This window comes from Manis pentadactyla, chromosome 2 (assembly GCF_030020395.1).
Source record: "Manis pentadactyla isolate mManPen7 chromosome 2, mManPen7.hap1, whole genome shotgun sequence".
Classification (NCBI taxonomy): domain Eukaryota; kingdom Metazoa; phylum Chordata; class Mammalia; order Pholidota; family Manidae; genus Manis; species Manis pentadactyla.
In genome coordinates this window covers 46453379-46741736 of record NC_080020.1, presented here as the reverse complement: position 1 = coordinate 46741736, position 288358 = coordinate 46453379, and the positions used below count along the sequence as shown (strand labels likewise).

Sequence of the window (288358 nt, the reverse complement as noted above, 5' to 3'; positions counted from 1 at the left end):
CTGCCTCTTCCCAGTAACCAAGGATATTGCAGAATTTATTATTTACATCCCCTCCACTGCTATGTAAGATGAAGAAATAACAATAGCAAACATAATTGCCAGGGTTGTGCACAGAAGTTAAGATAATAATGAGCAACAGGCTGAAAAGAAGAGAAGATAGTGGTGGCAGCTATAGGATTCCGATGGTGAACTACGGCTGCAAAAATAAAAATAAGGATATAAAACCTTACTGAGCATATGATGCAGCTAGCTCTCAGGAGGTTAGTATACCTTAGATTAAACACTTCAAGATCTGGATTCAGGAAATCTGAGTTCAAAACCTCCTCTTCAGCCCTCTAGCTATGAGATCAGGGCATCAAATTCTGTGCCTCCATTTCTGCATCTGTAAAATAGCAAAGATAACAGTATCTGCTTTTTATATTTATGTGAAGTAGTATGTTTAAAGTGCTTAGCATCACTCCTGGCATAATTACTCATTATTAGTTTATTATTATTATCATCATTATTGACAGTATTTAATATCTGAGAAGAGATCCACACACGTAAGGGAACTCTGGGAGATTTTCTTCATTGCATTTTTCTGCTATTTCCCAATTTTCTAAAATAAATATGCATTGCTATTAAGATCAGGAGAAAAGAAGACCCACACATTTTAAGATGATATAAATGTCACTAGTCTATTGTTTTCCTAATTCCCTGGATCATATTGTTGGAGGCGCGCACGGGTGTGCTTGTTAAAAACATAGATTCTCAGGCCCCAACCGAGAAATACTGAATCAGAATTTCTTAGGGTAAACCTGTTCATCTATATGTTTAATCAGCCCTGCAGATGATTCTTATCTTCACGCACTTGTTGGGACGTGATGACTGAACGACAGAAGGTTGACGAGGAAAGCCAGCACAGGTTGCAGCAATCATGAGGGACTGGCCTACAATTCCCATACTTCCCCGCAAACTGGAGACCAGCAATTAGGGATCCTACCGGGAGTTGTAGTTTCTGTCGGCCAGACGCGTGCCTATAATAAAGGCGACGACGACTGCCGAAAACCTCCTAGCCCACAATGCAAAGGTCTGTGTTGACGTCACCTGAAGAGCGCCCGGGATGGAGCGGGCGATTTCTGCCGGTCCTACCACCTCTGCGGCCTCAGAGCCCCCCTCCGTCGCCGCCACCTCCTTCCCCTCCCCCTCCGCCGCCGCCTTCTCCGGCTTTTCCACCACCTCTGCACGACCCAGGCCCTCCGTCCTTGACAGCAAGCCGTGTTTGGTCTCCTTCCCGGGCCTGGGGCTCAGCCATGGCGGACGGCGGCGGCGGCGGCACGGGCGCGGTGGGCGGCGGCGGAGCAGGCCAGGCCTCCGCGGGGTCTGCGACGGGCGCGACGGGGGCCGGCGGGAGCGGCGGCCCCATCAACCCGGCTTCACTGCCTCCCGGTGACCCGCAGCTCATCGCTCTCATCGTGGAGCAGCTCAAGAGCAGGGGCCTCTTCGACAGCTTCCGCCGGGACTGCCTAGCCGACGTGGACACCAAGGTAGCTGAAGTCACCTGGGATGTAGGGGTTGGGGCTGGGCCTGAGACTGCCGCGGTCACAGCTTTGCTTTCCCAAAGCAAAGAGGGAAACAAAAGACACCTTTGAAAATCTCAGCAGTGAGGTATTAGACCGCTTGGGGCAGCACGGGGAGCTTTCTGAGAGATGCACCTGTGGACTCAACTCCCAGCCTCCTCACTATTAGCCGTGTGACTAGTCCAGTCGCTTCTTTGAATTTGGAGATTTGGTACGAATTTTTTAGAACCTAGATCCTATCTTTCCCAAGGTGGGACTTATTTAAACCTCTCAATAACAAACCTTAGTAGGTTAAGAACAGTGGAGAAAGCCAAGGAAGTTAAGCGAGAATGATTTGAATGCACAGTCATCAGAATATTGTAGCTATTTGTTCCTTTTTAGTGATCTGCAGACTTGAATATGCAATTGAATTAACGTACATTGTTGTAGAACCAGCACCCTTATCTTGTACTCTATCATTGATTAAAGGGGATTTGGTGCCTGGTTTAGATCCTAATGCCATAGGTCAACCCCCTAGTAAAATGCCCTTTCACTTTACCTAATTGCCAGGGTCGTTTGGATTCAATGAAGTCATGTGTGTTAAGTGTCAGAGTACAGAAGTTGCTGGTATGTTCATTTTCTCCCTTTTCAAAAGCTCTAACAAGACTATGGGTTCTTTTAGAACAGGGGTATCTGTTACTGACTGGACTCCTCTAGGGAAGTGATTTCTGCTTTCTGAAGAAATCTTCCTACCTCACAGCAAGACTGTAAACTTAAAATTAGACCTTAAAGGTAGGGGAAGACATAGTCAATTATTCTTTGAACATTTTTTGGCCAATAGCATGGCAGGCTATGTGGATATAGGAACAAGTGTTGTACTACAGGATAGAAAACTGGCAAGTAGGCCAGATAGCATATATAGGAAGTGGCTTATACTGACTGCTTATTCTTCTCCAGGATTAAAAACCCAAGTAGAAGTGCTGTTGTAGAAATGAGATACTTAATTTTCCTTACTTCAGGGTCTTCAGATATGTACTGACAGAGCTTCCACCTTTCCTAGGACTCTAGGGTTCCTCAGTTTCCCATCACAAGTTCTCCACTCATGTCCATTAGACTTTGTGTGGCTTATCAATGTAGTATGTGTGTGGGTTTTTTTTTTTATTAGAGTATTGAGAAGCTGTTGAGGGAAAGCTTGAGCCTTTCCCAATTAACACCTTAGACGTTCCTTCTGGTGGTTACCAGTTGTTTTAATTCTTGAAGAGACTATTTTCAGACACATCCTCCATCTTTTGTTGCTTTAGCCCCACGTTCTCAGTATGATCCCTACATTAGCAACATATTATCATCTGAGAACTTGTTAGAAATGTATATTCTTAGGCCCTATCCCAGCGTGCTGAAATATTTAGGGGAAAGTGTACTGGTGATGTTTGCAATTTACAGCACATCCAAAATATGAATAAAAAGAACAAACTGATAGGTGAACCAAGAGGGAGGATAGATAATAAAATGTTAATGGCAGGCACTCAAGGAATTTCACTTCAGAAATTGAAAGGATTGCTCTGTATTGTCAGGATTTGTTCAGATTTGGTGGTAACCTTTGCTGCCCTTTGTCCTTTCTGAATAAACAGGAACTATAATCTCAAACCCAGAGAGTTATTTGAATAGTATCAGGATGCATGGTTACAAGTGACAAATCTAATTCTAGCTCCTTTAAGCAAAGGGAAGAATCTGCTGACTTGGGAAATCCAAGGAAGGATTGAATACACGAATGGCCAGAAGGGTAGGGATGCATTTGGAACCAGGGATGCTCCACTAGGGCTGACTTTCATCTCTGGTCTTTATAACTGTTGTACCCCCACTGTGGAGCAGGGTCGATTTGTCTTGATAAGTACATCTTAGGTCATCTTTCTCTAGAAAGGGACTCAGCTCTAATTTTAAAAGTCCTAGGAAATATGTGCATTGTCTTAGCATGGGTCATGTGCCCACACCAGTGGCCAGGAGAACATGGCCCCCTCTGCCCTACCTTGTGAAGGGGAAAAGATGGTTACCAGGGAAAAGGAGTTGCTAAGCAGATAGTTCACAGGTGTCTGTCAGTTTTACCCCTCACCCATCTCCCTGCCTTCCTCTTCCCAGGTTTGGTGGAGTGTCTGTATGCTTGTGAGTCAGTTCTCTTGGCCTTTTGGAAAAATCCACTCAGAGTTGAGGCCTACTGATTACCTCTTCAATTTCATTTATCTGTTAGCAAACTTTTCCCACAATAACACTGCATAATAAGCCAAATCTCAGTGGTTTATGACAAGCATTTGTGTTCATGCTGATAAGGCTGTAGGTCAGCTAAAGTTCAGCTGATCTAAGGAGGCTTCAGCTGGATAGCTCAGCTGTAGGCTGCAGGTGGCTTGGGTTGGGTTGGGTTTAGGTCAGTTGCACATGAGCTAATTCTGAGTCCCAGGATGTGCCCTCATAGATAGCACAGGAGCCAAGCCAGACAGCACAACCACATTTAAGACCTCTGGTCACTAGCACTCCATTGACCAGACTACATCATACTGCTGAACTTAACATAGCTGGGTAAAGAGGTGTTCTCTGCCCGCAGTGGGATGCAGAGAGGGGTGCAGTGCTAAACAGCGGTGTACACAATTATGCCTGGTTTGGAGAAGAGCAGCTGATGGTGCCAGAAGTCTCGGTGGCTCTGAACGTATGTTCCTATGTTCACCAAGTTCCTCTGATTTTGTTCTCCTGGTCTAGTTGGGCCTAGAATATTTGAGGCCAGTACATGCTTCTCAAGCTCTGTTTAGACTTAAGTTTTGCTCCCCCTGAGCATTTCCGTGTTCACAGGCTTTGACTTCAGTCTACATTCTTGCATCATGCTGAGGTTTGGGTGGCCCTACATTTTATGTGGAGGGCTTTCCTGAGCCCTTGTTTGTTGCTGAGGACACCCTGCGAGGTAAGCTGGCCAGTTTTACAGATGGAAATAAATGAGACTCAGAGGTTGGGTGACTTGTTGAAAGTCAGACAGCCAGTAAGTGATGGTGCCAGGCTAGACCCCAGTTCCTTTGATTTGGAAACAGCCTAGGTCTGCTCTTGACTTTGCTACATTTTATTCACATAGGCAAGTTGTTTACTTTTTTTAAGCCTAAATTTCTAATATGTAAAATGCGGGCAGGAGTTGATGGAACCTCCCTTGTACAGTTACTTGGAAAGTAAATGAGATGATAAAACCATCTGGCATTGTACCCACTCACCATAAAGTAGACACTTGTGTTGGTCATTAATTTGTGCTGTATTAGGCTACGTGATGGTGACCTTCATAGTCACAGTGGAAGTGTAAGGACTTGAAAACCTGTTTTTATAAAAAGCAGTGTTTTGAATGACTGATTTCCAAAACTTGTGCATGTAACTTCTGACCTTGCCCCCTTCTTTTTAATATTGTAGCCAGCTTACCAAAACCTGAGGCAGAAAGTGGATAATTTTGTGTCAACACATCTGGACAAGCAGGAATGGAATCCTACGATGAACAAAAACCAGTTGCGAAATGGTCTGAGGCAGAGTGTGGTTCAGTAAGTAAGCAGAGTTGCGAGTGAAAAGCCAGTAATCCCAAGTGCGCCGCGCAGGGAGGCTGCCGCGGGTCATTGTCGGGGTAGACGTCACGCATGAGTTGCAGCAGTCCTCTCATTTTTAAAATGAAAGTCAAGTAAGCAGAGCACCCAACTGAGGGTCTTGCTAGCTTATCCAAGCTACACGGGGCCTCCTGTGCACATTCTACTGGGTGATCAAAAGATATTCCAAATTGGGAGACCTATTCCCTGTTCTTTGAAGTTTTCATTGTAGTCTAAACATACATAGGAGTTTTGTACCAAGATATCAGTGTTTGGATCTTGGGCAAGAGGAGTTGGATCTGTGTTCTCACAAGTGAATGTGAGTGATCAAATGCTTCGAGTCCACTAGGCCCTTCTAAAGTATAATGGTAGGTTTCAGGAAGGCAGAGAGTCTCGTAAATATGTCCTTCACAGTAACAGACTGAACCTTGGGTAATGAGGTGCTGATAGCTCAGCCAGGTGACTTCTTAGTATAACTGGCTCTAAAAGTGGAGGTGGGTCATGGAATCTTGTCGTGAGCTTTTCCTGATTTATTCAGAATCCTTTTTTTTTTAATACCAGCACTTGTATTCAGGCCTTGATCCACGGACCTCTCCTGGAATATCTAAAAGCTTATGAAGCCTATTTCTTTAAAAATAGAAATATCTGGGAATTATGCTGAGTTTAAAAAGCCAATTATCAAAAAGGTATATGGTATGGAATTCCATTTATATGATGTTTGTGAACAAGCAGTTATAGAGATGGAGACCATAGTTGTGATTGTTGGGAGGAATAGGAGGAGGGGGTGAGTATAACTTGGAAGTGGTAGCGCAGGGGATCTTGTGATGGTTCAGGTAAGTATCTTAATTGTAGTCGTGGTTAGGTGAAGCTACTCGTGACAAAATTACACAAAGCCACCCATGTAGACACACAAGTAAGTGCAGCTACAAGTGTGAGATCTGAATACGGTCAGGATTGTACTGATGTCATATACTGGTTTTGAAATTCCCCTGCAGGTATGCATGAAACTCACCTTAGGGGTGGCTGAGTGAAGGGTGCATGGACCCCCTGTATATTTCTTTGCAAGTTCCTATGTATAAAAATGACTTCAAAATTTTTTAAAATACAGAAAGATGTTAGCTAACAAGCTAGCACTTTCAATATCGCTGTGGCTGCTATAATCTGAATCTTTTTAAACAAAGAAAGCTAAACTACAAAAGGTCTCTGAGAGTTACGGAAAAAATAACACTAAAAGGTGCCCGGTGCCTGTCATTCTGGAGTCATTACCGAGTGCCCTTGGGCTCCTGCAGGAAGCAGACTGATAGCACAGGGATCTTTTGGAGAGAAAGGGACAGTAGTTGCCACTCTGGAGCAGCTATTAATGTCTGGCCCTCATTCCTATATATGTTACTAGTCAGAACAACTTGTGTTTGCCCTACTTTTTAAAGATTTGATCAATATGTTAAGAAAATGAATCAAAACCACCAAATATTTTTAACTATTTGGAAAAGTGCCATTTTAGAGGTAAGCATGTGGCTTTTCTTTTTATATGCTTTTAATATGAAATGAAACATAGAAAGGTATACAGAACAAGTACAGTATTACAAAGAATTAGAATGTGCCTGTAGTGACCATCTGGGATGAGCAATGGAACGTTACCAGCTCCCTTTAAACAGCTGCTCTGCTTCTCCCCTTGCCCTTCCCCAAGGCGGCTACCATACTCCTCACTTGTGTGGTAATCATTGCCATTCAGCAGTTGTTGGGGTTAAAGATGAGTCTCAGAGGAACTAAGTTAACAGTGATCTGTTTGTCTCCACAAGGTCAGGAATGTTGGAAGCTGGAGTGGACAGAATTATTTCTCAGGTGGTGGATCCCAAACTAAACCACATCTTCAGGCCCCAGATAGAACGAGCAATTCATGAGTTCCTGGCTGCCCAGAAAAAAGAAGCTGTGCCAGCACCCCCTCCAGAGCCTGAAAGCCAGGACCCTCCTGCTCCATCCCAGGGTGCTTCCTAAGGTCCGGTATCCCGTCTTTTGTCCAGGAGCATTCATCTCTGGCTTATAGATATATAAAAAGGATAGAAAAGGGGTAAGCCATTATTGGGGGATCATATTTCTTATCTATTCAAAAGGTATTTACTGCAGGTGGACTTGACTGTTGGAGTCATTTTTCACAGAACTAATTTGTAGCATTTTCCTGTGTCAGTAGATTTTTATATACCACAGGAGCTAAACATTTAAGTTATAAATAAATGCTTCATTAGACCAACTAGGATGATTGGTGTGCACGAGAGAAATTCAAACACGTCTAGTCTGTATGCAGTTGCTTCTGAGTCTTGTTCCTGGACATGAGTTAAACTCACGCTTATAATTTGAATATCAAATCAAACAATGCATTCTAAAGTGGCATCCTAAATGGGCGTAAAGCAGACACTGAGTCCCTACGGTATCTCCTATGTAAAGGAGTTTGAGTTTACCATGATCGGTTACTGTGGGATTCTTCTGTTAGGCACACTCTCTTTTTTATTACATTTGGGATTTAATTAATTTTAAAAATCAGCTGTTGATACACAAAACAGTGCTTTTTGCAGGCTTTGGGAGACATCAAGAAATATGAGACATTAGGAAAGGTGATCAGTAAATAAGCTATGGACTCTTAGCCACTGTTAGTAATCGCCAGGGTATGCCTTACCCCTCATTCTGCTTTGGTATTTTGTTTGTAAGATTCGTGAAGATGGCTTATTTTTGATAAGCATCAGTAAGTGAACAAAGCAAGAGCAGCAGGCTCGAGTGGGGCACGGAGTTAAGAAAGCAATTGTTTTTTTGTTCGTATGTTGGGAGAAGACCTCCATTCCATTATGGAGTGTAGAACATTCAAGTCTTTCTAGTTTAATTGTAAATTCCTTTAGGAACATAAAATCAAATGTAGTCTCATATCAAAAGTCATTTTGATAATGATTCTTTTTTCTTTTTAGAATATGCCTGACACCTTTTGGAAGCTCTGCTGAATTAATGGTGAAGAAAGGGACTTGGTTACATAAAAGTACAGCTTCAGAATGAAGACAGGCCAAGATTGTCACTGATTTCAAGATTCAGCCTTGACTGTTGGGGTGTCCAACTGGAACAGAGAACACGTTTGGTAGTAGAAAAGTTGGTTGTGTGTGCCGTGCACATTGTGCTGCCACCTGAGCGGGCTGGCCGGGGAATGACACCCAGTAAACACTACAGAGATTCGAAGAAACACTACATCAATCAGGGGTTGTCTTGAAACAAACCTTTGTACTTGAACTTGGAGACTGCATGTAGATTTTAAGGTTTGTGCTTGGGGATAAACAAAACAACAGTGAAGGAACGTAATCAATCCCAAAGATGCAATTCACAGCCTTACAGGGAAGGTTGCTGGAGTACGTGTTTGACAGTGCTCGCTTGATACTGTTTCTCGGAGTTGCAAACTAGAATGCACAAGCCTGTTAGCATCAAATAGCTTTCAAGTTGTTATAACCCTCTTGTACATGAATCTTGTAATTTCAGTCTCATTTCCCCTGGAAGACGTGACAAAATGTGGGACCTAGAATACATGAGGTGTAAGAAGAAGCTAGTGCAGGCTCTCTGTCTGGGCTTCTTCCTGCTGAGCAAGGGCTAGGGTTTATTTTTGGGTGTGTTTATTTTCTCATGTTTTTTAGAAAAGTGAATGATCAATAAATGGCTTAAGTTTTGTAATAAAATCATTTGATACTCTTACTCTGAAGCTTTAACTGAATCCTAGACCCCAGGAATGTGAAGGCTAACCTTTCTCCTCTGCCTGCATGTTATGCCTGTGCCCAACACATGAGCTAATTGTGGTAGGGGATTGTTAAACATAACGAGCTACCAGCTCCCTGAAGCTGGTAGGTATAGATGGAAGTGGGCCAGCAGTTCCTCTCCTCCCCTGGGCCATCTTGACTTCAGTCTCTAGTTGAGGGCAGTATGTTATATCATTGTTCCTCAAACTTGAATGTGCGAAAGTATCACCTGGGAGTCTTGGAAAAATGCATATTCTAAGGACCCAAGTATGTGTCTAACAAGCACCAGGTGAGGCTGATGCAGCCAACCCTCAGCCAACATCAGATGGCGAGCCTTGAATGATACTGAACGTTAGTTACTTCAAAATAAGACTATTTGGTTCTTAGTGGAGTCTACTACTGGATATTGTTAATCTAATAAACTTTAACCGGTTAATTGGTTCCCTGTTAAATGAACCACTTCCACCTTAACCATCGATACCCTTAGATTAGGACTGCCATGCCATTCAGTGAGGCATTTGGGCAGCATGCACCCTCATTTTAAAGCAAGCTGGCCCCGTGTTTAGGGCACGTGGTGGTTAATCTGAGCTGTGTTTTGCTTCCCACCTCCAGAAGGGCATAATTCCATTTCCAACCGAGACAGGTCCTTTTCACTTGGGGATTCCACACCAAAGTCCTCAGTGCCTGTGAAGGGGCCCTCCAAGTCCTGTCCACCTGGCTTAACAGGTAAATGTGGAGTAAACCAGTCCCATGTTTTGCAAAGAGGCTTCTCAAACTGGTGTTCTCTCAAGATGTCTTGTCAGTGGGTTTCAGCCCCGGGCAAGTTTGCTATGGATTCAATGTGACCAAAGAAAATGACAGCAAAACGTTCTTGGGATGAAAGGGTTATACCCAACTTTATTTCCAGGTGGCAGGTCAGTCACTAAAATCCTGTTCACTCAGAGCGAGTTTGCATGCAGCAAGCCAGTCTCTGCCTCTGGGACCCTCTGTCCACACAGCTGTCCTCCAGGCCTCTCTGCACAGTTGTCCCGCACAGCCGTCCTCTGGGCCTCTGTCCTTGGTGCTGCCACCACTCCAGCCTCTGCTCTCCTGTGGCCTTGCAGCCCTGCCACCGTGTCGCACCCAGAGCACTGGACAGAGCTCATATAGAGTCAACAGCCATGTAGTGCCCACTGGTGTGCAGTGAGCTAGTCAACCACAGCTAGGTGAGAATCCTGGCCACAGGAACTCTCATTTTATCCACACAAGACAATGAGCCTTCAGTGGGCAGCTCCCTTCCCCAGAGTTGCCAGAGCAAAGCCCAGAGAAAGCTGCCTCCTTTCTGCCCCTGAGTGCCCAGCTGACCACATACTGGATCGTTTGGGGCAGGCAATTTTTGGTCCATCTCAGTTCTCTTACTTTGCTTTTCCCATTACTAGAGAAGGATGTACCAATTGATGAGAACACCCTAATTTTCACAGAATGTTAATCAGCATGCTTTTCTATCATTGTGTTAATATCCACTAAGACACCTCAAATGAAGTCAGAGGTAACAAAACATCACTGCTGTTAGGACGGAATATGGCTCTTAGCTGAGCCACACTGAAAGGGGAGAAGTGCCCGTCTCCCCTTGGTTAAACATGGTTGCATTGAAAGGCTGGAGAGAAGGGTCAACACAGCGTTAGCAGGCCAGGTGGGTGAGAGCCTCTCTCCCCTCTGGAGGGGGTCATCTGCTAAGCCATTTGCATTTTCAAGAGTCCTTATGCTGCAGGGTATTGGGCTAGTCATGCAGAGCCTAGAAAAATTCCTCCCTGAGGAAACAAGCCATCGGAAATAACATTGCCCCTAAGCACCCTCGCTGTGTTCATTCCCACACAAGAACCTAGTTGTCACAGACCTAAGGCTTTTTTCCCTATAGTTGGAAAAATGAATGCCATTTGCAAAAGCCCAGTTAAGTGCAGAACTATCCTCAGTAGCTATTAATAAAATCAATTGCATTAATTAGTCACAACCTGCGTTACAACTAATACAATTGTTAGTGGAGACCCTTGCTCCTGGCATTTTTTCTAGTTACTGGGCTAAATGCTTGATTGTTATTATCCACCTTCTCCACGCAGTCATGACTCTCTTTCTTGGCTTATAGAGAAGTTTGTGGCTCCTCTTAATAGATTTTCAGGCATTTTAAAATACCATTTCTGCCATTTAAGCTTAGCTTCTATTTATTCTGCAAGGGGTTTAGGGGTCCCATGCAGTCTTCATCACAAGCAGCATCAGCTGAATAAATACTAAGGGATCCAATACAGCAGTGCTTCTGAAAGTGTAATTCTCCGCCAGGAGCCTCAGCGTCAGCATCACCCTGGAACTGTTAGACATGCTGCGCCCATCCAGACCTGATTCAGAGACTGGGCGGTTTGGGGGAGGCGGTGCCCACAAACCCTCCAGGTGATTCTGATGGACACTAAACATCATGACGCTTCAGGAAACCTTTTTGGAAAGATGCTGATGTGGACTGGTAGCGACAGTTTAATTATGATAGTGGATGAACGTGTCTCTTCTAACAGCGTTTTAGGGGCAAGACCATTTTTTCGCAGTTCTTCCATTAGTCCCTTGCAAGGACTTCGCTTTTGGACGTATTGACTTAGATCTGTGTCTGCATGTAACTTAGATCTCCTAAGCTTTCAAAAGCTGTAAGTGTCTTCTGAAGATGAGTTTCCTAAGCAGTTCAGAACATTGCCAAGAATTCTGCAGAGGGCTTTCATTGGCTATTAAAGGTAGAGGAGAAATGCCTGTTGGGACCCAGCAAAGGTCAGGGCCTGGCCTGTGCCTGAGGCTGGCACTGAAGTTTGGGTTTGAAAACTGTGTTGGATCAGCACTGGTAGGGGGCCAGGCCCTGCCTCTCTTGGCCACCCTAAGGTTGCCGAGACAGGGTGGGAAGCAGACAGGAAAGCTGGCATAGCCACACATTCACTGGCACTGTGCCCTGCACGCTGCCCATCACCTTACCTGTGGAGGAGACTGGAGGTCAACTTTTATGGTCTTGTTACCAGGGATGGGCTTGGCTGCAAGGCCACGTGGTAATAATTACCTGTCCTCCCAAATCAGTCACACGGCCTGAGATTAGCCAGTCGTGCTGACTCGTCCCCAGACTACCACTTGGCCATCCTTCCTGAAACTCTGCTCTCACCAAGCATCTTCCTCACAAACCTTTGAAGGAAGAAGTAGATGAACTAGGCACCTACCAGCCGGCAGACACTTTTATGCATCGTTTCATTTAATTCTCATGACCTTGTTAGCCAGCATATATTCTCCATTTTCTGGATGAGGAAACTGAGACTCAGGTGAAGCAATTTACTCACGTACAACTATTAAGTGGGGCATCAAGGTTTGAACCCAAGCCTCTGAATTCAAAGCCCACGATTTCCTCCCCTTTGCTGCTCTGCCTCCCTATTGCTTAACAGAGCAGGTTCGTACTTGTCAGTCTCTGGGGTCTAAACCCTTCATTCCAAATGGAGGCCAAATCAAATCACCTTGACCTCCTACTACATCTCAGCACACACCCCTTAGCCCTAGTCAACCTCTACTCCCCTCACTCAAATGTATATCACAGGGCAAAGTTTGCAAACTGACAGGCCGATAATGGGTTTAACAGGGAGAAGTTTCCCACCAGTGTCCCTCCAGTCTCCCAGACACCCTCCCCAGGAGCAACTGCTATTACCAGATCCATACCTACCCCTCCAGAGATGGTCTGCATATTTAAGCATTAAAATTCTTAGATCTGTCTTTAGCTGGGAGGTGCACCACCTCCAACTGTCCCCAGAAGAGCTTCCTAAAAAGAAGAAGATAGCAGGCTTGGGAGCTTTGAGTGCCAGCAGGTCTTAGGGGTGAGAGTGAAGCAACAGGGAGAATGACAGCCACCTTCCAGAGTTCTGGAGTCAGTGATGTGCAGCGAGCACAGTAAGAGGAGTTTGCCTGTTTTGAGTGCTTACCAGGTGCTGTACTCTGCAGCCACTACAGTGAACGGCTTCCCTATAGGGTCTCCTGTTCTGCACTATGAGCACAGCGCCATTGTCCCCACTGACAAACAGGTGCTCACCTGAGATCATGCGTGACAAATGTCAGAGCTGAGAGCCCAACCTGCTCAGTTCACCTCAAAAGCCTTGTTATTTTTCCCCAATTTTTTGAGCTAAAATACACATAACATAAAATTGACCATCTTAACCATTTTTAGGCATACAGTTCACTGGCATTTCATACATTCACAATGCTGTGCAACCATCGCCACCATCCAGCTCCAGGACTTTTACGTGTTTCCCAAACTGAAACTCCATACTCACTAAATACTACCTCCACATTGCCTCTCCCCACGGCCCCTGGCAACCTCCATTCTACTTTCTGCTGATAAATGTGACGACTCTAGGAACCTCACAGGAGTGGAATCAGACAGTATTTGTCCTTCTGTGGCTGGTTTATTTCACTTAGCTCCATGTCCTCAAGGCTCGTCCATGTTGTAGCACGTGTCTGAATGGCCTTCCTTTTCAAAGCTGAATAGTATTCCATGGCACGTGTACACATTTTGCAAAGCTTCGCTTTTAACTACAACACTGAACAAAGGCCTGACTCTTAGTAAATGTTTAATAACTTTTTTAAACTTTCACCTTTTTCCTCTGAAGTAATTTCAAAGTTACAGAAAAGTTGCTTGAAGAGTACAAATAACTCTTTCTCCTGAACAACTTGAGAGCAGTTGTTGAGCCAAAGCCTTATCACCCCCCAAGTACTTCAACAGGTAATCCTACAGAGACCAGCATAAAAGCATCAGGAAATTCACATGAAATTACCATCTAGTCCTCAGAACCCAGTGAAGTTCTGCCAGGTGTCCCGACTATAGCAAAAGGATTCAGTGCAGTCCCATGTGGCATTCAGTTGTCTCAACTCCTTTGTCTTCCTCACTCTGGAATAGTTCCTTTTAAAGACCACAGACCAGACTTTTTGTACAATATCCCTTAAATTGGAGTTACCTAATGAACCAAGATGGGGTTCAGATTCTGCATCTTTGGCAGGAATATCACGGAAGTGAAGCTGCATTCTTTCTAAAGCACCCTATTAGGTGCATGACTTGGATTTGTCCCTTCATGGATGATGTTGACTTTGGTCACTTGATTAAAGAGGCACCTGCCAGATTACTCTTTTGCCCCTTTGTAATAAATTAGTATTTTGTGGGGGATACTTTAAGACTTTAAATATTCTGCTCTTCATCAAATGTTCACACCCAGTGATATTTCTTAGTTGAACTAAGTTATCATGATGACAATGGCCAAGGGGTGATATTCTAATTCCATCACTGCTTCTACATTTATAAGTTGGCATCCTACTATAACAAAAAGCTTTCTCTTACCCCATTTATTTATTCACTTATTTATTTCCCTCTGTATGGACCCATGGAGTCCTGATTTATTCAATGGGTTCCATAATCGAGCGTTATCACTATAACATCTTTTGATGTTCAGCTTGTCCCAGATTCGGCCTGGCTTCTGTGTCTGCTTGCCATTTCTCCATCTCCCTTTGAACAGTTCCTTACTTTCTGGCACAAGGAGATGCTTCAGCTTGTTGTGTACTGCCCCCACCCCCACCCCCACCCCCACCACACCCCCTGCCTTGGACGCTGCCATTTTTCCAGGGAGCCTTGATTCCTTTGGCGTTTAGAGATCAAATCTGGGTGCTAAATGTGCCGCTGCTCCGAGGCCCTCTTGCGATGCATCCTAGTTTCTTCCCTTTAACTGTAATTCCTTTCCTACCACTCTCCCATTATCCTTAATACATTTACATCGGATCCATCAACTTCTACACAGAACCAGTCTTCCATCACCGCCTCCACCCCCATCCCACACAGATGTCCCTTCACGCATCCTGGCTCTGACACCCCATGCTGGTCTAGGCCCCCTGCTCCCACCTCCATGGATGCTTACCTAGCAGCTCAGTAACTATCTGGAAGCCTCTGACCAGATCCCTACTTTGAGGTCACACTGTATGAACTGACAACAACTTCCTGAGAAGGAGCTGGCTGGGGTGTGGTAACAGGGAAGAGCTTAAGAGGCTGAAGCTGTGAATCAACACCATGTGGCAGCGCCTGCCGGATGGAGCGTGGCTACAGGAGGAAGCAGTAGGGTTACTCCTGACTGTGTGAGACAACAGAGACGGCACAGGCTTGGGAGGCAAGCTAGTCCCTCACTTTCTCTCTGTTTGTGCTTCCTTATCATCTCTACCCCATGCCCTGTCTGCCTTTTGTGTCTCATGCCTGTGGCTCAGCATCAGGCATCTGGTTGCAGGCCGCCTATCTTTCTAATGCCTGTTGACAAGCTAGACCTCCTCAAACATTGCCACCAGATTTGGTGAAAGTTCTGGCAGCCAGCTTCACAAGGTGTGGAAACCAACAGAAACTTATTTTGTTCCATAGATTATTAATAAGCTAGGAGTTTCCTGGTTTCCATTCCAAGCACAAGTCTATGAACACATGGGCACAGGTGAGTGAAAACACAGCAAACATTAAGGGGTGAAATCACCATGAAAGGACTGCTGTGCACGTCATTCCACATCTCCCTGTGGTCTGCAGCTGTGAAATGCATCCCTTCTGACCTGGAGACCCAGGACCACTTCTGTCCTGCCTTGGCCTAGTCCCCACCTCCCCACGAGTCCCCGAGGAAGATAAAGTAGTCCTTTACCATCCAAGGATCCTTGGGCCCAAATCCTGACACAGTGCTCCAGGAAGACAAGTTGGACCACCCAGGGGCTATGTTTGCCCGAGTCAGTGCCAGGATGATAAGGCCTTGAAGCAAAGCCAGCCTTAAGAAGGCCAGCTCTGCCTGTTTCCCTGGGCCTCAACCCCAATACTGGGACTTACCAGTGAGATGCAAGGCCTCTCCCACCTGAGGCAGAAGAAGAGAAGGAGAAATAAGGACAGCAAGAAAGGCACATGGATCCCAGACCCATAGTGAAGCCAGACTGAGTCTGGGAGCCTGTCAGGACATGTCAGGCCAGAGAAAGCCCCGCACTGGGCAGCCACAGGAGAGGGGGGCCAGTGTGGGAAACCGAGAGGGCCCTTCCTGGACCGGCACAAGCAGGCCTTGTTCTCTTCACTTGCCTCCTAAGCAGAGAAGAAAGAGAAAGAGGATGTCCAGGGTCCTGAGGTTGTACTGTGACCTCTCCAATCTCATGAGATGGTCAGAGAAGGCGATGAGCAAGGACAGTGGACCTGTGAGTGGAGACCAGTGCCACCCTGCTGGCCCTGTGGCCCAAGGAGGGTCCTGAAAGTTGACCGGTTCCACCAGGGCTCCATCCCCAAGGCAAGAGGGGTCCCGTTGGCAGGATCAGCCCCAGAGTGGAGTGCAGGGAGGCAGGAGTGGGCCTTCTGCAGGTCTGCAGAGGGCTCTTGTAAGAGATGGAAACGGGAGGTGCTGGGATCCCGGCAGCTGCCCTGAGGACCATGAGTGCCCTGCGGTGGCACTGACCATGCACGCTGGCTCATCCGTCCGTAAGCAGTGCCAGCCATGTCCTCAGGGACAGGGCTGCCCTACCCAAGCCCTGCCTCTGTCATCCAGCAGCTTTTCTCGTTCTGTAGGCACTGAGGTGTGACCTGTCCACGGCCAGCTCCGTGGGGACAGAGGAAGGATGGGAGGAGGAAATGGTGGAGGGGAGCAGCCCTGGAAACACGGTCACTTAGCTCACCTCTTCCATCATTTATCAAACGAGACGGTGCCTGAGAGCACTGGCCTGCACAGGGCACAGAGTGGGTGCCCGCTCGGTCTCGATGTGGCTACTGCAGCGGCAGGAAGGGTGTAGCTGCTGTTTACGCCTCCTCTGGCCACTGAAACAGCCAGAATGCAGAGTGGCCATTATCATTTTACAGATGGAGAAACAGGGGCTCAGAGCTGTGAAGCAGCCTGGCCAGGATGGAGTAGGGACTTAAATAACAGTGGCTGTTACTATTATTACCGGTCAGTTACACTCTCTGCCAGCCCCGAATCCTGGCCTGACCTTGCCCTCTGTCTCACTTTTTGTTCCCAGTTTTCCACCCAGGTGCGGCCTGAAAGCCATCTTTGTGGGGCAGCCACCCAGCTCAACCACAACGTTGGTCTCATTGGTGCCACCATTATAAACAGACGGAAGCGATGGAAGTAAACACCCTCTCCCTGGTGGCCCCGGAGGCTGCCACCCTCACAGGAGGTCAGCTGGAGGGTGGCAGCCTGGTTTAATGCAAATAAGAGCCAAGCCCAGGGATAGGGCAGGCCTGGAAAGACCCTTGGCCAGGAAGAGCAGCAAGCAGGGTGCTGAAACCAGAGGGCATCCACGCCGCCTCCCAGGCTTCTGTTTCGCCCACCACCAGCTGGGCCGTGCCATCACGCTGCCCTGGGCTCTTTGCTCTTCTTTCAACTGAGCTATCACCTCCCCACAGCGAGCACCCGGTGCTCCCGCTTGCCTGGGTCCCAGGTGTGACCACAGCAGCAGGACTGGCGGTAGAGCTCGCCCCAGGCACCTTAAGCGCACCGTCTCATGAACACCTTCGGCAGCCCAATGGGATCGGTGCCATCACAGACGAAGGGACTGAGTCTCAAATCACAGAGCTGGCGAGGGACAACTAGAATCAGAATCCAAGTCAGCCTCCAAACCTCAGCCTTCACCCCTGCTGCACGCTAAAACTCACTGCTTTCCGCCCTGGAGTCAACCCTCAGCTTCTCAGGCTCTGCCCTCACCCTTCCTTCACCAGCACAAACACACTCCAACACCCCAAGGAAACAGAGCACATCTGTTGAACGTCTCTGCAAATGGGTATAGAAACAAGGGTTAGAGTGGGAAATGTTTCCCTGGAGGAGGAGGAGTGGACTGAGCATGCATCAGTACCCCACGCTGCTCGGCAAGCGCTAACCCATTCCACCTTCAAACCACCCAGTAGGGATGGAGGCCAGATTCTCATTTTACAACTGAAGAAACAAAGACTAGAGGTTAAGTAACATGCCCAAGGATCATACCACTCTTAAGAGGCAGGGCTGAGTGTATTCCTGGGGCTGCGATGCTGATGCTCCACTCAGCCCATGTGCATGGTGGTGACCATGGGGAGAGGGCAGGGTAATGCCATCCCCTCTGTGTGGCCAGCGCCCCGAGCAGACCTGGCAGAGCACTGGAGATCAGTGGACGGACACACAGGTAAACAAATCGATTGTTTCTTACACCCCCTGAAGTTCTAGGAGCACCGTGTAGGTGTTAAAAGCACGGACCTTGGGGCCACACTGCTTGGATTCAGGATCTAGACTGCTCCCCACCAGCTGTGTGTTCTTAAGTTGAGTTACTTCATTCTTCTGCCTCTCAGCTTTCCCATCTGTAATATGGGGATGCGAATAGCGCCTACCTCGTAGGGGACACGAGGAGGCAATGAGTCAGTATTTGCAACATTCTCAGAACATTTACTGGCACAAAATGAGTTCCAAATAAGTATTCGTTAAATATATAATACTTATATAAATATATAAAGTATACATGTTATAAATATATTTTATATGTATATGTATTTTATACATATATTTATATAATTTATTATGTATGCTATATCATATCTAATATATAATATATTATTTATTACATTATTATATTGTTAGTTATGTAATTTATATATATTTATATAATTTATATATAATGTATATTTGTGTATTATATATTACTGTATATAAATACATATTATATAATATATATTATATACTACATATACTTATACCTCTGTAGCTGTCTCAGTTTGTTTGTGTACCTTTAAAATTACGTGTTTGCTAAACTAGAATCTGACCAAACTGATATAAAATGTGGGTGGATGCATTTACACAAACTCTTAACCTACAGTTGTTTTACACAAGAGATTGACATCAGGCCTTGGTCAGTAACATCTCTGGTGGGGTGAGGTGTCCCCAGTTAGTCTCGGCACTTGAGGCACTTTGCTTTCTTTCTGTTTAAGGAGAAATAACCTGAAGGGGTAATTTTAAATGCCAAGCTGTGAACGTTTTGTGTTGCTAGGGAAAAGCACAGAGCGGAGCTTGTCAGAAGCTCTAGGGTGAAGATAAAAATGGAAGTGACTAGAAAAGCACCATTCCCAGGGGGGAGCTGGGAGCTTGGAGCCCAGTCAGGGCATGGAGAACTGTCCCCACCAGAGAGCAGGGGACAGGCCTGCAGGTCTTGCCAAGGAAGTTGGCAGAGACCAAAGGTAGCGCCCACTCGTTCATTCCACACACATGGCATCTGAGCCTCTGGAAGCCAGGCCCTGGCATCACTAACAAGGTGTCAGCTCTGCTTTGGGGGAACTCACTTTTGAACATGGTATATAGATGCAGAAATAATGCTTACCAAGAAAAACCTATGAGTCTAGGTGGTGAACGATTCAGGCTCAATACCTGGAAGCTGGTGAATGCTGCTCAGGGTTTCACTTGTGGGAATAATGTAGGAATACAAACCAAGGAGCCAACTTCCGAGCCCAAGTGTGGGACACCACTTCAGGAAGAGGAGATAAGGAGAAGCAAGGGCCTCCCCGCAGCGGTTCTTCCAAGTCTGGGGGCCCCCGCCCAACTGGTGTTCAACAGTCACCCTGTGGTGCAGACAGACAAATGCAAAAGCAGGCTGCAGACTCCAGTTCTCTCTGCATCTGGTATTTCTGGTATTTCAGAAACAGAACTAAGGCCCTGGGGTGTTTAAGAAATTTCAAAAGCAAGATATTAAACTTTATAGTATAGAATTTAAGTGGGATGGAGGATCCAAGTGATAAATTAGAATAAAAGAGATATGAGCAGATTCACGCCCTAAGCTATCGTTCCACATGAAACAAATGCATCTGCACAGCTGTTAAGCAACTTAGGAATTAAAGTTTCTCAGCTGTTCAGACCAGCTTCCCTTTTAATATATGCACAGTACATATGAGCACCAGCACACCTAAATACAGAATGTAGGGCAAGACTTCAGTGGTTCTCTCATAAAATAAAACGTTTCAAATGCTCTTTAAAATTGAGAAGCCATGGCAGTTTAAGGCCTAATTGAGGTAAATTACCATGTTTGGATTTGTAAAAACCATATCAACAATCTGTTGAAATGGATGCTTTAAAAGACATAGTGGTCTGAAACAATATACCACTACACACCTGTTAGAACAGCCACAGTCCAAAACATGGACACCACCAAATGCTGTCATTGGGAGCAACAGAACTCTCACCCACTGCTGGTGGGAATGCAAAATGGGACAGCCCCTCTGGAGGGCAGCTTGGTGGTTTCTTACAAAACTAAATATACTCTTAGCATACAATTCAGCAACAGCATTCCTTGGTATTTACCCAAAGGAGCTGAAAACGTATGGCCTCACCAAAACCTACACCCAGATGTTTACTGCAGCTTTATTCACAATTGCTAAAGCTTGGAAGCAACCAAGATGTCCTTCAGTAGATGAATGGATGAATAAACTGTGGTACATCCAGATAATGGAATATTATTCAGCACTCAAAAAAATGAGCTATCAAGCCATGAAAATACATGGAGGAAACTTAAATGCAGATTACTAAGTGCAAGAAGCCAAAAGGCTACATACTGCATTATTCCAACTATATGACAGTCTGGAAAAGGCAAAACAATGGAGATAATAAAAAGATCAGTGGTTGCCAGGAACTGCAGGTGAGGGGATAAATAAGCAGAGCACACAGGACTTCGAGGGCAGTGAAAATATACTGTATGATATTATAATGATGGATCCCTGTCAATACACATTTGTCCAAAATCATAGGATGTGCAAACACCAAGAGCGAATCCTAATGTTAACTGTGGACTGTGGATGATTATCATGTGTCAGTGTAGGTTCATCCTGGGTGACAAACATACCCCTCTGCTGACTGATGTTGACAATGGAGGAGGCTGTGAATATGTGCAGGGTGGGGAGTGTATGAAAAATCTCTGTACCTTCCTCTCAATTTTGTTGTGAATCTAAAACTGCTCTAAAAAATAAAGGTTTTACAAAGCAGTAGAAATGTGAAATATTTTAGTTCTTTAAAGAATCAAGAGTTTGAGCTCTGTGTCAGAAGGGGATATTTTTCACCATTTGTTCTCTTTATTTTTTGCAATTGCTATTTTTCAGACATTTTGAAGATATCGTTTCATGGCATTCCTCCTGCAATTAGAAAAACTGAGGGGCAGAGAAGTTCTCATAAAATGTCCAAGGTCAAATAGCAAGTAAGTAGTAGATCTAGAATTCCAACCCAGTTTTGTTATCACTCTGCCTTTCTCTCTGCAAGAGGGTAGGAGGCCTGCAGCAAGCCTGGGGAGAGTCTGAAAGCTCATTTCAAATACCTGCTAGGAAAGCAATAGCTTATCTAGACATCTCCTCTCAAATCAGAATTCAGGAATAGAAAAATTGCACTCAACCCTACCTCATCCACAGGTAGCCATCAGAGAATATTTTCTGCCCAGTTGCAATGGATTTTTGCACAGAGCACATGCCCTCAGCCAAAAACTGGCATCACAGGCCTGGGAGTCTATAGGCAGCTCAAGGACAGAACAACCCAGAATCCAATGTCTCCTGCAGCCTGCGTGCTGGGGAAGCATGATGTGACTATAACAAATGGAACCATCAATCTTTCTGGAAACAAACCTCAGCCCTTGGGTGACACCACCTCCATTGGCAGGGACTGCATGACCTTGGCCAGACTCTCACTGAACTCCTCGAGACAGTCACAGCAAGTGATCTCCATAATCAAAAGGGCAGACACTTAAGTGCCCGTAAAGTTTCCCTTGGAGCCAAACTTTAGCAATTGCAGCATTTTATTAGATGGCTGGTCCTCTCCTCTAAAAATAACCTTTGTATTTAGCAGTCAGATCTTGTTTTTTCTGAATTGTGTTTGCCTTTCATTAAACCACCCAATCCAGAAGTGCCCTTCCTTTCATCACAGAGTGGAAAAATTCTTGGTGGCATTACCCCAGACCTGCGGTCCACTCATGAGTCCCAAGAGCCCCATCTCCTGAGCCCTGAGGGTGCCATCTCCTCTGCCCAGGTGATTCTGGAACTTTCAGGGGAGAGAATGTCATTCCAGGAGGTCTAGGCACATGGCTCAGTGCTGGCCACTCATTCAAAGATGTGAGGAAGGAGGAGAGACACTCTTGGGACAGTTTTGTCACTCTTTAACTTTAAAATCAACAACAATCTGCTCAGAGCAAGAGAAGGAAAAGTTTTCCACTATTTTTGGGAAATCATGAGCATATTATATCAAGATTCCAGTGCTTGTCAATCAGCATGGATCAACAGCTGAGAGAGCCTGCAGCACTGAAGTCAGGAGCACCCCAGCCCTCCTGCACTGTGCTGGGGAGGAGGGGACAGGTGAGGCCAGGTAAGCCCTCCTTCTGTGCCTTCTCCCTGGGTGGCACCACCCCCTCTTCTCCCTAAAGGGGAAAAGAGCAATTCAGGCCTGGAAACATTCTTTCCCACCTGACTCCCTTTTTAGCTGATAACAGATTTTAAAGGAATGGTTCCAATCTCCCACACGGAAGAATTCCAAATTATTTATGTAGCTACTCCACCCTCAAGGAAGGGAGCATAAGTGTGGGTTGCACAGGGTGCCTTCTTCCAAAGAGGACATACGGAAATGGGGAAAAGGTAACTTGGCAAAGGAGGAACCTGATAAATGCTGCCTCAGTCAGGTGGTCAAGGCCAACATGACAATGACAAGCCACGCTGATAGCATGACCTTGGTAAGTCTTCCAGTGCATAACCATGAGATGTCTGTCCATTTATTAGGACCCTGCTCAATCCTAGATGCACACAGAGCAGCACAAGTCCCCTCGTGGAGAAGGGTAAATGCAGCTGAACATTGGAAACTTGGTTTCCCAGGCAATGTGGCTGGAAGGTGTCCGCTCCAGCTGTGGCTGCCTCCCTGTGGACCTGGGATCTGAGGGCAGTGGTGGCCTGGCCTTGGCCTCACTGATGCTGGGGTTCTTGTTTGCAGAGTCGAAGACTGAACTTAGCAAACAGTCAAGGTGGGAGAGCCAGGGAGACTTTTATTGAGAGATACAGTGAGAGGACAGACAGAGCTCCTGGCTCACGCCAGGAGGGGACAGGAGAACCCAGGGCGGTGTGTTGTCTAGGGGTTTTATAGGCAGTTGAGGATTTGGGGGAACCAGATAAAAGGCTTAGGGGTGTGGACTTGTTAAGTGGTCCCTGAATATTAAAAATTAACTTAACACAAGAAATTTACTGCTCTGATTTCTCCCTGGGATACCGGCTTCTTGGTCTAGGAGCATATCAAACAAGGCTGCCTGCCCAGTCCCCAAGGTGGGCTGAGGTATTGTCTGTTTGCTAAAGAGTAAGTTAAGAATCTTACTTCTTAAACTTCCTGGGTGTTAAAATGCAATCTTATCTTTAAGGTGGAATCCTTCCTGCCTTTTACTATGCTCTCTACAGCTGGGTCTGCATGATAAATAAGTTGCCCAGCTTGCAAAATCACCTCATCAGGTCTGAAGGAGGAAAGACAGCACATAGGCCTGGGCCTTTTAGCATGCTAAGGTGAATCTTACACGTGATTACAAATGATTAGCATAATGAAAACATCTGAGGAATATTAACTGATCTCACTGAAGAATGACTCTAGTGCTTAATGTTTAACACAGAGTTTTGGTGGGGGGTTTCCTTGCGTGTAGTTACATTGCTCTGACTGCAAAGACCCAGCCTTGCTATTTCCGGAGGCCCCCTCCCTACTCTGTCTAAGCCCACGGTCCCTGTCTCAGCACCAGCACTCCTCCTCCTGTTTCTCTCTCAGTCCCTCCTGGGGACCGGAGGCTCTATCTTTAGGGGGACCAATATGGTTGTGTTTTAACTGTCAGCCTCCTTTGCTCTCTCCCTGTTGCCTTCCTCCCTCCCTCCTGTCCTCCCCACAGGACAGATGTGGCCCAAACCCAGGTGTTTAGGAATATCTGCTGATATACCAGCTACCTTCCTTCCACCTGGACCCCCCTCCGACTGTCAGGTTTCATGCAAGGACCTTGGTTCTCTGGCCAGACTGTTTACACCAAAGTCAGCAAGGTCCTGTAGCTATTAAGATGACTTGCTAAAATTCCTGAAGGTTTGCACTTGTTGAAGGAAGACGGAGATGCTACCTTTTTAAACACTGGCTGCAGTTGGAGCTGGCTTGCCTGGGAGGAATGCAGAGTCACTCAGCTCTTCACAGGAAGTGCGCATCCCTCTTGCAACTACCTGGGCATGCAGAGATGCGTAGAAAAAAGCTGACTTGTTCTGATTAAGAAAGGAACAGCAGTTTGGAACTCAGCCAGCAGCTGCATGCTGACCCCTGGAGGAAGCAGGGTTTGCAGGAGTCCACCCGGGAACTTCAGGGCAGAGTAATTTATTTGAAGGATGACACACTTTGTTAACTGCAGACCTTCAGGAAACATCTGCTCAACTTGACAGCTGTGTACTGGTGGTCAGTGAACACCAACATTAAGTGGACATGGACAGAAAGAAAAAGACAGTCCCGGGGGAAAGACAGGACTGGGACTGAGTGCTCAGTGAGACAGGAAATCAGAGGCAGGAAATGACCAGCGAAGTGTAAGCCCCCAGGGGTGAGGGTTGGGGGATCTGGGAACATTTGGGAAAAAGCTCCAGGCTCCGTAATTAGAGGGAGCAGGGGTTAGGGAAGGAGGAGTTTGGGAATATGCAAACTGAAGACATCTGGGGTACACACGTATGAACACACACACACACACACACACACACACACACACACACACACCCCTCTGCAGGACCAGGAATAGAGCAGTGGTCTTCAACCTTAGTCACAAATTTGAATTGTCTGGAGGCTTTAAAAACACACTGAGCCTACCCCTCCCCCAAACCAATGACCTCAGAATCGCTGGGGGCAGAATGGCTGGGGGCATCAGGCTTTCAAAGCTCCCAGGTGATTTGGGTGCAGATAGGATTGTGCAGCACTACCCGAAAGCAGGGAACGCTGACACCCTCAGCTGCACGGAAAACTGATGCCATTTTAAGACCTCCTGCATCAGCCGACTCACCTGACCCCTGACCCCTTCCCATCCTGTGTGCTCCTTCACCTTCCTCCTCCTTCCCTCCTCTCCCCTTGCCTACTGGAGCCCCCCCCCCACTCACAGGACACACAAAATGCAGCAATTTGAATCAGATAAAGTGTGAATGAATTTTTAATATAAATATGTTTCGTGCAGTCATGCAACACACTCATACTAAAAAAGTATCTGTGATTTAACTGAAATTCAAATGTACTTGGGTGTCCTGTTTAGTTGCTAAATCTGATAACCCTTAATAGGGACAACTTGAAAACAATAAAGGAAAGGCTTCTTGCCCCGCATGAAACCAGAGCTATGGAGAAGCCACAAGCACTGGACCCAGGGTTCCAGGCCAGAGCCCCTGTGAGAATTTGCAAAACTGCTTTTCCCGGAACATTATGGGCCCTCAGCACCACACGTTACCACCACCAGAGGGCGCACTGGGAGCAGGTGGGAGGAACTAGCGTGGGGGAGCCCACAAGGCGGACAAGACGCCCACACCGTGGATGCCCAGATGCCAAGCAAGGAAGCAATCCCCAAACGAGCATCGGTGCTCAAGCCGTGGGTTAGAGGGGAATGGCTTCCTCTTCAACTAAATCCTGACAACAGCCAGGACGAAATCAGAGAGTAGGATACACCCAGGGTTTGTTTTACAGTGGTTCATTGTTTTCTTTTTTTTTAATTGCCATAAACTAAATAGTCAAACCACTGAGAGTTAACTAAAAGTCCCCCTAACGCCTCCATCCCACCTGCCTCCCTGTAGTAACAAGGGTTACGTATTTGCTGTGGACCTTCCCAGAACTGTTTCTATGCATGTGAATGTATCCGTGGAAATGATTTGAGTTTGGGGGCAAAATTCTTTACACAAATATCATCCCAGTTTGTATGTGTATATATACATATACATATTTCTGGAAATACATTAATGTATTAAATAAACATTAATGTATTAAATGTGAGGATCATTTTAAGATATATATGTATATATAACACTAACTTCATTTTATGTTCGCAATGATACCATGAGGTAGGGGTTATTGTTATCTTCCATTTGACCGATGGAAAAACCACAACACACAGAGATCAAATGACTTGCCTAAGATTACACAGCAAGCAAGGTGGCCAAGTCGGGGTATGAACCTAGCCATCTGTCTTCAGAGCACACATGCTCAGTCATGATTTGGAATACTTCGTTTTAACCAGGGCATCACAGTCCATGCTACGGATGGGCCATAGTGTCTTTGACCACTCCCTTTTTATACAGATCTAGCTGCATCCAGAGTACAAATGATGCTGCAAGAGGGACCTTGTGCAGAGGTGGCTGGAGCTCTGCCAGGGTAGTGAGCCAAGGTGGAATATGCACAGGTCACATTTACACAAACCCTGCCACATTGTGTGTGAACATGCTCACCCCCACTTCGCTGCCACCAAAGGTGTGCTGGGAAGAAGGGATGGCCTGTGGAGCAATACAGAGATATGGTTGTGGGAATGGCAAGAAGTCTGCCGGGGCTGCAGGGCAGGGTTTGCATGCCAATTGCAAATATTATTTATCTATTTTATTCTCTGCAAATTTAATGAGTAATACAATGACATTTTATTGTGGGTTTAGCATGCATTTTCCTCATTACCAGGGAACACAAACATCTTTTTGTATGTTTATGAGCTATTTGTACTTTTATGCTGTGAACTTTGTGCTCATTTATTTATTTCACTTTTCCCAGTGGACTGTTGGACTGTTTTTCTTTGTGATTTGTAGGTGCTCTACTATTATGGGATATTAGTCCCTTGTCAGTTACATATGCTGCAAATATTATCTTGTTGTCCTGTTGCTCAAACAAACACAAGTTTTAATAATAATAATAATCAGGATTGTGGAAGGGGCCAAGAGGCTTTCTCAATTTCAGACTGTGAAAGCATAAACAGGGGCAACCTCTTTGAAGGACAGTTTGGTAATAGATACCAAATGCACTCTGAAATGCACATACCCATTGATGCTGCTATTCCACTTCCATCCTAAGGGAACCGTCATGGATACAGACAAAACTTAGCTACAAAGATGCTCATTTCAACCTTGTTAATAATGTAAAAACTTAAGAACACTTAAATATCCAGCAATAGGGCATTGGGTAAAAAAATTATATCTTATTCACTTACAGGAATATAATGTTGCCATATAAAAAGATACACTAGAAGCATATTTTGTGACTGTACTCTGATATGAGAAAATAGTGGTCATGAATGATTTTGTCCAATATTATGCAATTTCTGTAAAAATGTCAAAATTCAGACTGGTAAGAAAGACCCCAAAATGTTGAGAGTGCTTTTTCTCTGAGGAGAGCTCTTATGCAGTAGGTTATACTGTATTCTTTTTGCTAATGTGACTTTTCCTAAATTCCTGTAAGTAACATAAATTATTTTCATAGTTAAGAAAGGTTTTTTGCTCTAAGTGTGGTGGCTGGCTCCAAGATGGCCCTACGTCCTGGCATCCACGCTCCAGTGTGTTCTCCTCTCACACTGAGTGGGAGCTGAGCAGCGTGACCACAGCGGAGGGCAGAAGGGACGGCTGTGGCATCCACGGCTAAGTCACAGGCATTGCGACTTCCACCTTTGCTCTTAGATCGCCTGCTCCGGGGGAAGCCAGCTGCCATGCTGTGAGGCCACTCAAGCAGCCCTGTGGAGAGGCCGATGTGAACAGGAGACAAGGCCTTTGCCACAGCCGGCACCACCTGGCCAGCCACCTGAGTGAGCTGCCTTGGAAAGGGGTCCTCCAGCTCCAGTCCAGCCCCCAGATGGCCGCTGGCCAGAGGATATCTTCACTGCAACCTAGTGAGACCACTGGAGCCAGACCACCCAGCCAAGCCTCCCTGAATTCTGACGCACACAAACGGGGAAGGATAATCAATGCTTGCTTGTATTTTAAGCCATTAAGTCTTGGAGTGATCTGTTTCACAGCAGTAGACAACTAATATAAAGCTTGGTACCAGAAGTGGGGTGCCACTGGGCCCTAAGTCTAAAACTGGGGGAGTGGTTTTGGATTGGGGCTGGTGGCAGGAGCCAGGAGGAGTTGGCAGAAAATGAGAAAGTTTAAAGGACATTAAATTGACAGAAGGAGGATGCTGGTGAGGATTTTAAGGAAAGTGTATTGGAAACTGGAAGCAAGGGGACTTCTGTTACGGACAGGTAGAAATTTAATAACACTGCAACATGGACAATAGAGAATGTGCTTAATGAATTGAGAGACCTGGCTAAGGGAGTTTCTAGGCAAGTCCAGGCACTGGATCCTCCACTAAAGACGGCTTGTACCTTACACATACAAAAAGAATCAGGCAGGGTAGCCCTGCCCTTGACCTCTGGGCAGGTCTCACCCAGCAACATGAGCTGTGTCCCCTGCCTCCAGGATGGGTTGCAAAGGTAGAAGGTTGTGATTCTTGTTGAGATCCAGATTAGGTCTCAGACTGCATAGAATGAGACCAGATCATGTTCATGTCCTCCCCACTCCGAGTCTAGAGTAGATTAGGACCCCACACATTTCTGAGAAAGGGGAGGAAGTGAAGGGTACCCAGGGAAGCACTGAGTCAATACTTGACCATGCCCAGTGGCCCGTGTGGGCCATGAGAAGCCTGTAAACTTAGTGGCAAACCAATATGGACCCGAGCTAAGGTGTACTTTGGGGGACCTGGACCCTTGGGGGAAGGCCCCATATAGGTTCTTCACACTGGAGACCCCTTGACGGTGTTATTCTCCTAATGACAGAAGCCACAGCTCACATGCTGTCTGGATGATGGGGTGCATGATGAACTGAACTTTGAAATGATTAATCTTTATCTCCTTGTAGTGCATGTTTTTCTGCTTGTGCAGCATCTCTGAGCACCCTTCTTAGCTTTGGAGAATTTCTTCCTTTTGGGTCCCTGACTGCCCAGAGGAGCCAGAAACTGCTTCCCAGAACTAAGGTGCAGGCACGTGACCAGGCTCACCAGAGTTAGAGGTACTAGCAGCCAGACTCTGATGAAGAGCCATGGCTCAAAGATACAGCAGGTCCCCATGGAGGCACACAGGTGGCAGAGCCCCGGAGCAGAGGATTCAGGACAGTCCCAGGTCTGTTTGTGTGGTGGCTCTGCATGGTACTAGCCACCATGTCACTCCCTGGACCTTGCCCTGGGTGGCATATTTGGGCTGTGTCCCCACTGCAGAGCCTCTCAGCCTGGTTCCCAGGCTGCTCAGAGATACTGGGAGCTCCCTAATATGCTGTAATAAATTCTATTTCTGCTGAAACTTGATCCAGGTGGATTCTGTGGTTTGCAACCAAGCCTGTCTGCGACATCTGGCTGGCACAGAATCTATGAAAAGGAGGCATTCAGTGCACTGTATGACAGCAGCATGCATGCATCTCACCCTATCAGACACAGCCGGTTCTAAAATTATACCAGACACCCCCTAGGGTAGACACACCCCCAACTGGGGAAATTCATCTCTGAAAGGTGCTGTTTTTATCATTTGGAATAGTCTGGCCTGTCTTCTACTCAGATCCATCCCCTGCCATGTGGCTAGAGAGATCTTTCTCAAAAATGACAAAGCTGTGCCACTGCCTTCTCCACGTGGCCGCCCTCTCTGGGTTCTGAACCCTTCCTTCCCACCTCCCTGGGCCCACAGCTTCCCAAAGAGGTAGTAGCGGGAAACCACTGAGCCAGTCCTGGGGATGCCCCATCCCGATTGGTCTTCCTGAACCCCGTCCCCACCTTTGTACATGGCCTGTTTAGTAATGCCCACATTTCATCTACCCGTGTGACTTCTGTGTCCTGCGAGGCCCTGGCTAAGACAATGTCCTTTAGTCTATGTTCAGGTTTCAGGGGGGACCCACCTCCTCCAGGACAAAGCCAGGCTTCCCAGCTTCATGCACAAGATCCCTTAGAGATCTGGTCCTCGCCAACCTCTCCTGCCTCCCATTCCCTCATGGACAGTGCCAGCCTTTCCTGAGCCTCCTGGCCTTTGCCCACGCCAGACCCCTCCAGGCGCACCATCACTAGGACTGCGCCACCTCAGAGTCATCTGCTCTCAGAAGCTGTGCTCAGCCCCCGGGTGTCCATGGCCCACTCCTGGAACCCGTGAGTGTCACCTTACATGGCAGACTCTGCACAAGCGGTGAGGTTACAGACCTTGAGACAGGGGGTTACACTTTATCCAGGTGAGTCCTAAGCTCATCACAAGCACCCTTAAAGAGGGAAGCAGAGGGACATTTGACTACAAGGAAGAAAGCCACTGATGATGGAAGTACAGGTCAAAATGATGCACTTTGAAGCTGGAGGCAGGGGCCATGAGCTCAGGAATGCGGCCAGCATCTAGAGGCTGAGAAAGGCCAGGAGCAGGCTCTCCCCTCAGTGGTCCAGAGGAGCCTGGCCTGCCATCACACTGACTTCAGCCACTGAGACAGATTTCAGACTTATGGCCTCCAGAACCAAAAGGGAACATGCTTATGCTGCTTTAAGCCACTAAGTTTGTGGATCTTTGCACAGCAGCCATGGGACACTCATCAGGAGCCTTTCCTGACCCCAGGCTGGGTGAGTGGCCCCCACCTGACCTCCACTGCCACCAGGGGCTGACTAGGGCACCCTCACACTCCACCGGAACTACCTGCCTACCTGTGGGTGTCCAGCCGACGCTGTGGCAGATTTGGGCCTTTCCATTGCTGCCCCCCAAGCACCTGCAGAGGACCCGGCACGTGGCGTGGTGTGAATGAAAGGCTGAAGGACAAGTCGTATGGCCAGCACTGCCACTATCAATTGAATTACCAGAAGTGGGGAACGCTCATGGTCTTCAGGAGTCTAACAACCCCCCCGCTGGCCATTACACACCAACGCTGGCTCTCAGGATAGCAGTGGTCAGTTTTCTACAACAGTTCCAGTGGGATCAAATCAGGGCTGAGATCCAGGGACCCCAGCAACCAAACTCCTCAGAGTGTGGAATTCACAGCCCACATTCTGGGGAGCCCAGGGAGCATAAGATCTGGGAATAGTGCCCCATAAAGCATGGAAAAAGGAGCGCTGGACCTGGGGGATAAGCTCACCGCTCCTTTCTTTCCTGTCCCCCAGCCTCTCTGAGATTTGGGGACCAGAGAGGCAGCTTAGTTGCAAGCCAGCTCCTAGCGCACTAGGAAAGGGTCTGCAGCTTTCTGAAAAGTGCAGTGTTAGGAAAGCCAGGAGAGAGAGGGTCCACCAAGCCAGAAGCCAGATGGGGCCATGGAAAGGAGGGGCAGCCTGTTCCAAATGCTGCTGGTGGGTCCCGGGAGGTGGGAGCTGAGAGGCGGCAGGAGCAGAGAGGGCGCTTCACCAACAGCATCAGAATGACCTGTCAGGGCAAGCCTTTCCCTTCATCTTCCCCTGCCTTCTCGGCAAGTCTGGGGACCTGAAGTCATAGGAGAGGGCTGGTGTCCCAGCTTTGTCACCCAGGCACGTTCCTCAAGTTAAGACTCCATTTCCTTCAGTGTAAATAAGGACTAGAGAATCCGACCTTGGATGGTTAGACAAAAGATTGACAGAGCTCCCACGGCATATTGATAAGTGGGAAATATGAAAGCTAGACCTATAGCTGTGTATCCAACAGTTGGGAGAGGTACTTCTGGGCAAGGGAGAGGACCTGATAAGGAAAAACATTTGTACTTTCATATTTTGTAGTTAGGAACAACAAAAAACGCTCTAAGGGACGTTATTGCAACAACTGGTGAAATTTGAATAAGGTATAGAGATGACATAATAGTCATGTAATCATAATAGTATTGCATCCATGTCAATTTCCTGTTCCGGGTAACCCAACTGGGTCATGGGAGAGAATGGTCCTCGTCATAGGAAATACTCACTGATTTATGAGTGTAGGGGCGTAATGTCTGAAACTTATTCTCAAACGACTCAGGTTTTTAGATAGTAGTATCTGTTGAGAGAGCAAATGATAAGGCCAGTGTGACAAAATATTAACAATTGGTGAAACAGATAGAAGATATATAGAAAGGCTACATTATTCTTGCAACTTTTCAGTAAGTTCAGAATTGTTTCAAAATAAAAGTTTCTTTAACAACATTAACAATGTTTGTTATGTTCCTCGGTATCATTTGAATTTTATGAAATGAGATACGTTTATGTGTTACCAGAGCGTTACGTGTTTTAACAATTAAATATACTCAGTAAGTGAAACCTCTTGTGAATTGTAAATCTTAAACTGTTAAAGATCAATTACTGTATTTACCATTCTATTTCTTAGTAGAATAATAACCTTATTAGTAGCAGCACTGATAGTGTTAATACTCCCGAGTAGTTCTCGAATTGCAGGAAGCTCGCTGCCTTCGTGTGTTCCCCGGGACTCACCGCTGGGTCATTTTGCAGCCTCCCCACCTGGCGCCTGGTCCCAGGGAGCTCTCCTCGCCCCCACCGGTAGGCTTTCGGCAGTGCCCAGCTCTGTCCACGAGGGGGCGCGCGCAACTCCTTCTTTTCGGCGACTGCGGCCAGAGCCCGAGATGCAGGCGCTGAACCACAGGGCCCGGGCCCGCTGTGGGTAGAAGGAAACCTGCAAACCCTAGGGCAGCGTCTGGGGTCTCTGGAATTCCACACGATTACCCTGCTCCCTCTTTTTTTTCCCGCATAGTTAGCCGGCTGTTGACTCAAAGGTGACTCTGAAAATGTATAAAATCCAATTATTAATTTGGGAGACTGGATCTGGGGAAATAGAATTAAATCAACCAATGCAGACCACCTATTCCATGACATTGAGGAGGGCTACAGAGGCGTGGCAACGTAGCAGCCGAGGGGCCAGATTTAGCCGCAAGATGCCCTCTGTTCACCTTTCATGGTGTCTGAAAAACTGATCTGGGGGTCACTATTTCAAATTGGGAGATTTCACATAAAATCCAGATTTCTGTCTTTGCTCATAAAGTGTAATGAAAGGAGCTGACATCCTCTTACGGCATCTCCTCTCTGGAGCTGTGGAGGGACTGCCACCTTGAGACTGGGCATACATGCTAGCTCACCACAATCCCCACCAGACCCTATTGCCTTACTTTGGCACCACCCCAGTGCCTGTTACCTGTTAGGTCTGCTTTGTCACCTGCCTAGCCCTGTGGGCATCAGCCTTTGCCACCCAGACCTATAGGAAAGCCTAGATTAGACACCCTGAGAACAGGCCAGTTTCCAACAATTGCACTGTCTGGTCAACTTCCATTTAAGAAAAATCCTTAAGGTTGCAAGGTTTTCCAGATACCTAAAAAGTTACATAATATGTTGCCATGCCTCTGTGCCATCATTACAACCACTGTGGAAACACAGAAGCAGACATTTGTGCTCAGGTCTGAGTGACCTTAAATAATCCATCTTTCCATGCCTTAGTTTCCTTGCCTTGTAAAATGGGGATATTAACAGCCCCGTAGAATGCTTTGGGCATGAGGAAGACAATCCATGTCAAAGCACTCAGCACACAATAAGAGAGAAATGAGTGTTAGCAATCATTATTTTTATTCATTACACAGGGCAGCTGGACCCATGGGAAAATGAGGCCAGTGGTTCTCACACCCGAGTGCACATCAAAGTCACATGAAGGTCATGCTGCCACAGTTGAAGATCACTCCCAGAGTTTCTGATTCAGTAGGTCTGGGCTGGCACTTAAGACTGCATTTTTTAGCAAGTTCAGAGGGGATTGTTCAAAGTGCTCACCACACTGAAAACTGCTGCTATGCACTTAAAGGCAAACTAACCAGTTTTTTAAAAGGTGCCCACACATTTGCTTATTTCTCTTTGAAAGAGTCATGGCAAGTATAAAAAGAATTAACCTATGTAAGGTACCTAAAAGAGTACCTAGCAAATGATGCTCAATAAGTTAGAATTATTAATAATTAAATAGAGAATAACCAGGAAAATAAAAAACTAGAGAGAAGGAAACTTTGGACCTTTGGGCCAGCTTTGCAGGGGTGCCCTGATTCATTCCCCTCCACAGGCCTATGAAGAAGGAGTATGGAAGGAAAGAGTTCTGGAAATAAAGGGTCCTATGCCAGGCTGCCCAGCCAGAGGCAAAGGAGATGCCTGAACCCAGGTCTGCCTGCTTCCATGGGGCCTTCCCACCCCCCAGGTCTTTCCATGCTATAGCTAATCCAAGTCCACCACTTACCCAGAAGTGGCCCTAGCCTAGGTATTCCACAAAAGGCCTGCACCCACTGTGCTCCAAGATCAGAATCCACAGAACGTGATACAGAGGAGGAAGGGCAGGCATGTGGGCCCAGTGAGAAGGAGGGAGAGGGGGTGCGCAGGAGCGCAGCCAGGCAGGGGAGCCAGGCGACTGTATCTGGCCCAGGTCTGGGGCCCGCTTCCTGAGAGAGGCCTGTCTGCCCATGACCTAACCCACCCTTCATCTCCCAGGTGAGTGAAGGGCACAGGTTGAATGGGCAAATAGCCCCAAATCATCCCCAAATCCAAATGGACCCAAGATTCTGGGCAGGGTTGATCCTAAACTCCCAAAAAGCTCAAACCCACTCCTAAGGACTAAATGCACTGTCTTAGGTGCCAGCCCAGACCTACTGAATCAGAAACTCTGAGAGTGGCCGAAGGACTGCAGGGTAAGCTAGCCCTAGTTTGCACAACCCCTTAAGGCAAGTCATGGCCAAGGATGGCTGCTTGCAGGAGGCAAGGATGGAACATGGGTGTGGTGCATGATGCATGGAGCCCCTTGCAGTGTGTGATGGAGCAGGGATGGGAAGAGAAAGGAAGCTGTTACTTGGGGAGCTGATAGTCCTCACAGGGCCACACTCTAAGTGGATCTTCCAGATATGTCAGAACTCTGAACTTGAAGCTGTCCTTCCAGATATTTAGGAAGACACATTTGTCAAGAGAAACCCTTAGGGCGTTTTGTACTTAATGGTCTGTTACCTTGATTGGAACTCTTTTAACTGTTGAAACATATGACATAGGATCTTTCTTCTTACTCCTGAGGGGCCCTGGTATGGAAGGACCCAGACCTGACCTGGGGACAGACCTGACCACCTACAATACTACTGGCATGTGCAGTAGATGCTCGAAAGATACTAGTTGAAATAATGTACTTGTGGGGGTGGGGTAGGGGTAATGAGGGGTTAGGAGCTGATGGCTACGAAGTGCGGGATTTCTCAGCAGTGAGGCTGCATTCCAGCTCAGGTGCCTGTAGCACTGGAATAGGAAGGTTGTCCCCATGCTCAGCCATCAGAAGAAGTCAGATGATGGGCTTTCCCAAGACTCCAGAATGTCTCAGCATCACAGTGGAAAGTTAGCAACTTCATACCCCCACCACTGAACAAACATGGTTTGCACTGATTAAACTTAGAAGTTTAATTTGTGATGGGGCTACTTAACTAACTCTAAGAGTCCCAGATGTCTTGGGAAAGGGCCCAGGAATCACTTCAAGAAGCCAGTTACCTGGGCACCTGGGTGGGATGGCTTGGACACAGGTGCATGAACTGACTTTTACATGGGACCCTCTCACCAAGGAAGCCCTCTGGATGGTGCAGCCAAGGCTGCTCTCTGTTCTGATCTGGCTGCATCCTCTTTCTCTTCTAGCATCCTGACTCAACTGAACCTAACCTTCTGCCCTCTGCCAGGTTGCTTTGTGAGCCAAGTTCTAGTTGCTAACTGCATCACCCAATGCTTATTCTACATCTCAGCAAACTCAACTATCAATTTCTAAAGAGATTCCCATTTTCCTCCAATATGCTCTGCAAAATGCCTGCTCCAGATCTGACTGCCTGGAACATTTCTCTTTATTCTGTTTCTGTGAGGCCTTGCTGCTCTAACTCTCCCTGTGATATTCTGGAAATTACTCCAAGTCTTCATTAGACAAAGTCTTTAAAAAGGAAATAGTTACATGGAGAATCCTTTGATCTTCCCTCTGTCCTCCTTTCTGGAATGCATAAGAGATAGCTGGTGCTTCAACAGCCTCTTTGGTCCATGAGACAAACTAGACAATAAAGTAAGGGCTAAGGATAGTGAAGCTGAGACAGTGAAGGAACCTAGAGCCCTAGCAACCACCACACCATCCCTGGACTACCTACTTGTAGAACTGTTTTAAATGAGAGAAAAATAAGCATTATTGTGTGTGAACTACTGCTCTTCAACACACAGTGCTTTCCAAACAACTGAACTTAATCTTAACTGAAAGACCATCTCTTCTTGGGCTGATTTCTACCTGGGATGCCTCTTCCCCTCTCTCTCTATGTAGAACTGACACCCAGCACTTTATGGGCCAGAATGTTTTGTTTCCTGGATTCATGTTCAACTTCAGGTGGTTTAAAAGAGATTGTTTAAACAATTGTTTAAAATAGAGAAGGGTGTGCTGCCTGGGTACTTCTTGGGTAAAAATGTCTTTCAGATGACCTCCCGTGGTTCTCTTTTGGATACAATATTCAGGCTGGGCTGACCTCCATCCAGTATCTAAGGCACACTCACACTAGATGATCAGTGTTAAACACTGCAGTGCAGGTCGCTGCTTCAGGCCCCACCAGTGCACCCTCACTCTGTCACTAGTTGCTCCCTGTGACCCTCAGACTCATATAATTCAGCAACTAAAAGGTTAACTGCCAGTGAGGTGAAGGTCTAAGACCTTGGGCTCACTCACCTGCCTATTGTGTGTTCTGCCTGGTGATTTACCACTATGTGCAAGTATGTCGGGGAGGAGCCACACACCGTCCTGGTGTGGGAAGGAAGGCACCCTGGCCTGGGTGCTGACTGGGGCCTGCTGGCATCTAGAGCTGTGTCGCTTTCTTCCTGGCCACTGGTGCCCTGCTGACTCTGATGCCCCTGTCTGTGAACAGGGCTTGTTCTTTGGGCTCAGAAATGCCCCAGGGAGCACCCCCTCACCGGCCTGCCCCCTCACATTCCCCCGGGCACCCACCGGATGCAGGCCCAGGAGCCCCTCAGCTCATCCTGCATTTGGCCCACTGGCCTGGCAGGCCATCCCCACAGGACCTGGCTGTCAGCACGCACACCATGTGGGCATGGAGGGTGGGTTAACAGAGCACCGGCAGCCGGCATGACTGCTGCTCCAGAGCATACAGCCCGGCAGGTGGGTCTGCACCCCAGCTCACCTTAGGGCACGTGCCCCCAGGCTCCACCCCCTCCTTGAGTCAGGGTTCCTCTGTAGACTCTTCATCCCACCTCCGCCGTGTGAGCCAATAAACCCCTCAAATCCCTATTCCTCTCCTAAGCAGACAATCCCCCATTTCTTTGTCTCAGTCACTTCTGCTGGGCTCGTGGTTCCCACAGGGGGAACTTTGGGGATGTTCTGGAAATCAGTAGAACATTTTCAGCTGTTCCAATGATGGACTGGGGATCAATGGCATTTTGTAGATAGGGGTTGAATTTTTTTTCAACACTTGCCATAAACGTATTGAACTATGGCATGCATATAGAGGAGTACACGTATCTTAAGTGCACACTCAGTGAATTTCCACAAAGTGAGCATATTCATGTAACCAGCATCCAGACCCAAACCAGATTTTCAGAACCCCCAGTGCCCTCATGGGCCCCCTTGCAGCCACTACCATCCCCCAAGAATAACCACCACCCTGACTTCTAACACCAGGAATTCCTCATTTTTTTTGAACCTCCTAGAAATGGCATCATGCCATGTGTCCTCTTTTGTGTCTGGCTTCCTTCACTCACTATTATGTCTGTGAAATTCCCTCCATGTTGCTGTGTATAGTTCTTGATGGGCACATGGGTTGTTTCCAGTTTGGAGCTATTAAGAACAGCACAGCCTTGAACATATCCACACACATGTCTTGATCACAGATGTACACATTTCTGCTGAGCATACACCTAGGAATGACTAGCTGGGTCATGGAAGCATTGTACATGCAGCCTAGTAGCTACTGCCAAAGAGTTTTCCAAAGCTGTTATAGGAGCTGGCATTCGCACCGGCCCAGTATGAGAGTTCCATTGCTCTACTTCCTCAGCAACACTTAGTGTTGTCTGTTTCCTGTGAGCCATTCCGGAGGGTGTGTGGTGACATCACATTGTGGTCACTTGGCCATTTGGATACCCTCTTTTGTCAAGTGTCTGCTCCAAGTCTCTGCCCAGTTTTCTGTTGAACTGTTTGCCTTTTCTTTCATTGATTTGTAGCCCTTTCTGCATTCCAGATGTGACTTTTTTGATGAATATATGGGTTACAAACATCTTCTCTCATTCTGTGACTTTCTTTTCACTCTCTTAAAAGTGTCATTTGATGAAACAGAATCTTAAGATAGTAAAATTCACCAACTTTTCCTTTAAGGGTAATAATTTTGGGTCCTAAGTAATCTTTGCCTACCCCTTTGTTTTCTTCTAGAAGTTTTTTAGTTTTGCTTCCGTATTTTGATTTGTAAACCCACACACCTCTTGAATGATCCATCAGACTTCCATGTAGGTGAAAAACCTGTTTATAATGATTTGACCTAGAGCCCAGATCAACTTTACAATTAAACACAAAGTATTTTTTTTGCACAGTTTAATATACACTGAGTTTCCCAGAATGTAACTCCTGTGTATGTTTAAAGAAGATTGTGTTTTGTTTTATTTGGAACTTTACCAAAAGTTGAACAAACGTTTGAGAAAAAATGTGTCACTGACAGTGAAGCTTGAGGCACGTGGATAACCCATATAACCCACCTGGTGTCTGTCTGTATTTTTATAGATGATTCTATGTTTTAATACTTACTTGACTCTTACTTTAAACTATTAACTACGTAGGAAGTTTCAACAATATTCAGTTGATTATTGCCTTACTTCTCTTAAATCCAAATGCATTCATTGTAGTCTGGAGCACATATCTGATCACTTCAAATATCTCCTCGTGTGGCTATGCCCATGTCTCTTCACTGGCACATACTCTTTTATTGTAAATTACTTAATTTTTATTTCTCTTTTCTATTACAACTAGGGCATTATATTAATTTAGGAGATGGAATTAAGTATGTAGATACATTTCATTTCATTTCAGAACAGTAAAGGGGATTTTACAATGAACTATTCCCTATAACAAGGAGTCATTGGGTCTGATAGGGTAAGACCAGGGTAATGGGTTCTGCCAGGAGTGTCACATTTCAGATCGAATGGAAACATTAAGGTGTTTTCCTAACCATAGGAACAGTTCTCTCCTAAAATGGAATCCTCTTGGGCCAACCCATGTTACGGTAATAATAATGTTTTCCTTCTCATTACATTTGTGAAATAGAAAGTCCCACACCAACCCCAGGAGAAAGGACATGTGAGCCACCCTCCTGCCGAAGGCTGCCTCACCTCCTGCAGCCATCAACCTGCCTGAGATCACACACAGGCCTGGTCTGGCTCTTCACGGGTTTAGTCCACAGGTAGGAAGGACTGAATGCAAAGTCCAGCTCTGCTCCACACCTGCTGTGGCTTTAGGCAGTGTGTTAACCTCTGCGAGTCCACAGCACACGTCCGTAAATGAGTAAAGGAAAACTTACTCAGCCTATTTGTGGAGACTGAAAGGTAATAATTGCTAATGGCTGCTGAGTGCTTACCGTGGACCAGCTCCTACACTACATGCCTCATGAGGATAATCTCTACGCTCAGGTCTCTGCCATGAAGGTGGGGGCCACATCACCCCCATTTTATGGGTGAGGAAAGTGGAGGCACAAAGAGTAAGGAAATGACTGTGAGTCACATGTTTGGTAAATGGCACAGCTGAGCTGACCCAGGTGATCTGACTGGTTCCCATCACATCATGACTTGTAGGAAAACAATGCCCAGCACAAGGAAGAGATTTTTTAAAAGGCAGTTCTTGGCTACTATTATGTGCCCATTGGTTGTACAGTTCTGAATACCTCCATTTATTGCTCTCTTTCTTTTCTCTTCCAGCTCCCACATGAGCTAGACACATGCCTTTGGTTTAACTCCATTGAATAGAGATCATAGGCACCTTTAAACAAGTGGATTTCTAAGATCCCAACTGCTCAAATTTGGCAGCGTTTGTCAATAGAAAACTTGTAAAAGTGGTGTTAATTTTAATTGACCTGTAAGTGATATAGGGAAGTCTGTGTTTGCACTAGAATTCATGATGATACTTACTTTAAAAAAATCCAATCCTATAAGCAACAGAAAGCACACTATGCCAAATACGTTTCCAAGCCCCAGGCTACTTATGCCTGGAAATACATGACACCAGGAAGCACAACTACCCCCTGAGTGCTGGTCATAACAGGATTTGACCTGCATGTGTCTAGATCCTTAAGAATGTTCTCTGATGCAGACCAAGGTCGGGTATGGTAAATAAAGTGGCTTCCAGTACAAAATAGACTCCACTTCCCAGCAGGTGTGGCTGCTGAAATTTTCCATTTTTGAAAACGGCTATGGGCTTGGAGAATTTTAGGGAGCTTTGTCACATAAGGTCATGTCATAGCAGCCATCCAGCCACCTGAACTGCTGTGATCTGCAGCAAACAGCAGGACCCTGGGCTTTAGAGTCAACTTCAGGGTGAGTTTGCTGTCACTATGATCAAGACACCCTGGATCTCTGGGCTCCTGCCTCCTTGCCCATCGAAGGAGGAGGCTGGACCAGGAATCTCCGAAGCCTCCCCAGGTCTAGGCTTCTAGGAGCTGAGGTGTCAACACCTGCCCATGATTTTGGATCGTTTGGTGCTGGGTCACACTGTGAACATGCCAGGACTCACTTCCTTTCTAGCTGTGTGACTTAGGCCCATCCTGGCACCTCTCTTGTCCTCAGTTTCCTTCTTGGTTGTAGAAATAACATTTAAAAAGTCTACACATTTAAAATAGATGTTCAACAAATGGCAGTTTCTTGCTATCACACATTTGCCCACCTTCTCTTTTCACCACATTCCCCCCACTTGGCACCAGACCCTCCTAGGGAGTCAATCCACCACCACTTACGTCCCACCCCGACCTGTCCTGCCCTTCCCCAGGAAGACCAAGAGCCTAGACTCACGACTCTTTGGCCCCGAAGTAGCATCCACTCCCAGACCAACTGTCGCAATGGGAGCCACCTCATGAACTGATACACTTCCCTGAGCATTTACAGTAAGAATTCTAATGGGAGAATTTCAGTGACTAGAACAGAGAGGAAGCAGTAATTTAAATATGGCACATTTGATTAAAAAAACTATTCCTTCATGATATGAGAAAAAGGGCATTTGGATGGTTTCTCTTTTCAGTATATATCATGCATGTAAGTAGCTGGTCCCTCCAACATGACTTATTTGGTTCCATGATCTCTTTCCTCTTGGCAAAGTAACCCACTCTAGTAAATCCATCTCAGGAATCCTCCCAGTGGGAGAAGTCTTAGAGCTGGGATTCTTGTTTGCTTTCTACAGCAAGCCACCCCAAATTCTTGGAAGAAGGTGGAGCATAAATGAAAAGTTGGTAAACAAAATTCTTTCTTTGGCTTCCTGTGGACAGGCCGTGGTCTCTTCAGGCTGCTTCATGGCTTCCAATCGGTAATTACTGGTTTCTTTTTAAAGTGTCCCTCTGAACTGAGAGTCTTTAGTTGTTTTAAATTCACTTGGGATCCTTCTAGACCCAGGAATTAAAGGTGACTCTTCATTCCTGTAAGTCAGAGACTGCCTATCCAAGGACACATTCCAGGACTGTCAGCACATTGGGTGGTAAGATGGGCCAATTAAGGCTACATCCCAGTGACCTCCAAGCGGGAGTCCAAGGTGGCCTTGGGAAGCAGGAAGCTTCCCTCTGAGTCAGATCCCCAGCAGAGGAGATCTTTCCCCCTGAAGCTCTGATCCCTAGGGTCCTGGAGTAATGGAACTTAAGGCAGAGACCAGTGGGCCAGAATAATCATAGGTGGTCTTATCAGCCACAAAAGCTTCCTGACATCACAGGATTTGGGTAATGCCCCAAACCACTCCTGACTTCTGAAAGAGAAAGGCTCTTCCCAAAGATTCTACAGACTCTACTATATTCCAGTGGACTCCCAAGCTCTTGTCCACCAGCCTCACCCCTTCCAACACAACATCTTGAGGGATAAGGGTAGGTGCAAGTCTGATCAAGCGGACCCTGCACCTCTGCCCTTTAATAATCACAGCAACAAATGGCATTGATTGAGCATTTCACATGCATTGCTGCATTTCAGCCTCACGATCACCCTGTGAAGTTGGTACCCTATTATCTTCATTTTACAGATGAGGGGATTGAGGATGAGGGGGTCAAATAAGTTTGTCAGGGTCACTAAGTGACAGAGATTCAAACCCACATCTGACTGGTCCCATAAGCCTGCTTTACCTGGGCCTGAGAGCTTGATACTTCACTATTCCAGTCAGGTTCCTGCTGCCCATACTAAACCCCAAGATCAAAAATGCATCCTCCAGAGGACGTGGGGTACAGGGAGCAAAGTGGGTACAAGGGCAGGCTCTGGGGCCAAATGGCTGGAGTTTGAATCCAGCTCCATTGCTTGCTCACAGTGTGACCGTGGTCCAGTTACTTAACGTTTCTGTGCCTTTATTTTCCTGTCTATGCACAGGAAGAAAACCCCTTATCAGGCTGCCAGAGAGATGGGCTGACTGATCCGTGTTAAGCACACAGACAGTGTTTGGCACATTGGAAGAGCTCCATAAACACCAGGAGCTTTTGTCAGCTCTCCCACCTCTACTGAACTGCCTACTCGGCACGCCCACCTCAACATCTAACAGACAATATAAATTGGCACAGCCAAAACTGAACGCCTGATCTTCCCTCCCAAACCTGCTCTGCCCCCACTCCTGCCCACCCCAACATGTGGCAACTTTGTCCTCCTAGGAGCTGAAGTAAAAAATCTTGGAGTCATCCTGGATATCTAACTTCCTGCACACCCCACATCTAACTCACCTGCAAATCTTTCAGCTTGACCTTTAAAATGCACCCAGAATTCAGCCCTGTCTCACCACCTCCACTGATACCTGGTCCAGGCCAAGACCATCTTTCCTGGGTACCTCCACCAGCAGCTTCCTCACTGGGCTCTCCTTCTGCTCTTGCCCAAGACAGCCTTCTCCTATGTAGGCAAAGCAACTCAGAATGCATCACGTAACTGTACTTCAGACTCGGTGGCTCCCATCTCCCCCAGAGAAAAAGCTGATGCCTCATTACGGGCCGCCGAGCTGGCCCCATCCTGCACCCCTCCTCCTCTTCCTCTCCAGGCCCGCTGGTCTCCTGCTTTCCCTCTTAGCGCCTGTGGCCCTGTGGTTCTCTTCCCTGAAAACTCTTCCTCCAGATACGTGCATGCCTCAGGACCTTACCCACTGTGTCCTCTGCTCACACACACCTCCTCAAAGCAGGTTTCCCTGACTGCCCTAAATAAAACAAGTCCGCAAGCTGTCTTTTGTCTGCACATGTCATAAACTAGTAAGTCACCAAAATGTCCCCATCCCACCCCTGCTCTCATTGTTCCCACTCAGTATCAACCGTGGGATGGGCTGTCCTCAGACCAGGTGCAGGAGAAGGAGAAACGAGTGGCAGAACGCTTGAGAAAAGCATCTGATGGAAATGTGATTCCTTTGGTTATATAAAGATATTATGTAAATAAATATATTTTATAATTTTTGCTGGATAGTACCATATTGTTCTGGATCAAGTAGTACTGAGGAAGGTGTTCTGAAACAGACTTGAGATATAGCCAACTTCACTTCCAAAGTAACACCCAAAATAAGGCTGGAAGTACAAACTAGGGCCTTCTGAGTAAAGAGGCCAGATTGAACACAGCATCTGATGCAATTACTCACGAAGATTCACCAGAACTACCATGATGGGATTTTTTAAAAGACATAAACATACAAGGGAAAATGAGAACGGTGATAATAAAAAAATTTGGGAAGCCAGAAAGCTTATGGATCAGAAGTAACGGACTGAGCATCTCTTGACGGAGCTGAGTCCCAAGTTCACAGCAGGAAAATCCATGAACCAACTGCATTTATACAAGACAATGCAAGAAAACTCAGAAACCTGTATCACAGCACTTCTGGAACTGAGAGCAAAGTTGTGGGGAGGGAGAGAATAAAATAATGGAGGTTGGCTGAAACCTGTTTAGTAGTAGTGAGATGCCTCATCCCCTCCCCCATTCCATGCTGCTCGGTCCTGCTCCTCCACCACTCTGGCAGAATACTGAGCATTTGCTTTCCAGGGAGGGTAGAACACAGGCACTCTGGACTGTGTGACATCAAATCCAGTTGATGAGGTAAGACACCCAAGGTATCCTACTAGAAACGGGGGCCCCAGCACCCATGGACATGCCCCTCTCCCATCTCTCTTCTGCTACTGAGCTTCCCTGATGCTGGCGGCCCAGTCTTTGCCCTCTAGACAGGAGATCGGAAGGATTTTCTCTGCTATGTCTAAAAGCTCAGGTGGAAAGACGTGAAGGTACTGACACAGGGGATCCCCTAATAACTGGCACAGCATAGCACTCCACAGTAAAGCTCATAGTCAAGAAGCCTTACCCACTCAGACAACCATGGATGAAGAGAAACCTGAAGAAGCCTCTACATGGCAAGTCAGTATGAAACAAATAAAAGCAACTGAAAAGAAATAGAAATTATGCAAAGGGAAAAAAACTTCCAAAAACTATCACTGATTACCTTTGCAAAACAAGAAAAGACATTGCATTAATGAAACAAGAACGGAACGCTATAAAACAAAAACACCTAGGGAACAAGAAATATTTCTTGAAAATTAAAAATGTGAATATAGCAGTAAAAACCTTTGTAAAAGACTGGAAGAAAAAATTGAGGCGAAGTTTCAGAAAGTAAGTCAGAAAGACAGATGGAAAACAGGGAATAAAAGAGAATAATTAGAAGACCAGTTCAAGAAGTCTCACAGGCAAGTAATAAGAGTACCACAAAGAAACACTAGTGTAGCTGAGAGGAGGAGATATTCATCAACAAAATAATACAAGAATATTTCCCAAACTTGAAGCACAAAAATCTCCAGATTGAAAAGGAACTTTCAATATACAGAGTAATGGAAAAAATATACTCACACTAAATTACATTGTTATGTAATTTCCAGAGCACTGGGAACAAGAAAAAAAAAAATCCTACCAAGCTTCTGAAGGGTATGAAAAAAACAGGTCACATGCACAGGTCAGGAATTAGAATGAATTTGGAATTCTCAGCAGCACAGGGACACGTGTGACTCAGACATGCAAATTCTCAAAAAAAGTTTTTTAATTTCCACATGCTTTTCCCCAGGAAGTCACTGGAAGGTATCTGTACTAAAAGAAAGAGTAAACTAAGAAAAAATAAAACACATGCCAGATGTATTTGTTTCTTAGGGCTGCCATAACAATGTACCACAAACTCTGTGGTTTAAAACAACAGAAATGTATTGTTTCATAGTCTTAGAGGCTAGAAATCCAAAATCATGGTGTCAGCAGAAATCCATACTTTCTCTGAAACCTCAAGGGAGGAATCCCTTCCTTGCCTTTTCCAGCTTTTGGGGGGCCCAGGCATTCCTTGGCTGTGGCAGCAGAAGTCCAATGTCTGCCTCCATCCTCACATGACTGTCTTCCCTCCGCACACGTCTGTCTCTGTATCTCTTCTCTTGTTATAAAGACATTAGTCATATTGGGTTAGGAGTCCATCCTAGTCCAGTATGACTTCATTTTAACTTAATCACATCTACAATGATCCTATTTCTAAATGTCACACTCTAAGGTTCTGGGAATGACATGAATTTGGGGGAACAATATTTAACACAGTATAACATGCAGAAGCAGGAGGTGAGAAGAACTCTCTGGATAACAGTGAAGGACTAGCCAAGGCTGGGCAGGTAAAATGGTCACAGAGTTTGTCATGAAGGTGAAATTGAGATTTAGGGATTGAATTAATGATAAATACATAGAAAACTGAGAAAACAAACAACAGCAACAATAAAACGGCAATTGTCAAATCCAGGAGAAACAAAAGACAGTTCATAGCCACAGCTCTGCAAGGCATATATAAATATATATAACAAACAATGGATGCTCATCAAGCCGAAGTTACCGTATAAATACATGAAAAGGGTTTGGGGGTGGGAAGTGGTATAGTAGAGGGAGGAAAGAGTGATAAGTCTTTATCATCCACAGTTAGTGGATAAATTAATGGATCAGGCCATTATTGAAAAAGCCAGAGTTCATAATTCAAGTATATACAGAGATATGGAGTAAATATTCAAAGAGCTGAAAACATTGTGTCTACAGAAGGGGAAGTGGGAGAGGTGGAGAACTGAGCCATGTTATTTATCTTAATAAACCTTGTAAAACAAGTTGAACGATGCATACCTATAACCTCAACTAGAAAAAAAAATCAAAGAGAGAGAAAGGCACAAATTGGGCCAGTCATCAATACCCTTATGCACTGCACACTACGCCACAAGTATCTAAACATATTTTATGATGAAACCCTAAGCTAGGTTAACCTAGTGGTTCTCAACTAAGGATGACCCAGGTTTTGTCCCTCTACACCCCCATACCAGGGGCCATTTGCCAAAGTCTGGAGGCATTTTTGATTGTCACAACTCTTGGAAGAAGGGTGCTATTAGTGTAGAGACCAGGGGTGCTGCTAACATCCCACAATGCACCACAGCAAAGAATTTGTTCAGCAACTAACAAGAAAGAATTATCTGGCCCAAAATGTCACTAGGGCTGAGGTTGAGAAACCCTTGCTTCACAAATGATGGAAAGAAAAAGCCCAGGGAGGAAATCTGGGAAAACTCAGTTTCTCTGCACTCACACAACACTTCTGCTCCCAGATGTGTGGATTCTTCCCAGACTGATCAGTTCTCCAGTGCTCTGCTGTCATCAACTGTGTGCCCACAATTCAGTACAATTCTGATTACTACGTGTCTGTAGTTCGTATCAGATCCCACGGGTTAAAGGCTTAGTCCCATGAGACTGCCTCCTCTCCAGATCCCCATAAACAGTCACAGGCCTCCTGTACGTCTAGTCAACTGGCTATAAAGCAAAGGTTCTCATGACCCTCCTCAGTTTCAAGAATTTGCTAGAATGGCTCACAGAACTCAGCAGGGCACTTACATTGATCAGTTTATAAAACAGTATACACTAGCCACATGGAAGAGATGCCCAGGGCAGTGGGGTGAGGGGTGGGCAGTGCGGAGCTTCCATGCCCTTCCAGGCACACCACCCTCTCAGCACCTCCACACGTCCACCAGCCTAGCAGCTCTCTGCACCCCATCCTTTTGGGTTTTAAGAGAGGCTCCATTATATAGGTGTGCCTGATGAAATCACTGGCCATCCGTGACAGACTCTACTCCCTCTCCCCTCCCAGGAGGCCGGGGAGTGGGGCTGAAAGTTCCAACTCTCTCATCATGTGATTGGTTCCCCAGTCAACGAGCCCCCAGCCTTAGGAGCTTTCTAAAAGTCACTTAGTTAACAAAACAGGTGCGGCTGAAAGGGGCTTGTTATGAATAGCAAAAGATGTTCTTTTCATTTTTATCACTTTTTCCACTTTGGAAATTGCAACGATTTGGGGAGCTCTGGACCAGGAACAGAGATAAAGCCCAAATACATATTTCTTATTATAAACCATGACATCACAGGAAGTTGCGGAGATCCCCTACGTAATAAATGGCAAAAGGCCAAATTAAGAGAGTTCCACGGCAGACCCCACAGGACTTAGGAGACGAGATACAGGTGGTGAGGGCAGAGGCAAGGCTGCATTTTCTCTCTGGGTAATTCGGTGGATGCTGATACCATAAACCAAAACCAGGAAAAGGGTGTATGGGGAGAAGAAAATAGTTTAGCTGAGCAAATTTAGTTTGAGTTACATAGAGGCCATGGGGAAATCAGGATGAAGATGCTAGGTAGTTAGGTGGATAGGGTTCTCAAGTTGACGCCAGAAGTCTGAGTGGTGGAAATAGATGTGGCAGTCCCTGCATTAAAAGTGGGGTTTTGTAGACAAACAAAAGCTGAGGGAATTTGCTTCCCACAAACCACCTCTACAGGACATCTTACAGGGACTGCTCTAGACAGGAGCACTCCTAGAAAGAGCACAGAACAAAACACCCAACATATGAAGAATCGAGGAGGAGGAACAAGAAGGGAGAGAAGAAAAGAATCTCCAGACAATGTATATAACAGCTCAATAAGCGAGCTAAGTTAGGCAGTAAGATACTAAAGAGGCTAACCTTGAACCTTTGGTAACCACGAATTTAAAGCCTGCAATGGCAATAAGTACATAACTTTCAATAGTCATCCTAAATGTAAATGGACTGAATGCACCAATCAAAAGACACAGAGTAATAGAATGGATAAAAAGCAAGACCCATCTATATGCTGCTTACAAGAAACTCACCTCAAACCCAAAGACATGTACAGACTAAAAGTCAAGGGATGGAAAAACATATTTCAGGCAAACAACAGCGAGAAGAAAGCAGGGGTTGCAGTACTAATATCAGACAAAATAGACTTCAAAACAAAGAAAGTAACAAGAGATAAAGAAGGACACTACATAATGATAAAGGGCTCAGTCCAACAAGAGGATATAACCATTCTAAATATATATGCATCCAATACAGGAGCACCAGCATATGTGAAACAAATACTAACAGAACTAAAGGGGGAAACAGACTGCAATGCATTCATTCTAGGAGACTTCAACACACCACTCACCCCAAAGGATAGATCCACCGGGCAGAAAATAAGTAAGGACACGGAAGCACTGAACAACACAGTAGAGCAGATGGACCTAATAGACATCTATAGAACTCTACATCCAAAAGCAACAGGATATACATTCTTCTCAAGTGCACATGGAACATTCTCCAGAACAGACCACATACTAGCCCACAAAAAGAGCCTTAGCAAAATCCAAAATACTGAAACTCTTCCTACCAACTTTTCAGACCACAAAGGTATAAAACTAGAAATAAATTCTACAAAGAAAACAAAAAGGCTCACAAACACATGGAGGCTTAACAACATGCTCTTAAATAATCAATGGATCAATGAACAAATTAAAATAGAGATCAAGGAATATATAGAAACAAATGACAACAATAACACAAAGCCCCAACTTCTGTGGGACGCAGCGAAAGCAGTCTTAAGAGGAAAGTATATAGCGATCCAGGCACACTTGAAGAAGAAAAAACAATCCCAAATGAATAGTCTAACATCACAATTATCTAAATTGGAAAAAGAAGAACAAACGAGGCCTAAAGTCAGCAGAAGGAGGGACATAATAAAGATCAGAGAAGAAATAAACAAAATTGAGAAGAATAAAACAATAGCAAAAATCAATGAAACCAAGAGCTGGTTCTTTGAGAAAATAAACAAAATAGATAAGCCTCTACCCAAACTTATTAAGAGAAAAAGAGAATCAACACAAATCAACAGAATCACAAATGAGAATGGAAAAATCACGACAGAGTCCACAGAAATACAAAGAATTATTAAAGATGACTATGAAAATCTATATGCCAACAAGCTGGAAAACCTAGAAGAAATGGACAACTTCCTAGAAAAATACAACCTTCCAAGACTGACCAAGGAAGAAACACAAAAGTTAAACAAACCAATTACGAGCAAAGAAATTGAAGCAGTAATCAAAAAACTACCCAAGAACAAAACACCCGGGCCAGACGGATTTGCCTCGGAATTTTATCAGACACACAGAGAAGACATAATATCCATTCTCCTTAAAGTTTTCCAAAAAATAGAAGAGGAGGGAATACTCCCAAACTCATTCTATGAAGCCAACATCACCCTAATACAAAAACCAGGCAAAGACCCCGCCAAAAAAGAAAATTACAGACCAATATCCCTGATGAATGTAGATGCAAAAATACTTAATAAAATATTAGCAAACTGAATACAAAAGTATATCAAAAGGATCATACACCATGACCAAGTGGGATTCATCCCAGGGATGCAAGGATGGTACAACATTCGAAAATCCATCAACATCATCCACCACATCAACAACAAAAAAAAGACAAAAACCACATGATCATCTCCATAGATGCTGAAAAAGCATTTGACAAAATTCAGCATCCATTCATGATAAAAACTCTCAGCAAAATGGGAATAGAGGGCAAGTACCTCAACATAATAAAGGCCATATATCATAAACCCACAGCCAACATTATACTGAACAGTGAGAAGCTGAAAGCTTTTCCTCTGAGATCGGGAACTAGACAGGGATGCCCACTCTCTCCATTGCTATTTAACATGGTACTGGAGGTCCTAGCCACGGCAATCAGACAAAACAAAGAAATACAAGGAATCCAGATTGGTAAAGAAGAAGTTAAACTGTCACTGTTTGCAGATGACATGATATTGTACATAAAAAACCCTAAAGACTCCACCCCAAAACTACTAGAACTGATATCGGAATACAGCAAAGTTGCAGGATACAAAATTAACACACAGAAATCTGTGGCTTTCCTATACACTAACAATGAACCAATAGAAAGAGAAATCAGGAAAACAATTCCATTCACAATTTCATCAAAAAGAATAAAATACCTAGGAATAAATCTAACCAAAGAAGTGAATGACCTATACTCTGAAAACTACAAGTCACCCTTAAGAGAAATTAAAGGGGACACTAACAAATGGAAACTCATCCCATGCTCATGGCTAGGAAGAATTAATATCGTCAAAATGGCCATCCTGCTGAAAGCAATATACAGATTTGATGCAATCCCTATCAAATTACCAGCAACATTCTTCAATGAACTGGAACAAATAATTCAAAAATTCATATGGAAACACCAAAGACCCCGAACAGCCAAAGCAATCCTGAGAAAGAAGAATAAAGTAGGGGGGATCTCACTCCCCAATTTCAAGCTCTACTATAAAGCCATAGTAATCAAGACAATTTGGTACTGGCACAAGAACAGAGCCACAGACCAGTGGAACAGACTAGAGACTCCAGATATTAACACAAACATATATGGTCAATTAATATTTGATAAAGGAGCCATGGACATACAATGGCGAAATGACAGTCTCTTCAACAGATGGTGCTGGCAAAACTGGACAGCTACATGTAGGAGAATGAAACTGGACCATTGTCTAACCCCATATACAAAAGTAAATTCAAAATGGATCAAAGACCTGAATGTAAGCCATGAAACCATTAAACTTGTGGAAAAAAACATAGGCAAAAACCTCTTAGACATAAACATGAGCGACCTCTTCTTGAACATATCTTCCTGGACAAGGAAAACAACAGCAAAAATGAACAACTGGGACTATATTAAGCTGAAAAGCTTCTGTACAGCAAAAGACACCATCAATAGAACAAAAAGGAACCCTACAGTATGGGAGAATATATTTGAAAATGACAGATCTGATAAAGGCTTGACGTCCAGAATATATAAAGAGCTCACACGCCTCAACAAATAAAAAACAAATAACCCAATTAAAAAATGGGCAGAGGAACTGTACACAGTTCTACAAAAAAGAAATACAGATGGCCAACAGACACATGAAAAGATGCTCCACATCGCTAATTATCAGAGAAATGCAAATTAAAACTACAATGAGGTATCACCTCACACCAGTAAGGATGGCTGCCATCCAAAAGACAAACAACAACAAATGTTGGCAAGGCTGTGGAGAAAGGGGAACCCTCCTACACTGCTGGTGGGAATGTAAACTAGTTCAACCATTGTGGAAAGCAGTATGGAGGTTCATCAAAATGCTCAAAACAGACTTACCATTTGACCCAGGAATTCCACTTCTAGGAATATACCCTAAGGACACAGCAATCAAGTTTGAGAAAGACCAATGCACCCCTGTTTATCGCAGCACTATTTACAATAGCCAAGAATTGGAAGCAACCTAAATGTCCATCGATAGATGAATGGATAAAGAAGATGTGGTACATATACACAATGGAATACTACTCAGCCATAAGAAGAGGGCAAATCCTACCATTTGCAGCAACATGGATGGAGCTGGAGGGTATTATGCTCAGTGAAATAAGCCAAGTGGAGAAAGAGAAATACCAAATGATTTCACTCATCTGTGGAGTATAAGAACAAAGGAAAAACTGAAAGAACAAAACAGCAGCGGAATCACAGAACACAAGAATGGACTAACAGGTACCAAATGGAAAGGGACTGGGGAGGATGGGTGGGTAGGGAGGGATAAGGGGGGGGAGAAGAAGGAGGGTATTAAGATCAGCATGCATGGGAGGGTGGGAGAAAGGGGAGGGCTGTACAACACAGAGAAGACAAGTAGTGATTCTACAACATTTAGCTATGCTGATTGACAGTGACTGTAAAGCGGGGACCTGGTATAGGGGAGAGCCTAGTAAACATAATATTCTTCATGTAAGTGTAGATTAAAGATAACAAAAAAAAAAACAAAGAAAAGGGGGATTACTCCATGATAGGATAAAACTAACTGTAAATCAACAATTAATGAATGCTTTAAATATCCTTAACTTTGATCACTTAAAGGGTGTCAAATGATCAGCTATGGAGGTACACTTTTCTGATAATATTCTTTTCTCTTAAAAAAAGAAAAAGCAGTTCCTGTGTGGTGACCTCCAATGAGTTCTACACAATGGTATAAAGGGCAGATCAAAGTGTGGGCAAAGGGTCTGTTTGTATTTATACAGAGGATCAAAGCCTAATTTGGCTACCCAGAAAATGAACTAAGATACGATATGAAGAAGAACTTCCAACATCAGCACTCTCTGGAAGAGTCATACCAGAAGATGATCATCAAAAAACCTCAACAAATATCCAGTCAGTGCTGCAGTTGTAGCTGCATTCATCCCACCGGTTCCTGGACTTGCCATTGGAATGAAGAAGGAGATATCTAAGCTGGCCTGTGCATACAGTAAAACAACAAATTTGACTGGATCTATACTGTCAGAACTCAACCAAGAATTAGGAGAAGTGCAAGTTGCAGCTCTCCAAAATCTTGTGACTATAGACTATCTACTGTGAAAAGAACATATGGGATGTGAACAATTCCCAGGACTGGGCTGTTTTAATTTGTCTGATTTCTCTCAGACTGTTCAAGTACAGTTGGAAAATATCCATCATATCATAGACAAAGTTTCACAAATGCCTAGGATGTCTAACTGGTTTTCTTGGCCTCACTGGAGATGGCTGGTAATTATAGATCTGCTTTGGTTATGTAACTGTATTCCTGTTATGTTAATGTGTGTGTGCAATTTAATTAGTAGTTTAAAACTTATACATGCTTAAATTACTCTACAAGAAGATATGTCAAAGAAATAATCAATCTCCCCATGTTTTCTTCCGTCTGCTACCTCTATAGCTTTTCTTCTTTCTTCCTTCCTAATTACAACCCTTAAATAGAATTCGTGCCTCATATCGAATTTACCAAGTATCATAATTCCTCCAAGTGCTAAAGATACCTCAAGACAAATGCTGGGCATAGAAGCCACAGGGCATAAATCTGCATAGAAGTAAAAAGCTAACCTTTTCAAACAATAAGGCTTCCCTCTCACTTACCAACTTTACATCTCCCTGTATGGCCCCGGAAGATGACTGGTTAGCCAGAGACGGGTAAGATTCCTCAAGGGAGGAACAACCTAAGACAGGCACAGTCGCAGGGGGGCCATCAGGTGAGAAATTGGGGATCAACAGAGGTGAGGCTTAGAACCTCTCCCCCTCTGTTTTGAGAGAAATCTGCATCCGTGGATGTTTTGTTGCCCTTGTCTAGCTTGGATTAACACATATTCTACAGGCACACACCTGATCGACTACATTTGCTCTCTTACAACACTAAACTAAGTTTTCTACCTTTATCTTACATCTACCTACCACTTCAGCATTTTATTTTAAATAATAATAATAATAATAAAGGGAGAAATGTGGGATCCACATATAAATCAAGTATAAAAATCAAACGAATATTCATATTTGACCTGATTGTTTATGGTTCATAATGCGTGGTCAAAACCGAAAGTTTCTGTGATGACTGCCCTTGCACTGTTCACCATGTAAGAACTTATTCACTATGTAAGAATTTGTTCACCATGTAAGAACTTGTGCATTATACTTTAGAAGATTGGAGACTGTTGAGAATTAGGCTTGGGGTTGATTAATGATTGTGCATTGAGTCCCCTATACAGAATTTTTATTGTTGTTAACAACCATTTGATCAATAAATATAAGATATGCCCTCTCAAAAAAAAAAAGTGGGGTTTTGTGAGAGCTTTTTTATAAAGCCACTGTTTACCTAAGACCTAGCATAGTGGTTGACACATAATAGAAAATGTGTACTAAAGATGGATTGGCTGAAAGAAGGAAACAATGTGGACCAGTTTTCTGTGGCCACTGTAACAAACTACCACAAACTGCATGGCTTAAATCAACAGTTCTGGAGGCCAGACATCTGAAATCAGTATCACTGGGTTGAAATCAAGGTGTTAACAGGCCCACACTCTCCAGAGACTCTAGGAGAGAACCATTTCTTGCCTCTTCAGCTTCTGGTGGCTGCCAGTACTCCTTGCTTTGTGACCACATCCCTCCAATCTCTGTCTCTGTCTTCACGCCGACTCCTCCCGTGTGTCTAATCTCCTCTGCCTCTCTCTTATAAGGACACTTGTGGTGACATTTGAGGATTGCCCAGATAATCCTGGAAAGTTTCCTCATCTCAAAAGCCTTAATCACATCTGCAAAATAAGGTACCTTTACTAAATAAGGTAACATTGACAGGTTCCAGGAATATCCTGGAAGAACCTGATATCCTTAGGGGCCACCATGCAGCACTCTACACCATAGAAACAGGGATCTAGACTGCAGGCCCCTGGGAAAATATACCTTAAAATCCTGAAACTGAAGACCTGATGGGAAGTCTAACTAACCTAGATGTGGTGATGGTTTTAAAATATCCACAGATTCTTCGGTACCCCTGTCTTTAAGAAGCAAATTCCAATTTCCCTCCCCTTGAGTATGGGCTGGACTTAGTAATTGACTTCTAACAAGCAGAATAAAGTGTAGGTGACAACATGTGACTTTGGAGACTAGGTCATAAAAGGCCCTGTGACTCCCAGCTTACTTAAGCTCTCTTCTGACACCTGCTCTTGGGGCAGCCAACTGTCACGTTGCGAGGATGGTGGGGAGAGGTCTGCGTAGGGAAGACCTGAGGCTTCCTGCCAACAGCCATGTGAGTGAGCTGACTTGGAAACAGATCCTGCCATGCCAGGAAAGCTTTTCAGTTGTCTGTAACCTGGGCTGACGTCTGCCTGCAGCCTCATAAGACACCCTGAATTAGACACCAGGTGCTCCAGAAGTCCTGACTTACAGAAACCGAGAGATGATGTGTGCTTCTTGTTTTAAGCCACTAAGTTTTGGTATAATTTGTTATGGAGCAATAGATAATTAATACAAATGAGCAGTGAGAAAAAAGATGAAACAGCAATATCAAAGCAAAGCCAAAATAATATACAAGGAGGCAAGATGTTGGTCGGTAGGGCAGGGTCAAGGTAAGGAATTCAAATGATGGTGACATGGATTCTGAAGGCCTCTGAGTCTGGGTTTCTATTATCAAGCGGACTATGTTACACATTTCCAAAAATACTTGGCCTGAGGATGAAAGCAGAGAACTGAGTTGCAGAGAAAAGATGCCCATAAGACCCTAGCACTGTGTCTAAAACATAGTAAGGGGAAAAAGAAGCAACAAAGCAAAACCCACATTCTGGGCAACTCCAGCTCTAGAGCTCTAATTAATACGTGCTGTGTCTACGGCTATCCTAGATGCAATTATGTTTTATTATCCATATTTTTGATGAAGAAGCTGAGGCTTCCAGAACTGATGTGGCTTCTCTACAGTTCCACGGAGCCAGGATGTGAACCCAGATCACGATGATTTCAAAATGCATGCTAATCCCACTGCCCCGTGCACATCTCTTTGGAGAGTACGTATTTACATTCCTTGGCATTGTTTGAATTCCCTTCCCTCTGCATTCTTACTAAGATCTCTGACAGTGTTAAAAAAATCTTTTACTTATTGTTCATTCCTGAAATTAAGTGTCTACATATTTTACTAGGGAGATTCAGAAAGTTCTCAGGGGGTGGAATGCGGGAACCATGAATTGAAGACTTCTTCAAGACTTCCTCATTCTCCTTCTCCTGGCTGGATGTGCAGCTATTCTGCCTGGCAGCCTTCCCTCTCTCTCCACATCCCCCCAGCCTTCCAGAGCACCGTCTGGCCAGAACACAGCATTCTCTCAGCCCCATTCCTCTGGAAAATGTTGAGTCTGCCTTGACACTGACACCCATTAGGGAGCTGTGCAGCTGTTCCCACACAGCCAACCCAAGGCCTTCCGGAAATTGTTTGCATTCACGCGCCTTCTGTACAGCCTGGCAAGGCCCAGCACCTCAGGCCTGTGACTGGGGTGCAAACTTGGAAGTGCTCTTCTTTCCTCCTCCCTGACTGCCTGAAGGTCTAGTAAACTGAGAGTTAGTATCTAAGAAAAAGCAAGTACTTCCTCTGTGCCATCTAGAACAAGTTGAAGTGAGGGGTTATATTTTTTTTCCTTTGTGGCTGTAGATAATTATCATCATATCGTTTAGATCTCATTTGGTTTAAGTGGCATAAATCCAATTCCAGCTTGGCAAAAAGGAGAGTTTAATAACAGGATACTGGAGTGTCTCCAAGAAAGCTGAAGGAAGGGGAGGGTTGCTGCCAGATGGTGTCACCATGTACAGTTGTGCGAGCTGCACACTGCACAACCCCAGGGGCCACAGTCACATGGTGGCAACATGAACTGCACTTCCTGGAGTTGTGCAGGACACAACTTGTCAAGCTCTTCTCAGTGTCCCTCCTCCATGCATCAGTAATAACTGGAAGCAGGGTATCAAATGCCACCAGGACAATCTCACCATCTCTGAATTGGGATTCTCTCTGAATATGGACTAAATCTCTCCCACTATGGGCTGCTTTCATCCACGCACTGGATGATGAATGATCTGTGAGTGGTTCCTTTTTTCCAACACCCAGGAGGACTAGCTCATGCCATTAGCAGTCTTCAAAACTTCTAGGAAAGGGCTCTGATTGGCAAATTTGGCTTGGTGCCCATCCTTACCAATCACAGAGTGAGATGGCTCAGAGGTGGGCACTATCTCTGCCCTAGCTGGAGTCGCATTCCCACCTGGACCGAGCATGTCTGCCCAGGGGGTAGGAGATGTAAGAGGATGGCCCTTGGGGAACTGAAGGCTTTTAACCCCTGCTGATTTGCCTTGTTGCCCTCGTTTTAACCTCCAGAACCTTTTAGGAGCACCAATTACCTAACAGTATGTGCCACGATGTGAATGCAGAGCTGCTTGGGAAGCAGTATGATCCCTGCGCAGTCACACAGCAGGCAGCCCCCAATAGCTCTCTGTCTTGAAGGCAGAAAATACCAGTTCTCTCCCCAAATTAACTGCCCGTGGATACTTGGTTACTGCCGACTTCAAGGGATCAGAGAGAAGAGACAACAATCTCGTAACTGTTCAGCTGATCTCTGTTCCACCTCCCCAGTGCCCCCTCCAACACCAGGGGGAAGGCTGTGCCCTTTGCCCTTCAACAATACTATCTCTCTCCTTGTCACTTTTGAGGCCTCAACTTCTCACCTCCACCCCCATCTGTTACCACAGCTCAGCAGTTTGCACATTAAAGCCAGAAGAGGATCCTCTGGGTGTCATGAAATCAAGGGGGTTACCCTGATGGGACTGGGGGCCATGTGGAACGAAGGAAAACAAATACAGCTGCCATGTGCCATAAATATTCTTCGACCATTTCATCTGCATATAACAAGGGGGTGCATGACTATTAATGACCAAAATAAATAGTAATCAATTATGATTGTGGCAATGATGCTTTTGAAATTAGCCTGGGAAAGGATGACCAAGGCAATTTTTTATTCCAACTCAGGAAAATGGGACGCCAGCTGGGGCTAATAAGAGCTTTCATTAACAGGCTGAGTTTCATCCAGCGCTGTGAAGAAAGCCCTCTCTGTCCTGTGGCCCAGCCCGGCCCTGACATGCCTTCTGCTTTTTAACAAGAACTGAAAGGTGGCGAGACAGACAGTTCTTGCCTTGGCTTTGGGCAGAGCCAGTCTTTGAAAAGGCAGTGATTATTTTCAATGCCCGGTGCTGGGGAGTTCCGTTTCCTCTGCCCCCACCCCACAGGCATCAGTTCCAGCAGCGGGGCTGGGTACCTGGAGCTGTCTAGGGCGGTTGGCGGGGCGGATGACCCTGAGCAAAAGGGTCTGGGCAGGGGAGGATAGGCCTGGGCAGTTTGCAGAGACTGGCTGTATAAGGAAACAAGGAGGGAAAAAACCTGGTTTCTGTACAAGGGGTTTTGTGTCCTTCCCCATACTTCAGTCTCCCAAGAGCTGCTGGGGCGATGGTCACTAATATTTACCTGCCAGCCTTTCTACCCCAGAGAGCATATTTACCCAGGCACAGGGCGGCCCTCACAGCCCTGCCCCTGCCACGCCTGCACACCCAGCACCCTTGGGAATTTCATGGAAGTCACTTGCTGCCGGCTCCTGCCTCTGTTGCCCTTTCTGCCTCTCCAACTTTCACTATTTCTTGCTTTTTCTTTCTTGCTATGAAAAACCTAAACAAGGCTTCTTGCTCAGCCACCCAGGAGCATAGCTGAAGAGTTTAAGGGTTCCTGGGAATAAAATTCTTCCCTTCTCCCTCTTGATAGCTGATACAGACTCACTACCCACACTTCTGGTAGAGGCTCATACCTAAATATGGATCAAAGCCTCGGCTTCATTCAGTGACTCCAGGCCAGGACTGACTGCCCTCCAGGGAACTTCTGGCAATGTCTGGAGACACTTCAGGCTGTCATAATGGGGATGGGGGATGCTACTGGCATCAAGTGGGTAGAGGCCAGGGATGCTGCTAAACACCCTACTATGTGCAAGGAATCATTTTCTCACTCAAAATGTCAATAATGAGAGAAGCCTTGAGAGCCCTGGCCTTCATTAATGTGTAAGCAAGCATCTAATCACCCTTCCAATACTGGCCCCCGATAGAGTGTGTGTCAAGGCAGGTGGAAGTCTGCAAGCACCTTCTGTGACAGAGATCTCTGGCAGAAAACAGTCAGACAGAGACAAGCCACAGGCCTGAGCAGTAAGTCATAAGTGACTCTGCCACCTGGCACTAGTGCTGGCCAATCAAATTAACTGCTACAGGTAAGGCAATGGAGCAGGTTGCAGAATCTCCCTTCTCAGAACTTCTGCCATGGTCTGAAGGCAGAACATTCTTCATGTGTTAGCAGAGAAAGGACTTGAGAGAGAAAGCTGGGTCCCTCTACAGTCCAGTTCAGGTTGTCTGATAAATCTCTGGAGTCTGATGGACCCCGGTGGTGCTCCCAAGAGGTTCAGGTATGGCCGAGAGTTGGAAACAATCCCCCAAACATGGCCCTAGTCTCAACATTCATTTGTCAGTTGCCTACAGGGCCTTATGCCAGGTGCTTTGCAGACCCTATCAGATTCCATCCATAGCACAGGGCTGCAAGATTTTCATTCTCACTTTACAGATGAGAAAACCGAGGCCACAGAGTACATCAAATCTGGGGTTGGAATCCAGCTTGATCTAAGATCATTTGAAGCCTCCCTGGATTCTGTATCTAAGGAGGACTAGTTACCTGGCAGGGACCAAACAACACTGGCTGGACGGACTGCAGTGAGAGGTGGGCAAGGGGGAGCTCTAACAGAACCTAGATACTTTACCCTGAAGATCTTGGCTGAGAGCAGAAATCCGAGGTCTGTAATAAACGAGGGTTGTGGAGAGAGTGAATATGAGCTATATCACCAAATTCCCATACCACACCTGTAAATTGTGCCACTTGAATCTTTGTCTAGATCCAACAGAGTCATCTTGTGGAACTCATCAACTCAAAATCAAGTAATTTTACTGTCCAAAAACCAGTTTATTTAGACTTCACAGAAATTCTAGAGATTTGGGTAGTGGGAACAGAGGACTATTATTTACTGAGTGCTAACCTCGTGCCAGGCACACAGATGGTTTCATTGCCCTCTTCCCATGGGATACCCTTAGCTCCAGTTTTAGGAACCAGGGGCAGAGCCAGTGGCACAGAACCTGGCACCTATTTATGCATAATGCCCTGGTGTTTAACAAGATCCATCATTATTAAGGGGTACTGGCTATAATGAGGGCATAGCTCCATTAGGGTTACTGTCAGAGAAGATCCTCAAGGAATCCCACAACATTCCCCTCCAAGGCCGAGTGCTTCTAGAGACAAAATCCAGAAGCACACACCCAGTGAGCCCAGTTAATAAGGCAGATGTTGGCTTCTAAAAAGCCCACACACACCAAGACAACTCTGGTCTCCATTTGGTGTTTAGTGTCCTCAAAAAAAGGGCCTGCTCTTTTTTTCTTTCTTTCTTTTTTCTTTTTTTTTTCTGCCCTGACCCATTCCAGGGTCAGGAAATTCTTCCATATAGACACCCTCAGGCTGCTGCTTAAGCCAACTTCCTCCTCCCCAGTCCAGAGTGGAGATGAAGAGCAGCTGGTGGCCACTGTCTCTAAAAACCTTTCATAGACCTGAAGACCCATTACATAATCAGCCTTGTCCAAGTGAAATGACCCCAGTTCTTTTCATTTCTCAGAGATTTATTCATTCTCTAAATTTCCTTTGCAAGTTACTTGACACTTTGGAAGTTCTCTCTGTTCCATTCAAGGTGTCCACAATCAGTCATGATGTTGAGCCCATCATCAATGTTATAAAAGGGTGATTTCCCAGAAAAACAGAGACATCAAAAGCTGGCAGGGTGAACAGCTCAGAGACACCTGGGTTCAAATCCTTGCTGCCCCTCGAATTAGCTGTATGATTTCAGGCAGATCAGCAGGGCTTACAAGATCTCCATTTCTTTATCTCCAAAGCAGAAGGAATGACTTTCCCATAAGATAATGTAACTTAAGTGCTTGGCCCCAGCCTGTGCCCTCCCCTCCCCACCATCCAGTGTTACCGTTTCCTTATTTATAATTCTTCTGAATCCAACAAAGACAGCCAACCAAAGACAGGAAGCTCTCACTGGCCCTGCAGAAGTGAGCCCACCCACTGTCCTGGGTGTGTCTGAAGCAGACTGCTCCCAGCTCCCAGGGCAGGCAGAGAAGGGGCTTTTCCTTGGTTGGGAATGGGCTGGGTGACTTCTTAAAATCCCTTTCAACTCCAAGACTCATTCAGAACTCAAGTCAACCCAGGCTCTCACCCCTTACCCATTTTCCACAAGGAAATCCAACCAGATTTCCCAAGAGGGAAATGCAGGAGAGACGGTACCCTGTATTCCTCATGACACACTTCCTCCATTTCTCATCAGACATGATTATCCCCCTAGACGAGCCATCCCCCAGACATGCCATCTATATACACATATATATATATATATATATAAGTGCTCATTCGCTTGTGCTGCTCCCAGTAGTCTTCTTCTTCTAAACTCTCCCACAGATGCCCTGTTGTCTCCTTTTTGTTGACTCAGGCAATGCAGCTTGGCCCTCAAACATGTGTACCCCATCCAGGTCCACTATAGCTTAGGGATCCAGCCTCCTTAGGCAGCTTAGAGACCGTCTACTCTTCCTGGAGCATGGTCTCTGGGGATTTCACAGTCAAAGGGACTTAAAAGAGAATTCTTTCCCTCTGCACACAGAATCTTTTCTGGGAAGAATTCCTGTAATAAAATTTTCTCCATCTTCTTGCATATAGTTTAATGGTTTCTGTCTCCAGTTCCAAGGAGCTTGTATTACTTCCTTGTAAAATAAACTTTGCCAATAAATATATGTAATTGTATGTTTTTAAAATTCCCTTGCATTTTTTAATTTACTGATTTTACGGTGGTTTTTGTCTGGACACTTAACAGCCCCTAATAGAGCTAGGCTGCAGCATCACAACTTGCCCATAGGTGGCACCAGTTCACATACTTTCATGTATCAGCATGAAATGTATCTTGAGATTGAGGTTTCAGGTTATGTGAAATGAATTAGCTGCATACTTCTCTGAATTTCCACTTTGGGAAATTCAGAACTTACCAACTATCGTTCCAGTAAAAGGGAGTAGCTGAACTGGACTCCTCTTTCCAAGGCTCTGGTTGACGAGCACTTTCACAGTTGACTTGCCATGTGGATTTCTCAGAGCCCTTCCCCACAGCACAATTTAGTCTCTTTCAGTTATTCCTTCCAGGTGGTAGTCAGCAAGTGTTCCCAGCATCTCTTAGGTCACATGTCAGGGAAACCTCCAAGGGCAGCAGGACCTCAGGATGCAGTGATTTTGCTATTAAGACATGAGCACAATCCTCTGTTGAAAGGAGTTGGCCTCCTGCCTTCAGAATGCAATGTGATTCCTTCTCAGCCAGGAGACAACTGCCTAAGCTGGACATTGCCCACCAGCGTTGTCCAAGTAGGCAAACTCCTGGCTCTTTATAAATCTTCCTTCACAGTTATAACTTTTAACAGCAAGTGCAAAGCAGCTTTGGGGCAAGTCAAAGGAAATGTACTGGACAGTAGTGAAAAACAGTTTAGGCCAACACAGTGCTTCCATCCATGTCTGGGACTTAAATGAAGGTGGATTTCACCAGGAACAATTTGCTCCCTAACCTCTGCAGCCACGTTGCAGGGGAAAGTTAGCTGATGGCTTAGAGGGGAAAGTTAGCTGATGGCCCATTTAGTACACTTTTGTTAGTGGCCTGCGTCTAAAAGATGCAGTGCAAGCCTTCGTTTGTTCTGCTGGAAAATGACAGGCGCTGGCATAGCTTAAGAGGTCATAAGACACCTCTCCTTTCCTGTGTATCTCTTTTCTGCACCCTCCTCCCTTTTCCTGCTGGCACTGGCATGTGATCTTATTCCTGCCAAATTTGCCAATCAAAGCAGAAAAGTTAACTTGTCAGAGAGGAAAGAACATTGGAGTCCCTTTGAAAAAAAGGTGCTATTTCCTGGTTCCAGAGCATCCTATGACCAGGAAAGCTTTGGTACTCTGTTCCTGTGAACACACCACAAGACAACAAAGAGAGAGTCCTGAAGGAAAACAGATCTACACATGAGCAGAGATTAAAGGTATATGTTCATTTATTCAGTTATTTACTCACTAACTCACCTAACCCCATCTGGCCCATCCTTGGTTTCAGGCCTGGTGATGTGGGCTAAGGACTCAGAGGTGGGGAGCACTTGGTCACTGTGTTTCAGTCAGCGATTTCTGCGTCAAACCACCCCCAACACTCAGCAGCTTACAGCAGCCGTTTTGATTATGCTCCTGTATTCCATGGGTGAGGAATTCAACCTGGGCACTGCAGGGTTAGGGCTTTGATGTCTGGGACCTTGGCTAGAAAGACGGGAAACACAGAGGTAACTTGCAACTGGGGAATGGAATCGTCTGAAGGTCTGGACTGGGATGACATGAAGCCCGGGCCTGCAGACCCAGAGCCCCTGCACACAGCTGCTCCACACAGTGTGGCAGCTTCAGGGCAGCTGCTCCCTTCATGTGGGGGCGTGGCGCTCCGAGCACAGGTGTCCCAGGAAACAAGGTAGCTCCACTGCCTTTCAGGATGCAACTTCTATAAGTCACACAGAATGACTTCACCCTCTTCTACGGGCAGAGCCATGACAAGCCCATGTATGCACGGGGGGGAGGGCACACAGACACCATGTCTTCACAGGAGGCGTGCCCACTTACTGTAAAGAAGAGCACATACCACCTTTGGAAATTAAGATTTGTCCTTCCCTGACCGTCGTGGCACAGTCAGAAGTCCCCTGGATGTCACACCCCGTGTGTGATGGTCATCGTCATTCAGCCGTTCTCTCCCTCGTGTAGCCCAGAAGGCTGCCGCAGCCTCATCAGTCCTTGGGGCCATGGCAGAATGCCCCCGTTCCCACGATTCCACGGCTTTGGAAAGCTCGAGCCTCCCGTGGTTTCTGCGATTCCCATTTCTTGCTTACTGAGGCAGAGCTAGGCTATGTAAAACTCATATTACAAATGTCTGTTCTCCACAGTACTTTCCAAACTGTCCCCCGGCCCCCAGCCGCCACCCCTACACACACACACACCCCTGGGACTTCTTCCTTTCCTCCTGGCCAGCGGCCGAGCCTCTGTGGCTCCTTCCTCCCATCCCCCAAGCCCCCACACCCAGGGATCCTCGCCGTCCTGCCCTGTTTGCAGGGCCCCTTAACACTACCTCGTCTCAGATGTGCTCACAGAAGCTTTTCAGCATGTGTGGAACAAAGGCCTTCCTAACACTGCCGCCTGCCCACCTAAGGGGGCACAGAAATACACCAAGTCCTGCGTATTGATCACTCATTCAACAAATACTGGTCAGGCCCCTGCTGTGTGCAGGCACTGGGTGGTACGAGGACACAGGACTATATTCTATGACCCTCTGACAGCTATGTGACTATGTGACAGCTGCTTTCGTCTTGCTGGTAGAAGAATGCCTGAAAATAGTATCATTAATATTGTGTTTGTCGTTGTGATTACACCTTTGCTTTGCCAGAGCCCTCTCACCACTGCAAGAGATTGTACCACATACTACGAGCTCTACTCCCCAACTTTAGTCTCTGTAAACGATCTTTATGAGCTTTGCCATAAGCGTGTACCACCTGTGCTTTATGAACTATGTAAGTCTTTAAAATGACTCACTTTCTTTCCTGACAATTTTTTTTAAATTTTATATCACTTTCACAAATGGAAAACTATAGTCCCTTGCCATAAATAGAAGGCAACCCTAAAATTAAATTCAATTTTAAACCTATGCTATGAAATTTGAGCTAAAGATGGAAACTTGAGCCTGTGCCCACTCTCTCTGTTAAAAAGGGAGCACAGGAATATTGGACAAGTGTTAAAGGCAGTCTAGCACCACACTTTTCGTTGTGATCCAGGGGCAAAAAGGGAGGAGGGTTCTCCCTGAGGAATGTGGTACAATTTCATGATCTCTGTGTACCACCTTCGGTCATCTCAGCCACCACCAGTGATTTCTGGCAAAGTCAATGAGGACAGCCACATTCCGCAGCACTGGCAAACAGCCCTCAAATCAGTGGCTGAAAACACAAAGGTTCTTTCTTCTGCATATCCACTGTGGGTTGGCAGGGTCCCCACTCATCCCTGTTCCCCACGCACTGAGAACACTGCCCCAAAGCACTGGGCCCCAGCTGCTCCGGGAGTGTCTTTCTCTACACCACCCACGACACGCCAATCAACCAACCACTCACCATTCCACGGCCATGACCATGCTCCCCTTCCCTGCCTTCCCCTGCCTCCGCCCAGGGCTCCCACTGACTGGAACACCTTCTCCTGCCTCCCATCCCCCTCAAGATTTTTACCTGTTCCCAAGGCTTTGTCAGCCCTGAAAACTGAAAGTAACGTGTGCGTGTGTGCAAGTGCATAGATGTGCATCCTCTAGCATAACACTGGAGAGTTTCAGATTTAGAAGGGATGGACTTCCCCACTTACAGCAGGGTTTCTCAGCCCCAACACTGGTGACATTTGGGCAGACTAGATATCTCTTGTCAGGGACTGTCCTGCACACTGCAGTACATTTAGCAACTTCTCTTGCCTCTGCCTCAATACCAGCAGCAACTTCTCCCTCCAATGGTGACAACAAAAAATGCCTCAAGATATCGCACATCCCTCGGGAGGGAGGGCAAAATTTCCCCTGGTTGAGAACCACTGTTTTACAGGGCAACCAAGAGAAATTAAGTACTGTGCTCAAGGTAACACGGTGAGTTAATGGCCAAAGGGGCTAGAAGAACCCAAACTCTTGGCCCCTGGATCTAGTGTCTTGGTGCTGGTATACAGGGGGTCAGGCTGGGAGCACAAATGAGGGAAATGCACCAAGCTCATATTCTTTTCATACATTTGATGTACCGATTGAACAGTTCTACAAAGAAATATGCTCTCTCTAATTAAAAAACAAACAACCCAGACTTTCTGGCCTTCTCTTATATTTTTTGACTTTTGATTTAGATAAGAGGAGAGAAATATCTCATTTTCCTTTAGTTCTACTATAAGTAAAGCGTAGTGTTAATCCAATGACAAGATGGCAACCAACAATGTTGAGAGAGTTACTAGGAACTTCCGGGGACTGGGTAAAACTGGAGAATGTATGCAACACCTAAACCACACCATGTACCATGTATATATGTTATAGCCACATCTCACAACCTGCCCTGAATGTCGGTCATCAGAGGACAGACTGCTGAACAGAAAACCCCAGGGTGGGCCTCTGCAACCTGTGTTTTTGGAAAGCTCCTATATGATTCTGACACAACAGGTCCCTTGACAGGTTTGGAAATCACTGTATTAACTCTTCCTCTCTCCAGACTGTGAGCTTCTTGGCATGCTGAGGGGCCACAACTGACCCACTCATGTCTCCTAACACCAGCACAGAACTAGCACAGATGAGATGTTCTTTAAACATCTACTCAAACTGAATCACCAGAAAGGCTGAAGTAGTAATTACTTCCAGGCTTTTCTCTTGGATCTTTTTTTTTTTTTTAATCTGTGGTATTTAGTTGCAACATTCTTAAATCAACTCCAAGGTTCCTTGGAAGAAAGATGGCCATGGAGGGCAGGGAAGGGCATGGTGGCTAAGTCACATATTGCCACTTGAAATAAATAGATGATCTGTGATAAGGCTTCAGTTCCAGGAATGCTGGAGGGACTCAGCCTTCACCAAGCCCTCTCCTAGATAAGGCTTCCTCTGGCCCCCTAGAGGGCAAGTAAGCTGAGGCTTCATCCTGTGTGGGCCTCCCTGGGAAGTGGTGCTCCTTGAGCACCCCTTATTGAATCAAGCAAATTTTAAATCCACCCACACCTCTTCCCAGCTATGTTAGGACAAAGGCCCAGAGATGGAGGTACAAGAATGTTGCAGCGTTGTCTGAAGGAGTGAGGTTGCAGATGAGATATGTAGGGCACCAAGGAAACTTACTACAGTCCGTCGGTATGACGTGGGACTGGTCAGCAGCTCACCCCTACTCGTCTCTGTCATGACAATGCACTCATGCCCTGCACAGGCCTCTCCACCCTGGCATTTACCAACACATGTATCTCTTTACCTGGGCACTGTTTATTTTTGGTCCCAAATGCTAGGTTATAGTTTTCCCAGATAGAAGCACCATGTGTTTTAAGAATAGATAATGTGGGTACTGGTATTAAAAAGATGCCCACAATACAGCGCTAAGGGACAGGGATGGTATTAAAAAGATGCCCACAATACAGCACTAAGGGACAGGGAAGTTCCAGAACAGTATGAGTGGCACAGGGTTCCAACCTAGCAAGCAGAGAGCACACGGAAAAGCACACAAAGGTGTGAAAATGGTCATGAAGGGGTCAGGTGTGGTGCTAGGGCAAGGGTCAGGGAACCAACAGGATTTTAAAGCACCCAGGGAACAGCCCTGCCTCAGCCTCAGTGGCCAAAGGAAGCCCCAAGGTTACTGAAGGCCAGAGAGACCTGGACTGTGGAAGAAGGGCCCACTCCCTGTGGCCTCAGGGAGTCTGACCACTTGAGAACCACAGGGAGGGAGGACAGAAGCAGGAGAGGAGGAGGAGGGAGTAAATTCCTTGGCCTCTCTTTCCTGCCCTTCCATCCTGCAGTGTCTCCTGCTGGCCAGCCCTCTCGAAGCCGGAGCCCCTGGGAGCTGGCATCCCAGACACAGAGCAGAGGTGGAGAAAGACCGGAAAGGTCCTAGGGCCAGAGAAGTGGAGGCAAATGGAAACAAGCCACCAGAAGAGTGGTTTGATCCCATTTATGTAAATTTACATATATAATACTGATCCATTTTTATTTATTTAATGTAGCAAATTATATATATGTTTATATATTTTTTTCATACACACGAAAACATCCGAGGATACACAGTAAAATATACCCATTCCACTTTCTCTGGGGAGTGGAATTTGGTGGTGAAGGAGATGTTAGAGAGAAAAGAGAATTTGACTTTATGCACTTTGATGCTCTGGACTCTTTCACAATGGACAAGAGATATCTTTGGAATAGAAAGTGTTATCATCAGCTCTGCAGTGCCGGTCACCAAAAAGGCCGAGAAAACCATCCCTGCCTCTGTAACCCAGGCCGGTCTGAGACAGGGCCGGGGAGACCGCAGGGGCAAAGGCATGGAGGCTGGGAATCAGACGGAGCATGGTGCAGGCCAGCAGGACACTGTGGCTGTGCTGTGGGCACAAGGCGGGGCAGGGGCTGAGGCCAGGCAGGCAGGGCAGTAAACACCTGGAGGGCCTTAAACACCCAGAGGAGGGGCTCTTTCCTGCCGGGAGGGTCCTGTGCTTCCAGGGGCTTACTTCCAATGCTGTCATTAGGCTGCAGATCTTTGGGCAATTTACATGACTTCTCTGAGCCTCAGCTTCCTCGTCAGGATGAGCAGACTGATGACCTTGCCTTGCAGAGCTGCAACAAGAATTAAGTGAGATGTTTGCACAGTACCTGCTACCTAATAAGTACCCCGATATCATCACTGGTATTATTATAGTTGTTGTTGTTTACACAGGCCAAGTTCACTATGGATGCTAGCCTGGAACCCCAGAGTGAGTGAGGTAAAGGCCCCAGGGTCCTCCCATTGGAGGCAGTCGATGTTGTGCATTCTGTGGTCACACAGTGTCCCCCTCACCCCAGCCAGCTGTCTGACAGCCTGTAAACAGATGGGTGGGCGGGATGGCCAGTGAGATAGTACAGATGGCATTGAGTGAATCCAGCCGTACTTTTGGGAAAACAAGTCAGAGGTGATGGGGGCCCCCATGGACATCTTTGTCTGTGACAGACAGCACACCCAGGGAAGCCTCCAAGGGAAATTATGAGATGTACCAGACCATGGCTCGACTCGCCAAGAACGATCTCCACCCTTGAACGCCGTGGCCCGTTGCCATGGAGACGCTGCAGCCTGTTGGAGGTCACCCTGGCAGGCCTTACAGCAGAGACTACTTTGGCCCTCAAAGGTCTGGTACCTCAAAGAGCACTGTCTTCTCCACTTCCTCCCAAGTCCTTGCCCAGCTTCTGGCTCCTTCCTGCTTCCTTTCACCCGTGTGCTCCTCCCTCGCAAGGTCCTTGGGGCAAACACCCAGCCAGGGATACGTGGCTGTTTGACACGTAGCTGCCCACATGGCATGGTGGGAGGAGTGGAGGATGGGGCCAACCACGGCTGAGCCTCTCGGGGGCTCCTGGGGTGGGCAGCCAGACCCCGGAGTTGGGAGAGGGTCCATCTTTACAGCCACTTGTCCTGGCAAGCTCCCTGCCTCTGCTCCATCTGAAATTTTCCTTGAACGAGGCCAGCTCTGCCAAGAGTCCGTGCCCTCGCATTTCTCTCTCTCCTTTACCCAGCCGACTTTTCCCTGCCTGCCAAAGGCTAATGCTGCTGTCACATGCTCTGAAAGCCTTCCTACTCCTCAACGGTATTAGTATTTTTTCCTCTGTGCCCCACAGCACTTGGCACATGCAGTACCTGCTCTACCTAGCTCTCATAATCCTCTGCCATGTCTGAAACTACACGACTCCATGATACACACACATGCGCACACAACTTTCTCCACCCTCTAGTCTAAGGCTGATTCCAAAGCTTTAACTAATTGGGTGGGCACTCATGATTTTCACCATAAATCGGCTAGGCCATTCAAAGGAAACCTCTCCCTGAACAAGTACATGCCAATAATGATACTTACATTACCACCACTCGTTACTACTACTAACAACGAGATCAAACATTTCTGTCAATGGAGGAGCCTTGTGCTTATTATACTGCATACATCATCTCTAACCCTGAGGACAGTCCCACTGGGCAGCTTCTATTACTGTCCTTATAGGTAAGAAATCTGTTATAGGTAAGAAATCTGCAGTCCAGAGAGGAAAGGTGACTTTCTCAATCACTCGGCTAGTTAAGTGGCCGGCCCAGCTCTCAAATCCAGGTGTGGCTCAAAGGGATGACATCGCCTCTAAGCACCTTGCTCTCAAGCTTACCGTCTGGGTAACAGGCAACTTTCCATCTCCTGCCCACACCTTTGGTGCTGAGCTTGCACGAGTCCGTGCTCCCAAGCTTGAGCGATGGAGCATGGCTTCTCTGGGGATGCTGTTTCCTGTGGACAGAGCTTCCTCAGTCCTCTTGCTTCTGCTGCCCACTTCCTCTGCTCTCAGCGCTTATCACAACCTGCTGCCACTGGAAAGTTTTTGGTCTCCCACCCAGGCCTTCAGTGCAAATATGTCCAGCAATGGCCCAGCGTCTTCTTAGAGTCCTCCTCAGCAGCCACACAGACCCACACTGACCTCTGTTTCCCTTTCTACTGCACCCAGTAGGTATGAGTGCTGATGGCCAATGAGCCAATTGGGCCTGAGATCTGGAGCAGCAACTCTGAAGTCCAGCCGCCTGGGTCAAAGGCCAGCTCTGCCACTTGCTACCCTTGCAACTGTGGGCTAGTAGGTTCTGTGTCTTGTGTCTCTCCTCTGAGTCTTATGTCTCTCCTCTATTGGTTAGGGATAGTTCAATGGCCTGCTTTATAGGGTTGTTGTGATGAAAAAAGGAGATGGTCAGTATAAGAGCTCAGCCTAGGCCCTCTCACAGAGTAAATCCTTATTCACTGCTAACTTACAGTATTTTAAAAGTACCTGTATACCAGGCAGTTTTCACCATAGGCTGGAGGGGGGAGGCCGCCCAGACCCACAAACAGATCGTTTTGATGTGACATGTCAGTGCTGAGGGAGCACAGTGGGACGGCATCCACCTACTGTAGCTTCTCCATAGGAGAAGCCATCAACTGACAGGAAAGGATGGGACACACCACTTCCCATTTGTTATGCTCTGACATTGCTGCTCACATAGATTTACTGTACATCTTCCAGTCTGAAGTCTTGAAACCTTTTCACCTAAAAAGTGTGCCCCATGTCTTTCCCCTTTGCTTTCTCACTGCATGCCACCCTGGGTCTCACACTGCATCACTGACAGCTCTGCTCACCTAAAGATCTAGTTTTTCCCTAAATACTTAGAAGAGAAAAAATGAATACGCAAGCACACTTTTAAGGAACATCTTTAGTGCCAGGCATCTCACCTGCATTATCAGTTTTAATCCACTCAGTAGTTCTTTGAGGTAACCGTGCTGACAGTTAAAATCCCCATTCTACAGATGAGAAAACAAAGGGTCAGAAAGGAAACTATAGACACGGCTGGGGTCTGTTCCCAGATTCATATTAGCCATAAACTCCCCCAAATGCCAAAACTACATTCACACCATTGTGAGATTTAAAAAGACAGAGAAGCTCATGTTTTAGCACAGATGGAAAGCAGGTTGGGCTCACAGTGGCTGCAGTTATTTTTATCTGACTCAGTCCCCTGCCACCTCTCTGACCGTCTCAATGTCCAGAATCAATTAATGCGTGACCAGAGCCCCTTTCCATGAGCTGAGTGGTCATTACATTTGGCTTTTCTAAGTTCCATGCAAAAAGCTGAAATCCATTTGCCTCCCTTTATTTCTCCCCACTCAAGTCCTTGCTGGCCTGGAACATTTCTTGGCAGCATTTGCACCTTGGCCTTCCCAAGCCCCTTCTCACCCGCCACCTGCCAAACTAGAGTCCTGTCTCCAAAGGCACAGGACTGACCAGTCAACCCCACCAGACCCAGGTCAATATAACTCACAGCCCAAGACTTAATTTAGAACCCCTCTCCCTGCCACCATGTACCTTGGTGCTTATGTTTGTGGCTATCTTTCTGGCATGGGGATTTCTGCCAAGGTTATTTTAATGCTGACTGACACCTCTGTCTATTCCGGGAGAATATCTCTGAAGAGAAGCAGCTCGTGCCCAGGTCTTCAGACCTCTGGAATGTAATATTGGACCATCTGCAGTATATTGGTTTTCTGGGTGGGAATCTCTATTGTCTGCTCTACAGAAACCTGGAGGCAGTTTCTTCCTCTCGCATGCCAGAGGGACTGAAATGCTTCCAGCCTCCGCTGACCCACATTTCTAATCAATTTATGAAAGCAAACCATAAAAAAGGAATGAAGTACTGACACATGCTACAACATGGATGAACCTCACAACACTATGCAGAGCAGGAGAACCCAGACACATACGGTCACATACTATACGATTCCATTTGTATGAAATATCCAGAAGAGGCAAATCTGGAGAGACAGAAAGCACATGGTGGTTACCAGGGGCTGGAAAGAAGGGAGATGACGAGACTTTTAAAAGGTATGGGGTTTCCTTTGGGAATGATGAAAATGTTTTGAAATTAGATAGAGGTCATGGTTGCACAACATTTTGAATGTACTAAATGCCACTGAACTGTACACATTAAAATGATTGATTTTATGTTACATGAATTTCACCTCAATTTAGAAAAAGTACCTGAATCATTGCAGAAAGGGTTGGAAGTGGCTGACACGGTTGCATACATGCATCAAGATACAAAATAATACAGTAATAAATTGGTACAACAGGAAAATGGGGGTAGGAAAGGAATGAATCCTGGGTGTGGTTAACATGCAAACTGCAAGCCTATAGCTATCATTTGATTGTAAGAAGTGGCTACAAATTCAACTTGAGTTTCCCAGCAGCTGAAGCAAAACAGAAGACATGAGTTCTTGCAAGACTTGCAGGGCCCAAAGAATAGAATGTGTCAGAGGTGTTCAGAAAACGCCCTATTGAAACTTGGAAGAATTTTCTCCCAGGAGGGTATAAAGGGGATCACTTTTTAAAAGGGCTCCCACTGACAACCTGATGACAGGGTCTCTCCTGCAGTGCTCTTCTGCCTAGCTATCCACGCACCAAGGCTCAAACACTGACCCTTCCCTATAAGAAGCAGGCTTGGCAAACCTCCTAGCCCATCCCTCCCAGGCCTACAAAGAAAATAATACCATTCAGAAAACTGTGGGGCCCATGGACCCCCACAATAAACAAGAGATGTTACCTAGTCAGTTCACCTACTATTGGCCGTGCTTCTGCTGCTGTGCTTGGCCCTGCTTGGGCGCCAGGAACACAGTGGTCAGCAATCCAAATCTCATGAAGCATGTCTTCCAGAATAGGAAAGAGACTTAATTTTTTTTTAAAGCACATTAATATAGAATTTCTAGTAGTCTTTAGTATGAAGAAAAGGCAAAGGAAATGATGTGAGTGGATAACAGTGGACGGACTGGTCACAGCAGTGTTTAGAGCAAGGCTTCTCTTCAGGTAATGACATCTGCAATAAGATCTGAAGGAAGAGGCTGGCCAGCAGAGAGAAGGGAAGGCTTCCAGACAAAGAAAAGAACATGAGCAAAGGCCCTGAGGTGGGAGGGAGGAGCCCAGCAGAGGCCAGAAAGTGACAGAGAGTGGGTTGGGTGTCACTGAGGCAGAGTGGCAGAGAGTGTGGAGGGGGCATGTGCAGGTCTAGCCACACTGCTGCCCCCCTGGGGTGTGGAGGACCATGGAAGGATGGCTGCCAGGATGGGGAAGAAAGCTGGTTTCGAGTAATGAGGGACATTAGGATACTGCTTCATGCACCAATTGCCAGATGCAGGAAGGAAGATTCCAGAATGAATTAGGCCCTTGTTCTATTTGGAATCTGGGCTGGAAAGTTCTTACTCTCCCCTGGGGAGCCTTTCCTGGCTATATCTTTATGTATTGCTGGCATGTGTACCCCAAAGTGCTACTAACTCTTCTTCTATGTTTAACTCCAATATCTGCAGGATTTTCCTGACATCCAGGGAGGTCTGGAGAATGCTGTCAGTGACATCCAGGGAGGTCTGGAAAATGCTGTTGGCTTCCATAGCAACCATTTATAGAACCTTTGTTGAAGGTTAGACCCTCAGACATCACAAGTGCCATGTGAGATAGGCATTTTAGTTACATTTTAAAGGTGAGAGACCTGAGACTGGGAGAGGTTGCAGTGTTTGCATATGTGAGTGGTAGGGAGTGGAAAATCTGGATTTGAGCCCAAGTCTTCCTGACCCCTCAAACAGCTGCCTTTTCAACCACAATTCACTGACTGACTGTCAGGTGTCCCCTGAGGTCACCCATGGTATGCTTTCAAGGGCTCTCAATCGTGGTGTCATCTGGTACCATGCCTCCAACCAGCTGGTAGACTTTAATAAAGGTACTAAGTCATGCTTTCCTTTTAAAATAAAGGAGATGTCTGATTCAGGGTTTCCAAAATACATTCCTCAACATTTTAGTCCTTCAAGGTTCTCCATAAGAACAAGATCCCATGGTCAAATCCACTGGGGAAATCTTGCATAATCAGTCTCCCTCTCAGTGACCCACAATGTGGTTAAGACTTTGAGAAGTCTCATACAGTCTGGCATTCCCTGTATCTATTGACCATGGAATCCTTCTGGTGGGTAGTTCCTAAGATTATCCTAAGAAACTGGTGTTCCAAAGCACACACTTTAAGAAGCACTACACTTGAATGCCCAAGCCCTGGCTGCACATATCATTCTGGGCTTTGGAAAAAATGTAAACAGTTAAGATAAATGGAACCTTCCCTTAAAGAAATTCTACTCTGGCAGGTGACATAAGCATGTCTACAGTGAACTGCGGTGTCATATACATGCTAAGTGCCTAGCCTGGTGCCAAGGACAGCCTTTTGCTGGAGGACAGAGGGCTGGAAGAGAGGTGGGAGTGGAGAGCTGGGATGGCCCAGCAGAAGGAGTGGTGCTCCCATGGGGGTGGGGAGGCAGGGGGGTGGTCAGGAGGACCTGGCAGAAGAGGTCACCAAGTGCAGCCTGGAAAGATAAACCAAAAAGGGGAGTGGAAGAGGAGGTGATGAGAACATCAGAGCCAAGGGCATGGACCGGCCAAGGCACAGAATGTTCAGGAAATGGTGAGTAATTTGATGAAGCTGAACGGGAAGCCAGCAGCAGGGTGTAGGGGGAGGCAGAATGAGGATCCAGGGGCTCTCTGAAGGAACATCCTTCCCTGAAAGGCTGTGAGTTCATGAGCCCAGGACCCTCACAGTCTTTTTTCTTCTTGTCCTTGACACAGCCAAAATTCCTGATCTAGAGTTTCCGACCCCACTCCGCTGTACTCCAACTATTCACTCGGCCAAGCCCTTACCCAGAAAGAATGAAGACACCATGGTCAGAGAGCAAAATCTGATCCTGAGTTCTCCAAGGTTACCTGGAGCTCCACTCATCAGTTAGGGATACACAAGGCTGCAAGTAACAGAAAATTCAACTTAAGTGACTTAGATTATACTTTCCCTGTGGGATGGGAAGGGCTAAGAGTGAGGTGGGAATGCTGGTATCTGGGGGTTACCCCCTAACCCACAAGCCCTGATTTCAAATATCTGCCTCAGACCAGCTCTCTGGTCAGCCCACCTCCCACCACAGCCCTCTCCCCTGCCAGGAGGGAGTTTGCTTTTCTCACTGACGCTCACTGATACTGCTGCAATGCAGCAGCTCAGTGATGTCCGGACTGCTGCTGTCTCTGCAGTTCTCTTCACTTGTCCATCCTGTTTACAAGATGTCAGCTGTAGCTCCACCTATGATGTCAGAGCTCAAGGTAGACATAAGGGAGAAGGGAGAAAGTGCACACCTTACACACAGCTCCCAAAGCTCTCCCAGGAGCATGTCTCAGTGTCCAGAACACGTTACACGACTGCTCCTAGATGCAAGGATGTCTGAAAAAGTGAGTATATTACTGAGAAACTGAGTTCATTGCTGCTAAACAAAATCAAGGTACTGTCAGCAAGAAAGGGCAACAGGGATACTGAGTCAGTCAGAAACAGTGTCAGTCATCCCTGGGCAACATAATTCCCTCTTGTGTGGAATTCTTGGTTGGACCCAATGACAGAGCTCAGCCCCCCAAAAATGACTGCTTCTTGGACATTTCTGCAAACCACTCCATTCCCTTAAGGTTAATACAAAAAGAATTTTACTGTTTAGATGACTTAAACAGAATCTGTGGGAATTTAAGGATTTCTTTAAAAGGCCTCAGGAAAAAGGCACAACTAATTATGTGCCTTAAACATAACACACAGCAAACTCTGACCAGGGTGCTTGGAGTACTGGACAGCCTGTGCTCCGAGGGATGTAATGCTCCGACTTTCTCAGCAGAAGCATGACATCGACAGCATCTTTTGAATCTGTCGTATTTCCCTTGGGGTGGGATGGAGGTGGCACTTCTTGCTTCAGTTGAGAAAGGTTAGAGATATTTAAAAGAAACCTTCAAAACAGATGCACAGAGAATGAAGGACAGAAAGGCTGGGGAGGTCTGCTGGGTATAAAATTAGAGTTGTGTCTTTGTTTGATTTTTGCCCTTCTGTTTCCTAAAATATTTTCATAATGAACGCTCAGCATCCTATTCTGCCCTTCATCTGGAGTCTTTGAGGTAGGATAATAATAGCTACCATCTACTGAGTACTTATTATATGCCAGATAAAATACTAAGTGCTTTATATGCCCCGTCTTATTGGGCCCATGACTGCCCTGAAGAATGAGAACTACCATCATTCCATTCTGCAGATGAGGAAACTGGGGCTCAGGGAGGACAATGTATATACCCAGGACTATCATGTATCAGGTGCTAAGCTCCTAACCATCATACCACTCAGCTCCCACAGGCTATTGTTCAAACCTAAGAAGACTAAAGCTGCTCAGAGCAGTGCTAAAGGCCTGGGTAGTGGCCCACACCTTGGGGCAGACAGCCCTTAGCCTAGCTGAGGCCCCCTGGGCTCCCTGCCAGCTCTGACGCAGAATACCTGGTGCCATGGTCTGTTTAACTGTCTTCTTCCCTTGGGAGGTGGGCATGGGGCAAGGGAACTATAATGGATGGAGCTGCAGCTCAAGCCAGGCCTGGAGTAACATTTGATCCTCACAACAGCTCCACAGGAACTTTAGGTGATTGTGAGGGTCAACCCCACAGTCTGACAGATTTGAATCCTGCTCACTGCGTGACCTCGGGCAAGCTTCCTAACCTCTCTGAACCTCATTTCTTCTGTAAAATGGTGCCTATTGTGGGAATCTTATGAATACTAAACTAAATAATCCACAAGAATAGCTTATCAGTATGCCTCCTGTAACTTAAGCTCTTGATCAGTAGCTCCTACTAACTGACTCCACTCCAGAGGGGAGGTCTTCTTACCCCTGTGTTAAGGGTGAAGGCACCAAGGTGGCTTGGCCAGGTCACAGAGCTAGAAGGTAGCGGCGCCTGGGTTAGAACCCCGGCCCGAGTTGGCTGCGTTCATGAGCCATAATGCACCCTGGAAAAGACCAGGGGTATCTCTACCAGAGCTGTGGCCACAGAAGAGGAAAGCAGGGTGTGCTGCCAGGGGAGGATGTTCTCTCTCTTTTGAAGGCCAAAACCTCGAAGAATGGAGTCTGGGTGTGGCCAGACCCTGGGACAACGTGACTCTTACCAGATTCTCTTTTTGCCCTTAGCAGCAAGGATATGGAGGCTTAGAGGGGAAAGCCGTAAAGTCACACCCTCAGGAGATGGCACCCGCACCCCCATACCATCTCCTGGAGGTGTCAGCCCATCATAAAGCATTCCTGCTTGGCCCCAGGCAGCTGCTTCTAATTTTGTCCCAGGTTCAGAAACAACAGCACACATGGGCCTGCTACTGACTATTCCTGTTCAAGTCTATGGAATTTCAGCTTCCAAGGCCTCCATTGGAAAATATTCAGAGACATTTTCCCAGGCCAGTGCAAACACACTTCCAAGAGACTTCTCCCAATTGCTCTTTCCTTCTTCAAATAGGCCAACAAGGTTTTCTTTTTCCATTTGGGCACCAGAAAAGTACAGCATGTATTGCACGTAAATGCAAACAGCAGGTACAAGGTGACTAGAATGGTTTGGTTGTGACAGTTTCATTAAAGCATTGAAAGAGATGACAAGGCACTGCCTTCTGAGAAAGAGATAAGGGTACTGCCAGTATCTGCTGGGCAAGAGGCTTGTCACCAGACATGTTGGCATAGATCTTTGGTGCAGCTCGGCATGCTGACACTCTAGCAGAGAGACCACGTGGATTCAGTTCAGTCAGGCTTTGTGGTGAGTTTTATAAACCCCCATCTGTGTGCACAAAAAGGAGAAATCTCTGCCACCAGGCCTGCCTGCCCAGGATGCACACCATCAGCATGAAGTGCCCTCTTCCTGGAAATCGGATGCCAGAAGTGTCATTGGGGGCTCAGGAGGGCAGCGTGGTCCCACCCAGGACGTGGAGAAGCAGCAATGGGCTTAGCAGAAAGAGCAATGGGTTTGGACAAGAAGATCTGTGCCCAAATCCTGGTTTTCTTACTGACTTCCTTTGTGACCTCAGTCAAGTCCCCAGCCCTCACCTAAAAAAAGAATGTGGTTCATAAAACCCTTTCTGCCATCTCTCAGGGTTGGTCAAATGGGGAGATGGGTGTGCTAGCTCTTATCTGTAAAGCGCCCAGCACACAGGAGGTGGCCACTTACTGTTTTTGAATGAAAGAGTTAATGAATGACTCGGTACACATATAACAGAAACAGGTTCTGAAAGGGGCACCTAGCACGTTTGTGGTAAAAGGCTGGGCCTGTTTAAAGCACTGGAAGACATCCTCTATAATGATAGCTCCTCTACAATTTCCTGAACAGGGGGGGAGGAGGCCAGGATGCATCACCTTAAAGCCAATTTTGGGCCCAATGCACCTGCTTTCTAAATCCCTCCAGCAAGTCCCCACTATACTGTGAATGAGCACCCCAATCCTGGCCATGGATTTTTAAATATGGCTACAAATTGACACTTCCCCAGACCTACTGCATCAACACCTCAGATGACACCCCACAATCTGGCTTTAACAAGCCCTCCAGGGGATTCTGATGCATGGCCAAAATATCACTTCTCCAGGTCCCAGGGATGGCCCCTGAGGGCCAGAGTAAGAAACACCCATGCAGACTTTATAGGTTGTAGGCACCTTCACTGCGACTTCATTAGCTGCAGGCTCCAGCTGGGAGCCTCTCCACTCAAGTCAGACCTACTGAGAAGTTGTGGCTCAAGCTGGTAGATCATTGGGAACTTCCACCAACTCTAGATAAGGGAAGTGACAAGACTGAGGTCTTGTTACAGAAAGAGAATTCTGCCACGATGGATTACAGGGATGGAGGCAGAGTGATGGTGTGCAAGGCTGGTACCCCGCGTACCACACTGCAATGCTTTCAGCTACCGCTGCAAGTAATGGGTTAGATGGAGTGAAGGGCAGCTGAAGCAAATGAGACCTTTACTATGTCACTCGGCAAGGAGCCCAGAGGAAAGCAGGGCTGGTCCCCGAGACCTCGGGTCTTGCCATATGATGGCTGGTTGACCCTCATGGTCACAAGATGGCTGCTGCCTCAAACACCATGTGCTCACTTGACAGCATCCTAAGCATGAAGGAAACTAATGGGACAATGAGGCTGTGACCCTATCTTTTTATTAGGGAGGAAAAATGTTCCCAGAAGTCTCCTAGCAGTTTCCTTTACATCTCCTTTCTCAGACGCAGGGAGCAGGCTCACCCCCAGGCCAAAGGAGAATGGATTGCTGCACCTTGCATTGATTCATCGTGAGCAAAACTGGGGCTCTTAATGGAAGGGAAGGTGGGGAGAGAAGGAGGGCAGAGAATCTGCTAACAACTAGGAGGACATTTCTTCAGAAAGGAATGAGCTCAGAGCCTGAAATGCCAAGTTACAGATGCCAGTGGGAGATGCCCTTGTAGATCATGGAAGATCCTGTGTAGAGAGACAGGGTGCATCAGAGGGGAAGGGGTCAGCCTGGAGTAAACCCACGTTAGAAAATAAACGCTGTGGAGAAGTGGAGGCAGAGGCAGCAAAGCAGAAAAAGTAGGTTTGCACCTGAGAAGATTTCCATATTTGATAGGAGCCAAAAAATGGACAGAGAAAGACAGCATGGTGCTGTGGACACCAGTGCTGTGTATGGGTGGTGTCCCTACCTGAACTCTCTCAGGGATCTGAAATAGACGCAGCCCAGCCTTTCAGGACCTCTCAGATGCCCAGGTGGACATGTGCCAAATCAGGGGCAACCCACATTGGGGCCCTCGGGTTCTGTTCTAATACTTTGCTTCTAAAAGCCAAAAGAAAACTCAGCATGCAGGGAGTCAGTGGCAGGGGTCGGGGTTTGTAGGGAAAACCAGGGTTCAGGACTCACCAAGCACTTCCTTTCCAGAGTATGATTCTGCGGCTATGAAATCTATTCCCCATAGAGAGGCAGGCTGAACCCACCCCACATCCTGGGTGCACACACCAAAGCCAGGGTAATCTGCCAAGCAAGGGGTAAGCACTCTGGGCCCAGGAAGAGAGCTCTGGCAGGAAGCGGGCTAGGAGGAAGTCAGGCTCCCAGGTGGCCCTCCCCCCACCACACTCCACCCCAGACTCCATCCAAGAGGAAATGGATTCCAGAAATGCTGGGAGAGGAGAGCAAAGGGCTTCAAGACGCCCTGAGGAGAGGAGAGGAGAGAAAAAGAGAGTCCACAAGGGGGAAAGTTGCCTTCCACAGTGATGCAAGTGTGTGGTCCCAGGAAAAGCCCCTGTCCCTGACCATGACCCAGCTGGGAGCACCTGCCCCGGGAGCTGGAGTCAGCAGGACTGGGACACATACGGCTTGGTGGTGAGAGCTAAGGAAAGACTGTCCCAAAAGGCAGGCCCCTCTCCCTCCACCACGCACTGCCTAGAGCTGGAGCTACAGAGGCGTGCTCTAGGTGAAGAGAAGAGAGGAGCTTGAGCAAGCTGAAAGCAGAAAGTTCTGTACAACTCTCTGTGAACTAGAGTTCAACTTCACGGCAAGCCTTTCTCCCCAAGCCCCTGTGCCTGGAGGATTTACTGTTCTAGGGGTCTGTCAGCACCATCACCTGCTGCAGTCCCAAGGTCCTGGAATGGCTTCGGATCAACAGCTGCCTGCAGGCGCCCCCGCCCCCCACCCACGCCCTCTCCCGGCACCCGTCCCATGGAAGGGCAGCTCACCCAGCACTCCCAGTGGTGCCTCTCTCTTCCTGCCTCTGGGGAGGCTCAGCCATGCACATGCCATCCTACCACAGCCCTGCTGCCCCCAGTAGACTATTGGTACCGCCTGCCTGTCATCGTCGGTTACAGAAAAGGCCTCCAGCCCTGACCCCAGGATGCACCGCCTCCCCAGTAAGAAATCACAAGTCTTTCTTAAAGTATCACCTATGAAATGGGCCTACCTCCCCAGGAGTCTCGCCATCCACCATCACTAAGAAATCAGGAAGCCGTGTCTGGTTCCTAGTGTCATTTCATTAATGGACGATGCCTCTACCTGTATTCATGCTTTAAGCTGAACAAACATTTCCCTCTTAATAAATTTCAAACTTTAGAAAAGTAACATGTGTCTACCCTACTCAGTGATGCAGTGGGAACACATAAAAAGAAAAAACTCATTACCTCTCCCCATCCCTTTTTCATCTGCCCTTCCTGTGCCTCAGCCTGGTGGGGGTGCAGCCTTCCTCCTCTTTCGCTCACATAAATATACACAAATGTGTGCACAGGTAGCCTTTAGGCTTGGGGCTGATAGTTTTTGCAAAACTGGGATCCTGTAACACACACTTATCTGTAGCTTGCCCTTCTCTCTTAACAGGGCATCATAGCTTGCACCATTGACAGATAAACCCAACTGCATTTTGGTACATAGTTGAATATTTCCAGAGTTCTGATGTGCCATGATTCATTTGTTCACCCTTCTCCCACTGGTGACTATTCAGGTGGAATCCAGCTTTTGTCAGTGTGAATAAAGTCACGGTTAAACTGTCCCCATCCACATGAGCAAACTCCAAGCTCAGGGCTCAAACGGGGACCGCTTTTCCCCACTCCCCTTGCTTGCTTTCTCCCCCTCTCCCTATGTGGCGTTGCCCATTTCCCCTCCATTTCTTGTCAGTAATTTCTGTCACTGTACTTAATAACCAACCTGATGTTCTTTTTATTTTTGTTTATTATCTGTAAGGATTGTGCACCAAATTCCAATGTGTGTGCAGATTTCTGCCACACCACCAAGCAATTCTTTGACATCAGCTGAGTGTCTTACAGTTCAACTCAATTCTCACACCCTCTACCCAGAGATAGCATCGGATCCCACAGGCCGAGGGCTCAGTCCCACAAGACTGCCTTCCACTTCAGATGCCAATCACAAGTCCAGCTTGTCACTGGTGCTTCTGACTGACTGGCTATAAATCTGAGGTTCCCATGACCCTTTCCTTGGGTTTGACTGATTTTCTGGAGTAGTTCACAGAACTCTAGAAACCTGCTTACTCACTAGGTTACTGGCTTATTACAAAGGCTATGGAAGGATACGAATTAACAGCTAGATGAAGAGATACAGAGAGAGAGGTCCTAAACAAAGGAGCTTCTGTCCTCATGGAACTTGGACCCAGCAAAGTCCAGTCCCGGCAAGCACTTCTGGGGGCCCATGGAAGTGCTTGGTTTCACCAGATTGCTGAAGTTCTCCAAACTCTCCATCCTTTAGGGTTTTTATGGAGGCTTCATTATCTGGGCATGATAGATTAAATCATGGGCCATCGGTGACTGATTTAACCACCAGCCCCTCTCCCTGGAAGTCGGGGATGTGGGACTGAAAAGTTCCAACCTTCTAATCACATGGTAGGTTCTCCTGACAACCAGCCCCATCCTGAGATGGGGTCCAAAAGTCAACTCATTACCTAATTAGAGACACTTTGTTGCTTGTTCTCATCACTTTGGAAATTCCAAGGATTTTAGGAGCCAGAAACTGAGTTGAAGACCTAACATGTATTTATTATAAAACATAATAGCACAATGTGTATCTCGGGAGAGTAAGAAGCTACTCAGGGCAAGACGGAAACATTACGCTCATCTCTGTTACCTTTGTGCCTAGAACCCAGTGGCTATCAATATTTGACTGTAACAGGAATGAGTATATGAAACAACCCCGTGGGAAAGAATTCTAGTGCCTCTAAGTCATTGCAGGTGTGTTGGTTAAGAAAATGGGTTTTAGAATCAAGTAAAACCAGGGTTTACATCGTTGGCCTAATGATTTAGGAGCTAGGTGTGCTTGCACAAGCTACTTGATGCACTGGAGACTTACTTCATTCTTTATGAAATGGGGAAGGTAACAGCCACCTTGCAGAGTTCCTGTAGTGCAGAGCCACACAGTAACCATTCAGTCAATGGCACCTTCTAGAAGTGGTAATAGCAGTAGTAATGATAATAATAAATTCAATTGAATTAAAAATCAATCCAAGCTCATAGATATTCTCAGAATGACAAAGAAATGTCATTGTTATTTTATACAAGTGACTATGGTGTGGAAGAGAAGGTAAGGAGGAAGCGAACTGAGACCAGGGCGACAGAGGAGACAAGCGATGGGAAGGCCTGGGCACCCTGGGGCAGCACCCCCACACTGGCCTGAGCTTCACCATCGGAGAACAGTTAGTACACAGACTCCTTAGCCCTCTTGGATATTCTGACTCACTGGGTCTGGGGTGAGGCTGAGGGAATCTGCCTTTTAATAATCACTTCAGAGGCTTCTGCTGTACAAGCAGGTCTGGGGGACATGCATGGAAATGGATGAAACCAGCTAAGTTCCGGTGTCTTATGTTTCCCTCAAGAACTTTCATAATTTTAGGTTCTGCGTTTCGATAGAAGGTCCACTTTTACTTCACTTTTATTTATGAGACAAATTGCGGATCAAACGTGATATTTTTACGTATGCATATCCAATTGTTCTAGCACCATTTGTTGAAAAGACCATTCTTTCTCCCCTTATTTTCCACTGTACTTTTGTTGAAAATCAGTTGCTTATATATGTGTGCATCCACTTATGGATTCTATCCTGTTCCGTTCATCTATCTGCATGTGTTGATGCTAAAACCACACTGTCTTTAGTACTGTAGCTTTATATTTAATCTTAAAGTCAGATAATGTAAATCTTTCAACTTTGTTCTTCTTCTTCAAACATGTTCTGGCTCTATAGGTCATTTGAATTTCCATATGACTTTGAGAATCAGTTTGTCAATTTGTGCCAGAAGGCCTGCAGGATTTTTATTTGAATGGTATTCAATCAACAGACCAGTTGGAGGGGAATAGATATCTTAATACAGAATCTCTCTCCATAATTTAGCAATTCAGCAATATTTTGAGTAAAAGGTTTTTTTTTGTGGGAAAATTTTAAACTACAAATTATATTCTTTAATACATAAAGCTATTCAGGTTATCTCTTTTTTTTGTATCATTAATATACAATCACATGAGCAACATTGTGGTTACTAGATTCCCCCCATTATCAAGTCCCCACCACATACCCCATTACAGTCACTGTCCATCAGTGTAGTAAGATGATATAGAGTCACTACTTGTCTTCTCTGTGTTATACTGCCTTCCCCCTGCCACTCCCTCCACTTTATGTGTGCTAATCATAATGCCCCTTATTCCCCTTTTCCCACCCTTCCCACCCATCCTCCCCAGTCCCTTTCCCTTTGGTAACTGTTAGTCCATTCTTGGGTTCTGTGAGTCTGCTGCTGTTTTGTCCCTTCAGTTTTTGCTTAGTTCTTATACTCCACATATGAGTGAAATCATTTGGTGCTTGTCTTTCTCCACCTGGCTTATTTCACTGACCATAATACCCTCTAGTTCCATCCATGTTGTTGCAAATGTAGGATTTGTTTTCTTCTTATGGCTGAATAATATTCCATTGTGTATATGTACCACATCTTCTTTATCCATTCATCTACTGATGGACACTTAGGTTGCTTCCATTTCTTGGCTATTGTAAATAGTGCTGCGATAAACATAGGGGTGCATAAGTCTTTTTCAAACTGGGCTCCTGCATTCTTAGGGTAAATTCCTAGGAGTGGAATTCCTGGGTCAAAAGGTATTTCTATTTTGAGTTTTTTGAGGAACCTCCATAATGCTTTCCACAATGGTTGAACTGGTTTACATTCCCACCAGCAGTGTAGGAGGGTTCCCCTTTCTCCACATCCTCACCAACATTTGTTGTTCCTAGCCTTTTCTGTTGGCCATCCTAACTGGTGTGAGGTGATATCTCACTGTGGTTTTCATTTGCATTTCCCTGATGATTAGTGATGTGGAGCATCTTTTCATGTGCCTGTTGGCCATCTGAATTTCTTCTTTGGAGAAATGTCTGTTCATATCCTCTGTCTATTTTTTAATAGGGTTATTTTCTTTTTGGGTGTTGAGGTATATAAGTTCTTTATGTATTTTGGATGTTAACCCCTTGTCAGATATGTCATTTACAAATATATTCTCCCATACTGTAGGATGCCTTTTTGTTCTGCTGATGGTGTCCTTTGCTGTACAGAAGCTTTTTAGCATGATGTAGTCGCATTTGTTCATTTTTTATTTTGTTTCCCTTGCTCAAGGAGATGCGTTGAGGAAAACATTGCTCATGTTTATATTCAAGAGATTTTTGCCTATTTTTTCTTCTAAGAGTTTTATCATTTCATGACTTACATTCAGGTCTTTGATCCATTTTGAGTTTACTTTTGTGTATGAGGTTAGACAATAATCCAGTTTCATTCTCTTGCATGTAGCTGTCCAGTTTTGCCAACATCAGTTGTTGAAGAGGCTGTCATTTCCCCATTGTATATCCATGGCCCCTTTATCATATATTAATTGACCATATATGCTTGGGTTTATATCTGGGCTCTCTATTCTGTTCCATTGGTCTGTGGCTCTGTTTTTGTGCCAGTACCAAACTGTCTTGATTACTGTGGCTTTGTAGTAAAGCTTGAATTTGGGTAGCATAATCCTCCCTGCTTTATTCTTCTGTCTCGGGATTGCTTTGGCTATTCGGGGTCTATTCAAGTTATCTCTTTCATCTCAAGTGAACACCTTTGTGTCCTTCATGGTTTTTTCCATTTCATCTAAGTTGCTTAATTTGTTGGCATGAAGTTCTTCATAATATCTCCATATTATCCATTTCAAATGTGTAGAATCAGTAGTGTTATCACTTCTCTCATTCCTAATATTTGTAATTTAAGTCTTTCTTCTTTCCTTCCTGATCAGTCTGTCTAGAGGTTTATAAATGTTGTGGCTTGTCTCAAATAACTATCTTTGGTTTCATTTGTTTTATCAATTTTTATTTTTTGCTATCTATGCCATTGGTTTCTACTCTGATCTTTATGTTTTCCCATCTTCTGTTTACTTTGGGGTGTTTTTTGTGCAGGGGGGGAGCTTTTTTTTTTTGGCTAGTTTCTTAAGGTGGAAACAAAGATCATCGATTTGCAACCTTGATTATTTTCTAAGATAGGCATTTTAGTGCTATAAATGTCCCTCTAAATACTGCTTTAGATGCTTCCCACACATTTTTATATGTTGTTCTTTAATTTACACTCATATCAGGAGGAAGGAGTGGTCAGCTGTGTCAAATGTTGCTCATGGGTTGACAAATGAGGACTGAACATTAATTGGTAGAGTTAGCAACACAGAGGTTACCTGTAAACTTGGTGACCTATTTTGGTGGTGTGTTGAGAGATTAAAACCTGACTGAAGGGGCACAAGAGAGAATGGGAGGAGAGAAAGTGGAGAGTATAAATCTCATTTGAGTTTTGTTTTATAGAGCAGAGAAATGGGAAGAAGATAAATGGGGAATGAAAGGCCAATAGTAACTTGCTTTAAGATAGAAGAAAAATAGCATGTTTGCATGCTGATGAAAATTATTTTGACTGTCCCTATTTAAACTTATTTAGCTAATTGCCTCTATAACTCCAGAATATATGCTTAGTCCATTTTCCTTACTATACTAACTCCAGATGATATCTCTTGACTCTAATATAAAAGATAAGTATATGGCCCAATTCTACTACCTTCTTTCTATCCCTCTCTTGTCTTCCAATTTGTGACTTTCAGGCATGTGCATGAGTGTGTGTGTGTGTGTGTGTGTGTGTGTGTGGGTGGGTGGGTGGGTGTGAGTGTGGGTGTTTTATCCACTGACTACCTTTGCAACTTTAAATAACCTATCTAAACCTAAATTTCTTGTTCCATCACTTTTCATATGTATCTCAAACACTCATTTTGTAAATTGAGGTTACTAATATGCTATCCTTTCCCCAATCTTTTCTTTCCCTCTTGCCATTTCAACTTCAATTAAACAATAACTATTTGTAGATTGAATTAAATTGATTAAAAATATAGTATTCACATGTCTCAATCAATATTATTCATGTTGGGCCAAGTAACGTCTAATATTGAATTGTCTTCTCTAGAAGTCATTTATTTATTTAACAATTACTTCTTGAGTGCCTGCTACCTGCCAGGCCTTGTTCTAGTCACTAGAGGTAGCATGATGAAGAAAACAGAAGAAATCCTTACCCTTTGAAGCTGACATTCCAGTAGGGAGGCAGGCAATAAACAAGTGAACAAATAACATAACTCCAGTTGGGAATAAGTGCTTCAAAGGAAAGTACAGTGGGATAGGAATTTAGACAGTAACATGTGAAGGGTATTTTAGATTGAGTCATCATTGCTTCTGAACAGAGTATCCACCTGTGTGGACTGAAGGAAAATGTCATCTAACAGCTATTGATCTGACCACCTTACATCACAATACTTGGAACAGCAGAGGGAAAAGCCACAATCATATTCAAATGGATTTTCTTTTCTTACACTCACATTTTTTTTTCTGGCTGTACATCTGAACCATGATATGGCATTTTAGGTGCTCTTATGTCCCTCCAGCTCAGAATTATGACACCCCTTTATTTGCAAGGGCAAGCTGCCAATGGCAAAACACCAAACAATTTAAATGTCAAGAAGTTTGGTAGTCTCTCACTGAATCTCATGAATAAATAAATAAATGTTAATGCTAATAATGGTAATGGTAATAATAATAATAATAATAATAATAATAATAATAATAATGAATAAATACTTAAATGGTAATGCTAATAAGATCTAATTTTTATTTTAAAACTTTTGCCATAAGCAAAAGGTATTCCCATTCCCAAAAGGGGGAATTCTTCTCCCTTTTAACACGCTCAAGAAAGAGGAAATGTCTCCATTTCCAAGAAAAGTTCAGGATAATCTGTCCTTCTAATGGACTCTTCTTTATTACTGTGACAAGTTTAATTTAGTTCAGGTTGTTTGTGATCACATCTGGGTAGAGCAGCACACTTGGTGAGAGCAGGGAGGGCCTGAGGAACCAAGACCCCCGCAGCCCTTGGTGATGGAGTCAGCGCGCAGCAGTGAGGCAGAACTGCTGGGCTTCGGACACAATGACTGGGCCTGCGGGCTGCCATGGTGAGAAAGACTCTGGGTCTCTGGTATATTTTTCACTTCCAAAGAACTTTTTCAAACTTTTTTAGTTCTCAGCCTTTCTACAAGGAAGATGAGATAATCTGAGACATGGATGCCAGGGAATCAGCCTAGCACTCCATCGACAGGGTCCCCAGTCCCCATTGTGATGCAGTAACTGACGTGAGAAATGGACACTGCATAGATCCCAGGAACAGGTGCAGGAGAACGGAAGTTTCACGCAGTGAAGTGGACAGCAAGGCAGAGAAGAGAACAGAGGACAGTTTCTTAGACACCAAGTTGACTGAGAGCCTTAAGTAATAAAATAAACATTTAAATTCTCACTTCTTAAAGTCAATGATAGAAAAAGTCTTCAAGGATGTCACCATAATCACTTTTGAGCAGCAAGATTTGGGGGATCCAGGGGGAAAGAGCTTTATACTTTTAAATCTTATTAGCATTACCATTTAAGTATATATATTATATACAATATAATATTATATATGTCTACTTATTTGAATGTTTTTACAATGATTCTATATTCCTTTGGTTATTTAAAAACTATATAGTTTATCTTTTATTATTAAATTAAGGTCTACCAATCAGAACTATGCCTCTTTCTCATCCCATTAGAACATTCACTGACCTGGACCTGCATCTTTCTCAGGGCCCCATTCAATCATTACATTTTGAAAATGTTTTTAACTTGGCAAAATGATTATAACAAGTAGCTAAAACAAAAAGAGGAAATCTGGCATGCTGTCTTTGCTCACTTTTAAAGTATTTATGAGCATTGTAAACCCCAGACCATCAGGGGCTTTGCATGACCCCAGAGTGGAACAGTAATTCGGATAGCCCAAAAAAATCAAACTTAGGCAAATGAAGACTTCCACTTCTGGCCATGATGGAATACGGGGACCAGCGGTATCCTTTTGCCTGAAACAACTTTGAAACTGGACAAAAAATATGGAACAAATAGTTCTCAAGACATTGGACACCATGCATCAGAAGAGAGTGGCCACAGCGAGACTGGAAATAAATGAGGTGAGCCGTATGATTGTGCCAGCTTACTGTCTTGAGGGTATTTCCAGGCTATGGAATAGGGAGGGGAAACCAGCAGAGCCCACCGGACTTTCTGAGTTTAGAAGATAAAGCTAACAGTACAAGGAAATCTGAGCAACTAGAGGTTGCAAGGCACAAAAGAAGAGAGGAAAGAGCTACACAGGAGAACCCCAGAGATCTGCAGAAGATATCCTTGAATGTTCAACAGAATACTGATCAGTATATGTTTCTGAAGAAACTACACAAGGCTGGAGAAAGAACCACTCACAGGATTAAAGGGCACAATGCCTGTCGCAATCAGCCAGACTAGAAAAACTTGTATTCATGGGATATTGGGTATAGAGCACTAAGGAAGGTCTTACTAAAATAATAGATAATAATTAGCCCTAGACAAAATGCTGCTCTGGTCCAACCTGAAAGAAATTTAAAAATAAGATCTGAAAGGATCACACTGTGTCCAAGTAACAACTTCATTCCAGAAAAAAAGCTCAAAAATATTTTTAGGAATACAAAATAACCAGCAACCAAGGTGGTAAAATTTACAATATCTGACATCCAATAAAAAAAAAATTACCAGACATTCAAAGCAGCAGGAAAATATGGCTCATAGGGAATTGAGAAATCAATTAAAACTGATGCAGAAATGTCACAGGCATCAGAATTAGCAGATAAGAACATGTCAACAGTTATTTTAGCTATATTGCATACATTCAAAAGCTAGAAGAAACATTGAACATTTTAAGTAGAAACCTAAAATTCTACACATAGTGAAAATGTCTTTCAGGAAATGAAAGAATTTTATCACCAAAGGATCTACACTACAAGGAATGTTAACGAAACTATTTCAGAGAGAAGGAAAACAATAACAGACAGGATTATGGATCTATACAAAGAAATAAAAACACTCAAAATAGTACCTATGTGGGTAAATATATAAGATAAATTCCTTTTATTATTTGAGTTAAAGTTTCTATCAACTGTTACTGAAATATCCACAACAGGTACACACCCAGCAAAGACACTTTCCTGCTAACATCTTTACAAGTAACCCTACAATCAATCTTCAACAGGAAGGGTCAGTGTGGGGATTCAGCATCAGGTCTACTGTTGCCCTTCACCCTGAACTCATGACAGTAGCAATAACAACTACAAGTGACTCCTCATTAATCATGAGTCAGACCCTGTTCTAGGTGCTGTACATATAGCATTGTATATTTATTAAGAGGAAGGCAGAGATGACATTTCTTACTTTACTGATGAGGGAAACTGAGCCTCACGGAGATGAAAATGACTTACCCAAGATCACAGAATTAAAAAGCTAGTTACTTTTTCTTCATAGGACAGATGGGATCCATTTCATGGTTTATTATGGATCTCCCACACTGAAATTAAAGCACCATGAGGGTAGAGCCTTTGTTTTTTTCACCACTGGGTCCCAGGAGCCTGGAACAGTTGCTGGTGCAGGTAAGACCTTGGTAAAGATTGGTTTCATATTAAATGATCAAGATTCAAAGCCAGGTCTGGCTCCAGAGCCAACTCTCTCCACAGCTCCAGACTGTCTCTCATCCCCTTAGATGATAATAAGGAAGCCTCTCACATGCTCAAGAACAACCCTGCCTCCTCTGACCTAGTGGAATGTCTTGAGTAACTTTGGCCTTCTTCAGAACGCTGCCATGTAATCCTTTGATCATCCTGCATTTACACCAAGAATACCATGATACATTCTGTTGGCACCATGCATAAACAAAGATCTAACCTACTTGGTGACAGACACAGAACTAGATTTTTACTGACATTGCCTCAGTCAGTCCCACCATACACTTGTAAGGTGGACAGCATCACCCTTGGTTGGCAAATGGGGGCACTGAGGCTCAGAGAGGTTACATGCTTTTAAGATCACAAAGAGATTGAGGACTGCATCCAAGGTTTTTTACATATTTCTTTAAGAGCTGCACACTATATAAACAATTTAATTGTTCTCATGAATGTCATAAAACCTGGAGTAGAAATGGGGTTTTAGTCAGAGGATGTCCAACATAAAACAAAATGGACATTTGGTCATTGAGTATCACTTCAATATACACTTTTTGGCACCTACTATGTGCCACATACCATGCTAGGCACTGGTGACAGAGTGTTGAATAAAGCAGTCTCTGCCCCTTCTCTCATGGTTCAATCCAGTATCAGCTGAGACTCTTCTATTTTGGAGTTGAGTCCATTGGACACTTTAGTTAATTTGTCTAAAATACAGCAACAAGCACACCTTGCATTAGTCACATAACTGCAATAGAAACAACCTCAAATATCAGGAGATGTATGTAATGAAAACTGATTCATCTCTTACACAAAGTCCAATGGTCATGTTCCTGGGTGGCTCTTCTCCAAGGGCTCATCCAAGAACCTAGACTCCTTTCATACTGTGGCTCTGCCATCTTGTGGCTTCCAAGTTGCCCTGGTCTCAGCTAGCTAGAGAATGGATGGTTTTATACAGGAACATTTTATGGCCTAGGCTTAGAGGTAGTATATATCCCTTTTCCCACAGCCCAGTGGACAGAACTGTGCCATCTGACCAAGCTAATTGGAAGGAAGTCTGGAGAATGTAGAGCAACTTGTGGAATTTACTGACCACCAAGAATCTCTTTCATAGACTCCAAAAGTCTATGGGATTTTTAAAAGAATTCCAAAATTCCAAACATGCCAAATTTCTCAACTGGAATAAAAAGTATAATCCTTCTTGTGTAACAATCCAGGGTGGGGGTTCAGGTCAGCAACAATTCTACTCCACAGAGTCATTCAGGGACCCAGGCTGGTGGCAGTTCTGCCATACTGAAAAGGCTTCAAATGAAGAAGAGGTTTTAACGACAAGACCTGCAAGTTTCACTCATCACTTCCACCTATATTCCATTGGTTAGAACTCAGCCAATGGCCATCTTTGAAGAGAAGGTAGGGAATGTAGTCTATATGCCAGGCAGAAGAAAAAAACTGATTTTTCTGGATAGGTAGATGATTCTACTCCACTTCGATTTTTAACTGGACCTGCCAAATACCAGTTATTTCTCATCTTACCCACTGAGACCCTTCCTTATTTCTCTCCTTCTGTGGCCTGATGTGTACATCTAGCTATGTCTCCAACCTGACAGCTCATACAGTTTCCTAATTCTGGCCTCTAAGTACAAGTCCTTCCTTTCAGAGTAAGGAGATAATTTGAGGAATTACTAAGTGTACTCCTGATAGTAAGCCCCATGTTCTTTTGCAATTCATTTCTCTGGTGATAATTCATTTAGACTTTATTTTTCTCCACTAGAAGATAGCAAGGACCTGTCTGTTTCGTTCAGTACTCTATTCTCAGTGCCTTCAACAGTAAGCCTGGTACATTGTAGGTAACCCAATAAATATTAGTTGAATGAATGTATGAATTTTCCTTCAGTCTTAGAATCCAAATAGGAAGTTCATATTTGATGTTGAAAATACCTTCCCCTGATTCATTCTATATGATCCCACCTAACGAGTCTCTGTGAGGGCATCTCTGTCCACAAGCCACACCTCTTCCTAATGCTCACTGACTCACTCACTCAGCTCCCACTTCTTTTCTAACCATGCCAAACTTTGAAGAAATCGCATGCATCATAAGGCCTTTTTCCCCTCTTTTTTGGTATTGCTTATATATATATGAAAACTGAAGAAAAGGAGACTTCGGAGTCTGCCTGACCCATGCTTTCCAATTTTTTGCCATTACTGGCTATCACTATGGATTCTGCCATGGCTGAAATATGTGGTGCTGTGAAATGAACCCTGAACTGAGCAGAAAGAAACATGTTTGAGTTCAGCTAAGTCACTTAACATCTGTGTGGTATGAATCACTCCAAGGCGCTGAGCTTCAGCTTCCTCTTTGGTAAGCAGATAACAATAACTTTGGTATGCTTTGTAAAGATCATTCCAGCAGCTATGTGAACAGGGCTTCACAGAAGCTAGATTAGAAGCAAGAATACCTTGCAGGAGGCTATTGCAATAAGGCAGGTGAGAGCTGACAGAGGCTTGGACCAAGATGACAGCAGAAGAGGTGGTGACAAGTGGTCAGATTATGGATCTATTTTGATGGTAACATCAACAAGCCTTCCTGATAGGTTAGACGTCAACAGTAAAATTAAAGAGAGGAGTCAAGAACGACCCCAAGTTTTTGGCCTAAGAAGTGAGCAAATGGAGCTGCTACTTACTGGGATGAGGAAGACTGAAGACAGAACAACATGGAAGCTCTCAGTATACCAGGACCTCAGTTTTGGAAACATGAGTTTTGGGATACCTATTAGACATCCAATTGGTGATGTATGACATTGGACATATGTATTTGGAGTTCAGGGAAGAGATCTAGGAGGGAGCTATAAATTCGGGAAGTGGCAGCCTACATAAAGCCTGGAGAATGGATAAGATCACCTAAGGAATGAGAAAGAAGAATTGATTCTGTGGACTGAGCAAGAGGAAACTCCAATATTTAGAAGTCTTGGAAAAGAGAGAGGCACAGCAAACGAAAACAAAAGGAGTTAATGAAGTAGGAAGAAGAATGAGAGAGTGTTGAAGAAAGAGGTTCAGGAAGGAGCGGTTAACATTTCCATTTATGATTCAGTAGCTTGGCCAAGAAGCATAATGGCAAATACAAACCCCAAAATAACAATAATCACATTAAATGTCAGTGGATTAAGTCATTCAATTAAAAGTGTATAACTATTAAACAATATTTTAAAACAAAATCCAGTTATGTAGAGATATACCTTAAATATAAGACACAGAGTAATTAAAATTAAAGATGATAGAAGATACACTGTGCAAACACTATCCAAAAGAAAGCTGGTGTAGCTATACTAATAGAAAGTAGACTCATAGAAAAAAGTATGATTATACTCAAGATAAAAGCTTCATAATGACAAAAGGGTTAATCCCCAAGAAAACATTAAAATTCTCAATTTATATGTACATTAAAACAGCTTCAAAACACAACAAACAAAAATTGACAGAATTATAAAGAAATATAGGCAAATCCACACTCATAGTGGAAAATTTTGACACACTTCTCTCAATAAAAGATGCAACAAGCAAGAAAAAATCAGTAAGGATATGTAAGATCTAAACAACACAATTAACAAACTTGATATATCAGCATGTACAGAACACCATGCCCAAAAGACTGTATTCTTTTCAAGTGTACATGGAACATTTATGTTGGCCATAAAAGAAGCTTCAGCAAGTTTCAAAGGATTGAAATCACTCAGAATATGTTCTCTGACCACAGAAGAATTAAGCTGGAAATCAATCAAAAAAAAAAGGAAGAAATTCCTCAAATGCTTGGAAATTTAGCAATATACTTTAAAAATAGGTCAAAAGAAAAAATTTCATTAGAAATAGGAAAATATCTTTAACTAAATGGTAATAAAAATATATCAAAATATAGGGATGTGGCTAAGCCTCTATTAAGAGAAAAATTACAGCCTTGAATGTGTATATTTAAAAAGAAGAAAGGAGGAAATCAATAATCTAAGAATTTATCTCAAAAATAAGAAAAAGTACAGCAAATTACATCTAAAGAAACTTAAAAAAAAGGCAACCAAAGAAACTAAGAGCAGAACTCAATGAAATACAAAACAAACATTCAAACATTTAAGAAAGAAAATCAACATGCCCAAAAATTGGTACTTGTAAAAAAAAAGTAATAAAAATATTAGGTTTCTGGGAAGTCTGACAGGAAATAAAGAAGGCACAAATTATCAATTTGAATGAAAAAAGTTTTAATGCCCTATAGATATTTAAAAGATAATTCTGTTATGACAATTTAATATTAATAAATTTAAATTTCTAGATAAAATGGAGAAGGCTTAAAGAAACAAAAGTAACACAAGAAGAAATAAAAACCTGGGATAGTCCAATACCTATTAAAGATATTAAAGTAGTATATATATATGTATACACACACACACACACACACACACACACACACACACACAAAGTAATAGTTAACAATATCTATACAAAGAAATCTCCAGGCATAGATGGCTTTCCTCCAAGTAAATTCTTCTAAATATTTATGAAAAAAAATGACACCAATTTTATATAAACAATTGAATAGACTAGAGAAAAGGAAATATTTCCTAACTTGTTTAAAATGAGGTTATTATAATCTTGAGACCAAAATCAGACCAGAAGATGGAAGAAAATCACAGGGCAAAGAGTCTTATGTACAGAGATACAAACATACCAAACTAGGAAACTGAATTCAGTAAAAGATAAAAGTGATAAAAATCATGACCGAGCTGGATTTGTTCCAGAAATGAAAGGACAGTTCCATAATTCAAAATAAATTACTGTACTTCACCACATAAACAGAATAAAGAAGATCATATGATCATCTTCACAGTTGTAGAAATAGCTTTTGATGAATTTCAACACCCATTTGTGACTACCAAAAAATCCTCTTTGCAAACAAGAGGGAACCTCCTTAACCCAATAAAGAACGTTTCCCCAAAAACCTACAGCAAGTATCATACTTAGTAATACTATTGAATGCTTTCTGCCTGAGAATGAGAATGAGCAAGGATACCTGCCTTCACCACTTTTATTAAATACTGAACTGGTCAAAAGGCAAGAAAAAGAAAATGTATACAATTTGGAAGATAAAACTAAAACTATCATTTGCAAAAAAAAATGATTTTGTATATAGTAAATACAAAAGGACATATAGACAAAGGGTTAACATTAATAAGTGAACTTAGTAAGGTCATCATTAATAACCCAATTTATTAGCAAGGTCACTAGATAGAAGGTCAACTGTATGTAAAAATCAACTGTATTTAACAGCAAAAGGCATATGGCAAGTAAAACTTCAAGAGTACTGTTCATATGAGCATAAAAACATTTAATGTTAATGAGAGAAATTAATGCAAAGACATACATATTCATGGTTAGAAAACTTACATTGTAAAGCTCTCAATTTAGTCCCAAAGTTAACTGTAGAGTCAATGCAATTCAAATCTAATTCCTAAAAGGTTTTCTGGTGGACTGATGAGTCAACATTAAATTTATATGGAAATGCAAAGGGTGAAAAAACCAAGACAATCTTGGAGAAAAAGAAAAAGCTGGGGAGAGGGGAGGTTTCGATTATATCTATAAGACCTATTATAAAGACAGTATGTTAGCTATGATAAAAAATTCAAAAGATAACAAATGCTAGTGAAGGTGTGGAGAAAAGGAAATTGTTGTACACTATCAGTAGGAATGTAAAATGGTGCGGCCACTATGGAAAACAGTATAAAGACTCCTCAAGAAATTAAAAATAGAACTACCATATGATCCAGCAATTCCACTTTTGGATATTTACCCAAAGGAAATGAAAACGCTAATTCAAAAAGTTATCTGCACCCCCATGTTCACTGCACCATTATTATTTTTGATAGCCAAGACATGGAAACAACCTAAGTATCCACTGATGGATGAATGAATAAAGAAAGTGTAGCATACAGTTATAACAGATTATTCAGCCATAAAAAAGAAGGAAACCCTGCCATTTGCAAAACATGGATGGACCTTGGGGGCATTATTCTAGATCAGCTAAGCCAGATTCAGATAGAGAAAGACAAATATTGTATGATCTTATATGGGGAATCTAAAAAAAAAAAAAGTACTTATAAATACAGAGAACAGATACTGGTGGTTGCCAGAAGCAGGGATGGGGGTGGGCAAAATGAAATGGGCAAAAGTGGTCAAAAGGCACAAATTTCCATATATAAAATAAGTCCTGGGGATGTAATGTACAGCACAGTAACTATAGTCAGTAATATTCTGTATTTGAAAGTTGCTAAAAGAATCGATCTTAAAAGTTCTCATCACAAGAAAAAAAAAAAAGACTATGATATTAGTCCAAGGATATAAAGATAAACTCATGAAATACAATCAAGAGGCCAGAACCAGACCCACACTAAGTAGTTACATGATTTATGACAAAGGAGGCACTGGAGGGCAGTGTGTGGAATAATGGTCTTTTTAATAAGTGGAACTTAGAAAAAGTGAATTTTGATCACTACTGCACACCACACAATTCCAAAGGAACTGTAGGTCTACCTGTGAGAAATAAATTAAAGTAAAATTACAAAGCTTCAGAAGAAAATACAGATCTTCACAAACTTGGAGCTCTCCTCAAAAAAAACACACAAAAAGCATTAGCCATACAAATCATACACAAAATGATCGATAAATTGGATCTATTAAAATTACTGGACATTTTAATTTTAGCAAATATACCATTCAGAGACTGAAAATACAAACCACAGAACTTTGCAATACATATTAGGCTGAAGGACTCACATAGAGGATATACAACAATTCCTACATTTGAATAAGAAAAATCCCAACCAACCAATATAAAAATTAACAGAAGACTTGTTAAGCAATTGTCAAAAGAGGCTTTCCAAATGGCCAATGTAAAAAGATATTCAATCTCATTAGTTATCATAGAAATTCAAATTAAAACTGCAGCAAAAATACCAACATGCAGTCATCAGAATGGCTATAATAAAAAATCTTGATAATACCGAGTAATAGTGGGGATATGGTGTAACTGGGACTGCAGTGGGAATTATCACTGGATCACCCATTCTGGGAAACTATTGATATCTACTAAAACTGAGCACATATCTACTCTATGGTACAGAAACTCCATCCTAACTAAGGTGCATGTGTGTGTGTATCTTTGGAAGACATATACAAAAATTTCTAAGAGCACTATTTATAATAACTGAAAACTATTGGCATAAACATTATATTAGCATAAAAATATAGAACATTTAGGAATATGTATAATGATGTAAAAGACCCCTACCTATAGAAACATAATGTGTGACACTAATGAATACCTAAATCAGCAGAAGGACATTCCTAGGAATAAATCTAACTAATGATGCCCATCAAGATTAGAATGCATTGTGAGACACTGAAATATTTGCATAATATACAGCAATAAGAATGTACAAATTACAACTTCACACATCATCATCACTGAAATTCCCAAACTCATATTGAGCAAAAAAAAAGCAAACACAGAAGCACACATATTGTATGATTCGATTTAGAGGAAGTGACAGAACTAATGTTTGGTGGTAAAACAAAAGAGCATGGTGGCTCTTGTGAATGTAATACTGGGAAGAGGCACTGGAGGTTTTAGGGGTGTCCCAATGTTCTATTCTTTGATCTGAGTTCTAGTTACATGGATGTATTCAGTGTATGAAAATTCACTACATTTACAGTTTACATACTTTTATACATGTATGCTATACTTCCATAAGTATTTATCTACTTATACATTTATTTGGCAGATATTATTCAGCATTAAGTACCCACAATGGTGAGCCATTCAACAACACCCCTGATCTTGCAGAGCTTTTATTTAGTGCGAGGAGGTTGGCAGTGGACCAGAGTAGATTGTGCCAATGGGCTCCCTTGTCCTCCAGCTTCTTGAGGATTTGGCCAATGGGATAGCTGGAAGGAGAGCGGGAGCGAGGTTTCCACAGACAGACTGTGTCCCCTGACCGAAGGCCCTGGCTCCTACCAGGCAGCCTGCTCCATCCAGCTTCCCCTTCCAGGTACTGATGACTGTCCCCTCCACTTAGTGGGGTTGTTGACTCCCAGTTGAGGCCAGCAGCAGGATCCTAGAACTTCCCTATTGTTCCCAAATTCTGCCCCACCTTAATAAATAGTCCTTTACCCAACCCCTCAAATGACACATTTTGACTGCTCCATGTTGTCTTTCAGGACTATGATTGATACATAAGATGAATTTAAGCCAAGAAGAAAGGAGTTGGAAGAAAATAAAGCAAAGTGACATGATGGAAAGCAGCCAGTGGACAGGAGTTACTTTAGATGGACTGGTCAGAAGGCCTTACGGGGAATGGAGATGTTTCAGCTGGAAGCTGAGTGACAAAGAGGAGCTAGTCACTCCTAGTTAAATGAGAGGACTCAATTAAATATCTCTATTTGTCCTCTGATATCCTGATCATCTCCCAGTATTAGTCTCCTTTCCTGCAGGACTTCTCAGAGCCTTGAACAGTCATACCTTGTAATTCCCCAGGAAGAGGTAACTTAGTAGCACTTCCCAAACTACACCTTTGACTCAGAACCTTTTTCTCTAGAGCAGTAAGGCCCAAAAGAAATCTAAGGTTAACCCCATTGCAATTTAAAAACTTTCAGTAGCCACATTAGAGTACATAAATAAAATAAATAGGTAGAAATAATTTGGATAATGTATTTTACTTAACACAATACATCCAAATAGTATTAATTCAATGTATAATTAATACAAAATATTAATGATAAAGATATATTTCATTCTTTTTTGAAGTCTAGTACTAAGGCTTTAGAATCCAGTGAGTCTTGTATGCTTCTTGCACATCTCAATTCGGCCTTTTCAGGGCTCAGTAGCCCCATTTGGCTACCATATTGGTCAGTGTTGCTCTTCTGTTCTGCAGGGTGCTCTTCAGGAAACCCTGCACTAGGCCAGGGACCCATGGCCAGAACCTTCTCCCAGGGTGAAGAGCTAGGACATGATAAGTCTGCAGAACAAGCTATAAAAAGTGTCACCCCAGAAAATTTGTGAGGTGTTTTGGGAAATATCTCAACCTGTGGAAGAATTTTTTTAATAAAAAATAAAAGATAGGACAAGAGGTCAAAATTTCCTTTATGTACAGTGTTGTTTTGGCCATCTTTTGCTGTATAATAAGTCATCCCCAAACTCAGTGACTTAAAACACACATTACTTATTTGCTCGTGACTTTGCAGCTGGGCAGGGCTTGGTGGGGACAGTTCACCTCTGCTCCATGTGGCATCACAGGGAGCAGTTTGGCTGGAACTGAAAGATGCATTTTCCAGATGATTCATTCACATGGCTGGCAAATTAATACTGGCTGTAGGCTGGGAGTTAAGCCAGGCTATCAGCAAGTGGAGAAAAATGGGCTTCTCCATGTGGCTGCTGGGGCTCCCTCATAGCATGGCGGCTGGGTTCCAGAAGGGAGAATGCAGAAGCAGCCAGACTTGTCAAGGTAATGCCTTACAATGGCACAGCATCATTTCTGCCCCAATTCAAGAAGAAATAGAGAAACAGAGCTCACCTCTCAGTGTAGGCAGAAACAAAGAATGGGAACTATCTTTGATGTACCATAGATGCTATAGTACTTTCACATCCATATTTTTAATTGATCCTCCCAGCAACACTCTCAAAGCGTTAATAATTTAGTAAGCTTGAAATAAATGTGGCAAATTATTTATGCATGTGTGGAACACTAATGTTTGCTATAACCATCTCTTTATGTTTTATTTCCTTTAAATTTTAAAAATATCATTTAGAACAGTTTTAGATTTATCACAGTTTCTTTCAGATTTTAGAAAAATTACGAAGACACTACACAGTTCCCATGCATTCTTCCACCTCACACACAGTTCCCCTATTACTAGCATCCTATACTAGTATGGCCCATTTGTCACAGTTCATAAACCAATACTGATACCTTAAATTACTAATTAAATTCCATCGCTTATTCAGATTTCCTTGGTTTTAAGCTGATATCCTTTTTCAGTTCCAGGATCCTGTCTAGGATGCCATGTTACATTTAGCTGTTACATCCCCTTAGGTTTCTCTTGGCTATGACAGTTCCTCAGAATTTCCTTGTCTTTGATGACCTTGATAGTTTTGAGAGACACTGGCCAGGTACAGTGCAGGTTGCCCTACTTTCGGGACTTGTCTGATGATTTTTCTCATGATTAGATTGAGATTATGGGTTTGCAGAGGAAGATCATAGCGGTTAAGTGCTCTTCCCATCACAACATATCAAGGGTACATGCTATAAACGTGATCTATGATTGTTGGTGCTGACCTTGATCACCTGGCAGAGGTGGTATTTGTCAGGTCTCTCCACTGGAAAGTTCTTCTCTTTCACCTTTGTATACTGTCTTCTTTGGAAGGAAATTGCCATGTGCAGACCACACTAGAGAAGTGGGGAGTAATGTTCCCTTCCTTTAGGATAAAGTATCACATAAATTATTAGGAGTTGATGTGCATGAGACATTTGTTTCTCCTCCCTTATTCATTATTTATCAATCATTTGTTCATATGTATGTGGACTCATGGATATTTATTTTATACTTTGGGTTATAGTGCAACACTACTTTATTTTGTTTCTCAGACTGTTCTGGGTTTGGCCACCTAAGCATCTTCTGTTTTTTCAGGAACATTTTGATGTGGACACTATCATCACCATGAGAAATATGAAAAAAAGGCAACTCATTCTAGCGATAAGACAAGTCCAAGCCATGCAAGTCCATCTCTGACTTCTGAATCTCCTCTGCCCACACTTAGCCTGCCACAGGCCCTTTGCTGCTGCCCAGGGAACTGGCTAAGATCGCAAGGCGGCTCCTCCGAGAAACTCAAACAGGTCACCGCTGCTTGTAGGAGGTCTTGTGTGTGTGGCCTCTCCATATTCTGAAAGCTCATAGCCAAAGAATGGGTAATAATATACCCGAACAGAGAAACACAAAAACATCTGAACAGCACTGGGTCATAATGAAATGGTTCAAGGCTCCATAAATAGTCCTCAACCATTTCAGAAGCAAATGAAAGCCTGCCTCAGTGCTGAGCATGAACTCGCTGCCCTGCCCTACCCCCAGGGCTCCACAGGACTACACTGGGAACACCACAATGACCAAGAAACTGAGATCTGGGGGAGTACTTGTACAACCCCAGTACAAAGGTGAGTGTGCAGCGGCCCTCTCACGACATCAGCTTGCTCTGGAACCTCACAATCTCCACATTGCCTGTAGGCCCCAAGGAATGAGTGTCCTGGGCCATGAGTGCACAAATACTTCTCTTTTTATACAGCAGGGAATAATCTTGAGAAGTAAATGGGCTTGGGATGGAAACTATAAAAAATACCATCACAAAGAAGGCCCCACCTGAAGAAATTTTCATACCCGATCAGATACTTCAAGGGTCTACATTGTGTCAATGGGTTCTGTCTGGAGGAAAAATCTGTTTCAACCCTGATCTCAATGATGTGCTCAGGTAGTCATTCAAATGCAAGGCCTGTTTCAATATCCAGGTTCCTACTGACACAGAGCAAATTCTGTATAGACTGCTGTTATTAGAAACTTTCTTAACAGCAAATTTTTTTTTTAAATTCCAGTACCTCTCTTTGCAAGTATTTTTTAAGCAAAGCTTTACTTTATCATATTTCAAACACATAGGAGAGTCTTGAGGGGCACATACCTTGTAACCTCCAACCATGTTTATCATCTTAACATCATGCCACGTTTGCCACAGGTTGTTTTTTTTAAGAAGAACATTGCAGAACCCCCTGTGGCCTCTGGGTACATCCTCATTTCTAGTCCCCTCACCTGCCCCGAGCTAATGCTGGGATTCTCAGCCAGTCACACCAGGCTTCTTTCTCCTTCCTCCCACCATTTCCATCAGCTTGGCCAGGAGGACAGAGCTAGGTAAACGTATCAGGAAGTGTGTGTTGGAGGCGACCCATCTTGCAGAACTGCTCAGCTGGAGAACAGGCCTGCTGAGTGTAACTGTTGGGAAGAGGAGATGGGGCCTGGGAGAGAGAAAGGATGAAAAATCCAGTGTAGGACTTGAGATCTACATCACCTCCCAAGGACAAAATATGCTGCGTCAGATAATATCATATGTTCTGCCTCTATATTGTCCGTAAGTTGCTGTGTCCATGATGAAAATGATGTCACATGCCAACATTTTTTTTTAATCTTATGGTCACTGTTCTTTTAAGGAACTGAGGGTCACGGGGGAGGCCTCAGAGCTTCAGAAGCAGAGACTGGCACAGCGTTGGGCAACTTGGGTGAAGCCTGTACTGGTCTGGATGCATAACACTGTTAAGGTCCAGTGATGTAGTAAGTGCTATCAGACTTGTAAAAATTGCTTGATAAGCTAGGGAATGTTTTGGCATGCCAGTGGGCTCCAAAAATCTATTTCTGCTGACTAAATTAGTGGTATATGGATGGTCTCTTTCAAGGACGTCAACAGAGTCAAAGCCATAAACAAACAAGCAAAGGTGGGCAGGACCCAAAACCACACCCATTTATATATTTCCAACCAAACTAAACTTAAAGTTTGTTGTTGAACCCTGAACTGAACCCCACCAAAACATTTTCAAACTACCACTTGCCAGACTGGTTCAAACTAGAAGCACATGTCTGTTTCCAACACCACAAACCCACACCCAAGTCCAGTCTCTGAAATGCTGTCACTTGAAGGAAAGGAATCTATCAAGGGAATGCTTTGTGCTGGGTATCATAGTGGGTATTTCATTTTCTATAGCTTATTTAATCCTCACGAAACCCTCTGAAAGAGGCATTAGCCCCAATTGATACATGAGGGCTGCGGTACTCAGAAAGGTTAAGCCACCTGCACAGGGTAATACAGCCAGGAAGCAGTTCATACGCAGAGGGCCTTGGACATGTGAACTGTTACTTTTTCTATGGCACTCTCACTTGTGTTTGTGTTGGTTGGGCTGTTTCAGATTGCAGGGAACAGAGAGAGGTGCCCAGCATCTCTCAGGACTTGAGGATAAACTGTAAAAATCCAGAGGAAGTAGGGGAGTCCAGGACGCAAATGCGATCAGGCTCCCAGACACAGGCTTCCTGCAGAAGGTAGCAGTGACCTGCCCTCTTGGAGGGGCAGTGTGACAGTTGATCCTGGTGGCACTGCCCCTCTCAACATATCCTTTCCCCCTTCCCCACTTTCCCCTGCTCTGCTTGTCTCATGGTTTCTGTGTCATGGCTCCATAACCCTGTCCTCGGTGTGTGTGTCTCTATTTTTCAAAAGACAGATTGGTAAGAGCACCTCTAATCCAGAGTGACCAGACCCCTCACGGGTGCCATCCTCGCATGTCCAGTCAACCCTCAGTCCAATCATATGTGACCAGGGCAGCAAGACCCCATGATACAAATGTGGTTAATTATACATAAAGTACCACTTTTCCTCAGGAAGGAGGTATGGGTATGGTGAGCTTCCATCCTAAGTGTCCTGTAGCTGCCATAACAAATTATCACAAATTGGCTGGCTTAAAAACAGATGTGTATTCTCCCACATAGTTCAAGGGGCCAGAAGTCTGAAATCAAGGTGTCAGCAAGGCTGTGCTCCCTCTTCAAGTACCAGGCGACATTCCCTCCTTGCCTCTTCCAACTTCTAGTGGCTCCCAGCATTCCACGGCTGCAACTGCTTCACTCGCATCTCTGCCTGTGTTCACATTGCCTTCCTCCTCCTGTGTGCCCTCTCCTTTTGCTACAAGGGTTCAGTATTGGACTGAGGGTCTACCCTAAATCCCGAACAGTTTCATCTTGAGAGCCTTAACTAATTACATCCGCAAAGACCCTCTTCTGGATAAAGTCACATTCCGAGTTCCCAGGTAGCTATGAATTTTGGGCTATTTAAATCATCACAGCTTCTCTTCAGTACAGTAGTGCCACCCCCTTTGCCCCACAATGTGTACCAGGGGCTCGGAGAGAGCAGGGGTCATTCCTTCATTACTTCCTTTGTATCTGCCTTGGCAAGGTGTCAGGCACCAACTAAATGCTTACTGACTGGCCCAGAATAGACCAGAAAAAACATTCACACATCATTTTATTAAAGTCTCCACATTTTGTAGGCCACTGTACCCACCTCTGGCATCCTGTATTCATCTCAGCTGCCTGGTAGTGATTTTCTGGGCCACCCACACCACACAGCACCATCCACAGAGATGTGGATCTGCAACTCGGCCTTCTTCTGGACAGAGGTCTGCCACTGTAGCCTCTCCAGCCTGGAGTCGGCCGAGTGCAACCTCTGCAGACCTAACCCTGCCCTCTACTGTTTTCCTGCCCACGAGCCAACCAAGTCCAAAATCCATGCCAAGGTTCTCTTCGTGTTCCCAGGTGCTTGAGGAGACAGATGGGTCCTGTTCCAGTTCGGCCTTGTTCACTATATGTTCTTTGGTGGGTAACCAAACCAAACCCAACCCCAAAACTCTGGTTTGGTTCTCAGTGATACACAAAATATTTGGATTTGGTTCAAGGTTCAGCACACTGGTGCAGTTTGTTCCGGTTTTTGGTTCACAGTTCAGGCCAAGTCCCTGCTCCAGACAGAAGGAATGTCCCTGGAATGCCTCTTCCAACCAGGGCTCAGCAGCTGAAGGGCTGGGTGTCCAGACACAGGCCGCCTGCACAGCAGATGCCTGGGGACTCCCTGCAGCTCCGAACGCGGGCTCTGAGACGCAGGGACAGGGCCTGGCCACACACCCGGCCAGTTTCCCGGGACCCAGCCTGGAAGGCCACACTGCCTTCCGTGGACTACAAAGAGGATGCCCATGCCCCAGGGGCCAGGCAGAAGTGCAGTGCACTGAGCTTGCCCTGAGCTCAGGGACATGGAGAGGAGCAGGGGCAGCTGGGTGTGGGGTGCCACTGTGTACACCTGCCACACTCTCCACATTAGGACAGCTCTAGTGATCTCCATCAGGCAGGGGCCAGCAGAGAACTCCAGTAACTAAGTAAACATTTGACCAAGCAGAAGACAAGGACTGGTGGGTACTGGGTGAACCAGTCAGAGCACTCAAATTTAAGCTGGTTTTAGCCTGGTGCTCCTCCTATGTGGCTGGCTGCTCAGAGAGGCCTGCAAAGGAGCCTCCCTGCCCTCCTCTGGCAGGCGTGAACTCCAAGCAGTTTCTGGGGTCCGTACAGCTCCCTCCCTCCCCAGCCAGGAGGACAAGGCAGCAGGAATGCTCATCCCCAGGGAGAGACTGCAGGGGATGGAGCAGCTGGGGGCTTTGGGGACACCTGGCAGTGAATCATCAACAAGGAATTTGAAAAGGAAAACACATATTTTCACCCTAGTCTTCCTCCCACACTGACCCACACATCAAAGGAGCCCTCTGATGCAGGGAACTGATCAACTGGGGCAATCAGGCTCACCCTGGGGCTGGGACCAAAGAGCATCCCCCAGGGACTGCCCCAATCCTGCCAGGTGGGGACAGACACACCTCTGGCCACCAAGCAGGGAGCTGAAACATGCTACCAAGACAAATGGAATTAAAGCTCTAAGAAGAGCTCTGCTCCAAACACCTCAGTTTCTCAGGATTAGTTTTCCCATCCCTATACCCTTTAAATAATCAACCAAAGGGCAACCTTATCAAAGGTAACTCAGGTGTTCCCTGACTTAGCTCAAAGCCATTTTTATTCTGCCCTGGCTACGTGGATAGCAAACACCACCTGAGACACAATCCAGAAATATTTCCTAGTGCTGGTGGGATTAGACCACGAGCACATGCAATTTCAGCTGGGTGTACTTTGTGTTAAACTATGCTTGCTACGTGCTGGATTCAATTATAGGTTTTCTTACACTTACATCTTCATTAGTTCTATGTTGCCAAGTAGATGGAATGTGCTGTCAGCTTAAAAAAAAAGTGTTATTTTTTTTTCAAGGATTCGGCACTGTCCAGTCCTATTAGAAAAAGAAAAGAAAAGAAAATCTTGGCTCAAGTGTACATTGCTAATGGGCATGGAATTGATTCACAAGTCCCCAATTACTTTGACCTAGAGTAATTGGTTCCATATTCTGTATGCACAGAAGGCAGCACATTTTATATATATATATACACATATATATGTGTTTAATTGGGAGAAAAAATATAAGTAAAAAAAAGAACAATCAGAGAATATTTAAACTACCCTTTAAAAAATATACTCCTTTAAAAAAATATTTAGCTGTGACAAAAGCTAAAGAAACAAACAAATCAGAGATGGCAAAGAGCAAAGCCCTGAAGACCCCAGGGTTCCGGGACTGGAGAAGGGGCAGTCTGGGTGCAGGAGGTCACGAGGAGCAGGGGCGAGGCAGCCTCGAAGGCGCATTCCACAGCTAGGGGCTGTTAGCATGAGGTGGCCACCACCTGCTTACCAGCAGAGCCTCACCCCAAAGCTCCAGTCTGTGGGGTTTCACATCCTATTGGTGGTGCTAGGAACCACAGTTCCCACTCTGTCCCCCAAGTGGGTCCCACAATCTCGAAGGTATTGATAAGAGGGCACAGCATGTGGTCTGATGGGTCATTCCCGTAAGGCTCCAGAAACCACTTCAGGGAGGAAAGGATACATGGCGAAGGTCTGCAGACCTGAGGAACCTTTATGAGCAAACAGGAAGATGTTCAGAGTTGGAAACTCAGGAAGGGAGTTAAAGGCAGGCCTCCCCCAGTGATGTGGAGATGATGGAATTGATTTCCTGGATCTAAACATGAAACTTGATGTCCATCTCTGTTACATTCCATGCTTGGTTGGAGCCTAAGCTCTCTTGGGGTTTTTATTCCATCACCTATAGAATTGCCTTTCTATCCTGGCTTTGTTTCATCTGCAAATTTGAGAAACCTACTTACATATTTCTATTGAGGCCATCAATGAAAATGCTCATGATTGAAGAAAGCCCACCCAGGCACCTCACCTGTACAGTTAGGCCCCCAACCCATTTATCAGGAAGGTGCATGCTCACCTTCCTGCTCTACCTTTCATCACACAGTTTCCCACCTTACCTGTAAGGATAACACCCAATTGTACGATAGAGAAGAAGGTTCAACTAGGCAATCAGGTTGTTAATGGCATCTTCTCTTTGTTTGGGTTCACAAAGTTAGAAAACATGGTGTGCTAAAATGACCTGGTGGAACATGCATGCAATTCTGTGGACCCTGGCCCAGGCTATTATTGCAAATTCCACCCCACAACTGGAGAGACTCCTGGCTTCTCAGTGTTACCTCTGGGCAGCCTCTGGATTCTCAGCCTGGCAAGAGTGGACCATTTAAATAATTCTGGCAACTATGTGGGTCCTATCACACACTGCCTTTTATTTTGGGGTCTTGATTTAAGCTCAAACCATGTAATCTTTGTTGGGTTCTGTTTGTACCTCCTTTTCACCTTGGATTTGGTTCATCAAAGTCAGTTTTCCAGAAAAGTATCTGGGCCCAACAGTCCTCAGGGGTGTTTCCTTGACATACAACCTATAAGGAGTGTAGGAGAAGCAGAAATCCTCTCATTCCTCCATCAAAAGGTTCAACCCAAGGACATGAGACATTTTTTTAAATAAGAGGACAAAAAAATTAAATGCTCTAAATAAATAACTGGAAATTCACTTAACACACAATCAAGGTACATTCATTCAGTCACTTGAGAAAAGACACCGTGAGCTTCAGGATGCACCAGAGGAATAAAAGCATTTAAATTCAGAACGGTTAGACTCAGTAGAGCCCCGTCAGTGTCCCAGAGACCTGAGACAGTCTTGGGGGATGATGCCAGTGCTTTTCCCCAGGGTGGTGCAGGGCTTCCTGCTTTCCCCCATAAAGTGGTCAAGCTGCCACGTGTTCCCATTTTACAAACTGACAGCAGTTATGATTAGAAAGGGTTTTGCTGCCAATTTGAGAATATATAGACCAGCAGGACTAGAGGATGAATTTCAGTTCCTTGTCCAGCTGGCTGAGGGGCAGCTGCTCATTTGGAATGTAAATGGAAGGTACAGGCTGAGAAATTAGAGGAGGAATGTCTGCCATCGGTCTTTCACGGGACAGTGAAAGGACTGTTCAAAGGTATATTCTTTCGTACTTCTGGCCTCGGTTTCCTTCTCTGTAAAAAGCTACAGGCCTTGAGCTGTTTTGAGGATTCAGTTAATTTAGTTATGCAAGTGGGAGACTCCTGGGAGATGGGGAGGAGAGAGGAGAAAGGAAAGAGGAAGCAAAAGAAAGGAGAGAGAGAGAGTGAAGACATTGCCTTTTCACTCAAGGACCCATACTGCCTGAGGCCAAACCAACCCACAAAGGCAGAGTTGAGATCATTTTGTTCATTCAAAAACCATTTATTATTCTGAATACTGTGCTAAGAGCCTAGGTTACATCAGTGAATAAAGCAGGTGAAAATGCCTACCCTCACAGAGAGAAGTGAGAGAAATAAAGTGGAAGCCTGATCAAACTGTGCCTAAGCCTTACAATTCCTAGACATTTGAGTTCCCTGAGCCAATAAATTTCCATAACATTTCAGCCAATTTGAGTTGGGTTTTTTGTTACTTGCAGAGCAAAAGGTCCTAACTGCTTACCACCATTCTCTAGACATGTGGCACATTTCACTCTACATTCAAATTAAGGAGGGACAGAAAAGACAAAATGTTCAAAACACTGTCTGAAAAACCAGTCACCTCTGGGTGGCAAAGAGCTCTTATAAATAGCCAGGAAGAAGACTTAGGCTGGAAAAGGAATTTTAACAATTTCAAAAAAAAGATGAAAAGGAAAAAAAAGGGAAGAATTCCACAGGAAATTGAAGGGGAATTTGGGAGATAGAATGCAGCAAGCTTCATTGGACCATGGCCAGAACAACTGGCCAGAACAAGCCTCCCTTTATTAAAAGCACCAGGAGAGCTGAGTGTCTGAGAGCATTAGGACCTTCCCAGGGCCTCTCACTCAAGAGCTGTCTAATGAATGGTATTTCTCGGTACAATTTATGTACATCAATAAGCATTTTTGTTCATTTTGTGTCCCCTGGAGATCACTTGGGAAAGACAATGCTCTGAACTTTAAGAATCTCCAAATGTTATTTTTTAATTTCTTTCTTTTTCACAAAATCAGTGTTTTGTTCTTCACGTTTCAAGGTTCACAGAATAAACTCCAGTTGTCTTGAAGTCTAATGGAATATGCCCCCCCTGCCCCACAACAACAAGGATCAGGGCTCAGGATTATGATGCATGTTCTTAGAAAGATTTGTAAAAGCAACACACTCTATCCCTTCTACTGGAAGCAATCTAACAGCTAATTGTTGCCTTTTAATATGCCCTTTGGATGTTGCAATTGCCGTGGACATTCTGCTATTTCTGCCTCACCAGCATCTATTCCTCCATCTTCTGTTAACAGCACCTGATTTTCCTCAGTGGGGGGCAACCTTCCTCCACCTTCAGGCTTGTGGTTAGGTTAGGTCTGGCCCCACCTGCCTTGGCTGCAGGGAGGGACAAGCCATCTAGCCCCAGCCAATCAGAGCACCACACTCTCCTAGCCACATGGCAATTGGTTTAAGGATGGTCACACAGTTCAAAGCAAGCCAATGAGAATCAGTCCAATAACTGGTTGAAATTACTAGGAAAGATAACTATCCCTTTCCACTTGAGGCTGCTTAGCTGATAGGATTCGAACACAGCGTAGCACTTGCTAACTGGAAGACAGCAGGGCAGAGAGAGAGAGAGAGAGACACAGTTTTGATAACACATCAGGGCCTCCGGATCGAGCTATTCCTAAAGGCAGGCTCTGTCTGTGGACTCTCAGATATTTGAGCCAATTTTTTTTTTTCTTAAACCAGTTATGTTTCTATCATTTTCAACCAAACTTCCTGGCTAATTCATAAGTAAAGGCTGCCTGGATATTCCCTACCTAGCTCATCCCTTCGCATAACACACTCAATTACAGCAGCTGAGAGACTGTCTACTCCTCAGGCATCTTCCAAATACTGTTTCTCTTTAAAAAGATGCAGCATTCACACAGCTGCTCCTCCCTTCATTCTCCCCACTCACTGTGAGCTCCAGGTGTTCCCAGGTATGTACGGATCCTGCCCACCTCCACTAACCCCGGGGGTCTTTAAATGTGGCACAATTGCTGTGGCTCGAGATCTTTTTTTAGAGGAACCCACACCCCAGTTGCTGCACACCATGTTCTTGTGGTCGTAGACAAGACAGCGACCCCCAGGGGCCTGGGCAACACAAACTTACCTCAAGGCTTTAGACTCGTTCCGGCTTGGCCTTGCAGAAGTTAGGAAACGCTCAGGAAAAGAAGCTATAGCACCCTGCAAGGAAGAACAGCAGTCCTTCTGTCACACGTGTCTTCACAGTCTGCCCCGACAGTACACTGAAACCCAGCTCCCTGAATCCCACAGCAATTACTGAGTGCTTTTTACAAAAATCTCAGGATTTCATTTCTATGTTCTTTTCTGGAAAGGCCACCGAAGACTCCATGATCCAGCACAGGGCAAGTGGTGGCTACACACGGTCCTCAAACCAAGGGTGTTCACATGTCCACAGAGATAGGGTGGCCTCAGGCCCCTGTTACTATCCACCACCTCCCAGAGCCAGAGCTGTGAGTCAGGGTTCAACTGAAGCTTGAAAGGGCATCAGCAAGCTCCTGCTCTGAGGGGCAGGTGGAAGCTGAATAATGGCTTTTAAAGATATCCCTGCCCTAATTCCTAGAGCCTGTGAATGTGACCTTACATGGAAAAAGGGGGCTCCACATATGTGATGAAGCTAAGGATCTTGAAGTGGTGAGATTATCCTGCATTATCCAGCAGACTCAAAATAATCACAGGGATCCTTATAAGATGCCACAAGGGGGGTCAGAGTCAAAGGGGAGGACCACATGATGACAGGAGCAGAGCACGGAGTCATGCTCTTTGAAGAGGGAGCAAGGGGTCACCAGGCAAGGAATGCAGGTGGCCTCTAGAAGGTGAAAAATGCAAGGAAATGGACTCTCCTCCAGGGCCTCCATGAGGCCCAAGCCTTGACTGTCTCAGACTTCTGGCCTCCAGAACATAGGAGAATGAATCTGTGTTGGAAAGTAATTCAGGTCACCTGGGTCAAGATGTCAGCAGCAGCTCCCTGCACCCAGCCCAGGCTGGGCTCTGGGTCTCCTGGTGGGGAAGGTGCTCCGAGCACAGGACAGTCTCCCCCTCCCATAGTGCCCAGACACCCTGGGCCTTCCCCTCGCCTGGAGAGGACTCCTGAGCTCACACTCAGCCCTGCTGATCAAACAGCCAGCTGGAGCCTCAGAGGAGCAGGGAGCCGAATGTTCCTCAGCCATCACCGACTAGTCCACAGCCCAATGGGATGTGGCATCTCTTGCTGAACCTTCCCTACAGAAGCACTGTACAGAGAAAGGATGGCTGACACCTCACAGAGCATATGTATCATATGTGTTGACTAAATAAAGGAAAACCATGTGTACCAGTTTCCTGTGGCCCCCGTAACAAACTGCCACACACATAGAGACATAAAGAAACAGAAATTTATTCTCTTACAGTTCCAGAGGCCAGGAGGCTGACAACAGTCTCACTGGCTAAAGTCAGGATGTCAGCAAGCCTGGATCCTTTTGGAATGACTGAGGAGAGCATCAGATACAGAAACCAGAAAATGTGGTTGCTGCAAAAGCAAGTGAAAATAACTTCAAACGAAATCAAAACCCACCAAAGGGAGTAGTCTGTTTTCAATGGGGAGTCCCCTCTGGGAGAAGCCATGCCAGTTTCTTCAGGCCATTTCTGCCCTCTGAGTTAAATGCTGGATTGGTGAGAATTAGAACCATCTCCATTCAAGGTAATGCGTTTATGTGCCCCTTTCCCTTCACTGAACCCTACTCTAAGCTGAGACTTGGTAAATTCTAACAGTGCATTCAGCATTCATGCATGGGAGCCAGGTGGGAGAGCGGCTCCTACTGGATATGACCCAATGGGCTGTAGCCAGTCCTCATTGGCTTTTACCCAACCTAGGAAGCAGCCAAGTGCCCAGAGCTGCCCTCCACTCCTACAGTCTTGCCTTGTGACCAGCAGGACAGAATGTTCCCTGTCCCCACAGACCAAATAAAAGCACAGGAAAATGATGGCCCTAGGGCATGACTGTTAATATGCCAACAGACTATGTTCTCTGTCAGGATGTTCTCATGAGCAAAACCTCCAACACTAAACCTCAAGATGCAACTCTTCTCTTTTCATAAATTAACATCAACATCTGAAGAAAGACCCCGCCTTCTGGGCCTTCTATCCTCATCACATGGGCTACCATTCATTCAGTACTTGTACACGCCATTCTGCATATAAGATCTCATTTAGTCCTTGCAACAACCCTTCGAATTAAGTATTATATGTGTTCCCGTTGTACAGATGAAGAAACCGAGGTTCAGAGAGACTAAGCAATTCAGCAAAGTTAATTGACTCAATTCAATCCTATTTTGTTTCCAATAACTGCTGTCCATTGCTACAACCATGTATGGTGGGCTATTTCTTCAAAAACACTAATAAGGCTCTTGTTTGGTTGGTCTTGTTTTATTTCCCATTCCCCCATAATGACTCCCCCATCCAGGCAGCAGCCAGGGTGTTCTGTATTCTCTACCCCAAGAAAGAGATGACACTGCACAAAAAGCTATTCCTGCCTGAGCTTCAAAAGTGTAGTCCCTTTGAGACCAGCAAAGGGCCTATTCGCAAAGACAACATGATAGATTAAGCTGTGATTAGGAATAGCAAAGCTTCCCACAATATCCAAGTCAAGGTGCCCCAGACTCCAGGGACAGAAGAGAGATGGAGGTGAAGCAGGGGATGGGAGAGGGGAACCCTGCCTCTGGCCCCTGGACTTCGCCCAAAGAGGATGAAGAGGATTACAGAGGCCCTATGCAGTTTTCCCCACACTTCAGTCAATACTGTGTATTTCTGCTGTGACTTTTCACCTACAGCAGCATTTACTTATTATTTCTCTTTAAACCCACTATAAAATTACCCTTTTTAAAACTTAGCTTCCCCCTAAGTGATAATATTCCTAAAATAGAAGACTTTATGAGCATGTTATATTTTCCTAGCATTCATGAGAATAGACATACAATCCACATTTGAAAAAACGCTTGTGTATCTAAATGCTTGCCGCACTTGGGGAAATGCAGTGTTGATGTTACCTCTCCCAGGGAACATGATTACACTTTCAGATGGGAGTCCTGGGGAACAGGGTGCATAACCAAGAGGCAAGATCTTCTGGAATGCCCTGGGCAACCACAGGAGGCTACAGGCCAGAGTGGGGTGTGTGCTGAAGATGTCAGGCAGACAAAAGCTGACCACCCTAGATACAGCCGGAGTACTCACCGAAGTGCCCTGCTGTGTGAGGCTGCTGGGTGTGAAAAACTGGAAAATGGATGTGTTCCAAATACTCCCAGATACCTACCTGAATTTACTTTCATGAGAACACCCTGACCTTTGATTCTCATAGATAGCAAATGACCTCAGTTGTGGCTCCCTTCTGGAAAATAATAAGAATGTACCTCCACTGAGCTATTTGGATTTGCTCCGTCTACAAACCTGCATGCTCACGAGGGCCAAGCAGATAGTGAAGTAGGCCTGGTGTCAGGAAAACCACAACTTAAGTAGGAAGTGGCCGCTGATGCTCAGCCTCAGGAAGAAGACAAAAGGGAATGGTAGGTGCTGTGGAGAACTTGGGGGCAGGCATCAGCTTTGCCTCAGTGCAGCCATTTGGTTTCTGCCCATATAGGTGTGCTTTCTCCAGATGGTCAGATTTTTAAAGGTAAGCTGGGAAAGGTAATGTTATGCAGATGCCCTTAATTTTTAAGTGGTGACAATCCAAATTAAAAGAACAAAACTCTAGTGAACTCCATGTGAACCAAATTTGGCCCAGAGGCATGTAGTTGTAGCCTCTATGTTTGAACCATGAAGGCAGAGACCACAGCTTGCATCTCTCTGGAGATAAAACTTAACACATCTGACCTCATAGTTCCCAATATACCCATAAAGAGGGCTGTTTTCCCCCATATTACAGGGGCAGTGATGCAGCACTGTGGTTAGGAGAGCAGGCCCAGTACCGGGGTCTCTCAGCTGTGTGACCTTGGGCAAGTTACTTCACCTTTCTGTGCCTCAGTATCTTCATCTATGACACGAGGCTGAAAATAATGGTAGGCTGTGGGGAGGGGGAGTTAAATGAAATTATGTGTGTGCCCCACTGGACATACAATAAACCCTCAAAAATATTGGTGACTCTGTTAAAAAAATAAGTGACTTACTGAGATCACACAGCTCAGATATGAAGAACCCAGGTCAGCTGATTCCAAAACCAGTGCTCTTTCCACCAGACTACGCACCTCCCTGTCATATGAACAGCAAACTTTGTCACTGAGTCTGCAGATACCCAGTTTAGCACTGTGTCCAAACCAAACCTCCCAGAAAATGATATGCATAATTGCTATTCCACACCCCAGGAATTCAGCTCAGGTGAAAACCCTCTGGGACTACAGGAAGTCGTCAGCATCTGAGGTCTCACAAGCTTAGATCCAGACCCAGGCTGCATGATCTTCCCTCTCAGAGCCTCAGTATACACACCTGAGATATGGGTATAATAGTTATAACAGTCACCCCACTGAGTTGCAGAGGGGTCTCAATGAAATAATATGAAGGCAAATTGTTCAAAAACTGAGAAGTACCTCACAACTGCTAGCAGGGCAGGTTATGTCTACAATTATATAACTAGCTTGAGGTAAGAGAGTCAGCATTTCTGGGTTTGGCGGGCAAGGCCAGACTGCAGTGAAGGGGCCCAGGAAGTGGCTCTGGGCCTCCTTTACCAAGGGTTAGAGTATTAGGAGTACAGAAGAGGGGTCTGTATCCAATTCCTGAATGTTGAGAAATCAAACTGCATGGGAATCAGGGTAGGGCAACAGCTTCTCCTCACTGAAGAATAAAGGAGCCTCAGCCTCCAGCTTCCAAATGGGGAGTACGGAGCAGTCACTTGGCCATTGTCACTTATTAAATTGTTAAACTGTTAAATAAGGAAGTGTGGGACTATAACTAAAATGAAATGAGTTTGAAATATTAATGTCTACAAACAGTACACTTAAGATGTGTGCATTTCATTGTTATGTTCAAAAAACTGTAAGCAAATAGTTAACAATACATGTGCTGCGTATACTGTGTAATGATGCCTGCAACTTTCTCTCAAATGCACTCCCAATAATAGACGGATGAATATAGAGAGGAAGGGCCGGATGGAGAGATACAGGATAAAACCAAATGGAGTGAAATATTAAGGCATGTAAAATCTAAATGGTAAGTATGTGAGTGCTCCCTATAAAATTCCTTCAACTTTTCTGCATTGTTTGAAAATTTCTTATAAAAATCTATTAGAAAAGTTATGCCTACAAAGTAACTTTAATAACAAGAAAAATAGTTACATAACCATATTAAGCTAGAAAAAGCAAACAAAATGGTTTCAATTATATAAAGCCTCCTCCACCACCATGATGGGATTTAAAGCATTTTAGAAAAGGCTGTCTTTTGAAAAAAAGAAAAAAAAAATCTGCAGAGAATTAGAGATTTGTTCATCTGCACCTTGAAGGCTTCTGACCTTCCAAAATCCCTTTTTTAGGGTGTCATTAAAGAAAATCCTCCACAAGTTATTATTGACATGTATCTAAAAAGGTGAGAAATAGGCAACTACCTGAGAATAAAATAGACGAGGTGAGAAGCAAGGGAGGAGATGGGAGGGCTGGGTCCGCTGTGAACAAGCCCATTTTATGAATAGGGTCTCCTAGTGGCTGCATCAGAGCATGTGCTGTATTATGTCAGACAAATAGGGAAACTGATGCACAAAGGTATAGAGCAACCTACCTCAGGTCACAGAAAACTCTATAAATATTAAAATTAGGAGCGGCATCTCCACCATCTCTGCCATGGGGTCTGCAGAGAGAGCAGGGCATCAGAAACCTGGGCAGCTGTGCTCAGATGCAGCAGGGAGAATACCAGCGGAGCTGCATGTGTGCACGCGCGGGCTTCCTCCCAGGCATTCGGGCCCACTACTTCCAAGTGGACAAACGCCTCTCTGATGCTCTGTCATTGCTCTCCAGAAAAGCAGTCTAGCCCCCAGGTGTGGGGGAAAGAAAGACTAAAGCTATGCATATTCTGTCAGTCTATCTCCACCACCAGTTATAAGGCAAATCATATTTCCCAGTCTCCTTCCAGAGGTAGAAACCCGCAGGGGGCGATGGGACCATGGGGGGGGCAAAAGAGGGACAACTGTTTTCTGATCAGGTCCCACCATTCAGTGTAAGGACCAGGGACCCTCCACGTGACCAACTGAAGATGCTCTGAAGACAAGTCAGCGTCTTGGAGACGGTGATTCCTGAAAATGCTAGCAAACAGCCTCTTGGATAGACATTCAAGCACAGAATTACTCAGAATATCTTTGCCCATTAAACTGCCCTATTTTTCTTTACAAAATCTGGCTCTTCTTCCCAAAATGTTTTGACTGGAAGTTTTTTTAAATGTCTTGAATATATTTATGTGCAGTTTTGAAATGGGGGATTTCAACCACTGTTTCACCCAGAGAGCTTGCCCTGTTTCACACTGCAATGTGGAGCAAAGGTCCGGAGTCAGACAGACACAAGTCACAAGGCTAGAATTACAGTAATGCCATCCTGAGTCCAGAGACACAAGGCAAGCATGTCACTTACCTCTAACCAGTGGAAAAGACCTCAAGACTGGGTCCAATCCAAGAAAACAAACATTGAGGTTTAATGAACTGCATTTTAGGACAACTAAGAGCATATCAGATGAAGTTTGGAATCATTCCATTGACAAACATTTACTGAGCATCTACAAAGTACGGAGGTGCCACTGGAGAGCAAAAGAAGCCATTCTGGGTGGTAGAGACCATGACTACATGGGGACTGGCGACCTGGTGCAGGCAGCAGAAAGGAGGTCAACTTAAGCTGCGATTAATGACCAGCCCAGTTCACAAGCCTCCCTGCCCAGGTTTTGGGGCCTCATGGTGGCTACATGACAGCTTCCCAAAAAGAGGGAACCAGGATACCGAAAGGAGAGCTGGGTGGAGGAGGTGGGGGAGCAGCAAATGCAGAGGCCTGAGACCTTCTATTTTACTCACCTGAGGTTATCACCACCACACACACACCTGCCCCCCAATAAACCTCCTGTCCTAACCACTCCAAGACACTCAGCATCCTTAACTCAGTGAACACCACTTTTGGTTCTTCCCAAGAATCCTGCTAGTTTGCCAGCCACGTGAATATCTGTGGAACCCTGTTATAAAAGATGTCCCCAAATATCCAAATTATAATATTATGTCATATTGGTGCTTCTCCATGGAGCAAGGAGGAAGCCAGCTCACAAACAGGGCTCACGCCTGCCTCTCTACCACCTAAGATGTGAGCTGTGACTCTCTGGAGTACAGGAAGGATGTATTCGGAGCTTTTGGAACCCAGCAGACTCCCTGGCTTCTTGAACTTCATGAGGAGTGAGACACATTGCTTTGATCTCTGCCCCAAGTCATGAATGACCAAAATTCATGGGTTTGTACTCATGTAGGTAGCTCCATGTTTAAGCAAAATTGCACAGAACAACCTAACCAGTGTTGGCACCTCCCAGGCATAGCATCTCTCAGCTGCCCACACCCAGCCTTGTAAGTCTGAGCCTTGGCTCATCAGCCCCAAAGCAGGATATTAAAGACTTATTGAGCTGCATCTTTAATAACATTCTTTTAAATGTTTAAGAACTACCATAAAAATTCACTGGATGGCATTTTTTTTTCCACTTTGGCAAAACTAGAGTCATAGTCTATGTTACTACAAACTCAACCACAAGAGAAGAAAGTCGGCCAGTCATAATTTTAAAAATCACATTCCAATAGCACTGGAAGGGTATATTAGCCGAGCAGAGATGTGTCCGGTCACATTTGTCTTTCTCCACAGACGTTGCTCCCCCAGGCCACTATTGAGCAAACTTTCCCCTTTCCAAGAAGCCTCTGTATGCTGAGGACTAACCTGAAGTGATTCTGTTTTCTCAAACCTACAGACAGAGAGGCTTTGGACTTGATAATATGTGAGAAGCCCCAGAAGACCCTTTGACGACCACCCTCCCAACCTACCCCATTCTGCAAGTTAGAGACTCACTGGAGGCAATATTAACTCTAAAAGGTCCTTCATAAATGTAAGGTGAACCTGAGAGGGAGAAAGCATTAAACCACATAGCCATTCACACCTTAGTATGAAGTAGTCTGATAGCTATCATTTATTAAGCATCTACTCTGCACCAAGCATTGAAGCAGATACTTTAGACAGTCACTTAATTAGACTTGGAAGGAATTAAACAGTGTAAAGTTTTGATGAGGGAAAGTTTGGACATGTCTGATTAACAAGGGTTAGGATGGGAATGGAGGGTATACGAACAAGATGGACATCACAAAGACAGACAGAAGGCCAAGTAAGGCCAGTCTTCACAGAAGTGACATTTCAGTGGAATTTTTAATTGGAATGGAGGGTATACGAAGAAGATGGACATCACAAAGACAGACAGAAGGCCAAGGAAGACCAGTCTTCACAGAAGTGACATTTCAGTGGAATTTTGAAAGGCATGGAATAATTCAACAGGTAGTCAAGGTAAAGAAGGGAATTCTTGGTAAAGGAAACAACATGGGAAAAGGTACAGGTATATAAAATGACACTATGTATCTATCAGTCTGAATTCCAGCAGGAATACTGAAATTATAAGAATTCAGGGAGGGTTTCATAAACAGTCTATTGACAAAGGTATATAGGCAAGATACCGGAAAACCACAAGAGACAGTGCAGGGATCCAGGGCTATACCCCCCACATATTCAAAAAGATGAAGAGAGGAGCAGTTACCTGAATGCAGAAAGAGAGAATTATGTAGAAATGGCTACCTTGAGGATCTGAGACTTCGAAAACATGCAGCCAACCTGAGATGACCCACAGGGAGGGCAGAAGTTGGTAGGGTGAGGATTGATACCTCCAGCTCTCTCTCCTCCCTCCTCAGATCTCCTGTGGGGCTCCCCATCTGCCAAGCCCAAAGGGAAGCCAGAGGGCAGGGCCAGAGGGACTGGGTGATGCACCTCTAGTAGTCTGACTCCTGGCTCTCAGAGCTGGGCAGAGAAGAGTGCAAGGTGGGTCTGGGGTGGGGGCAACTAGAAAGTACCCAACAGAGTGTATGAGATGTGGCCGTCAGGGGTAGGGGGGACAGAAGGGCATGGAGCAGAGCTGTGACTGCAAAGGAGCCTGTCTGTCAGGTGAAGGGTGAGCAGGAATCTTTGACCTGATGTGGTCATAGGAACACTGGCCACTGCTGACCTTTGCTGAGGGCCTTGGGAAGAGGTATCCATCAAAAGACAGCCAATACCTCCTGGGCTGAGCCAACATCTTCCCAAGCTTCCCAAGCGCAGTCTGGAAGCCGACCCCAGCCGGCCGTGTCTCCTGGAGCTCCTGACCCTGCAGATGAGAGCCTGGAAATGCAGACGGGCAGTGTCTGCCAGTGGCTACCAAAGGCAGTGCAACCTAGGACATCTGCAACCAATTAAAACCAGTTTCCCTGTCTCATTTATATTCCATTCTACCTCTGCCACTCCTTATGTGGAAAGAGAGCCCACGACGAGGCGCTCTACAGGAGCAGGTTTCCCAGAAAGATGAAAAATGTCTGTCCGCCTCCCCCAAAGGACAGCTCCAGGCAGCCAGCCGGGAAGCCAAGTCAGTTTTGTCCTGTAAGGCCTCAGAAAAAAAGACAAGTGCCAGCCTCCTCTCGTCTGGGAAACATTAAAAGCAATCACCAAAGTGATTCATTGAAAGTCCTCCAGTGGCAGAAGACCATCACCCAGATGTGAAAATAAACACAGAGGGAAATTCCAGCATCAGAGCTGTTTCAAGTCTTTAAACAAATGCATGGCTATTTCAGGGAAGGGAAGCGTCTTCCGACTGGCTCTCCAAGCCCACAGAATCCAAGTCAGACTCTCTGTCCATCCAGCAGGCCAGGCAAATTCCCACAATGCTGACACAGAAAACTGTGAAAGGACTCGCTTGGCTCTCTGGGGCCCTTCCCACTTGAACCTCTCAGTGGCCCACCAGCCAAGACCAGTCACCCAAGCTCACCAAGCTTCTGCACCACAGCCTTCAGTTCAGCCTCTGCAAAGCACTGGAAATGAAAGCTGAATCAATTCTTCCATTCTGCTCTGCAGAAAGTGGCATAGAAATTTAATGGAGCATGAATCAATATCAAGTGGAACTGAGAGTGTATAGACACTGATAAAAAACATAGTAAAAATGGGGGACAATGTGAGTATATTTGGACACAGGTCACATATTATGTCCAGTGCCTAGCAGAGTGAATGGCACATGGCACGCATTTGATAAGCATGTGAGGAAGGAAGGAAGAAAGGGAGGGAGGAATATGGCAGTTCAAATCTCAGGAGGAGTCCCTACAGGCTACATGATTTGGGCAAGCCAGAAAACCAGTAAGATCCTCCATCTCCTCACCTGCTAAATGGAGATAGTAAAATGCTCTTCACAAAGTTGAAGTGAAGACTACCAAGAAAGTATACAAGGTGCTGGTGTGTTATAAGTGCTCAATAAACAATGCTTCCTCCAACCTAAGATACCTCCCCTTTTTTTCCTCTATTTCACATTTCCAGAATCACATTTCCAAATTCAGGGTGTGCATTACCAGATACCAGCTTCATCAGTACCTATGGATTGACTGGATTCAGCCAAACTGCTCTGAGGAGATCATAGTTTTCCCAAGAACAAGCTGATGCAAAAGATTCCAAATCGGGGATGCCAGCACCCGGGGCTTGCACATTCACCTATTGAAGGTCCCTGTTCACCTCAGATGAAGGAAGGATTTCCTAAGAGTAAGTCCTTGGCCTAGTGCTATACAGCAACACCGGTAATCACGTGGCTGAGGAAGAGACCCGGCAGTGGGGCATGAGGGTTGAGGGTGAAGGTTCTGGAATTAACTGTCCTGGGTATGACCCTAAAGTCACTTCAGGGCTCCAAACCTTCACTTCCTCATCTACAAAACAAAACCAGTAATAGTGTCACCTCCTGGGGTGGCAGTGAGAAGTAAGAGATGTATGGTGCTGTGACTGCTCAGCACAGAGCCCACAGCCAATCAGCTGCGGAACCCAGACGAGAAGACCCAGGTCCCCTCTCCACTCAGGCATTTCTACAGGAAAGGGGATTCAATGGTAAGCTGGCACCACATTCTGCCCCTTCTCCAAAATGTGCCATTAGCACCATCCACATTTTCTTTCATCACCCTCAAGGCCTTGATCATAAACTTGAGAAATAAAAAGTAGCTAATCCTCCCACTCATTCACCCCCCCATACACTTACTGAGGTGAGGGCCTACTCACTGCCAAGCCTGACACAGCCAGTGGGAACCAGCAGCTGAAGGGAACTGGCCTCCTCGCCACAGGAAGTCCCAGTGCAAGTGGGGCAAGAACAATAATGGCAAAAAAACAAACACTTATTTAGGGTTAGGTGCTAGGCACAGCTTCGGTTGCCTTTGCAAAATTTATCTAATTTCCCAGCAGTCAACAGGACAGTGCTGTTACAGCTCCCATTTTACAGATGTAGAAACAGGGATATAGAGGGTACCCGGCCCAAGGTCACAAAGCTGTTCAGTGTAACCACTCGACTGTAAGAACTGAACTCTAATGAGAGTCCTGGGGCTGGGGTCAGGGAATCAGGTTTGAGAGCATGAAGGAGGGTGCCCAACAGCTCCCCAGAATCAGCAGGCAGCCACGCTCATGGGACTCACACACCTGGAAGGTGGGCACACGTGAACATGTAAATCACACTCTTCTGTACGGTCCCTTACAAGTCACCGAGTGCAGCTTTCACACACATCAGCCCAGCTGACCTGCAAGAGAGCCCTGAGAGGGGATCTGACTGCTGAACCTACCTCACAAAAGAGCAACCGGAGGCTCAGAGAGGGGGAGTGTTGTAGCCAACTTCAAATTAAAGACACCTAGTACACCTATGAGGCCCCTGTTCTGATCCAATGAAAGAATTGTTTCCAAAGAGGACGTCTTTGGGCCAATTGTACATGCTTGCCAAAGGCAGGGGAGTGGGACCTGCATCCAGTCCCCTCGTCTACCCCAGTGACCAGCCCAGATAACCAGGGCCTGTCCTCCATTCTCTGCCCTGCATCCCCTGCTCTAGGTGGCCATGCCGACCACTCTGTTGGAAACAACACACCCTCGCTCACCCCTGCTCTTCCCTTGTCCACTTTTCTTCAGGACACTTACGGTTATCTGGCATCACAGTAGGTTTATTTTGTCTATTTCTCCCCAACTAGACTGGAAGCTCCATGAGGGCAGGAAACTTGTCCATTTTGTTCTTCACAATATCCCCAACACTAGGACAGGTCCTGCTGCACCTGGATGGCCAGTGTGGTTTAATTCAATGAGTGAATCAACCAAGGAATGGAAGTGGTAAGGGGGAATTATCCCTTGTCTAAGAAGCCAGAAACGAGGACCAGGGCCTCACCTGGGGCAGCCCCCTCCAGGTCTAAGGTGTCCCGAGGCTTGGATTCTGGGCTAATAGGCACACTTGACCTCTTGCCTTCCCCAACCCAGTCCTCTTCACTTACAAGGACACTCCCCAGGTGTCATGCCCATAAAGGGCCCCTCCCTCATTTGGAAGGCACCCCACAGCCTAACTCCAGATCTTTCTTTCTCACCCATTGCCTCACTCCCCTACTTCTACCCCTAAACAGTACCAGGCCCAGTCTATTTCCTCAGGTACCTTGCAATCCTGTAAACTCATTCATGCAAAGGTATTGATAAATGATAACAGGTAACTGATATGATTTTTAAAGAGGACCATCTAGTGATAATATAAGGACACATTACAACGGCTAGCTGCAGGAGTTTCAGGCATCCTGGAAACTTAATATACCTCATCATATATAGAATATTACATGTAGGTGCCACTCATTCATTCTTCATTTGGTGTTTTAGCAAACATTTCCTGAGAGCCTTCTGCCTGCCAGGAAACATCCTGAGGACACACATGTGAGACAGAGCCAGACAGCCAAGGTCCCACTGTGTGGTTGAGGAGACAGTGCAGTAGGCAAAGACCTTGCCAGGGAGTCTTAATTCTCATTCTTGGTATTACAGTAGAGGGGCCCAAGGCAGCTCCCCAAAGATTGGGCAGTCAGGAGGGCCTGCTGGAGAACCTGCCATCTCCACGGCGGCTGGCGGTTGAGTAGGAGTTCACAGTTGGCCGAGGCTGTGCAGGCATTCCCGTATCTGCCATGGGGCAGAGGTCTGATATGGCACAATCAAGGCCAGCTCTGAGCCCACATGCTTCACGGGCTTAAAATTAGCTGAAGCTTAGCAGCCCAGGCATTTGTGCCAGGGGGTAGGAGCAAGCGACAGGGTCAGATGTCCTTAGGACTGACCCCTCTTTGGGATGTTAGAAATCAAGTCTGTGTTCCTGAGGTTCTCCGTTCTGTATAAAATTGTCCAAGTTCATGATCATAACAACATATCAGACAAATCTGGGTCCCTGCACATAATTTGCAGGGTCTCCTTGACCCTGGCATGTCCAAGGAGCTGTTTCAATATTCTGCCGTCCTTTCCCCAGCATATTAAGAGAAACAAAGCCCGTAGCATTAACCACAACAATTACAGGTGACCTGAGAGTTTTCGTTGACCTGTCAACTAAGGTTAAGTGCCTTTTTGCAAAAATACCCAAGACTTTGCTTTTAGTCCAGTCTGAACCCAAGTTTCTCTACTGGGCACTATCTCCAACATGCTCAGTTGCCTTGTGGAAAGAATCATGACCCTTTCCTTTTCGGGCTTCCTCTGATACAAGTTTCCAGCAACTGTCAGAAAAGAAAGCAAGTAACATCCATGGTGGAGACAAGCCTATGAAATCAGTTCAGACATACAGCAAGGCACTGTACTGACTGCTCAGAGACACATGCTGTTCCATGGACAAGGGCCCATTCCTGAGTCACCAAGCACAATGGGGCATTGTTGAAAGTGCTGGGAACATGAGACTTTCCTCACTGCCCAGCCAGGGTGAGACTGGAGCTACATCTGCCTCCAGAAATGAAGGCAAACAGACTCAGCCCAACTTACAGTTGCCGAGCCCAAGGTCCACAGGGCCACCAAGTTTTTATGCTAATTTTTGTTCAGGGGAGTCACTCCCCCACCCAAGTTGTAGTTAAGGGTAGAATGGTCATCTTCATGTGCAATAGAAGCAAGTGTTTTGAGAAAACGCATGCACAGAACTCTGACCAGAAGAGTCCTAGACCACGTGAAAGGCTGTTTTAAATGCCCTCACACCAGAGTTCTGCACTATCAGATAGATTGATGGGAAGAGGAAAAATCTGCCCATGATTCAGTGTGACAACAGGATATGGCAGGCACGCAGGCAACAATCCATCTAGTATAACACAGAAGAGCTCTCATTTCTTGAGTATCTTTGATGGGCCAGCAACATTTAGTCTTTTATATGCATGACTTCATTTCCTTTCCATGTCCCTAAAATACAGGCGGGTCATGTCAGCCTCATCTTACAGAGGGAGCTAGACTCTGAGAGGTGAGAGAACACACCTGTGTCTCAGAACTAGCAATGTGCACACCTGGAATGTGAATGCAGGTCTGAGGGACACCAGAGGTGTTACTCTCTCTTAGCCAATACACTATGCCATATTACAGGATTGTGGGGCAGGAAACTTGGTAGCCAAGTGGTACTCATGGCTGAAAGAGTGGTCTCTCCTTAGCCCTGGATAAGGGGCAGCATGAGGGCCCAGATGTATAATCCCAGCCCCTGAGGTCCTCTCTCCCATGATCCTTTTCCCCTGTCTCTACCACAGCTCTTGTCAAATAACTCAACACTGAGATGGCTTGTTAGAACACGGTCTCCCCACCAGATCCTGAGTCCACCATAACATATTTGTGGGACCTCATGAAGGGATGGTTAGAATGGTTGCTGAGATGCATGGATAATTGAGACCATCTGGGTTCAAGTCTAAGCTCAACCACTGGCTAGGTGTATGGCCTTAACCTCATATCATCAGGCCTCAGTTTCATCTGTACCATTAAGAGGTTTGATTCCACAGGAGGAATATAAAATGAACACTCTTTGTTTTTATTTTATTTCACCTAAATTGATACAGACTTCTTTTCTGCATATAAAAATGTAACTAGCTCATCAAGCCTCTGAAGTTTTCTTTTAAAATGAGATTAAGTAAAAAAAAAAAAAGAAGAAGAAGTTGGTTTGAAGAACCTCTTCAATAATGTCCATTAGTACTTAAATATTACAAATAACTGTGATGATGACATATGGGTGAGTGAGGTTTAGAAGTCAGGTTAGCTGATCTTTTAACATCAATATCAGGGTCTAAATCCTGTGCCTCCTATGGGAGGACCAGGGAAGGGGCTACAAAGCCTGGGGACTTGTGTGAAGAAGTGAAGTGATAACAGACAGCAATCAGAAATAGCCTGGCCTCCACATTCAGCATTCGGCATCTACCGGATGCCTAATCTGTGCTGGCCCTGGGCTACCCACCAGGGGTGACACTCACACGGTGTGAAACACAGCCAGAACACGATGGCAGGGGCAGCTTGGATGGGACTGGGCAAAGTCTCTAGGCTCGGGTAAGTGTCATTCTAACGGGTGACCAGTGCCATTGCTGGAGTGACCAGACAAAGAGCCTTCGGGGCTCCTCTGGCAAGGGGTCAGCTTAGAAGGTAACGAAGCCATGTGGGCGCTGGGTCAGTTGCGGCCTGCCCCCTGAAAGCTCTCCATGCTGGCCCTCCCCTCTCTGCCTGGACCCCCGTCAGGTCTCCGTGTCTCATGATCGGCCTCATGCTTTCTTTCCCCCGTCTCCCTCCAGCCTGGGACCCTCCTGCAGTCTGTGGTAGGGAGAGACCTGTGAGGCCTTTCCTTGATCAGCATTCTAATCTTAATGTTATGGAAAGAGTGTGCCTGCTCCCCCCAGGCCCCTACGTCTGACTCACAGGGGCTTATTTCGGTTGCCTCACCACTGGATGTGGGTTCACACCAAAGAGCGAGTAGTTAACACCAAGTTCAGGAAGCAGCCCACTTGAGCTTGAATCTCACTGCGCTCTACCTACATAAACTCGGTCCAGCTCCTCAGCCTCTCTGTGCTGAGGTCCCTTCATCTGTCACTTGGAGGCCCACGAGATCACGTGAGGAGTAAAGGAGGTCAGGCCCATACAGCTCCCAGAACAGCCTGACACATGGTAAGCACCCCCATTAGCTGTGGGCACTTCTTGGGCTTTTTATTCCCACAATTAAAACCAGGGATCTCATGAAGTGTGGTGACCTCTGTCTGACCCAAGAAGTCACATATGGGGAAAAAGGAAGAAAGGGAAACACAGTGGTGGCATCTGAAAATTATCATCTCCCAAGAGCCGGCACCACGGGGAGGGGTGGGTGCCTGCCTGGGACCCAGTGTGGCTCAGAGTCCTGGGGCAGCAGGGAGAAGACCAGCCACTTGACCTAGGACTCCCCAACTCACATGGCCACAGAAGCAGGACAGCAGAGCTCAACCAGACCTCCAGGTCACATGGGGCCCCAGCTAACTGAGACATGTCTCTACACCATCATTTCCCATGTGTAAAAGCAGGACTATAATATATCACTCTTGGGGAGTGGCTGTGAGAATGGGCTGGATAAGTGCATGGAGAGAGTTGAGAAGAATGCCTATACATCACACCTCCCAAATGCTGGACCTTATGTTATCTCAGTAAACCTTATTTTCTTCTTTGCGCCTTTCTGTATTTTCCATTTCTCTATGATGGATACGTATTATTTTTACAACTAGGAAAACATGGAGAAATGACAGGTTTTAAAGAAAAAAAAATGATGATTAAAGATGGAATATCAGTGCTGAAGGGTATAAAGGAGGGAGAGGATATATCAGGGAGGGAGGGATAATTCCAGGTGGGCCTCATGGAGGCAGGAGCATCTGAGATGGGCTTTCAAGCATGAGTAGAACCTTGTTAAGGCGTGAGGGGTTCCCCTGGTGCACCATCATGAGACAAGGAATAAGGAAACTGCTACTAATGAAAAAGGTGGGAGGAGAGAAAAGCCATCAATGCCAGTGGAAGCGACAGGAAAAAGAGCCTCTGATGCAGCACATTTTCCAGAATGCCTATTTTCTGGGCAATAAAAAGGCTAAAGATAGAAAATGAACATGGTCTTTAAAACAGAGATAACTTTCTTTGTTACTGATCTAAGCTTAGAATTGGTGCTAGAAAATACAAAGTGAGCATTTACAAGAGAAGAAATAAAAGCCATCAGTAAAGTCATGCGGAAAATGCTGATCAAGTGAAACAGGCCAATATACACAAGAATGGTCAGAGAGGAAAGGAAAGCAGAAAAAATAAACATTGAAGTTCATTCTCACATGCACAGAAGCAACAGAATTAAATTCTACCCTTCCTGAGACAATATAGAATACCATACTCTCCTTAGTCACCCCCAAGAACCTTCCATAAGTGAGATTCAATGTTGATGAGAAATGCAATATCTTCCCAGGCCCTGGAAGCCCACGCTCCCTGCTCTGCCAAGGATACATTGATGGGACAGAGAAAGAGGGTGTGTATCCTGGCTTTATAGATGCATCAGAACCAGGGAAAGGAAAAGCCAAGCCAGCTGGTGTACACAAGGAGCTTAACAGGAAATACATTCCTAATTCCTCCAATCTTTTAAAAGAGAAACTCCAATTACACATAAACAAGTCAATAGACAGTGCTGTGGCATTTCAGCATTGGGTAGGAATCCCACTTCTGCCACCTCAAAGCAGTGTAACTCCAGGCAACGGGCCTCCCTCCTTAGAGCATGAGTTCCTTCAGCCATCCAATGGGAAGAATGACACAGACTCTACAAGGTGGTAGGGAGCTTTAGAGAGAATGAATGCATGGCGCAAGTCAGCCCTTGATAAGGACCTAATGTCTCTGTTATCAGTAAGTCAGACAGAAGGACAAGCATGCACAAAAGCACACACAGAGTGGCTCTTCTTGGTTGGGGAGCAAAAGCTGGAACTGAGATGTGCTACTAAAGTTCTTAACTCCTCTAGTTCTCTGCTAGCAAGTGACCTGGCCAGGGACAGGCTTTCAAGTTGTTAAAAGTCTCCTTTTCCTAAGTTGCATAACAGAAACAGATGACTCAGTGTGGAGCTGGATGTGCAGAGTGTTGGGGCTGCTGGGCCACATGCTGGGGCTAGCCCGTCAGACAAACCTTAAGCAGAGTTTGTGGTCTCCCTCTGGAACTGAGCAAGAAGAAGAGGCCTCAGACATCCATCTGCAGCTTTGGACTAAGAAAGAGGCAAACATGTCTGCTTCAGGACTGCTAACAGGAGATTCAGGAGGCCTTGAGTTCAATGAACTAATTCTACATGAAGCAGAAATAATCTAAGAAGAAGATGCCTATTATCCCAGACATTTGAGAACATGCTTGGTTCTTTCTGCTGCCTGCTCCATTCCCAAATTCCAGGTCACAAAATACGCAGAAGAGCCTGACATCTGAGGAACAGCCATTCAATTTGGGAAAGAAAAAGATGCTTCTACTGCCTTAAATAAGGAGTGCCATTGTCTCCCCTGAGTCCTTCTCAACTCAGTAACAACTCAGAAAACATTCCCTGCAAAATGGTCTTTCTTTCACTCATCTCCTTGCATAAAATCACATGCTAGGCAAGGCAGCCAGAAGCCAATTCTCAATTTCACCACGTAAAGTGTCATCCTAGTAGCATATTTCCAACCTATTTCCTGGTCTCTGCTTCATTCCGTCTGCATTTAGCAAAATCCACTGACACTGTCATTTTGCTTTGGAGGGGAGTAAATAAGCCACTTACATCAAACAAAGTTAAGGTGGCATTAGGTGGGCAGTAAGGAAGGCCACTGCTGCTGGTGGCCAAGCACTGCTTGTCACACCCTAGGAGACTAGTCCAAGGGGAAGGTGATGAAGGATGCTGGCAGCTGAGCAAATACAAGTTCAGGACAAATAAAAAAGAAAGCCTGGCTTCTCATAGCAAGTGGGTGGTACACACTGGAAACAGTCAATGACTTTTAAATGTTTAAATAAATTCACAGATGGCAGATCAAAAGGGATAATTTAAGGTGCTTACCACAGGCAATGTGTGTATCAATCAGCAAAATGGTTAAAATGGATGGGCTTCCCTCTCCTCCACAAAACGGTATTGTCATGGCAAGGTTAGGAAGCATTCCTGACTCTAGACATCACAATAATTAAATCATAAATATGACCAAATATATCAGGAAGGCAAAAATATCCCAACCATAAAGCTCTATAGTAGTTTACTATGCTAAAAAATGTACATGGTGTGCCTGATAAGATGGACATTCCCCCACCAATCATATTAATTATATGAAAGGTCCCATTTTACTCTAAAGCATACAAAACACAACTAAAAGCTTCAGTGCAATTGCACCCTCAACTTGGCCTAAAGCTGATACATCAGCTGTAATACACATCACATTAGCACCAATTTTTGACACCTCTTCTTAAAAAGTGGGAGATCTGAGAAGAATGATTTCCACACTCCTGGTCTCCTTGGAAGCCAGTGCGTGGAAAACTAAACAGGCACCCTTACTGCCCTTTGAGAAGCTGTCCTGCAGCGAGAGTGGCATTCAGAATCAGAGCCCTGTCTCAGAGTCCTGTGCCCATTTCTAAGTGGTCCAGGAGTCCCCACCTTGATGGTGACTCCCCTTCCTCTTAGAGATCTCCTGAAGGAGGCAGCCCTGAGTTTGGGTGGGCTTGCTGGGAGACGGGGAGATTGACCTAATGGCTCTGCCTTCTCCCAAGGCCGGTTGCTCCTGTAGTCACAGAATGGCTGCCAACAGCCAGCAAGGCTATCTGTTTTGTTGCTCGCTGCTGGGGGGAAGGGTAGATGGAGAGAAGGTCCCTTTCTGAACACCCCCTCATCAAAATGCAGACTGACTAGAAGCCCCTACCAAGCCCCTCTTTGCATTGCATTGGCCTGAAATAGCTTTGATCTGCCATCTTGAATGAATCACCGAGGCAAGGGGGATGGGACTTCCTGATTGGCTTAGCCATAGACCCAGGTCCACCCAAGATGTGGGTCAATCTGCACCTCCTCACTCACTCCCGCTGTTGTCACACAGTGAGAGAACAGTGTGGTGCATGTTGGAGAAGCAACCACAGTGTCCATGCCATGGTCCTTCTCCTTTCCTGGTTGGGAAATCCAGTCCTGTCCCCTGAATCCTAGGCCTTTTCTGGTCTGGCTGCCCTCCCCAGCACTAAGCCCTCTGGGTACTAATCTGCACAAGGCAGCCACTCTGCCTGCGCTGGTGTCCTGGGCATCTGGGAACACTGGCCAAGCCTCACTTGTGGCTTTTACAGTCACGTCATGCTGGGGGTTTACACTGAACGAGTCACCATGAGCTTCAGTGGGGCCTGGGTGTGGATTCCTGCTCTACCATGTACTGGATGTATAGCCCTGAACAGTTTATTTCTCCACCTCATCCTTGGTTTCCTCATCCATAAATTGGGAATACTAATAGTACCTATTAAGTTGGGTTATTTTGAAGAGAGAATGCGTGTATGGTCTGAGCCCATGTGTGCAGCACAATAAGTTTTCACACAGATCTTGGTGTTATTAATAATAATAATAAATTAGTTCTTTCCCATCTGGTATCAATATCAGCCTCCAAGTGTACAGGGAAGTAAAGGCTTTTTGCTTCTCTTTCGCTCACACCAGATCCAGAAATTTGATCCTTGCCACCTGTGGACGCCAGCTATGCAGAAGGCCCCACATTTTCTACAGAGAAGCTTGCTCTCTGCCCTCCCAGAGCTCTCCTACGAGCCTCCGCCTTCCTCCACTTGCTCTGCCCCTGGTCCCTGCCCCCCAAACTCAGTATGTAATAGAATTCAGCAGAACAGCTCAATCACAACAGAAATACCCACTCACGGTGACCATGAGGCTTTTTTCTGCAACTTTAGTTGCTACTTTGTGCCTCCATTAATCAAATGCAGCAAGCCAACTTCTTCAATACTGATGTTAATTTAAAAAATCAGAACTGCCAGAAAGGTCATTTCAATAGCACGTATTCATCTTGTAAAATACTCAGCTTTCTCCAGGACTAAAAAAGAAAAGTAACCATAAAACTATATTTCTTTGCAAGTATTGCTCTGGTGTATGAGTTCCTTACAGTGGTCACAGATATTGATATTTTTAAGCAATTTAAAGGAATTTGCCAAGGCAGGAGTGAGAGGGACACTGACCATTCCACTACTATTTCCACCTCCAGGTGGAAACCAGTGCAAGAGGAGGTCATGTCCCAGATCTCAACACCTCCTTCCCTCTCAGGCTGGGAATCCCTGTTGCTTGGGAACTTTCTCGAGCCCCCACCCCCAATATGGCCAGAAGCCTCCTGGTTTGGTCTGTCTCCTAGATTCTAATTGCCCTGATTTGATCTCATTCTGCCTAGCCTTCCAGACAGTCACCTTAGCCAGACTGGCCACATGGCTGTCAGTCTGACCCTCCCGGCTCACATTCAGCCCCATGCTGTGCTGCCCTCTGGCCAGGCCTCTCCTGGCCCTGCACTCAGCAGGTCCTGACCCTGGTCAGCTACCTATCCAGCAGGGGACTGCAGACAGGTAAGAGTGGACACCACCCCTTAAACACTCAGTGGAGCAGTATCTGATTTTGACTCACGTATTGAGTCAACCTTGATTTTAACCTCAAGCAGGAAACTCAAACTCTTGCAAAGACATCTCCCTTATCAGAGACAGAAAGGTCTGGATGGATCATGACGCTGATTCTGTGTGGGAAATAACACATAGATGAGCTCCCACAAAGGAGATACATGGCGGGTTGGACGATTGTACCCAGTTCTCTCTCCTTCCTCTGCCGTGTGGCCTTGCTGAGCAAGTGGACACAGAGAACGCACACTCACTGCACAACACTGGGCTTGGCTATGTGCTTTGCTTTGGCCAAAGGAACATTAGCAGATGTGCCATGGCAGGTACTCTCCTGGCGCTTCTACAGTGTGGTCTGCCCTGCACACTCTTGTGATGCACCCTGAGAAAGGCATGCCCTAAGTGGCCACTAGTCTAAAGAGACTGGATCCCAACCTACTGCCTGGAGCCCAGCCCTGCCAACCCCCACCAAGTCAGTCAACCCCAGACCCATGAACAAGAAAACACATTTGTAGTTGTCTGTAAAGTTGTTTTAAAGTTGTAGTTGTTTGTAGTTGCAGCAAAACCAAAAACAAAACAGCCACTGCCCAAGAACACAGTTCCTGGAATCCTGACCAGGGCAGGGGTCCTTACTGCCCCAAACCAAAAGGGAACTGCAATCAACAAAAGGAAGAGGCAGCCTAGGAAAGAGGAGATAATAGTTGCAAGTCCCATATCTGATAATACACAAAGAAATCACGTAATTGAACAGCCAAAAAAGTAAATAAATAAAACAATCCAATTTTAAAATGGGCAGAGGACCTAAATAGATATTTTTCTAAAGAAGACATTCAATAGCCAACAAGCATATGAAAAGGTGCTCAACATCACTGATCATCAAGGAAATGCAAATCAAAACCACAGTGAGATAGCACCTCACACCTGTTAGAATGACCAGCATCAAAAGGAGAAGAGAATGTCGGTGAGGATGTAGAGAAACGAGGCTTCTTGTGCACTGTTGGTGGGAATGCAAATTGATGCAGCCACTATGAAAAACAGATGGAGATTTCTCAAAAAAATTAAACATAGAATTATGGTATGATCTAGCAATCCCACTTCTGGATATATATCCAAAGAAAATGAATCCACTATCTCAGAGAGATACCTGACCCCACGCCATCATGTTCACCACAGTATGATTTATAATAGTCAAAACCTGGAAACAACTTAAGTATCCATAGACAGATGAATGGATAAGAAAAATGTGATATAGATAGATAGATATAGACAGATATATATAGAGAGATAAATCTATAGATTTATGGATCTAGATGTAGATAGATATAGATATAGCTATCTATAGATCTAGAGAGATATACATATACATAAAGAGGATGGAACAATATTCAACCAAAGAAGAAGGATATCCTGCCTTTGGGAACATGATGAACCTTGAGGACATTATGCCAAACAAAATAAGTCAGACAGAGAAGGACAAAAGCATATGACCTCACTTATATGTGGAATCAAACAAAAAATCCCAGAACTCATAGGAACACAATGGATTGGTGCTGTCGGTGGGGAGTCCGGGGTGGGGGAAATGAGTGAAGGTGGTCACAGGGTACAAACTTCCAATTACAAGATGAATAAGTTCTGAGAACATAATGTACAGCATGGTGACTATATTAACAACGCTGTATTGTATATTTGAAAGGTGCTAAGAGAGTAGAGTTTTAAAGTTCTCACCACAAAAAATAAATTGTGTGTGGGGATGGATGTGTTAACTAAACTTACTGCAGCAATCATTTAACAGTACACACACACACACACACACACACACACACACACATCAAACCCTTACCTTGGACTTATACAATGTTGTATGTCAATTATATCTCAATAAAGCTGGGAGGAAGAAGGATGATAAATAGTTTTTAAAAGCTGACTACACTCCTTGCAGGACACAAGAGAGAAGAGTGGCCACTCCATCAATAGCCCCATAGCACTTTGCAATGATGATGGTCCAAAGAAAGAAATCAGAATCCTGGGTGAGACCTGGCTTCTGCTTTTCCTCCTGTGCGCCATGCGGTAAATGACTGTGCTTGCTGGCCTTGCATCCCTTTCCCCCTCCTATGGCTCTAGGCCCCAGACGTCCCTCTGGGGAGCCGCTGCAGCCTCACCATCTGCCCTGTGGTTTAGGAAAGCTTGCCCTGCTCTCTGGCTCTAGGTGTGGGCTCATGGTCCTGGCCTGGCCATTCAGGATATTCCATTACTTTGGCCACAGTGAGCAGGGCAGGGACGGACACATGACCCAGAGCAAAAGCAGAGGGCTTGTGCAGGAGCTATTAGAAAGAGAGGAGGAGCTCTCCTTCTGGTAAGATTTGGGCCTGAAGCTGCTGGAGCCACCACACACAGACAGGTTGTCCAAGAATAAAGGAAAGCCAGGGCTAAAAGGCGGAAAGAGAGATGTCTAAAGACTTGGTGTGATCAGCTGGATCCAGGAATGCCTGGAGTCAATACTATCCTGAACATCTCACATCTATGAACCTATAAATTTCTTTGGGTCTCAGTGAGTGGACATGGGCTCTTTCCCTCCCCTCACTGACAGGGCCTTGACTAGATACGCCCTTCGTCAGCCATGCTGTGCAACTACTTCACTCCATCCTTCTTTGAGATCTAAATTTAATGTTTAAAAAAGGCATAGAATTTTCATACACCTCCACTGGGAATTTCTGTTGCTGGCCTCTGACATTTTGTTGGGCCAGTGATTCCAAACATTTGAGAGTGGCAAAGTCCATTATTGTTGGTCAGGAATATTGCATAGCATGTATTTATCTTTGCATGCATTTATGTTATCAGCAAGTGGTTAACCTTTCATTTTTCTGGAGGAAAAAAAATTGAGCATGTCACCACCTTATTTCCCCACCTCCCTCAGGATTCAGGGGTATGATAAAATTGAACTGGATATTTCTGAACTTTAGAGAACTAAGAAGAAACCAAACTATCCCCCTTCCAACTACAAAAAGCACCACCAAAAAGTCAGCAGAAAATTATCTTGTCACAGAGGGTCCTCTCTCCTTAAATGCATTCCAAAGCAAAGCCACAAATGCATCAGGCCACATGTCATCGGCTGCTGATGGAGCGCCATCTGAAGAACATCCGCCCCTTCCGGCCACTGCCCCCAGCCCAGCTGTCAGGGCTCCTCACTTGGAGTCCTTAAGTTCCTGAAATGATACGGGCCGGGCAGATGTCACGGGGCTCGCGGAAGGCATGAGCGCAGCCTCGGCCCTTGAGTGCTCCCCTGCTCAGCTGTCACAGCCAACTGAGCCACCAGCCCAACCGAGGGCTTGTTCAGATAGCCGCCAAGACAAGACTCAGTCTCCCTACAGAGTCACGCTCCTGACGCTCCAGCGAGGCGCTGGTGGCTCTCTGTACCGAACGCTAACCACTCCCAAGTCACAGCCTTTATTATCATTCTGTTTTTCTCTTTTAAAAACTGTGATAAAATACACATAAAATTTACCATCTTAACCATTTTTAAGTGCATAGTTCAGTAGTATTAAGTACATTCACATGTTGTGTGGCCAATCTCCAAACTTTTTCAGTCTTGCAAAACTAGATAGAATTCTCTAATTCTATACCCATTAAATAATAACTCCCTGCCTCCCAACCCCTGGCAACCATCATTCTTTAGTCTGCCTCCTGGATCTGACTACTATAGGTACTTCATATAAGCAGAATCACACAGTATTTGTCCTTTTGTGACTGTCCTTTTGTGACTTACTCACTTAGCATAATGCCCTTAAGGTTCATCCACGTTTAGCATGTGTCAGAATTTCCATGCTTTTTAAGGCTGAATAACGCTGTATTACCTGCATACACATTGTCTTTATTCATCTGTCACCAGACATTTAAGTTGTTTCCACATATTGGCTATTGTGAATAATGCCGCAATGAACATGAATGTGCCAATATCTGTTTGAGTCCCTGCTTTCACTTCTTTTGGGTTTATACCCAGAAATGAAATTGCTGGATCATATGGTAATTCTATTTCTAATTTTTTAAGGAATTGCCACGCTGTCTTCTGTAAAATCGCTGCACCATTTTACATTCCTACCAGCAGTGCACAAGGATTCCAGTTACTTCATATCTTCAACACTTGTTATTTTCTGGGTTTTTCTTATAGTTGCCATCCTAATGGATATGAGATGGTATCTTATTGTGGTTTTTATTTCAACTGTTATTCTTGCTGTAGTGGCCAATACTGTAATCTTCTCCTGTGTGTGTGTGTGTGTGTGTGTGTGTGTGTGTGTGTGTGTTTAATGTTTCAGAGGTGGGTTTGTTTTACTTTACATGATGCTCGGCACCTAACCAACTTGCTACAAATGGCCCAACCTCTTGTAATAGAGATATTCTGCTACACAGTCACAGGGGCCTGGAGCTCCTCGTGATTGCTGCCACCTCCCCTTTTCAGAAGAGGAAATGGAGGCCCCAGGAGGGACACTGCAGTGCTTAAGAAATCTGAGGTGGATAAGTCTGTATTGAAAACCTGGCTGTGCCTCTCACCAGCTTCAGGACCTGACAGTGTCTCTTGGCCTTTCTGAGCCAAAAAAACATTTGGCTTTTTTTTTCTCCCCCCTGCAAAATGGAGATAGGAACTGTGTCTATCTCACAGGTACATGTGAAAGTTAACTGGATAACACATGCCAAATGCAGTGCCTGGCACACAGTATGTGCTCAGTAAATGCTGACAGGTGCTGTAGATACTGTTTTCTTATTCTTATGAAAGAACTTGCCCAGGTCCCAGGACTAGTGATTGGGTTTCCTGATTCCCAGTTTATGTTGTTGCCACGATGACTCCTGACCCACATCCTCAGTGGAAGTGTTCACTCAGCCCTGTCTCAGTTGCTCGACTCTAACCGACTGCTTTATTTCTAACTTGTGCACTGAACTCAGTGGTACACTGAACACAATGGTACCATACATTCCATACAGGACAAAAGGGGGCAGCTGGGTAAGCAGCTGCTGGATGTAACTGTAAATTCTGGACTGTCCAAGGTAGCAAAAGACAAGGGCCAAATTACATACTGGGTGGGGCTGGGAGGGGTGGTCAGGGGATGGGGTCTTACAAGACCTTTGACCTCCAGGAAGTTCATGTGATCTGTGCTGACACTGTTCCTAAGTCACTGGGAAGCTGCTTTACTTTTGCAACCATTCCATCGTTTGTCAGCTACTATAAGCTTTACAAAGATTCCCCCGTTCGATAAACAGTTTTTGAGAATCTACTCTGATCAAGCTAGATAATGTGCCAGGCACTAGGACACACCAGAGAGCAATATCAGGGAGTCTGGGAAGCAAGATGCCTATCAGAAAACCACACAGACAGGTGGAAAACTGCAACTCTGCTCAGAGAAGGGAGATGCAAGGTGCCCAAGATGTAACAAGAGGACCTCTCAGCTGAGATCCAAAGCACGTGTTGCAGTAAGCATTCCAGAAGCAGCACATAAAACTGAAGTCTATTTCATGTCACTCTCCTGTCTGTGGGTCCCAAACATTTGCTGTGCTTCCATCCTTCAGCAAACCTGCCACACTTAAGAGTCAGGCATCTGGTGAACTCCTAGGGTTATTCAAAGTATATAACCTGTCCACTAACACAAGAGTGGTTAAATAAAGTGCAGTTTCTTCATACTGCAGAATACTATGCACCTGTTAAAAAGAATAAGATAAAGCTGCACAGATCTATATAAAAAGATTACCACAATGAAGTAGAAAGTGAAGAGATGCAGTATCAAAATGTATTGTTAAATGACCCATTTCTGTAAGAAAAAAATAACATACATGCAGACTTATTTTTTATTTGGAAGGATACTCAAGAAACTGTATTAGTTTCCTAGGGATGTCATAGCAAGTACCATAAATTAAGTAGCTTAAACAACAGAAATGTATTGTCTCACAGTTCAGCACTCAAAGGACTGGCAGTATTGGTTCCTTCCGAGGGCCTCTCTCCTTGACTTGGAGATGGCTGTCTTCTCCCTCTGTGTCTTCACATAGACTTCCTGATATGTGTCTCTATATCCAAATCTCCCCTTTTGATAACACCACCAGTCATACTGGATCAGGCCCACCCTAATGACCTCACTTTAATGTGATTACCTCTGTAAAGAACCTTACCTCCAAATAAGATCATATTCTGAGGTTTTGGGGGTTAGTATTTCGATATATGAATGTGGGAAAAGGGGGAAGAGACACAATTCAACCAAAAACACTTTTGGAAGAGAGAGAGATTTTCACTTCATACTTTTCTCTGTAGGTTTGAAATTTTATCATGTGCGTGAATTTCTATTACTAAAATATGCTTAATAGAAAACCTGATTAGAAATTTAAATTTCCTCCCCAAATCAGCTGCCAAATGAAACCACTGGAATTGCATATTGTAAGTGAAAGTCATTTATCTCCATCTCTGAAATGAGAGGTATGTCCTAGATCAGAGGTCTCCACGATGGAAATTATATGCCCAAGAGAAAGAACTTGACCATCTCTAGTCTCACACACTGCTGGTTACTTTTGTTTTAATTTCTGTTTTGTTGTATAGGGGTGGGTGTGCATGTGTGTGTGATGGTGGTGCATACTTAGTCATAAAGCAGATGAAGACAATGATGTTGGAAGTGGTTCTGAGCACATTCTGGGACCTTTTCACAGAGAAGCTCCTCACCTATGCAAGGAGTGATACACAAGCCTCTTGGAGAGAGAGGGGCCTTCCTTCTAGGCAGATAGAATAAAAGTGTCTCCCTGAAACCAGACTTCTGTAAGGAAGGGTTATCACTCCACCAAAGATACAGTCATTGAAATGTTCTTGAAAGCAAGAAATACCACCCACACACTAAGGATGGTGTAGCATGAAAAGAGAAAAGTCTGGGTTCCCTGATGACACTGTTGAGCCCTTGAGCTAGCCTTGTACTACTCACCTCCAAACTTCTTGTTACATGAGCTAACTTTAAAAGACTTTACTGTTTGATGCACTGTAAATCAGGGGTGCCATCATTTGCAGCCAAAAGCATCCTTAACTGACCCAACATATCATTTTTCCCATGACCCCTCACAAAACTGTTACTGTTCCCAAGAGATGGTTGAGGAAACTGATGCCCAGAGAAGTGAACTGACGTGCCCCAAATCACACAGCTAATGGAGCCAGACCTGGAGCCCATACCTTCTCTGAATACACACCAGGATGGGACCCCATGGTGAACAGAGCCCTGTTTTTCCCCATGGAGTCTTTATCACATGCTGTCACCTTACAGCGCTGTTTTTAGTCTCAAAATGCTGTGAAGCACTGGATTGCCAATTGCTGCCTGCTAGCTCAGTGCCACTGACATGATGTGTCAGCACAGTGGCCTCTCCTGTCATCACGTGAGTCCACTTTGCATCCTTGCCTTGACAGTTTGTTCTGCTTCGTCCCTTCTTTGGACATTCCCATCTACCAGCTCCTCTAGAAATTTGATTATGTCACCGCATACACACATTCTTGCAATATTTAAAATAGTGGTTATGAAATTATGTAATAACATTAGGATGTTATCTATTGAGTGGAGAAGCAGGATACAAGTTGCATGTACAGAGATATGAAAAAACACATATGCTTATAAAAAATGAAAGCAAAAATGGGGCTAATAAGAGCACCTGTCTCATGGGGTGGTTTTGTTAACATTTGTAAAGCACTTAAAAGAGCACCTAGCACATAGTAAATATTGTGTATGTTAAATATAAGCCATATTGCTCTGCCTTCTCCACCAGGGACATCTTGGAAGGGAATGTGATATAAAGGCAAATAAACCTCATGTTCAGAGGGACCCAACTGGTAGAAGTTGCAAAGAAATGGATTTGTGCTCAGTATAATAAAGATGTTCTTAACAGCTGCTCATATCAAGCAGGCTGGAGGTGAATTCCTTAGCAATTCAGCTCTAGACGGCTGTCATAAATACCCTGTGGTGCTTTACATCTCATGAAGCATCCACAAATAAGGCTTCTGGCAGAATTAAGTGATGGGAAGATGGGCAAACCTCCCCCAGTGCAGAAAGGCCCCAAACAAGTCTTCCTCTGCACACACAGGATGAAATCCTCTAGTGGCCAGGAGGTGACACTACAACTACTTGTGTGAGTTCCCACCAGGATGCCCAAAGGTTGCTGGCGACCACTGTTAGCTGGGTTTGGTTTTCCTAAACATGTCAGCAGAGAATGGAGGTCTCCTCCTCTCTTTGCTGTGGCCGAAAGAGCTAAAACACATTTTCTAAGACCCAATACCTGCATGTTTATGGTATGAGCCCATCTCTAAAAAGCAGGTCCCTTACCTGGGTACATTTGATTGTGTGTACCACTTAAATACATATTACACCTGCTTACCGACAGGGGGTCTCCCAAAAGGATAGATTATAATGTGTTAGAGATGGGTATGGTCTTAATCTAGATTCGCTCATTTAAATCCCTTTATAGAGGGGAGAGATCTCAACAGCATTTAAAATACAATATAAAAGGTACATCATAAATATTTTATGAGAATTTTGTGTCACTTTTTATCCTTATCATTATTTTAGGAGTGGACCTCATCAAAAAACTCACCTGACGATACATTAACTGTTTTTTCTTTTTCAACTGGGCATTGGTGAAATGCCCATGAAAACAGGATGCTACATTAGGAATAATCTTTCCTTACTTCTATATTTTATATATTATTGTATGACTATAAGAAATAAAAACATGGGTAGGAAGAGGAAGAAGAAACAGACCAAAAAAATAGTAAGTCTTATGTTGGGCTAGGTAAGTTTTCTGTAAAAAGCCAAATGGCAAACATTTTAGGCTTTGAGGGTCATGCAATCGTCATGACTTCTCAGCTCTGCTGTGGAAGCATGAAAGCAGCCATGGACAATACACAAGTCAATGGCTATGGCTAGACTGCAATAAAACTCTATTTGCAAAACACTTAGTGGGCTGGATCTGGCCTGCCAACCCTTCATCTAATCCAAGAATGATGACACTCTCAACCTTCCAATATGGTTAACTGATCAAGGTGTCAATTTACTGCCTGAGTTCAAAACCCAGTTCCAGGCCTTTACAAGGTGTACAACTTCAGGAAATTTGCTAAACCTCTTCATGCTCCAGTTTTCTCATAGTTAAAATGGAGGGAGTAAGACAACATGCCTTGAGGGATTGCTGTGAGAATCAAATCAAACCATGTCGGCAAATGCTTAGGACAGTGACTCATACTTAATAGCACACTACAAACTTTAGCTGTCTTCATCATCATCTTCACTGTCATTGTCACCATTAAGCTGACTGACAGAGTCAGGAGTATCAGATGAGATAATGGACATGAAAATGCTTTGCAAGACAGAAGGCATCTCTCACAGAAGCGCTCAAACATGCAACAAAATCCCCTTCACTCACTCCCTGGTGCTGAAATGCCAGGACAAGCTGGATATATTCTTCCTGTGTTAATGGTATAGTTAGGGAAACTGAAGCTCTGGAAAACTTAGGGGAATCATTGAAAAGCAGCAACTTACTTGGTGAGGGGGCCCCATCAAGAGCCAGGCTTCCACATTCTTTGCCTGCTTTTCTGCCTACCAGCAACTTTGGGTTCCACTGACCCTACTGGGCCCTGTTTGCTCAGGGACTTCTGAATATCTCCAGTAAATAGATTCTGAAATTTTTTCAAATCTGCTCCCCTAGCCCCATCCTCTATCACCTCCACCTATTGACTTCTGGTCCTCATTGCCTGCTGCCAAGTCCAGTGCAGCAGCCCTTAGCCAAACCCTTCAACGCAGCTGGGTTTCTCTTGTCCCATCATCCATCATGCATCCTTGTCCCGGGTGACCTTTATAAAGCATAGATTGGACTCTCAGGCTAAAGGTCTGCACTGTAAAAGATGGTGCCCTCCATGATCTGGGACCCCCTCCATCTACCAGTCCCAGAGCCCATTCCTCTCATCCCCCATCCATCCCCAGGGACCTTTGATTCCAGCTCCAGGGACATGTCAACCTTTGCTCCCCTACAGCACGGCTTAAGAGTGCCATTGCCATCAGCGTTCTGGAGCAGGGACCCCCAGAGCCCCCTGTGCTCTTAGCAGCACAGCTCCCCTACCACTGGCACACATAGATGCCAGCACTCTTCACCTAGACACCACAGTCTAAGAAATCTTGAAGATCAATTCCATCATGCCTCAGCCGTGGCCCCGAGCTCACAGCTCACAGCCACCCCACATCACCTGGCCTTTCATCACCAAAGAGTTCTGTACACGCACTGCTATGACCCAGCTTACTTCCACCCCCCAAGCCCCAGCCTTCCATGTGTCCTGTGGTTGTCACCATCCATTCTCAGCAAAATTCTGTTCTCACCCTCCTCCCTGGGGCTTCCCTTTGCCTTGCCCTGAACAGAAACCCAGTTTTCTCCCAAAAACTCTGCTTCCTCTGCTCCCTGCTCAAGGCTGGCTCTTCTCTTTCCCAAACTCCTTGTGTCCCTATCCAGAGATGGAAGAGGTATCATCCTTGCCACATTCAGGCCTCATCTCTCCTACTTCCCTAAAAATGTTCATTGGCCTGCAAGTTCACACCAAGTAGACTCGACCACCCAGCTCCTCCCTGCCTCAAACCCCTTGTGCTTTACATTTATCCATTCATTTAAACCTCACAAAACCCCAGGAGATACAGATAATGATCAACCTCATTTGACAAATGAAGAAACTGAGGCACAGAGAGGCTATGCAGCCTGCCAAAAATCACAAAGATAAGACTCATACTCAGTGAGCTGACTTTAGAGTCCAGCCTTTCAGCCACCCAACTCACTTGTCCCCAGAGATGGTAATGCCCTCCACCTACTGCCATTCCTTTAAGATTTTAACACCTGACTCCCTGTCTCTCCAAAAACCACTACTGTCCTAAGGCTTAGCAATTTCAATTCCATGAAAATCCTCCTCCCATTTAGTTCCTTGGCCTCATGCCTCCAGTTATCCTGTTCGGTCAGAGACTTAGATCTTGTCACTGGCAAGGATAGGGTGAATTTTTGTGTCCCCCAAATTTCACCATTGAAGCCCTAACACCGAAAGTGATGGCATGTGGAGGTTGGGGCCTTTGGGGAACAATTAGGATTAGATGAGGTCATGAGGGCGGAGCCTTCATGAATGGGGCTAGTGCTCTGATGAGAAGAAACTCTAGAGTCCTCTCTCTCTCTCTGTCCCCCTGTGTGCACACAGAAGAGGTCATGTGAGCACACAGCAAGCTGGGGGTGTCCTAAAGTCAAGAGAACAGGCCTCAGGATGAAGCCTACCTGGCCAGCACTTTGATCTTGGACTTTCATCTCCAAAGTTGCAAGAATAAATTTCTGCTGTTTAAGCCACCAGTCTATGGTATTGTTATGAAAGGTCTAACAGACTAACATACTCCACTCTCTCTATAATGCCAATTTCAAATACCCCACCCAAAGACCATCTCCTGCTTTCCAGTTTACACCCTCCATGAACCCAACTCTAATCATCTTAAAAACCCATCAGAACTTCCATCACTGACCCAGCCTCGAAGAGAATCTGTCCGCCTCCCCTGGTCAGATTCCATGGTCTAACGTCCCTTCCATACACCTTGGATCCCAGGGCCCACAGCTCCTTCTCCATTCTTGCCTAGCAAAAAGCCAACCCTAGCTAAGCCCAAGCTTTCACCCACTCCATGGCTGCTCCTAGCAGCTAGACACACTGGAGAAACACACCTGCCATGTCGGTGGGCCTCACTCACACAACGACAGCCCTGATTATCCTTCAGCCTGCCCAGCCATCCCACGTTTCCCCAGTCAGGTTCCCTCTCCCTCACCTGGGGGCTATGCTCTGTACCTTCTCAACTTTCAACACTTCTTCCCTATCCCTCACTCTCAACTGGTAACTTTGCTTTTATGCTCCTGAAGAAGGTGGAGCACCCAGAAGAGGACTTCCTCATGCAACCCCCACGGGATCTACTCCCCTGCCTGCACTTCTTGCCTGTCCCTGAGCTGCTCTGCGCCAAGGCCCGCTCTTCCCCTAGGCTCCGGATCTGTCGCCTTTCACCTCCGTGAGGGCATTATTCCAGCAATTAATTCCCTGGCTCCTGCTTTACCGGCTCATCTCTGCTGAATGTTTACCATCATAGTATAAACATTCTGTTCTTTCTTCTATCTCAAAAAATACTTTTTAACTACTTTGACCCCATATTCCTTCCAGGTACTTTCATATATTTCAAAGTTGTTCTCCTTCACAGAGTAGCTTTTCTAAACTGATAACTGACCTCAAACTGTCTAGGTTCTCTCCTCTCATTCTTTCTTAAATCCACTCTTGTTAACTTGTTGGCCTCACAACCTCCCAGAATGGCTCCTTCCAAGGTCGCCAAAGACCTCCCATGTTGCTCGACGCACCGGTCAATGCCCAGTCCTCAGTGTCTTGAGCTGCCAGCAGCACTGACACGCATGGCCACGCCCTCCTCTTAGAACACAGCGTGATCCAAAAGGAAAAAAACACTTTCAAAAATGTATTGCTCAATAAGGAATATAGTCAAAATATTGTAACAACTTTGTATGGTGATAGCTGGTAGCTAGAATTATCATGTATATAAATGTTGAATCACTGTGTTGTACACCTGAAACTAATGTAATGTAATACTGTGTGTCAACTACCCTTCAATAAAAAATAATTATGTACAAAAAAAAAAAAGGTATTGCTCAGTATCTAGATTGTGTATGAACAGGTAGTCAAAACATATTCTTCAATGAACTATCATAGTTATTTCTGTCATCTTACAAATGCTCAAAATGTGCCTTTCATGTCCCATGGCCCAGGTTGATACTGGAAAGTATTTATCCCAGACCTGTGTAGTGTATCACAGTCGGATGACTGAAATGGCAGCCAATATACATTTCTTCAAGTCCTCATAGTTGGGAAGAAGAAGTGGTAAACCAAGATCCTTGAGTAATAAAGTTCTTTTTTTGATTACTGAATGATAAAGTTGTTGTTACATTCACTTTCTCTTGGATTGACCTGTACTTGCTTGACATCTGAGACACCATGCTCACCAGCTTTTTCTCCTGCCTTTCCAGCTATTCTTTCTTAGCCCCCTTCATCAGCCCCTTCCTGCCTCCCTGGCCTTGTACATGGTGTGTCCATGAGCTCCATCCGTGTCTCCTCCTCTGTGTCTATTCTCAATCTGTGATGCACTCATACAGGCTCTTGGCATTAAATACCAACTATATGCCCATGACTCCTAGACTTAAATTTTTAGTTCAGCTAACAATCTCATATATCCAACCACCCACTTGGCATTGCCATTTGGGCAGTGCATCAAATAGACATCCTTAACTCCTGATCTTCCCACACACATAAACCTGACTCTCCTGATTGTCCCACTCATTCCCCTTTAGAACATGCCCTTTTCATTCTACAGACCAGATAGCTTGCTCTGTCTCTCACTCTGCCATGTAAACACACAGGAGCCATCTTCAACAGAGCTCTCCCCAGGAACAAAATGGGCCAGCATCTTGATCTTGGACTTCCCAGACTCCAGAACTGTGAGAAATGAGTGTTCGTTGTTTGAGCCACCCCGTCAATATTTTGTCACAACAGGCTGAGCTGGTGAAGACTGCACCAGGTCACACACTAAGACTGCTATTTCTACTACCCAGAACAGTGTTTGCTGGGTGATGGATGCCTCATCAACGTTATTAATTAAAACCTTCCCACAGTTCCCTGAGCAGAGCTCATATCCCAATTTGGAGGCACTTTGCTTCCTTACCAAAAAGAGACCACATGGGGTTGTTGTAGGTCTGCAGTCATTGCTCACTGCGCACATGTCCATGCTCCTTCCCCAAGCTCATGACAGCCTGTCATATAACAAGACACATCCATCTTCTCCACAAGACTAGGAACATCCTGAGCTGACTGAGAAGTGTAGGCAACACAGTGAAGAGTTTCCTAAGGTCTCCTGGGTAGCATGATTTGTCCTAGAGAAAAGGTTTAAAAGTGGGTGTTTCTAGTACCACAGTAGACCAGCAAAGCACAACATTTTGGATGGCTGGGTGTAATAGGACAGGTTGTTTTACTTCCAAGTAACAGAAAAGCCAACTCAAGTCCAACATTTAAAGAGAACTCAAGATTCTGGAGGCAGATAAGTTCAGGTATGGTCTGATCCAGGGGCTGAACACTGTCACCCTGCAACCATTGCTTTCCATCTCTCTGTGGACCTTCCCCAGTGTCAGTTTCATTCTAAAGCTTACACATCTCTTGGTCATAAGAGAACTAATGGGGATCATCCCCCTCGTTCATATCTCAAGGGAGAGAGTCTCTCCCGACTACCTTCAAAGAACTCTTGGGCTTCCTTTTGTTGGAGCCCCCCACACTACCTTCTCACTCCTGAACCAGTTCAGTGTAGCAAGAATTAGGCTAACTGCCTTCAACCAGTAAAAGTCCACTTCAACCAATAAAAGTCTCAGCATAGTGGATCTTCCAAAACTTCAAACCCTCACAGGTGACTGCTGCCCCTGTCTTCACATTGGTTTAGTTCTGGGTGCCCACAGTCAAGTTATGGCTTTTGTGAGATATGAGCTTTGGAATGTCTCTTTTAGAAATTAATGGAGAACAGGCAACACATACAATTTAGAATTGAATTTTTCTATGAACACACAAACACAGATACAGAACAGGGCATAGCATTAAGTCCTCCATGCAGATCCCTTTCCCACCTGTTTATCCTGTGCCAAAAGACCTCTGGTTAGAGAACATGCCCAATGATGGAGTTGAAATGTTCCGTCATAACTGAAGCATATCCTCAGCAGAGGCTCTGCCCTCTGCATGGTGTGGAATGGCTTTGTGTAAGTGCATATCTGTGTCTGTCGACCCACAGCAGCAGTCTTGAGGGTTCTTGCTCTCTTTGCTCCCAATCTCCCACTCTCTCCAAGATTAACAGGAACTAAATGCTAGGGAAATCTTGATTCTGTCAAATGTTTTCAATGGTAAAAGTACCTCAAAGACCTGCATATAGCACAGGGGCTACTGACTCAACAGGCTTTTGAAGTAGCGTAACTGTTATGTCATAGTTAAGGTACAAGCAGAACAATAAAAATAGTGAGATTAATTTCTTTTTAGAAAGGCCCATAAATAAGCTTCCCATCTCAAAGTGATGTAAGGATCCCAAAAAGCTTCCTTGTTTCCTGTACCTCTCCTATGAGTCTGTCTGGAGTCTAAAATTCCCAAGTTGATCAAGTGTTTGCACTTGGGGTCTTGAAAATGCAAAACATTATTTCTTGGTAAGTAATTAGCAGCCACTGACTCCCAAGGGTGTCAGACACCTTGAGGGGATAAAGTCCTGGGTACGCACGTTTTAATGGGAAGAAAAGGGTTTTATGCAAAGACAAGGCCAATGGATGCCCTAGGATGCCAGGAAGTAGGTAAGGTGAAGAATCTGAATTTGAGATAGACATCATCATCCAATATTTCCTACATCCCAACTGGGAGGCACTTTGCTTCTTTTATCAAAAGAATGGAAGGCAGTGTGGGGCTGTGATTAAATTCTAGAGCCTGTCATCCTGGGTCCAGACCTCTGCTTCTAACTGTGTGACCCTGGGAAAGTCTCTTCACCTATTTTTCTGCAGAAAGAGGACAATAAAATAAGACCTTGTAGGGTAATATTTTAATAATATAATTTTAAAAACACATACCATTAGAGGAGGATAATATATATACATAATACTATAATATACTACATGTATGCTATACTATATATACTATTACATATTATACTGTGTAACATATACTTATATATAGTATACTATATATAATTAATGGTACAATATACTATACTATATACACATGTTAGATTATACTACATCATATAATATATATTACATGTATATGGTCTATAGCATAATATATAGTATATACTTATACATAATACATAATGTGCATGTATATTTTATATATTATACTATACTATACAATATTATATAATACATATTATAACATATCATAATATATAGTACAGATTATGCTCCAAATATTATAGAGTAGTATATGCTGCACATAGGTATTATATTATATAGTACATATACTATCATTATATATTATATACTGTGTATGTACAGTATGTATACTATATATATCATATTGTATAGTAGTTATACTAACATATATTCTATATAAATTTATATTGACTATATATATTATACTATATACTATAGCAGTATGGTATACTATATGTAGTATATAGTGTGATATATAAAAATATAATGGTAATAAAATAATAAAAAACATTATAGGTTGTTGGTGGATTAAGTGACATATTTGACAAAGAATGAAATATTTGGCCTCATTTCTCAATGCCCCTGTTATATGTCCACACCCTTGGCCTCAGGGAGCATGGAGGAACCTTCCCTGCCCATGACTTTGGATTTGACTGTGTCACTTGTTTTGGGAAATACGATACTAACAATGGCTTGAAATATAACTGGCATTGCCTCCTGTGATCCTGCTTTGGCCCAAGGAACCAGCTAGTGTAAGGAGGATGAGCATGACATGGAGCAGACCTGGACGTAGCCTGCAGCTAGAGCCCAACCCAGCCAAGACCCATGTAGATCAGGCAAGCCCCAGCTGACCTGAAGACATGTTAGCTGAATACCCCTGAGATTCTGTGTCATTTATTATATAGCCAAAGCTGACTGCATAGCGAACAATAAATGTGTGCTATTCATATTATGATTATGACTGGCATGAGAAATGGCACATGGCTCATAGAACAGGGTGCTCATTTGAAATGTCAGATTGGTGATATTTGCTCTATACTAAAAGTTACACTGCAAGCTCTCCAGGGCCCATTTAGGATCTGAGCCAGCAGACATCCCACAGTGTGGCAGACCAACAGGATCATTAACACGCTGCCCCTCCAGTCTGCACCAGTGTTTGTCATTCTCCACCCAGCCATTTATGCAATGCTTATCAGGTGCCTTCCGCATCTGCTGGGCAAGAGGACAAACCACAGTGAACAGGGCAGACAAGGCTGAGCCTTCAAGGAGCTGCATTCTAGGAGGAGAGACGGGTAACAAACACATGGAGAAACAAACCAGTACAGACTTATGAGGGCAGGGAAGGCGATAAACAGGTGAGGAGCCACAGAGTGGCTGGGGAGGACACTTCACCCAGTGGTCGAGGAGGAGGGAACGGCGAGTGGGAAGTGCAAAGCATGTGAGGGGCCAAAAGGAGCCATGTGGCTCCAGACAAGCTCATGAGAGGCGAGTGGAGGGGGAGCAGGGGCCCTACAGGGCGAGGCAAAAGCTTTGGCTTTTATTCCCAGTGCAGTGAGCAGCCTTTGAAGGGTCTTAGGAATGAAGATCACCCAGGTGGCAGGCTAGCTAGGAGGCTGTGCCAGGTGTCCCTCAGAGAAGAACAGTGTCCTAGGACAGAAAGACGTCCATGGAGTGAAAGAGAAGTGACTGAGGAAGTAGAGGGACTGAAGAGGTACTGTGGAGATAGCACAGTGTGTTAGAAACAGAAGAAACAGGAAATCTTCATCTATAAATCTGTATCTGCATCTATCTATACTTACATCTGTATCTGTATGGATTTATGATGAGGAATTGACTCATGCAATTACAGAGACTGGAAAGTCCCACACTCTGCTGTTTGCAAACTGGAGACGCAGGAAAGCTGGTGGTGTAATTCAGTCTGAGTCCAAAGGCCTGAGAACCGAGGCAGGTGATGGTGCAAACCCCAGTCCAAGGGCAAATGAAAAAGAGATCAGATGTCCTAGCTCAGCTGGCGAGGCAGGAAAGAAGGCCGAGTTCCTCCTTCCTTTGACTTTGTTCTGTTCACGACCTCAACAAATTAGATGATGTGCACCCGCATCTGGGAGGGCAACTTACAAATGCAAATGCTACTCTCATCTGGAAACACCCTCACAGACACACCCAGAAATAATGTTTAATCTGAACTCCCGTGGCCAGTCAAATATAAAATTAACCATCATAAGTCCACCCCCTGTCAACTTGGCCCCCATCTACATCTCCTTAAACCAATCTTAATCTCCAAATAAAGACATTAACAATAACATAACTCCACCTAACATGATACAACTATCCTGCATACAACTGAAAGTGCACCAACCCCTTTGCCAAAAGAGGTGAAATCCTCAAGTGATGTTTACTGTTCTTGATACCCCATAACTCAAATACTATGTATTTAAAAGCAAAAGTAACAATACTAAAGTACTAAGATATAAGGTCCATACCTGTTACATGATTAGGGCAGAAGAAAGGGAAGAAAACAAAAGGTATTTGAGATACATATTAGAGAGAGATGGATAGCAGATGTGCACGCTCATATTTATAACAAAATAGGAGGAAACACTCATGAAATTACAGCCCTTGTACCTGTAACTGGTCATGTGGTTGTGGCTGGTATTTATAACCACTTTCACTATTATTAATACCCATTCTCTACACCCTTTGCCTTCAGCTGACTGTAGTTCTTCACCTGGTGGAGTGACCCAAGCCCAAGCCTTCACTCTTGAAGGGTCTGGGTTATTAGTAGTTCCACTGTGAAATAGTAATCCAATTTCCCCATCAGTAGTCAGAGTCAATCACCCCAGCCCACACCATAATTCTCCTTTGCCTGTTGATTCAGAGGCCTGAGGAGCTCAAAGTGTCCAGGTGGCAGTCTTAACTTCCAGTTCAATAGAATCATTGTGTTTCCTAGTGGAGCATTCCTCCCTCTGCAGCCAACACCTGTAGGCCAGCAGAGCATAAAGTTGTGGGAACAGAAAGCAAAAATATTGCAAGTGGGTCTCTGGGTAATAATGAGTGGTGCCACCCCCATTTCCAACCCTTGATTCCTGGACCCATGAATCAAGACAATTGGTGAAACAGCACTATATATTGGACACTGATTCAGAGCATATATAGCCTTCTGGAGAACCTTGCCCCAGCTCTGAAAGGTATTGCCACCTAGCTGGCACTGTTGCTTAGTCTTCAAAAGGCCATTCTATCAGTTGCCTCAGGATGGTGCAGAACATGGTAATACCAGTGAAGTCCATGAGCACGGGCCCATCACTGCACAGCTTTTGCTGTGGAGTGAGTTCCTTGATCAGAAGTAATGCTGTGTGGAATACTGTGATGGTGGATAAAGCCTGTGCACGTTCCTGGATGGTAGTTTTGGTAGAAGCACTGTGTACAGGGAAGGCAGATCCATATGCAGAGCATCTAATCCAGTAAGGACAAAATGCTGCACCCTGCATGACAGACATGGTCCAATGTGATCAAACTGCCACTAGGTAGCTGGCTTATCACCCTGGGGAAGGGTGCCACACTGGGAGCTAAGTGTTTCTCTCAGCTGCTGGAAGACTGGGCATTCAGCAGTGGCCATAGCCAGGTTGGCCTTGTGGGGTGAAGTCCATGTTGCTGAGCCCATGCATCACCCCCATGCTACCATGGCCACTTTGTTCATCTTGCATTGGGCAATGACAGGGGTGGCTGGAGAAAGACACTGACTGGTTTCTACTACAGAGCATCCTATCCCCTTGATTATTACAATCTTTCTCTGCTAAGATCACCCTTTGGTAAGCATTCACAATGGACACTAATTATCTTCATGGTTTTTGCCCATTCAGAGAGGTCTATCCACATACCTCTCCCCCAAATTTCTTTGTCACCAATTTTCTAATCACCTTCCTTCCAAGCCCCTGACCATCCAGCCAAATCACTAGCCACAGCCCATGAATCAGTATGTAATTGTACATCTGACCACTTCTCCTCCCAAGCAAAGTGAGCAACCAGGTGCACTGCCCTTCACCACTGCCCTTCAGGGGTGTCCCAGAGAGGGGCTGGGGTACTACTACAGCTGTCCATCTCACATGGTGCCCACATATCATGCAAAACCATCTGAAAACCAGGCCCAAGTCTTCTCTTCTGTCAGCTGATTGTGGGGAGCTCCCAGGAGGCTACGGGTGTAAGCTGGGAGAGAGCAGGTGGTGGTGCATCAGGAGTGGGACCAGGGCATTTGGGCCACTTCACCATGTAACTTACTTGTGCTCTCAGGGCCTGCTTGGGCCTAATCTGTATGCGCCACTCCCATTTTGACAATGAAGTGTTGCCTGTACATGCCCAACTTTATGGTGTGATGGGGCAGATAGTGCCCAGTTCATGATGAACAGCTCAGGTCCCAAGGTAACTCGGTGGCCCACTGTTAAGTATTCAGTCTCTAAGGCCCAGTAGCAGGCCAAGAGCTGTTTCTCAAAAGGAAAGGAGTTGCCTGTGGATTACGGCAGGGCCTTGCTCCCAAATCCCACATGTCTATACTGGGATTCACCTATAGGAACCTGCCAAAGGCCCCCACAGCATCTCTACCTACCATTGACACATCAAGCACCATGGATCTGCTGGCTCATCTGCCCACGTGGCAGGGCAGCCTGCACAGCAGCCGGGACCTACTGCAGAGCCTTCTCTCCTTCTGGGTCCCACTCAAAACAAGCAGTTTTTTTGGTCACTCAGTAAATGAGCCAGAACAACACACCCAGACGAGGAATGTGTTGCCTCCCAAATCCAAAGAAGCTTCTAGTGAGCTTCTAGGCTTTGGGCCTCTTCCATGGTTGCAGGAGGGGCCAGACACAACCATTTGTCCTTCACCTTAGAAGGGATATCTCAACATGCCCCACACTACTGGACCCTTAGAAATTTCCCAAGGTTAATAAAACCCTGAACTTTAGTTGGATATATTTGCCCCCTCTGACATACAAATGTCTTACCCATAAGCCTAGCATAGTTGCTACTTCTCACTCATTAGGGCCAATCAGCTCCATGTCATCAATGTAATGGACCAGGATGACAGCTTGTGGGAAGGAGAGGCAATCAAGACCACTGCCTACTAAATCATGACAGGGCTGCAGAGCTGATGTGCCCCTGAGGGAGGCCAGGGAAGGCAAACTGCTTCTGGTGGGCCTTATGGACAGGGATGGAGAAAAAGGCATTTGCCAGATCAATAGCTGCACACCAGGTACCAGGGGAAGTGTTAATTTGCTCAACCAATGAAACCACATCTGGCACTTCAGCTGCAATTGGAGTCACCACCTGGTTAAGCTTATGGTAATCCAGTGTCATTCTCCAAGGTCCACCTGTCTTCTGCACAGGCCAAATAGGCAAGTTGAATGGGGTATGGATTATCATGCCAGTCAAGGTGACACATAGAATGAACAATTACAGGCAGTAGGGATATTAGTCCACAGGGAGCCATATAGGCAGAAATGTGGGCATCATGGATAAGTTATCAGAAGCACTCAGAGCTAATGTAGGTTAGGTCTCCTGCCAGGGTTATCCCTTCCTGTGTAAGAGGATTAACGTGTCAGCCATAAGAATATGTTTTCCTCGTGGGAAAACAGGACTGTGTTGTCACTGGGAGAAAAGTAGTGGTCATGGTATAATTTTCTGTGGCCTGCATGGTGCTGAGGAGAGTTTGCCCTTAGAAAATTTGGAAGAAACCAATTGCAGGTCCTAAAGAGAGAGCAGAATGCAGTTGAAATTACCTGCTATGTCCCCATCAGGTGACAACTATGGACCACATCAACTTAGCCAAGCTGGAAAGACCTTTCCCAGAATTCTCTCCCATGTACATATGATTCTGGGCCCCAAGAGATACATGTACAGGATTTGGAAGCCAGGTGGGAAGATGCGGCCATCAAGCTCAGAAGGTAACATAGGGTCAAGCGCTGTTGCAGCTCAAGTGCACTGCCGCTCACCATGCTGGTGCAAGGTGGCAGCTTCCTCAGTGCCTGCTGGGTCTCCTCCTTCAGCTTCCCTGAGCCCTGGGCCAGCACATTGCTCCATGACGAAGGGCACCATCTTCTGCAGGGCATCCACACCTTGCAGGTGGAATGTTTGGAGGCAGATGAGACCAATGCAGAGTCCGCCTGTCCTTAGGGGATGCCATCCCATCTGTGTGGGTCCCAATCCCTCCTTGTGAGCCCCATCCTTCCTCATGGGTCCAAGTCCATCCTTGTGAGTCCCAGCTTGCCCTGGCTTCCTCTACTTCACATCCACCTTCTCTCTCCAACTGCCAGCCCTGCTGACTTCCCACCCAGCACCAGATGCAGAAGCAATGCCCTCGCAGAGAATTGCACCAGTTCCCACTATTACACAAGATCAGATCCTTAAAAGAAATCCCTCCCTCTGTACCACAGAAGTTCTGCAACTCTGATGGAAACCTGACTACCATACACACCTATATCCCTCCTCTGAAGCTGAGCAAAGGAAGGTCCCCTTCACATCTGGTTGTGTTCTATAGAGTCTGCAGACTCATGAAGATCCCTCTCTATGTGGAGGGTGCCAAGTAGAGGTTGTGACAGGCAAGAAAGACCCAAAGACAGAGTTTCCAGAGGGTGTGAGGTGGACAGGAGAGAGTGGTATTAGGGGAATACAGGACATATCCAGACCTCTCCAAGGATCTGCCCCCAACCTATGCATACCTGTGCATACAGATAAATCAGCCAAGGTCCTCTTTATAGAGCCCTGGCCTTGACCTGTGTTTTGGAACAGCTTCATGAAAATACTTACGTAAGGGGGAAACTACCCTGACTTTCCAAGTAATCCATTCTGTGGGAGGTACCACACCTGGGAGCTGGGTACCTCCTGTACCTGATCACTGTGGGATGCCTGCCTCCCACAGGGATGGCCAGACCGAAGATTACCAAAAGCAGAGGGGTCCCCAAGGCTAGGAGGCCCTCAGGCCATTTGCCCTCATCTCGCTGTTTCCCAGTAGGGAGCAAAGGACATGTGCACAGGACAGCAAGGAGGACCCCACCATGTGAGTTACATCAGTGACCAGGAAACTGATGCTGTCTCTGTCTGCAGGAATCCTGGCACAATACCTTAAAAGAGCAGGGGCTCTTGTGAGGTATGATGAAGCTCACATTTCATCCCCATCTCCCATGCCCATTTGGATACCAATCACTGTTGCCCTGGCAGTGCCCACTCCCAGGTTCTCCTGCCTCCAGAATACCGGCAGTCACTGGCTTCCCCATCCCCTCTTTGCTTACAAGTAATGGGAGGATCAACCAAATGTGCCTGGGTCAATCAAGTAATAAGAGGCCACATGTGACTGTGAGTGACGGCTTCCAGCTCTGCAGAAACTACAGAATGGACCCAAAGCATGGAGTTTCCATGGCTGGGACAAGGGGCTGTCACCTCCCCAGCAGAGCCCCATCTTGGGCCATTGAGGATTCTGTGATCAAGGCCAGGAGTGGGCAGGGTTAGCAAGACCCTGAAAGCCAGCTGAGACTGCCACCATCTGGGACCCTTTCTTCCCTGATGCGTTGGATCCATATAAGTTTCAGTACAGTGATGCATTTTTCAAACCTTTCCTCAAAATGAAACCTTTCTGATAAATCAATACATAAAGTGGCTCCTCAGAGTTGAACTGCTTGGTAAAGTACCAGTGCTGGATCTGGGATGTCCATACTGAACTGCCAAGCCCTCCAACAACTGCCACCCCCACCCACATGACATTCCCCCCAGAAGCACCAGAGGTGTCCCCAAGGAGTCCTGGACTCCTCAGAGCACAGAGTGGAACCAGCTATCAAACGAAGCTGAGGGTGAGCCTGCAGGGTGGCAGGGGCGACCACTGCAAATGACTGTGTGCTGGTGTCGGGTTGGAGGGGGGCTGGGGCAGAAGGATGGGGGGGTCAGATTGAACAATGCCAATAATAATTACAAATGCCATTTGTTATATGCCCATAAGATGCCAGCATGTCTTTAAAGGTAGGAAATACTATTCCCATTTATAAATGAGGATTCTGAAGCAGAAAGAGCAATTTTCTGGGTCACACACCCTGAGATTCAAACCCAGAAGAGTGGCTCCACAGCCCATGACCTTTCCAAGATGACATGCCACAGGGACATGATCCAGGTTTCCCTGGCACTCCAGTTCCTTTGGGGGACCTCCCTTGCCTATTTGGTGAGACAGCCAGACACAGTAGCCTGGCCCCCAACCCCAGCCCCTAACCCAATCACAGGGCCCAGTGGGCCCAGCAATTACAATAGTGCCCCCCGCCCCAGAATCAGGGCTCAGGCCAGGGGTTATGGATGATACAGTCAGAACCCCTTGGAGCCCCTGCCTAGGAAAGAGAGCCCAGGGAGAGGGACAGCTGCTCTTCTCACCTGGATTACTAATTTGGGAATATGTGGATCTGGGGTAGCCAGCAGCCATCTCTCCCACCATACGGTCTGGGTGAGCTGGTCCTCACAGAGAAGCTGAACAGAGGGGCAGGTGTGGGCTGATGTCCGTAAGGCCTTGGAGGGCAGAGCCTGTCCCCATCTCCTGAAGCCTGAGGCTTGCAGGACTGTGCTTGACCCCATGGCCTCCCCCCAAGCCCATCCCAGCTCTGCGAGCCAGCCCCCGCCTGCTCCCTCTGGTCAGGTCTGACTTGTATGTGCACAGTAGCGTCTAATGTGTGCAGTCTGTCATGATTAAGACGACTGGGTGGGAGTCTCTATATTGATGCCGTTCAGCTGGTGCCCAGGAAATCTGAGGGGCTCCATGAAGGCTCCTCTGAAAACACCTTCACCCTCTTTTCAACAAAAGAAGCACACCACTTCAGTCTGCTTTGAATCTTGGGCCTTCTCATCAGATTTGAATGGAAGAAAGCAAACTGCTCTCAAAATTTTAAAAAATAAGTTTGAAATGCCCTGTTGTCACCCATTTAGAACCAGTGAGTGTTAAACCATGGGAACTGTATGAAAAAGGAGATGGGCCCCGGAGAGGAGTATTCTTCAGGAGGTACACAGGACAGATTCCAAAGAGGGAAGACCCTGGGGTCACAAAGACTCGAGAAGCCATCATCTCAGCGACAGGCCCCCAAAAGCCCTGCTGCCTTGAGCACATCTTGGAATCACAAGCAGTCTTGCTTGGTTTTTTCAAAGTGAGACCTCAAGCCAATATCCCCCGGTAGCACATCAGGCATTAAAAGACAAGGACACAGAGCCTGTGCCCATGGGTTGGGGGGCCCTGAGCAGTGGGAGAGCCCCACAGGATCCCAGGGAAGGGGTGCAGGACCAGAGAAGAGCCAAGGCAAGACAGACCTCGCCTCCAGCCAGCTCTGACCAACCCTCAACAACTACACCACGGCTCTTGCAGCCCCTGCGAGGTCAGATGCCAAGTGAGCCTCAGAACTGTTCTGTATGCTTCTCAGGGGACTCCTCCACCAGCCCAGAAGCACAAGAACAGGGGGTTATGTGGGTCTAGACAGAATTAGGGTGACCAATGCATCCCACCTGCCTGGGATTTTCCTGGTTTTAAAACTGTCCTGTTTCCCAGAAAAGCCATCCATCCTGGACAAATCGAGATGGTTGGTCACCCCAGACAGCACTGAACTATGCAGCTGAAGACGGGGAAAGAACCTGGCTCGTATCACAGAGCTGAGGGCACTCTTGGTGGGAAAACAATGAGAATTCAGAGCTGTCTGCTCATGGGGTTTGTGGGGAGGCTGTCTCGAGGGACCTGGCTCTGCACAGACGTCAGCAACAGGATGTACCCACAGCGGTGCCTCAGGGAAGCGTCCCTCTGTGATCCTTTTACCAAAACGAAGACAAAATATGCATCTCCATGGAGCCTCTTCTAAGCAGACCTCCGAAGTATCTTCAAGCTGATGCTCTCAAGACATGACGGAATTCCACTCCGCTGCTGCCATGGTTCAGCTCTGCTGTTGGTTCTGCAGCTGTTTCAAGTCAGGGGGAATGAGAAGAAAGGGTAACCAGGGCCCAGGAATCCTGAGTGGTCATCAGGACATGCATTTCCCTTTCTTGCAAGCAATGGGGGCTGAGGTGCAGCGCACTGAGGATTTGGTGATGAGTCCAACCTGCCCGCTTCATTTAGTGTCACCTCCTGTCACCCCTCAGTCTGCTGTCAGACATGCTGATTCTCTAACTCCTGGAACACATTCCTCCACCTTATTTGTCTGTCTGTCCTCTATGAGTTAGATACATTTCATCTCCCTCTAGAAGCCTACTGTCATCCCCAAAACTGAAGCCCACCCTGGGCCCTGATGAGCGCACTTTCCACACACCTGCAGTGGGTGTGATGCTGGTTTGAGATAATCTGACAGCACAATGGTGTCCCCATTAGACTCTAACCTCTTCGTGGTCAAGGAGTCTCTTCCCACCATACATAGCACCTCACACAGCACTAACTGCAGAGGAGACGCCCCATACAAACGTGCATGAAGGACGGAGGATCCATGACCTTAGGGCCTGGGGCAGAATGACCTGACACACTTTAGTGTTCAAAAGATCATATAAGTGCTCCAGAGGGTAGCAAATCAAAGGACAGAGTGTGAAAAACCCACCCGTCCCTTATATATATCCCGTCCTACTATACAAGAGCACATGTCACTCCGAGGGCTTAAAGGCAGGAGGTGTAGAAGTGATGAGGGAAATGCCTTCAGGTGCACTACAGAATCAACTTCTGGGACTCCTTGTACATTAGCTACGGCTGACATTTTAAAGGTGTGGGCAATTTTTGATGGTCAATATTGGTGCAGTTATGTGAAATCGTGCAGTTATTTGGAGAAACAAATGTCAGGCTTCAGCTCTTGCCACAGGGGGTGGTGAAGGGCCTCCCGGGCCTCCAGGCCAGCCCTGCAGCTGGAATGACTGCCTGCCCACACGTCCACAGGAGCGCTTCCCCCGTCCTCCCTGCAAAGCAGGATCAAAGGTCTCTTCTCTAAGATGCCTCCTCAGATCCCCCCGGTGGGAGTGAAGTTGGTTTTCTGAGGATTTGGGCCACTGAGAGAGGCAGAGGGCAGCTGTGCTTAGAGAGCAGACTTTGGAGCCAGTCAGTTGGGGTTCAAATTCCTACTTCCAACTTATCTGTGAGCCCATGAACAACTCAGCTTTCTCACCTGTAAAACATGTGTGGGAGCCAAACCTATGTCTCAGGGGGGCTGTAACAATGGGTGCATACATGCAAATGCAAGGACAGAGGTGGGCATGAAGGACACTCTAGGCTAGTGGTCACTATTAATATTGTTATTACTATTTCTCTTACAATAAAGGTCACATCTGTTCTTGCAGCATTACCACTGTTATATTCTAGACTGCAAGCATTTCAAGAAAGATATAATTGACCCAAATCTTTGTTTTGCTCTTAGCACTGTGTGGCTCACACAATAAATATAAATAGATAAATATTTCCTCAATGAGCATGCAGATGCATTATATACTCCCTGCCCCACCACCCACACAAGAAAAATTAAATCTTGACACTAAGACTATTCAACAGCCCTTTTCCCACAAGGAACTTGGACTGTGACAGCAGCCACATGCAGCAGCAGCAGGGCTGGGCTGGCTCTTTCAGGCTCTGATCCTCCTTACTATTTAAAAAAAAACTGTCCCCCTCAACTGCTAATTCCACAAACATAAGGGAGATGGGTCATATGGAAGTGAAGGAACAGAAATGAGGCATTTGGAGTGAGTTGAATAAAGAAGAAGTGAGCAGCAGAGAGGACTGGGCTCAAATGCTGCCTCTGCTGGCTTACTGGCTCTACAGACTTGGACAAGTCATTCTGAGCCTCTGAGCCTCAGTGTTCCACATCCAGTAGATGGGACTAAGATATCCACCTTCAGTCATGGGGAGGAATAAGCGAGCTTGCAAACATAGTGTGCAGCATGGAGCCTGGCACACAGCAGAAGCTCTGGGCTCTGTGGCCTGGGAAAGCTCAGTGTGTCTGAGTCCATGTTTGTACACAACTGCAAAACCCCCATGGGGACAGGGCACAACCTGTTTTGGTCCACCTTGGCTTACCTTTCCCAACAGCCTGGCACACTGCTGTGGGCATACCATGGGTGCTCCACAAATACCTCCAAAGGGCTGGTGAACCTCTTGCCTCTTCAGGGAGAGGAAAGCTTAAGTGATTCAACCATGGCCTTGGGACTAGAATTCAGGTTTCCTGACTCCCAGTCTGGAGGTGGATACACAAGATGTGGGTCTCACAGCCAGTGTCCACTCCCTCACAAAAGGCCAAGAAATGTCTGAGTGTGCCAGGGTCCCAATCTGGCGGGGCATGGATAACCAGGTTTTCACAAAAACAAACAAAAAGGAACACCCATCAATAATGTGAAATGTTAAAACAAAACCAAGAAAAAAATGCAGACCCTCTCTCTCATTAGTAACCAGAATATAGGGAAGAAAAGACAAGGAGGCAGAACAAAAAAGAGATAGTGGAGGGAAAAAAGGAAGAAAACGAACAATAGAAGCAGGAAAAGGAGCCAGGAGGGAATGAGGAGATTCCCTGAGTTACAGTAACGTGCACAGCAAAGCAGCGGAAGAAATCAACAGCGAGGGCATGAGAGCAGAGGCTTGAATCACACTCCTCCAACAGGCAGCGGTGGACAGATCGCAGCTCATTCAGACAACTCCAGGGAGGCCTGCTTGCAAATTCATGCTCAAGAGCCCAAAGCCTTAACCTGGAAACTGGGGCAATCACACTGCCAGGGAACAGAAGAGACTGAGTTTAAAGAAATGGTAACAGTGGGAGAAAGATAAAGCCCTGCTCAGCTGGGCTTTCCAGTCTGGGTCTGAGCAGGAAAATGAGAAGCATTTCAGCAAGCCAGACAGAGCAAGGCACTTTCCAATAATGGGAATTGTTCCTGGATTGTCCCCAGGCAAGCTAGGGGGACAAAAGGACTGGGGTCCATTCCAGCTCCAGGCGACATAACGCACTCAGTGGGGATGGGCTATTCTGGATTGTCCAACATGCATTCTGTCTCTCAGGCACACAGCTGGACCCCCGTGCCTCCCCCAGGCACCTGGGGAAGCCAACACTACCTTCCGGCTCTATGGTAGGGCAAGTGGGTTGTGTCAAATCTAATTTGGGTAATCTTATGGTCCTGGTCACAGGAAGCGGTTTAGGGGGGTTATATTCCCTAAACTGGTCCAATAAGAGCAAAACCCAGGATTTTATTTAACAGTTAAAGAAAGGGATATTCTCTCCTCTGCTGGATATGAAATAGGAGTAATGTAGCCCCAGTGTGGGCTATAGATAACCATCTTGTGACAATGAGGAGAGAATCTATATGAGACTGGAGCCAAGCCAGAAGATGAAGAGTCAAGATTTCGATCTAGGTTATATTACTTCGGGGATCAAGCTGCTCTTCAAGGCCTCCAGTCAATTCAATGAAGTCAATCAAGAGATTCCTCCTTATGATTAATCCAGTCGGAATTTTCTGTCCTATGCAATGGAAAGATCCCTAATAAAATGTCTTACTGATTTCATGCATAATCACCTTGCATTAGGCAAAAATAATAATAATGTAAAAATAAAAATGAATGCTAGAGTAAACCCTTGAAGGAAACAAATTTAAGTACACGGAGTCATTTAATTTCCTCAGGGACCTGCTACAGAACTGTCAGAATGACTAAAAAAATTTTAAGTGACCATATCAAGTGTTGGTAAGGATATGGAGGAACTGGAACTCTCACACACCTCAAGGATTATGTATAATAACCTGCTGGAAGTTGTATATAATAACTATACTAGAGTACACCCATGCTCACTGCAGCACTATTCACAATAGCCAAGATACATAAACAACCCAAGTGTCCATCAATGGATGAACTGATACAGATGTGGTATATATATATGTAATAAAATATTATTCAGCCTATGAGAAAGAAGGAAATCTTGCTATTTGCAACAATATGGGTGGACCTTGAGGGCATTATGCTAAGTCAGATAAGTTAGACAGAAAGACAAATACTGTATGTTATTATTTATATGTGGAATGTAAAAAAGCCAAACTCATGAAAACAGTAAAATGGTGATTTTTCACTGGGAGAACTGAGAATATGTTGTTTAAGGGTACAAATGTGCAACCAATAGGTGAATAAGTTCTGGAGATCAAATTTACAGAGTACTGATTATAGTCAACAATACTGTATTATCAACTTCAAAACTGCTAAGAGATTAGATCTTAAATGTGCTCACCACAAAGAAGAAATGATAATTATGGGACATTATGGAGGTGTTAGCTGATGCTACGGTGGTAATCACATTGCAACATATAAATGTATAAACCTACACATTGTACACCTTAAAGCTACACAATATGTCAATTATATCTCAATTAAATAAATAGTAACCATACTGGAAGGTGATAACTATACTGGGAGTGATGGACACTTGTCATGGGGGATTCACTGAGAACTTTTGGATTCCAGAGGCAGGAAGGATGCCATGAAAAGGTAAGAAGAAGGAAATAATTATAATGAGAATAATACTGACTTCTACTTGGTTCTAAATCTCCCCATTCTCCTTTTTCTCCAGTCACCTCACTCCACCTCTAAGCACCAACACCAACACCCACCCTTACCACCAGCATAGGCTGTGCATTGGGCTGAGCATGTCACATGATCCCCTTGGCCTCAGCAGCCTTCCTGTGATGTGAGGATGATACCCTGGAGGCAGGAGGCTGACCATGGTCAATAGGACACCTGCCAAGGCCACCCCATCCCCAAGGCCTGCCCTCAGGCCCCTGCTCTGCCCTGGAGCCAGGAAAGGGTCCACCAAAGGCAGCCCATCCCGGGCTGCCAAGCTTCCTTTGGTTCAATATGAAGAGAAGCCAGGCCAACCCACCTCCATTGCTAGGAATCTGAACTGGAACTTCCTGAGATGAGAGGGCAGCAATTAGTGGCAGCTGGTCTAAAGGGTCTGGGAGGGCCCCAGCTAGCTCAGATCCTTAAAAGGATCTGGGAGAGAGAACTACATTACAGGGGCTCATGGTGAACCCAAACTATGGGGCAGCCCAAGCTGTGAGTAAAGAGAATATCAGAGAAGAGATACACAACAGAAGGTGAGGTCTTTCAGATAGCAGTGAGGTACAAGGGCAGATACACAGCGAGAAACAGAGACGTCGAGCAGGCAGTGGACCCCAGGGCCTCTTGGGACCCCTTTTCTACCCTTCACAATCCACCCCACTCTCTCCATCAAGGCACGTGATGCCCGAGGCCTGCTCCCTCCAGCTCCAGCACCCACAGGGCTCTGAGGCCAGCTGATGTCCTGCAGGAAGCAGCCCTGGGGCTCCTCACCTCTCCATTTCAGTGGCTTACCTCTTACTGTCTTAGCCTTTTCAGACCCAGGAATTCAGAATCCATCCCAGCAAGGTTACTTCCTTGGACATCCATCCAAGTCTGACCTCTCTCCTTAGAAAGCAAAGGAGGAGTTGAGAATTGTTGTGTCCCCTAAAACCATCTCAGAAGACAAGGAATCAAAAGGACCCAAATGAAAAGATGGATTCAAAGTGTTTCACTGGCCTTCAAGGTTACAGAGAGACCAGTTGTGAGTGAGTGAGAGAGAGAGAGAGAGAGTGTGTGTGTGCGCGTGTGTGTGTGTGCGCATTTGTGTCAGTGTGTATCCTTGTGTGTGTGTCCCTTTAAGCCATTAACCTGTTTAACCCCCCTGTGAGTCTCTCAGCCTGGCCAATGAGGGACTCTGAGGCTGAGAACATGGAAGAATCATGGTCACCCCAGGGAAGGGGCAAGGACTGCCTGTTAGAGGGCAGAGGGAGCCTTCTGGAGTAATGGGAATATTTGATATCTTGATCTGAGTAGTGGTTCCACAAGTATAAACATATGTAAAATTTCATCAAGTTGTACATTTGAAACTGTTATACTTTACTGGCAATTCCACACCAGGTACGTTTTTAGAAAGATTGAAAGCAGGAACCCAAACAGACATTTGGACACCAATGTTCACAGCAGCATTGAGCCAAGAGGTGGAAAAGGGGCCAAAAAAGTGGAAATATCCCAAGTGCCCAACAAAAGATGAACAGACAACAAAACATGCTATATACGTAAAATTGAATATTGTTCAGTCTTAAAAAGGAAGGAAATTCTGACCCAGGTTACAGCACGGATGAATCTGGAAGACATTACGCTAAGTGAAGTCAGTCAGTCACAGAGGACAGACACTGTATGAAACCGCTTGTAGGAGGCCCTAGAGTAGTGAAATTCATGGAGACAAAAAGCTGAATAGAGGTTTCCAGGGGCTGGGGAGGTATTGTTTAATGGGCACAGAGTTTTTGACAGAGATGATGAAAAAGGTGTGGGTATTGATAGTGGTGATGGCTACACAACATGGTGAATGTTTAACGCCACTGAAGTGTGTGTATATACACACAGTTAAAATGGTCACTATTGGGTTAGATACATTTTGCCATACACAAAAAGGTTTTTACACTTTATGCATGCTATGCCTCAACATGAGAAATAGGGGAAGCACAATTAGCCCCATCCACACTAAGAGTTCTAAATAAGAACTCAAGAGGCACATCCCATCCAAGGTACTTTGCTAGACAGGGTGACAGATGCTAGATGCAGATTCAGGTTTGTGAATCCGGAGGCCAGGAAGAGACCACACCACAAAACAACCCCTTTCTTAATAAGCTGGTAAATCCAGTTCTGCTGAGGCTGCGGACAGCCTCCATCCCGCCAGGGAGGGCTGCAGCTGTCACCTCTCTTTACTGGGGTGGCTCAACGAGCTAATCCACTAAGGTAACTTGGGGCAGGGGGTCCCTCTGTAGTCCTGTGCTGGCCCTGGGTGCCTGTGGGGCTGCTCTGGCTGCAGAAAACCCTCCAGCAACATTGTCTGTACAAAGCAACTAGCTCAGAAAGTGTGGCTGAAACCACCAACGAAGAAAACCTCCCAAATCAAAGATGAATTTAATCCCACCAGGCATCAGCGGGCACAGACAGGAACTGTCCCCTCCAGCCGCCCTGCTTTGAGGCAGAATAAATATAGATGACTATGACACCAGCTTTCCACCCTTCATGCAAGCTGCCCTGTCCTGCTCCACCAGGTGGCCTAGAACACATTCATGACAAAGATCCCACATTGTATTCAAGAAGACCGGCAACCTTTGGGTGGGAGTAGAGGCACATTTCCACAGACTGTGGATTTTTAGAGTATAAAGCATTCTTTGAGGTCATCTCACCAAATCTCTTCATTTTCCCCCAGAGAAAAAACAGGGAGGGAGTGGTGAGGATCACTGATTTTTAGAGTTAAACTGCCCTAGATCTGAACTTGACTTTGCGCTTACTAGTTACACGGTCTTAACCAAGTTGAGTTATTGTCTTTGGGTCATAGTTTGTTCATCTGTAATGTAGGGACCATAGCCCAGTCCCACAGGGTTGTTTTATTAAATAAGATTAAATAATAGAGACCAAAAGCTTGGCACATGCCTCTCTCACTGTGGTAGTTATTCTTCATCACCACCATCATCAATATAAATATTAGTATTACAATAAAGCTAAAGCCTCATCATGGAAAATGAAGGGCTTGTCCAAAATCATACAACTTGTCTTGTGGCAAAACAAAGTCACCCACACCAGTGGATTTTTCCATTTCTTCACTGTGAGACAGCACTGTTGCCTGGACCTAAAAATTTATAGCATCTCATGGAAAATATTTGAAATTATATGGCTTTCCACATTTCCAAATTAGAAGTCCAACTTGATGTCCAAGAGTCTTTAGCACAGAAACAAACTTTTCAGATTTTGAAACCACATAATGTGAGGTGCTTTGCTGTTCCCCTCCACATCCGACCCTGGAATTCCCAAGGAGGATTTTAATGGAGCTGGAGATGGTCCAGAGAGCTCACCAATAGGAGTAGGCATAGGGGAACTGCCCAGGAAGATGACTGGACTTCTGTTCAGAGAGCTGAAGGCTGAAAGGAGAGCTCAGATGAACAGTGAAGGGAACGGATAAGAATAATCCCAATGACAACATTTACTGAGCACTTACGGTGTGCCAGACACCATTTTAAGCCCCTTATATCCATTACCTTTCTTAATCCTCCACCTCTGAAATGGGCAAAATGATTACCCACATGAAGGAAGAAGGTGAGGTCAAGGAATCTTTACAAATTCACTCCCCAAGGAAGGTTTTTCATTGCTCATTGCTAAGATCTAGCCATACCAGGATGCCAACTCACTTCTCCAAACCTCTGATCGGTCAGGCTCTCCCATGTTATCTTTCCATCTGAAATGCCTTTCCTCATCTCTGCACTGTAATCCTATTCATCTTTCAAGGCTTATTAGCAGGAATGTTATTGCCTCAGCCTTTCCCAGGAATAATTATCCATTTTGCCTTCTGACTCATTTGCCTGGAAGTTCAGCACTTACTATACTGTATTATAGTTAATGTGTGTGTGTGCACGTGTGTGCTTCTACACCACGGGTCATGCTCAAGAAGGGCCAAAATCATGTTTTATTTGCCTTGACATATTATTCAGTAACATAAATGATGGTCAGTAAAGATGTGTAGGAATTTTTCTTAATGCCATTGGTCACACAGCTTATACTTGGAGAAACTAGGATACCACCAATACGGATTTGGTCCTCAAATCCAAGAGCTCATGTGAATTTAAAGGACGTTCTCTCCAAAGTTATTAATGGCTAAAATGTGCACAGGTACAGAGTTTCAAGCTAGTAATTTGCCCTTGTGGGTTCACAGAACAAGTGGACAAAGATACATATACAAGGATATTCATTACAGCCTTGTTTATAATGGAGAAAAATGGGAGCAACCGAAATGGCTGACCAGGGAGGACTGGTTAAAGATATCTCAGTAAAGCTATCTTGATGTGCACCTAAAAAGAAAGGCTGTCACTTTAAAAATGATTATGTATGTCTCAGTAAACAGGTATAGAGAGCTAGCTCTCTGTGATGTATTCCAGACTGCAATAAAAAGCAGGTTACAAAACCACATTATTATTATTATCTGATTTAGGTAAACTTACGTAACTACAAACATCTGCACATAGGCTTAGGGAAGTTTTGAAGTGAGTTCACCCTAATTAACAGTGATTATCTCTCTGTAAAGATATTTTGGGTAATTTTTACTTTCTTTTCATACATTTCTGTATTCATTAAGCTTTTTACTTTGAGAATGTGCTGTTTATATAATCCGGAAAAACAGTAAATATATTTTCACTTGGGTGGGGGAATATATACATAAAACCTCAAAAGAAGTTCTATAAATTCACAGGTAACAAGGCTCCAAACTGTTTCCTAAAGAGAGTTAGGGACCCTTAAATGTGGAGGGTGCCATCTTCTGTCCAGGAACCTTAACTTCTCCATCTGGGAAATGGGTACAATGCTATTGCTCTGCCTATCTCAAAGGGCTACAAGAAGGAGCTAATGGGTTTAAACTTTTTTGGAAAACAAAGTCACCAAAACACAGATTCTTTTAATAATTTAATCATTGCTTGTTAAGAATTTACAATAAACTAGGAAGTTACATCCAGGAGTTGCAATTTCAAACACCACCAGGCACTAGGCAAGTCACAGAGATGAGAGGAGCTGTTGGGTTCCAGGACCAGGGATCATTCAAGAGAAATTGACATCCAGATTTCTATGTGAACTCTCTCAATTTTTAAATGTTGGCATCTCGTTTAAAAATTTTCAAACATTGTGCCAACACAGCCCAAAAACTACATGTTTGCAATTTCTGGTATATATTCCCCAACTTAACAGAAAGTCTGAAGTTAGCTAACTTATCTTTAGCCCATTGACATAGCTACATTCATCATCCTAAAACTGAAAAGTACCTCTTCAATTAAAAAGAAAGATCCAATTATCTATAGTCTAACTTTAGAATTAGATGTTTTATTGCATTCTTGTTTTAATTGATAGTTTTTAGATGACATAAGAGGTAATTCATTATCAACCAGAACATTTGACTAACCAAAATATTCCACAAACCCTAATCATGCCAAATGACAGAATTCTAAATGTATGTGTGCATTATATTTATGATTGTATATATATATATGTGTATGGGTAAACATATATTTGCAGATGTGTACAGTCAAACATATCTACACAAGAGTATGTTTCAAAGACAAAGAAAGTACATTAGTCCTTTAAAAATAAAGCTCTGCTTTTTATTTTTAATCTCAATCTGAAAGACATTAGCTAAACACCATTGGATAGAATATTAATGAGGTTCAACTTTCAATTATAAGGTTAAAGCTTGATTACTTTCAACATTATATTAAGATATAGGAAAGTATTGATGGGTAGGTGGACAAATGAATCGATTTTAAGAAAGCTTATAAAAATATATCTAATATAATGAAAAAAAAGAATGAAATCATACATATGGAAAAGGAAGGCTGAGCAGCAGGATGATGCCAAGGAAAGTTCAGAGTCTGGGAGTGTCAGTCCTACGCATTCATTGCATATAGGCTGTGAGTTCAGCTCCCAGCAGTCAAAATGAATGGGATGCTATTTGCTATTTATCCCCAATGGTATCATGATTACAATCAACTATCTTTGCCCTCCTGCTGACAAAACTAAATGAAATAAAGTCCCTCCTATGATTCTAAGCTAAAGATGGTAAGTCAACTAAAAATGTTCTGAAGAAATTAGAAAAAGGCAGCCAAGAATCTTGCTGTATTTCTTTACCTGAAACTCTGAGATTCTCCATACCCAGTTATGGAACTGGCCACTGAGTTACTTTTTACCCCAAGTTGGGCTCTTGTGCACACACACTAATCATCCACCTTCTTTCAAAACTACAATTTAAAAAAAAAAAGGAAAGCCTCCATTTGAAAATAGCCTGGCCTTTAATACGTGCAAAGGACAAACAGTCCCAAAATGCTCTTGCCCACGCCTCTTCACCTCCACACCCACCAGCTTCAGGAGGGCCTTTCACACTCTTCCAGTTTTCAGGATTCCAGAGCTCTGATGAAAACCCCATTGTTGCTTCTACCAAAACACCACGCCATAAGGTGTCTATCCAGGGTTCAGGAACAGGCAAAGGCGATGCCAAGGAGGAAGTCTGGGAAGTCTGGCAGTGGTGAAAAGCCTCTTTCAGGAAGTGTGTGAGCTGAAATGTGTGTCCCCCAAACTCATATGTTAAAGTCCTAAGCCTCAGTATGGGACTGTATTTAGAATAGGACCTTCAGCGAAGTCATTAAGTAAAATGAGGTCATTAGGTTGGGCCCTAATGTGACTGGTGTCTTATAAAAAGAGGAAATAAGGGCAGACACGCACAGGGAAGACCATGTGAAGACACAGGGAGAAGACAGCCAGCCACAAGCCCAGAAGAGAGGCCTCAGAGGGAACCAACCCTGCTGACACATTGACCTTGGACTTCCAATCCCCAGGACTATGAAGAAACAAATTTCTGTGGTGTAAGCCACCCAGTTTGTGGTACTTTGTATAGCAATCCCAGCCAACTAATACAGGGAAATTTTAAAAAACAAAAAACTTGGTATTGGGGAAACCATCTTGATGAGAAGCTCTTACCAGTGAAAGAGAGCTCTTGAAGGAGGAAAGAAGGCCTCCTGTGTATCAGGGCTAAATGTTTTCAATCCATCCTTGAAATTTTGCTCTATTTTAGTGCCTTACACTTGAAGCTCTTTTTTGTTTCTTTGTTTGCCCAGGCTTACAAGTCTTCTGATTAAAAAATCTCATGGTCATTTATGTCACCGTAATGCTGTCTATTGTAACGCAAATGAATGTTCAACATCAGGCCCATGGGAGGGAAGGATGGGATTGCTAGGATGAAGACTGGGCTGGCAAGAGTGCTAAGACATCTGGGAAATGTGAACAGGTGTATGCAAGCAATAGCATTTATTAATGGTCTACCATGACCCAGGTATTGGGCTGTGCGTTTGACGTACATCAACTCATCCAATCACGACACCCTACAAGTATAAAAATGGACATGACAAGGGTGCATAGGGGGCCCAAGGCCACACGCTAAGTGGTGGAGGCAGGATGTGGACCCAGCCAGTCTGACTCCAAGGTCTATGCCCTTAACCCGCCGCACCCCTGAATGAATTTCCCTTCTTTCCCAAGGGGCTTCACTGAACTTGGTACAAGTTAGGACTCCCCCAGCTGTGACCAAAGTGTAGCTGAAACTCTCATAACTCTTAAACTCTCATCATCTCTAAGCGGGATTGAATCCAGGACTCCAGTGAGTCAGCAGGGCATTTCATCTCTCCTCGCTGCTTCCCTCTGAATGCTGGCCACATCTGTCCTACTAGTGATGGTGGGCAAGATGACCATACGCAGCCCCAAGTTTACATCACACAAACATGGCAAGTGCAGAGAGGCAAGAAGCAGGCATTCCCACCAGCGCCAGGAGGAGAGTTCGGGCCAGATGGAGTCAAGTGATATCCCAGCACTGATTACTGTCACCAGGGAAGTAATTTGATTGTCCAGGCCTGGGTCATGCGTCCTCACCTGTGGCCATAGCTGCAACAGGAAGGTGGGTTGCAGGGTTTGTTACCAGGAGGAGGGAAAAGAGGACAAGCAGCATTAGCTCTCAGAAGTGCAAAGACCCCATGGCTGCTGAAGTGTGACCCAAGCAGGCAAATGTCTTTGCCCAAAGTGTCACAGCTAGTAAAGAGGAGAGCTGTATGTCTGGGCTGCAGGAAGAAAGAAGAGCTGATGGGGAAAGATCTCCACACACAGAACATTGCAGAATGTGAGAAGGGGCAGAAATAGAGTGTCTATCCATTTGTGTTTGAATAAAGAAATTCTAGAAGGACAAATGCACCAAAAACTAGGACAAGTGATTACTTATAAGGGGTGTGGCAAACAGAGACAGGGATGGATGTGGACTTCTCATTGAATATGCCTTTCTCTATTGTTTTTATATTTTGACTATTTGAAAGCATTAATAGTCTTTTCTAATACAAATAAAATTAAAAATCAAGCCTAAAAATTATTTACAGAACAAAAGATTTGCAAGGAAATAAGCCAAATGATAGTAGTAGCTGTCTTTGGATGTTAAGCCTAAGCATAACTTTTTTTTTTCTTTGAACTTACCTACCAAATTTCCTAAAGGAACATGTATTGCTTTTCATAATGAAAAGAAAATAAACCAAAAAAACTGTCACAAGACATATGAAGCAGAACAATAACATATCAATTTATTTTTCACTCCCTGTAAATCAAGTCGCCCTGCAACTCCCCACCCATCATTGCTTCAGAGGGTCAAGCAACTGCTGAGCTTTGAATTTCAAACAAGATTTGTAATGACAGTAGCAAAAAAATCATTTTGAATGGCAAGCTTTGTTGAGAAAGAAATTTCTAAATTCTAAACTGTTGGCCTTGCAGAGAACAACACATGGTGGTCTGAACATATTAACTTCATTTAGAAAAAAGACAGAGCTTGACAGGAGGGGAGTTCTCCAGGTTTCTTCTCCAACAGGAAGGAGGAAAAGCCCTTCTGGCTTGAAGGGTGAGCCGAAGATACAGAGATGCAGACGAGGCCGGATGGTGTCTCCCCGGGCCTGATCTCTAAAGGACCCAGCAACCCCAGCCCTCCCTGGGCCTTAGCCAGAGGGACCAAGCTAGAGCCAGCAAGAAAAGAGAAAGCCCAGATACATCCAGGGAAGGGGAGCTGCAATGGGGCCGTATTGTGTACCCTCCACATTCATACATTCAAGTCCCAACCCCCGGCACCTCAGCATATAAGCACACTTGAAGATAAGGTCTTTAAGAGGTGACTGAGTTAAAATGAGGTCAGGGCATTCGGGTGGAACCCTAATCCAATCTAACGGGTATTCTTAGAAGAAGAGTCAGCAAAGCTACCAGGGAGCAGAGGGACAACCACACAGGGAGAAGGTCATCGGCAACCCCAGCAGAGAGGTCTCAGGAGAAACCAGTCCTGCCTACAGTTTGATCCTGGACTTCCAGAATTATGGGAAAATATATTTCTGTTGTTTAAGCCATCCCGTCTGTAGTATTTTGTTATGACAGCCTTAGCAGACTATACAAACCATATCACAGAATGTCCCTAGAGCAAAATGGAAATGCCACCCGCCACGGATAGGTGCTCCTAGGAAGGCAAGTATCGGTAGCCCCACAGAGGCCTGCAGAGAGAGATCAGGCCGCATCCAAACCCAGGAGCCTAACACCCAAAGGAACTGGAATGACTACAGACTTTAGCAGCGGGTACTGGCGTGACCCCCAAACTGACAGGGAAGAGTGAGCAAACCCCGCTCCCTCCACACAACCCGCTCAGGGTGTCGGGAGCCAAGCCAGATCAGCCACGTCACAGCAGGGCCCACAACCACTGCGGAGAGGCCCCCATGTGGCCACAGCGCTTGGTGAGCACCCCGTGGCCCCCGGGGAAAGGGAAGGAGGAGAGCAAGATGCTCTGAAAGACTCAGTATTTTCCCCCAAAGAAACTGTTTTCACTCAGAAGCATTTAAGTTACCTTTAACTGATGAGATTAAGGTTTTTCCACCATATTTTTTGTGCCTCTAAATTATTGTGGACTCATTTCCAACTAAACCATCATGTTACTGAGGGTAAGAAGTTATCCATAAATGAAACAACGGGAAAAATGACCTAAGCTTGGTCAAAGCAGTGAATACGCCTAAGGCTTTCTAACATAGAATCTGAACTGTCTTGAACTCCGTTCAACTGGGTAGAGTTCCAGGAGGCCTAAAGGAGCTTGGGTAGCATGAACCCTCTCTCGAGATGTGGCATGGACCCCAGAAGCCACATTATATGAGGTTCTGGTCTGTCTCACTGGAGGGTAAGTTCCAGTCTAAGAGCTTGGAGGTCTCCCTGCTTTTTTCCATTTTTAAAAGAGCAGATGTTCTCCTGGGAAAGAGATATTTAGCTACCCAAACAAAGTGGAGAAGTGGAGGAATGGAAATAAACCAGGCATCTGCCTGCCACCGTGGCAGTGCCCAGAGAAATCACATTAGCTAGAGGGGAACATCCGGCCCCAGGGAGGGCTGCACAGCTTGGCACCATTCCCGTCCTGAGTGAATGACGAATACGACCGTCTTTGTTCCGGTTCTCGATGTGAAGGACCATCGGTGGGGTTATTTATCTAGTTTGTTGACTCTCATAAAAGACATCCATAAATTTATTCTTAGTGTCAGGGGTGCTTACCAATGTCAAAGTGGAGTCTTTTCAGACAGTTGCTCCATGTTAAAACAAGCCACTCAGATGCATCTATAAATAATTGTCTGGGCTTCATTTAGCTAACAAACGGTTTTCTCTCTCCCTCTCTCTCTCTCTCTCCCCCCTCCCCCCTCTCTTTTTAAAATCAACTCTAAAATGATTTCATAAACAACAGGAGGAATTTCCCATTAATATTAAAGTGTGTCTGGGTTGGTCATTTTAATAGAACTTTCCAGAGGGAACAAGCAGTCCTTCCATCTTGTCCATGTGAAACCTGTTCCCTTTTCAGAACAAGACATTTGGCAGCCCAGCCTCACAAGGACCAGTCATAGCTTCCTTTCCCCACCATCCTATGTCCATCTCTTTCACTGCTTTGGCCAAAAAGGAGAAGCACAGCAAGGCTGTGGATGGTAGCGGCCTGAGCCAGCCCGGAGAACGGGTCACCACTCCAAGGCCTCCAGTGCTTTTACTCTGATATCAGACCTCCAGAATTTGACTTTTCTGGCCACCAGCCATCTAGGATAGAAAGGTAGTCACAGCTCTGCCTATCCAGTTAGTGTAACAGAACTTTCCACCACCTATAAGTCATGGTGGTTTAAAAGAAGACAGAAATTTCTTTCTTTTTTACATAAAACTAGGCTAGAGACAATCAGCTTAGGAATGGTGTGGCAGCTCCACAGTGTCACCTTCTGTCTTAGTGCTTCACCATCCTTGGCATGTCACCTCATGGTCCAAGAAGGCTACTCAAATCCAGGCATCATGTCTGCATTCTAAGCAGCCAGAAGAAGAAAGGTGAGATGAAGGGTAATTCCCTCCTATTTAAGGTCAGTTCTTGAGTTACCATTTAGCACTCCTTATCTTCAATGGACAGAATTTAGTCAGATTACCTCTGCTAGCTGCAAAGGAGGCTAAGATCACCAGCTAGGAAGCAGTGCTACTTGGGGGCCACTAGCCATCTCAGCCACAACAACCGCACTTGATCACCTCCCATTGAATCTTCCATCCCTACAACTCTAAACCCTGACAGTCCTGACACTGCTGCTTTTCTAAAACTCACTTTCTGTTTTTCACTTTTTATTTCTCAGAGGTGGGATTCTGAGAAGCTGGACCACCAGACTGAACTCAAACTTGGTTCTCATTAGGTCAGGACCATATGTTGTCTTAAACTCCTGCCCCAGGAGCCTTCTCCTGCACTCTAAATGTCTTAAGATACCAACCATGGAAACTATCCCAGGAGGATCCCTACATGTGCAATATGAAACCAAAATCTGAATCTTGCTTCATTCCTGTTTCACTCAGGTATCAGAACAAATCTTCCAGCCTTTATGGGCCACACTAGGAAGGTGTTAAAGAGGGCAAAGCTTCTCTGGCCAGGATTAACTGTGAGTGCCACTGATGGCAGAAGCCACTGCCTGGGCCAGCTGTGCAGACATCGTGGACAGTTTCCTGCTCCTTGGGTCCCTCCTGGATTCTAAGGACAAATCACAGCTTGGACCCACAGTTTGTCTGAGGCCCAGACACCGCCCCTGCCTTGCCACATGGGATTTCTGCAGCCCATACATGGCCTGTATTAGCTGACCTCCTGGTGCCCTCCTGCCCTTCTGGGTCACTCCACCAGTCCAGCTCAGCACCTGCTCCACACCACACCAGCTTCATTACTGCCAGTGACAAATGCTAATGAGCATCAAGTGTCAGAACAATATTCTCCCCATCAAATCCACCCACCCACATTGGGTGGGTCATATGAGGAGAATGGGTGGCAAATGGATACCCCAGCAGTTGTAGGATGACAAAGTAAGAAAACTACAAGAAGGGATGCCAAGGAAAAACAAGCCACAAATCAGCCTTTCTGAAATTGCATTCAGGGACATACCAGTGCTGTGCAATGTTGGTAGATGTTTCCGCTCTCCAAAGCATGGTCAGCTAAGCTTGGGAGTTGCTGCCACTCGAGATTCACACTTAGCACATTAAAGGCTCTGAGAAGGCCTACAGTAAAGATGCCTGATTACTTCCCTATTTGTCCCAGTATTTCCTAAACCACTTAACTATCCCCTTTAATTCTGGAATGTCTATCAATGTCTCACAAAGTCAATGTTCATCAGAATACTGAGTAATACAGCAACACACTGAGGGCTATACATAGCTACTTCTCTTGCCAGCAATCAAACCGCTAGCATTTAAATCCCTGTTCCAATACATTTTAGTGGTATGACCTTGGGCACATCACTAAATCTCTTTGTGTTTTCAGAGAAGACAAGTAGTGATTCTATAGTGTCTTACTATGCTGATGGACAGTGACTGTAATGGGGTGGGGAGGTGTTTGATAATATGGGTGAATGTAACAAACACAATGTTGCTCATGTTAAGCCTTCATAAGATTGTACATCAATGATACCTTAGTAAAAAAAAAAAAGAAAAGAAAAGCAGGTTTTCCCCCAGGGAACAGAGTCCCAGTTGTCTTCCCTAACATGCACATAAGATCTCTAATGACCACCCAAAGGTTGGGACAGGAACAGCTGCATCTCACACACACCATCCTGCCACCTGGATAGCACACTGATACCTTTTTATCTTCAGAGGCAATTTATCGATCTACCATGTAGCCTGAGATAGGGTCAAGGGTAGTTAACCGGACCACTCAGATCCTTGGTCTTGGGGAAAATGAGTGAGAGGCTTACGGAGAAGGGCAGAAGCTGGAGCGGTGTAGGGGAGACAGAAACAGAGAGAACACCAGTCAAAGCAGAAGCAGTGAGACAAAGGGAAGTCAAGTGGTGGCAGCAGGTGTTGTAAGAACCCAGAGAGAGCAACCTGGACCAGGGTGCAGTATTTTACAGGATCCAAGCCATAATGCAGAAATGAATCTTGGAAGACCCCCTACTTGCACCAACTCCTGCTCTCTCCCAACACTGTATACCCTCCCTCCTTTCTTACTCTTCTTTGTACATATCTACGCATTTGCACACCCAGCCCACCCATGCCCATATGTTACTTTAATGGTGATAAATCTCACCCAGCCCCTGCATCCCTTGTCAGCCTGGGCTTAGACCTGCCGTGGGGGTTGGAGGAAGGAGCCCTGCCCAGGGTGGGGGGCTGAGGCAGAGGAGCGCAGGGAGCTGCTGAGTGTGTGGGACTCCAGATGGCAACTCTCTGCAGCAGAGCCGCCCATGGCTCCCATTCAGTCTCCTTAAAGCCAACGTCCCCACAGTGTCCACGACTCCCACCTGGGGTAGTGGGCCTTACCCTCTCCGCTGCCCCTGCTTGCCACCTCCTTCCTCACACAGCCCACCACTCACTCAGTCCCCTTCACCCTGCCTCCTTTCCCTCCCCAGAACACTCCGGGCACCTTCCCAACTTAGGGATTTCACACTGGCTGTTCCCTCTGCCTGGGCCACTTTTCCCCAAAATGGACACCTGCCCTCCTTCAAGGCTATGCTCCAACCCCACCTTCCCAGTAAGGCCCACCCTCAGGTACTGCTGCAACTGCCACCACAAGCCCACACCCCGTCCCTGTCGCCCTGCTCCAGCCTCCCCCTTCTCACCGCAGTCAGCATCTTCTAATAGACAAGACAAATGGCTTATTTGTTAGGCTTACTGCTCACTGCCTGAACCCCACAAGGACAGCATCTCAGTCTATTCTGGTCACCAGTGCACCTTAAGTGCTTCCCATACACTCCTTCTAACCAGCACTTGGTAAAAATTATATGAATGGACATATGTATGAATGGGTTCAGGAAACAATGAGTTACAACTAAGGGGAGACAGGATTTCCTGCAGTCACAAAAGATGGGGGATGGAGTGAGTTCATCTGGATATTAAAGAAAGAGGTGGAAATCTGGGTTGCTGAGATGAGAGAAAGGGTATCTAGAAAGTGATACTCCCAAAAGCTACTAACACTGATTTCCTCTGGGGATGAGATTACGAGTGATTTGCATTTCATACTGCACATATTTTCTTTTACATATACATATAAAATAAATACAAATATATATAGCGATATGTAAAAGATAATATACATTGTATTTTTTATATTTTATATATTTAAAGGATAATATATCAACATATTTTATAAACTTATATGTTATACATTATTTGAATTCTTATAACGTGCCTACATATAACTTCTGTAACATTAAATTGAAAAAGCCAAGTGAATGAATGCACACAGAAACACCTTCCACGCTGGAGAGGATACCCTGGTTCTAGCCTCCAAAGTCAAGGACAGGTTGCCACGATGAGCATCAGGGAAGGATGAGAGGTCCTTCTGGTGCAGTCACCCAGCCCCAAATGCCTGACTTTGGGGTCTGTGCCCCAACCTTAGCCTAGTTTCCTCTCCTACTAACAGAAACCTGGTGTTTCTTAGGAAAGTTTTATTCACAAAAGTGTGCGTATGTCCCCATGCATGTGCATGCACACACACACACAATTTCAAGGGTAATGGTAATCCAGGCCTGGTCACTCAGAGAGCATCAGAGATTCATCCAGGGGATAGTCATGTGACCCAACCAGAATTCATCCCAGGGCCCACACTGGTGACCTAAAAGTAAACTGCCCTGTTCCATTGGACTTAAGTCTTCCCAGAGCTGCTGGCAGTCATCCTGCCACAATGAGGAGAGCACTAGCCTGAGGATGGAGTCAGCACAGAGGAAGGCAGAGCCAAGATAGAGTGAGAGTCTCTGATGCACCATTTGGACACCTGGATGCAGCCATGCCTGCAGCTAGTCCTACCACTGCCCTGCTCGGTGTGATGAGCTGATTTGTGTTTAGCTCAGTTTTCTTAGATCCAGTTAATACAGGGACCCCTGAGATATGGATGTGAGTGTGTTCTGGACTTTTCCCCAGGGGGAAGAAGTCTGTTCATGGGCTCTCAGCAACAACAGGTGGAGTCTTTGGACAGGAAAAACTACTGGAATAGTTTTTGCTTCATCCAGACCATATGTCCACCCCCAGTGCCTTTTGCTTTTTCTAGTACCCATCCCCCACCTTCCATGTGTTTTATTTCCAAAAGCCTGAATCTGAGAGAAGTGCATGGGAGTTTGCATTCATCTGGGTGGCTCTTAGCCAATGACTGAAGGTCATGAGGGTGTGATAGCTCGGCTCTCTTGCTGGGAATCAGCTCTGAGAGGTAAGTTGCACCCCAGAGTCCCCTGCAGGATCAGACTGAAGCCATCCTCATGGGCTTTGTCTAAAGTCACTCTCTTGCTTGGCTTTATGTCCTGCTTCCCATTCCTTAGTGCTCTCCCCTGGGAGTAGTCACTTCATAAATCAACTGCACACAAATCCTCTGAGGGACATAACTTAAGACGCCAGGTGAAAACGGCCAGACCAAGCGGGCTCTGAGCACCCCAAAGAGCCAGCTGCCTGGAAGCCATCTTCCCCCCCACCCCAAGAAGACTACATGAGCACACAGGCTGCTGCTTTTCCTCCTTCCTCCTGCAGCCACAGAGCAATGACTCAGCTGCCTCCAGAGCCTCTGCATGAGGAGCAGAACAGCAGGGGTGCCAGGTGACATGCAGACCCGCAGTCGTTCATGCCCGTCCTGAGCCCCGGACTCCAGGCCAGCCTACATAATGCACTGGGTCCCTCCACTCTTCAAGCTTTCCTTTGTCTTACCACACTGCCTCTGGAATGTTCAGCCATCATCGCTCCAACTACTATGGTCCAGTGGCCCACAACTCTAACAGGCAGCCCTCCAGACCCATCCTGGATCAGCCCCACAATGCCATGTGCCAGGATCACACTATGGGCACCCTAGTTCCTTCTATTCCCAGGCGCACAGGCAGCCAGAAAGACATTTCTAGTTCTTTTGGTAGCACTAGATGAGCTTTTACTCAGAACTCAAGGCAAAGGAGGCCCCACTTCCTGGTAATGGTCACTACAGGTGCCTCTCCTAACTCTGTGGATCAAGTGACCATAAAGGACTAAAGGAGGTTGTAAGCCTCGTCCCGGCATCGACTAGGCGCTCCTGCTCTTGTGTCCTCAGGAGCCACTCCCTCTCCTGTCAGGAAAAAACTCCCAAGACCATGTTATTTTGAAAGCTCCAGTGGTGAGCAGGGGCTACAACCAAACATATACAAACAACCTTGGCCACAGGGACTGGTGGGCCCGTGGCCACAGCCAGGCCGACTGGACCTGCGGGTGGACTCGGGGTGGTGATACTTGCACCTGTTGGATAGGAAGCTGGGTGCACATAAGCCTGGAAATGCCGGGAGCCACCATGTGGAGGTTTATTCAAGAGTGAGGTCCATGCATTCTCTTCTCTGTTGTTGCTGAGATTTTATGGCTGCTGTAGTTTTTCCATTGATTTTTGGCTTAAAACACTTTGAACTGGGCTTTTCTGTCACTTGCAACCAAAAGCTTAATAACAAATAGAAATACCACTGAATAAAGTATAAGAGAGGAAACTGCCTCTGCTGTCATGCCACTAATTTGCCATACGGCTTTGGTTGAAGCCCTCAACACCTAAAAGAGAGGCAGTGGGTAGGACACGTACTGATTTCTTCCCAGGCTCTAAGCAGAACACACCAAGTTCGCTCTGCCTTTACCATCCTTTCCACAGAATTCTCCTTCCAAGCCCAGTTCGAAGTCCCAGGAAGTCTGCCCTTCTCTCCCAAGCCCTTGGGAATCCCTCCCTGCTTTGAACTCCTGCAACATTCACCCTTCTGTGTCACTTACTGGTTCTTCCACCACCTTGATATTTTCAGTTCACGGTCCATGCGTATGTGCTGTGTCCCCCAAAATTCCTAAGAGCAGCTAAGCACATCATCATATTCCAGGCACTATATGATGCTCACACCCATCCTGCAGGGGAAGGGTGGTGATTATCCCATCATCCCTCTTTCAAAGATGAGTAATGGAAGCTTGAAGAAAATAAGTCACCTGCCAGAGGTCACCCAACCAGGTGTGCCAGGACATGGATTCTTTGAGAAGATGAACTTCTGAATCACACCACTCTGCTTCATAGACACATACACCTTCAGCCCAATGTTGCTCATCACACAGCCATTCCTCCAAAACATCTGCTAACGGATTCACCTGTTGGCAGTGGATTTCGGGAAGGTGCAGGTCAGGCCGGAGTAAAGACCAGATGGAACCTGGGACTCCCTCTGCAGGTATCCGAGGCCTGTGAGTGGAGGGCAAGTGCTCTGCTGGCATTCTCCCTGCCCCAGGCTCCGTCTGCTCTGCCCGGCTCCGACGCCTCTGCACAGGGCCCCATTCACCACCTGGCCAGGAGGGGAGGCCTCCTTCCCAGGAAATTCTGAAGGCAGCTGGCTAACAGACAGTGGCTCTTCCCTGGAACAGAAGAAATTCAGTCCCAAAAAAGAGCTCACACTGTCAGTTGTGACCAAAACAACCCGTACTCTTTAGCTGAACCCTGAGCTGGGCTCAACCGTTCATTTTGTGACCAAATAGTGAGACAAACCAAAGAGTTTTTTCCAGAAAAAAACAAAAACAAAAACAGCAGACTAGTCTGAACCTGAGCTGAACCTGTATATTTTCTAAGACTACTGAACAGGAACAAAAATCAGACATCAAAATGTTCTGAGAAGGAAACCAATACTCATCCAATCCAAGTTCTTGATTTGAAAAGACATTCAGGAAGGAGCATTTTACCTCCCTGTGTGGCTCTGTGGGGTGTGTAATTGCGTTCTAAGAAACACTATGTGAAGAATGAAGACTGGCTGTTTTAAATGTGGTTTTGTTTAAATAGCATTTTATTTTAACACTCCATAAAGATGAATCAGAAACTTTCAGAGCATTCAGTTCCTGCTGTATTGACAGAAGCATTCTAAGGATTGATCCACTATAATCATGTAGCCTAAATGCCTCAGCCGAGCAGACAGAGCCTTGAGTTCCAGTCCCAACTGCCCGGGTGACCTCAGGCCACACATTACTCTGGGGCTGTGGTCACCAGCAGTCAAGGGCTGGGATGGCTCTCAAGCAGCCTGACTGAATCCACCTGATGCTGCACCTGGGAGGTCCCCTTGGCCCCACCCCCTTCTAGAAGGCCTGACCCATACAGAAGCATCTGACTCCAGATTTTGTGCCCTGGAGGAGAGCATGCTGGGCCAGCTGGACTATCCTGTTCTCCTTCTACCTCTGCCTCTGGACAAGCTGCTTTCAGGGACCCAGAGCAGGAACCCAGAGCCTATCTGCTGAGAGGCCCCATAAACACATGCTGACCAAACCAATGCCAGGGCCTAATTCCCTAAAGAAAGGGAATGCAATGTGAAGAATGAGGAGCTGACAGTACATCAGGTGGGGCAAAGAGCCACCATCTGGGCTCTGTGCACCACCACAGCATAAACAAGAGAGATCATTCCATTAACCAAAGACCAAGTACACCAAGGGCTTCCAAACAGCTAACAGGAGTTTCTCTGGGGTATGGGAATGGGGTATCTGCTTTCTATTTCTAGTATCCATCATTTGGAGTCTTCATAAGGAGCATGCATGCACTGTATTCATAATGTTTAAAATAAAAGCTAAAGGATATATATATATATATATATGCTATGAGCAAAGTACATGATAAAAGCAGAAAGCACAGAGGGAAAGATTGATGGATTTAATTGCATAAAACTAAAAAACTTCTATTTGTAAAAAAAAAAAAGAAATTACCTTAAACTATATTAGAAAAGAAAAATACAGTATTAATGATAGTAAATATTTACTACCCTAAACATATAAAAAAATGGGGAAAATCAAAACTTCAATAGAAAAATGAGCAGAAGATATAAATGAGCAATTCATGAAAGAAGAACCTACAAATGGCCAATAAACATAAAATATTCATCCTCACTAATAACTGAGGACATACAACAAAAAGTCAGATAACATTTTGCTTATCAAACTAGCAGATACGTTTCGAATATTTTTATAATAGCTGTTGATAAGAGGACAGACAGGCGACGTCACATGCTGTTCATAGGAAGAAGGTAAACAGAAAAAACCTTTTTTGGAGAGCAAAATTTATTAATAACTTTTAAAATGTCCATAAACTTGGACATAATGATTCTACTTCTAAGTATTTATTCTTAAGGAAAATTATCATAGCTGAAGATACATGCATTTGGATGTCCAGTGAAGCACTGTTTATAAAAGCAAAAAGTTGGAAATAGCCTCATTGTCCAAACAATGAAGGACTGGTTTAATATATTATGGCATTGTATGCAGGGAATAACTGTGCAGCCATTAAAATGACAATAAAGAAAAATATGAAACAACATGGAAATGTGCAAGATGTATTAAGTGAAAAGCACTGGTTACAAGTCACTTAAACAGTATGAACCCACTTTTATAAATGAACATAGTTATATATCCACATTAAACATCTGATTTGGGGCTATTTTAATTTTCTTCTTTACATTTTTCTGCATTTTTTTATAAATAAAAATCTGTATTTTTTAATAAAAAATACCCAGTGCTGAAATGCTTCCAAGAATCATTTTCAATAATCAAGCAGGAAACAAACATCCTTAAATCAACAAGTTAAGAACCAAAGACATATCAAATAAGATAAAGTAGTATCAGTTGTTCCAAATAACCCCTCCAATTAATCTTCCATGCCTTTTTTTGTAAGACCACAGACTCTGAGTTCATACAGATGAGGTCATTATGTTGCAAAACTTGCTGGCCCAGGACAACATTCTAAAATCATAACCTACTCTTACCCACAAAAAGAAGAAAAGAAGCTTGCTCCCTTATTTTCCTAGATGAAAACAATTGCATCGTTCAAACTCCAAGTGAAAGGCTGAAGCCAGATTTCACAGGGCTCTGGGACCAGGATGGCTTGGCTCTCCAGCCACACTGTTTTCTGCCAGTGTGAAATTTAGATTTGCAGAGAAAGAAAGGGGTATACTTCAACAGAAAATGCTGTTTGCAAGCTGCCAAATACTTATGTGTGATGGAAAAAAGGAGATAAAAGTCAGAGAGGGAGAACTACAGACCCCCAGCACCCTGCATGTCCTTCGGGGGCTAGAATATGCATGTGCCAGCACACAATAGTTGCTCAGTAATTACTGGCTGAATAATGTTGACCATGAATTTCACAAGGCTTCTCTCACAACTCCTATTTGACCACACATCCCTAACCAGAAATATTTTTTCCTCTCAGTGGAGGCCAGCACAAAACATTTAGGCCACAGGCTAAGACCTTTAGGACGATACAACATCTCAGTTAAGGGGAAAGTTAGACACATGAGAAAAGCATAAGAAGGATGCTGATGGATTAATCTTCACTCTGTCTCTAGGGAGATCTTGCCAAGCTGGCATTAACCTCCAGAAATGGTGAAGCATGACTGGCAAATTCATTAATTATTCCTTATCAGACATACCCATGTGCTGGAAAGAATGTCTCATTGGTTCATTCAAGCCCTTTGGACAAGTCAGGAAGACAATGTTTTCACTCATGTGAATTTCTATTGTGATCTAATGAACAACTGTCTGTGCATGAGAATTTCAACATTTCCCTTGATGGTATTATTGATCCTTCCCAGGACCCAGACAAGGAATCCCTTCTGATCTTTGACCTAACATGTAGAGAGGATTTCATTTCTACCCTACCATTTTTTACCTGAAAAATGGGATTGTAAAAGAAATTTATTTTCACTGGCTTTTCACCACTCTGAGGACTTTTTCCCACTGTTTGCTCATTTCCTACCAATCTACTCACAGACTGTTCAGATAGCTTATGAGCACAATACGTCATCTTGCTTGGAAATTATCTGCAGCTAAACCTTTCTTAAGCATAATTCTCACAAAAGGAAGCATTCTATTTTCTGTCAGAGACCTGCTTGGCAGAAAACTAAAGAGAAAATTTCCTGAGGCAAAGTTTTTGTACACAAGGTGGGTTCCAGAAGGTCTTTAGAGGGGTTGAAATCAAAGTTAATCCATTGTGAAGATGCTAAGACACTATAGTTAATGTTTGCTGAATAGGATTATGCTAGTATATTAAGGGTTTCAGTCTTGAGCAATAAAAATATAAAGGAAAAGGGGAGAGAAAGGCCTTACAGCCAGAGCAGGAGAAGGACACTCAAAATCAGACAGACATCAGAAAGTCAAAACCTTATCCATATCACTTTGTCTCAAATCAGGATGCACATATTTAATGATGAGACTGGCTTGGTAAGTAACAACTACTGAGTGTAAAATGTTTTAAATCACTTTACTTAAAGAATAGAGTTTGCTGTATAAATGTTCTTTGTCAAATACATGATGTTTGCCATTTTTGGCTAGAAATCTAGTTTATACTACTCATACAGAGATTTATGTAACTTTGAGATGACTTTTGTATATATTTGTGTGCATCTGCTCACTCTTATTTTGCATATGGTCAGCACTAAATATGTGTTTGCTGCAGAAAGAGATAAATGAATGGCTGTCTTTGGAAAGCAAACATTTGGCCACAAAACTGGGGGAAATGCTGAAGATCTGATAGGCGAGGAACCTGATCTGCTCTCACACAACCTGAAGGATCCCATATGGAAATCTCTCAAGGAGAAAAAATATATATATAAACAAAGGAGAAAAAGAAGTGGACCCACTGGGGAGTTTAAGAAATGAGAATAAGGTTCATTTTGTTCTAGTTCATATCCAGTAGGTTCAGGTTCTGTCCCTGAACCCCTTCCCCACACCACTCGGAGTGAACGGCTCAGCCCTCAGCTAGGCACGCCACACCCAGGACTGCCATCATCCAGAGCCAGGCCATAGAATAACCATAGACTCATCTCTGTCCAATTCCTCTCATGTCTCAGGAATGCGACTCCACATCCACAGAGGATTTGTGGAAAGGCATATGGGAGTCCACACCTCTGCCTAGAGCTGGATTCCCCCAAGGGTGAAGGTAGGCTTACCGCTAAACAGATGTAAGATCATTTTAAGTGGGCCTTAGATGAATCTTTATTGTTAAAGTAGTTATAAATTTGAAAAGCTCTGGAGAGATTAAAGATGGCAGCATGAGAGGTGAGACAGAGAACTCCTCCCAAAACCACATATAATATGAAAATATAGTTAATACAACTAATCCTAAAAAAGCAACAGGGAAAAAGGCTGCACCAGACTGCATACACCTGGAGAACAGAGAAGACCTCACAAAAAGGGTAACATACCAAAGCCTTGATCCAGCAGGACCCAAGACCTTCCCCCACCCCAGCTCACCAGTGGAGGAAAAGACACAGAGCAGGTGGGGGGTAGAAGCCTAGGACTACTGAACACCCAGCCCTGGAGATCTGCTTTGGGAGTACAAACCTACACTGCATGGTGCTCTGGAGACTAGTGGGGTTAGAAAGCTAAGACAGATGGAATACTTGGTGAGACTGAGATTCCAGCCATCTGCAGAGGACAGGGATCCACATCCAGCTGCTCTGCAACAAAGGAAAAGCAGGTGGTCTGAGAGACGTCCTAGCAGCAAGACAGCTGCTGAAGGGGTGGGGATTTGCATGGAGCTTACTGCTCTGGAAAAAGGATAGGTGGACAAGGTTGTCTGGGCATGCTCTGTCCAGCAGGTTGGGAACTTTCAGGAGCTTCAGGCGCTCCATTCCCCTGACTAGCTAGTAAGCTCAAAGGACCCCCACTGTGATATGAAGCCTGCTGCTCCTTCCTCCTGGCCTGCGAGCACCGGCTCACAAACCGGTAGTCCCTGCCCTGGCGTTAGGCCAGCCAGAGGGAGGCCACACATATGGCAGCTACAAACACAAAGCACAGAGGCTTACACTTGTGTTCTGGCCCACTGGTTTTGACAGTGGAGACAGGTGCTGCAGCTGGGAAGCAGGAAACAGCTCATTCCTACCCCAGGCACCAGCACTGCTCCCCTGCGACCCCCGACATCAGTTCAGGGGCTGAGCAGCTCCAGAGAACAGAGCTTCTGGGCACTAGAGAGTGCTACATACAAATATGAAATGTCAAAGGAACCTGGTTCAAACCAAAAACTCAGAGACACCAGAAAAAGGCCCAAGTGAAATAGAACTCACCAATCTTCCTGAAAGAGAGTTCAAAATAAAAATCATAAACATGCTCATGGAGGTACAGAAAAATATTCAAGAACTCAGGGACAAATTTAGGATGGAGACTCAATCATTAAGAAATTCCATATCTGAAATGAAACGTACAATGGAGGGATTTAAAAGCAGATTAGATGTAGTAGAAGAAATGGTAAATGGAATAGAAATTAGAGAAGAGGAATACAAAGAAGCTGAGGCACAGAGAGAAAAAAGGATCTCTAAGAATGAAAGAATATTGAGAGAACTGTATGACCAATCCAAAAGGAACAATATTTGCATTATAGGGGTAACAGAAAAAGAAGAAGAGAGAAAAAGGAATAGAAAGTGTCTTTGAGGAGGTAATTGCTGAAAACTTTCCCAAACTGTCCCAACACAAGGGACCTAAGGAAGACAACACCAAGACATATAATAATTAATATGGCAAAGATCAAGGATAAAGACAGACTTTTAAAAGCAGCTAGAGAGAAAAAAAGATCACATACAAAGGAAACCCATCAGGCTATAATCAGACTTCTCAACAGAAACTTTACAGTCCAGAAGGGAGTGGTATGATTTATTTAATGCAATGAAACACAAGGGCCTCAAACCAAAAATATTCTACCCAGCAAGATTATCATTTAAATTTGAAGGAGGGATTAAACAATTCCCAGATAAGCAAAAGCTGAGAGAATTTACTTCCCACAAACCACCTATCTCTACAGTGTGTTTTGGAGGGACTGCTATGGATGGAAGTGTTCCTAAGGGTAAATAGCTGTCACCAGGGGATACAAAACCACAGTAAAGAAAGTAGAACAATTAATTACTAAGCAGATGCAAAATCAAATCAACTACCCCCAAAGTCAGTCAAGGGATAGGCAAAGAGTACAGAATATGATACCCAATATATAAAGACTGGAGGAGAAAGAAAAGGAGGGGAAAAAAAAAGAACCTTTAGGTTGTGTTTGTAATAGCATACAGAGTGAGTTAAATTAGACTGTTAGATTATAAGGGAATTACCCTTGAACCTTTGGTAACCATGAATCTAAAGTCTGAAATGGCAATAAGTACATACCTATCCATAATCACCCTAAATGTAAATGGTCTGAATGCACCAATCAAAAAACATAGAGTCACTGAAAGGATAAAAAAACAAGACCCAACTACATACTGCCTACAAGAGACTCACTTCAAACCCAAAGACATACACAGACTGGAAGTAAAGGGATGGAAAGATATTTCATGCAACCAATAGAGAGAAAAAAGCAGGAGTTGCAGTACTTGTATCAGACAAAATAGACTTCAAAATAAAGAAAGTAACAAGAGACAAAGAAGGACATTACATAATGATAAAGGGATCAGTCCGACAAGAAGATATAATTATTATAAATATCTATGCACCCAACACAGGAGCACCTACATATGTGAAACAAATACTAACAGAATTAAAGGGGGAAATAGAATGCAATGCATTCATTTTAGGAGACTTCAACACACCACTCACTCCAAAGGACCTATCAACCAGACAGAAAATAAGTAAGGAGACAGAGGCACTGAACAACATATTAGAACAGATAGACTTAACAGACAACTACAGAACACTCCATCCAAAAGCAACAGGATACACATTCTTCTCAAGTGCACATGGAACATTTTCAAGAATAGGTCATATACTAGGCCACAAAAAGAGCCTCAGTAAATTCAAAAAGACTGAAATTGTACCAACCAGCTTCCCAGACCACAAAGGTATGAAACTAGAAATAAATTACACAAAGAAGATGAAAAAGCACACAAACATATGGAGACTTAATAACATGCTCCTAAATAACCAATGGATCAAAGACCAAATAAAAACAGAGATCAAGCAATATATGGAGACAAATGACAACAATAATTCAACACTGCAAAATCTACCGAACACAGCAAAGGCCGTGCTAAGAAGGATGCCTATTGCAATACAGGCCTACCTCAGGAAAGAAGAAGAATCCCATATGAATAGTCTGAACTCACAATTAACAAAACTAGATAAAGAAGAACAAATGAGGCCCAAAGTCTGTAGAAGGAGGGACATAATAAAGATTAGAGCAGAAATAAATAAAATTGAGAACAATAAAACAATAGAAGAATGAATGAAAGCAGGAGCTGGTTCTCCGAGAAAATAAACAAAATACGTAAACTCCTAGCCAGACTTATGAAGAAAAAAAGAGAATCTACACACATAAACAGAATCAGAAATGAGAAAATAAAAACCACTATGGACCCCACAGATATACAAAGAATTATGAGAGAGTACTATGAAAAACTATATAGTAACAAACTGGATAACCTAGAAGAAATGGACAACTTTCTAGAAAAATACAACCATCCAAGGCTGACCCAGGAAGAAACAGAAAATCTGAATAGACCAATTACCAGTGAGGAAATTGAATTGGTAATCAAAAAACTACCTAAGAACAAAACCCCTGGACCAGATGGTTTCACTTCTGAATTTTATCAAACATTTACTGAAGACCTAATACCCATTCTCCTAAAAGTTTTCCAAAAAGTAGAAGAGAAGGCAATACTCCCCAACTCATTCTGCAAGGACAACATCACTCTAATACCAAAACCAGGCAAAGACACCACAGAAAAAGAAAATTACAGACCAATATCCCTGATGAACATAGGTACAAAAATACTCAACAGAATATTAGCAAACTGAATTCAAAAATACATCAAGAGGATCATACACCATGATCAAGTAGGATTTATTACAGGGATACAAGGATGGCACAAACAGTTGAAAATCCATCAACACCATCCACCACATCAACAAAAAGAACAAAAACCACATGATCATCTCCATAGATGCTGAAAAAGCATTCGACAAAATTCAACATCTATTCATGATAAAACACTCTCAACAAAATGGGTATAAAGGGCAAATACCTCAACATAATAAAGGCCATATATGACAAACCCACAGCCAACATCATACTTAACAGCAAGAAGCTGAAAGCTTTTCCTTTAAGATCAGGAAGAAGACAAGGATGCCCACTCTCCCCACTTTTATTCAACATAATTCTGGGCGTCCTAGCCACAGCAACCAGACAACACAAAGAAATAAAAGGCATCCAGATTGGCATGAAAGAAGTTAAACTGTCCTTGTTTGCAGATGGCATGATATTGTACATAAAAAGCCCTAAAGAATCCACTCCAAAACTACTAGATCTAATATCAGAATTCAGCAAAGTGGCAGGATACAAAATTTTTATACAGAAATCTGTTGCAGTCCTATACACTAACGGTGAACTAGCAGAAATAGAAATCAGAAAAACAATTCCATACACAATTGCATCAAAAAAGAATAAAATACCTGGGAATAAACCTAACCAAGGAAGTGAAAGACCTATACTCTGAAAACTACAAGACACTCATGAGAGAAAGTAAAGAAGATACCAATAAATGGAAACACATCCCATGCTCACGGATAGGAAGAATTAATATTGTCAAAATGGCCATCCTGCCTAAAGCAATCTACAGATTCAACGCAATCCCTATAAAATACCAAAAGCATTCTTCAATGAACTAGAGCAAATAGTTCTAAACTTCATATGGAACCACAAAAGATCCCGAAGAGACAAAGCAATCCTGAGGAGGAAGAATAAAGCAGGGGGGATTACGCTCCCCAAATTCAAGCTCTACTACAAAGCCATGGTAATCAAGACAATTTGGTACCAGCACAAGAACAGACCCATAAACCAATGGAACAGAGTAGAGAGCTCAGATAAAAACCCAAGCATATATGGTCAATTAATATATGATAAAGGAGCCATGGATATGCAATGGGGAAATGACAGCCTCTTCAACAACTGGTATTGGCAAAACTGGACAGCTACATGCAAGAGAATGAAACTGGATTATTGTCTAACCCCATACACAAAAGTAAACTCAAAATGGATCAAAGACCTGAATGTAAGTCATGAAACATAAAACTCTTAGAAAAAAACATAGGCAAAAGTCTCTTGAATATAAACATGAGCAGCATTTTCCTAAACGCATCTCCTCAGGCAAGGGAACCAAAAGCAAAAATGAACAAGTGGGACTACATCAAGCTAAAAAGCTTCTGCACAGCAAAGGACACCATCAGCAGAACAAAAAGGCATCCTACAGTATGGGAAAATATATTTGTAAATGTCATATCTGACAAGGGGTTAACATCCAAAATATATAAATAACTCACATGCCTCAACACCCAAAAAGCAAATAATCCTATTAAAAAAATGGGCAGAGGATATAAACAGACACTTCTCCAAAGAAGAAATTCAGATGGCCAACAGGCACATGAAAAGATGCTCCACATCACTAATATCAGGGAAATGCAAATGAAAACCACAATGAGATATCACCTCACACCAGTAAGGATGGCCCACATAGAAAAGACTAGGAACAACAGATGCTAGCGAGGATGCGGAGAAAGGGGAACCCTCCTACACTGCTGGTGGGAATGTAAACTAGTCAACCATCGTGGAAAGTAATATGGAAGTTCCTCAAAAAACTAAAAATAGAAATACCATTTGACCCAGGAATTCTACTCCTAGGAATTTACCCAAAGAAAACAACTTCTCAGATTCAAAAAGACATATGCACCCCTATGTTTATTGCAGCACTATTTACAATAGCCAAGATTTGGAAGAAACCTAAGTGTCCATCAGTAGATGAATGGCTAAAGAAGATGTGGTACATATACACAATGGAATACTATTCAGCCATAAGAAAGAAACAAATCCTACCGTTTGTAACAACATGGATGAAGCTAGAGGGTTATTACGCTCAGTGAAATAAGTCAGGCAAAGAAAGACAAATACCAAATGATTTCCCTCATTTGTGGAGTATAACAACGAAGCAAAACGGAAGGAATAAAACAGCAGCAGGCTCACAAACTCCAAGAAGGAACTAGTGGTTACCAAAGGGGAGGGGTGGGAGAGGGCTGGTGGGGAGGGAGGGAGAAGGGGATTGTGGGGTATCATTATTGATGCACATGGTATGTTGGGGTCACGAAGAAGACAGTGTAGCTCAGAGAAGACAAATAGGGACTCTGTGGCATCTTACTACACCGATGGACAGTGACTGCAGTGGGGTATGGGGGTGAATGTAATAACCACATTATTTTTCTTGTGAAACCTTCATAAGAGTGTATATCAATGATACCTTTATAAAAAATAAAATGAATAATTAAATTAAATAAAAAATGAAAATAGTTATAAATTTATTGGTAGTATTTACTTATTTCCTAGGAAAGTTATAGCCAATCCACAAACATGGTGTCGGATGAGTGCTTTCCAAGGTAACAGCCCACAAGTATCCCTCCCAAAAATAAGTTCGAGGTGAGGGTGTAGTTAGGGAAGAAGACTAGATGGCTCTCGCTTTTGGGCTTTTGGTTCTATGTTTTCAGTCCTCCCACTCCACTGGACTTCTAAGATCCTACAGACACATACACAGTTCAACAGCTGAACAAGTTTTGGAGAGATTGTAACCCATAGAGGTGTCAGTTCATTAGCCCATGAAAGAGTCTGAGAGGGTTGTAGTTTACAAAAACAACCTGCTTACCTTAGTTTAACCATTTTTCACATCATGCATATTATCATCCCACAAGACATACCTTCCAACTTATTACTAAATGTTTCCTTCAGGTAAAAGCCGACCATGAAGAAGCTGAATGTTTGGGCGGTGTTAAGGTTCTTGTACAACCATTTTTACTGGAAGGGCCTTGCTTACATGCCATCTGCCTCCATGGAGAGATTTTTTTGGTGAGGTGTATAAAACGCATTGCTCCGTACAATGCAGGGCTGCGGTGAGGAAGTCCTCAGCTTCAACACATCATGCTTCCTCCACGGAAACCTGCCCAGCTTCGGCTCCAGGGAGAACTGTGCATCTCCCAAGAGAGCTCGCCTGGGATCAGCTAATGGACAGTGTGAGTCTTCTTCTGGGTCATATTTCCCTCTTTGCTGTGGCCACCACTAAGCTCACAGCCAGCTTTGTAGTTCGCCTTTAGAAACTGCACACGACTTTAAAGCTCAAATATCTGTGCATAAGTCTATGCTGACATGGTCTTATCGTCTCACCCTTATTCCTCTTCACTCTCCCATCCTTACTTACTTACATAGATCGTCCTGCTGTTTGCTATAAGGTATCCTACGTGAAGGAGGAAAGGCCTTCCTTTCCTTCATGAAAATGGAGCAAGAAAGAGCACCTGGCCCACAGCCTGCACAGAGGAAAACAAACATCCTGTTTGTTCCATGGAGGAACATTTTGCATTTTTACATGGTTTCCTTTTTATACTTTTGGTAGATTGTGGTTTTCTGAAATTATCTGGGCAGAAATCATTGAAAGTGTTGTTTGTATATTGCTTGTCTACTTTAGGTTTTGGTTTGTTTCTTTGTCTTTTGATTTTTGTGTACTTAGAACCTGGGCCTACCATCCAAATAAAGAAGTTGGGCTACTTCTCTGAAAATCTCAGAAGCCCACCCAGCCCCTCTTCCCTGCTCGCAGCTGATGGCAACATCTGGCACAAGAGGACAACATTCACAGACTGATGCTAGCATCTTCTGCAACCTCCCAGAAATTGCAGCATTTTTATTTTTCATACTATTCCACATTAGGGGTAAAGGGAGACACTCTATATTTTCCTCTATGGCATCAATAAATCAGTATTGCCTTACAGATAGCAGGCTTGGCTCCTTCTGTGCATAATGATGAATACAGTTCTCTCCATTTGAGAAAAAAATCCAGACTTGGGGAGGGAAGTAACTCGAGTTTGCATTTCATTCTCTGTTAATCCTTCAGTAAGTAACAAGAAAACTAATAGAGATGAGCAATGAAAAATTAGGCTCAGAAGTCAAGGAGCTTGGGTAGAAAGGCAGGATAAGATTAAATAATGGAATGTTTTTTTCAATGCCCCCTCCTTCAGCCCCCCTCTTCCACTCTGAAAATCCTTTCTACTCCATCCTTTCCTTCACCAGGAGGCCTTCTACTGCCCCTCTATCTACTACCCCAGATCTCCCAAGCCCAATGCTTGTTCTTTCTCCCTGTCCTCTGCTTCAGGGTAAAGGCCCTGGGGGAACAGAGAAGTGTGAAAAATTCATTCACTCAAAGGCAACTGTAATGGCCCTTTCTTAATGTATTCCTTCTCTCATAGACAGCTACATAGGGAAGCATGCACACCTTGACTCAAAAGAATAAAACTTTTAGTGCAGGAAATTCAGGCAGAAAGCAGGAGATTGGGGGAAATAAGTCTCCACTGTAGTGGGCTTCCTGGCACACTGACTCCTCAGGCCCCACACTGCAGTGTTTTGAAAAGGAAGCCTATCCCTATACGTCCCCTACCCAGTGCCTGGCCACCTTTAATGGCTGGCCTTCTAATAAGAGATGGAACTGTCACTGATGGAGGCCAGCCTGGGGATGGTTTTGGAGGTCAGGAGTGCAGGGGTCACCGCCCAGAGTGGTTGCTCGCACTGGTCTGTCTTGGTCCAAACTGGGCCAGACGCAATCACCATCCTTGTTCCCCAGGAGCCAGACCTGCCTCCAGTAGGCAGCTCACCAAAAGGTCTCATCCCCATCAGGTCCCCGTGGCTCATTAGTTATCTGAGCCGCCGGTTTCCTTGCCCACTGAATTCAATGCAGCCAGCCTCTGCCCTGGACTTCCACACTCCCCCACCCCCTAGTGGAGAAAGGAAAGCCATGTGCCTCCCAGCCGGGCTCCAGCCCCCACTCCTGCCAGGACGAGGCAGCCCTCCACCAGCTGGGTACAGCAGGCCATTGCAGAAGGAGATGGAGGCCCTGACAGGCACATCTGTTCCTCCCCAGGCCTCCCCTGAGGGTCTTTGATGGCCTTCACATGAGGTTTTTCTGGCCTAGCCAGCCCACGCCAAGTCTTGGACTGTGAGAGGTCAAATATGTGAATGAAAATGGAAAATATGTGTCAGCGCATTCACTCTTTCAATGGGAGTACAAGGCATTATGGGACCAGACCCTGGGAGGCTGTCTGCCTCCATAACCACCCAGATGTTTGGCCTGGCCTGGTTGCACAGGCCCAGGAGAATAGCACAGTCCCCACTGGAAGTAAATTATCCCACTCAGAGGCCCATGCCACCTGCCCTGCGGCTGTAACAGCTCAGAGGGCCCCCAAGGAGGCAAATACGCTCCCCAGGCCAAGAGTCGGTTTGACAGCCACTCTGGAGCTTAACTTCTGGTATGCTTGACATGTGGAGGAACTCTGTGTTTGGTTTTGGGGTTTGTTTTTTGCTTTGTTTGTTGCTTTTCCATAAATTGATCAATTTATGGAAATTCCTGAGCAAGATGAACATTTGTGCCTGGTGGTTCACTCTGATGTAGGGTTTCAAGGAAGGGTGACTGGGACAGTGACAAGATGCAGCCCATCACACAGAAAAGAGGAGCACAAAGAACATTCTAGGCATTCACTGAGTCACCTGTTCTTTCAACATGCATCAATCTGGGCATCAGGATGGAAAAGTAAATAATTGCCCCCAGACTTGGCTCTGCAGAAGCTCTCCCAAGTCTAGTGAGAAAGACAGAGGTCGATAAAAAAAAAAAAAAAAAAAGTACAGTATTTATTATGTTCCCTGGTGGAGGAATGAACTATGTGGGGAGGAAGCTCAGAGGAAACAGCATTTTGTTTGAGTATTGAAGAGTGAGCAGAAGAAACCCCATGCTTGGGGATTTTGGAAGCATCCTTAGCCTGCCGCACATGTCCATAACAGACTCAGTGCTCCAAGGCAGGCCAAGAGGAAGCCGTTGCTCCCGCTCCAGGCCTCGGCGATGGGTCCCTAGAAGCCTACAGCTGGTTCATGTGGGCCCCCCAGGGACCACTTCCCTGCATCACGGAGAATGATGGGGACAAATACTGGAGCCAGTGGCTAGAAGAGGAGTGATCTAAAGGAGATAAACCTAGACCCCAGATGTTTCTTTGGGCCTCTGGAATGCTTTTTAAATTGTTTAATTAGTGTCATAATTTAAAAGTTGGAATATTTTCATGCAAAAATTATCTTGAATTTTTTTCTTCTCTGGGAAAAACTAAAAGATAGGATGATACTGAGCCCATATTCTGGCATGGCAACTCCAGGCTGGGGCTGATGGGAGCTGTCCGCAGCAGATGGCGCATGTACCAGTTAGCCTTTGCTGTGTAAGAAACCACCACAAAGCTTAGTGGCTTAGAACAATGATCATTTATTAGCTACAATTCTGGGTGTCCACAATTTAGGCCAGGCTCGGTTACCCACTTCTTCAGCTGGTCTTGCCTAGGTTCATGCGTAAGACTGCCGTCAGAGGCTGCCAGATATTGAACAGAACACCTGGATTCTCTTCCATATGGCCTGTCCAGTAGGCTAGCTCAGTGCTCTTCTGTCAGCAAAAGAAGGCAAGCCCCAATATGCAAGCATATTTCAAGCCTCTGCCTACATTCCTTTTATCAATATCCCATGGTTGAAATAAGATATAAGATCAACCAGATTCAAGGATCAGGGAGATAGACTTTTCCTCTTAACAGGAAGAACTACAAAGAATCTGTGGTTATTTTTTCATGGGCTCTCCAGTTTGCCATAACCCTTACCTCACAGAAACTAGGATCGGTGGTCGGGAGACATGGGTGTCAGTTGCCACTTTGTCTTGAACTTGAGCTACTGGCTTTCTTACATCTGAAGCCTTTTTCAAAGCTTCCCTATACCTGGAGCCCTGTGAACATCCAAAATAAGGAACTAGCCCTAGAACTCTTACCTGTGACTTGGCTCATAACAAGTATGCCTGTCCCTTCCACTCAAACATATGGCAAAATGGATCTGATGGAAATAAAACCCAGGAGGATCCAAAGCAGCAGATGGAGGCTCTGCTTGGTGATGCCAAAGGAAGGAAAGGACGGCCACTCTCCCAAGTGGTGAATGACAAAGCAGAGAGCACCAGCACTGCTGAGACCTACCAGCGTCAGGCATGACCTGGCGGCGGAGGGGGTGGGCACATGACACAGGGCACAGCTTACAAGGCAGCCCCGGGAGAGCTCCCAAAGAGACAACTGCGGACAAGGGAAGAAGATAACACTCCCCCTTAACAGTCAGTTCTCATCAAACCAGCTCTTAGGCAGAACACTCAGAGGTGGCAGAGAGCCAAGCCCAGCATGCGCAGGGAAGTGGTGATGCCCCACACTGTACGTGGCAAGGCATGTGGGGAACCCAGAGGATTGCAAAACAGGACACTCAGGGATAAAACCTAGTCTCAGTGAGCAAAAGTTCCCATACATAGTACAGAACATCTCCAGATGACGCAAGAGAATGGCCGGGATGCATGGGTGGGACAAGGGCAAGTTCTACCAGAACTAACAGGGAGCACCTGTTACAGTGAAAACGGTTGTCCTTCCCCCTCTTTCCATGAGAATTGTTTGGCTTTTGTTCCCAGGGGTACAAAAGTGTGTCTGAAGTTAATAAATGTCTTAAAAGATGACATTATAATTCATTGCTAAAATATACACTGCAATGAAATGCTTAAAACCCTTTATGAAGTACTTTTGACAAAAATGAACAAATCTAATCCAGCCTTTAGACTTAACTTCTAGGATACAGGAAATATTGGGCACAAAGGACTAAGACAACACCATGAAGATACACTCTGAAGATTCAAAAGGTGGGGACTTTGTGCAACTCAGCTGGCCTAGCCTCTTGTCATGGTTATTTTTAAAGGGGGAGGGTGGCAGTAAACTCTTCTAGAATGAGACAAAAGAGATACATCAAGTAAATGCAATTTAGGAATACTGACTGGAATCTATACCTAAAAAAACTAAAATCCCAGCCATAAAAAAACATTTGGGAAGTCATTAGGGAAACCATAACAAGGACTGTTCATTAGATGGTATCAGGAAATTACTGTTTCTTAGGCATGATAATGTCACTGGGTGTATGTAGGAGAACATTCTTACTTTAGGAGATGCAAGCTTAAGTATTTTAAGGTTTGTGCCAGTTACCACGATATCGTCTCTTGAGTGCACATTCAGCCTTCTACACTTGGCCTTGGATGCTGGGTCTACAAACCACATGACAGGCTCTGCTAACCCAGGGCACGAGAGAGACTGTAAGGCTGGAAGAGGAAGAGGGGACCTGCTCCTCCCTGCCGACTTTCTGTCCCTGCTCTACAACCCAGCACAGCTCCTTCAACCCGGCAGCCATGCTTCTTTCCTGTAGCGGCCCCAGCACGCAGCCCCTGGAGACCCCAGCCCCCTCCTGCCAGCCTCTTCCTTGGGCTCTGGGCCAGCCCCACAGCCCAGAGACCAGCACCAGCCGAGCAGCGCCTTGGCCTCAGACATCAGCATTTCAGCCACATGGCAACCTCTCCTCTAGGTTTCTAGTTTTAGGATCCCAACCTTTCACCTTTATGCCACCAGCCCTAAATTGGCACCTGCTTCGTGAAATTGCGTCCTTCATGATTCCATGGAGTTCTCTTTTGACTCTTTCAGTTACCTGGTTAATAACTTTAGACCTAGTTAAGTCATTTTAGTAAATTCTCTGCACTCAGATAGCAGGGGATTTCTGTCTACCCAGTAGGTGAAGGATTGTAATGTTTACAACTGGCTTTAAAAACATTCAGCCAAAGGAAACAATATAGATACATATATGTACAGATAACAACACACACAGGCACACAGACATGTATTGAGACAAAGGAACTGAGAGAGATTTGTTGAATCTAGGTGGTGAGGATAGCAATGTTCACCAAAGTAGACCTTCAACTTTCCTGTGAGTGTAAAATTTGTCATACTAAAAGGTTGGAAAAAAGAAGAAAATAAGGATAATAATAACTAATTCATGGTATTGTTATAAGAAGTAAGTTGAAATACCAATTAAGACAAAAATTTACTTTGCCACTTTCCCAAGGACATCTGAGGCCCAAAGGCCATTTACCCTAGGATAGGTCTGGGTCCTGCTGGCAAGGCTCCTCTGCTCTCCTTGAAAGAAAAGGCAAGAGGATGTGTAAGCAGTAAATCAGGGTCTACAGACAGTGGCTGCACCTACCGTCATCCACAGAGGCCCTGACTGAGCAAAGAATAGCAATAATATTAATAACAATGTATGAGTTTAAGGTGTACGATATAATTATTTGATATATGTATATACTACAAAATAGCTGCCTTAAGAAGACCCACCCTGTTCTCCTTTATTGCAACACTTTACAATAGCTAAGATATGGAAGCAACCTAAGTGTCCATCAGTAGATGAATGGATAAAGAAGATGTGGTACATATACACAATGGAATACTATTCAGCCATAAGAAGAAAACAAATCTTAACATTTGCTACAACTATGGATGGAGCTGGAGGGTATTATGCTCAGTGAAATAAGCCAGTCAGAGAAAGACAAATACCAAATGATTTCTCTCATTTGTGGAGTATAACAACAAAGCAAAACTGAAGGAACAAAACAGCAGTAGACTCACAGACTCCAAGAAGGGACTAGTGATTACCAAAGGATAAGAGTGGAGGAGGGCAGAAGGGGAGAGAGAGAGAAGGGGATTGTGGGGTATCATGATTGGTGTGTGGGGTCACAGGCAAGACAGTGTAGCTCAGAGAAGACAAACAGGGACTCTGTGGCATCTTACTACACTGATGGACAGTGACTGCAATGGGGTATGGGGGGGGTAACTTGATAATAAGTGTGAATGTAATGACCACACTGTTTTTCTTGTGAAACCTTCATAAGAATGTATATCAATGATACCTTAATAAAAAATAATAATAATAAAATTAAAAGTTAAAAAAAGAAGACACTGTTCTTTCTCAAACACTATCTTGCTTTTCCTCCCAGGCTCTCTTGGAGGCTAGCCTTGCCTTTGATCCTGATCACTGTCCCTTTGGTTTCCACCTTCGGTTTCTGGGCAGAGTTCTGTCTGTGATACCACTGAACAATCAGTCTATACCCACCATAGGCCATTTAGTCTAAATCCTTCCCTTCGTTGGCTGAGCTCTCACTGGGTCTGATTTTTAGTGAGCAGTTGGTTTTACTGCCTGAAGAAAAACATCTGGCTACCTCGGCCCCAGTTAAATTTCACTCAGACAAGGCAGATGTGTGTGAATTCTAAGATGACCCTGAAGCAGAAGGCGAGGGGGTCACCCTTCCACCTCTTCCAGACCTTGTTGCGGAGAGGACCACGGAGGAGGCCGCCCCAGATGGAACAGCAGCCCCACCCCGGGAAAGGGCAGACCCAAAGCATGGGACCACTTGGCCGCGATGGCCCTGCGGCCTGCTCTGTTGTTTCCTAAGTCTGGAACAGGCTCCCTGTCTTGCCTCCCTCCAAAGCCTTCTCTTCTAGTGAGGTCTGGCTCAGCTGTTACATCCTGCATAAAGCTTTCTCTGTTTCTCCCAGTGACAAGTGGCCGATAAACACCTGCAAGGTCTCACCTTCGCTCACAATCAGGAAAAGGAACATTCAGACAACAACACTTCTCACCCCTCAGATCGTGAAAAAACGAAGTGTTTGAAATACCAGGTATCCGAATGGGTGTGGGAAGACAAGGCCTCTCATATCCTCTTTGTTGGGCTTTAGACTGGTGCAGCCACTATGGAGAATAAATTGGTAGTATCTAGTAAGATTTTTCAACATACACACCTTATGAATAAGCGATTCCATGTCACATTACCCACCCTTGAAGAGATACTCCTTGCATAAATGTGCAAAGAGCGCTGACAAGAATATTGAAAGTTGCTTGAAATAGAGACAAATTAGAAGCAACCTAAACATCCATCTATAGGGCAACAGATAAACCAACTATCATGCAGCCTATCTATACAATATCAGTGAGTCTTACCTATATTTTGGAGCTTCAAAAGCAACACATTTGAGTAAACAGACTACTGGTGCTATGTGATTTTATCACCCCAAATTGGAAATTTTATTTGCATGAACTAAAATGCCTAAGTTATTTCAGCCCAAATAGTGTCAGACAACAACATTTAACACCAGGCCATTTGTCTCCAGATACAGAGCTGTTACCCATTCCACTGCAAAGTAAAAGACACCATGTAACTTACCTGTGTTCAGTATACTGTGGGAAACCAATCTAGTGAAATGACTTTTTATAACCACCAAGGAATTTTTGTTAAATTGTTTGTAGTTTTGTAAAACTTTTTAATTCCTCAAAATAAAAGCTGAATGGGAAGAGAGAAAAAAAAAAAAAAGACAGACGTAATACCATCATCCCAGTCATTTCAGCTTCATTTAATCCTGTACATTCAATTCTACTCATAAATGGACTGGACAAATGGCTGAAATAGCCAGAATCCTGGCCAGGTCACAGACCACATGTAGAAATGCTCGTCTCTACTCAACTGACTGGAACATTTAAGCAAACGTTCGATAGGACTGCACTGAGAAGACCAATAGCTGTGCTCATTATGACCTTAAAAATAGACACTGTGATGGTCCAAACTTTCTCCCTTTTATTCATTATGTCTGAGTACTGAAAATATGTTATTTTAGTGCATGCAGTGTCTATGCCTCCTTTTTATCTTTTTTTTTTCTTTTTGATAACAACACACTTGTCCTTTGGGAAGTTATTCTTCCCTCCCACCTCCTACGCACACCCCCAGCCCCACTACCACACACACACCCATTGCACACAGTATTAGTGGGCCTGTCAATCCAGGCATCCTGTGTTCCCTTGCCAAGGAGTTGGTACTGGACCCAAGATAGGTCAATCAGACCCTCTCTCACCCAGGAACTCTGAAGCTAGGGTAGAGTAATACAAGATCAAAAAATGTTAGACTTGGTAGACTTGTCAGTAAAGTCCCAGGAGACGACATTTCAGGTCTACTACCCACACCCCGAGCATTGTCCTGGTTCCCCTCCTTTGCATGACTCAGGCACTCGGCTTCTCTTTTGATCCTGTGAGTGCACTCAGTGTCCTACTGATAAATTCCCAGAATGTTTCCATAACTTGCACCTGACGAACCTTGCCCAATACACTGCACAAAACAATCTCAGCAAATTCCTATTTACCTTTCCCAGAGACTCACCAAATTTAAAATCTGAAAGGCCCTGAAAGCTTCCCTAATGGCCTAACCTCCTCATTTTATCAAAAAAGGACACTGCCATCCTGAAAGGTCAGACAACACAGCCAGTGTCCTTCAGTCAATAGCGGCAGTCAGGTTTCCCACCTGCCTGTTTCCTGAGCAGATTCCCAAACAATTTCCATTTTCCATGGAGATACATTCTAAACTGCTCTGGCTAGAAGATCTGAATTGTGGCTATTTTTCCTCCCTTTCTGTGCCAAAACTGGCCTGCCACCACCACTCATCAAATGCTGCACAAGAGTACGTGCCTCCTTTAAAAATAGTCCAGTGCATTTGCATCCCGCCAAAATGTTCGCAGCCTGCCACTCATCACAGCCCTTAAGCTCCGTATCCCGAAGGCTCCTGCCTTCCATAGAGAGCTCCAGCTATGGAGTGTGGCGGTTCCCACTCCAGGGTTCATGTCAGCAGCTCACCACGGACCACCACGCCAAGCCATGGACATCCTGTTCTGAGTGTGGCCCCAGTATGTTTCATTTCAGCTGCAAAGCACAAGTTTATTCTGGAGAGAGATGTTTGGGGCAATTCATAGCAGCCAATGAGCAGTACTTCCTTATATGCAGAACACAAAATCATCACATAAAAATCTGACCCAACTGCCAGTGTGGGGTTTAAAGTAAAACTCCCCCCTAAAATTACCACTCTGGGCTGGCCAAGTTTGCACCTCAGAGTCACAGGCTGCAGCGGTGGTACGTCTGTACGAAGCAGACAGTCTTTCAGTTCTTTGAGGAACAGCTGGAGACTGAAGCTTCCATTTTTCTCTGTCGAACCAGAGGTCTTCGCTGGTCAGTGCACACATGTCTGAAAGCTGTGCCATCTGGAAAGCAATGACAAAGTTAGCACAAGTGCTTCCCCGCAGGGATTCCCAGGACTTCAGAGCAAGAGCAGGAGGGGAACCCAGGCTTGCCTACACTCTCCAGGGGGAGCCGAGAAGCATGCTGCCCTGCCTGTACCCAACCAGGTCAGCCCTGGGCCTTTTCTCATGCTTTCCCTCTGCTCTGCACATCCTGTTTCCCTCTTCACTTCAGGAAGCATTCTCCAAACCCCATCTATCTCTCCACCTCCAACCTGCTCAAGGTCCCCGCAGCCCATCTCGCCCACCAGCTCCCCTCTGTAATGGAACTACATTGCACAGCTCTTTTCTCATTGCCCATTTGCTAGTCTCTCTCCTCCACTGGATGACAGTGGGCCCTTGAGAGCAAGGCCTGGAGCACACTTGTCTCCGTGACCACAGTGTCCAGCACAGCGCCATGCCCGCAACAGGCATTCAGCGTGGAGAATGGAGTAAAGACCCAAGAGCACTACAGGCGCAATGATGGCCACGGCTCCAGGCCCAGGGAGGAAGCAGCTCCACCAATGGTCACTTTGCTCTGCCTGTGCCAACCCACTGTGCCAGGGAAGAGACGGCCTGGCCTCACTACCTGCAGCCCTTCACACAGCCCACAGTCCTCAAGTGTTGGGACAAGTGGTACCTTCAAAAGGCTGTAAAGAGTTGCATTTGAGATCAAGGCAACTAGAAATAGACAGTGAGGCTCAAATTCTGCCTCCAATACTCACAAGCTTTAACATGGGCTAACACAAGCTAACACAACCTCCTGATGCCTCAGTTTCCTAATCCATGAAATGGGGGTAATTATAATACAACATCATAGAGTTGCTGTAAAGAAAAGTGAGTTAATCTATGTAAAACACTTAGTGCCTTTTCACTATGTAGTAGTTCTTATACGTGTGTGTGTGTATATATACATATATATAAATTCTTCTGGATATATAGATATAGATCACTTACATATAATATGGTATAAGTTTAAGGTATACAACATGATGAGTTGATACATTTATAGACTGTAATATGATTGCCATAGGAGCTTTAGCTAACACCTCTATCACTTTACATAACTACCATTTCTCTTTTGTGGTGAAAGCATTTCAGGTCTAGTCTCTTAGCAGTTTTGAAGTACATAATACAGTATTGTTGACTATAATCACTATGCCTAACATGTTTATGTGGTATCCAGCCATAGCCTTAAATATCATTAAATCAAGGAATTATTCGCAATTCTCTTTCACACCTTCTGATTATGTCAAGGAAAAGATCAAAGTTTAATGTGAATATGACTTTAACACACCTCTAAAACCTGCTGTTCTCCCTTTTAAGAGAAAGAAGGCTTCAAGCTCAAGTCTCTGGCAGACAAAAAGATCTAACTAAAAAGGACCAAGTGAGCTTTGCCTGTGTTGTATTTTTGTTATCGCTTAATGGCAATTGACAGTGGTTCACTGTTTATGATAGTGATATAAATTTCCCATGTAAAATGTCCCCTGAAGCAAGATGGCAGATGCTGCCATACTTAGAAGTGGGTCTCCTGTTCACCAGTGCAGGTGGAGGTCAGCAGTGGGTGGAGCAGTTTAGAAGCTCCACAGAAGAGGGCAGATTACCGCCAAGGGCAGACCAGCCCGGCAGTCAGCACACCTACCGCAAGCCCAGGAGTCTTGGAGGGAGAAAAGCAGACTTCACCTGTCACTGAGTGAGGGTCAGGGAAACACCCAATGCACCTCCCGGTAACCCATGTCTCCTGCCTTCCTTGCCACCCATGCAACTAGGGCCAAGTGCTGGAAGGAAGATGTTTCAGATGGGAAAGCAGCCTGCTGGGCCCAGCCAAGTGGTACCACAAAACAACTCGGTGGTCTCTCTCAGCAAATGGGATACTCAGCTCAAAATATGATCCCGTGATTTTCTTTGCATTTGTGACTCATCTGTTTGCGATGTTCATTGGAGGGGAGCATCAGTAAATAGGTCTAGCCTTGCCTTTCAAACCAGTTGTGTCCCCTTTCCCTGTGACCCATAGGCCAGGCTCGCCCACAAACACAGCCCTCTCACTGTCCTCCAGCTGGCTGGCCACCAAAGCCAGGCCTTGAGCGTGTACTGGGATGGTTGTGCAGAGGACTCACTATGCCTCTACACTCAACCAGCCATCCCAGAGCTCCCAGTCTCAGGTGAGAGAGTTATGTGAACACCTAGCTCTACAACAATGACAGCTACCACTTCTTAAGGGCCTGTTCTGTGCCAGGCACATTATCTCCATCCTCACAAGAACTCGGTGAGGCAAAATGGCACACAACCAGGAAGTGCATGAGCCGTTTTGTGGACCCAGGTCTCTGTGCCTCCAAGCTCACACCTGTGCCTTCCCACTGTCCCCACTGCCTCGCAAGGAGATGAGTGTCGTAATGGTACCATCCAGAGAGTGTTGGGAGAACACAGATTTCATTGTGCTTTGGAATGAGGGAAGGCTCCCAAGAGAAGGTGCTGTTTGAACTGAGATGTGAGGATAGATGAGGACTTTGTTGGCAAAACAAAATAATCTAAACCATGTTCATTCACTCATTCATTCATTCATTCCATGCTATATTTCTGGGACTATGCTAGACACTAGAAATTTGGTAGAGACCAGGTGCAATTCCTATCACCAAAGAGCTTGCTTCCTAGTGGAGCAGACAGGGGGAAAAAAGTGAATAGAGTTACTACTAATTGCGTAGGCTGTGCAGAAACAGGTAAGGAATTGAAACGGAAAACACCAGGGAAACCTATGTTAAGACAGCAAGGGGCAGTTTGTCTGAGGAGGTGACATTTATGCTGAGCCTGAAGGATGAGGGGAAGGTGCTCTCCATTGAAGTAAGGGGAGAGCGAGTGTTCCAGGCAGACGGAACAGTGTGTGCATAGGCCCTGAGGCTGAGAAGGGAATTGTGTGTTCAGGGAACTGAAAGATGAGAATGTCTGAAAGCAAGTGAGTCTAAGGAAAAGAGCTGCTCAAAGGGATGTTGGGGAGAGAGGCCAGGGCCAGATGGTGTGGGGTCTTACAGGCGTGAAAAGTGCAGTGGAAGCTCCTGCAGGGTTTTCAGCTGGGAAATTATGCAATCCAGTTTACCCTCTAAGATCAGGCCTCGGTTTCCTCACCTGTAAATGGGAGCAAATAAGAGAATGCTTAGAAAGTGCTGAGTACCCTGCCAGGTTGGAGAATGGACTGAGGATATTCTGAAACATGAGCTTGCATTAAAATCACCTGGGGTGCTTGTTAAAAATCAAGACTGCTGGCCCCCACCCCAGAGACTCCGATGTAACAGGCCTGCGGGAGGCCCTCGAATATGCATTTCTAACAAGTTCCCAATGGATGCTGCTGCTATGGGTCTGGGGACCCCACTTTGAGAACTCCTGGATTAGCAAGAACAGTAAAGAAGTGGGAGGTGCCACTGGGGTGCTGTTGCTATCATGAAGAGCTGGTGGAGGACAACGATGTTGTTAAGGTGGAGCAAAGTGGTCCCGAATACCATGGACAAAACTAGCTGGTGGACTGGGTGCTGGGGATGAAGGAAAAGGAGAAATCAGGCAGGACACTCCTACTCTGGGCTGGAGCAACTGGGCAATGAAAATGCCTGAAACTGAAATGGGGAACACTTGAGGCATGGATTTGGAGATAAGGACTGAGACTTACTAAGTGTGAGATTTCTGCAATCCCGGGATGGCAGTGTCAAGCGGGCAGGTGGCACCTGCACAAGGACGGCAATCATATCCAGCTCTGTACAACACCCCCAGACCTCGCCTAGCATCCCCGGGTACATAATAAATATAAAGAAAATCTTTGTTAGGGGCTGAAGAATAAATGGGGACTGAGGAACTAGGATAACCAAAGGCACTGGAGGCCACAGTCACTCTGCTGAGACAAAACCATGGGCTCCCCCACTTGTGGACCTTGGCATGTACAGTGAAGTGGGAGGTTGGGCAGAACCAAAGACAGAAGTGAGCTGCCCAATTCACAGCAGGGTCCTTCTTTCAGAAATCAGACATGTCACATTTGAACCATTCTTGGGTGGGTTTTGAGCTGGAAAGGTTTGAACTCTGAGCTTAATGAGCATGAAGGACAGAGGAATTTGGTTTACTTGGGTTTTTTATAAAATAAATCATGGGAAAATCAAGCTGTGCAACTTGAGGAAATGAGTAGGGAGGGATGGCGAGACAGGGAGAGAAGAAACAGAGGACAGAACAGGAAAAGTGGCTTAACCCAGACTATCTGCCCACTAAGGCTAGAAAGGACCAGCCTCCAGAACTTGACCTCCCAGGCCCACCTTGACCTTTGGGTCCTCCCCACATTTCAAGCAGCCATTATGGACCCTCGGCCTCCCCACTTACCAAGTTGTAAATTAAAAGGCTGTAATTCCAACCAGGGGTTCTGGTGACATCACAAACCACAGAACCACAAACTTAATTCACCAGAAGCCCAAAATGGAATTACAGCCTTTTTTCCTAATCCAGGCAGCTCTGGTCACTGCCATTTTTTCATGATATAATAGAAGTAAGGAATATTTTAAGCATTTCTGTGTGTCCCTTCTCATGCAGCCAAAGGGCCTCCTCTCCCCTGTCCCCTCTCCTCCCCTCTCCCACCCTGCTGCATGCATTCCTCCTAAGGGGTCTCCTTCAGCCATGTCCCCTGCTTTCCAAGACGGCCCCTCCTCCAGGCCCACTCCTCTTCCCTCTTCCGTCCAGCTCTTTTCTGCTCATCTGTCTCATCTTATGAGCTAGCAGTGCCCTGGATTCTGCCTTAAATCTGCCTTTTGAGAGAAGCCCAGTCTCTCCTGGATCTACAGCAATGTCCTGGAGAACAGACCCCATAGTGTGTCTGGAATACATTCCCAAGAGTAGCACGAAGTCATGTTTTAAATGAACTGGGGAAGTTTACAGCTTCAAGCAGAATCTTTCTGAAAGCAAATGGTTGATTCCAATATCCTTTTGTTTCTGAGTTGTACTTTTCATAAATTTTGTTTACACAGAGCTTATACCTGGGCATCACATTGCCTTTTACTTCTTTCTGCTTCCCCACTTAAGCCTGAAGTTTATACTTCAGTCCCTATGGGAATCTCATCTGGGGGGAAAGCCCCAGGGAAGGCAATAATAAAAGCAGCTCTCACTTGATGAGTATCTCTTACATCTCAGATACTTATATTCTTCTTCATCCCTTTCACAGAGATACTATTTTCCTCATTTAGAGGAAGGAAACTGAAGCTCAGAGATATGGAGTATTTTTCCCAAAGTCCCACAGCTACTAAGTACAGTCCTTGGACTTGACCCCAATCTGTCTGACTCAAATGCCTTATATACACATTCTCTCAGTTTCTGTCCGAGTGAAATATTTTGAGCATAAATGTTGCATGTGGCTCCAAAAGAACTTTAATGCTTGGTCTTCACGTAACATGATTTTTTTTTTTAATTTCGGAAGGGATGAAAATTCTACACTATATTAGGGTCATATTCCAATGTTCTGTGTATTAGGAAAACAAAACAAAATAAAGTAAATTATTTCAAAAAATTATGACTTCTCCCAAACCAAAAACAAAACAAAAAGTTTAACCCCACATTGATATAATTTGGCTGAAATGAGGTAGACCAGTGACTCTTTTTATAAAGCCTCACCCACAAAACACCAGTATTTGAGATGCCAGATTTCAAAAGAGTACATATGCACAAGTCTGCCTGTCAATATGCTGTGTCCAGTGTGGGCAGTGTGACCCCTAGGCATCTCGGAGATGCCTGCCACCAGTGGGAGGAGCCAGGCCAGCTGGGCACCCTGGAGATAACCTCTGGTGGAAAAGGGAGATGCGTGCAGTGAGTCAGCGCTCCAGGCGCTCAATAACTGTAGGACTCTGTAAAATATGATGATGTTACAGCTGGACAGAGGCTGCAGGTCAAGCACCTCATAAAAGAAGAAGAAACCGATTTGACAGGATTTCAGAAGCTATCTCCAAGCATCTGAGAACACAGCAGTCTTCGCAGAAAAGCTGGTTTTATCTTCTTCAGAAGATGCATCTCTGCCCAAGGAAGCACATGTTTGGATGGTTTAAGGAAGATGTGTGAGGCAGTGACCTAATTTTTTTTCCTCTGGCACCAAGGACAGTAAATAACATCTTCTTGGAGAGTACAAATGGGAGAAATACTGTCAGCATACATTGTGTGAAATCACCAAGTAGAAGTGAACGCCACCATGAATAAGCAGGGGTCTTGTGTCTCCAACTTCAAAGTGAGATGACAAAATCCCCAGTAATGGAGAACAATTTATTCATTACCAAATGAATCCCATACCATCGTGCTGCATGATGGAAAATCCTCCTCTAAATGTAGAAGATGATGAATTTGAAAACATCTTGTGGGTTTTCCTCACAGACTGAACATCTGGGATCCCACTGGCAAAGCTCACATGCATGGACCTGCAGGCAAAGCAGCCTTGATCAGCTGCAGAGAAAGCACCAAACCTTCATGCCTTGCTCCCAAGGTTCCAGTAAAGCGGTGGTTGGGAGTACAAGCTCTGGGGCCAGACTGCTGAGGTCCAGGCTTGGCTGTGGGATTGTGGGCAAGTTTTTAGGCCTCCATTCCCTTGTCTGTAAAATAAGGGAAAGAGCGCCCTCCCTTCCTCCTGGGCTTGTTGGGAGGATTAAATGAAGTTAACAGAGAAGTGTTTAGAACAGCAGGTAATAAACACTCAGTAAGTGACAAATATCATGAGCTTTCACTCCACCATCACCAGGCTTGAGTCAGCTAGAACTCTTGCCAGAGATAGAAAATCTGGCTGAAACATAGCTCACATAACTTAAAAGTCCAGGGGAGTACCAGCCTCAGGTACAGCTTGAGTCCAGAGACTCACTGTCAGGTGCTGATGTCTCTCCCCCTCCCTTATCTCCTTCCTCTGACATAGCTCCATTCTCAGACAAGCTCTCCCCTCAAGGTGGCAAGATGGCTGCAGCAGCATCAGCCTATCTCCTCCCAGGTTCAAGTCCAGCAGGAAAGAACATATGTTTCAGGAGATCCTGCACCAATTCAAAAATTCAATCTAACCACACCAGTATGAATCACTGCTCTTCATTTCCCTGATTACTGACAAGGCTGAGCATACTTTCATATGTTTATTGGCATTCACATCATTAAAGGGTGTTAACTTCATCATTTTCTTCAAAATTGTCATGTTCATTGTGTGCAATATGAGAGGAGGGTGCATTTTCTGTCAAGTAAACCGGTTTAATATAGGGTGTGTTCCTGGATCTGCCAAAATGGGAGGTGCCTCTCCTTTCGGCACAAGACCTCTCCTACAATCTTGTCAGTCTGCTGAAGCCTTCTGTGGAACAGTAACTCCAGTGCGGTGGTGCTCACACTCAAGTCCACTTGAAACCTGAAACCATGCCAATGCCCAAGCCTCTTCAGCTCCTGTATGCTTCACCCCCAAGTGCCAGCATGACACCCTCTTGACCCCCAGGTCTGCTAATTTCTTCCAAGCACCATGGAGAAAGTCTCACTTAGGTTGTTCCCATACCTCTTGGCATTGTGTTAGATAAAGTCTCTGCTCTTTCCTAAATACCTGATGAACACTTGCTTCCTCAGCTGCCCACACCCCCAGCCCTCAGCAAGAAAGGGCTGGAGGAGCTGACCTGCCAAGCGCACACAAATTTTCTGAACACCATGTTTCCAGGGGGGTTGCCCTCTACTGTACCTGGGGAGCTGGGGGTTAAGAATTCTCCCCGCCAACACACTTAGTATCCTTGGCTTTGCTTCCAAGCTCCTTTTGGCCCAGGTAAGTCCTGCTCTCTATAAGGATGACTCAAGTGTCACCTGAATCTCCAAAACTGGAGTTAGTCATTCCTGACTCTCTGCTTCTAGGCCATCGTGCTCGTGCCTGGAACAGTGCTGAGCTGATTGTTTGCTTTCCCACTCGCACGTGCCCCCACCTGCCTACGCCCAGCACAGCACCCAACACACAGTTTCAGCCCGACATGTGCTGGCTGGCTGAGTCCCCGCTAGAATGATGGGCTGTACGTCTACACCCAAGAACTCATTATCCTCATGACTCCAGGGCAGTACTTTGCTTCCTGAAGTATGGTGTACATCATAATGACCCAAAGTAAGAAGCACTGGGCTTTCTTCTCTTCCTCCTGTTTTTCCAAGTGCTGTGCCATTGAACATGGCTAAAAACGGCATAAGAATACCAGCATCATGGTTGTAGATCTGAGGAGGAAAGGAAGCAGTTGGATAACACTTGTCAAGCGCTCCTAACATGCAATGTGCCGAAAGAAGAGTGGTTATATGTCTCAGTCAGGTCAGGGTAGACTTCGCTACAATAGAAAAACAACCCCTAAATCCCAGTGGCTTTTAACAACAAAAATTTATTTCTTGCTCACACTACTGTCTATTGCAAGTTGGCAAGGGTGCCCAGGCTGATAGAGCAGCCACCATCTCAAATATGCTTGGTCACCATCCCAGAGGGCATAAAAACTCTGGGGGATGTGGGGGGCATGCACTGGTGGTTAAATGACACACATCAATTCCACTCACAATTCATTTGCCGGAACTAGGCCCCATCCAACCACAAGGAGACCAAAAAGTACAACACTACCATATGTTGGAAGGAAGGATGGGGGTTGGAAATACCGGGTGAGCAGCATTTATGATGCCCATAGTAGGTAAGTGCTGGGCCTTGGGCCTTGTCTTTGATGGAGGGGGAATAACATGTAGATGAGGAATAAAAAGGGCACCAGTCCTATGCAGGAGGAAAGAAAGGTGAGGGTGGGGGAAGATGGGGCGGAATGAACAGGTCTCAGGGCTATGATACAGTCCACTGAATCCAGAGCTATCATTTGTTACGTATGTAGTATGTACATGGTAAGCTCTTTGGCTAAGTTTGGGGAGCAGCTAGAGTGCTTAGGCAGTTATTGGCAACATAAATCTACTCTGGCCAACAAGCAAAGATGGGCGATAGCAGAAGGCTCCAGGGGAGCTCACAGAACAGGAGGAAAGGCAGATGAGCCAGGCCTCCCAAAGGAAGGCAGATGAGTTCCAGGGCTCTCAATAACAGGACCAAACCACGGCCTCTTCAGCTCCAACCACTTCCTGTCTTCGTGTCACACACAGGCTTCAGATTCCCAGCACAGAGGCTGTAAGAAGGCAAGGGCTTGGGGGCACTCTCAGGCCAGGGGACACAGGGCATTTTGACTGGAAACCCCACTAAGATCGCATGCAGTAGGGACGTCCTCAGGAGGAAATCAAGGTCCTGCTTCTAGAACATGGGGGAGTGATTGATGGTGGCTCAGACAAAACAGGTGTTCATGATAGCACTTTAAATCCAAACAGATTCTCACAACCGTGATGTGGGTATCACCATCCCCCTGCTTTCACATAAGGAAGCTGAACCTCAGAGCCTAAGCGATGTCTCAGTATCACATAGCTGGTAAGTGTCAGAAACCCACTCCTCTGGACCCCAAAGCCTGTACCTTTACCTTTGTTATCTACTGTCCCACACAGACCTGGTAGCCTTTTTGTTGCCATTTTTCATTGAGGCATTAAAATGAGGAGAAGGAATTTTAAATGGCCACACTATGACTAATCATGCTCTACCACATCTGTAAACAAAGTGTTTTTATATATAGTCTACAAAGTGTTTTCATGTACACAACCTCTTTGGACCTCCGTAAGTGGATGAGGTGGGCAGACATCCATCATCCATCCCATTTATTGGGTGACATGGGGCTCAGATCAAATGACTGGTTGGGAGCTCTAACGGTAGGCCCAGCATTTCAGGTCTTGTTTGCTGATTGAGCTGGAGTAGTGGTGATTCCCTGGCAGCTGTAGGACTTAGTTTGCTGGTCTGAAACGTGTGGCTGGCAGGATTACGGTTGGAATTGACCGGGCACATGAGATGCATGGGAATCCAGAGCCTCTAAAGAGTGAGTTTGGTCTCTGAGTCTTGCAAGGGGGCTCTCAGAGGGAGTTATCTATTGCCAAGTATGTGTAGGTCTTACTTAATGGTGTTAATGGAGCTGGGGAAGTGTAACTACAGGAAGGCTCAGCTCCCAACCCTCCTGCATACTTGCCATGCCTAACTTAGGAGGACACAAATGTTTCATGCTGCAAAATGGACAGCTGAAAGCAAATCTTCATAGCTTTGAGGCTATCTGTGGAACTGAGTGAGCTGAAAATAAAAGAATGGAGGAAGTTTGAGTATCAAAGTTTCCTTGTAATTTTCCCTTAGCTTCCTACTGGATTATGACCAGCCACTCCTGCTTCTCCAACGTTTGGAGGCAGCAGTGTAGTGGCTGGGGTTGACCAGATGTCTCTGGTGTCCCACTGTCTGAGTCCAAATCTCAGCTATCCCTGCTTATGGCTCTGTGATTCTGAGTGAGTTATTCATTCCTCTGATCCCAATTCTCCATTAGTAAAACATACCCACTTTGGAGACATAAAGATAAAGTGAGCTAGTCCACAGAAAGCACTTAGAATAGTGCTCAGCATAGGAGATGTTCAGAAACACTCAGTAAATGGTAAATTAGAGGTATTGAGTGACTTCCCCACAACTTGGGAGTTGGGGGAGTCAGGATCCAGACCTAGATCAGAGTCCAGATTCTAAATGATTTTTCCCACCATGCCAAGCTGCACCTCAGAGCTGTGCTGCCTCTCTGAGGGGACTAGAGTTTCTGGAAGAAAGGGTAAATTAGGGTCTCGCTTCACTTCCCATTGAAGGTCTCCCAAGATTCACCATCATCCCATCTTCAGTGAGCTTCTTACTTCCGTAAAGAGAAAGTATGATACTTGGTCTAGATTTTTTTGGAACTCACCTAGCCTTGCAGTTACCAGACCTGCCTCACACCCTTAAAGGGAGCTTTGTAGGCTTGGAAACAATGCAAGATATAGTGTTTTTGTACAGCACATGCCCATGTACATAGAGGAGAACATTCTTCCACGGGGAGTCCTCTAGCTTCACCCCAAAGCAAACAGATTTACACTCAAGAGTGTATGTTGTCTCTTGCAACAAGGAGTTGAGAAATGGTGTGGGCTTTAGTACGGTATGATCAGCACTTGGAACTTCCTGTGGCTCTCTGGGCTCAGCCCTTCTCTACATGTTGACTGCATTTCGAGCTGGCTTCTTTCATTGTGGCATAGGGCAACCTGCAGCGAATGGACTTGTTCACTTGTTACATCTAGGGAAAGAGGGCATTAGACCTCAATTCAGCTTAGGCCACACACGCACCCTCACCCAGTAACTGTCGCTGAGGCAATGCATATGATCATTTGCTCAAATCCAATCCCTGAACCAGTTACTAGGAATCACCCTTAGGCCAATCAATCAGGCCCTTAGAGTGGGGATGGGCTCAGACACAAGGACCTCAGGGGAGTAGAAACTAGAAAACCAGGTCTGTTGGGATGGAAAAAGGAGGAGTAGATGTTGGATATTCAGCCAACAATGGACATTGTTGGGTACAGGACATTGGAGAGCAGAAGATGGCAGAGTAAGAAGATGCAATACCCAGGAATCCGGGGGGGGGGGGGGAATCTCACAAAGTGTCATATCTCTTAAGTCAAAACTCTTTTAACTTAAGTCAAAACAACATTTAACGTAGGAGAAAAGTGTCGTGATACTATTAATGGAGCTGCATCAATTGAACATTGATACAGATGTTTTCCCTACATCTTGTCCTTTAATAATTGAATTCTCACAACCCTTAGACTTTAGAATTATCACTCCAGTTTAATAGATGAGGAAACAAGGCTCTGAGCAGTATTGTGACTTAGTAAAAGTCACACAGCTGGGAGGAACAGAGTGGGAAAACTAGGATTTCTGTGTGGAGAAAGGCACAGCATATTTTTGCTTGTTACACTTCAACAACCAAAAGTAAGATGTATGAGTTAATTTCAAGTGGATCAAATATCATTGTCAGAAAGCAGGAAATAAATGACCTTCAGCCTCTGGGGTCCATGGCAAAAACATGAAAAGCATTGTTAATATTTATAAAAAAGTACAAAATGGGACCAGGAGAACAAGGGGGATTTGTGGGAAGCCACCATGCATCCTTCTCCCTAAATCAACAGAATCCTACTTAGATTTGGAGCAGAGAAGTGGGACCACCTCCCCCTCTAACATACCTAGAGCCAGCTTGCCCATTTGTACATCCCTGTGGGAGTGACTTAAAGGGTTCTTTTATGCTAGCAGGGTCTTTGAAAAGGACACATCTTTTGGTCCAACTTGTCCACCATCCAGATGGGCATCAGCATTCATGGAATAATAGCTATCCAGGGGGTGGGGGTGCTCATTGGGAAGTTAACCCCACTGCTGCTGGAGTCTGCACCCACTCCCCTGCCCCTGCAGTGGGGGTGGAGGCAGACAGCCTTCCTCTTCCTGCTGTAACGAAGTTCCACAAACTTTAGTGGCTTAAAGCAATGCAGATGTATCATCTAGCAGTTCTGGAAGTTGGAAGTCCAAAATGAGTCTTATGGGGCTAAAATCAAGGTGTCATCAAGGCTGTGTTTCTTCAGGAAGCTCTAGGGAAAAACTGGTTCCTTGTCTTTTCTAGCTGCTATTCCTATTCCTTTTCAGCCTGCACTCTTGGCTAGTGGTCTCCTCCTCTACAGTCAGAGCACATTACTACAACACCTGCCTCCATGGGCACATCTCCTCACTGCCTTTCACTCTCTTGCCTCCCTCTTTTAAGAACACTTCAGTTTATACTGGGCCCATCTAGATAATCCAGGATAATCTTCCCATCTCAAGATCCTTGGTCATACCTTCAAAGGCCCTTTCGCCATGTAATGTAACATGCTCGCAGGCTTTGGGGTTTAGGGCATGAACATCTTGGGGTGTGGGGTGTAAGGGCCATTATAAGATTTTTTAAAAAGGCATCACCTTATGAAGCTATCATCACCCACCACTGAGGACTCAGAAAGAAACTTCCTCTAATTGATCAGTTTAAAATGGAAATTAGCAAAGGAATATTCTGAACACCATTGCTCTTATCCAGGATTTTCTATTTTAGTTGGAGAACATTCCATGGAGAGAATTTGAGGCTGTATACACACATGCATACACAGTGATTGGGAAAATGAGGACATGTACTGGATGATTCAGGGTCCAAATGCTTATTAGGCCTGATATTTCCAGATAAACCCCCCCTCCCACCCAGACAGTTTGAGCTTGAATGGTCATTTCCCTTTCCGTGTTCAGACTCCGGGTGTGTCTCTTTCCTGCTTCCTCCTACCTGGGACAGCTAAGAGGCTGTCACAGGTGACTCTGCAAGCAGACAGGGAGCCGGGTGAGGCCAGGGAGCCTGGCAAGAGGGAAGGCCAGGCTGGGGAAATGGGAGGTCGGGAACATCTCTAGTGGGGCAGGGTTTCCCAGACTACAGGCATTCAGGCACCATGTTAACATTTCATCCCATATTGGCGTTTTACCTGTGCTCTTATTTACTTCATATTTTTCTTAAATTGACTAACTTTAGGTGAGATAGGCTGTTTTATCTGATATTACTTCCATAAGCAAAAGAACAAAGAATATAACAAAATAATTATCAAATATTATTAAAATATTTATTAAATAATTATCAAGATAAAAAGATGTCCTTATGCCACCTGAAATACTCTCATTTGTTGTACATATCAGAACTTTTCAAACTTTAATGTGCATACAAGTCACCTGGGGAATCTTGTTAAAATGCAGATCCTAATTCAGTCCAAACTGGGGTGAGGTCTGAAATTCTGTATTTTAAGCCACAAATGGTAACTTAAGGTTCAGCAGACTGAATCACACACTCATGGGGCCTGAGGCCTATTCATTCCACCTCAGTATCCCCTCACCCCCACCTCTCTCCCCACCTACGTGTGATTTCCCCTTTGCATTTTATTCCCCCCCTCCATCAAAGACAAGCTGTAACTTAACTATCACGGACATCATGAGTGTTAGTCAACAAATATTTCTAGTCTCCCTCTCCCAACACAAGGTAGGACTGTACTTCTGGCCCCTTACAGTTGAGTGGGGCCTAATTCTGGCCCATGAGTTGTGAGTGAAAGTGACATGTGTCATTTAATTTCTTTTTTCCCACCTGGGATGACGGGTGACAATAATGGAGATGGTGGCTACCCTATCAGCCTTGGAACCCTCGTCAGCCTACAGCGGATATGCACCATGAGCAAGAAATAAATTTTCACTATTAAAAGCCACTGGGATTTAGAGATTATTATTGCAGCAAAACCTAGCCCAATCTGACTGATATACACACCCTAATTTCATCCATTTTATCCTTCAGTACTTTGTATGATAGAAGCACTTGGTAAATGTTTTGTTGGACTACTGCTTATTTTCCTCCCAAACCAATACAGCTATTATGCTAGTATTCTTATACCATTTTTGGCCATGTTCAGTGGCACAGAATTTGGAAAAACAGGAAGAAGAGAAAGCCTAATCATTTTTCCTCACTTCTTACTGAGCCACATGTGATCTGAAGTGGTATCCACACAGCAATTCTACTAACCCTTTCCAAGGCCTACGCTTTCCCATACCAGCTCTCATTTCTAGTCACCTTCTGCTATTAAGTTTTATTTGGAAGGTACTGTCTGAGCCACCTCTCACTAGATGGTAAAACCAGAGGCAATGTAAACTGAGCAAGTGACTACAGGGGAAGCACCCAAGTGTAGTGGAGAATGCAGCAAACTAGGACTAATCTCAATTAGATTAGGGCCCTAATCTCAATTTGTCCACCAGCTTTTTTGGGGGGCAAGTGAAAGAAACCCAACTCACTGTTACATGAAAAACAGGAAATAAAAACCTGTCCAGGTTCTGGAAAAAACATCAGTAAGACACTATCTCCCTTTGTGACAGCATGCTGCTGTCTTTTTGTTGACTGTTCTCAGTGCCCTGCCTACCCCAAGAAACAGTAAAGATGAACACAGCATGTCCAGGCTCACACTCAGCAGCTCAGCAAGCCCAGAAAAGAGAAACACCCTCTTTTCCAATGGTTCCATCCAAAGGCCTGAATGGAATTTCCCTGGCCTAGTTTCAGTCCCATGCCCATTCCTGAACCCATCACCATAGCCAGGGAACTGCAAGTGTTCTGATTGGTCAGGCCTGGGCACACGCCCACCCCTGGAGTTGTGGGAGCAGCCTCAGTCAAACCACATGGACTGAAATTGGGGAAAAGTAAGTCTCACCAAAATCAGGGAGCTATTTCCAACAAGAAAAGGGTAAAATGATCGCTAGAGAGACAAAAGCAACTGTGAGCCACTCCAACTGCCCACCTCCTCCCATCCCCCCAGTCTCATCAATTGTAAGTCAAATTCTTCACCAATTTCCCATGGAAACTACAAAGGCCCTACACAGCAGCATTATTTCGCTGCAAACAGATCACACAGTGACCCCAACAAAGATGAGAGAAGTCATGAATCCAGAATGATGGTGGAGCGCTGCCCAAGCCAAACACAGGCCTTTGGCTAAGGAGGATCTGGCCAAAGTTACCCAGCTTATAACAGACAAGATAAAGTCTGCAGGGATGATGCTAAAATAAGAATTTCAAAAAAGAATGAGTTAAACATCACAAGTGGATGTCTGCAAATATTCTTGTCAACATTGATCCTTTCTCTAAGATGATTCTGGATATCAAGTAGTGCTCTCCTACCACTTGGTTTTTAAAAATTACACCCCAAAAAAATCGGTATTTGACTCTTTGTATTTTCCAACAAATTACCGTGCAGTTGCAATTACAAACTAAATTTGATTAAGTGTATGGTACGTTTTTCCCAATTAAATGGGTATGAATGGGAATCTCATTGAGGTCTTGATCCAAATTTCTCTGACCCTAACAATATGAGCAAAAATTCATACATCTATTAGTTTCTTGTGCTCCCTCTTCTGAGAAATATTGGTTCATGTCTTTTGCACATGTTTCTATTTTCTTTTCTTATTAATTTATAGGTATTCTTTTTTATATCCTTGACACTAATCTTTCCTTGTGTGTATTGCAAATATCTTCTCCTATTAAGTTATCATTTCAATTTATTGAGGGTATCTATTAATTAACAAAGCATGGGTCAAGGGGTTTTTGTTTGTCTGTGTGTTTGTTTTACATTCAGTAAGAAAGGGTAGCCCCTATTTTAAGCAGATTTACTTGAAGCATTGCTTCCCAGTACCAATTATCTTCAGATATGAGGAACTTCTACAGTTTAAAATCAGACTCTTTCCATCAAGTGAATGCAGGATGCTGATAACTCTTTATTCTGACCTTTTTCTTTCAACATTCCTAATCAGCTTCAGGAAATAACTGAATATCTTTTCTTGGTATGGGCCAGCCAGACCAGACACACTTAAGAGGACTGCCATTTTCATTATATGATATGATTGGTCCTAAAATTGGTAACTTACAGCAAATATCTTCATGTTACCTTAAGTTCCTTTTGGAGAATTAGAAAACACTATAGTTATATCATTATCACACTTAAAAATCATCAATTAGATAAGCCATTTTCTAAGAAGAAATCTATATGAAATCAATCTGTCATATTAGTTCCCAGTGTAGAAAATAACATACTATCTTCAGAAAATTCTAGAAGTACATTGGATTTCATTCACCATCATGCATCAAAAGCATTTATTTCTCCATGTGGAAGAAAAAAAAGTTAGACCCTTCTTTCCATATAAAAAATTAATTCTTGATGGAGTACAGTTCTAAATTTAAGATACAATAGTATTAGAAGAACATTTTTATAAAATCCATAGGAGACCTTTCTAGTAAACAGGCATGAAAGTTAGAAACCCCAAAAGAAAGAGGAAGCAGATACAACAACAAAACATTTTTTATTTTTTAGAATGTAAAGCTCCTAATCAAACCAATTACCAGTGAATAAGCAATAAGGACATTTCACCACCACCGCCTGCCAAAAAGAATAGGATAGATCCTAGATTAATTTGCTTTATGTCATTGAGAACCTAAGCTCCATTTTTTTTACTCTGCAATCCTCAACTTTGGTGTTTGGCCTTCAGTTTTGTCCCCCAAATGCTGTAGCTGCTATAAGTACCACCTCTCTCAACAAGGCAGAAGAAAGAGACAGCACCCTGTGGGTCCCTTTTTAAAGGTGTAAAACCATCATCCCCTGGACTTTCCTTCTCAGAAAGCCCCAGCAGACTTGTGTCACTGGGGAGTCTGCACTTCCCTCTATCTTATTGCCCACGAGCCTATGCCTAAACTACAGAACCTGCAGAAGTGGGAAAACCATGCTTGCCTTGAACTAATCAAAATCCACCCTTTGGAGTTGGGAGAAGCCCATCCCGTGCCCTTAAAGCCCATGCTGTGAGCAAGGAAAAACAAGAAATGGCTGTTGAAACAACCCACAGTACCTGCCGTGGATAATATAAAATCTCCTCCTCAAAATGAACAAATAATTAGTGAGTTCAGAATACATGCCAAGTTGCCCTCTGGAAGCTCACAGTCTAGCATGAGTTGGCAAACTTTTCCTGTGAAAGGTCAGATACAATATTTTAGGCTTTGATGGTCATTTCTTCTTTTGCACAGTTATTCAGCTCTGCCCTTATAACTCAAAAGCAACCACAGATAGTATGTAATCAAATGGGCATGGCTGTATTCCAATAAAACTTTATCTACAAAAACAAGTGGTAGGCCAAATTTGACCCAAGGACTGTAATTTGTGAACCTCTGGTCTAATGGAATGATAAGCATATAAACCAGTATCTCACACAAGCCTGCAGATATGTCTTGTTTGGCAAACCCTGGGTTAAAGAAAGACATTCACTTTCTAATTGACTGCAGTCCTCATTATTCCCTATTGCCCTGTACCATGACACTTTCATACTTACTGTAATGATTCCTAAGTAAAGTTACAGGTGTTTTCACCCAGAGTTCCAGGGTGCACCCTTGCTTATTTATGGCATCTTTAGAGAGAAATTGTTTTGCACATAAATCTCATTAGCAAATACCACATAATGAAACCATTGTTCACTGTGATCCCTGGTATACTTTGTAACCACAGACACACACACAATTTAGCTATTATTTGGATACTGATTTTGATTCTCCTAGGCATGCAATCCAGAGGAACCCCATGATAATCCCTTGTTTGGAGTGATCAACAGCCCTGAGTGGTCCCTGCTGATGAGCTCCATGGTAACCCGGTCTCCACATTCTGCTGACAAGCCACACTCCATGGTTTATGAGCTCAGTGGAATCCCTCAATAAAATTATACCCTTTTATTGTGTCCTGAACCATATATTATCATGAACATTAAACCAGTTCAAATGGTCCATCCCCTGTGCCTTAATATTAGACAAAGCCTTCACAATTTACCCTTCTCTTCAAAGAACGTGTTTTCCTTGGCACTGAATCCTGCTGAAACCTCACAAGCCGAGGCCTTCTGCACTTCACCTCCAGGCTCCAAGCTAGGCTGCCTCCAACTCTTACCAGTGTCTGGGGTCATTTGAACAAGGACCATTGAGTAGCTGAACGTCTCCCTTTCCTTCAAGAAAGGATTAGCAAAGAAAATTAAAAGCATGGGTTCAACTTCAGAGGTTACACCCCTTACAAAGAACAACAGCTCTGTGCCACCTGACACTTTTAGGTGATAACCAAGCACTTGAGAAACACACTTCCCTCCCCACTCCCCCAACAACAATCCTAAGGCTGTCCAGAAGGTGGTGCTTTCTTCAACAATTCAAAATGAGGAGATGTGCTATTTATTTTCATTCATCCAATAATTACCTATTTAGCACCTGCTATGTGCCAGATACTGTGCCAGATACAGTTGGACATGGAAGAGACCTGGATTTGACAGTGTCACTCAGTGTGGAGAGGGAGTTGGAAGTAGATAATAAATAGATCACCAAGTCTATGATGTGAAAGTAAATTACCATAAGTGATATGAAGAAAAAGAACTTGCTGCTGTGTATAAGCTTCCTGTGGCTGCTATAACAAAGTACTTGGGTGGCTTAAAATGAAGAAACTTATTCTTTCAGAGTTCTGGAGGCTAGAAGTCTGAAATCAAGAGGGTGGGCAAGGCCACCCTCCCTCCAAAGGCCCTGGAGGAAAATTATTCCTTGCCTCTTTCACCACATGGTAACCCCAAGTATGTGACACTCTAGTCTCTGCCTCCATCTTCACATGGCCTTCCCTTCTCCCCACGTGCTTCTCCTCTGTCTCTTATAAGGACCTTTGTCATTGGATTTAGGGCCCACCCAATAACCCAGAATGATCTCATTTTGAGATCCTTAACTCACCTACATTAACAAAGAGACTTTTTCAAAATAAGGCCAATTTATAAGTTCTAGAACGTACCTTTTGGGGGCCACTATCCACCCACTACACTGTAGGCAATAATAATGTGGTAACTTATTTTAGATCATAGGGGGTCAGAGAAGGCCTCTGAGGTAATGTAAGCCAAGGCTTGATGGATGAGGAGGAACATATCATGCAGAGTAGAGGTGAGCTGGGGATAGAGAGAAAGGCATTGCTGATTGAGGGCACAGTCCATGCAAAAGCCCTGAAAGCAGCTGAGTTTATACTCCAGAAACTGAACAAAGACCAAGGTGGCCAGAGAAGAGTGATTAAAATGGCCTGAGATGTCTTGGAAGGGGCTGGCAGAGGACTATCCTAAAGCCACAGTAAGGAGATGGGATTTTACTTCAAAGGCAAGGAAAAGCCACTGAAGAGTTTTAAGCACAAGAATAGCATAATTAAATTTATATTTCATCTTGAAAATATTTCCAAGTGGCATAGGTCACCTCAGTTTAAATTGGGAGTTATTATTTTAACTACAGTCTTGTCAATAACAAATGCATAATATCTTGTCATTTATGCTGTTGTATGCATTAACTTATTTAATAAAAAATGTGCACGACCCAAACACAAGCCAGGGCACCCTATGGTCCAGTGTCGGGTATCGTATGTTAGGAAGTACAGTCTAGAGACCAAAAATAATGAAAAGTAATTCCAATCTCTACCAGCATCTCTTCTAGAACATTGAAGGGATCTCATTCACAATCATACTAACACCTAACAAAACCTTTCTCCCCCCTGCTCCCCTCCTCATCTCTCATCCCTTCCAATCCACAGCTTGCCCAGCAGCCTCCCTCCTCATGCCCAGCCTTCGCTGATTCCCATCAAAATCTCTCCCCAAACCTTAGCCTAAGGTTCTTGATGCTTTCATCCACCACGCCCCCTTCCTGAACCCAGCTGGAAGACCCACAGCCTCCCTCCACAGAGAGAGGAGGCAGAGCCTGAGCGGCCAGGGACAGAATCCAGAATCTAGTATCTCTCTCTATCTCTGTCTCTCTCTGTCTCTCTCCCTCTCCCTCCCTCCCTCTCTCTTTGGAGAGGTGATGGCAGCAGGAGTGTAAAAACGATTTCATGTCTTTCTTTTCACACATAAACTTTAAAATGTTTAATCATAACCTCCAAGAGGGCAGAAACTGCATCTTGAACATTTGGCATCCTCTACACTGTAGAGCAGACCTCTGCGCAAAGGTGAGACAGAGTGGTAACAGGAGCTTGCCTGAGACCCTGAATCCTTGCTCTGTGATCAAGCATTCTTCCTGTATCATCTACAAAGTCACTGAGCTTAAATTGTCTGGTCTTACTTAAGCTTTGGCAAAATCTGTCATGAGTGATTGGTGACATTTTTCCATCATATCTATCACCCCTAAAAATGGACTCATCCTTGCTAACAAAGAATCAAGAGACAAAGGTGGTCCAGAGCACAGGTGAGGGAGTGTGTGGCAGTCATCTAGGGAGAGGTGCAGACGGAAAGAGGACGAGCAGCTGCCACACTGGGGACCCTGCTCCCAACTTCAGCTAGTGTACACAGCAAAGTTCCTTTCCACCAGAAGTGTATTCTATCAGCAAGACACAATCCTAAAGGAAAGCAGAGAGAGCCCTAGTCTCCAGGAAAAGCTTGGAAAGGCAAGCAGCTGTGTGCTTCACCACAGACTGCTGGCTCCTCCAGGCAGGAACTATGCTTAATTTAACTTTGTACTTCCTGCCTCCCCTCTGACCTCCACCTCCAGCCTTCAAGCCTCCTAGCCTAGGACGTATCACTCTGGAGAGTTGGTTGGTTGGGTGGGTGGGTGGGTGGGTGGTTAGTTGGTTAAAAATGAGCAACTAAAATCTCTAACGAGAGTCCTATACTCCCTTTCCAAGTGCTATTCCTCTGAGACTTGGCAAAGGCCATAGGTCACATTTGCTCCCCCTCGATTAAACCAACCCCCCACTTCCCAGACTGAGAAAGAAGATTAATGATTTCTTAGAATCCCAGTGTGGTATAATAAAAAAATATAAATTTGGTCTTTTTCCTGGGTTGATGGCACAGAGCTCCTAAAACCATGGAATTTTCTGAGTAATGGGAAAATTGGATATGAGTCCCTTTGACCATACCTGAGTTTATGCTAGTGAGGGAACATTTGGCAGGCCCCCTGGTTTCCTTCAGGATGGGAGCTGAATGCCAGAGGAACCACCCCACCCTACCCTGTACAACCTCACCTTTGAAGCTCAATCAACAATGACCAATGATTTAATCAACCACACCTACATAAAGAAACGGATAAAAAAATTCTGAAACAAGAAGCCAGGGGACCTTTCAGGTTGGTGAGCACATAGATGTGTTGGTGGTACCCCAAAAAGGGCATGGAAGTTCTGTCTCCCCCCAGCTTTGCCCTATGCATCTCTTGCATTTGGCTGTGCCTGACTTGTCCTTTAAGATAAAACTGTAATCCTAAATATGACACTTTCAGAGTTCTGTGGGTCATTCTAGCAAATTATCGAACTGGAGCAGGGTGGGGGTCACTGGAACCCCCAAATGTGTAGTTGGCCAGGCAAAAGTGCAGGGAGCCTGGGGTTGCCACTTGCAACTAGCATCTGAAGTGGGGGCAGTGCTGTGGAACTGAGGTTAATCTCTGTGGGTTCCATGCTAGCTCTGGGGGTTGTCAGAATTGACCTGACCTATAGGACACCCAGTGGTGTCAGAGAATGGAAGAACTGGTTGTTTATGGAAAAATGAAACACAGAGACCCCAAAGAGAGAGACCCCCTACACACAGAGACCCAGTTTACTCACAAACTGTCAAGAAATGTACATCTAAGTCACCCACCAGAGAATCTTACTTGTTAAAACTTCCTCATTTTAAGCTTTTTTTTCTTTCTAATATTTTACAAACTTCACTTAAATCTCTCCTCAAATACAAATATTTTTAAGCACCTTAATTGTAAGGCAGACAGTGTAAGGCAGACAGTCTTCAAACATTGAAGCTCATATTACTCCTAAGAGAATTTTGGTATGTTATGTAGGCCCTTGTATATTTTTGGTTGACATCTAAAATTTTTACCACAAACATAAATAATACAAAGGATGAAATTCCCACCATATTATAAAGAGTGACATTTTATAAATATAAAACTGTTACACCACTCTTTCAAACGTTTCCAAAGGGATCTATCTACATGCCATAGCAATTTGATACCCACCTTGGCTATTTTTTTAAAGAATACATGAACAAACTCTTCTTTATGAGTCAGAAAAGTTTACATTTTTCCTTTTTTCCTCCTTGAAATCATATTTACTTTCCTTTAATTTAATAATCAATCACTTTAATCAATCACCCTATCAAAATTCTTTACAAGGAAAAAGTGTATATAAATTGAAATTCCGATTTAATTTTATTTTCTGCAGCCATTGGCTCTGAGTGTTAAAACTTTTTCCTCTGGATTGAGCTATCATTGCAGTTATCATTTGTACACATTTGATTGAGGCAACATAGATACATTACAAATTTTTATGTATTTGTGTCAAAAATACACATATAATTTATAGAAAATACATATCTTATGATGAGGAGGGATACGGAGCCTTCACACACACCAGTATTTTGAGTGGCACTGTTGGGCATTTCAGGGTGAGGATGGGCTGAGTCTTTCTTTGTGAAAGTGAGGGAACAGCACTGGGAAAGAGCAGGAGAAAAGGAGAAATGGCCTGCATGGCAGGTGTATTCTCAGAGAGGTGCGTTTTAGTGAAGAACACTTCAGTGGATTCCTCTGGAGCTGCCTTTGCCCACACTCCCCTTGGAAAGTCAACTCCTACCTCCATGGGCACGAGTAGCCCAGGTCTGAAGATCAAGCCACAGGCGATTCAGGTAAGAACAAGACACAAGTTCCATCTTTCAGGAGGTTACATCTGCGGAGGGAGGTGGACTATAAGCACTTCACCTGAATTAACTGTACCAAATCTAAAGAGTTGTTCAAGGTAACAGATAGGGCAGGCAGAAAAATGTCCCCCAAAGATGTCCGCATCCTAGTCCCCAGAACCTATGAATGTTACTTTACATGGCAAAAGGCCATTATGGTTGTAAATGAAACTAAGGCTGCTAGTCAGCTGCCCTTAAAATAAGACTTCCCTGGATTATCCAGGTGGGCCCAGTGTAATCACCAGGTCTTTAAAAGTAGAAGAGGGAAGCAGAAGAGGAGATCAGAATGGTGCTGCCTGAGGAAGGATTCAACCTAACATTGTTGTCTTTAGGATGGAGGCAGGCAACCTCTAGGAGCTGGAAGAGGCAAAGGAAGTCATTCCCCCTATGCAGCCCTGCTGACCCCTTGATTATAGCCCAGGTCCCAAGGGGTTCCCATTTTTCTGTGACTGTCCTGGTATCAGTAATGACAGTGGCAGCAGGCTGTCCATTCATCCCCTTGCACCTGGGCTGAAAGCCATCTCTAGTTGTAAGAGAAGAGTCAGGATGGAAAGGTATTCTTCCCACCCACACTCTGACTGCATCCTCCCTGCTCCCCCACGGGAGGGCCCTGCCAGCTGCCCTGGCCCCAGGTGCCAGCCCGTCCTGCTCACTGCCATCATGTGTCCATATCTTTCCATGAGAGTGTACACCGGTACCATGGTTTTCCTGGAGAAACCACATTTAACCTGATTAGAAATACTATGTTCTTTTAAAAGCCATTATAAAACATTATGGACAGATGGATTGTGAAGTAACGGGTGGAGCTGTTCACAAAAGGGATGTGTGCAGTTCCCATTTTGCACAAACATATGTGGATATACATTCTTCATCCTGGAAGGATATACACAAAGATGCTGACAGAAGAGTGGTTTTTATTCTTTCTGATCACATGGGTGTGGATAAAATGTGAGTTCCTGTGGCCAGGATTCTCACTGGGCCATGGTTGACTAGCACACTGCACACCTGTGGGCAATACATGGCTGTTGACTCTATATAAAGAGCTCTGCCCAGTGCTCTGGGCATGACATGGTGGCAGGGCTGCAAGGCTGTAGGAGAGCAGAGCAGAGGCTGGAGTGGTGGCAGCACCGAGGACAGAGGCTCAGAGGATGGCTGTGTGGGACAACTGTGCAGAGAGGCCCAGAGGACGGCTGTGTGGGATGGCTGTGCAGAGAGGCCCAGAGGACGGCTGTGTGGACAGAGGGGCCCAGAGGTAGAGGCCGGCTTGCTGCATACAGACTCGCTCTGAGTGAACGGGATTTTAGTGACTGACCTGCCACCTGGAAATAAAGTTGGGTATAACCCTTTCACCCTAAAGAGCATTCGACTGTCAATTTTCTTTGGTCACATTGAATCCATAGCAAACTTGCCCAGGGGGCAAGACAATGAGTATACTAAATATTTTATAATGAATTTGCATTACTTAAGGAAGGGAAAAACCAAAGTAAGGATTTTTAAAGCAATGATCTATAATACGGTAAGATGTTTAAAATTCTAACTGAAAGTATTTTTGTACTTAATCCTATATTAGTGAGGGTTGCTAAGGAACCACGTGATGCAAATTAGGAATAATCCCAACCACAGCTCAAAAGCTAAAAAAAGGTGGTCAGGTAGACAGAAGCCTATGGATAGGAGAAAGGAATATGGGGCCTGTTTCTAAGTTTGCTGGCTCCTCCTTCTCTAGCTCACATTGAAAAAAGACAGTTTGTTCCCCAAAACACAAACACCTAGGTAGTTCAGTGCAAGAAGCTGAAGGCCAAAGGCAGCCAAGAGTCTCTCCAGGGAATAGTCAGGGCCACGAGGAAACATAATCATTAGTGTTTATCAGATACTTACTATGCCAGGCACTAGGCTCAGCATTTAATTCTTCTAACACCCCAAAAAGGCAGTGCTATGATTAGCCCCATTCTACAGACAAGGAAACTAAGGTACAAAGAGTTAGGTGACTTTCCCCTTAGGTCACACAGCCAATAAATGTCAGAATTGCCTATGAACCCAGGCAGCCTGATTCTAGACACTGTGAAATGACACCATGCCCACAGAAAGCAGACTAAGAACTCTTGTTCTGGTCAGGGAGCCGAGAATAAGGCTCAGCTTTCAAAGCCAAAATAAGAGTGAGAAGAAGTAGCAGCCTGTCTGCTTAAGGAGGATTATGAGAAACAGAGAAGGGAAAATATGAAGTATTAATAGCTAAGGAATAGAGAGAAAACTATGAGATTTTATTTGGCATTGATTTTATTAATTTCTGCTAGCTTTATTGCTTCTATAAATAGACTGTTATTTGATGTTTACATTTACCTGCTTAATAGAGATGCTGCATGGTGAGTACATCTGCGTGTGTGTGTGTACGTGCTTGTGCATGTGTGTGGGTAGCAGATGCACGCACGTGAATGCACATGTGCCTGTGTGTGGACACACAGGTCCATGAGCATGTGCACATAGGGGTGAGGGTGCATGCACGTGTCCGCACATGCGAGTATATGGGCATGTGTGCACATGCGTGTGCGAGCAAGAGGAGCGGCCACACCCGTGAGGAGCCTGACTGCCCAGACCATTGCTCGTGTTTTCCCAGTGACAAGCTGGTCTAATCACCAGCAAAACTCCTCATCAGAAATAAACAGCCTCCTGGGAGCCAGCGCTCCATGGCACCTCAGAGAGGCAGCACATGTCTCCTCCTCTGTCTCCCTGTGTGCCCACAGAGCCCCGCGGACAGAGGCACTCAGTCCTGGCTGTTGACAAACCCCGGCAGGCAGGGCTGTGGCTGGGGCAGGCCAGTTGGGTGTGCCAGAGGCAGTTAGTAGCCACTCCTTTCTGGTCCGAGGCTCGCCTTTAACACATTCCTCAGATTTGAAAGAAGAAAAAGCTTGCTTATTCCACCCTCCCTGCAGATGCACAGGGTGTAAATGACCATCACTCTCAAGCAGAAGCCCAGGCAGCCTCACGGGTCAGTCAGCTGCATGCCCTCCCCTGGCCACGTCCCCGACCCCTCCCTCCGATGGGGTATACAGTTTGACCACACACCCCTGAGCTGGGCTCTTCCAGCTGTGATGGGGGTCACATGCTCAATACATCCCACAGACGGTACCCTTCTTGACCCCATGGGAGGGAGGTCCCACTTTGGGGATCTTTCTAGAAACCAGGCAAACAGCAGAAAAGCAACACCTGACAGAAGCTTCTTAGCAAGCAGGAATCTTCCTGGCCTGACTCAAATATCCTCAATAACCAGAGAGCATATTACAAGTACTAAAAAAAGTAGTTCTGCGTCCTTCCCTCAACTCAAGACAAAAGGCAAAGCCTTCCCAGGGGCAACTTAATGTTAGAGTGAGACTCACCCAGAACACAGGCACCCTAAAGCACAGCCTCTTCACAGATTTGGGGAATCAGAATTACACCCCTCAAGGGAGATCCTTTTCCCATTTGTAAAGTCAGAGAACCCTGGGATCAATTCCAAAGCAATAGGAGCAAGTGTAAGAAATGGAGAGCAGATAGCAGAAATGGAGCCTCCTGAGCATTCCGGTTATTTTTTAAGCATCCAGAAGAAAAGTGTCAGTTCCCCAGGCAGGTAAATAGCAGAGTACGAACAGGCCTGTGGAGAGCTAATATGAGGCCTGAGAGCTAATGCAGAGGGAAACGGGGGTGGGAGAGTTGATTACTGGAGCCAAAGTGAGATGAGCACTGTTTACAGTGAGTGACTGTCAGAGGGTTGCTGAGGACCAAAATCATTCGGTCGTCCACAGATACCTATTTGGCATCTGCTCTGGTCCAGGCCATAGGCTGCACATTTTCTGAATGCCAGATGCCAGGAGGCCAAGCAAAGTGGTGAATAAGGAGGCCCCTCCTCCCTCTGACCATGCCTCTCGACCCTTCTGAGAAAAGCCAGCACCCACCCCCCAGGCCTCACCCATTCCCACAGAGAGCAATGAGGCCCAACATCCCCCTTTTAGAGATGAGGCACAGAGAGTCAGGTCCCACCACAAATGAGGAGCAGAGGCAGGACTAGATCCCAGATCTCAGGAGGGCCAACCCACTGACAGCACCATTTCACATGCAAGGACCAACCCCGAATGGGAGTTTGGAAGCAGAGAGTGCTGCCTGGCTCCTGGTGCCCCTCAAATTGTGCACGCTAAGATAGACCCCAAAAGGCACTCCGTTGTAAATGGGGAGCCACCCCAGGCTGAAGCTGACACCACTTCTCATCTGTAAAGCAGGATGATACCTCTCAGGCAACACATATTCAGAAACCTCCAAACACTTCTTGGGGCCTGTGTGCCAAGTCGTAGACCATCAGGTGTGAAGCTTTCAATGCCTTAAATGTTATGCTAGTAAATCCAGGCTTTATCCTATAGAAATGGTATTGGTGGAGGGGTGGGCAGAGACTGTCCAGAGACCCTAAAGGGCTACTATAGATCAGACCTGCATTTTAGAAGGACTAGTCCAAAGCCACATATAGATTAGAGGGGAGTAGAAAGCTCACCACCAGGCCACAGGAACAGTTCAGGAGAGAGCACAAAGGCTAAACTGACGTGCAGGTTCCAGAGATTATTTTTATAATCAAAAAAATTATCTTCCTTAGATGGACAGTGGTGATGGTCGCACAACAATGTGAATGTACTTAATGTCACTGAGCTGCACGCTTAAAATGGTGAATGGTTCATTCTACATTTTGTATATTTTACCACAATAAAAAAAAAATTCTCTCACCCTCCAAGTAACACTGACTCATTTGTCAAAAGTATTAATGGCACAAATTCAAGGACCACCTTGCCCCAAGTCTCAAATACTATGAAGAATGAAGATGAGTAACATTTACGGAGGGCATTTGCTCTGTTCAGGCATGATATTAAGTACTTGTATTAGCTCACTTAGCCCTCACAACAACCCTATAAAGTGATACTGTTACTACACCCATTTACAAGGTGAGAAAACTAGGCATGGAGAACTCATACCCCAAAGCCAAGATCTGAACCTAGGTAGTCTGACTTCAAAGCCTTCATGTTTACCCACTATACAAATTGCCCCTGTCCATTTAGATGTTAAATATCTAAATAAGAACAAAAAGAATGTTGTCTACTGACCACCTAGCCCCACTATTTGATTATCTGGCTTCACAGACGACAGAAATTCAGATAGCTAACCAAATTTTTTCTCCACTTTCACCCAGATGTTTGGCATCCCATAAATAAGATGATATGTCCGTGAGTGGGAGCCACCTAGAAATTAGAACTCTGTCATCAGTAGAAACGCTGTCATAATGCAAGGTTGTCATCTCATAAATTAGCTACCCCAAAATATTTGCCTAACCTCCTAGATTCTTATACTTTTGAAGGATCTATTTCTGACAGCTTTTTGTTTAACTCGGTGCAGCTTGGAGCAGTAGTTAACAGACACCCTGCTCATTTCTTGTTCTCCATCCAGCATTAACTGAAGTCACATCAGATCTTTTTTTTTTTTTTTGCATCACAAATAACAAAAACCTTGCATATTTTAACTTCATCTCTGGGATTAAAGTAAATACATAATTTTGGCAAATTACTCGGAATTACAGACTAGCAGCATCTGGTTCGGATATTCTCGAGTAAATTATTGGCACGGTCTCTGCCACTTTTTTAATTTTAACCAAAATGTTCTCAAAAACATGTGTTTTCTGTCCTGTTTGCATGTAATCAATTTTAGAGGGCCTCGGAGTTTTAAACAGGGGTTTCAGAAATGAGCTGCAATACCTGGGCACTACCTTCAGACCTTGAAGAGCCGCCTTCCTTCCAGCTCTGGGGGAGGCGGCCTTCTGTTCCTGCCTCCAGCTCTTCAGAAGGAGAGAGGCCTGCAGGTACTCTGTGTACACATTCTGCGCCCTTCATTCTGCTCCCAAATTACATACCTCACTTTCATGTCGAGTCCAATATAGCTTCCTTAGCAGTTTTTTTCCTCCTGATTCCACATCAAGAGAACCCAATTACTTTTATAAATACTTGTTTTAAAAATATCACAGTGGTTTCCTGCTGCTTCAAATTCTGAAGGCCTATGCAGGATTTTAGACTCTTATAAATCCTTTAAACAGTTTATATTTTATCAACAAAGTGTGTTTTGTAAACCCTAAGTATAACTCCTCATTGAGGACATTTTCGATTTCAACTATTTGACCTTTCAATAGAAACGGCAAAACAAAAGGAATTTTTGCCATTTCAAAAGTCATTTGCAATGCCCTCCCTGTGCTCATTAACTGTGCCTCGCCCACCAACAAGAGTGGTGTTTTTGGTTTAAAAGAGAAAGCATGAGGTTAGTCAATTCCAAAACGTCCCAGCAGAGGTAAAGCCAGGTTATGTACTGGGTCTTCAAAAGAAAATTCCAGGAAGGCTTTGGCTTTTGTTAAAACTGAAAAGCTCCCTGGCACAAGGCAGGGACTTCTCAAGTGAATGTGTACCCGGGGCAGCCAGGTCATGTGCTGAAGCAATCACCAGGGATGCAGGAGGGATCAGCGGGCACGGTGGAGGCCGGCCCCCAGGTCCTGAGGAAGGCACTGACCTGCGGTCCACTCAGCTATCTGCATGTACGTGGGTACTTCTACAGTTTCCACTTGCAACTACTTGAAGATACCCAAGGGGGCACTTAGGCAAATCCCGGAATGATATTTGACATGTGCAGGAGGCAGCTTACTAAGCACCACCACAATCGAGCTGAATCTACTCACCAGAGAGAGTCTGGAAAGCAGGAGCTTCTTGTCCTAGTCCCCTCTGCTGTCTGAACTCGTGTTTTCTGTTCTAGAAATCATGCTGGGCAGGGAAGCAGAGAGGCAGCAAAAAGAAGAACAAGGGGAAAGAAATAGAGGTAAGTATATTTTAGAGCCTTAGGACTCAAATACAAACAGAAATAAGCCAACACTTTGAAGTATGACCTTGGGTTAGATACTCTCGATTCTCTCCTGAAAAATCCAGAGAAGTGTCATCAGCTTAGAGTCACCACCATCCCCACCACATGCATTCATCCAGCAAATATTTGCTAACCACCTACTATGTGCCCAGTTCTCCTGGGAGCTGAGGAAGATCCAAAGAAGTACAAAATGGGTACCTCTCCTCAAGAATCAAACCGGATGCATAGCCTTAAAGCTGCATAACCCCAGCAGGCACCACAGGAGCAAAGCAAAGCAGGCATCCAGACCATCAGTGCCTAGAGACAGCTGGAAGGCACAGCCTCTGGAGGCTGAGTACTCAGAAAGGGATTACAGAAAGCAAGGTCTGGGCCAGGCCAGAGGTGTATCAGTTAGAATTCTTTGGAAAAACAGGACCACTAATACATACATACACGTGTATATTTACACACATACACACACATACACAGATTGATTTCTTGTGAGAAATTGGCTCATGCAATCATGGCAGTTGGCAAGTCTGAACTGTAGGATCAGCCAACAGCCTGGAAACTCCAGTAGGAGTTGATGCTGCAGTCTTGAGGCAGAACATCTCAGTGTTGCTTTTACAGCCTCCAGTTGATTGGATGGGGCCCACCCACATCATCAAGGGTCATCTTTATACTTAAACTCCACTGGTTAGATGTTGAACACATCTACAAAATACCTGGGCAGCAACACTTAGATTAGTGTTTGATTAAACAACTGGGTGCTATGACCCAGCCAAGTTGATACATAAAATTAAGCTTCCAGGAGGCATTCGGATAAGGAGCAAGAAAGGGCAGGCTATGCAGAGGCAGGCTGGGTCCAGGAGACACCAGCAGATCAGAGTGCTAAAGGCAGTGAGCCCTAATCGGCCCCGTGAGGCAGGAACTGCTGCTTGGAACTCAGCCCCGAGAGGACTCTGAACTCTCTGCTGAGAGGTTTGCAGCCCAGGCTCTGGCCCCTGGGAGTTGTTAAAGGTTTCCCGTGATACCAGGAATACCACAATCTGGCTGAAGCCTGAAGAGAGCCTGGAAAGAACAGACCACTGAGAAATCTGCTGCACTAATCCAGGGACCGACCAGAACCAGGGCTGGCTGACATGAGAGGCAAGCCCCAAGAAGGGCAGGGAGGAGGCAGCCACGCTGAGCACCGTCCAAGAGGACCAGCAGGAGAGTCAGGAGGAGGAGCCAGTTTAGAGGGCAGGACAAGGAGGCTGGGTCTCCACATTCTCAAGGCAGACTGAGACCACCGGGGACACACAGCCACACACAGACCAGAGGTCAGACAGAAAGAAAACCACCAAAGCCATGGTAAATGATGGCATTGCCAAGAGGGGGGCTACAAAGAGAAAAGACCATAGAGCCAAGAGCTGAGACCCAGTGAGCGGCTCTGAGGAGCACAAGAACCCCAGGGAACAGACGTGGAATGTCAGGCAGGTCATCAGCACCTGCCAGCCAGGTCAGAGGGAAGTGAGGGCTGTGGCGAGGACCTAGGTGTAAGGGAAGGCCTTGAACAAATGGGAGCAACACAGTCACCGAGAGGGTGGGAGTGACCCCAGGAATACAGAGGAGCTGGCTGCTCAGGGCTTCTCCCACGTGTGCGGGAGTATACAAGAAAAGTCTACAGCCAAGGGCATGTGGTCAAGGAGGGGTCTGAGGCAGAGATGCAGCCTAGAGGAGTTTCTCAGTGGTGTCAGCCCTTCTGGAGTCCTGAGGGGACTAGCAGAGGGCCCCCAAGAGTGCATGGGTGGATTTCAACTGGACTCAAGGGGAAGTCTACTTAACATCTGGACACCTAGTAGGACGGAGGTAGGGAGCAGGGGGTCACGGAATGCACAGGATAGATAACAGGGATCAAGAAGAGGAAATTGGGTGCTCACTTCAGCAGCACATACACTAAAATTGGAACGACACAGAGAAGATTGCATGGCCCCCGTGCAAGGAGGACTGGCAAATTCATGGGGAAAAAAAGGAAATTGGGAGAAAGGGGGAGGTACAAGATCGTGGGGATGGCAGGAGGACTCAGGGGACAGAGCCTTGTAACCCAAGAGAGTTAAAGGAGGGTGGATGGCACATGTGAATCAGATGATACACACGCAGCAGGATACAGGAAACCAGGCTCAAATCAAGAAATGGAAAGTAAGTGTGGCTGTGGTCTCAGCAGGTGAGCACTGGCAAATGGTGCTCCAAAGCGCAGAAAGGGTGGTGGGGAGGCAGCGCCCCCAGAAGGTGTCACTAGCTCATACTTTGCATAGTACTCACTGCCCACCAGACACAACTCTACGCACTAACACAGGTAAGTCCCGATCATCACACCCTGAGAGGTGGGGTTGATAATTATCACCATTTTACAGATGGGGGAAATAGAGGAACAGAGAGGTCAACAACTTTCCCAAGTCACACAGCCAGAAAATGGCAGAGCTGGAATTCAAACTAGACAGTCAACTTAGGTGTGAGAGGTAAGATCACCTGTCTGAAATCATAAAGCAAGGCAATAAATTCAGGACTCAAAGGTAGGCCCTCTGCAAGCATATATATGGTGGCTGATTTGCCCACTAGGAGCAAATAGTCTAGGTCACCCAGTGAGCAACCTGATCTAGAAGAAGATAAAGGGGGCTCACCAGGAGCTTGTGATGCCCCCTCCAGGTCCTTGACCAGGCACACTGGTTCCCAGCATCTTTGCAAGTCTTGCTCCAAACCAAAGTGATGTCTGCACAGGAGCCCAAGGCCCAGAATCCAAGGGCAGGGGCTGCAGCTTCAGGCATTAGCAGCCTGGACAATGCTGGAGGTGCCTGGGTGAGCTAGAGGGTCACCTGCCAGGAAGGTCCCCCACCAGACTTATGAACCCTGCAAGTGACTCATTCAAGGCACTCAGAGGAGGTGTTGCACACCAAGGTCCCTGCCACCATTAAGAGCCAGGACACAACAGATTTGGAATTTGGAGGTTTACTGATGATCTGCTGTGTCATTCGATCTCATAACCTGCTGTAATCCAAACTGAAGCCATGTCCAAACATCCAACACAGAGAATAAAAGAGACCGGGTCTTTATCTTAAAAAGAATCATATTGCTTTTACATTTGTACCTTGCCTCTTACTCTTAAAATCGTTCATCCTACAGAAGGGTGACCCACTGCAGCCTAAGAACCAAAGGGTTGCTTTTGTGCTTGTCCCACCTAACCAGCATTTCAAGCCGTAATAGACAAAGACACACTTGGCTGCTTCTCAGCCAAAAACATTTTCCTGCTGCAAGGTACTTCAGTCAGCCCTCAGCACCTCTCAGCCCCCTCCCCTCTATTTTCTGGACCCTCATTCTATCCACTCCTCTTCTTCCAAGCCAAGCGACCAGCCTTTGTTCCACAGACCCACTTCCACAATGGCGCTGCCTCCGGCTCCTTGCTCTTCCCTCTTCTCCCTCCCTCAGTCCCTCCTCCCCCTTGTCCTCTGCAGCTGTTCTCAGGACAGTCAGCTAATGGGGGAAGAAGAGCGATTCTCTGCCCAGCAGGAGGAGCCTGGAGCAGAGCAGGAGGCCCAGAGGCCAGGGTTCCCCAAGAGGAGAGCCCAGCCCCAGAACACTTCCTGGTGCTCTCACTGGTCACCCAAGCTGCCTCCTCAGTGCAGTCCATGGCAAGTGGCAATCCCTGCCTGCCATGCCCACAGTTCAGGGGATGGGAAAATGCCCAAGATGCAGAAGTACATCTAGAGACCTTGTCCCTTTCCTAAAGGTACCCTCACCTGACATGTAAATCAGAATTCCCCAAAGTGTGATGTGGGTATTATTGGACCCCTCGAGATGATTCCGGGGGCAACAGACGCATGCTTTCTATTTAGAAGATTTGTATTTATTTTCACAATCGCCTTCTATTTATGGGAAGGGACAGTGGTTTTCCTGTGCAGTCATGTTGTGATGTTTCCTGTTAAAATTAATTATCCAAGTGAAAAACGTAAGCCAGTTTTTAGAAAGCAAGGAATTGCATGGATGGAATGTAGGTACAGCAAAAACCAGGTGATAAGCAAAAGATGGATGATTGGTGATTCTGACATAAACTGCATACACATGGACCTATCCAAGACACCCACCTTGGTTCATGGTTAATCAAGGTCAGAATCACAAGCCAATTCGATTCAATGGACGAATATTTGCTGTGTCCAGGACTATGACAGCCACCCAGAAAAGGAGGATCCTGAAGCAAACCCTGACTTCGGAACGCTTACAGTTCACATGTTGGAAAGAACAGGTCTTCATTCGCAGAAACCACGAGAGAATGGAGCAACATAGCATGTGAGAGAGGGAAGCAGATGCAGAGCAGTTGGGGCCAAGAAAAGGGCACACAGGACTGGCTGGGGTGACTTCAGAGGCAGGGCTTGGGATGGGTATGGGATCCACATCATGCAGAAGAGCCCTGACAGGGTCCTTCCACTCTGACCTCATACCTGGCTCCTAAGACAACCCTTCAGGACCCTGGTGACCGTCTTGTAGCAGAGAAAGCCACCACAGGACTGCACTCCTAAAGGTGTGAGTGACGGATGCACATGAGCAAGCCCTCCCCAGGCCCCTCTGTGACCGGGACAGCCGTCCTTCAGGCCCTCATGGACAGGCTCTTCTTGGGTGGTGCTAGAGACCTCAGCTCTGTTTGGTGAGGCCTGACTAAGGGTCATTGTCTAGCCAGGTCTCCACCGGCTCTCTGCTTTTCCTGTATGGTTCTCCTGGATCTCAGACTCCTCATTCTGCTCTACATGAGGCAGCTGGGGAGAATCATCTTCTTGCCCACTCAGATGCTGACGCAGGAATCCAGAGAGCAGAGCACACCTGGGTGAAAACAACCACTGCATTCTCCTCTAAATCTTGACATCTGACACCTTTGGGTGTCTTTTGGTGCCCTGCTTACAGTGAGGTCCCATCTGAGGGGACTGGTCTCCCCAGCCACCCACAGGGTCCCAGGGTGGGCACCAGTCAACAAGTTCTCATCACCAGGCCTGCCTCCCGGACCACAAGGCATCCAAACTGATCAGGTTCTGTCTCTGGAAGTAGGAACTCGTGAGAATTTGGAATTAGGCCCGAAAGACTAACTCACTCTAGGCTGGCCTCCATACAGCAGAGGCCAGCCTAACTGCAGAGTTAGGGGAGGCTGTTTTCTGCCATGTGGCCCAGAGATGCAAAGAAAGCAGATCTGCAAAGAACAGGCACATAAAACAAAGGGGCAGGAGCCCTAACAAGCCATGTGCTCATGCAGACCCTAGCTAAGTGTTCTCTCTGCCTAGCATCCCTTCTCCAAGATAACTCCACAGGACTCAAGGGTTCCATCATGCTTAGCAATAAAATCCAATGCTATGGACTGAAGGTTTGTGTCCCTGAAAATTCAAATGTTGAGGCCTATCAATCCTGACTGTGATGGCATGTGGAGGGAGGCTCTTCGGGAGATAATTTGGTTTAGATGAGGTCATGAGGGTGGGGCCCTCATGATGGGATTAACGTCCTTTATAAGAAAAGACATCAGAGAGCTTGCTCTCCCTCTCCACCTTATGAGGACACAGCAAGACAGTGGCTACGTGCAAGCCAGGAAGAGGTCTCCCACCAGAACCCTCCCACGCAGGCCCCCAGTATCAGACTTCCCAGCCTCCACAACTGTGAGAAATAAAGGTCCCTTGTTTAAACCCCCCAGTTGGTGGCACTGTTACAGCCGCCCAAGCTAAGGAAGACCTCCCTACTCCTTGCCCCGGCTGCCAGCCGCAAATTAATGTCTCTTGCCGCTCTCTGCACCACTCAATAGAGCGCAACCACATCAACCTCCTTTCAAATCAAAAGCCTGTCAGCCTCCAGGGTCCTGGTACTTACTTGCTTCTGCCTAGAAGCAGCCTCCAGTCTTCACATGGTGAGGTTTTTGGGGTCATTTAGGTTTCTATAGAAATGACCCCTCTCCAGGGAGGCCTTCCTGACCACTCTCACTGACACGGGCCCTTAGACTCTCCGTTCTCTCATTACTTTATTTGCTGCATGAGACCAGCGACCTTGCCCATCTTATGCACCACTATATCCCACAAAGCCCGGCACAGTGCCTGGCAGGTCAAAGGGGCTCATCAGATATTTATTGAATAACCAACTGAGGCAAAAGAGTCTGGCTTACACTGGTCCCATCAGAGAGCCGAGCTGTTGGTGGTAACAAGGGAAGGGGTGACCCCCGGCAGAGGACACCACCCTTAGCTTGGCCTCTGTTCAGCAGTTTCCCAGTCAGCGAGCCAGCTCCAGCAAGTCCTCCTGAGGAAACACTGTCAGTGAAGAACTCAGCAAACAAGCCCAAGGCTGGTCAAAAGACGGTCACACTCCAAGATATGCATGACCAGATTTCGTGCACCATGCGAGTTTTATCTTTGACCGTACTTATGGAAACATTATTCAAGAACATTGTGAACACACAAAAATAAATCTTTAAAAATACCATTTGGATGACAAACACAAACGAATGAAAGATTTCTCTCTACTACAGCAGTCCATTAAGGCAATTTTAAAAAGCAAATGTGGTAACTAACTGCCCAGAGTATCTTGCAACTGGAAACTTACCCAGTTACTACCCACACAGCTTCCTGCAGATGCACCCACTCCAATCTCACCACCTATGTGGAGCCAACCCCACCCAGGCTGGGCAGTGAGGGGGGGGAGGGGTGCGGCTCACCGACTGTTCCCTACCTTCTGAGGGTGTGTTGGTGCCCAAAGCAACAGAAGGTCACAGTTCCTACTCAGACTCACACGTGGGCCAGAGAGTGGCCCAGCCACTACCCCTGCTTTGATCATCAGGGAAAACAATGGCTATTCAGTGCCTGCTGGGTGCCATGCAGTGAGCAAGGCATTCTGACACACTGCTTCATTTAATCCTAGAACCACCGGAAGACAGGAAGCACACAGTGTTATCCCTGGGCTTATGTGGAGCAGACTCGAGCTCAGAGAGGCTAAGTAGTCTGGTCTCGGTCACACAGCTAACCCGTGCCCAGGCTGAGAAAGAAACCCCGTGGTGTCTAGATCCAAAGCCCCTACCCTCCCTCCCACCCAGAAGCTGTCCCCCACCTCCACACTCCACAGATGAGCTCTCCTTGCTCTTCATCTGGGCCGTCACCCAACCGACCTCCAGGGCCCAACCTCCTCCTCTTCCCTCTCTCTCCTGAACACCCACTGCGTGCCGGGCCCACAGTACGCACCGCGGACTTGGCGACGGTGACACCCATGCTGCTCACGGACCAGCCCCTCTGGCCAGCTGGCCCTTCCCTCTGCCTTTCCCTGGGGGGCTGTTTTCTCCTCATTTCTATCTCATCCATTATCAGCTCTCCTGCTTAAGTTGTGTGTGTCTAATTTATCCTGTTACACCATTATTTTTGTTTGTAACCTTGCCAAAAAAAAAAAAAAAACAGGAAGAATCTGAGCATATTCTGGTTTCCTTTCAGATTATAATCTTACCTTTGTTCCTTTCCATTTCTGTCACCTGAGCTCGTCTTTCTTTTAGTTTCCTTTCACTTTTCTCTCTTCCTAGTTCTGCCTTTCTCAAGGTTTTAAGGCCTTAAAGAGAAGAGAAAAAATGTATATATATATATATATATATATATACCCACACATACACATGGATACTGGATTCCTCTGACCATCAGGTAACTAAATCCATTTTGATCAGCATCAAAATGGCAGTATTTCGCAACATGACCCATAATCTTTATTATTCACTGGTGGGGATGGATAAGTGAGTTATGATTTCCAGAACAATAATAAAATACAAAGATGTAGGAATTTGAATACCCAGGTCCAAACCTGGACTTGGACCCTACCAGCTGTGTGTGGCTTCGGCAAGCATCTCTGAACTTGAGGTTCTCGTTTGTAAAATGAGAAAAATAATCCCACTCCCTCCCAAGGTTGTAGAGAGGTTTAAAAGAGCAATTATGTATGAAAACACTTTTAACTTATACATAATTTCAGCATAAAGCAGTGTAGGATCAGGGCTTTGCTGACTATGAAATGCCACAAAAGTTTGGAGGGACATCTGTTGAACTGTCTGTTGGATATTCCCCTGGAGGGCCCACCAACCCATTCTGTCACATTCACAACCCTCCCCCTAAACTGAGCTCCCCCTCTGCAAGCTCCAGTTCTGCTAATGGAACTGGGAGGCATTTCGTCATCCGAAAGCCACACACACACAATCTTCTGAATCAGGGACTGTAGTAAGTGCTAGGAATTGAACATTGAACATGGCAGACAACATTCTCTTCTTCAGGGCACTTACAATTCATTTTGAGTGGGATAAGACAGGTAATAAACAATTAAAATTAAATAAACAAAGTAATAACTGAGCAAGGCCTCTGGTTGTGAGGACAGCCTGCAGTAAGGCCTTAAGGCAGAAAGAGATTGCCCCATTTGCAGTATACAAAGACACTGGAAGGAAACGCATCAGGGAGACAGTAGTTCCCATGAGGTCTGTAAAACAAGCAGGCCCAGACCTTGCAGGGCCTTCCAATCCAAGGTCCGGAGTGTGGATTTGATTCTAATGAAGCCTCTGGGGATAAGCAACTGAGTGGAATGATTTGGTTTGTGGTTTTTTTGTTGTTGTTGGTTGGTTTGGTTTGGTTTTTTATCAGTCTGGCTGCAGTGCAGAAACTTGGACTGGAGAGAGTGTTGGTGACCAAATGTAGAGGCAGGAGACCAGCTGGTCGACTCCCCAACAGTAAAGGCAGAGGTGACTTGGATGGCAGAATAGAGTAGACATGTATTTTGAAGTCAGAAACAAGAATCCATGATGGGTTTCATGCAGAGATGCAAAGAGAAAGAAAATAACTCATTTTCATATCAAAGATGACTCCTGGTGGCTGAAGCAGCTGGACAAGTGGTGACTGCACTGGCTGCAATGGGGGTGAAGAGGCGGGAGGAACACAGAGCCGGTGGAGGGAATAGCACAAGAGAGGCTTAAGCTTCCTTCGTTCTCCCCACTTAACCTTCACGTGCAAAAGCTGGTTATCTTGCCAGTTTGACCCCAAGTTTCTCAAAATCACTTCTCCCTTTCCATCTCCAATCTACCACCTGACTTATCAATGTATTCCTGCCTCCAATCCAATGTCTCCACTGCCAATCCATCTGCTGTTCCCACACTAGCCCCACATCCTCAGGACTTCCTGGAATGGGGGGTATAACCCATTTGCCTTTATTGCTTAAGACCTCAGCATTGCGCTTTCTGTTACTTGCACATAAGGGCAGACAAACCAGACCCTCAGAGTCTAACCCTAGTCAGCGTTCAACCACGAGTCCTCTCCTCCACAAACACCATCCTTCCCAGTCACACCAAACCATCCAGCTTTCGCCCCTGCCTCCGCCTCCCGCCCTCTCTTGCTCCTCTGGGCCTCTGTGTCTGTTGGTCCAGCTGCCTGGGATATTCTCTCTCCTCACTTCCACATTCTAAATGCCTCCTAACCATTCCTCAAGATCTAGCTTCTATTTCTTTTAAATGAATTTAAAAACTAAAATTTCTCATCTTTGACACCTCTCATGAGTTCTTCTACCATTCTCATGGTTCCTAGGAAATCTGCCTTCATCTCCATCAGAATTCCTTCCACAGGGCACCATAAAAATTCCACCCAGCCAAATGGTACTGCCAGAAGCACAGTGCCTACGTCTGTTTCTTCCTTGCTGCCCAGTATGTAATAACACCAGGTCTAGCACAAGACACACACACGAGATGTTGAATGAATGAATGAATGAATGAACGTCAGAGTGAGTCATCTTGCCAGTTTGTTTGTGTACCCCTCACCCCCAACAATTCATATTGGAAACTTTAATCTCCAGTGTGAAATTTGGAGGTGACGTCTTTGGGAGGTGTTCAGAGTTAGACAGGTTATGAGGGTAGGGCCCTCATGATGGGATTAATGCCCTTATAAAAAGAGGATACATGAGATACTCCCCCCTTTCCATGCATACTCCAAAGAAGGCAATATGAAGATAAACCAGGAAGCAGGCTCACACCAAGAACTCCACCACTCCAGCCTCCTGACCTCAGACTCCCAGCCTCCAGACTGTTGGCAATAAGTGTGTACTGTTAACACCCCCAGGCGATGGGATTATTACAGCAGCTCCAACAAACTAAGACAGATTCTAAAATCTTCAAAGAAAGTGAAAATATTGACTGGTCAAAATTAATCTTAAAAACCTTCTATACCACACACTAGAATACAGTGTTTATGCTGTGTCCTATACAGTAATTCTTATCCCCAGTGAGTTTTAAGCAGCACTGGGTGCCACTAAAAGAGAGACTGAACAGAGAGGTCATATGACAATCTCTCATTCAAACCACCCCGCTTTCAAACAATCACCAATCATTAATGGTGGAAGGTGGGAAGATGGATGGAGACTTTCACAATGACTCCTTCTTGCCTAAAGGACTTTACTGCATTTGTGTTTTAATGTTTTGCCTCTGTAAATTTAGTCCCCAGTAAACCAAGAAAAAGTTGCCATTATCATTTACCATTAGGGTCCAAAGGAGCCTTTTTATTTTTATGAGTAATTAACAGAAGTAGTAATAGAGGGAAAGGTTTTAAAACTTCATTGCAAAATTTAATAATTTAAACACAGAAAATTTCCATTCCCTATTTTCCTGACTTTAAAGGTATATAAACTCAAAATGGGCAACATTCTCTACATGCAACTAACTGTCCATCAGCTGTCATGTATGCTCTTGGGACAGATCCAGCTTATCAATACTGATTTCAGACTTCAAGTAAATCTCTAATACATTCTGGTTATCGTTATTTCTGGTTGGTCTTGCACTTACATCATTGAACTGGTTACTTATGAAAACTTTGATGCATCATAATTTTGGTAAAGAGAAGATGATCAGCTTCTTTTCTCCACAATGCAAAGCATTTTCATTTTTAAATTTATATAAAAATGATTAGTCCAGTCATTTTATTTTGATTAGTCCAATCTTCTTTTTTTCACTTTTATTATCACCTATTTCCTTTTGATCAGCTTCTCCGACTTGATCACCTTTGTCCCCTTCAAACTGTTTCAAGGAAACTTTGGTAAACAAATACCACAAAAGGTAAAGGAGTATTGGCCCCCATTCTTTTAGCTAAAACAGGATGGTCCAGGTTCTTGCAAAATATTGGGTGATGAAATCATTTCTGTTGAATGAATAACTGCATGAGAATATCATATTTTTCTTTTTGTCCTCAGAAAGATATTGTTTATTCATTGATTCTGAAGTTTGAAGAAATCCATCCAGATTATTGTCTTGCAAGACTCACAGTGTGAGTGAGACTTTACTTAGAAAATCTATGTTACTATTATCATTAGAGTCGACATCACCACTGCCTCTTCTGATTTGTCTACTTACTGTATAACATTTTCCTCTGTCAATTCTCTTTAAAATTTTGTGCAGGAAATGAAAAATTCTGTATTTTCTTCTGTGTTTTTCAATGAAAGAGATAATAATAAAACTATAAAGATGGTGTCCTCCATGCTCTTTTATGCCTTCCTGAAAGATGATGTAACACTCTAAGCAATGTAATAAGAAAACTGAAGGCTGATGTGACAGTGATGATTTATTTCCCTGTTGCATCATCCTCCCAGATGGTGATTCCCCAGCATTCTTCCATTTTATTATTTTACTGTTTTCTAGTATAAGCAATAATTAATGAACAATGATGAAATACTTCCTAGGATGATAAAAATGGAAAATATTTCAAGTTATAAGAAAAAGAAGATCACTAAAATCCCATGAAGCGTATTAGATTTAGAAATGGTTCCAATGGTCCACATGGTAGATTCAAGACACAATGAGTTTTATTCTGTTTTTGTTAGAAAGTAAATGTTCTCTTTGATTTTTGGAAGATTTCTTTTAAAAGATCAAAAGTCATGAAATATCAACCTTTACAAGAGTTAGAAGTACTCAGGGAAAAAAAAATAAACTTGAAAATTAAAATTGGCTCCAGTGAATCCTGATCGTATCCTGACAGTTAAATCACATTAATAGATTTGGTTGTTCTGTGAAGCTTTTCAAATTCTAGCTCACTGGAAAACTGCCCCACAAAAGGACTCTTCCCTCACCCACTTGAAATCCAACAGTTCTCAAGCCAAGGTTGAAACCCAGCCAGAGAGAGCTCCACAGGATTCCAGCACCATGAGGGCTCACCTCTGGGCTGCACCAGCACTCCCCATGGAGACCATCTGGGACCTGTTCTCCTAGAGTTCATTTCAGCACACAATGAGGAAGCAAAAATTATGACCCAAGAAAAAGAGACAGCTTCTGGAATACAGTTCAGTCTTCAGAGCAAGACAGTCAGACACCTGATGTTTACTGCTCTATATTCTTCCCAGTAAACATATATATTGTGAGGGAGGCAGTGTTCCTTTTCTCCTGGGGTTTTTAAATCTTCTTTTTTATCTTTTCTATCTTTCAGTCAATCCATGAATACAGTTTGACTATTAACCTATGACATAGAGGAAATGTCCAATTCACAGAAGTGGTGTGTTCCCAATCTTTGGGAGTTGTTGTTTTGGGAACTCAGAATATATTTTCCTCCAATAAACAAGATTGTAAATGATGGTGAGGTTTCTAGACCAGCCCCACAAAAGCCTTCCTAACTCCTAATGTTATCAAAGCCCTGGTCTTTTAAGGTAAAAATTAGTAGAAAGTAATTTTGTTGTAGTACTAATAAACTCAAATATTGAAGACATATTCCCTTTTATCCTGAATTCTATTTAATGAAACAGCCAGTTTAATGGAAGAAGGGGAAAAGATGGAGACTTTTTAGGGAAAGAACCTCTACTTTCAAGAATTTTAGAGACTGACAGCAGCAGTTTGTTATTTTGTTTGTCTGGTTTTACTTCAATACCATTTTGCATTTTCCTTCCTGCAAGCATGACACAAAGGAGCCATGATTAGGGTAGATTGGGGGCTCACATAGGAAGGTAACAAAGGACGGAGGAGGAAAAGCAAAAAGTTTGAAACAGATTTCCTTCATGGGACGATTAAAGCATATCCATGTGAGGAGAAGATGCCTAAATCAGCATTAGTTGATTTGCCAAGGAGACTGAGGAGAAAGCAGGAGGCCCAGTGTTAGTGCCCGGCACCTGAGTCAGGAAGAGATGAGGGGGTCCACTATTTGGTCAGACAGTTCCCCATCTGACCATAAGGTGGTGCTATCAGCCCAGACAGTCATCCCCAAGGGGGTGGGGTGTGCAGTAGGAGGAGCTCTCCATGTGAAAGCCACGTTTTCCTCTCAGGCTCTGGAACTCACAGAAAGCCCGGACTAGACAGCATGTATCAGCCTACACAACAGCGCCTCAACACCTAACTTCAGTTCCCATCCTCCAATGCCCCACCTACTCACACCTGAACCAGAACATCTTCTGTCCCACTGGGCATCACCACCCACATCAAGATTCCAACTAATTTACTTCCCACTCCTCTCATTTGTATTCTCCTCCACAATGTCAGCACTGTACCCCTCACATTTCCTAATTCCAATAGGGAATCTAATCTAAGAGCACCCTGGAGTCTCGTCCTTAAGTACCATCGTGATGAATGAACAAGATCTATGGTGAGCGCAGATTTGTCACAAAGGCCTTGACAACAGGGCCCCAGAGGCCCTTGCCAGCTTTATGTTCCTCTCTAACACCAAACTGAGCAACCCCGATTCCAGATAAAAAGTCCCACCATATCCGCTCCATGCATTTACCCCCATTGGTCCTCCCTCCTGTGACACCCTCTCTCTTTTCCTTACCTCTGCTTGTCAGTATCCTCTCCCACTTTGCAAAACCCATCCTAAATACCCTGTTCCCCAAAAACCACTTACAAAGTGTTTAACTAAATTTAACTGGTGAGTTGGAATTAGAGAGGAAGACATGGGTCCATGCATCAACCACAGAAGACTCAGGATTTCAGATTGGGCCTAAAACTGAGAAGGAGGCCCATCCAACCAGACTCCCTGCTGAATATTTGAAAAACACCAGCTGGTCTTTCCTTGCTCCTCCCAAGTCTTAATTCCCATCCAGGGCAGACACAGGTCTAGAGAGACCCCCAAAGCTACAAGCTTGATGTGTGGCAGTGTCTGTTCTCAATTTAAGTTAGCTTTATAATAATCATCATCATAACTATTATTACTATCCCCTCCCCACCCCCACTCTCATCAGCTGTAGTCTATCATGCCAGGCCTGAGTTATAGAGTTAAAAGAATGAGGGAGGATATTACAGCAAAGTCACCAGTCTTAATGACCCTTCCCATTACCATCCCAGCCCTTTGGCCTAGACTGGTAGTCTCAGCAAACTGCCTCCTGATTCTGCAGAATTTTCTCAGCCCTGATGGGAATGACTGGGATGGGCGTTCTTCTCTGGATGTTTGGCCCTGGCCCAGTCACTTGGAGACACAACCTTTAAGAACTAGTATCTTTACTAGTAATGCCTCAAAACCTAGCTACTACTCTCTCAGTTCTAAAGGAGCAGTTGGCTCAGTTGGGAGTCTCAAATGTTCCCTGTGAGGCTGGAGCAAATAGCCTCAACATGAATTTTTAAGTTATGCAGGTTCCCTGAAGGCAGCCCCAGGGACCTCATCGTGGCAAAAGATAGTGCCTAGCCAAACGCCCTGGGGAGGCAGCGGCCCAGAGCTCTCCATCTGCCTGGCTGCTGTTGCAGGTGCCCTCAGAGCCTTGATAAGTATACATGGAGTGTGAGCATCCAGCAAAGATGGGCTTGCTCCCACCCCATGGACCTCTCTTATTTCTGTTGCTCAAAGAACAGAGTGACCAGATATCCTTAATGCCAATGTTGCTCCTGTACTCACCTACAAGAGAGGCTCCATGGAAAAAAGCCAGGAAATTCAGGGGCTTATGCAGTCTGAGGGAGGCCAGACTGCTGCTGTTTGTTCTGTTTTGACGTTTAAGGATCTAGAAAAGATAGTTTTTCATAAACTAATAAAAGAAGCTAAGTTAACTATGCAAACAAAAGCAGGGTGGAAAGTGAGAACCACCCATTTTAATGTACTTGTACCCCACCTCCTTCCACAAAAGATCTGAGGCTGCAAAAAATAATCGCTATTGGAATCATGGACAAAAGTAGTCTGTTTCTTGCCACCGCTGCAGACTGAACCATTTATTGGGGCTCTGAAAGTCGGGTGGGGATGGCGTACCGCGGCTCCAGGAGCCCACTCCGAAGGCGCCCTCCCTGCCCCTCCTATCTCTCTTCCTGACTCAGGGCCGCTCCACGCGCTGGCCCGCGACGGCCACCTTGGCCCCCGCCCGCCTTCCCTACGCCCTAGTGCTGCTGGGACCCTGGGAGGTAAGCTTTGGAAGTCGAAAGGCTGCTGGAGGATGACCTGTCCGGAGCGTCTCCGCACCCCTCCCCCAACCGTGTCACATGGCAGCCCCAACGAGGCGCGCAGTGCGTCCCGCCGCGGAGACCCAGGGCAGCGTCGCCGCCGGCAGTGGGTGATGAAACCTCCCCGGCGCATTACCGCGGAGGGTGCGGGCAGGGAGCGGAGCGGGGCGGGGGTGAGGGGTAGGAGCTGGTGCCCAGGCTCACCTGTTCTCCGGGAAAGGAGGGTGGGGACGGCGCGGGAGGGGGGAGGGCAAATCGACCCGGGGTGCGTGCGGCTGGGCGCTCCGCTGCGGCGCCTGCGTCCCCGCCCTCCCCCAGCGCTGCAAGCCCCCAGAGCTGCGCCGTCGGACTGACTATGCCCGGAGCAGTTCCTGTCCCCGGCCCTGGCGCCGGGGAGACGTGAGCGTGCACACGTACACACACAGCGAGGGAAGAGGCGCTCCGAGCGGCGCCCAACTTTCTCCCTGCTTCCGCGGGCCGGGGGAGAATGCAGCCTGGGGCAATCCAGCCCCAGCCTTGCTTGGAAAGGGAACTCGAGCAAGCAGGGAGAAGAGATGGAGAGAATTTCCCCCGGTTTGGTTTTTTGGGAGGTTGTTTTGTTTTGTTACCATTTCTACCGATGACTAGAAAATAATGGGAATACGGCGCAGGGCAGCGAGTAGCGCTTTGGGAAAATGGAAGAAGTGTTTGGAGACGCCTAAAGTTGCCTTTCAAGCTCTGGCCTCCGGGGCAAGCGATGCTCAGCGGCGGGCTGACTCAGGACTGCCTAGGCCTCCCTGCCACCCGCCTAGAAATGATGCAAGTCCAGTCTGTCTCCTGGATCCCTTTCCGGATGCCCGGAATCCGTCTGGATTAGGAGAGGAGCGAGAAATTGGCACACTAGGTGTTGCATGGCCCACCAAAGCGGGGCAAAAAGAAAAGGGAAAGATGGAGCAGTTGCTCAGGCCAAGTCCTGTATCTAGTGCTTCTGCTCCTACCTTAAATAGTTTGAGGAGTGTTGTGTGTATTTTTTTTTTAATGCAAGAGTCAGAACGCTAGGGATTACCGTATGTACTCAGTTTATCCCCAGTATCACTGGGACCAGGAAACTCCTCCAATCTGTCAAGGCCTCGGGGATAAGCATCCCCCCGAATTCCAAACGGCAGAATAAAGGAAACTTTCCCAACCCGTTGCGGATGTGAGGAGACCCAGGAGCCCGGGAAAAGCTGTCGCAGCGCAGTCTGTTCCTTCTCTCCCCCTTCTTTAACTGCAACCAGAGCTGGGATTCACTTTTTTTTTTTTTTAAGACCGTTCGGCCATTGGAGCACCCGCACACTTGCATGCATCTCCGACCGCGCTCACACACACACACACACACACGCACGCACGCACACGCGTGGCTATGGCCAGGTCGGCAACTTTGTCAGGCGCTCCCAGCGGCGGTCCGCTTCCTCCAGTAGTAGTTGGGTGCAGGCCCCGCCTCCCGGCCGTGTTGTCAAACGGGCGGGGGTCTAGGATTGGTCCAGCCGCCGGGACAACACCTGCTCGACTCCTTCATTCAAGTGACACCAGAGCTTCCAGGGATATTTGAGGCACCATCCCTGCCATTGCCCGGCACTCGCGGCGCTGCTAACGGCCTGGTCACATGCTCTCCGAAGAGCTACGGGAGGGCGCTGGGTAACCTCTATCCGAGCCGCGGCCGCGAGGAGGAGGGAAAAGGCGAGCAAGGAGGAAGAGTGGGAGGAGAAGGGGAAGCGGAGAAGGAGGAGGAAGGGGAGGAGGGGAGCACAAAGAATCCAGGTCTCGGGGCGGGAGGTTTACACCAAGAAACATGTGTGCCGAGCGGCTGGGCCAGTTCGTGACCCTGGCTTTGGTGTTTGCCACCTTCGACCTGGCTCGGGGAACCGATGCCACCAACCCGCCGGAGGGTCCCCAAGACAGGAGCTCCCAGCAGAAAGGCCGCCTGTCCCTGCAAAACACAGGTAAGTGCATGCGTCCCCGCGGCGGGTAGCTGCTGGGAGACAACACCGTGCACCCATGCAGCGCGCCCCGGGCGCTTCGCCTGGAACTGGGCGTCCACCTAGGGCCTCTCAAACTCTTGGGGTGGCCCGGGACGTGCAAAGGAAAGCGTGAAGCGAGGTCCGCGCCAGGCTCCGCGCGCCTGGAATCCGCACGTGCTGGCAGGGTGATGAAATGACTGGGTCAGGACTTGTTGCTGTCCTCCCTGGGGTCGAGGGTAAATGAGGCAGCGCCTGGCGCGACTAGTGCCAGCCCCGGAATCCCCGGTCCAGTGCGAAGCCCCCTGCTCCATCCCGACCGGCCCGCGGAGGATCCTCGGAGCCGGGCTGCTCCCTGCGCCTGAAGAACTTCGCTTCCCAGCCATCCGACCACTGCAGGACTGCTTCTCCCCTTACTCAAAAGATGCCTGACATCCGAGAACTTCGTAGGCTAGACAAATTGCATTGAGAACTTTCCCCTCGGGGGCGCTGGTTTTGGAAGGGTGTGGGGGGATGGCGCAAAGCGTACCTCTGCGGTGCTGCCGCCGTTCTCCGCTCCAGGGCAGGTCACGAAGCGAAGAAATGGTGACACGGCCCGCCGCTGCTCAACCGGCTCTCTGCTCGCCGGCAAGCTGCCGAGCAGAGCCAGGCGTGCAGGGCACGGGGCTGGCCCTTTTCCCAGTTCCGGGGAGAGAAAGAAAACCTGCCTACAGCCCCTTCGCTCTACGTGGTCTCCCGTTTTATTTGGGGGGGTCTGCGAACCTGGCGGCAGCGTGCGTGAGCTTACCGCACGAGCGAGAATGCACGAGTGCCCATTAGGCACGCCTCAAGCGAGTGAATCGCGGTCCTGCGCGCTCCTGCCCGGCGCGCCGGGGCCGCGCGTGGGATCACCCCGGAGCCTCCCTCCCCCATACACAAGTGCTGGCACCGCGATTCCGCGCCCGGCTCTTAATAGGACCCTCGCCCACCCTTCCCCCTCTCCAGCGCTTTCCCTGAGAACAGAACGTGATTCTCGGTAGTTGGTGACCTCAACAAATACACGCCCCTCATTCTCTCGGGTGATTAAATCTGAATGCGGATTATCTACACCGACCCCGCCCTTCTTCCAAAATATACTTTTCTGATGTAATTTTGGGGTTGGTTTCAATCAGGGAATTGGGTAGGGGGAGGGAAGGAAGAGAGGCTTTGCACGCGGCAGCCTGACAGTTAACTCCCTCACTCAGTCCTTTCGGATAGACGAATTAGGGCCACGTTCTGAGAAGGAGGGCAGCAACTCCTGGGTCGAGGGAATTCTAGGGGATTAAGTGATGTCTCACACCGGATCTCTATTTAAAAGGGGCCTCTAACCGGGATAGTTGCTTTTCTGCAGGCTAGCCCCCATGCGACTCCATTCCTGAAACTGCTCACAGACTGGGGCTTCCCTAGCCTGGTATTTTTAATGCGGATGGTTTGGAGGCGCTGCCTTAATAGGAATTTTGTTTTGATTTTTAGGTGTTGAATCATAAAGCTGAATTGAAACTCCTTTTTGGATGCCCTCATTTGGGGGTCAGGAAGGAAATGGCTATGATTTAATAGTAGCAGCTTCACTTACCAAATAGAGAAGGGTATTTCATTGATGAAGTACAGAAGGGAGAGAGCAAGCTAGTCATTTAGAATCTTTTTTCTTTTTTTGTCTGTGGGTTTAGAAAGCTGAAGTATCTTGTGCTTTCAAACTAAGTATTCCCACAAACACTTTAAGACAATGAGATGGATGAAAAATGAAGTGCTCAGACTTAACCTCTGGTTGTAATTTTTGTAATGTAGGTTTGGCTGATTTTTTGTAAATATTTACAAATACTGATATTTTCATAAATAGATTAAATGATGAAATGTTCTTTCCCTGGCTTTTTAGATCCTGAAATAGTCATTTCTAACTTTTTTTTCCCCTAAATTTTCTCTTAGTCATTACTAACCTTTAACTAGCCACTCTGCATTCCCCAGCATGGCTGAGAATTTTGTATATATTTCTATGTAATTCTCATTTTAGCGGAAATCCAACACTGTTTGGTCAACGCTGGTGATGTGGGGTGTGGAGTGTTTGAATGTTTTGAGAACAACTCTTGTGAGATTCGGGGCTTACACGGGATTTGCATGACTTTTCTACACAACGCTGGAAAATTTGATGCCCAGGTAAAAATCATAAAGTACAAAGAATGTTTGGGGTTAGGGTAGCATGATTAAAATGTTCATTGGAAAGACCTGTTAACAGATTTCTTTAGCTGATTGCCACGGTGTGTTTCAGTACTTGCAAGAGACATTCTGGGTATACAGCAGGATGCCAGTGTCTCCCCACTCCACTCCTGGGGTACTGCTCTCTGGAGCTGTCATGTAGGCCAAATTTTTCTCCACTCTTTAGCTCTGTCTACACAGACAAAATGAAATGGAGATCAAGTTGAACAATTATCTGAGGATTCTTAGCAAAGAAGACAAAAGTCATAATAAATGATAAACATCTTGATGGGGACACACTATGTCTGGTCATCCATAATCCAGTCTGCAAGGCCTATCACACTGGGAACCGGAGGCTTGGGGGGAAGGGCAGGGACTCCAATTATACATTTCAAAAGCTACTTTGAACTCATAGGAAAGAATAAAAGAGACACAGTATTCATAGAAATTCATCATATCCAGCGGTGTGTGAGCAGACAATGTGTGTAATTCAGGGCCTCCAGAAGAGCAGACTTTAATACCTCCTAAGTAGCAGACCCTTCTTGTACAACCTGGGAAGTCAAAACCCTGGATGAGTCCTGCTCTATATAATAAATATGGCCCAGGCCTTACTCACTTTGGTTATCCCTGGATGCCAAAGGTAAAGCCTAGGTGCTGCCTGGATCAAGGAAAGACCCAGCAAGCTCCCCAGGGCTCCAGGGCTGACACTTCATAAGGCATGTGGCATTAGGATCACCCAGCTCATGTATGCACTATGAAGCACCCTGTTACTCTATCTTATAAACTTCCTCTCCCATTTCTTAGGAGAGTGAAGACAACATTTGGATGAGGCCAATCTTTAGGTGTAACTTATAAATGTCACCAGTTACCACCTACTGACATCCTGTAGCCGGCCTGACAAAGCAATGCTTGGGAACCAGAAAGGGATGCAGTGGGGCTGGCAGCCTGTGTTACAGTGGGGTGGCAGCAGGGGAAACAGACACCGAGGAAGGAAAGAGAAGAACGTTTGAACTCTTTGAGACTCCCTAATAAAGCATCCCTTCTGGATTAACTGGAATTAGGAAACATAATAGGAAATCCGGAGGAAAGATGTGTATTTAAAGGCAATCCCACAGGATGTCATGGAAGAATACCAACAGATTGCCACAGCCCTCACATAAATTAATCTTCCTTTTTTTCTCAACCAACAGGGTTATGTTCTCAAGTTAGAAACATCCCTTTCAAGCTGGTCCTCAGCATATAACTACTTAATAAACTGGTACACCCTACTCTTCATCCTATTTGGTTCCCACTGGAAAGTCAGAGGAAATGGGCCACAGGGATGTGGTTTTTCAGTGATCAGACACTATCTGTAGACATTTCAGTTGCTCCTAAAGGGAGAACAGAAATAAATGTCCTGGCTGGCTTCCCACTTCCAACCTAAACCCGTATACTTTCTCAACTCAGTTGCTTCTGGGCCTGTCTAAAAACAGGGGGTGACTCCCCAATGACAGCTTCTTTCTATAGTAATGGGGAAGATGGAGATCCCTGGGTAGGTATCCCACAGTGCCTCTGTGCCTTGAGAGGTTGATAAGGGAGCTAACGGCCCAGCCCGAACTCGCCTCACACCCCCAACAGCTGTCTCCTTTCTAGGATAAGAACAATCTAATGGGGTTGCCAGAAAAGAGAACTGTAGGCCAGATGTATGCCTGGCTGCCTTAGCCACTCAGAGGCAGGGAGTGGGGGGGAGGGGCTGTCAGTTGGACAGTTCAGACTCCAGATGCTGCCAGGCAGTGTGCCAGGCGGGCCTTTTAGAGGCAATAATCCCAACAGTTTAAAGGAGTCGAATCGTTTTCAAAAAGGAAAAGAATGCTCCTCCTTAAAGGATAGGAGGAGATGAGAGTATGAACTGGGAGCAGTGGGAGGCACGGAGGCAGAAAGGGCAGGCGCACTTAGCACCCGACCTTGACATCACTCACGAAAGAAAAGGTAAAAAGAAAGGTGTGAGGTCTGGACAAGCAGGCACCTTCTACGTGGGAAAAACACTTGCCAGGAACCACCAAGGAGTTCTGGATTTAAGTCTGGCCAGATTCTCCTTGTATTTCAGAAGAGTTGCCACCAAACAGCCAACCCTGGGCTGCTTGAGAACAAACGGCCACAGAAGCCCCAGGATGAGGGAAACTGGTCAGGCAGCTGGGGAGGAAGGAGGCAGATGTGTCAGTCTCCAGAAGTAACATCCTTTTTGGCCAAATGCCGGAGGTTTCGTATCACTCTGGATGTACCTCCTGATGTAGCAGCCGCCTGCCACCTGCAAAGACATCAGTCCGAGGCGGGGCCTTGGGGTTTGGCTGCCAGAAAAATCCTGTGTAAGCACAAGAAGAGCAAATGTCTAAGCGTGTGACCAGGACTCCTCTCTTCTGCCCCTCTCCTGCTTCTCTATCCTCTCTGTTCCCAGGGCAAGTCATTCATCAAAGATGCCTTGAAGTGTAAGGCCCATGCTCTGCGGCACCGATTTGGCTGCATAAGCCGGAAGTGCCCGGCCATTAAGGAAATGGTGTTCCAGTTACAGCGGGAATGCTACCTCAAACACAATTTGTGCTCTGCCGCCCAGGAGAACACCAGGGTGATGGTGGAGATGATTCACTTCAAGGACTTACTGCTACATGAGTGAGTGCTACCCCGCAGGGGCCCGGGGGAGGGGGAGGGGTGCATAGAGGAAGTGGGTTGGCAGCCTGCTGCCACAGAAGGAGAGCCTCCTTCAGTCTGTGGGGCTGGTTTTTAGAAGCTGAACTCTCCTGTTAAATGGGAAAGGTTGTGGTTTACTTCAGAGAGCTGCACTGCCTCCCCTGGGAATCCCTTTCTTGCTGGCCCTCAGGAAAGCGAAATAAATTTCCACCATCGGTTTCAAAATTATAGGCAATAGAAATAGGACATTTTTACTAAGTATGAAATGTGTAGGATAAAGAAATACCCTCTCTCTTCCCCTCAGCCCTGATCCCAACAGGTCTCTTGACTATTCCAGGTAGCTGTGTAGGTCCCCAGACAGTTAGCCGAGAGCCAACATTTGCTGAGTAGTTACTAAGAGTCAGGCATTGGGCTAAGGGCATTATATATGTTTTCACTTGATCCTATCAACCCTGTGAGCTAGGTACTATTCTCATGTCCATTTTACAGATGAGAAAACTAAGATTCACTGAGGTAAAGATCTCTCAGACAATGAGAGCCAAATCCAGGATCAGGAGCTAGGCAGTCTGCCACCAGAGCATCACCCTTAAATGCCAAGAGCTGACAATAATAGCATTTTTCCTGCCCCCATAAGCCCTCCTTTGCTTTAGTAGGTCCATTCACCTTCTCCATGTCTTTACTATCCTCCCAGAGAAAATGCAAAACAAATGTGAAAAACTTGAATCAGCTAAACACCTTTATGCCAAAGTGCAGAAATATGAACTTAGTTATACAAAGACTTGCAGTTCAATAATAAACCCAGGACATCTCATTCCTTTAAAAAATCCCATCTATAGGGTCCAAATTTTGCAGTGGTGAAGCATGTTGGGTACACTGTTGCTCCTAACATGAAGGATAGTCAGCCCCTACATGTTATGATGGCTCCTCCCTCAGAGACTTAAGGCAGAGAGCACACCACTGCCTGAGCAGCCCAGTACAAGTCATTGCCAGCTTGATGGCACAGCTGGTCTTTACACAGTGACTCATTGGGCCCAATCAGTACAGTTTTATGAACTTGGCTCCTTAGTTCGTGCCATGGCTTTCCCTCCACTATGTCACTGAACAGGCCACACCCCACCCAACTCATACCACTTAGATCATGAAGACAAGAGCCATCACCTGTCACTTTCCACTCATTTATGAGGTTCTTGGTATCTTGCAACAGTGTTAGGATTATAAGGTTCCCTGTAAATCTCTGCAGGCAAATAATGTTGCCTTTTCCTTGAGTTCTACTAATGCCTCATAAAATAATTTTTTATTCTTCCAAATACCTGTAAACAAACAAAGCAAGACACACATCCACATAAATAATAATAACTATCATTTTTTGAGTGGGCCAGGCCCTTAGCCAGGGACTTTACATGGTCATTATCTCATGTATCTTTCCCAACAATTCGAATTAAAGATTACTATCCCCATTTAGCAGAGGGGGGGGTGTAAAGCTAAGATGTTAAAGATGTTGCTCTGAGGTTTGAGTCCCACTTTCCAACTTGGGAATTGGACCTCTGCTGATATATATATGACTGAAGCCAGATGTCAGGAGTAGACCGCAAACTTCCTTGCTCCTGGCCTACTCTCTCCCCACCAGACCTGCTAAAGTTTCTCTCCACTAGTCCCCAGATATGGCAGGAGTTTTTCCCTTTTCTCAAATATACACAAGGAGAGTGCTGTGAACTTCCGGTTTCCTTTCTTCAAGCAAATGCCCAAGGCTGAGAAATTCATGAAGTTCATTTGTCCTCAACCCACTGCCATCCATTATAGATAGTTTGCTGGCCTCCAGAATGTATGATGACAGGGCACTAGTTTATAAGTCTACAATATGTTCCCAGAGCACAAGAAGACTTGTCTTTTTAGAGAAAAGTCTTCTTTGGGAAAACTGAAGGCTTTGAAGTTTTTCACCCCCCTTGAAATTTAAGAAGGGGTAAAGTGCTGTGGCTTTGTGGTGTCTCCTCCATGGAAACATGGCCCATGGGGCCATGAAACCCTGACTTCCAGAGGGCTCCTCACATCATGTAGAACAAACACATAGTCCCCACCCCAGTCTGCCCTGGAAATGCAGGAGGCCCACCCCAAAAAGGAGCCTGAGCCTCTTTTAAGAGCACTCCTTGCAGCTGCATGCTAGTCCTCTTGCCTCCTGCTAACCCAGCACCTCCGGGCCTCCCCCAACTCCAGCTCCACATAAAACCCCACTACTTTCCCTTCTGAAGCCATGACTATGCGAAGCACCAGCTTGTATTTCAAGCTGACCTGACTGAGCTCTTTTGTTTTTTATAACTATCTTAACTGACGTTGGCACAAAGGATCTCAGACCCCAAATATCAAGAAGCCCACTTGAGAATGTATAGCACCAGTCACAGACAAGCAAACGAGAACCGAATGTGCATTTCACTTTAAAGAGGAGGAAATCAGACACCCCAGAATCCACATCACCCCCATTCCTCAACCCAGTCCCCAAAACACTCGTGTTCAGTTAAAGTGCCTCCCTTCAAGCTCTCCACTCCCCTCACCCCTTCACGCCCCACTTTCTCCCTATCAACTGCCTTGGCTGCCACATACCCTGTCACTGGGTGCTGGCAGCCTCCAGGCACATCCCCCTCCAAGTATTTTTTTTAAATCCTTTAGCCCTGCTGACACCCAGTAGAGAAAGCTGGGCTTTGTCATTAGACACGGGCTGAGCTTGCAGCCTGAGAAGGCACCGCGCCAGCTCAAAGCACAGCTTAATACACACCCCTCCCCACAGTTCACAGCTTTCTCCTCGGGAGAGAGTGCCAAGGGCAGAAAAGATTGTGGGCTAGTCCAGCCTTCTCTGATCCGCCTTGGGGTTCTGAGAGCTCATCTGGCAGGCAGACCACCCTGGCAAAGGAGGCCTAGAGGCAGTCTGTACATTTCCAAGAGGGCCCTCCCCTTACTCTGGGGAAAGAAACTTGAAGAAGAGCATCTTAGTGTCCCAAAGCATTGTGTCCCAGAAAGACTGAGATTCTCAGCCCCTGCAATTTGCCTGTCTAGCCCCAGTGCAGTGGCAGGACAATCAGAAGCTAAAATCCTGATGCTGCTGTTGTGGGTATACTCAGTGAGGCAGTCAGTTGCTAGTTTTCAGAAGATGGAAAGAAACCAGCTTGCACTAAGCATTTCCCTTGTTTCCCTATACGCTCATCTCTTAGCCCAAGAAGACAAGTGTTATCACTGTCCTTGTCACTGTTAGGGGCCTGCTGCAGAGAGTTTATGCACCCTGCCCATCAGCCAGGCACAGACTCTCTGACTCCAAAGGCATCAAGGAGGCCTTAAAAGGCAGCTTGATCTCTATCAGCTGGAACATTCCTCTTCTCCACTCTCAGCCCAGAAGCTTCCAAAAGCCACTTTCTCCACCCCGACCCCATCTTCATTTTTACATCTATGAAATGAGGACAGTTCACTCAGTTACAACTTGAGGACTAATTCATACAAATGGCAGTAAGCTACTTCACAAGTCTTAAAGGACAAACTGCTCCTCCTTCCAGCAACAACTGCCAACTTGCAAAGGAAAGATCAAACGGGCTTTAATGCAGTTGCCCAGGTGGTCCAGGCTTACAGAGAAAAAAGACTTGCTCCTTCTTATAAATGATTTTATGTGCCAGAGTGGTTTCTCTGACCAAGGTAGTATCCCAGGGCTGTCATTCTTAGGGTCAGATATATCCAGAAACTTTGCTAGCCATGGACTCAAGAATGCTGGTTAGCCACATGATCATTCCTGGGGATTTTAAAAGACCAGTGAGATGTAAGGAAGGCTCAGTGAATGGCCATGAGGGCCCAGTGATGGAGACCTCTCTTACTAGCTAGGGCCCGTAAGTATAAAAAGCAGGCACACTGCTCCCACTTTCTGCACACAGCACCCACCCCCAGGAGGAAGGTTTGCACGATGTAGCATTCCTCCTCCAGCACTTTTCCTAAACATTGACCCAGGGCAGCTGGAATGACCGAAACAACTGGCTCTTGCCTCCAGAACCGAGCGTGTTTATTTCTCAAACAGCTGGCTTTTCATTCCAAATACAGCCCCCTCCTGGCCAGCCCTCACCTCCCATTCTGGGGGAACCCAGATTGGAAGACTAGAGATGCTTAGATAGCCACTGCCACTCCTCAGCCTCTACTACCAAGAAGAGCTCACCAGAAATGACATCCCAGGGAGGCAGTCTTTCTCCCACCCTCTTCCACCTAGTCCTCACTTCCCCAGAGGAAAATACATCAATAACTTCCCAAACACCCTCTTTACCATGACCCTAAACCAGAGACAAACAGGAGGGAAATTCATAAAAAGTTTCCAGGGAGCCTCACTTAGAGAAGGGTCATCTGAGACCCAGTGCAAAGCCAGCCTGTCCCATTGATACCACATGCAAGGGGGCAACATGGAGCCCCCCAGACTTAAATCTTTGATGGTCCTTCCTTCCCTGCCAAAAAGACTCCTCAGTTTGGTACTCAAGACCCTTCACCACTTGCCTAAGTGTTATTCCACCACCCCCAAGACCTGTCTCACTCCCGCAATAACCCAGCTAGTTAGCATACCCTAAACATGCCCAAAGCTCACCTGCCTTACTTTTCATTATTGTGCAATTGCCCACTGGCATTCCCACCCACCTTCTGCAGAGGTAATCATATGCACCTGTGACTTGTCACTGGCCCTTTTTCTTATGATGGGCTCTATCCAAGCCTCTAATTCTCTCCAGTGCCTGGCATGGAGCCTGGTGTGTAAGGCCCTCCAGCAAATGATGTTTGAAGCCAGTACCCCATAGGATATGGGTAGAGGCTTGGAGTAATTCCAGAAAGCTCTTTCACCCAACCAAAGCCAAACCACACACTGCCCATATCTCTCTTCCCTATATGGTCACTGCTCTGTGTGGCCCATCTGCCACTGGCTCCATTCTCAATCTCTCTGTGTCTGCTGTCACTCTCTAGACCCTACGTGGACCTGGTGAACCTTCTGCTGACCTGTGGGGAGGAGGTGAAAGAGGCCATCACCCACAGCGTTCAGGCTCAGTGTGAGCAGAACTGGGGAAGCCTGTGCTCCATCCTGAGCTTCTGCACCTCAGCCATCCAGAGGCCCCCCACGCTGCCTCCTGAGCGCCAGCTCCAGGTGGACAGAGCCAAGCTCTCCAGGGCCCACCACGGGGAAGCGGGTCACCACCTCTTGGAGCCCAGTAGTCGGGAGACAGGCCGAGGTGCCAAGGGCGAGCGAGGTAGCAAGAGCCACCCAAACACCCATGCCCGGGGCAGAGCAGCCAGCCGTGGGGCTCAGGGAACTTCTGGAAGCAGCGAGTGGGAGGATGAACAGTCTGAGTATTCCGATATCCGGAGGTGAAACAAAAGGCCCGGCCAGGAAATCTTTCCTCCATGCCGTCCATTTGCTTCTCTATGGACATTCCAAAACATTTGCCATTGAAGAGGGGGGATGTCACACGCAGGATTTGGTGGGGATTGCAGACTTGAAGAAGGTGTATGTTGGAATGAACAGGTAAGGCAGAGAATCCCTGGGCAGCAGTGAGGTCTGGCCTGTGCCCAGCAGGTTCGACACTCCCACATCCCGAAATGAGTGTGCCACCTGTCCTCCTCGCAACTTTGTCTTCTTTCCATCCTGGAGCCACTGGGTGGCAGCCTGCGGTTCACTCTGCTGTGGGGGAGGCGGCCCCAGGGAGGGGTCAGGGGTCAGTGGGCCCCGCCCCGCAGCTGCGGTGCTGTCTTGGTGGAGGGCAAATGGACTCCAGTGCGGGAGTGAATGTGAAAATCTCTCTGGGAATCAGAAGGGTGGAGAGGAGGCAGGGGCCGTGTAGGTGCTTGGCGACAAACCAAGATTCAGTTTCTTGCATGGGACCGTGAGGTCTGGAGCTGCTTGTTGGGGGGAGGGCAAGGGTTCTAAGTATAATTTCTGAGCCATTGTTCTGTCTGGGGACGGCATCCGAGGGAGTGGCCCCTGTGTGTTTATATTTTAACCACTGCTTCAAATCTCAATTTCACTTTTTTATTTATCCAGTTACATCTACATATCTGTCATCTAAATAAATGGCTTTCAAACAAAGCAACTGGGTCATTAAAACTAGCTCAAAGGGAAAAAAAAAGCCCATCTTTAGTGGCTGATTTTTTTTTTTTTTTTGAGCATTATTTTAAAAGGAATCAAAGAGTAATGTAACTGTACGTCTGGCTGCCTGGCATGGGGTTGTAGCCGCTTTGGGCAAAACCCACCCCTGCAGGGAAATGCACACACAAGGGGTACATATGACAAATTTCCATTAGCATTTTGTTCTCCTTGACCGTCAGCCAAAATCAATAAAGGACCATACCCTGGATTCCGTGAAGGCAAGTTGGAAACCTGGCTTCTGCATGCTAGAGGATTGAAAAGCGGAGAAGAGAGGGAAGACTACTCAATAATTTCCAGCAGGGAAGGCCGACCTTTCTCATAAATGGAGGAAACGGCTGAAAAACCAAGGGACACGTTTTTTCTAGATCCCAGCCTGGAAATAACAGCAATGAGGAAAGAGTCAGAGTGGACAAAAGAAAGGCAGAAAGGAGAGGCAGAAGTAAAAATATGAGGAGCAGGAGAGGGTTGTAAGAGTGTCAGCAATGGAATCTTGTGGTTATTTTAAATGTTTCAGAGGTAAGCCCTTTCTTTTCTTTCCTAATGGGCTATCAAATTAAAGCTTATCCTTTCTTAAAGCCAGTACTCAAATAGGAGCCCAGTATTGTGAGGAGTGGACAGGGGTTCTGGGCCAGGCCCTTCTAGAGCAGGGGTCAGCAAACTTCTTCCTGAAGGTCCCAATAGTAAATCCACTCTCTTCAGTTTGGCAGGGCATATGGCTTCTGCTGCGACTACTCAGCTGCTCCACTGTAGCCTAGAAAGACATATGCAGACGACACATAACAAATAGGCTTGGCTCTGCTCCCATAAAATTTTATTTAACAGATGCCCAGTTGGATTTGGCTCTCAGGCCTGAGTTTGCTAACCCCTGTTCTAGTAAGTGGGCAAAAAAGTATGCATCTCCATTTATATCAGTTCACAACTCTCTCTCAGAGCAACCTGAGGCCAGAGATAAAGAAGCTAAATTTATCTACTTTAAAATGATTTGTTCTGGGGAATGATCTTACCCAAAACACAGCTAGTATTTATATACCCCAAATCCAATCTCATTGCTGCCAGGACATGGGGCTGGAGGGTTATCTCCCTAATCTTTCATGATCCATGTTGGAGAGTTGATCTCCATTTGGGTGTAGGGAGGGAGTGGGTGGGGGACAAAATGCTGGGAAAAGCACCTAGAAAGAGCTGGAGCTGCAGAAAGCAGAGGAGATGGTGTGCATTTAATCCAGCTCTGCCCGCGGTGGGGGAGGAGGACCGGTGTGTCAGGCTCTGCCATGGGAACCGAACGTAAACCATGGCTGTCGCCTGCCATGGGCCGCTGTAGCACGTTGACTGTTTTACTTACATCACTCAGAAGCTGAAGCAATAACATTCTCCCGCATTGCTCTGTCAGCTGTTCATTTGTTCGTGGCTCCTGGGCTGGATGTGAAAGGCATCACTTTTGTACTTTCCTCAATGTAAATGTTTTATGTGTTTGCCTACTGATGTCCCATTTGTTGCTTCTATTGTAAATATTTGTCATTTATATTTATTATCTCAGCATGTTGCCCCCCCAGGGCATGAAATTTCTTACTATGTTCATTTGAACCCCTTTGCTGATCTCTGTTGTACATTTTTCATGCCACTGGTTTGTTTCTCAAAAGTTAGGTACGTATCATTTCAACCTGGTTCCTAATGTTTTGCAGTATACAATTGTTTTTATTGGTAAGGTTCTTTGGCTCAAAACTGAGGAAAAGTGCAAATTCCTGTAGGCATTGACAGAGCTATTTGTACAATCTAAAATGTAACAAAGTAGTCATTAAAAATAGACCCTCAACTTGGGCTTCATAATTCATACAAATTTACTCATGAGCCTTCCTTTGAGGAAGGATGTGGATTTCCAAATAAAGTATGATGTTTATTTTAAGCTTTGCATCTTAACAAGATGATCTGAACACCTCTCCTTTTGTGTCAATAAATAGTCCTCTTACTCTGAAATGAGAGGACTGAGTATAGTGAAATGCTGACACCCAAAACTAAATACATAGAAAACACCAGCCCAGAACTGTGCTCATACTCTCATGCACACAGGCACACACACCCACAGAGAAATTTAAACTCAAACCAAGTAAAAGCCTTCACTAAAACAACATGGAAAAACAATGCTTCTAGGGCCCATTTCCTAAGGAAGAACAACCTCGTCTGATCTCAGAATTGGCACCACGTGAGCTTGCTAAGTCATAATATCTGTTTCTGTTACGGATTTAGGCAGCAGGTCCTGTATATTGTCACATGGCATTATTTTTCTCCAAGCGTTAATAAAGGTTTTAAATAAATGCCTTCCGCTCGAGTAGCATTACTATCTGAGAGGACATCCAGGGCAAAGGGGGATGGCTGTGTGCAAGTGGGCTTTGAGCCTATTTAGAATACTGCATGTGCAGTTTGCAGGGAGGGAAACAGGTGAAGAAGAGCACCCTGGGCTTCCTCCATCAGAGGGACTCTGTCCAAAACCCTGCCAGACTCACTCACCAAAGAGGAGAATGAACTCCATGCTGCTCCATGGAAGCACCAGCACCCCCAGCCATTAAGGGGGTCCTCTGACTCCCTCTGGTCTCACCTTTGAGTCTCCCCTGTGGCCTAGCCACCCCTTCTTTGAGACAGCCTGCAGCAGATGCTACCAGCATAGCTGCTCAGTGGCCTGGCACAGGCAGGGAAGATCACTGCCTTCCCACTCCACCTCCCCACCACAGAACAGCTGGAATCCCTAGATTACTACAGTTCATGCAACCATTGTGGTAGCTACTACGTGCCAGGCACTGTGCTAGGCATTTTGCAGACATTACCTCGCCCTGCATACACCCCATAAGGAGAGGTATTGTCCTCAGTTTACAAGTGAAGAAACTGAGATAGAGAAGGTAAAACAAATGGTCCCAAACCGTGCGGCCAGTTCAGATCTATGATTCGAAGCTCACAAGCTTTCCCCCACTTCAGGCCTAGAATCTCCACATTTGATTTATTTTCATTTAAACCAATCAGTTTTATTCCTATTTTACACAAGGCTTAGAGAAGGAATAATTATACTCTTATATTTATAGCACTAGGCCTCCGAGGAGTTCTGCTTTAGAACAGAAAGGAAAATTGATGCTCTCACCTTTCTTCTCTGTAAAGTCTCAAATTTTGGCTCAGATAAGGGAAAGCAGGGGAATCATGAAGTTGCTTCACTTTTCTGTGTATGAGGGTGACTCTGTAAAGAGTTCTCAGGTGCCATGGAGGAAAGCATTTTGGGAGCAGCTAGCTTTGTAAACATGTGTCTAGAGCTTTCTCCACTAAACACCCCCCCGATCACAGCCCTAAGAAGCCAGGCTCCCCTGAAATCCTCACCAAGATAGATGCAATTTTCTTGTGGGCCTATTATGTTTCCCTTGTGCTGCCCAGTGCTTTACAGTTATTAGTTCTGAACCCCATTTTGTAAATGAAGGAATCGAGGCTCAAAGGCATCTTAATATGCCTGGAGCCCATCCTAAGGCCAGCAAGTTCCAGAGGTGACATGCCAACCCACTCCAGGGCTCACTCTGCCCACTCTTACAATCTCTCACACCAGGTGCAAAAATCTGGCTTAAATATACCCAAGTTCAGAAACCCAGCTGCCTCCCCCCAACTTCCAGAACTGCTCCAGTCCATCAGTTCGGGAGGAGGAAGGAGGCTGTAGAAGGAAGAAGTCAGGGCTTCCAAATATGCTAGTATTTCAGCAAACTTTGAAAGGAAGCTGGAGCTAAGCACCCCAAAATCTGGGGACAGAAATCTGAATTTGTTCTAAAATCAACAAAAAAGAAAACCCCTGCTGAGGAGGGGACAAGCCTTGGCCAGAGAGCAGGTTTCATGTGGAATTATTTTTTGTGGGCGGAGAAGAGAAGAGCTATAGAAGCCTTAGGCAGGAGTCATGCCTTGCTGCTTACATAAGCAGTCCAGTTTTTATCACTCCCCAAAAAGAACACACACAAAAAAAGCCACTTCCCAAAGAGAACAGGGAGGGTGTGGGGGGAAATAAGCCACAAAGCCAACCTATGCTTCTGCATGAAACGCCCCCCGCCGCCACCAGGGTGAACCTGCCATTCCACAGAGCCCAAGCCTCGTAGCACTTGAGGGTGTCCACCCACCCACCACCATTTAACATCAGGTCTGCCTGGGCGAGCTCAAACTTGGGAGAGACAAGAAGAGCTGCTCTGAGGAATTCTCAGAGGCAGGGCAGTTGTTTACAAGGTGCAGAGGAGAATCAGCTGGTTCCATTCTCCATTAGACAGTTTCCAAGATTTGTTCGGGTTCTTGAAGCTAAGGGGGAGCACGCTGTAAAAAGAAGCAGCAACTAGAGAGGATGGGGGCCGCCTGCCTGCTCACCCTCCCGAGCCAGGGACAACGCTCGGCAAGAGGCTGGTGTTGCCAGCAGGGCTCCGTGCAGGAGGAATGATCAGGCCCTAGCTTTCTGTCCCTGTTGTTTATGTTAACAAGTACTCCCAAAACTCAGTCGATTAAAAAAATCCTTTTGTTTTGCTCACAATTTTGTGGATCAGAAATTTAGAAAAGGCTCAGCTGGAACATTGTTCCCTTCTCTATGTGGCACCGGCCTGGGCACCGGGGCTGGCGGGCCCCTTCCCAGGTGGCCCTTTCAGGATGACTCCTTAGTGCTCCTGGCCTCTTTCTCCCTCCCTGTTTCTCCACATGGCACCTTATCCCCTACAAGGCCTCTCAAAGCATGGCAATCTCAGGGTGACTGGCTTCCCCAAGAGAGGCTGGAAGATCTTACAGCACATTTTTCAATCTAAACTAGAATTTTGATTTCATCCTTGGTACTGTAACAACTCCAGGATCCGAACACCAGGAGGGCACAGACCGTGTCACTTCTGCACATGGTTTCAGTCTCCCAGCAGCCAGGCCATTGCACAGCATGGACAAATAAATGAATGAGTGAAACCTCTTATCTAAGAGGGTGCCAAGTTGTTGAATCAGATAAGTTTCAATTCACTTCAACTTCTAAAGTGAATACATCCCTGTGTTCTTATAAGGGGCATTGACGTGTCACAGAATCAATGAGTGAGTGTCAATATTAAAAATCACTAGGAAACCTATTTTGAAGACAGGAGATATTTACTTGTCTTGCATGAGGTAAATCTCTCTCTTTTTTAACGTAATGACTGAAAAGATAGATCAGGACTGGCCCTGAGATCTTGGCAAATCGGTTATACCTTCTAAGCCTAGTTTCTTCAACTGCAAAATAAGTAAACTAATAGCTTCCCTGCTTCCCTCACATGGATAATAACAGTGAATATAGAATGTCTGAAGCCATACAAAAGTCACAATACATAGGAAATGCTTTGAAGACCATGAAATGCCATGTAAACAGTGGGCATTATTTCTCCCTGCCATTTCGGAAGGCTTCTCCCCAGAGCCAAGAGCACAGACAGATGAGCTGCCCACTCTGCCCACCGTCCTGTTGGTTCTCTGATGCAGCTATGAAGTGTCTCACAGTCAGGACAGAGGCACCTGCCTGCATGGTGGGAATTTGCCTGAACCAGGTGGGTATGAGTGGTCAGTCAGAGGCTAACTAGATGGGACCCTAAGCAAGTCCCAGCCACCCCCCAGGGTGGGAGAGTGGCCCCCAAGCAGCTCCCTGGTGCCAGTTCTTGCCAGGCGTGAGTTCCAAGAGGAGCTCCAAGCGGGAGCTCAGCCAGACAGCAACAGGGCCATGCTGGGGAGCAGAGGGCCTCCCTGCCAGGCCTTGTCTGCAAACCTCAAGGCAAGGTACTCACAGAAAAGCAGTTCATAAACCTCCTTAATGAAAAAGGAAAACAGAGACTGACAGAGAAGAGGGAGGAAAGAGATTCAGGGCCAGAGCCCACTCCACTGCGTGCCAAGGTTCCTAAGAGTTTGACATTTGGAAAAGATCTGGCCTGGAGGAGCCAAGGATTTAGGACAGGGCTCCTTCCGGCTCCCGGGAATGTCAAGAAAAAGAGAAGGAGGAGGAGGAAAATGACTCAGCTGAAATGAAGAGAAATGTATTTTTAAAAAGCAAAATGATGAAAGTCACAAAGGAATGAAATGGAGCCCCAGGATAGGGTCCAAATGCCTTCCCAGAGCAAGTGGGGTGAATTAGCAAACAGCCAGAGAGCTCAGTAAGGGCATCTAAACCCACAGTAACACCTCGACAATGAAGAAGGTCTTCTGGGCTTGCCAGGCCACCGCCTTCAGAGCTCCCCCGGGTCCGTGGTCCTAGAGGGCTGGTGCCCACCTCTGCGGGAGAAATGCCGAAGGCCCCCCAGCAGTGCAGAAGCTTCTCCACACTTCCAATTCTGAAAATGCAGTGAGTTCTGTAACAGAGACGATGGGTAGAACGGTGAGCCTCAGGCTCATAATTCCCCTCCCGGGAGCTACAGTGCCCTGCAGACTCCTCCCTTGCTCCGTTCCATCCACAGAACCATCAGGGGCCCAGGAGGGTGGAGGTGGAAGGAGGCTCCCTCTGCTGAAGTTGCCACAACTCCCTCCCCTCCTCCATCAGATGACCCTGATTGCAAAAGCGTCATTTTGAAATACTCAGTGGAGCACAAGCGTGATAATGAGCGAGATCTGAGAATACAGAGAAGCCCCTGCCTGACAGCTCTGCATCGCCCCTCCCCTGGGTCATCCACTAAGTGTTGGGGTCACGCTGGATTCCACTTCCTCCCTAGCGTGGAACTCCGTGGAACCTCACATTTCTAGAAAACGGGAGGTTCAAAAGAAAAGGTCAGCTCAGTATGGTCCAAGAACTGTGACCCCTCTCAAGGGCAAGTCAACCCTGTAGGGCCTTTTTAAGAGTCTCCCAGCGATTACCCAGAGGCTCCTGTCACTGGGAAACTGGCAGTACATGTGCCCCGGGAGGATGTGGAGCGGGGAGGCCAGCCTGGTGAGGATCACAGTGACCAGCATAGAGGAGGACCTGGGAGGGGTTTCAGCTGCCCCAATTGTCCTGAAGCGGGGCAGGGGCGGAAACCCTCCCAGCACTCCTCGTGAGAGAGTCCCTGACTTTATCCCTTACTTCTGACAGAAAACAGAACACCAGCAGAGAATTCCCAGCCCTCCAGACCCTGGGCCATCCCAGTACCACTGAGAAGAGAAGCCATTCCTCTGGCCCATTCAAAAGACTGCCAGCACCTGGCAGGGGGCTGTCTGTGGCCTAGTAGCAGCAGCTATGCAGAAGGAATGTGCCCAGCTGCCCTCTGAGGCCCCTCCTTTCCATGCATGAATGTCCTGAGATTCCTTTACCAGCCTCTGCTTTTCTACACAAACACCATGGGCAGAGATGGAAGCAGCTTCCATACATGTATTTCCAAGGCCTGGGGCCTGAAAAGCTGTGTTGGTTAGGGAGAGCAGAAACAGAATTAAAAGTGCAAGAGATTTCTTGGGGAAACTCTGTGAAGTATAGAGAGGAGAGCAAGAGCAGTAGGTAGAAGCTCAGAGCACAGTGCAGGCCTGACCCCTGTGAAGGGTGGGAGGGGATGAAGGAAGGTTGGGTAAGGCTGCAGTGCAGCTCTGAGAAATTCTCGACTAGGATGATGGAGGCCCCACAGCAAAGTGTGCCACTGGAGGCCAATGGCAGTGGGCAGGAATGGCTGCCTCTGGCCCCCCTGTGTGCTCAGTCATCACTGAGAACAACTGGGATAAGTGGGGCTCAACCTGGATGCTGGAATGGGCCCTGAGGAGTGGCAGGTGAGGCTGAGTTAACTACACTCCTGGCAGCAGGGTGATCTCAGCAGCAATTCCCATAGGTACCTAAGAACCAATACTTTATTTATTTAATGTATTTTATTTGTTTGTTTATTTATTTATTTATTTATATTAGTACTTAAGTCTAGAAAATTGAATGAAATAGCAAAGTAATAGAGATGCTTTCCACTGTAAGAGCATAGAGACAAAGGCAGCAAGTTGAGCAGTGAGAAGTCTTTATTTCAGGCAAAGTACACACATGAAGAAACAGGAGTGTGGGCAATCTCAGAGAGGAGATGCACCAATGCTTTAAAAAAAAAAGCCCTTAAACAGAGCACTACACTTACTTCTTGAGACAGGTTCTACCCTGACCAGCCCTTTGGCAAGAAGCTTCACAGGGTTGTTGTGAGAAACAAATAAGAAAAGGAATGTAATAGTAATTTGCAAAGTAGAAGGCTCACAGGAGAGGTTCAAAAAATGGTAGGTTGCAGGTGAAATGTGACCTGCAGGTGTGTTTTGTTTGACTCACATGTTGATTTTTTTTTAAGCCAAATTAGTTGTCAGTATACACAAGCCACAAAAATCTAGACTTCCAGCTTCTGTTCAAGAATAAAAACATCCAACCTTCCTGAGCCCATATTCCAGTTCACCACAGCCCCCACCCCTCCCTATTGTCTTACACCCTACCTGCTTCACTCACATACTTGACCAGACTGGCCACTGTAGCCTCCTACACTCATGTATGCATCTAAGCCACCCACAGTCATTCCATTTCTTAGGGGGATATAAAGAGGAACATTTAGAAAACCTATAAAGGTTTATTAAAATATAGGAGAAAAATGAAAAATTCAGGAAAACACTTGGGAGATCAGTTTGAGAAAAGTCCTCAGAAAGAGATGGATTATGGAAGAGAAAAGGTAAGAAAAAGGATCAGTCTAGGGGATTCAAAAGCCAACCATCAGTAGTGGGGGTCACAGGGAAGGCAATATAGCACAGAGAAGACAAGTAGTGATTCTATAGCATCTTACTACGCTGATGGACAGTGGCTGTAATGGGGTATGTGGTGGGGACTTGATAATGGGAGGAATCTAGTAACCACAATGTTGTTCATGTAAGTGTGTATTAATGATACCTAAATAAACAAACAAACAAACAAATAAATAAATAAAATACAACAAAATACTGGGAAAAAAAAAAGCCAACCATCAGGAGTCCCAGAAGAAGAGAACAGAAGAAATTACCTAAATAGGTACGGAAAAAATTATCTAAAACATATAGTAGAACTGAAAGATAAGTTTTCAGACTGAAAAGACCTAAGGGGACCCAAGACAGTGAATAAAAATCCCCCAGAAAAATGCACTCTTGTGAAATTTTGAGACACTTAGGGATACAGGGGAAAATCCCAAAAGCTTCAAAGAAGTGGGGAAGTTACATAAAAAGAATCAAAGACCAGTATGGCCTCAGACTTCTCAACAGCAACTTGGAAGCCAGGATATAAAGGAGCAATGCTTCAGCATTCTGAAGAAAGTAAATCTACACCCAGTCAGATCATCACTTAAGGGGAGTACAATCCAGATATTTTCCAGACATGCAAGGTCTCAAGAAATCTCCTTCTCAAAAGTCCTTTCACAGGAAACTCTCAAAGGCTATGTTCCACCAAAATGAAAGTGTCAACCAAGAGCAAAAACATAATCAGATCTAGGAGGTGTAGCTCTAGTACAAGATAGAGGGAAGGGACCTCCCCCAGAGGCCCATAAGGAGAGTCCAGCAGCCGGTCCCACTGGGAGCAGGGGACAAAGAGAACTGCGGACGACCACTTCATGGTTCTGTCAGAGGGCATGGGGTTAAGTAAGTGATGGTTAAATTAGTTACTGAAAACTAAACAAACCAAAAATGAACAAAAGATGTCCAATTACCAATAAGCACATGAAAAAGGACCTGACATCATTAGTCATTAGGAAAATGCAAATTAAGGCCACCATGATAATCACTATCCACCCAGCAGAACAGATCAAATTAAGAATGATAGACAATCCCAAGTGCTGATGAGACGGTAAAGCAACTATACCTCTCATATGTTGCTGGCGGTTGGGGAGGCCCAAACAGCACCTACAGCCCCTGTGCAAAACTTTTTGGCAGTTTCTAATAAAGTTCAGCATATATTCATTTTATGGCCCAGCAACCTCACTCCTCAGAATATGTCCAGAGACATGAGAGCATAGAGCCACAAAAATATAATTATGAGAACATTCAGAGTAGCTTTATGCATAATAGCAAAAAACTGAAAGCAGCCCTGATGTCCATCAGATAGAGAGTGGATAAACAAAGTTGATATTTCCATCCAAGGAATATGACTCAGCCATTGAAAAGGAATGAATGACTGATACATACAACCTCATGTATGAATCTTAAAAATATGATGACAGTAAGAAGCCAGATTGAAAACAATGTATGTGCTGTGAATCTATTTATATTAGGTTCAAAACCAGGAAAAACTAATCTATGAGGTTAGAATTCAAAACAATGTTTAACTCTGGGAGCACAGGCAGGTAAAACAACAGGGACACAGGAACCTTCTGGGATGTTAGATAAGCCCTGGCACCACCAGTATATCCTATGTAAAAGTTATTAAGCTGGGCACTTAAGATATTTACATTTTACTATATGCAACTTATACCTCAATAAAGTACTGAAAGAAAACTAACTGAAAAAAATGATGTATTAGTAACTCCATGGAATGTAAAAAGTTATATTAAAAACAAAAGGTAATCAGAGGATACTCCCTGGAGTATGGACTTGGCTCAGCTGTGAACAATAATTATATGGTTGTAATAATGGAGAAATACACCATGGATTCAACCAGAAATCCTTATTAGCAGGGTGGGCAGGAGGGCAGTGTTTGGGAGTAGCAGAGGGTTGGGGTGAACAAAGAGACCTAAATTCTAATATTTTGTAGCAGGCAGTCATAGATAATGTCTTAAATCAAATAAACAAGAATAGCAGTGAAGTGTGTTATTCAGACCTTTGGAGGTAAATACTAGAAGAAACAGCTAATGGGCAGGAAGTGGTTATCTCTTGGGAGTAGGATTCAGTGGTGGAGAGGTGTGGGGCACATAATCTGGATCTACTAGAAGTAAGTTTGGCAGAAAGAAACAGAAACCCAAAACAAAATCCCTTAACTAAAACAGAAATGTATTTCTGCATCAGGTAAAGATAGGCAACTTAGGGCAGCTCCACAAAGTTCTCAAAGACTCAGGCTCCTTTTTCTTGCTACTATGCCATACATGGCCTCCAGTTCCAAGATCACCTTATGGTTCAGTTTGGCTGCTTCAGCTCCACAGCTCCAGCCATCAAATCCACATTCCAACCGGTAGGATGGAAGAAGGGATAAAGACGGAAAAGGGTGGATACCAGTTGTCTTTTTAGAATGTTTCCCCAAAGCTACCACACAACACTTCTGCTTAAATCTCACTGGCCGGAACCGAAGTCACTTGGTCACTCCTAGCTGCAAGGGAGGCTGGGAAAAACCTACCTCTATTCTAGAAAGCTATGTGCCAGCTATGAAAGAGGGGAGTCTCTGCCATTAGGACTTAGGCTTAAATTTTTCAACTATATATTACTGTGATAACAATTAAAATGTAGAGAGAAATAGCTTGAGCAACCAACAGAAAACTAAAGAGCAGTTCTGCACAGTGGACCAGCCCTGCAAGCTGCATTGGTCCTGAGCACACACCTAGGTAGAAAACACCTGCCAAAAAGCAGTGCTGTCACCTCAGGCCTCCCACCACATCTGGGGAACGAGGAGCAGGGCCCATGGAAGGCAGACTGAGAAGCTGACATTACAGAATTAAGGTCCTGGATGGCACCCACAGAGCAATAACACCCCACAGGGCCAAGTAACTCCCTGACAACAGCCTTGCAGGTGGCCCCAAGCTCTGAAGTCTTTCCTCAACTTCCACATTTAGATAGCATTAGAAGAGATAAAATCACACAATGCCCAGAAAGGTGGAAATTGTTATTGCTCCTTTCAGACAAAGAAACAGACTCCCAAAGGTTAAGTAACTTCCCTCACAGTTCATAACTGGAGAAGCCAAGACACGACCTCAGGAATCCCTGAGACCAAGTCCTAGTTTCTTCCCGCCAAGATACAGGCACCCCTCCAAAGGGTCTAGGCAGCCACACACACTGTTGGATTCTCTGCAGGGCCATGTCGGGCCTGTCAATAAGTCACAAGAAGCAGTGACTCATTTGAAGACAAGATAAACAACAGGGAGGCCTGGTGGGATGAGAGGTCCTGTTTCCTAGGAAGCTGCCTTCTGCAGGGCTGAAAGAGTACACAGTTAGCAGGCAGGAACCCCTTTTGCAAACACTAGCACAGCAGTTTGAAGACAAAGACAAAGTGCTGCTGGTACTAGAAATGGGCGGCCAAGCTGGTTGCTGCAGAGTTATGTCAATCCTGAAAGGGCTTTTGTCAAGCCTGGGCCACAAGCCTGAGCATATAGAATTCCAAGCCTTTCCCTTTCAATTCCTCCAAACCAGAAGGGAAAGTCATTCCACATTGCCCTAATAACATTTATCTGCTGCCTCCCCTCCAATGATCTCAAAATGCTTCACCAACATTTCTGGGTAAAACCACAGCCCCTCCAGTACCGGAGGTCTCAGGGAGAAATGAATGGCTCTCAGGGAGATGGAGCTGAGAGCTTACTATCTCCAGAATTCATCGTGGACAGTCTGCCTGGATGCAATGTGCTCAGGGAGCCCAGCCAAAGTCCAGAACCCAGACAGCCTAACAGGAATGGGGCGGGCGGGTCAGGGAGAGCCACGTAGACAAAGGTAAGTGCAGGGACAGGGCTCAGCACCTGCAAAGACATGGGCCAGGTGAGGACCCCACCACCAGAAGGCATCTGCTCCCAGGCAAAGGATCCAGGTAGAGCTTGGTCAAGGCTTGGACATCAGGAGATAAGACAGGACACAGGCCTGCTAGGCTCCCAGTCAGAGTGAGGTGATGTAATGCTGACTCAGCCCAAGCAACCTTAGAGGAACTTTTCACACTCCTGACAGGTCTGCGGTTGAGGCAGCTTCAAAAGTTCGGGACTACAGGACAGGGAGTGTCAGAGGCAATTCAAAAAGTAGCACATGCTCAGTCTCCTCTGTCCTGTTCTTCTGCTTACATGGTCCTTCTTCTCCAAATCATCGGAGTTAAGCAGATGACCTTCAAACCAGCCCTGGGACTCTGTGACAGCACCTAGGACAAAGCCCTGCTCCGTGACCCCTTTCCAGATAACCCCAGATTGAATGGGCCTTCCTAATGCACGAGTTTTATCTCTCACCCAATTCAAATCTTTTATTGTTATTTTTAAGGGACTTATTCCCACTCTACCCCAGCACCAAGCACAATGCCACATACCCAGAAGAGCTCAGTAAATACCTTTATTTTTGACTTGACTTGAAAATGATCTAACTAAGAGGATTAAAAAGAACTACATAAGAAAATGGGACAATATACAAATAAGCACAAAATGATGCCATGCAAATAGGCCACAGATCCTGAGGGAGCATTGAAAAAATAAGTTAATCAGAGAGAGGGAGCATGAATCTGCTTGGAGGAGGTGAGTCTTGAACCAGCTACTAGGAAAAATAGAGTTTTGACTTATATATTACAATTATTTTTGTTGCAAGCAATAGCAATCTAATTCAAAGTAGCTGAAGCCAAAATAGAAAAGAAAAAGAAAGGAGAGAAGGAATGAAGGAGAAAAAACTAAGAGCTACTGTACTGGCTCAGGCAATGGAACAGAGGCATGGCTAGATCCAGGTCCTCAGTGATATTATCAGAAACCTGCCTTTCTCCTGCTCTCCTCTGTGATGGCTTCATTTCAAGGTAGGCTCCCTCCAAGGTAGCTCCCTGGACTTAGACCCTATACCTTCACAACCCCAGCAAGATAAGAGAGCTTCTCTTTTCCAGTAGATGAGGAGGGATTGAAAAAAAAACTTTTGCTGTAAAGAAATCATGGGGGGCTGATTTGTTACTGCAGTTTAACCTGACCTATCCTGAGTGATGCATGTCCCTTTGGTCTAGCTTGGGACACAGGCTCACCCTGGGAGGGGTGCCAGCAGGGCGCAAGCTCTGATAGGCCAGGTGGAGTCACAGGCCCACCCTGGAACCAGTGAGCTGAGGCTAGCCCCACCCTAATCATGTGATCTGCGATTTCCCCAAAGGAAAATCGAGATGCTGCTACCAAACAGAAAGAGGAATGGATGTCAGGCAGCAAAAAATCAGCTCAACAGGCACTTGGCAGAGGGGCAGAAGGAGGCTGGGCATACTTCATACCAATCGTTCCTGCATCTGGGGCCCACCGTTCTCATGACCAACACCCCCACCAAGGCATTTATACAAAGGTACCAAGCTCCCTGCCTCCCTACAGAAGATTCCCGAATGAAAGATGTGGTTCCTGAAGAGAGTGTGGGGCTCCAAGGGCAGGGACAGTCTGCAACCCCTCCTGGCTGCCCACGACCCGCTCTAGGCCAGACTCCCAGCTGCGGAATGTCCCAGACCCTCAGGGAGGCCTGCAGGTGTCCAGCTGTAACCTGAAGGCCTAGCTCCCACACCAGCAGACCCCAAGGGCCACCGAATCCCACCCCGACCCTCTCAGCAGCAGGCACACAGATGCTCACGTGGCATTCCAGCAGGGCCACTTCCTCAGAGAGCTGAGAGAAGCACATCAGCACTTTCAGCTCGGCTGTTCCTGCATATTTTTAACCTCCTGGGTGAAAAAATCCACTTCGGCTTGTCTGCCTCTCCCCACAGACCTCAGAATCCAGCCGGAGTCAGCACGTCACACTTCCTGCAGCAGCACGAGGGTCAGGAGTTCACCCGGTGAACCATTGCCTGCAGAGTGGGGGTCCTAATAAGCATTACATCCTCCCCCAAAGCTCTAACAGCTGTGTTTCCCCCTCGCTCAGAAGGGAAGAGACCAAATAAAGCAGCAGGAGGTATAACGTGGTGCAGAAATGCTTAGCATGGGATCCCAAGTCCAAAGGTCAAACTTCCACTTGGATTTCAAGCAGGTCATTTTTTTGTTTCTGCCTCAGTTTTCCCATTGGCAGAATGGGGCAGGCAGGGGAGAGGGGTGTGAAAGGAATCGTTTCAAGGGAAGTTCAGTCTTTGCTAGAATGAGAGCTTCTCCATCCAGGCTCTACTGGGTCCAACGGTAATCCAAAACCAAGTCAACCCTTTTTGCAGAGAAGTTTCTAGACTCCCAAACCTGCCCCTGGAGAGAGAACTGCAGTCTAGCATCTTCAGTCCTCTGTCCACATAGGGCACTGGATAAAGCAGAATTCCGGAAGGCTGAGCTACCAGCTGTAGGCTTATGGCTACCCACGCATCTCTGAGAGGCGACTGGCAGCTGGCAGAGGGGCAGAAGCAGGACAGGATAAAGCATTCTAAAACTCTGGAGCCTGCCCTCCTACACTATACCTGGGAGCACCACAGTAAAGGGGGCCTCCAAGGACTTAAAACCTGCAGCTCAGAGCATTACATGTATTTATAACGGCAATAAGACCCAGAGAGATGGAAAGGCTGCAAAGTCTGGGGAGAGGCCTGAAGAGAACTAAATACATGACTAAATCAGAGCAAGAGACAGGTGATTCCTGGCTGTTAGTCCAAGAGCTCAAAACTTTTTGTCTTTTTTTTTTAAGTAGAAAATTAAAAAGAAAAAAAAAACTGGATAGAACTTCCTTGCATGCACCAGGCTGGGGAGAATGCAACTAAATTAAAGGACAAAGCCCACTTAGGAGTAAGGCTGACTATAAGGCCTTTGTATACAACATGCTTCAAAAGGAGAACTCTAACAAAACAAAATCACTTTAAATGGGAATTAGGGCAAGTTCTGGCAACTGTATTAAACAATTTTGATTGCCAGTAGCAGCAGCCCAATTCAAACTGGCTTAAGTGAACAAGAGGAATTTATTGGCTAAAAGGGTGTGGGGGTTTCAGCATCAGGTACAGTTGGATACAGGCTCAGACAGTGTCATGAGGATCCAGCCACCTCCTCTCCACCTTCCATCCCTGCTTCCCTCCATGCCAACTTCATTCAAGGATGCCAGGTAGGCTACAAGCTTACAGCCTCTTTCCTACTGGCAATTACAGAGGGAAAAAGATCTTTTCCTTCCCAAGGGTTCCCACTGACCAGGTGTCACAGCCACCATAGCCAGGGAGAAGGAAAGCACTGATAGGTCAGACGGCCACTCAGGGAGTCTGATGTAAGGGTCTGGAACTCTGGGAGAAAGGCCTGGGCTGGAGATTTAAAAGGGACTCTTTGGGATAAAGATAGAGCCAGGGTTATCAGCTTTGCCATTGCCCCGCTGTAGAGCCTTGGAGGAGTCGGTGTCCCAAGTGTGAACCTCTGTTTCCTCATCTTTAAGTGGAGTAATAACACCTGCTGCAGATGGCTGCAATGGCGATCAAGCAAGATGATTTATGTTAAGAGCCTAGCACAGTGTGGTCAACAAATAGCTACTCTTCTTTTTTCTAGTTTCCATTTATTTCTTACTTTAATCTCCCTTTTCTCTGTTGCCATCTTAAGACTGCCAGAGGCTCACACTTCAGCAGTACTCAGTGTCCTGGGAAGCACTGGGGTAGAGAGATGGGAGGGGCCCGGGGCTGCAGGGGCTCACTACACCCATCCTTCCACTCACTAGAGCATATTCCATCTTGCAGCCGCAGGCTGGGTGACAGAGACCTGCCATGCCAGCTGCCCTTGAGGGACTGAGGCTGGGGTTGGGTACCTGGGGGTCCTAGGGCCAGAGCAGCAGTTCTCCCCAAGACAGGGTAAGCTATCAAGAACTTCAGGGCCAGGGTAAGAAAAGCCAAATGAAGAGCCTCCAAGAATGCGCCTCTTGTTTGGAAGCATCAAGGCAGGAAGGTGATTGGGAAGCAGGTGGAGAGGGTGGGAACAGGAAAGGGAAGCAAAGGGCAGGCACGGAGAAGTGGCTCCTGGAAGCCAACTGTTCACCAGGCCAGGGAAACAAAGCCTGGCAGCTGTGGGACTGAGTCAGGCCATCCCTGAGTTCTAGGAGATTGGAGAAAATTCTTTGAATTCAGAAAACATCAGGATAACCCCACCCGCTGTTCCTGGAAAGGGCCACACAATGACACCAACAACCATGGCCCAGATGTGGGTGGCAACACCGTGAGGAACAGTCATGGGAAGAAAAAGCAGGCCACCGACTGGGGAGGCCACCCTAAACAGCTCACAGCTTCTTCCTTCCCTTTGCTTTTGCCTTTCCAAGAGATTCTTTTCACGGAGAACTTCCCTCCAGACCTTCCCTTGGGCAGTGAGAGTAGGAGCAGTGGGCTGTACCTGAGGCCTTGCAGGAGGGCCAATAGGAGCAGGTGCCGTTGGGTTTCCGCCATTCCTGGGCTGTGGGACCTTGGGCGAGCCTCACTTCCCAGTTTGGGAAGCTGTAATCACCACTTGTCTCCTCAGCCCCGTGCTGGGCCCCAGACTGAGGTCCATAGCAGGTAAGCCTGTGAGGCCCATGAGCCTGGAGAAGCTTCCAGGCTGCCCACCCCACCCCGGCTCCCTCGGCCAACCACAGGGTCTCCCTCCACAGAAAGAACACTTAGTTTGGGGTGCCAGGGGAAACTGAAAAGACCTCTAGCTCTTCCCCACAGATCCACGTCTGGCAGCAGAGCCTGCCCTTCTCTGGCCTTCTCTGCACCAGAATCCCAGATCAGAGCCGCCACACAGATTGCTGGGAGACCGCAGCACAGCAGAGTTCAGCATCTGCACTTCGCAGCCGGCTTCAAATCCCACCTCCATGTCTCTTTAGCCATGTATCTTTGGACAAGTCATTTCTCCTTCCTGGGCCTCAGTTTTATTACCTGTGAAACAGTGATAACAATAGTTGCTGTGTTCAAGTCCACGAGCTCAGCAACTGGCACATAAAAATCACTCAGTGACAGTAGCTGCATTATTGATGCTGTTGCTACTATTATTGTTGCTATTATTAGGCTTAGAAGTCTAAAGAAAAGAAGTCTTTAGCAAAACACTTCAAAATCCACAGATTAAGAGAGGTGGCTCCCAACCTGAAAGTTGGTTTTATCGCTCGTTTAACTGTCTTTCTGCTTTCTTGTCTCCCGGGCACCTTCTTTGCAAGATTGCACAGACATCTGCCCTGCATCGATCAGCAGTGCAGAAGTGGATGTTAAAAATCCAGACGAGGAAGCGGAAAAAGCTAATAACAGACAGCATCTTGAAAAACAGACTGACATGGAAGTGTTGGCACCTGATCAAATGAGTGAGTGCGTGCCTGTGGAGCTGTCAGACGGCGCTCTGCTCCTGTTTGCTGCCAGTGGCGGCCGCATTACTGCTGTTGTTATCTGACACAGATCACACGCTAAATTTTCCAAGGAGCCAAGGCGGTAGTTTCCAGGAGCTGCGTGGTAACAATGTGTCATTCTTCCTATATAACCATGACATTACTGGTCTGCAATGGCGACCACAGAAGCCTTATCAAAGCCTGGAGAGGGATTTGCACAGATCTTTTTCCAAGGCTCTCTACCCCATCCAACCCCTGCCCCACTTGCCCAAGAACAGAAGGGCCTATTTGCAGGTCATCTGGAGAAGCCAAGAGGATAATCCATGACCTGAGGTAGAGAGAGAACTCAAGAAGGCTCAAGGGAAAGGAACCTCACCCTACCATTAACCATGTGGGTTGTGCACCCAACATTCGCTGACTTGCAGGTGCTCAGCTCCTAACTGACTCTGTGACTCAGCTGGTGTTAAAATGAAGCTGGACTCATCCAGCGCAGAGGCAATAGGAACAGGAGGTGGAAGGGAGGTCTGTTCAGGGACACTGGGACACAGACAGATGGAGAACATTCATGGTGGGGCTGCAAAGAGTCCAGGTCTTCACAGCAATAGGCCTGGACACCGGCAGATGAAGGTGACAGCAAAAAGAGTGGAGAGTCAGAGGGATGGGAGAGAAAAGCAGGGAGACAGAGGTACAGGGAAAGGTGACTGAGAAGCAGGGAAAAGGACAGACAGAGCAAAGAGGAGAGACAGGGAATACAACCCACCGGGGACCAGGGAGGGTGGTTGTCAGGTTCCATGTAGAACCTCCTCCTGAGCTACTAGCTATCCCAAGTGTCCTTGACCATCTCAAATCCCTGGCCTGTGTCCACAAACTGTAGACAGCATCTATGTTTTATCGGGTGTTACAGATTGTGCCCATACAGCTCCAGGGGCCTTAAATGCTATGATCTATGCAAGTGGCAGCCCCTGAGTTGTGCAGGGAACAGCCGGGACAGCCCTGTGCCACAGCTCTGGATGCACCCATCCCTGCTGGATGCTTCCTCCAAGTCCACCTCTTTCACCATGGTGCCCTCCACCCAAGCTTTGCCTCTGACATTAATACAGATGGTGAAGTTGCAGAGTGACCACAAGGACAACTGGCAAAGCACAAAGAAGAGTAAACAAAGCCTGAAACACCAAGCTGCAGGCCTGCTCTCTCCCTCATTAAGGAGCTGGTGGCCCTATGTCAAAAAGTAGCCTTGCTGAATTCACTGCAAGGCAAGGGACCCTGCATCTGCCCTTGCCACCTGTGCCATCCTGCGAGCAGCTGAGTTAGGAGCTACCCAGGCCCTCACTCACAGGTGGGCCCACCATCTCACAGGCACACACATGCCCGGCAGCCCCCTCCCCTGCCCAAACCAGGACCCCCACCAGGCCAGGCTAGACCTGGCCCCACCATAATCACAGCGGACACCAGTGGTACCTTACCCAGCAACTATTCCCCTACATCACCCCTCAACCTCTCTGTCCCTTCTTCCTCAATAACAAAAATGGACATCATTCACACATCTCACTGAGTAGAGCCAGACTCTCCCAGACCTGGGGGATAAATTATGCTTGTTCTAAGTCAATCTTGGCCATGCTGTTCCTCTTTGCCAATGAGTCTAGGAATGGTCATGTGACCCAGCTCTCGTCACTGAGATGTTGCCAGAAAATCGTCGCCAAGATTTTCTGAGGTTGCTGATAGAAAAAAAGCACTGTGGGAAAATGTCCTCTTTGCCATCCCACTCTGCATGAGAATGTACGGTCTAGAGCAGCAGCAGCCATCTTGTGACCTTAAGGACAAATATAAAGCCAAAATGTCAACATGCTAAAGATGGTGGAGTAGAAAGACAGACCAGGGCTTTGCCTCTGGGGCCATTGTGGGGCTGCTGAGCCATACCTGATATTGCCCTCTCCAGATCCTTTGTCTATGCAATCATTACATTTTCTATAGCTTAAGCCATTTTTGGTCAGGTGTCCTGTTACTTGCAGCCAAAGGCAGCCTCACTGATACAATAGTGAGCAAGTCAACTTCCCTTCACTGTGGACCGGAGTCCTGTTAACAAGCACACACCTATCTTCAGCTCATTCCTGGTCCCAGAGCTCTGGGGTTTACACAGACCTACTCAACACTCACCAGGTTGGGTGCCCCCGGGCCAATTTCTTGGCTCCTTGCCGCACACGCCACGAGGAGGGTAGCTGTAGTCACTCCCATTTCACAGAGGCTATCTGATGGAGGAGTGCACAAAGAGCGAATGGGTCCTCAGCAGTCTCTTCAAACCTCTCAGACCAGCCCCTGAACCTCTCCTCCCCCTTCCTGAGCCCAGATGCTGGGATTCTAGCTTCCCTATTCAATTTCCTCCTGTTTTGAAGTTCCACCTGCTCCAAGAAGCCTTCCCAGACTCCCTTATCTGATGGCCTATAGTTGTTACTGTCCATCTCACAATTTGAAACCCATGGTCATGTTCTGTACAGCACATTCATTCAACTAATTCAATATAACACAAATAGGATTGGGCATTTCCTAGGTACAAGGCAGCAGGACAGGCATTGGGCAAAGATGAGACAATCTAACCCCCGGTGAGCACATGGGGACTGTAACACCATGTGGAACCTTGGGCTAACCGCACCTTCCCACCTGCCTCCCTTTCTCATCTGCCCTGCAGTGCAGAGGCAGACTCACAACAGCACAGCATTAAAGAGCTCAGTACCTAAGCTGACAACACCCCAGGGATGGCCCGTTTACAGGGGAGGAAACTGAGGTGCAGAAACAAAGTGACTCACTGTGATCACACCCCAAGTAAGTGCCTGAACTGGGACCCACACCTAGTCCTGAGACTCCAGAGCCCACAAGAATCCCCTCTCCTTCATGCTACCTCACATCTTAGGGTGAAATGACAGCATATTGACGCATGACTGCTGTATCGTTCTTCCCCAGAGTGCTTCTACTTCTGCCTGGGATCTCATCTTCCCTCTTCACCCTGCATGGGGCACCCTTAGCAGCTGTACGGTTTCAGCTCGGGCCCTTTTTTCTCTTAAGGATCTCGTCTTTGCTCTGCCTTCTCTCTCCTCCCACAGCCTGCGCTGCGAATCCGTTTCCTATTCCATAGCACCACCTCGTGGCCATAGGCAGCACAGTGCGTTTTGATCAAGTGGCCAAAGGGAGGGAGGAAACCCCAATGCCTCCCAGGTCTGAATCTTAGTGTCACCCCGACAGCAAAACCAGTGCTTTTCGGGCACTGCCCACTCCACTTCCCAATGGGACTCACATTGCACTGACTCCACTACAACCCACTCCGTCTGCATAAGAAACACAGAAACCTTTCCTTAAGCCCCAGGTGGTCACCCCATGGGTTCCAGCAGCTGCTGGGCACAGTCCAGAACAAACCAGGGGACACCTGCCCTTCAGTGGAGTACCCAGGCAGGGAAGGGCCACGCCAGCAGCAGAGCTGCCACACATGCTCTAAACCACCCAGAGAAGGGTCAGCCCTGAGTCTACTCATAAGCCGCCTCCTCTAACTCAAAGGAGAAAACACTTTGAGAACAGTCTTTTTAAATGATGAATATGAAGGCAGAATATGAAGTTGTACATACCGGATTATCTTTTATTCTTTTTATATAAACTTTCATATGATATAAAATTATACTTTAAAAATCTGGAATTATGTTAAAATGCTCATGAGGGTTATTTGTGAGTAGTAGAACCCATAATATACTTTTCTCTATACTCTAACTTTTCCACAATTATCCTGGAGTACCTTTATCATGGGCAAAGATATGTATACCCTCTTTGGAAAATGGAAAATGTTTCCCATGATGCACTGGGGAACTATAGCCTAGGAACTCACCTTGAACTTGAAATTGGAAGCCCAGGTCATCCACTCACAGGTTGGGTATCTTTGGGTAAGTGGCCCCCCAAATTCCTCATCCTGTCCTCCATAAACTAGAGACAATTATAGCTACCTAGCTCACAGGTTACTGTGAGGGCTAAACGAGATCATGTATGTGAAAACAGTGGTAGGTGCTCAATAAATGCTCTTTAAGTTTCCCATACTTAGGATTGAGTGGTTCAAGGCAAACGAAAGAAACTCAACTCAATCCAGTTTATCGAAAAAAAGGGACCCAATATATTAAGTTATAACACTAAAAACTGAAAAAAATAGGATTTCAGACACAAATGTAACAAGGTGTTCAAATGGTGTCACTAGAGATACGCTTTCTCCATCTCTCAGTTGTTTCCCCTGTACTGGCTCAAATCTCAGGCAAGCTCTCTCAACACAGTGGCAAGATAGCCCTCAACGAACATCAGCTCACATCCCACTGTCTCAGGACCTTTAGCAGGGAAATGATCCCTGTAATTCCAACAAAAGTTCCTCAGACCCAATCCAAACACTATGGCAAGAGTCTGACTATCTGTCCTGGGAAGTCACAAACACGCTCCTGGGAAGGGGGCAGTCAAGGACTGCCCTGCCCAAACCATGTGATTATTTGGGGCATTTTCCCAAAGGAAACTTGGGATACAGTTACCAGAGGAAGAAAGAAATGGTAGATATCCCCAACATGCACATTAATCAAATAACATGCTAGAAAGGCTCACAGACATAGCATCACACCTCTATATAGATTAGATTCTAAGATACAGATTCTGACAATTAGCTTCAACACCTATGGGAAGAGCCACGCGGTAGTGGAGGGCACGCCAGGCTGGGACTTGGGAGGCACGCATGCTACTTGCAGCCCGTCTCATATGACTGTGAGTAAGCAGCATGACCTGGCTGCTTCTCAGTTTCTCCATCTGTTCATGCAGGGTGTTGGACTACAGTGCAGGCTCACACGCTCACATGCCTCCAGAGCCAGGCAGTTAGCAATGAGCCAAGTGGCCGGTTCAGCACACCGGGGAGTGGCACACCCGTGAACACAGTCCCACTTAGAGGGCTAGGCTGCACTATTGTGTTGGGACGTGGGCCCTGTGTTCGGGTTTTTTTGAGGCATTCTGTGAAATCTCCTGATTTTTCAGTGTTAAAAATAATTTCGTTGTGGTGATGGCTGTACAACTCTGAATTGTGGATACTATTGTGAAATGCATTGAATTTGTAGGTTTTAATAGGTGAATTGGATGGTATGGTATGTTGGATTTTATCTCAATAAGGCTGATGTAAACTAAATCAAAAGCACTCTAAAATTATTCAACCTTTAAAAAGAAAGTACTAAGACGTGCTGCAGCATGGATGAACCTCAAAAATGTGCAAAGTTAAAGAAGCCATCACGAAGCCACTTATTATATGATTCCATTTTTATGAAATACCCAGAAAAAGCAAAAAGCAGACTGGTGGTTGCCAGGGTCTGAGGTAAGAGGGATGGGGAGTGAATGGAGTTTCCTTCTGAGGTGATCAAAATGTTTTGGAACCAGATGGTGGTGATAGTTACACGACATTATACAACATTGTGAATATACTAAATGCCACTGAATTGTACACTTAAAAATAGTTAATTTTATTAATGTGAATTTCACCTCAATTTTTTAAAAATAAAAACTGTTTAAACACTCTGCTAGCCAAGTAAAACATATCTGTGGGCAGAATTAGGCCCAGGAGTTGCCAGTTTTTAACCTCTCCAAGGTCCCTTCTAACTCTGAGATCCCATATTTCCAGGGACCAAAATGTCACCTCCTGTCAGGGAAGCAGTGACCCACTGACCTCAGTTTACAGCCAAGAGGAAAGAGTCTCTCTGTCTCCTCAATGCAGAAAGTCCCAAAGATAATTTGAGGCCAGAAAATAGAAGTCTGCTGGAGCTGGAACAAGGCCAGGATTTGGGTTTTTTTTTTCTAACTCTCCTTTGCCACAACAAAGGACAATGAATTGCATCTGGGTGACAGCGAATGGACTTTGTTGACACAGCCCAACTTTAATTTTTGTGAAGTTAATAATTAGGCTGTCATCCCTCCGCTCCAGAGCAATTAGTGGCCTGCAGAGGGGATGAATGGGACCTATTATCAAGGGAAATTATAAATAGAAGAGAGCACAGGGGCTGGGAGCTCTGCGCAGCATCACCTCCTGCCCCCTCGCACACCCTCCGAGTCTCTGCAAGCCCAACTGCGTTGACTTGCTTCTGGTTGACAGCTTGAATCCCAGCTGCCATCCAAAAGGGCTCTAAATTCTGCCTCTGTCATCTGAGCTTGACTTTTTATGCTGTCCAGAGCAGGGCCGAGCAGCCCAGCTGAGCAGCAGGAGAGACAGGGAGAGATAAACGCCTTTGTTGCAGTTGCCTCCCGACTCCAGCGTCTGAAGGTGTCTGGTGCTGAGCAGAAGGAACTGGGCTTGGCCTGACAGGCCAGGGTGTTGGGAATGCTGAGTGACAGCCTACTCAGTGGTTTCCCAGGTCAGGCCAGGAGCCCTCAGCCCCCAAAAGCACAGCCGTGGTAGGAGGTGGCCCAGGTTCACACTGGGATCCTTCCTCTGCTTGCCTTGGTTTGACCAACATCACGGGCAAGTCCATAACCCTCTCTGTAAACTTTTCTAATATCTATCAGATTGAAACCGAGTTTGGTAGTTCAAGAAGAAGAAAACATTTGTCACTGTAAGGGAAAAGCAGCAGTCAAAAAAATGCAAATACCTACAGCCAGAAAACAATTACAGTAACAGTTAACATTCACATAATGTTACCAATGCACCAGGCACTTTTTAGTATTAACTCATTCAAGTCCCAAAACAGCCCTATCAGGCTACTACTATTGTCCCCATTTCACAGGTTTATAAACTAAGGCAGGAAACAGCTAACTTGTCCAAGTCACCCAGCCAGTAGGTAAAATTCAAACACAACCACTCTGGCTCAAGTCCATGCTGTTAATTAAGTTATTTCAATGGTTTATACTTCAGTCAGGCCAGGGGTAGGAGACAAGAAGGAGTGGTGGGGACTGCAGTACACTGGAATTAGTACATTCAGCCTGGAGGGGGCAGCTGCCAGCCAAAAATGTTGCCTTACAGGGATGAAGACTCCAATTTTTTCAGAAGAAGCTGGAAACATAAATTCAACACAAAATTTGATTTTCAAATGTTGGCAACTAACAGTTGTTAAAAACAACTGTTTTTCAAAACACTATGCAGAGCAAACAAAGTACTTCTTTGGGCCACCACTTTGCAATTCTGATGGAAAGCAATGCCTCTGACTCACTGGTCCAAGCTCTGGGCTCACTGGGATTCAGTCTGATTCAAAGTCCAGCCTCATCACTCTTCCAGGCATCTTTCCACAAAGAGAAATTGAGAGAGAAAGAGAGAAAGAGAGGGGGGAGGAAGGAAAGAGATAGAAGAAACAACCACAGTCCAAGGACCTGGGCTCCAGTCTGGGTTCTATCAGTAGCTGTGTGACCTTGCCACTTACCCAGTCTGGGACCCTATTTTCTCATCTATTAAATAAAAATGATAATAATTTCTGTGTCACAGGGTTGTCAGGGGTGTGGATGAAATGGACACAGGAACCAAGCTTGGTAGACTGTAAAGCACACACAGATGTGGGAGCCACCTCATGCCCATGGCCTCAGCCTCAGTCTGCCAGGATAGGTGGAAGGGAAACAGTGCAGCCAACGGCCCATCTTATAGCCATTGCTCCTACCTTCCACCTTCCTACTCACCCACCCAGTGATGTCAAGACAAACACACCCACCCTGGAGCCCACATCCCCTGAGTCCCTGCTGACTTGGTCTCCACACATCCCCAAAGGAGACGCGCCCACCAGTGTTGGCCAGCAGACATTGCAGGCCAGCCTCTCATATGACACAGAATTTTTTAATTGGGCAGATATTAAAAATATAGACATGAATAACCCCTACATCTCCATAAGTTAGTACATATCCAACTAAGTAATTATTTCTACATGTAAAAGCAGAAATTATATACAGTATGAAATTGGAATCAGATGCATATCACAACTACCTTTTTTACTTACTATACCTTAGATGTCTTTCCATATTATCATATGCTACTGTATTCTTATTAATGGTGCCCGAGTTTCATTATTTTTTAAACCAGTCCCCTGTAGGTGGACATTGCTTGTATTTTTGCTGACAAAGCACAGCCACTGAGAGCTTCCCTGTACCTTTAACTAAGGCCTCTCAGCAGGGGGTGTTTCCATATGGCTGGTTCTTAGAGGGGGAAATAATAAGTCAGACAAGTGTTGAAATTATGCATCAATTCACTTTGATTTGTTCATGTTATTTTGATTTTTAAAAATTTATTTATTAAGCAAAGTGAAGAAGCCTAAGGTAGACATCACAAACTAATTAATACATCCTTGTGACACACTAAAATATCACAACTTATCACAATAAATTGTGTATCATTACTTGACTCCAGGACTGAAATTCAGAGCTTGCACCCAGGATTACCTTTTAAAGACAGAGTTTCCCGAGTTTCTTCCAAACACTTTGGATGGGGTGGGGCCATGTCTGTCCTCCCTGGTGGGTCAGGAGACTCAGGCCAAAAACATGGAAGATCCAATTATAGGGAAGTAATTGGTACCTGAAGCTAAACTGCAGGTGAGAATATGGGAGCACACAGAGGAGATGGGGGAGGGTGCAGAAATCAATGAATCAGGCTTCAGTTGGAATCCTGACTCTACATCTACTAGCTGTGTGGCCCTGAGCAAGTAATTTATCCTTTTTGACCTTCAGTTTCTTTCTCTGAAAACGGGTATAACAGTCCAATCTCAAAGCTACATGAAGAATCCAGCACAATACCTAGCACATAACAAGAGCTAAACAATTACTGGTTAAATCAGCATCCTTGATGGAACCACAAAAGACCCCAGGTAGCCAAAGCAATCCTGAGAAAGAAGAACAAAGCTGGTGGGGACTAAGCGCCCTGACTTCAAGCTATACTACAAAGCCATGGTAATCAAAACAGTATGATGCTGGAACATAGCTCAATGGAACAGGTAGAAAGCCCAGATATAAACCGACTCATATATGGTCAATTAATATACAACAAAGGAGCCATGAATATACGGGGAAAAGACAACCTTTTCAATAACTGGTGTTGGGAAAACTGGACAGTTATATGTAAGAGAACGAAACTGGATTACTGTCTAACTCCATACACAAAAGCAAACTCAAAATGGATTAAAAATCTGAAAGACATGAAACCATAAAACTCTTAGAGGAAAACATAGGCAAAATATCTTGAACACAAGCATCAGCACACATCTCCTGGACACATCTCCTCAGGCAAGAGAAACAAAATAAAAAATGAACAAGTGGAACTACATCAAACTAAAATCTTCTGTACAGCAAAGGGCACCAGCAACAGAACAAAAAAGCAATCTACAGTATGGGAGAATGTATTCATAAATAACTCGCCTGAAAAGGGGTTTAGCATCCAAAATATAAAGCGAGCTCATATACCCCAACAACAAAAGAAACTAATAACCTGATTAAAAAATGGGCAGAGGACCTGAACAGACATTTTTCCAAAAAAATACAAATGGTCAACAGGCACATGAAAAGATGCTCCACATAGCTAATCATTGGGGAAATGCAAATCAAAACCACAATGATATATCACCTCACACCAGTTAGGATGGCCATCCAAAAGACAAGAAATAACAAGTGTTGGCAAGGATGTGAAGAAAAGGAAACCCTCCTA

At 45.4% G+C, this 288358-nt stretch overlaps 2 protein-coding genes, 1 long non-coding RNA gene and 1 other non-coding gene across 9 annotated transcripts; 3 read left to right on the top strand and 1 right to left on the bottom strand.

The window, feature by feature from the left end:
- Positions 1-1066: 1066 nt before the first annotated feature.
- BOD1 (biorientation of chromosomes in cell division 1) lies at positions 1067-8854 on the top strand. Of its 2 annotated transcripts, none has more exons than XR_008993774.1 (4): positions 1067-1526; positions 4971-5095; positions 6934-7202; positions 8089-8854. XR_008993774.1 is itself a non-coding variant. In XM_036884802.2 (4 exons), exons 1-3 carry the CDS (start codon positions 1293-1295, stop codon positions 7127-7129), a joined length of 555 nt encoding a protein of 184 aa, XP_036740697.2. In that variant the 5' UTR covers positions 1070-1292; the 3' UTR covers position 7130; positions 8089-8854. The 2 variants fall into 2 exon arrangements, 1 of the variants encoding a protein (XP_036740697.2); XM_036884802.2 differs by having other exon boundaries at positions 1070-1526; positions 6934-7130.
- Positions 8855-110932: 102078 nt separating this feature from the next.
- LOC118912011 (uncharacterized) lies at positions 110933-274344 on the bottom strand. Of its 5 annotated transcripts, none has more exons than XR_008993769.1 (5): positions 250195-251666; positions 239799-239897; positions 232153-232234; positions 202045-202222; positions 110933-110961 (listed from the first exon to the last, which is right to left on the bottom strand). It is a non-coding gene; the product is annotated as an uncharacterized LOC118912011 (long non-coding RNA). The 5 variants fall into 5 exon arrangements; XR_008993770.1 differs by lacking the exons at positions 110933-110961; positions 250195-251666 and adding exons at positions 251904-252062; positions 274223-274344 and having other exon boundaries at positions 200323-202222; XR_005024689.2 differs by lacking the exons at positions 110933-110961; positions 250195-251666 and adding an exon at positions 251904-254301 and having other exon boundaries at positions 200324-202222.
- LOC118912049 (U6 spliceosomal RNA) lies at positions 234225-234330 on the top strand. The gene has a single exon (XR_005024702.1). It is a non-coding gene; the product is annotated as a U6 spliceosomal RNA (small nuclear RNA).
- Positions 249497-262988, top strand: STC2 (stanniocalcin 2). The gene is made up of 4 exons (XM_036884785.2): positions 249497-249650; positions 251692-251834; positions 254308-254519; positions 259503-262988. The coding sequence occupies exons 1-4, from the start codon at positions 249500-249502 to the stop codon at positions 259903-259905; spliced, it is 909 nt and encodes a 302-aa protein (XP_036740680.1). The 5' UTR covers positions 249497-249499; the 3' UTR covers positions 259906-262988.
- Positions 274345-288358: the final 14014 nt, after the last annotated feature.

Bases quoted from the DNA above. Each gene is read 5' to 3' on its own strand.
- BOD1 (XM_036884802.2), top strand. From the start codon at position 1,293: ATGGCGGACGGCGGCGGCGGCGGCACGGGCGCGGTGGGCGGCGGCGGA. The intron at 1,527-4,970 runs GTAGCTGAAGTC...TTAATATTGTAG, and splicing joins TAGCCGACGTGGACACCAAG to CCAGCTTACCAAAACCTGAG. The intron at 5,096-6,933 runs GTAAGTAAGCAG...TGTCTCCACAAG, and splicing joins CTGAGGCAGAGTGTGGTTCA to GTCAGGAATGTTGGAAGCTG.
- STC2 (XM_036884785.2), top strand. From the start codon at position 249,500: ATGTGTGCCGAGCGGCTGGGCCAGTTCGTGACCCTGGCTTTGGTGTTT. The intron at 251,835-254,307 runs GTAAAAATCATA...CTCTGTTCCCAG, and splicing joins CTGGAAAATTTGATGCCCAG to GGCAAGTCATTCATCAAAGA. The intron at 254,520-259,502 runs GTGAGTGCTACC...GTCACTCTCTAG, and splicing joins AAGGACTTACTGCTACATGA to ACCCTACGTGGACCTGGTGA.